The sequence below is a fragment of the Hyperoodon ampullatus genome, assembly GCF_949752795.1.
Source record: "Hyperoodon ampullatus genome assembly, chromosome: 8".
NCBI classification, from domain to species: domain Eukaryota; kingdom Metazoa; phylum Chordata; class Mammalia; order Artiodactyla; family Ziphiidae; genus Hyperoodon; species Hyperoodon ampullatus.
In genome coordinates this window covers 81,067,310-81,355,667 of record NC_136921.1, presented here as the reverse complement: position 1 = coordinate 81,355,667, position 288,358 = coordinate 81,067,310, and the positions used below count along the sequence as shown (strand labels likewise).

General features: G+C 37.2%; 2 protein-coding genes and 1 pseudogene across 3 annotated transcripts; 2 read left to right on the top strand and 1 right to left on the bottom strand.

Moving 5' to 3' along the window:
* Positions 1 to 17,717: 17,717 nt before the first annotated feature.
* On the top strand, positions 17,718 to 37,578 carry GALNT3 (polypeptide N-acetylgalactosaminyltransferase 3; the record flags this gene model as incomplete). Its single annotated transcript, XM_079710787.1, has 10 exons — positions 17,718 to 18,232; positions 22,002 to 22,174; positions 25,701 to 25,850; positions 27,499 to 27,733; positions 28,580 to 28,697; positions 30,132 to 30,332; positions 32,321 to 32,452; positions 32,662 to 32,763; positions 36,417 to 36,569; positions 37,456 to 37,578. The coding sequence occupies 10 exons, from the start codon at positions 17,718 to 17,720 to the stop codon at positions 37,576 to 37,578; spliced, it is 1,902 nt and encodes a 633-aa protein (XP_079566913.1).
* A 47,839-nt stretch (positions 37,579 to 85,417) lies between these two features.
* On the bottom strand, positions 85,418 to 267,151 carry CSRNP3 (cysteine and serine rich nuclear protein 3; the record flags this gene model as incomplete). The annotated part of the gene is made up of 5 exons (XM_079710197.1): positions 85,418 to 86,473; positions 88,515 to 88,811; positions 103,322 to 103,581; positions 154,826 to 154,996; positions 267,004 to 267,151. The coding sequence occupies 5 exons, from the start codon at positions 267,149 to 267,151 to the stop codon at positions 85,418 to 85,420; spliced, it is 1,932 nt and encodes a 643-aa protein (XP_079566323.1).
* On the top strand, positions 179,082 to 179,866 carry LOC307056762 (small ribosomal subunit protein eS4-like; annotated as a pseudogene). The gene has a single exon. The product of its transcript is annotated as a small ribosomal subunit protein eS4-like (transcript).
* Positions 267,152 to 288,358: the final 21,207 nt, after the last annotated feature.

Here is a 288,358-nt window from a genome sequence, read left to right as displayed (position 1 = left end):
GTTTTACTACTGAGCAGTTATGTGCCAGGCATATTTTAAGCAACTTACATGAATTAATCATTTAATTTTCAAAGCTGCTCTGTGAGGTGCATATTATTTTTCCCCTACTTTAGACATAGGAAAATTGAAAGAGTAAGTAATTTGCCTCTATCTACAAGGCTAGTGAAATGTCAGAGCCAAGATTCAAATCTAAGCAGTCCCATTCCAAATCCTGTACTTCCCCCCGACTTATATGTAAATAAAATTAAGTAAGACTATTAAACATTTTACAACAGCAACAGAAATCCACTCAACCCTCATCTTCCCCAGTCCTGCTACGTAAAGGCAACCACTTTCACCTCTTTTAGATGTTTCTTTCCATATTTACCTTTTGAAATAATATGCTTATACTGCTATTTCTTAATGTATCAATATTTGACATTACCTACTGACTGTCCATTATGGTAGATAAATATTAAGCTTTTTCACACACATACCCATTGTCCTCCCTTTCTTGACTTACCAATAGATGTCACAATATAATTCTCACATTTCGTTTGCATTTTAGTATGTATTTATTATTGTGTAAATCTTGTTCACTGCTGAGCCAAGCACATGAATTATGAACATGGTTCCTTACTTGTAGAATTTTTTTAAATCATGGAGTTAATAATAAACTCACTTAAGAAAAAAGAATGTGCTTAGTTTTTCCATATATGAATTTCTATTTCTATATAATCCAACACTTTCTCAGTAGGATTTTTCCACATAATCAGACCTATCAGATTTATGGGTCCCTTCCTGGAGCTGTCTGTTCTCTTGTTTCTATTTGGACTCTTGCTTTCTAGTCCTGTTCCACAGCAATTGTTTGGGATTTTTCTTTGCTGACATTTCTGACTAAGTTCATATTTCTTAGATACGTTGACTTCTGATGTTTATTTACTCCCTAATATGTATGGAACAACCCCCACCCCCACCCCTGAGTAGCCCTTTTCCTTTCCTTGTTGCCCTCTGATACACCATTTTCCTCTCTGGAGGCAACCAATGCTTTTTTTTTTTTTTTTTTTTTTTAACAAAAACAATATGTATATATTTTCTCTGTTTTTGAAATGCAAATAAATCTTGCTTTTCTTTCATTTAATTATTATGGAATTAACACCATATCAGCATATAAAGTTGCTTCTTTGTTTTTAACTTGGCACACTATTCCATCATAGGACTCTATCATAATTTATTTATCTAGTTCCCTTTTGGTAGAGTTGTAAGCTGTTTCAACCTTTTGATATTAACAAAAAATGCTTTAATGTGCAAGCTTACACGTTGTCATTTCACTTGAGTACTAGCATATCAGTGGGATAAATTTCTAGAAGTTATTCTCATACCTGATTGATACCTTGACGGAGACTGGAGTAGTGTGAGACCTTGCATGTTTGATAATTCTGCGTCAAATGGGATAAGAGTAAAGGGTAAAAGAACACCTGGTAGTAAGTGGGCCCTTCCGGAGGACAATTAATAGTGCAGAGAGGGTTTCTAATGCAAATTGTTGTCTTTGAGCTTTTGACCATGACCTTTGTTTTTTCAGAAATGACCCATCTTTTTGAACTTTGTCATCATCTCCTTTAGTGTTCATGGCTTCTTGCTCCATTATTTTAGCTCCAGGTCTACCTCTGCAGATAATCCAGAGTAGAAAGCATGTCATTAGCTGGTCTTTTTCAACAAGTCAAGAACCCATATTTAACACACTTTATAATTTAACAGCATTCCCAGCCTCCACATTGATTTATTTGTTGAGTTCAGCTAACTCTACCTTCCAAATCATATCCCAAGCCTCCTTCTCGTCTCTCACCTGGATTGCTCTTAATAGCTTCCTAATTGCCTCTAGCCTCCTCTCTGGTCTTCCCACCCACCTCCCTCGAGGGAAAAAAAATCCATATTCAGCACAGCTTCAAGAACAATCATTCTATATTTCAGTTCTGATTAGCTCATCACCCTGCTTAAAATCCATTAAGGCCTCTCCCCTTTGCCTAAAGAATTAAGTACAAATCCCACAGAATTAGGTACCCCTCCCTTCCCTATGTGGAGCTTGGCATTCAGCATGTGTCTCATAGGCCTCAGTGTGTGGTAATTGTCTAGGTATGGTCCTGATGAAAATTATCCTACTTGAGGCCAGCTGTTGAAAGAAAAATTAAAGTTTAGCCTGACATTGGTTTATTTCCAACTGAAACATATATTAAAAGGATCTTTTCATACTTTAACCATGAGGAGTGGGTAATGCAGAAATTTCAGATGGTAACTGGATCAGTGGCAGGATATTGTGTGCTTCAAATTAGGCACATGTCTACCCTAACCTTAAAGGCAGACATTGCTTTTCTGCATAAATAAAAAAAATAATGTTATGGATTTGTGGAGAATATATTTTGTTCTTTTACATCTGGGGATGTGGCAGCTAATGGAGAAGGGATAAGTAAGGGAAATATATAAATGTTGAGATGGGAGTCTTTGAATTTCTAGGCCGGGGGATTGGCAACTACAGCCCTTGGGCCAAATTCAGTCTACTACCTGTTTTTGTAAACAGAATTTTATTAGAACCAGCCATGCCTTTTCATTTATGTATTGTCTATAGCTGCTTTTGCATCACAAAAATAGAGTTGAGCAGTTGCAATAGAGACCATATGGCTCACAGAGCAAAAAATATTTACTATTTGGCTCTTTACAGAAAGTTTGCTAACACTTTCTAGAGGGGAATGCAAGTTGAGAGGTGGAGAATGAGCATTTACTCAATGAGCTGTGCATAAACCTATAGAAAGGTGAATGCAAAGTGATAGCAATTTGAGCAAGCAATCTTACTCCCCTGCTCCCCTAACCCTTAATGCTATGAGGCCTCAAAAGGAGAATGAGTGGACAGACATTGTCTACTACTTGTGAGTTTTGGGACTCCTTCAAAAAAGGAATGTTTGACTGGATTTATTGTATGCAACTTGCACACCCATCTTCCAACTATATTCCATGACAAGGCCCAGTACACACTTCCTTCATTAAAGTATTGAGAAAAAACAATGAGGGAGCCCCTGCATTGGTGAAAAAAATTCTGTAGCTGCTCTCCTTGGTAGCCCATTGAGATTGGCTCCCTGATTTCAGTGGAGATGGTGGGATCCCATAGTAGCAGAAACCAAGTGGCAGCACTTAACCAACACAGATGAAGTAGGTTACCTGTAAATAATGGAAAGCAGGGACATAGGTGTAATCAGAAGGCATTGGCTCACAGATGGTTCTGTGGGTAAAGTCTAAGGTAAATTCATCAGCAGACTTCTTGTGGCAGGTAATGAATGAAATAGATGGCAGTCTCCAGTGTCACTTTGTGTATATAACAGGAAAACTTCTAGGTCTGGTAACAAAAAAGTTGACTTTTGTTGCCACAGTTGAGAGTCATGACCTTTCATCCAGTTTCCAAACCCAAGTCATTTCACAGATCCAGAGTCATTTGATTGAAGTGGAGGCCTGTTCCCCTTGAGGAAGAACACTGCCTCACTGCCTCAAGCATACACCATAAAGCCTCCTTTAAGCCTTCCCCAAAGGGACCTGTAGCCATTTGTTAGATTGCACTTTGGGGAAAAGGAAATAATCAGACCTTTCATACTTTATTCCTGAGGACCCAAAATATCCTTGTGGTCCACCAGTCAAAATGGGGATTTAGAGTGGCCAAGGAATAGATGGAGTCTTAGCTCAAGCCTGACTCACAGTGTGCCCAGGTGGTCAGAAGATCCACTCTGTGCTTATTTCCCCAGTTCCTTAAAGTATAATTGGAATAGACATACAAGATAATTGGCAGAATCCCTATATTTGCTCTCTAAATCATGGATCTACGACCATTGTGGAAGGAGGGCTAAGTGGAAGACCTTAGAACTTCTCCCTTCTAAGACAGTAGATCAGAAGTAATGCCATATCCTGGAGGGAACTGATGAGATTAATGCCACCATCAAAGATTTGAAATAAGACTTGTGATGTTTGTCATGTCTCCATTTACCTCACTTATTTGGCCTGTGTAGAAGTTGGATGGATCTTAGAGAATGACTGGACTATCATAAACCTAATCATTGGCTGATTCCAAATACTATACAGCTGACCTTTGAACAATGTGGGGATTAGGGGCACCAACCCTCCGAGCAGTTGAAAATCTGAATATAATTTATAGTCGGCCCTCCAACTATGTAGTTTCTCTGTATTCGCAGTTCTGCATCTGCAGATTCAACCAAACTCAGATCACATAATACTGTAGTATTTACTATTGAAAAAATACACGTGTAAGTGGACTCATGTAGTTCAAAGTCATGTTGTCCAAGGATCAACTGTAGTTGCTGACCCAGATACAATGTCTTTACTTGATCAAATCAACACAGCCCCTGGCTTTTGATGTGTGGTTATTGACTTCATGAATTTACCAGGACTACCAAAAGCAATTTGCCTTTTTAAAAAATTAATTATTATTGGAGTATAGTTGCTTTACAATGTTGTGTTAGTTTCTGCTGTACAACAAAAAGTGAATCAGTTACACGTATACATATATCCCCTCTTTAAAAGCAATTTGCTTTTATTTAGCAGGGCCAACCATATATTGTCACAGTTTTGCCTCAGGGTCAGGTTAGTTCTTCTGTTCTAGAAATCTTAATCATCCCAATATTCCACAAAACATCACACTGGTCTACTATTGATGATATCATGTTGATTGTATCCAATGAGCAGAAAGTAGCAAGTACTTTAGATATCTTAGTAAAGCATATGAGAACCAAAGGGTAATAATCCAGCACCACAAAAATTCAAGAGCACTTCAGTAACATTTCTGGATATTCAGTGGTCCCTATGCTCAAAAGGCCCTTTTGGATTTTGGAAGTAATGTATACTACATTTGAACATGCCCCTTCAACCTATCTACAGAGTTGCCCATAGGACTGCTGGTTTTGAATGATGATCAGAGCAAGAGAAGGCTGTGCAGCAAGTCCAGGACACAGTGCATGCTGTGCTACCAATTTGGCTTTAAGATATAGCAGTTTCAATGATTCTCTAAGTGTCTGTAGCAAATAGGGATGCTGCACAGAGCCTCTGGCAAGAACCAATAGCAGAATCATAATGCAGATCTCTGAGATATTGAAGAAAATCTCTGACTTCTTCAGCTAACTATTCACCCTTTGACAAACTGCTTTTGGCTTGCTACCAGGTAGATCCTGAATACATGACCATGGGATGTCAGTTTATCATCTGGACCAGGCTTCTCATCATTAACTGGGTGTTGTCTGACCTACCTGGCCACAAGGTTGGCTATGCCCAGCAACAGTCTACCAACAAATGGACATGGTATTGTTGGGGAGGGGGAAATATCCCCCTCTACTCCTCTTGAGTTCTGTGTCTGGACTAATAATAAAACTGACACAAGAGAGATTAACAGGAATAAAAGAAACACATTTTAATTCGTGTGCATGGAGTTCTCATAGCAAATGGGACCTAAGAAGTGGCCAGAGCAGGCAGATTTTATACATTTTAGACAAACAATAAATTTGTGAGGAATTGACAGGACAAAGAAACTTAGGCTTTGGGTGCTTAGTTAGTGAAGAATCTAAACAGAGTTTGAGCTTGGAGTAGTAAATTAAAGAAGTAACAAAGTGTTTGTTTTTAAAAAAAATGCAGGCTTCTTGGCCCCGAATTCCCTGTCTCTGGCGATAAAGGTGTCCTTCTATGTCCAGATGCAGGGAGTGCGCCGTTCACATGAGAGATTTATTTCCTGCTTTCTGGGAGACAGGAAGGTCAAAGTGTCCTTCTTGCATCGGATGTATGCCATTGAGGCATATTTTGGGGGAGGCCTGCCCTGGGCCCCAGTAGTATGTAAGAGACAGAGCTTGGGCAGCTCTGGAAAGTACAAGTAAGTTGTACGAGCAAATGACTCAGACTCCTTTGATAGCAACTCCTGTTGTATTGCCTCTTTTCCTCCAACCCATGCCTTTGGCCTCTTGAGGATTTCCTTAGTCTAGTTGATAGAAGAAGAAAAACCTCAAGCCTGGTTTACAGAGGAGTCTACAGGTTATGCTGGTACCATTCAAGAGTGGACAGCTGCAACACTACAGCCCTACTCATGAGTAATCATGAAGGACAGTGGAAAAGGAAAATTCTCCCAGTCAGCAGAATTTTGAATAGTAGATATGATTTGTATACAATATCTGGAATGAGAGAGGGCCAGAAGTAAAGATATATAATGGGCCATGGGCAGTTCCTAATTGTTTGACTGTATGGTCAGGGACTTGGGAGGAACAGGGTTGGAAGATTGGTGACAAGGAATTTAGAGGAAGAGGTATGAGGATGGACCTTTCAAAAAGAGTAGACCCTGAAGAAATTCATGTCGCATCTTAATGCCTACCATAAGACATCTACTGCTCTTAATAATCAAGTGGGCAAAATTACACACTCTGTTGAGGTCAGTCAAACTTTCTCCTGGCCACTCCAATGCTTATTCAGTGAGCCCATGAATAGTGGCCATGGTGGCAGAAATGGAGGCTATGTGTGCATGGGTTAAGCAATGTGGACTTCTTCTTTCTAAAGTTGACCTTGCTAGCACTACTGCTGAGTTCCTCCTAGTCAATGAGAAACCAACATTGAGTGCCTACAGGCACCAGCCAGCCACTGGGTGGCAGGTTGATTATATATGACATTTTCCATCATTGAGGGAGCAGATTTTTCCTCATTAAAATAGACAAATATTCTGGATATGGATTTGCCTTTTCTGCCAACATCAACAGCACGGAATGCCTGAGGACAGGGTAAATTCAGAATGGGTGGTGGAAGAAGGAAGACATAGATATCAGTTATGGCCTTGTGGCCAATTAGATAAATGAGGATTGTAGTAGCTTTGCACATTTTTCCTTTGCTTTTTATATGTATGTGTTTATTTGTATATGCTACTAATTTTATTCTTTCCTTCCCATTTTCTTTCTTTCTTTCTTTTTTTTTTTTTTTTTTTTTTTTTGGCTGCACTGGGTCTTCGTTGCTGCATGCAGGCTTGCAGGCTTTCTCTAGTTGTGGCGAGCGGGGGCTACTCTTCATTGCAGTGTGTGGGCTTCTCATTGCGGTGGCTTCTCTTGTTGCGAGCACATGCTCTAGGTGTGCAGGCTTCAGTAGTTGCAGTTCACGGGCTCTAGAGCGCCGACTCAGAAGTTGTGGCACATGGGCTTAGTTGCCCCACGGCATGTGGGATCTTCCCGAACCAGGGCTCGAACCCATGTCCCCTGCATTGGCAGGTGGATTCTTAACCACTGGACCACCAGGGAAGTCCCCCCATTTTCTTTTTAAAAAAATATTACATAGAAGTTGTTAGAGGTTACAGTTTAGTCTTTAGGTGACAGAATATTAGGTGGGACTGTGACAGAATTTGAGAAGTAATTCACATAGTCACAACAATTGATACAATGGGTGTTGGCGCTCTGTGTCTCCTCATTTTGAGGTCTCCCCTTCACTGGTGAGAAGGATGCTTGCATCTTGTTAGGTGGAATATAAATTCATTCATAGTTGTACATGTGGAAGGAGATAGTAAATAACAATTACTTTGTTATTGTCCAGGAGTTCAGATGTGTGGCAGAGAGGCTGAGTCATCAAAAGGGCAGACTACGCTGCTTATCAATTTATTTTCTCTCAGCTCCAAAGTCATTCTGTTTGCCTGCTTGTAATGATGGAGCTGGGCCCTGTAAATATTTCTCCTGAGCCTTTTCAGTAGAGGACACTGGAGGGACACTGAAGGTGGAAGGAGCTTCTCTTCCTGGTTTCAGGGTAGCTCACTAGTCAGGTTCTTGCTGGGCATACTTTTCCTCTACTGCCCCACATGGTTTTCTCCAGTGCTAGGTAACTGCATGGCACAGCTTTCTCTGGAGTTGGCACCTTCTTGCCCCCTGCACTTTCTCCAGAGATTGACTTGTGTACTGGCTGGAGAGCACAGACATCATGGACCTCTTCCCAGCTGAGGTCACCACTCCCCATACTCTTTCTTTAGCCCTACGCATGTACACACTGGAGCCCCACAGCACTGGGTGTCTAGGGAGCCCACTGCCCAGCTTTTATCTCAGGTACCAGCCTGGAATTACACTGGCCCAAGATGCACATGAAAGTGCACTAGACTCCTACAGAGGACAGCTTTTCAACTCCATCAGCAGCCAGCAGTTTTCCTCAGCACCTAGCAAGTTCCAGGGTTTGACACCTCTCTCTGAATGGCTTCTTCCACGATCCAGAGGGAGTATCACCAGTGAGGCATCTCTGTGACTCTTCCACCATCAGGGAGCCAGTGCTCTGCCATCTGCATTAAGATCTCTGGATCTCAGCCCTCAAGAGGGGATGGTTCTTCCTTGGGCCTTCATCTCAGCCTTAGGGGTGGTGGTCGCCCCTTATATCTACCACTCCTGTGTTCTTTAGCATTCTTGTTAACTCTTACTAGCCAATTCCCTGTTACTCCAGTCCTCTCTTAATAATAGATAAAACTTTCCTTGTTCAAATCACTAGGTAGTTTCTGTCTCCTTACTAATCCAAAGCCATCAACTATGTTTCAAGGTAAATAGTTAGATGGGCAGATCTTTCAAAATGCAGTGCTTCTGCCTGGGGGAAAAATCAATTAAGTGGACAATCTATGGAATCCCTGGAATCACTCCAGTAGAGGAAAAATTCCTCTACCCTCTAGTATGCCATAAATAATATAGTATATCTTTTATATGTTATGTGAAATTCATTCATAGGTGCAGATGTGGCAGGAGATAGTATGTGAGCCTCCTTCCCCACCTACCCTGTTACCACCATGGGTAAGTGTAGCTCTGTAATTACTTGTTTGTTCCAAACTGTAAAGATAGATTGGCTGGTCCACAAATCAAGATCCTGTCTACAACCTTTCACCTAAGATAAAGTTAATGGAGATATTTATCTGACCAGCTGTGGCTGAGAAGCTGGATGTCAAACCATGCCCTTTTCCTTATTAACCTGTGCCTTACAGTTGCTGGAAGTCAAATCTGTCACTAGGTTTTTTGTCTAATAACCTGAAGATACCTAGATTCAGAAGTCGTCCTACTTTATGACAAAAATCATCCTACTTTATGACAATTTCATGCATTTAGTTGGCTGCTGGTGGCATTTTCCAGCCACCCAGAGCAGCTTTACTTGATCTTTAGCTCAGACCTTTGAGGTACGTCCGCTGCGTGTGGCTTTCTCAATGTGGTTTGCTTTGCATCAGTGTCTGTCTTTTGTCATACATCCGGAAGTTACTTCCTCTCAGAATTATTGGCGAGGATGTGAACGTGGACTAAAACATAATCAAAACTAACAAACCACAGTAGCAAATCACCATGAAATTTTATCCCATCAATAAATACAAACAGAAATGACTTCCTACCACTCCTCCATTCCCTAACACTTTCACCAGCAGATGAGGGGCACTTAGAATTTCTGCCCAAGCACTTAAGGGTTTATTATCAAGGCAAGTTTTGTCTTGTTTTGTTTTTAAATTCAGTTAGAAAATCCAGATGCTAATACATAGGAAAGATCCAATGAGTATTAATTCACAGTAGTGTACTTTTGTTAATCTACAATCTACACTGTGATTTGAGGATGTATTTTTGTAATTTCTTGCTTTGTGTAGTTATTCTTAAGTCTTTACAGCATGCTTTAACTCAAGTTGTAAGCAAGTTTCACATAACAATTAGGCTTTGTGCCAATTAAATTCAGCTGGAACCAGACCTTAAATCCCTGGAGTTGTAAAGGTTTATTGTCACAAACACAGAAACAAGAAATGGAAAGAACCACTGTCCGCTTATTTTATTTTATTTTATTTTATTTTAAAGAAGATGTTGGGGGTAGGAGTTTATTAATTAATTAATTTATTTATTTTTTTGCTGTGTTGGGTCTTCGTTTCTGTGCGAGGGCTTTCTCTAGTTGTGGCAAGCAGGGGCCACTCTTCATCGCGGTGCGTGGGCCTCTCACTATCGCGGCCTCTCTTGTTGCGGAGCACAGGCTCCAGACGCGCAGGCTCAGCAGTTGTGGCTCACGGGCCTAGTTGCTCCGTGGCATGTGGGATATTCCTGGACCGGGGCACAAACCTGCGTCCCCTGCATCGGCAGGCAGACTCTCAACCACTGTGCCACCAGGGAAGCCCCTGTCCGCTTATTTTATTAAGTGTTACTCTCATGTGCAGTTATGAAGTTCTACATTTCACTGTTTTAGAAGATTTTTTTAGGTGCAATTTAAAAATTAAACTAACAACTAATCTTGCAGTGTGTGCTTTTTCATGTGGAGGGACAATCATGACTATAATGATGGATGATGGATCTTATCTTGATGTTTTCCCACCTGAATCTTCATTTAAACAATATCCCCAGATGATTTATTGCCACATCATAGTTTAAGAAACCATGGTCCAGTTACCTGGAAGCACAGTTTTGTAGTTATATTATTCTAATTTGTGAGATTATGGTTTTTTTCTGTTCAGAGGGAAGCATATTTTTACTCCTGAGAACATTTCATTGATCTTAACCCAGTCTCACAGACTGTTAGAATTGTGCATATTGTTTTAACCTTTCAAAGTATCATTTTGTGGATATCTTTATTTATTATTAATGCCTTTTTGTAATGTCTACATATATACTAAGATATAGATTAATATTTTTTAAGACCAGAAGTTCTCTGAATTTTAATTTTTTTCTAACTTTAGACATTTATAGGGATTTGGAATTTAGAAAATCTCCGAATTTTAATTTTTTTTTCTAGTTTTAAAAAACTATTTCATGGTATTCCCTTCTCTTCTTCTGTGAATGTGGTCTTTTATAATTAGCAATTGACCATTTTGGATAGGCGTGTTTAAAGATTTTAGAAAGAGTACAAGAAGAACAAACCCTTTGTCTGCTAATCGTTTCTAATGTGCAAATACAACATTTCTAATGTGCAAATATCCTGAGCTTGCTGTTGTGCTGAGTTTTGTAATTCTCAATCTTAATAATCCAATTAGAAGTTGGTTTTGGAGAGATTTGTTTCACTGGCTGTTTTTTTTTTCTTCTTTTTTTTTTAACATCTTTATTAGAGTATAATTGCTTTACAATGGTGTGTTAGTTTCTGCTTTATAACAAAGCGAATCAGCTATACATATACATATATCCCCATATCCCCTCCCTCTTGCATCTCCCTCCCTCCCACCATATCCCACCCCTCTAGGTGGTCACAAAGCACCGAGCTGATCTCCCTGTGCTGTGCAGCTGCTTCCTACTAGCTATCTGTTTTACATTTGGTAGTGTATATATGTCCATGCCACTCTCTCACTTTGTCCCAGCTTACCCTTCCCCCTCCCCGTGTCCTCAAGTCCATTCTCTAGTAGGTCTGTGTCTTTATTCCTGTCCTGCCCCTAGGTTCTTCATGACCATTTTTTTTTTTAGAATATATATATGTGTGTTAGCATACAGTATTTGTTTTTCTCTTTCTGCTGTTTTTATATTGGTCTTCAAGTTTGGCAAGTAGTGTGGTCTAGGAACATGGTATTATTCCCAGGAATAGAAAGAAAGAATCCTAGTTAATTAATTAGGATTATCTCATTAAGTAATTAATTTGGATTATGTCTTTTATTGTTCAGAGTCTCAGTTTTTCCATGTTTATGATGGGAATAAAATATTTTAAAAATGATCTTACAGCATCATAATTTGGAATATAACCTCAATGCCTCATTTATATCAGCGGTTAATCCCTTAGACTTTTCAGGAATCCTTGGGTCATTCTTGCTTTGGATTTTTTATCTTATCCCTCCGTGTCAAAATAACTTGCTTAATTTACATCAAGAGTTTATTTTGAAAACCTGTCTTTGGAGTATTAGAAGTTAATAATGTGGTTGCCTTTGGTTAGATGCAGTCCTTTTCTTTTTTTTAAATTTTTAATTTAATTTTATTTATTTTTTTATACAGCAGGTTCTTATTAGTCATCCATTTTATACACATCAGTGTATACATGTCAATCCCAATCTCCCAATTCATCACACCCCCACCCCCAACCCCCACCGCTTTCCTCTCTTGGTGTCCATACGTTTGTTCTCTACATCTGTGTCTCAATTTCTGCCCTGCAAACTGGTTCATCTGTAGCACCTTTCTAGGTTCCACATACATGCATTAATATCTGACATTTGTTTTTCTCTTTCTGACTTACTTCACTCTGTATGACAGTCTCTAGATCCAGATGCAGTCCTTTTCTTATCAGGTGCTAATTTTGCCCAAAGTCCTGTTACCTGAACCAGTGATGCTTAACCCTTGCCACCCTTTAAAATTATATGGAGAGTTGACAATAACAACAAAAGCAGGGCCTAAGCCCCATCCCTAGAACAACAAAAATAATTATATACTTTATATATGTACAACTTGTGCATCATGTACACTTCAGTAAAGCTATAAAAAAAGTTTTTAAAAGGTTCTTTTTAATAATACATAGTGATCCAAACAGCTGGAGTTCCTTCCTCTCAATAAAAGCCACGATTGTCAAAAATAAATGAATAAATAAATAATAAAAATAAATAAAATCAAATTCTGTAGAGATGGGGCCTAAGGCACTGCAGTTTTAAAGAGCTTTCTGTTCATGTGTATCCAGAGTTGAAGACCACTGATGGAGATTCTTAATGTTCAGTGTATTTTATCATTAATGGAAGGCTGATATTGTACATTAGCAGCAAAGAAAAGTATACACAGTCCCTGGGGGAACTATGTTGGAATCTTCAACTGATCAGCAATCAATAAAAGAAAATTTTTCCCTTAGAAATAATCTGAAAAAAGCAAAGCATCATGTTCCTACTTTAGTAGACTCTACCACTAAGCAGTCTCAGTTTCTTAACCCGCCATTGTCAAAATCTACAGTCTCATCCTCCTCGATCTTTATTTCCAGAAACATGCTCTGAAAATAGTTTTTTTTTTTAACTCATTTGTCCAGAAAACCTCACTTGAGGTGATGTGAGGCTATCTGTAGTTTTTTTCTCCTAGGTTTTCCCCTTACTTCCTTACATTTATAGCATCGATTCTTGACTCCTTTATAAAGACCTTACTTCAGACAACTTCAGTGAAAATCTCAGGATTTTACATCAGACCTGAGTTGGAATACAGGTGGGGAAATGCTGGTCTTCCTCTTAAACTGAATGACCTTGGCCAAACCACTCAATCTACTTGGCTCTCAATGTTTGTCAGTAAAATGGGAATAACATACACTTTGCAAGATTGTTGGAAAGACTAAAAGGGAACTTATGTAGTAAGTGTTAAAGTATCAGGGACCTAATCAATATTTAACAAAAGTTAACTATTTCTGTTATTTCTGGTAGTAAATGAAATCTTGGTCTTCTTTCATGCCTCTTCTAGTCAACAAACATTTATTGGGTACCCATTATGTCACCAACATTGTGGTAAGTGCCAATAAAAACAACCATGAGTAAGGGAGATACTATTCATGTCCTTTATGAGCTTGTCTTGACTCTCTCATTAAAGATATCCTATACTAAAACCTAACTGAATGACTCCCTTAAATAGATAAACATACACACAGTATAGGATTATTACCCTATTGATGAACTCCCCTAGATTATAATGCATCCTTTAAAAAGAACTCTCTTCCACTGGCCTCATTAATTCAATCCTTCTTTCCAATTCCCCATCCTACGCACAGATATGATTTCTGGCATAAAATGTTTTGGAAAACCCATCACTACTGTAGAAGGATCTCATTCTGGGGCTTCCCTGCTGGTGCAGTGGATAAGAATCTGCCTGCCAATGCAGGGAACATGGGTTCGATCCCTGGTCCAGGAAGATCCCACAAGCTACGGAGCAACTAAGCCCATGAGACACAACTACTGAGCCTGCGCTCTAGAGCCCATGAACCACAACTATTGAAGCCTGCGTGCCCTAGAGCATGTGCTCTGCAACAAAGAGAAGCCACCGCAATGCGAAACCCACACACCGCAACGAAGAGTAGCACCAGCTTGCTGCAACTAGAGAAAGCCCTCGCACAGCAATGAAGACCCAATGCAGCCAATAAATAAATAATTTTTTTTTTTTTTTAAAGAGAAAGATCTTCTGTCATCTCCTTCTACTCTATACTTTCCCGGGACTCTTTCCTGTTCTATGTTGTGTTAAAACATTCTAAGGAGACCACCTCATTCCTTCTCAAATTCCTAATCTAGCTTATCCTGGCTACTGAAGAAATTTAGTATCACTAAATAGCACTGGAGAAGGAGATTTGTGATGGTTGTCTCAGAGACAGAAAAGAGGATGAACATAAGTTAATTTATATCTATTTATCTGTTGTCAAGCATGAATATTTTATGCAGAAATCATATTTGTGGGTAAGATGGGGAATTAGAAAGAAGGGTGAAACTAATGAGGCCATTAGAAGAGAGAAAGGTGATCAGGTTGTATTTCATAGGTTGGAGAACCATTATCCTATGAAAACTCAACATTTTGGCCATCCTTATCTCCCTGGAACCTCTTAGATCATTGTTGCCCCGTTAGTCTGAAAGTGTCCTGAATCCTAAGCCCTAGGATCTTGGGGGCATGACTACAACTAGCCTATTGGATTCTCTGCCAAAGTTCATTTCTGGTTTGCACTAAAGCCCACTGGACCAGGTCTTGTGAAGTTTACTTTTTTTTTTTTTTTTTTTTTTTTTGCGTTACATGGGCCTCTCACTGTTGTGGCCTCTCCCGTTGCGGAGCACAGGCTCCGGACGCGCAGGCTCAATGGCCATGGCTCACGGGCCCAGCCGCTCCGCGGCATGTGGGATCTTCCCAGACCGGGGCATGAACCCGTGTCCCCTGCATCGGCAGGCGGACTCTCAACCACTGCGCCACCAGGGAAGCCCTGAAGTTTACTTTTAAAGATCAACCACTGTCAAACAATTAACATCTCTCAAGGGTAAGATGTAGATTGTATCCACTTGACATGGATGCATTATCTGACAATCTATTCTCCCTTGATTCTTCTTTGTTTTGTTTTCTCATTCCTTTTGCTCTTTCTTTCCAGTTTCTCTTTTTTCCTCCCCTAACCCTTAATTGTAGCTATTTCTCTGGCCTTCTTTACTTTATAAACTGTAGGTGAACTCTTTTGTACCCCAAGACTGTCAAAGTTCATCTTTAGCACAGAGCTTTTCCCTAATTTTCAGTCCTATGTATCATTTTGCTCATGGGAACTCACCTTGGAAACCCTACCAGCACCTCAAATTTATCATGACCAAAACTGAACATCCCATCCCAAATCTTTCTTCCTATATTCCCTGCCTTTGTCAATGTCATCACTCTACCCATCCACCTCCCATTCTTCTCTTTCTCTCACCAAGTCCTATTCGATCTCATTTCTTGGACTCTCTTGAGTCAGCCCTCTCCATCCTTCCTGCTTCCCTCAACTCTTTGGTATACATTACCTTTACTGGCGCTGAGGAACCTGTGATTTTTCTAAAACATAAATATGATTACGATCCATCCTTAAAATCATTCAGTACTTTCCATTCTATTCATTCAGGACAAAATTGTTAGATTCCAAATTCACTGTGTGAGCTGGTCTTTAACTGACCTTCCAGCCTCACCTCCTGCCCTTTCCTGCCTGTGCCCTCCACTTCTGCTGTACCCAAGGATTGACCACAGCTTTTCTTGCCGTATGCCTTTGCATCTACCATTCCCTCTCTCTCCTCTCTCTTGTCCACCAGCCTAAAAATTGCTTATCTGTCAAGATTCTGCTCAATGGTGTCATTGCTGGGAAATTTTCCCTAACATTTCTCCGTATCCTCCATGTGCTTTCGTAGTCTCCATCACGTCACGCTGCTTTGTGGTTGCCTGTTGAAGCGCCATCGTTCATACTGACCTCTGCTCCTTGAAGCTTACCTTTAAGGTACCTTAATAGCCATAGCCTAGCGCAACATTTGACACGTAGGAAATGATATAACCACAATTGTGTGGTCCGAAACTCCTTACATTATATCTTAAAATGATGTTAAAATCTTAAGAGGTCATTTTAATCCTTACATGAGGCTCTTGAAGCAACCAAAGCTCAGAAATATTGGAATCTCATTTTTATGGGCAAAACATCATAAATGAGGTCTCTGTTGGAACCAAAGTGTCCAGTCTGTACTGAAAACATATAGAGCAGTCCAATTAGAAATAGTATGTAGAACTAAGTTTTCAAGTTCTGCCTGTTTCGTTTATTCAGCTTCAATTTTTTTGCTAAAGACCAGAGAATCCATCTCAGAACTTGGTTTTCTTATTTTAAATTTAGTGATAACTTTGGAAAAGAAGTTAAATAAAGTGTTAATTTTTACTCCTATAAAGGACATTTTCCTTAAAATGTGTTTAGGGTTAGGGAGCAAAGGCACTTTCCTTGTCCTTTTGTCTCTGCTAATTACTTGACTGACTATAATGGTGCATGGTATGTAATCATGTACTGAACCCTTTACATTACATTTTTTTAGACATCATGAAGAAAGTCCATCTTCACTGTGATTCAGGCAGTAATCAATGTCCTCTTACTTTTCGTTTCTTTTGCTCCTGATGGCCCATACTAGGGTTTGGTAAACATGCTGCTCTGTTCTTAGGATCAACTGCAAGCAGCATTTTGTCGCACCAGATACTGCTTTTATAACTTAATGATCTCTATTGCCTCTTTAGAGACACTTCCAAGTGATGCTCACTGCCATTTTTTTTTCTATTTCTTATTTTTTTTTTTGTATTTGTGTGAGCTATTGAAAATAGCTGTTATATAACAACACATTATCTTAATTTTCCAGTCTTTATTGGTTCTGTTAAATTCAACAAGTGCTATCAGGTGAGCAAATTTGGGGGCATGCCAGTTTACTTGGTGATGAAGCTGATTTATCATCTTAATTGATTTAGTTGAAGTTCATATGTTGATGGTGAACTTAAAAGCCACAGTTTTAGATGTATGCCTGACAGTACCTGTCAGTATACCTTTGCTTTCTTATGGATTACCCCTTTCTTTACAATCAGCTTAATGAAGTTCTTTAGCCCCTTGGTTATTGAGCTAAGATTTTTTTAAAATAAATTTATTTATTTGTTTTTATTTTTTATTTTTGGCTGTGTTGGGTCTTTTTTCTGTTTGCGGGCTTCTCATTGTCGTGACTTCTCTTGTTGCAGAGCACGGGCTCTAGAGTGCAGGCTCAGTAGTCATGGCACATGGGCTTAGTTGCTCCGCGGCATGTGGGAATCTTCCCAGGCCAGGGATCCGACCCGTGTCCCCTGCATTGACAGGCAGATTCCCACCCACTGCGCCACCAGGGAAGCCCCAGAGCTAAGATTTTTTTAAAAAACTCTAAATATATTTATAAAACTCATTTATGCATATTATGTGGCAGATATTAGGCAGGGTTAACAATGTATTTTTTACTGGAGAGAAGTCTCTAATATTTTATAACCGCAATAGATTATAGTTAATGATAGCAACTGTGTTCTTCCAAAAGTGTAATTTTCTTGAGGGCAAGATATCTTTGTATTGTTATTAACCATAAGAGTACATTGTTTATAGTTTATGTTCAGTTGTTGGCTGAGTGAATGAAGTGAACCATGCCTATAGGAATGAATAGCTACTAACCTGTCATTTCTGTTTATAGGTATTGCAATTTAAGGAAACCTTCTTGCCAGCAAATCTATGATAAAAAATATATGTAACAGAGGAAACTGTAACTGTTATTTGTCAAGTGACAAGCTTTTAATGTCAGAATGGCTCACCTAAAACGACTAGTAAATCTACATCTTAAAAGACATTACCATAAGAAGTTCTGGAAGCTTGGTGCAGTAGTTTTTTTCTTTATAATATTTTTGATTTTAATGCAAAGAGAAGTAAGTGTTCAATATTCCAAAGAGGAATCAAGGATGGAAAGAAACATGAAAAACAAAAACAAGATGTTTGATTTAATGCTAGAAGCTGTAAACAATATTAAAGATGCAATGCCAAAAATGCAAATAGGAGCACCTGTCAGGCAAAACATTGATGCTGGTGAGAGACCCTGTTTGCAAGGATATTATACAGCAGCAGAACTGAAACCCGTTCTTGACCGTCCGCCTCAGGATTCTAATGCACCTGGTGCTTCTGGCAAAGCATTCAAGACAACAAATTTAAGTATTGAAGAGCAGAAGGAAAAAGAACGTGGAGAAGCAAAACACTGTTTTAACGCTTTTGCAAGTGACAGGATTTCTTTACACCGAGATCTTGGACCAGACACTCGACCTCCTGAGTATGTTGAAGAATATTCATTGTTTAGTGTTTATCAGGAGGGTTTTCAGGGGAGGGGCATTAGTTAAGGAAGTTGCTCGTTCTTTACTCACTTTGAGGCAAAGAATCGGCAAATACCATTTATTTAACCTGTCTTAATTATTTTTTGCTTATTGTTATTGAGGCTAGATTTCTATATCTATGTTTAGTCAGGCATTGCATATGTGAAAAATTATCATCTTAGAAATTAGAAAACTGGATTCTAGATCTGACCTCTATAGAACCACAAGTAAATCCTTTATTCTTAAATGCTTTAGTTTTCTCAGCCATTAAGGAGGAAATATGGGGTGGATTTTATGGGAAATGTGGGAGGTGGAGGAGTTGTTTCTGTTCTTCTGTGTATTGCTATAGAATAGAAATATTAAAAACTGTGCCAAGATTTTGGAGCTATGATAGTTTATGAGCTAAGTCATGGACTTTGTGGCTACTTTTAGTGCTATAACTACATTTCAGAATGTCCTGTGTTTTGTAACCTTTCTTTTAAGAGACAGTATTGTTTTAATTACTAGTTCAACTGTGATTCTTTCTCTGGAGTTTTGTTGAATAAGCTCTTGTATTTATAGAGTTTTCTCCCTTTCTCTTCTGAGAGGCCAACATTGCTTTTCATTGTCACTTTGTTTACATGTTTAACTCAAATATACAGTATTTTGATTAAAATCCCCCCCAGCCCCCAATTCTACTGTGCTGTCTTTTTGTTCTTAGTTTACCATCTTGTTATCATTGAGGTAGTGTTCAAATGCTCTATTTGAACTGAAATAGTTAAAATGAATTTCAGCACTTTCAAACAATCTGTAGATTTGTTAAAAGTGCAAGATAGACAAACTGTAAGCAAACAGGGCCTACATACTTTGCTTTCTAGTTATAAGAAAATTAAATTTATAAGTGAACCTGAAGAAAAGTACTTTAGTTGGCTTAGATCTATTGCTTCCTTCATATTTTTCTAGGTTTATGATCATGAATACCTGCTCCAACTATGAGTTCCTCAATATTGAAGCTGTGTAGATTAGATTTCTGTTGCTCTATTCTAATCTGTGTGATTCAAGGTTAAATTGCTCATCATTTTAAATGAATGTGTGAAGAAACAAATGAATGTAAAATATTCTAGTTGTTCTGACAGGGCATAGTATAGTTCCTTTTTTATGCTAATAGGTTAAAATACAATATGGCCCTTTACTGATTTTGGGAACGGTCTTGACTGAAAAGCAATCCCCATCACAAATCAAGAAGCATGATTTTTATTCTTTGACATGACAAAGGGAGCTCAGGATAAGGCTTTTCTCCAATATAGCTTTGAGAAACTGCAGTAATATTCAATAATGTTAATCAATATGTAAGTGCAAAATAGCTATGCACACAAAGAACCTTTTTTTTTTTGGACAGGAATGTGTACCTAGAACTGTGAAGATTTAATACTTTCATACTTTAAATTTAACTTATATCATCAAGGAACACATTTTCTGAAGAACTGCTAATCTTTTACATGCTCATTAGAAATATAGATCCAGTTTCTCCCGAAGCCAGATGGTCTTGTGACTGATAATTTAAGCACATTTCTGTATGCCAAATTTTTCAAATGGTTTGACTGGGAATCTGTAATCACTTTGGCAAGTTATTTGAACTTCACTATTTTAAATGACATGTGAAACAACTTTTAAACATAAGTTGAGCATGCTAATTGTTTCAAAATAAATGGGGTTTATGAAATCATACTGTGAAATTTTATTATCACTTGCATTGATGATATAACATGACACTTTTACTTGATATTAGTATTTATCAGTTAAGCAAATAAATCCTTGCTTAAACTGAGGGAAAGCCTTGTGAGATTAAAGAGATAACACTTTATTAGTGTGAATTTTTATAAAGTGTCATACTTTAAATCTTCAAAACCTTTTTATAATTCTATATTAATACTATATTAATTAGTTACGTGGCAAATAAATATAGGAAAAAAAATTTTTAAATCCCAAAACTCCCTCCCCAAAATGCTTATAAGACAAAATTATAAAGTTTTGTCCTAAAACAGAAATACTATAGTATGGAGTTTTTCATAATTTTTACTTATACTTTTATGTTGGCTTATAAGACTTTATGTATTAAAAATACAAACTTGTATTTAGTCACTTGTTTCCGTGTAATTTTAACTCAAAGATAGATAAATAGGTAGTTTGTGTTTGGACTTTATTTTTAATTGATAGTTTATCCAAAATTCACTTTAGAATAAATCATTTGCTTTCATCTACCAGTGAGGATGAATGTGATTATTTTCTTCTGGCTATGCATGTATGTTACACTTTAAAATCATGATGGTCCTAGAGAGCAAAATCAGTTTCACCTTCCTCCTCTTTTCCTACTCAGTGGTGTTGACACCCTCTCAATATTTTATCCCTAATTTAATTCCTTTCTTATCACTACAAATATTTCAACCTAAAGACATCCTCTCAGGAAAAGATTTGAAACACATTCATACTGAGGTATGGCTGTAAAAGTAGTAATTAATGAGAGTTTGTAGAATATCTCTTTTAGGGTGGCTTTCCCAGGCCACCATTCTGGGGGCTCTGGTTTCCCCATGGGCCCTGGCAGGGCAAACCAAAGTGTGCTGGGCTCCTGTCTCCATGAGTGAATGATTTACTTCCTTATCTTTGGGTTTGAACAGCACTGTTTGATTGTTCACACACTACTTATAGTGGCTTTTGACTGTGTAGGAGGATTTCATAGTCTGTTGTCTAAAATTGTACAACCATTTACGGTTATCAAAGATCCAGTTATTTTACTTATTTATCTTTACCATAGATCACACATGTTTTATGTCCCAGCTTCACTCTGTTTGATTTTACAGTGTTTTGAAGCCCTCTCCTATATGTTATTTCATTTGATCCTCACCTCAACTCAGCAGGTGAGGGACTGTGGTCATCTCCATTCTCAAAGCCTGGAGATTGTACAGACCCACACACACCCCAATGGCTTCATATGAAGGTTATTTTCATTGAGGATGACATTGCTATCAAAATGAATTCAAGATAAATTTATAACTAAAGTTTTTAGTGAATGAGTAATACAACTAATCAGCCAAAAACTATTTAGGGTCTCTCTCCTTACTGGAGCAAAATCTTTAACACAGCATGGCATGTGACATATGGTAGGTACTTAAGTTTTTGCTGAAGGAAATAGGCTTTATAGTAAGCAATTTTTTCCCCTTTTGGTTCAGTTACAGGTTAAGGGAATTGATTAAACTTAGAAAATATTACATTCCTAGGAAAGTATCTAATTTAAGATAATCTCTACAAAGATGAATATTCATTTAATAATTAAAATTGCAAATATTAAGAAAAATGTAGCATTTCTACATGGAAAGAAAAAACTTGGTTTGTATTTGAGCAGTTACAAGTATTTGCTATTTTTACAGGTTGTCTCACTTCTAGGTTATTTTTCTTATTTAAAATGTTATTTGTATTTAAAATTATATTATGGAGAAAGCTTACAATAGCATGTTTTAATTCGTGACATGCAATATCAGTGGACATGATCTCTGGGTGAGTGGTCTATTTGTAAGAAATTTTGTTTTGATCTATTTGCCTTTATATAACATTAAGATCATCTTACATATAAATAAAGTGTCCACTATCATTTCTATTGTTTTAAAGGTTTAAATAATGATAATTTAGTAATGGTATAGCCGTGAAATAAAGTAATAAAATTCATAATTGTTCTTTTACTTTGACTTTTTCTAGATGTATTGAACAAAAATTTAAGCGCTGTCCTCCCCTGCCTACCACCAGTGTCATAATTGTTTTTCATAATGAAGCATGGTCCACGCTGCTTAGAACTGTCCACAGCGTGCTCTATTCTTCACCTGCCATATTGCTGAAGGAGATCATTTTGGTGGATGATGCTAGCGTAGATGGTAAGAAATCACATGCAAATTAGATTGTTTCCTAAGTAAATCTATGTGGCGTTGTCCAAAGTCTATTTGGGTATATTGTGCTCTCTGTATGCCACCTCAGATCTTGAATATAGTGTCTTGGATGCTATATATGATATATGAAGGGAGAATCCAAGGAAGTCCATATTCAAATATTTTGGAGTTCAGAAATGTGTGAAACATGTGAAACACCATTATTTATAACTTTGTAGTCCTCAATATGAGACTTTTATTGTAAGACATAGTGGTTAAGAGCACACACTTGAGCCTTGAGTTAGGCTGCCTTGATTTGAATCCCAGTTCTGGTCCTAACCAGCTATGTAACTTGTGAAAGCTACTTAACCCCCCTATACCTCAGTTTCGTTATCTGTAAAATGGGGGAAATGCCATATTTCATCAAATTTATTGTATAATACATCATTAGTTTACATACCAGCAGAATAAAAGACCCTTACAGCCAATTAAACGAACATGCCATCGCTTATAAGAAGTATATAATTGTATAGCTTAGAAATGAGGGAATACATAAGTAATACATAACTCCTAGGGTTGTTTTAAAGATTAGAAGAATTAATATAAATACTGTATTAATTAATAAATAATATCAAAGTGTAGTTAAAAATTACTGAAGAGTTATCACATCCTGTTTTATTTTGGTGCTTTTAAATATTCCAATACCATTTACAAAGCTAGCCAGAATCTTTATTGAATTTTCACTTAATTTTATGTCAATAATCAGTTGCTAAGTTACACATTTTAAGTTGGACTCACAAGGATAATCAGACAAATACTATAATTTGCTGAGTTTTCAAACATTACAAGTATTTTAAGTACCAAACAGATACAGATTATTTCAATGATTGCAAAATTTATTCCTGAATGAGCCCAAGTTTGGAACTAGATTCCTTAAAGTCAAATTCTAGCTCTAGCACTAATGAGCAGTTTCCTTATATCTGTAAAGTGAGGATAACACTTTTCCATTAAATCCGAAGCACCATCTATTGTAAGGTAAATCATTACTTTACAGACCATGAGAAAAAAAAACCCACTACCTATCAGGTGACATGTCATCAATTAATTATAAGATGTATCCAGACTTTAGACGTGGTTGTAAGTGAAAAAAGTATAACATTTTTAACCTAATGTTTCAACCTAATGTTTCAACCATTTTAATCTTTTCCTTTTCTTTCCTAATCAATGTCTACATAAACATATAATGTTTATCTAATTATATCCATGTCAGAAATCTAGTTTTGAAATCTGACATTTTCATGTAACATTACTAGCCTGTGTCTGTTACCTTCAAAACTTTAGTTTTAAAGACAAAAATGGACTAGATACATTTTAATTAACCATCCACTTTTATTTACCCCTTAGCCTTACTATATGTAATACTACAATAAATATCCTTGTGCTTATGTTATTTTCCTTTTTTTTGAATTATATCCTTAGATAAGTTAGGAGAGGTAGGACTGCTTGGTCAAAGGGTCTGAGTATTTTTTTATAATTCTTTATAGCAATCAACAATAGATTTGGAAAAGTTTTCTTGGTGAGGGCTATCTTTGAATAGTAGTGTAATTTGTCTTATTGAATCAGTCAAAGAACTACCTAATGAGTCCCCACTGTGGAAAATGTGTCCCTCGTTACCATAGAGCTTGTGAAGTAGAAACCATAGTCCCTGACTTCAATTTACTTAAGGAAAAGCAGCATAAATATGTAGGTAATCAATTAACAGATAGCTAAATCCCAATGATAGCAAACAAAATATAATTAAGATTTTCAGAGCATAGACCATGTGCTAGTTAGTTCTTGTCTTAAATGTTTTATTTGTACAATAATCTTTCATTGTATCCTCCTAACAATTCCCTGTGAGGGTTAGTCCTATTAGCCCCATTTTTTCTATTATCTCACTTTATAGGTAAAGAAACCGAGGTACAGTAAGGTAAAATAACTTGCCCAAGGTCACATAGCTAAAAGTAATGGTGCTATAAATCAAACCTAGGAAATCTGATTTCATGGCTTTGTGTTTTTAACTTCATAAAATTAAGGTGTGTATGGGGGCTAAATTTAAAGGGCAGGTAAGAATTTATAGGAAGTTCAGAAGTTGTGGGTGAATAAAAATTTCTTAACATATGAACAGTGGGAGGGTTTATTGAAGGAATCTGTAGTGACTCCGTTTTAAAAATCAACTCCCATTAAGACCTTTAAAATGTTTCTATTTTTAAGTTGCTGCTCTATAACTCTATGATTAAAGCAGAAATAGCTATGATTATATTTTTAAGGCAAATTACAATCCTACTTGTCTTTTAGAGTATTAATTCTGAGGTACTTAGAAGGTGTTTAAAAAGTTAATCTGTTACTCTGAGACGATAATGTTTAGATAGGCTTATTTTTCCATAAAAGTTATTCCTGGACTCTTACCTCCTTCATGAATGTTTAAGCTTTAAATAAGCAACTCTCTTATCTGCACCACTGGAGAATTTTTTAAAATATCTAATAACAGATAAAGTCAAAGTCACCTGCAATTGCTTCTGAAATCTGGCAGAAGCAAACATCTACCCAGGATGTTTGCTGGCGTTCTCAATATTCCCAACTCTTTTTGAGTCTGTGCTATGGGTCCAAGAAGGCCACTTGAAGAACTGCATTATATACTCAACAAAGAGTCAAGAATTCAATGGTGAACAAGCAGGCTTAAGACGTTGTTTAAAAATATGGACAACACTTGATTGACTCGATTGATGTGTTTTTCTTTTACCTGTTATTTTAACTCTTGCTTAGTATGTATGTCATCCAAATTGGAATATTGAGTATCTTAAATTATACACACCCATGACTAAGATTTTGCCTGTTTCTAACCTCATTCCTGATTTACATACTCTTTTCTTCCTTCATATTTTTACTGGAAAAAATTCTGTGTCAGGAGACTCTAGAGCTTTCAAAAATTTTTTGCTAATTCTTTGTAGAAATATTCCCAAACTGCTGTAGCCCTGGATTTTCCTACTCATCTTTCTCTCAAGATTTTGGTCTTAAATTATTTTGACCACTGCCTAAATATCAGATAATTTTTCTTGATACTTGACATTTTTCTATACATTTGCAGATTTAAATGCCAATTTAAATAAGAATCAAATATCTTTTTGGCCAAATTCAGTTTCTTTCACTCCTTTGTCCCTTTTCTCTGGCCTCTAAATGAGTCTTCTTAACTCCTGGGGTCTATTCCTTTGGAAGTCTCCCCCGCCAAACACATTGTGTTTACTGATATGACATGGGCAGGATAACTATGTGTGGTAATGTCACGCATTATAATCATTCAAAAGTTAAGATCTGTATATATAATTTTTGTTTTCCAATAAGAATTGAAGATATAATTTTTGTCTTAAGGATGGATGTGTACAACTGTTAAGATTATGCATGTGGAGGACTCATTGCCCTGTGATTTCTTTATTAGCTTTCATATATATGAAAATATACTTAGAAAGGAGTTAATCTTGATTTTTTTTTCTTACAGAGTACTTGCATGATAAACTAGAGGAATATATAAAACAATTTTCTATCGTAAAAGTAGTCAGACAAAAGGAGAGAAAAGGTCTGATCACTGCAAGGTTGCTAGGAGCAACAGTAGCAACAGCTGAAACACTCACATTTTTAGATGCTCACTGTAAGTATACATGTATAGACATAGTTGTAACATTTTCCCTCCCCCTCCCTCTAATTTAAAAGGTAAAGAAGTCTTTTCTTTAAATGACTAATTGCATTTTCTTTAACATCATTTTCAGCTAGTGATTATAGCAGTGACAGCCCAAGCAGATTACAGCTCTGGGTAGGAAATTCCTTTCACTTATTCAAAGATCTTACGTCCTTTTGTTTGAGGCTCCTTAACTTTATGGCCTCCAGTGGCCAGCTTCCCCAGCGAGTTATCCATGCCTAGGATTTTTTCATATGCTCGTTTTGTCAAAAAATGTGGTTTTCCTTACTATTCTTGATTACTACACTTTAAAGTGAGTGAAAGTTTTGTTTGTTTAAGTGTAGTCAACCCTATCATTAAACTTTGTCCTAGTCCTAACACTTTGACTTTTTATATTTCAGTTCTTTTTTTCCCCCCCAAAGATTCACACACTCCTTTTTGTGCCAAGTTAGGGGTGCCCCTTTACAGCTTCTGGTATCTTTCCCATGAATGTTGTTAGTTTTTGTTTTTGTTGCTGCTGGGTTTTTTTTCTTTGTATTTTAAGTTTTTTTCAGTGTCAGTGATTTTAAATAAAGTACTTAGACAGTAATTTTAGAGTCAATGTTTAATGTACATGTTAGGTATTACTAAAATGTCACTTATTCCCTCAAGCTCTAAGTTTAGTGAGTTTTACTCTTTGTATGAGTGTTTAGCTTTGGATTGGCCAGACTTTAGGTTATGTTTGACCAAGCAAATGGTTTTGAGCATACGCTAATTGTTACAGAAGGGCTTTTGGATTTGCTTGAGTCTCTTTAGAGCTTTCACATTCAGTATTCTCTTAATACCCGGCATTTAAGAAAGGTCTAAAGGTAATCCAGGAGAGGTGTTTTCAAAAGGAAATGGCTGCTTCTCCAGCATTCCCTCTCCTGGTCCAAAATTACAATACTGTCAGACTGGGCATTCTTCCCCTCCAGGCAAATGTGTCTGATGGTCCTCCTGGACCATGACTGCCAAACTCCACTGAATGATGGGAAGCCCTGAGTAGCACTGTACATGCCACATCTCCTGAACTCTATGTGTGATGTGAGACAGCCTGGCCTGGGGCCAGAACCCAGACCTTTCTTGCCACTCCTCCACTCTCTTTCATTAGGGCTGGGCAGGTTTGAATGGTGCTTTGTCTCCAACTGCTAAAATCAGAATATTCTGACTCCTTTACTTGTTTTCTCCTAAGACCTTGTCAGAGAAATGAAGATTTCAGTTACTATACCTTACTCAGGGAGACAAGTTTAAGTAAATCAGAACACTTCTGGAACTAAGTGGTATGGATCAGCAAAACATTATCCTTGATTCATAGCCCATTTTAAAGAGAAATACACAGTCTGAAACTTAAATATATCAGTATCATTTTGCTTCCATTATAAGGTTAAAAAATCAGTCATTTCCTAACTATGCTTAATCTTGTCTTATATTTTTCATCCTACCCTTATTTCACAAGAAACCTTTAAGAAATCTCTGCTATATAAATGTTCAAAACACTAATGACTTGGTTATTCTCATTTCTCTGTAAACCCTCTTCCAAAACACAAAAGGAAAAAAACCCTGAGTGTTTTCATTGAATTAATTAAAATTGTATTCCTTCTAGGTGAGTGTTTCTATGGCTGGTTAGAACCTTTGTTGGCCAGAATAGCTGAGAACTACACTGCTGTCGTGAGCCCAGATATTGCATCCATAGATCTGAACACGTTCGAATTCAACAAACCTTCTCCTTATGGAAGTAACCACAACCGTGGGAATTTTGACTGGAGCCTTTCATTTGGCTGGGAGTCACTTCCCGATCATGAGAAGCAAAGGAGGAAGGATGAAACTTATCCAATTAAGTAAGATGATTGCTCTCAAAGTCTTATATACAGTTCAAGTATTTGAATATGTATACATTCTCTGCTTTTTACAGTAATTTCTGCAAAGGTAATTCACATTAACAAAATAAAGTATACACATATTCTGTATGGAAGGAATAGGAAAGTCATTTATATATTTATGTACTTGTTTATACATGATGTTACTGAGTAGGAAGTAGAATTAAGTGAGCTCTTATGTCTTCCTTATACTCATTACTTAAGAATCTTTTTTTTTTTTGGCCGAGCCGTGAGGCCAGAATCTTGGTTTCCTTACCAGGGATCGAACCCAGGCCCCCAGCAGTGGAAGCATGGAGTTCTAACTACTGACCACCAGGGAATTCCCTTGAGGATCTTTTTTTTTTTTTTTTTTTTTTTTTCAGTACGCGGGCCTCTCACTGTTGTGGCCTCTCCCGTTGCGGAGCACAGGCTCCAGACACGCAGGCTCAGCGGCCACGGCTCACGGGCCCAACCACTCCGCGGCATGCGGGATCCTCCCGGACCAGGGCACGAACCCGCGTCCCCTACATCGGCAGGCGGACTCCCAACCACTGAACCACCAGGGAAGCCCCCTTGAGAATCTTTTAAGTTTGGTTAGAAGACACAATAATTTTGTTCTGCTAGGGAAGGATACTTAAAGTACTTCCTCCCCATCCCCCAAAACTTGACTTTGAAGATAGCATTTTTAGTTTTTATTAATCTATATAAAGCCTTGAAATTGTCATCTCTCTTTAATTTATTTGTACATTTGATTCAGTTGCTCTTAAAATATGTTTTTTTTTCTTATTTGGTTTTTATAACAAAGTTTAACAATGGATTATTTTTCAGAACACCCACTTTTGCAGGAGGCCTTTTTTCCATATCAAAACACTATTTTGAATATATTGGAACTTATGATGAAGAAATGGAAATTTGGGGAGGTGAAAATATAGAAATGTCTTTCAGAGTAAGTTTATAAATATAGCACTCATACTAAGCAATGAAATATATATTTCTAGATGGCTGATACAGATTATCATGGATGATGTAGTCTTTACTTCTGTGCTTCCTAAAATTTAATTGTTAGAAATTTTAGAATAAATATATTTCCTCTTAAAGTGTAACTTAATATCTTTATTTATTGCTGCCAGTGTAACAAGAAGAATCAGTTAAACGCCTGTGTCCAGGCAGTAACACCAATTAATGCACTTGTAGCTACTGAATTCCAGCCAAGATAAATACAATTAAATCTAGTGCTTCAGGAAATTGGTTGACTATCAAGCGAGTCAGAATGGAAAAACATTTATGTATAATTTTAAAGGACATTGAACTTAACTCTTCGGATTAAACAAGCTTTTTTTCCCTATACATATTAAAAGTTAATATGAGAAATAAAAAAAAGGTTTTAGATGGTCTCCACATGTACGTATTTGATTTCATGAGTTCATTTTCTACAATGATTTTGTCATTCATTTCTTATCACTTAGGCTGGAATGTAGTGGAAAAAGAACTGAACTAGGAGTTGGAAGATTTAAGTTTTGGCTCTGACTTCATCACATAATGGCAAGTGATGATCTTGGCCAAGTTTGAGCTACTTAAGGGCAGGGGTCTTGTTTTATTCATTTAAATATTTATTCATTTAAGTATTCCTAGCCCCCAGCACATGTTGGATCTCAAGCAGTCTGTTGAACTGAACCAAGCTTTCTCACTTGTTTAAAAAAAAAAGAAAGAAAGAGAGAATACAACCACTGCCCTAATATTAGCACATATTATTAAACATGACTTTTAGATTTTTCATTTATAGCAGAACAAACTGTCAATATATTTAAGTGAGTAGGTATTGATTTAGTGATTTGCCATTTTAGAGTTAATGCAAATAAGTTTTTGACCCTCTGTCTCTAATAGTATGAAGTTTTTATGATGATCAAGTTTAATAGATTGTGCTTTGGTAATAATGACTGTCTGGAATTTGTTTCTTGATCACAAAATTGAATATACAAGAGATAAATAGAGTCTGGGCTCACTTACTCCAAGTCTGCTGTGGAAGTCAAATGCAGAAGAGCCATCGGTCTTCTGTGGATACTAGAGAGTTTGCATAATTTTTGCAAAAAAGAAAAAGAAGAAATTGTGGACTTTACTTTTATGAGAGATCTGAAATCACTATTTTGTTAAAGTAATTTCTGAAAATGTGGGGGTTTTTTTGTCTCTTGTGTCTGTACCATTTAATAATAGTTCTTTATCTTTGAGAACTTAAGTTGAACTGGCAGTGAACAGAGACTATTAGTAAAGCTGCAATAAATCTCTTATTTTGTTTTTATTAGTATCTTAAAGGTGAACTTAAAAGCAACACTTTGATTTTCCTAAAATACTGTAAATTTAAACAAATATCATTAATTATCAGGTGTGGCAATGTGGTGGGCAGTTGGAGATTATGCCTTGCTCTGTTGTTGGACATGTTTTTCGCAGCAAAAGCCCTCATACCTTTCCAAAAGGCACTCAGGTGATTGCTCGCAACCAAGTTCGCCTTGCAGAAGTCTGGATGGATGAATATAAGGAAATATTTTATAGGAGAAACACAGATGCAGCAAAAATTGTTAAACAAGTAAGTTAGGACTAAATAATTAAATTACGGTAAAAAATCCACAACAAGTTCACATGTCCTTTTACCTGTTTGAGTCAACTCAAGCCTAAAACATTTTTTTTAAAGTTATATTTAAAGCTGGGCTTTTGAACTCAAAAATATATAACTCATTCATGTCAGTTATTTTTTGTGAAAAAGTCAAGTAAACTGCATTTAAAAAGTTGAGGCATTCTACCTGATGTTACCCTTTTAATATGAAAGATATTTAGTTTTTGTAACTGCTTTGGTTCAGTATTTTACTCAAAGAAAATAAGATTAAGTGGAACTGCTTTTAACTGGTTTTAGGTGATGTGATTAGCACCTAAATCAAGGTGCTAAGTGGCATTTTGAACTGGAGAGCTAGACAGTGTCAGAATGGGGCAGGAGAATTGAACCAGAAGTATCAAACTTTCTTATTTCCAGTTCTAGTTCCACTGCTTCCTGGAGGGGTGACTTTGGCAAAGCCTCTTGAGACTGTGAAATGGTTATGGTGCTTCATAGGGTGGTTGACAGATTGGCCAGACATGGAGCATGTGCTCCACCACGTTTCTTCTCTCTCCCTCCCTGTCTTGAGATAAAATACTTGCCTGTCTCCCAGAGCAGCTGTGAAATAAGGAAATAAGTGCTAACAAATGCATAGCACTGTGGTTGTTATTGACCTGTCCTAGATCAAAGCTCTGCAGAATCATCATGCCTAATGCATTAGAACTGAGTCCCAACAGTTTCAATATTGGATGTGGTAAATGAACTAGACAGTTTAAGGACATGCTTCGGCAAATGACACCCAACTCTTTGTAAGAAACAGTGCCAATTTGCAAGCAGGTATATATTGGGATTAAACGGCATCAACATTTCAAATGTCATAAAGAAAGATCTGGTTACCTCATTTCGCTTTTTCTTTGGTCTCTGGTATCTCCCTGTAACATGTCAGTACCATGCAAAGTCAGAGCACTACTGGGTCAGATTGCTAACTTTTTACCCAGGGCCACCAAAACAAATCGAGCAGATTGTGTACTGCACAAAAGTGCTTGGCTAACCAGGCGAGTGGATGCTCAATACAGTTTATGCTCTCTTGTCACCAACAGAGGGGCAAGTGAGCCAGCAAACCCTTGTTTTTAACATGGGGCAAGTAGGTCCATACGGTAAAATGCATAAGCTACGCAGAAGTCCCTCAGAGTTTCATACTTTTTGCTAAAACACCTGGGTTCAAAACATTGAAGGTGGCAGAGAAAATATTTTCCTTAGTTGAACTGATAAGCTTGAGTATTTACTTTTTCATATATTTAGGCACCCACTGTAATTTTTCTTTAAAATTTTGCCTGTACCAAATACCTTTTCAATTTTATGGCTTTTTTTTAAGTTTTCTTAGTCCTTTTAAATAAGGTAAAGGAAAATAAAATACAATTGATTAAAAACTTGACTTTTTCTACTAAAACATTGTTATTGTTAGGATATTATTAGAAGATATTGTTAGGAGTAAGCAACACCCTTAAAACTAGAAAAAAATATTCCCAACTGTGTTGCTTTTTGTGGTCTTGACTGGAGAAGAGATATGTTACATTATGCACAGTTGGCACTGTTTCTCTATACCTGCTTTCTCACATCACACTTTACAGACCACTTTTGCGTATAAAACTAGGATCAGTTTTGGATGCCCCCACTACCATTTTTTGCCTTCAGCATTTCGTTAGGGATCTTTGTCCCATGACAGAGGTTTGTGGCACAAAGGAAGAATAAAATAGCACTAGGTAGGCACTGCAGTGGTCCTTGATTCTATTTGAAGACAGAGGTGAGCACCCAAGCATACTTGTTGCCTGAATGAATGGCGACTGTAGTTAAATCGTATCTTACATTTTGGCCCAGAATTTTTTTTTTAAAGACCTAAATGTAAATACAAATAGTAGCATTTGAAGTACTTTATCAGTGCTGTTTTAATTAAGCATCTGCCTTCACTTCTCATCTTTCTCCAGAAGTCATTTGGTGATCTTTCAAAAAGATTTGAAATAAAACAACGCCTTCAGTGTAAAAATTTTACATGGTATCTGAACAATATTTATCCAGAAGCGTATGTGCCAGACCTTAATCCTGTTATAGCTGGATATGTGAGTATTTTCCTGTTCCTTTTTACTTGGTATATTCCCTTCCACCAATATCTACGTGGTTCAGAAAAATTGCTGAAATATTTTCTGTTTTATTGCTTTTGAGATTTTACATTATTATTATTAACACCACTTCCTGAAATTAATTGCAAAAAAATATAAACCACATAGATTTTTTTTAAAAAATTTATAACCTGAAAATTTCCCTTTAGATTAAAAGTTTTGGTCAACCTCTATGTCTGGATGTTGGAGAAAATAATCAAGGAGGCAAACCATTAATTTTGTATACGTGTCATGGACTTGGGGGAAACCAGGTGAGCACTGCACTAAAAATCCTCCCTTCTCTTTAGTACCTACAAACAGAAGTAAGTTGTTGCACATTTTTCAGAATCCCTAAATCAATTTTATGTTCCGGTAAACTGGTATGTGAAATGTTTTTAGATTAAGTTTGGCAATTCATATAGAAGTTGCAGAGTACTTTATTTTGATTTTCACTCTGCCTCTGAAAGCAGTTTGAGGTTGCTTACCCATTTAGTAGAAAGGCAAATGAGAAAATAATAGAATAATGCCATTTGAAATGAAAAACAGGATCTTCTATGTGAATCTTTGATGTTGCTTGACTATTAGCATGGTGATTTTGCTAAATTATACATAAAGGCTATATTTAACTGGATTTGACAGCAAATAACATCATGTTCATACTGTATTTTTGTGGTCCATGATATTAAAAGTTTGATGGAGATACACACACACACAAATATATACAGATACGTATACATATATGTACATATATGTCAGTGATGTGTATATATATTCATATCTTAAAATTTTCCTTACACACTATATATTAGAAGAAAAAATAATTATATAAATAGTTACATTCTTTTAGAAATAACACTGGACTATCCTAGTAAAAATCAAGGTTTTGAGCAATGAGAAATATTTCCTCATTTGTAAAAATCTTATCACTAAATGTAAATACTTATAAATTTATTTCAGGCTTCTTCTAGCATTACATCTATTTTATCGTAAAAGTTGAAGATATATTTTATACATTGTTCTGTCTGTTTTTCTCCTATCATTGCCATAAAGATGTTTTTATAGTTCTGTCTCTAAAATAATTTTTAAATTATAAATAGCATATAGCCATCTTTTAGAAATTTGGGGATGCTGAAATAATTCACATATTCCTTCAACAAGTATTTGTTTGGCGCCTATAATGTAACTCACACTCTTATAGTAGTGAAAAAGACAAAGTCTCTATCTTGTGGAGCTTGTATTCTGAATTTAATTCCAAGTGTGACAGAAGCCACCTGAGGATTTTGAGCTAAAGAATTATATTTTCTAGCTTATATTTTAAGAAGACAACTCTGGCTTCTATCACTCTGACATAGCCATTGATTTTATTTTGATTTATTTCCTTTAAATGTTATTTTCAATCAAGCATTTCATTTAAACTAGTTTGGGAATTGTAGTTCCTTGAGTGCTAGATGTTTTTGAGATATCATCTAACTCGATCATTTCCTCATGTTCCCTTCTACTGTTTTGACCAGATACTGATATTTTTTATAGCATAAAACTCCATTGTAACAGTATTGCACTATGCCAAATGAAAATAAGTATTTTGATAATGTGACTAAATTGACTAATATACTGGTGCAGTGCAGTTTAATTCATTATGGCTTTGTAACACAATGCTTTGCCTCTTCCCCTTTCTCTTCCAGTGTAGTTGTCCTGGTTCTAAGTTAAAATTCTCTCCAGTGTTCTCAGCTAGATAATAACATACTCTTTGGTTGTCTAAGTATCTTCAACTATTCTCCATTCCTTATAACTTCCATTTTAATGGTTTTTAAAAAATAATATGAGTAATGTAAAGTTCTGGTCAGCCTTCCTTATCATCTTTGAAATCCTAAGGTTTATCTTTCTTAAAGAAGTACAGCCAGAATGCTGTTTTCATGATCTAAACCCATTTTTTTCAATGTCTCCATCTGAAGAGCTATCAGCTATAAAAATATTATATTTGTGGAATGAGATAAATTAAGCATGAGGCTAAGACCAGGGGAACTCAAGATTAATTCAACTAATGTTTGTGGAGTGCCTACTCTAATACACATAAAGGGTTTAGAACAGTCCCTGCCTAGCACATAATAAGGGCTCAATAAATATTAGTGCTAAGACTAATAATTTCACTATTGAAAATCAATTATGTTCACTCATTTTTTCTTTGGAATGTCAACATTATGAAATATTTGATGTATAATGGATGTTATTACTAGATACACTGCCTGACTTTGGTCTATGGTGAAGTCAGCTAGCTACACACACAATTCCAATAGAGTGCTATGAAAGTTATCTCTGATGGACTATGTATGGGAAGCCTGAGAAGAGTGTAATTTCGTGCATAAGACAAGTTCAGGGAAGACTAAAGAAGGAAGGTAATATTTGAATTGGCTTTTGAAGGATCAAAAGGAGTTAGCTAGGCAGAAAAGGATCCAGAAAGATATTCTAGGGAGTAAAGCAAAGTGGAGTTATGGATACATATGTTCTGCATTGGTAGAATTGTGTGAAAGGAGCATAGTGTATAATTGGGACAATGGTTGATGTTAGACTGAAAGTGGAAGATTTCACGTACCAATTAAGAAGTGTGGGGGCTTCCCTGGTGGCGCAGTGTTTGAGAATCTGCCTGCTAATGCAGGGGACACGGGTTCGAGCCCTGGTCTGGGAGGATCCCACATCCCACGGAGCAACTAGGCCCATGAGCCACAACTACTGAGCCTGTGCGTCTGGAGCCTGTGCTCCACTACAAGAGAGGCCGCGACAGTGAGAGGCCCGCACACCGCGATGAAGAGTGGCCCCCACTTGCCACAACTAGAGAAAGCTCTCACACAGAAACGAAAACCCAACACAGCCAAAAATAAATAAATAAATAAATTAATTAAAGTACCCTTAATTAAAAAAAAAGTATGGACTTTATCTTAGCAACAGTAGTGATTGTGAATCACTAAGCAGGGAATGTAGGGATCAAATCAATGTTACAAAAGACTAACTGGCAGCAGAGTGGACTGAATTATAGGAGCAGAAATTGGAGGTACCTGGAGGTATTGCAGTAGAGATTTTGAGTGCCTGAACAAAAGAAGTGAGGATGTGGAAGTAAGGATCGGTGGGATGGTAACATCTGAGAGGAAAATTCAGTAAGACTAAGGGGCTACTTAATTGGACATGTGGGGAGAGAGAAACATCAATAATAGTAACAATAGCTAAAAATGTATTGAATGCTTACCATGTACCAGTTATTGGTCTAAATGTTTTACATGTATTAAACCATTTATCTTCATAACCCTATGAGGCAGGAGTTATTAAATTACCCATTTTACAGGCAAGGAAACTGAGGCAGGAAAAGTGTCATCGTGTGCCCCCCACCCCCCACCTTCGTGCGGCTTGCAGGATCTTAATTCCCCAACCAGAGACTGAACCTGGGTCATGGCAGTGAAAGCAACGAGTCCTAACCACTGGACCACCAGGGAATTCCCAAGAGTACCCTGTTCAAATGTTTCTAGTTTAAATGAAAATGCCATTAACTGAGATGAATAAGAGAGAAGAAACACTTGTGGAGAGAAGGAGGTAGTTAATGGGCTTGCTAAATGTTTCCAGGCTCTTTTCTGTGGCAAACCTATTCTAGCCTCCATCCTACCTGATAGCTTCCAATTTCTGACATGGGAAGGAAGACAATGCCTTCTTAATTAAGTAACTATCTGTTGGTGATAGGCTGGAGAAAGGCTATAATATCTTCTGTCCCAAAAACTCAGGTTATGATTCTGATACTTACTTCATTGTATTATTTTGGTGAAGTACACATGACTCCATTATTCAGTGAGTTGCTGATTTTTTTTTTTTTTTTTTTGGCGGACAATTTTGCAGCTGAGGATATAGAGTGCTCTCATCAGTAACAGCATTCTTCCTTTCACAGTACTTTGAATACTCTGTTCAACACGAAATTCGGCATAACATCCAGAAGGAATTATGTCTTCATGCTGCTCAAGGTGTCGTTCAGCTGAAGGCATGTGCTTACAAAGGTCACAAGACATTTGTCACTGGAGAACAGATATGGGAGATCCAGAAGGTACCTCAGTACAATTAATTCACCCCTTTATGTAATTATTTTGATTAGCTCTAATTGCTTTTCTGGAAAAATACATGAAACATACTATATTGATATTATCTGTCAGAATTTCTGTCTTTGTTAACTTTGTCATTATGTATGTCTACCCATGTGGTAAGAAAGAAGATATCTATGAATTAAATACTCTTAGGAGCAAAATAGTTATAAAATATCTTAGAGCATGTTTTATGCAGTTCAACATGTCTGTGGATTATTAGTATATTTGTTTGTATATGTTTTAGAATTTCTTATGATGCTTCTTGTGACAGTCATACTTTTGTTTTCCTGGCAGAGAAGAGAAAAATAATCACTTTTTCTTACCTAAAGTGATTAATTCTTTCCTTCCCTATTTTAGTACTTTTTCATGAATCTAGAAATGAGAGAATATGTGAAAGGTTTTTTTTCTGTTTTTAAACATATGTTTTAAAGCTTAGCTGGAAACTAGGAGTTCTTACCTGAATATTGTTTCGTGTAATTCTAGAACACTATAAGACTGACTTTTATGACAGGATTTTTTAGAGATCACTTATATCACTTATATCACTTACATCAGTGAAATATTTGTTATTTGAGAACTTGATTGAGACCTTTTTCTGCATACCTCTCTTCATTTATATAACACCTTCTGTGAATTGAACAGTGGTGGCATAAATGATGTTGCCTACACCAAAAACCAACAAGATTTTATCAGACATAGTAGATATTAGAAAGATTAAAAGTTAAGAATGGTGTATATTTGTTATGTAAGTCTCCCTTTGGCTTCCATGAAACCATAAAGTGTTTTTATATTTTTCTGTTAACTTTGAGTTTTGAAACTTAATGTCTGTTGTATTTCTTTTTATTCTAGGACCAACTTCTATATAATTCATTCTTTAAAATGTGCCTTTCAGCAAGTGGAGAGCATCCAAGCTTAGTGTCATGCAATCCATCAGATCCACTCCAAAAATGGATTTTTAGCCAAAATGGTTAAGTGTTCCTTAAAATTAAGGAGTTGAAAAAGGAGATATTCTTTCTCATAAAACTGTGACTAGGCATACACTGTAGTTTTTGAAAATTATGCAAAAGCAGCTAACTGTAACTTATTCCAAGTGCATTTTTCTTATTTATATCTTAAAATGTCTATGTAGCACCGCTACAGAAATCCCTTAAGTTTCCATTTCAAAGCACAATAGCTAGTAATACCAAAGACTATTTTGAAATGTCCAGATGCAGAGGAAAACATGTTTACAGTATGGTGAAAATAATTTTCCAAGTAAAGTGATGTTTGTGTGCTTTGTACGCTTGAGAATATGAAAAGCTACATTCACACACTCACAAGTTTAAAAATTTCTTCTAGTTTTTTTGGGGGGAGGGAGAAAGATTTGATACTGTATTTTTTTAACTACATAGATATGGATCAATGAAGGTAAAAAATTGGCCTTTGTGTAAAACCAGGAAATTTTTTATAGAGCTAGAATTTATTATATAAAAATGCAGGTAAACTTCTTTTGCATTTTGTTAACTTATCTGTCAAATATTTCCTTAAACATGAAATTAAATGAATAAGGAGAAGACTATTTTTAACACTTCAATTTCTTGGCAAATTTAAAAATATTTCTTAGTCTAAAGTTCACTTGACTTGAAGCAAAAGACTTAAAAAAATAACTATACTGTGTGTTTTCCCAAAGAAATTAAAAAAAAAAAACCTCTAAGTCGCTATCTGTTAAAAAGGTGTCTTTGGGGGCTTCCCTGGTGGTGCAGTGGTTGAGAGTCCGCCTGCCGATGCAGGGGATACGGGTTCGTGCCCCGGTCCGGGAAAATCCCACATGCCGCGGAGCGGCTGGGCCCGTGAGCCATGGCCGCTGAGCCTGCGCGTCCGGAGCCTGTGCTCCACAACGGGAGAGGCCACAACAGTGAGAGGCCCGCCTACCGCAAAAAAAAAAAAAAAAAAGGTGTCTTTTTCCTTTCTGTTAGTCTTTTTTCCTATCAAAATTCACTAATGTTGAATGTTTATGAAATTGAATTTCAAATGCAGAATACTTGACTCATTTAAAGCAAAAATTTTTTTGTTACTGATTCAATTATAGATTGTCTTTGTAATGAATTTTTTCACCAAAAAACCTTATTACGATCTATGGAAAACACAATAAAACAAATTCTTATCACTATTGTAACTATTTAAGTTTTTTTTTTATTTTTTGGATAAAATATATAACTGATAATAGCTAGGGAAAGCATGAATTTTGTATCCTGAATTTCTAAGCACCCACTGCAGAGTCATCAGATATTTCTGAAGGGAAAAGACATTTAATAGTAATGGCATAAAAAGTGGGGAATGGAGAAGATTCTGTGTTAGATATTTAGAAAATTTTGTACCAATTTCTGATATCTTTCCTTGAGCATATGACAGAGTAATTTTTTTAAAATGTGACGCTGACTGAGAAGATTTAACAATTTTTGGTCATTTTATATATAGATTTATTCTTATTGAAGAAGTAATGTATGATTGGCTTTATGTTTTAAACCTGGCTTCAGTTGTACATAAGAAAATATTTTAAAGTTATTGGCTCCATCTTCTCATTGTTTGTACTTTGAACTTACATTAAAAAAAACTCTGCACTCTTTAATTTATTACAATGCCAACTTTTATTTTAATTCAACTGATATTTATTGTGTGTCTAACTTTGTGCCAGAAGTTGTGGTAGGCATAGTAAGACTTATATTGCCTTTGAGCTTAGGTCTTATGCAGAAGAAAGACAAATAATTTTGAAATAGCACAGTGAGTGACATTATGACGTTATATTTTATGATGCAAATGAGAGTTCACTATTCATATTGAATATTTCTTTAGTAAGTAAAGGTATTTCTTTATTACTTTTTCTAATACTAATACGTATTCTGAAATATACACTAGAGCCCACATACATGTATAATTTCTGTTTCTCAATTCATTAACTCTAGAGTGAACATCCAGGAGCAAATATTGCGCTTAGAGTTCATTGTATCTCACAAAACAAAACAATTCCCCAAAGGTATTTTATAAATTATGAGCTTAAGTCAAGCATATTAAAAACAAAAAACAAAAAACAAATCTGAGCTCCCTCTGTGTATTAGTCATGTATCATCATGTTAAGATCCAACCAAAATCTATATAGATTAGGTTGATTTTATTATGTCTTCATTATATGCATTCAAAGGGAGAATCCTTTTTACCTGATTTGGGAGCCTCAGGCTGTTGCTCAAGTGTCATATAATTCATTTCATTAAGAATTTGCCCTTCAGGTAGAGGGTAGTATCTTTTAAAATCTGAATTTTGAAACGGTGCTAGCAGGAAGTTATTTATGGAATCTGGTTGCCATCTACCTGAGAGATTTGAATGCACTTAAGTGTGAAATTGTGGAACTCTTGTTCAGTTTGAAGCTACCTGGGAAATGGTCTAGTGGCTGCAGAAGACCTGGTATGTTGCCTTCACTCCAGAGGACCAAACCTACTCAGGTAAACCTTATGGGTGTAAAGCCATGATGTGACCACACAATTAACCACAGCAGAAAATAAGCAGTAAACTAAAATTGCCTACTACTACAACTGATGGTAATGAACGTTTAAGTCCCTGTATTGACAGATAATTGGCCTTACTGTTGATAGACAACTTAATTAAATACTATGTGAACCATCAAAATATAAGTTCAAAAAGATAGGAGCTACTATTTCTGAGAAAATAAGGTTGGATGCTTTGAAGAAGCTAGAAAAAAGTCAAATTATTTTAAAAAACGCTCCTAAGTTATGTGTGGATAAGAATTAGAAAAGAGAAAGCAAAAATCAAATTGCTTCACAATTGACCTTAAAGAAAGCAAAATGAAATATCTTCAGATGATACATTTTTAGTGTGGTTATGCAGGAAACTTGTTGCATAATTCTTGTAAACCAATTCATATTCTTATTTATTTAATGCTTCTTGTATACCATTCTGTTATTTCATGAATACAAGTTTTCTTTTATTTTGCTAAGAATATTAATGCAATTTGAAAATTTTTGTGTTTTCATCTACTGTATTGACTGTTTCCTCTGAGCTACATTTTTCCCATATTGTTTTACTTTCTGCATTTCATAGTGGATACTTTCCTTAAATGTCTGGTGATTCTTTATTGTCTGTTTATCTTTAACAGAGAATCACTGAATACTTATTGGAAAACTTTGTAGTATGGGGAGGGCTTGTTGACTGTGGTCTTTCATAGTAGATGACGTTATTGGGACTCTTGTACTGAGAAACAAAATGGCTGGTTAGATCCCCAGAGAAGAATCTTCCAAACACCTTCCTGGAGGGTATAGACCCAAATGTCGTTGGGAGAAGAAGACTGGGGGTATGTTTTCAATATAAGACTCCTGTACTCAACTGTGCTTTGTGTTACCTGTTCTAGATACCCTCTCTGTTTTACCCTCTCCAGTGAGTGAATCTCTCAGCTGCTACTTGAGTACAGGAGAGGAACTAGGGGTCTAAATGTCTGGCAAATAGACTTTTATCTAGTCCTCCTTTTTTGACTCTATTTTCTCCCTCACTTCCAGAGACACCTAGTACCACCAGTTCTTTATTATTTCAGTGGACTTGCAGTGTAAAATGGATTACTGCTCTGTTTTCTCCACTGCTAGCTTTGAATTAACCTTCCTTCATTCTGTTGACACTCACTACTAATTGGTTTGCTTTCCAAGCTCTGAAATTTTGTCACTGAAACTCTTCTCTTTCTTCCTATGAACTTATGAATTTTCTCTATATCTTTACTGTCATCTTCATAGGAGTTTGGATGTTACCAGAAGAGAGTGAGGGTCAAATCTGGTATTCTTAATGAAAAACTTCCATTCATTCTTCAATGACCTTCAATCTACCTCTGTCACTGACAACTTCCAAGTTGCCAAATCCAATATCCCTTTTCCTGTCCTCATATAACTAAGCACTGCAACATGTGAAATGATTGACTACAACCTCGTTTTTTAAAATGTTTGAAACCCTTTTGTCTCTGGGCTTCTCTGGCACCACATGCTTCTATCTCCAGTCCTACTGCCCTTCTCCAAACCATCATATCTCACACGGAGTAAGATGATCTTTTAACTAACTTCCCTGATTTTTTTGGTCATTCTGACCTAGTCCGTGCCTCTTTCCTGCCTCATCTATGACCAGGTTTCTCTGGCTCATTGTGCTCCAGACACAGCAGTTGCCTCTTCCATTTGTCTCATGTCAAGCTTGTTCTTGTTTCAGAGCCTATGCTTTCTTTGTCTGGATGCTCTTCACAACAGTACCTTTTACATGCTTCAGGTCTTAGATCACATAACATATTCTCAGAAGAGATTATAAAGTACCTCAATCACTACTGCATCACACTATTTATTTCCTTTATTACATTTACGATTGCCTGAAACTGTCTTATTTTATATGTGAACTTGTCTTTTATCTCCACTAAGTGTGAGCTTCATGAGGGTAAGGTAAGAAACAATGAAATTCATGTCACATTACAATTTAGGTAATGTGTACATCTTCTACATAAAACCACTCTGTATTTTAAACACAGAGTGGGTGCCAATGAGGAAGGGCTATGAGCATAGGAGTGGAGGATGTGGAGGAACAAAGGGCAAAAATAAAAAGAACAACAACAAAGAAAGGATTTTGCTTGGACTGATGAAGATAGATACAAATTTAAAAAAAAATCTTGATAGGAAAAATTATCTGAGTCTATACATTATTTCTTCAAAAGATGTTTTACAGAGAACACAGATTTATTTATAAAATCCTATAGTACAAGAATAATGGAACCAAAAAATAACAGTACTAATTCACATAGCAAACAATAAATTTATGAAACTCATTACCTAAAGAGTTTAGGTACATGGAAATTTTGCGTAGATATAAAATAAACTCAGCAAAATTGATGGTTGATCAATTCACTATTGATAAGGACAGGTAAGATGTTTAGCATGTTCCCAAGCTTTTAGGGTGACACAAAGGCTGATAGGCATGTCCCCAAACCTATCCCTTGAGCACATCAGTCACAGACACATACTTCTTTGAATGTTAGCTATGAGAGTGTTTTTTTCTATTTAACAGTTTCTTAATTTTAAGGTATTCCTTTGGAACCTCAGCTATCCATTGTGTAAATTATAGAGATGTCTACTTTTTTTCAGTGGATATTTTGAAAATCTCTCCCCTTTTAAAACAACACTAATTGTGAAAAACACTTTTCTTTGACAGTATGAGAGGAATCCAAGGTGTTTAAAAAAAAGTTACTTTCAGTGACTTAATTTAAAAAAAGAAAAAAAGACCAAGTAACTTATACTTATTTGTAAAATCTTGTTAACTGGAAGGAGCAGTATTTCACGTTCTGTATTAGAGTGCTTTTATTATTTTATTTTTCCATCAGAGTTCTTAAATCCGGATGACTTCTGTGGAAAAGGAATTTGTTGAAAGCATACTGAGTAGGTTCACAGAATCATTTGGAACACTGGAGATAACGCTAGAAAAATGGGCAGGACAAAGCAAAGCGTGTAGCTTTGAAGCTAAAATCATGCTGCAGAAGGATACTGGTGAGGATACCATTTCCACTACTACCAAACACCAGATGAACGGTTTGCCCCTCTTAGTCACCTGGCATTGCCATTGGCCACTGCTGACACTGGCTACTAGATGACCCTCCTGCTATAGTTGTGACTGGATTCCCGAAGTTACTGCCATGGCTGCTAGCGTGAATTCCCACTGCCAGTATCCAGGCTGTTCGTGTGCCCTCCCTGCAAGGGAATGGAGCTTATGAAAGTTGGTATCTGGCTTTGGGGCTTCTGCAGCAGAAGGCAGAAATTTCACAGGCATAGGAAGGGAGTTCAGATGCCAGGGAGCTAAAAAAAAAAATAAATGACAGATGACTTTAGAACAAATCCTAGGATTTGTAAAATATAACATGATTTCTTTCCTTGCTATCTTTTCCTTTAAAGTTTAAAGCACACATATTTCAATGATTATACATATTATATGTATGAAAATGCTTCCACTTAATCATATTGTGAGCACTTTCTCACTGTCCTCTTTTTTTGCCTCTCAGGTCAAAGATATAATATATTTTTTTCATTCCTGTGCTGTGTAGAGTTAGATAATTTGTTTTCTACCAGTAGCAATTTTTAGTTTGTCTTATAAAGTTAAGTTTTTATTGAGACATAATTTATACACAATAAAATGCACAGAGTTTTTGTTGTTCATCATAATGTTTTTGAGATTCATCCATGAAGTTTTATGTATCTGTAGGCTTGCCTTTTAACTGCTGAGTAATATTCCATGTATGGATACACCATGCTTTGTTTATCCATCTTCCATTGATGGACATTTCAGTTGTTTTTAGTTTTTGGCTATTTTGAACAAGAGTGCTATGAACATTCACATACAAGTCTTTCTGTAAATGTATGGTTTTACTTCTTTTAGATAGATACCTAGGAATGGATCATAGATTTGATGTATGTTTAACTTTAAAAGATACTGTCATTAGATTTTAAATTTTTTTTAATTTATTTTTTATTTTATTTATTAATTTTTTTGGTCACGCCATGCAGCTTGCGGGATCTTAGTTCCCCGACCAGGGATTGAATCCAGGCCCCCATCAGTGGAAGCGCAGAATCCTAACCACTGGACCACCAAGGAATTCCCCAAGTAGTTGTTTTTTAAATGGTTGTAATAGTTTATATTCCCACCGGCAGTATATGAGAGTTCCCACTGGCTCTGAGTCCTCACTAACATTTAGTATTTTCAACCTTTTTGATTTTAGGCATTCTAGCAAGTGTGGACATGTATCTTATGGTGGTTTTAATTTTTATTTCTCTGATGAGGAATGATTTTGAACACCTTTTCATGTTCATTTTGGACAGACATATATCTTTTTTTGTAAAGTGTTTAAGTTTTTTGTGCATGTTTATTGAGTAGATTTTGTTATTATTGATTTGTAGAAGATCTTCATATATTATGAATACAAGTCCTTAGTTAGACATACGTATTGTAAATATTTTCCCCCAGTCAGAAGCTTGATTGTTTATTTTCTTAATGATGTGTTTTAGTGTACAGAACTTCTTTTTATTGAGGTGTAATTTTTCCCATTTTCTTTTCTGTTTCTTGCTTTGTGTGTTCTAAGAAATCTTCACCTGCTCCAAGGGTGTGAAGATATATTTCTATTTCTTCTAGACACTTTATTGTCTTAGCTTTTATTTTAGGTGAATAATTCATCTTGAAATACTTTTTATATATGGAGTGATGTAGGAGTTTGAGATTTATTTATTTAATTTTCATAAGGATATCTAGTTGTTCTAATATCATTTGTGATATTAGAACACATTTGTGATATTAGAACATATCTAATATCACTTCTTTCCCCAAAGAATTGCATTGGTGTCCTTGTTGAGAAATCAGTGCACTCTGTGTGTCTATTTCTGGGCTCTCTAGTCTATTTTATCTAGATCTACATGTCTTTCCTTATGGCAATACTACACTATCTTGATTACTACAGTTCTATAATAGGTTTTGTAATCCTGTAGAACAAGTTGCCCAACTTTATTATTCCTTTTTTCAAGATTGTTTTGGCTATTCTAGATTCTTGGTCTTTGATTTTATATCCTGTATTTGCATTTATCTTGTAGGCTGCAAAGCTGCTGAACTTGTTTATTAGTTCCGATAGTTTGTTAGTGAAATACTTAAGGTTTTATGTATATAAGATTGTGCCATAACTGAATAGAAATAGTTTTATTTTATTCTTTCCAATCTTTATGTGTTTTTTTCTTTCTTGTCTAGGTGCTCTGGCTGAAACCTCCATTACAATGTCCTTTTTATATATCAAAAGATTTAATTTGCCAATACTTTGTTAGGGATTTTGTATCTATGTTCATGAAAGACATTTGTTTGGAATTTTCTTGTAATGTCTCTGTTAGGTTTTGTTATTCAGGTTATGTTGACTCATAAAACTATTTGGGAAGTTGTTTCCTCCTCCTTTATTTTCTGAAAGACAATGTGTAATAGAAATATTATTTTTTCCTTAAATGATAGGATTTACTAGAGAAACCATTTTGGCCTGGATTTCTTTCTTTCTTTTTTTTTAAATTTTGACTCCTTTCACCCATTTTACCCACACCCCCATGCTCTACTTCTGGCACCTCAAACTGTTTTCTGTATCTTTGAGTTTGGGTTTTTTTTTGGGGGGGGGGTTCCATGTATATGTGAATTGTACAGTGTTTGTCTTTCTTTGTCAGACTTATTTCATTTAGCATAATGCCCTCAAAGTTCATTCAAATTGTTGCAAGTGGCAGGATTTCCTTCTTTTCTATGGCCGAATAATATTCCATTTGTATATATACCACATTTTCTTTATCCATTCATCTCTTGGTGGACACTTAGGTTGTTTTCCTGTCTTGGCTATTGTAAACACTGCCGCAATGAACATGGGGGTAAAGATATCTTTACAAGATAGTGATTTTGTTTCTTTTGGATATATATCATTTGGTAGTTCTAATTTTTTGAGGATCATATGGTAGTTCTAATTTTTTGAGGAAACTTCATACTGTTTTCCACAGTAGCTGTACCAGTTTACATTCCCACCAACAGTGCACAGGGGTTCTCTTTTCTCCACATCCTCATCAGCACTTCTCATCTCTTATATGTCTGATGATAGCCATTTTAACAGGACTGAGATGATATCTCATTGTAGTTTTGATTGACATTTCCTTGTTGATTAGTGATGCTGAGCACATTTTCATGTACCTGTTAGCCATTTGTATATTTCTTTGGAAAACTGTCTATTCAATTCCTCTGCCTATTTTTTAACCGCGTTTTTTTTTTTTTTTTTTTTGGTTTAGTTTTGCCTTTTTTTTGCTGTTGAGCTGTCTGACTTCTTTTACATATCTTACACATTAACCTTCTCTTTTTAATGAAGGATTAAGTTAGTGTTCTTTAAGTATTTCAACTTTTCTTATATCAACTTTGCTGTATACTTTTCAAGGAATTAGTTTATTCTCTCTAAATTGCAAATTTATTGGTATAAATTTATCTAAAACATCCCCTTTATCATCCTTTTAATATCTGGAAGATTGCTAGTGATGTGCCTCTTTTATGCCTGATATTGGTAATTTGCACTTTTTTTCTTACTCTTTTGATTAGTCTTACTATATGTTTATCAATTTTATTAATTTATATCAAAGAACCATGTTTTGACTGTTGATTTTCTTTATTTTTCTATTTTCTGTTCATGCATTTCTATTCTTCTTATTGTTTCCTTTTTTCTATTTAATTTGACTTTAATGTGTTCTCTCTTTTTTTCTTTTGGCTTTTCAAGATGGAAGCTTAAATAGTTGATCTTAACTCATTTTTGTTCAAAAGCTATAAACTTTCCTTTATTACTTCAGGTGCATCTTAAAAATTATGATGTGTTTTCACTCAGTTCAAATTGTTTTCCAATTTCCTTTGTGATTGTTTTTTTTGACCCATGGGTTCTTTATAAGTGTCCTGTTTAATTTCCAAATATTTGAGGATATTCTAAATATCTTATTACCATTGAATTCTAGTTTATCTTTTGTGACCAGATACCATACTCTGTATGGTGTCAACCCTTTGAAATTGATTGAGACATTTTATGGCCTAGCATATGATCTATCTTGGTAAATGTTCTATGTGCTCTTGAAAAATAATGTAAGTTCTATAATATTGATTAGGTCAAATTGGTTAATGCTGCTCTAATCTGCTGTAGTACTACTGATTTTGGGGGGTGGAGGGTCTCCACTATTTTTCTGTGTCCATTCTAATGTTAATCAAGTTAATTCTCTATTTTGGGACACTGAATTTTTTATTTTTATCATTTCCATTTGGATCTTTTAAAGTTTCCATTCTTCTGAATTTCCCAATTGTTGATGCATTTCACAGATTTAATGTAGCTGTTTTAATGTGCCTGTCTGTTATTTTCAACATCTACCCACTCGCTGTGTCTGCTTCTACTGACTGTGGGTTACATTTTTCTGCATCTTAGTCTTTCTTGCTATTTTTATATTTTATGTTGAGCATTGTATATGAAAGAACAATGGAGCCCAAAGTAATTAATATTTACCTGCAGAAAAGGGCATGCTCCTTCCGTATAATTGCCAGAGTCAGAGACTTGGTCAATCTAATTTGTTGTTAAGCTGCATCTGAATTTTTTTACAAATTTAATAGGATTCAATTCATTACTGCTTAAACATATCTTGAGGGCAGGATTAAGGTCTTCTGTTTAGCAGAGTTTGATGTTTTAGCATCAGTGAGATTTCAGAGATCTCTTTATACTTTACAATGCAGGCACCTGTTTTTCAAATCATGAAAGAGCTCTCCCTACTTTATAGCTTGGCTGTCAACTCTTTGTGTTACTGGGAGTTATATTTTCTCTCTAGCACAGCCCCCCTTTTCTGCAACTTGGGATACTTCTCTTTGACTACACCCAGTTTTCAGTGGGCAGCTGGTGAAGCCTAGTGCACTTGGAGGGACTAGGCTTCCCTTAGCTCACCTGTCCCACCCTGATACTTATGTTTGAGATGGCTTTAGGATAACTCCTTCAACTCTACTGCACCAACTTCCAATCTTTGGTGTATTTCTGCCTAGCATTTGAGGAAACACCTTGCCTGTTGGGGTGGGAGGTGTATTTCTCAGCTCTCCTATATGCCCCTAGTCTTTGTTAGGCTGCTCAGCAGAAATTTTTAGAACTGAAGTACTGATTTAGTTTTAATATGTTATTTTATTGAGAATCACAAATTCTTCATTTTCTATCTTTGTCAGTTATTCTTTTCTGCCAGTGTCTTCTTGAAGATGGCAAGACTCCTGTTTGAATGGGGAAAAAAAAAAAGATGTTCTCTGTCATGTTAAAAAAGCATGAATTAACATTTTTACATTTTTGTTGTACATACTAGGCAACTTCTCTACTAGTTTTCTTAAAAATCACATCAGTTTTAAAGTGCTATGATTCTGTGATCTTTGGGCACTTGCAGATGCTAAGGATGAAGAATTTTTACATTTTCTTTTCATAACCTATTTTTATAACAGATTCCTTAATTGAACACATTTTCATTTATTTCCACTGGAGATAATAAATAAAAATGTTTAAGAAATATCTTGTTAATCAAAGATGACACAAACAGATGGAGAGATATACCATGTTCTTGGGTTGGAAGAATCAACATTGTGAAAATGACTATACTACCCAAGCAATCTACAGATTCAATGCAATCCCTATCAAACTACCAATGGCATTTTTCACAGAACTAGAACAAAACATTTTACAATTTGTATGGAAACACAAAAGACCCTGAATAGCCAAAGCAATCTGGAGAAAGAAAAATGAAGCTGGAGGAATCAGGCTCCCTGACTTCAGACTATACTACAAAGCTGCAGTAGTCAAGACAATTTGGTACTGGCACAAAAACAGAAATATAGATCAATGAAACAGGATAGAAAGTCCAGAGATAAACCCACACACCTATGGTCACCTAATCTATGACAAAGGAGGTAAGAATATACAATGGAGAAAAGACAGACTCTTCAATAAGTGGTGCTGGGAAACTGGACAGCTATATGTAAAAAAATGAAATTAGAACACTCCCTAACACCATACACAAAAATAAGCTCAAAATGGATTAAAGACCTAAATGTAAGGCCAGACACTATAAAACTCTTAGAGGAAAACATAGGCAGAACACTCTTTGACATAAATCGCAGCAAGATCTCTTTTAACCCATCTCCTAGAGTAATGAGAATAAAATAAAAAATAAACAAATGGGACCTAATGAAACTTAAAAGCTTTTGCACAGCAAAGGAAACTATAAACAAGATGAAAAGACAACCCTCAGAATGGGAGAAAACATTTGTAAATGAAGCAACTGACAAAGGATTAATCTCCAAAATATACAAACAGCTCATGCAGCTCAATATCAGAAAAACAAACAACCCAATTGAAAAATGGGTGGAAGACCTAAATAGACACTTCTCCAAAGAAGACATACCAATGGCTAACAAACACATGAGAAGATGCTCAACATCACTAATTATTAGAGAAATGCAAATTAAGACTACAATGAGGTAACACCTCACACCAGTCAGAATGTCCATCGTCAAAAAATCTACAAACAACAAATGCTGGAGAGGGTGTGGAGAAAAGGGAACTCTTGCACTGTTGGTGAGAATGTAAATTGATACAGCCACTAAGGAGAACAGTATGGAGGTTCCTTAAAAAGCTAAAAATAGAACTACCATATGACCCAGCAATCCCACTACTTGGCATATATCCAGAGAAAACCATAATTCAAAAAGACGCATGCACCCCAATGTTCATTGCAGCACTATTTACAATAGCCAGGATATGGAAGCAACCTAAATGTCCATCGACAGAGGAATGGATAAAGAAAGTGTGGTACATATATACAATGGAATATTACTCAGCCATAAAAAGGAACGAAATTGGGTCATTTGTAGAGATGTGGATGGACCTAGAGACTGTCATACAGAGTGAAGTAAATCAGAAAGAGAAAAACAAATATCATATATTAACGCAATATGTGGAATCTAGAAAAATGGTATAGCTGATCTTCTTTGCAAAGCAGAAATAGGGACACAGACATAGAGAACAAATGTATGGACACCAAGGGGGAAGGGAGGGTGGGAAGAACTGGGAGATTGGGATTGACATATATACACTATTGATACTATGTATAAAATAGATAGCTAATAAGAACCTACTGTATAGCACAGGGAACTCTACTCAATGCTCTGTGGTGACCTAAATGGGAAGGAAATCCAAGAAAGAGGAGATATATGTGTAGGTATAGCTGATTCATTTTGCTGTACAGTAGAAACTAGCACAACATTGTAAAGCAACTATACTCCAATAAAAATTAATTTAAAAAAATATCTTGTTTTAGTGCACTGTATTTTTTTTTTTTTTTTTTTTTTTTTTTTTTTTTGCTGTATGCGGGCCTCTCACTGTTGTGGCCTCTCCCGTTGTGGAGCACAGGCTTTGGACACGCAGTCTCAGTGGCCATGGCTCACGGGCCTAGCCACTCCACGGCATGTGGGATCTTCCCAGACCAGGGCAGGAACCCGTGTCCCCTGCATCGGCAGGCGGACTCTCGACCACTGCACCACCAGGGAAACCCCACTGTATTTTTTTTGAACTGAATTTTAGTTCAACTTATTTGGACTGTATTTTCTATGCTTAAAATATTTTTAACCACTAACTCGCAGGCTTGAACACATTATTTGCCTACCTAAGAGCCTGTAATGGGTTTTCACTCTCAGATAATGCCAAAAGACCCCGTGTGGAATATAAACATCTTTATAATTTGATCCCAAATTATATTTTCAGGCATTTCTTCTTCTCACTATGTTTATTAGAGTCACATATATCCAATGTACTGACGTCATTATTCCCAGAAAATGCCCTTTCCTTCTTGTCCTTCTAACCTCCTTAGCCCCCAGCCCACCTCCAAGAGAAGGGAAAGGAAAAAGAAGAAAAAAGTGGTGAAGAGAAAACAGCCTCTTGCTTTTTATAAACATTTCTTGAAACAGAGAAAAATTTATTTGAAGCAAACTAGACCAGTTGTGTTTTTGATCAAATCTCATCTGTTTCACTGTAGGTGAGAATATAATAATACAGTGAACACATTTTAAAAAGCACAAGTCACAAGGGGCACTTTGTTTGGTAGCTTTGTAAATATTCTGTACATTAAACATTGGAAAAACATAGGCAACATGTGTATCAGTTTCCTATTGCTGCTATAATAAGTTACCACAATCTTGGTGGTTTGAAACAACACAAATTTAATACCTTATAATTTTGGAGATCAGAAGCCCTAAACAGGTCTAACTAAGCAAAAAATCAATCTGTTGGCAGGGCTGTGCTCCTGGGAGCTCTAGGTGAGAATCTGTTTCCTTGCCTTATCCATCCTCTAGAGGCCACTCACATTCTTTGGTTTGTGGCTCCATTCCTCTATCCCCAAAGCCAGCATCTTCACATCCCTCTCTGACTGATCCTTCCTCTGTCCCTCTCTCCCACTTTTAAGAATATCTATGATTACTTCGAGCCCACTGGATAATCCAGGATAATCTCCTTATTTTAAGGCCAGTTGATTAGCAACCTTACTTCCATCTGCAACCTTAAGTCCTTTTGACATGTAACGTAACATATTTAGAGGTCTTAGAGACTAGGACATGAACATTTTTGGGAGGCCATTGTTTTGCTTCACACAATATAAGACAGAAGTTTGACATCTTGAATTATATAAGGACCTCTTACAGATCAATAAGAATAATAACACTAGCAGAAAAATAAGCAAAGAATATTCACAAATAATTCATAAAAGAAAAAGTAGAAATGGCTCAAAACTTAAAAGGTTTAATCTAGTAATTAAAGATATACAAATTAGAAAAAATATAGAAGACAAGTTTTTCACTAGCCACACTGGAAGAGAGTTTATTTTTTTCCCCCATAATTATGCTTAGTATTGGTGAGGGCTGAGAGAAAAGGACACAAGTTGCTGGTGGGAATTGAAATTGGCATAATCTTTCTGAATGGCAGTTCAGCAATATGTGTTAATGGTCTTAAAATTGTGTAAACTATTTGACTCAGCAATTCAGTTTCTAAAACTTTATCTTAGGATAAAAAGAAAAGTTTTTGTAAATTTTAGTGTAAGAACATTCATCAGAATGTTATTTAGTGAAAGATTGGAACAATATAAATGTTTATTGGAAGAAGATTGTGAATAAAGTTTTGTATATCTATACTATGAAATAGTATATGTATATAAATTTTATATATAAAATATCATGTAAAAATAATGAAAAATATTTATGTCTTTAAAATCATGGCTAGACTCTTCACAGATCCAATCTCCCCCCTGTAAAAACACCCATTTTTCTGAGTTTTGTGTTTATTTTCCTTTGTTTTTTATTATAATTTTACTATACATGTATAGATTCATATACAGACACTAAACATTACTGCTTTAGAAGTGCATTTATCGAGATGGGAAGACATCTAGGACATACTGAATTTTTAAAAATCCAGTTAAAAATCAGTGTTCAGAATGATCTCATTTTTGGGGGGAAAAATCTGGGAGGATATACAGTAATGTAATACGGTTAATTCTGGGTGGTGGGGTAATATCTGATAATCTAGATACCTTATTTTTACTAATTTTTATTTTATAGATTAGTTAAATCAGTAAAGGTGCTTATCTCATAGAAAACTATGGTTAGTAAAGATCATTTAAAAGGCAGTGGCATTCTTAATACATTGTTCACCTTCTAATTATAAAAGTAAAAACAACTACTAGCTGTGTTAGGAAAAGTAGAAGATGATTACATCATACATTTATTTACTTAGTACAATATACTCGTGTTTGGTTTTAGGCACAAATGAGGGCAAAAATATTTTTGTGACACCTTTATTTCATGGGCATCACTGTGGAAAGGTCTCCTTGCCTGTGCCAAAGACAGTACTGAAATATCTGTATAAGATGTGACATGCCTGAAGCCAGGAGAATGCAAGGAGAATTCACAGAAGCACTTTAACAGAAGAGATACCCCCAACCCCCTATTCCTAATAAGGGCAGGGTAGCAAGACCACATATTCTGCCTTATGTTTATCAAGTCTTGGTATTTAGTTTCAATGAAATTTGTACACATCAGTAAGTTAGGCAAACATTAGGTGACTTATTAAAATGAGTAAGATATGATCTATTCCCTCAAGGAGTGTCCAGTTCAAGGAGGAAGTGGACAACTGGTCATATGATTACAGTTGAGGTAGGAGTCGGCACCTACCAAAGTTAGGTGTTAGAAGTTAGCACAGAGTGCAAAGAGAGTTACAGGGGTGACCCTGCACACAACGGTGTGTGTGTTTGTGAGTCAGGGAAGTTTTACTGGAAGACATGCCCAGGAGCTGTACTTTGAAGAACAACCTTGTGTTAGCCAGGTTGACTGCCCTTCAGCTTCCCCCAGTAATCTGGCATTTATCCTTTGAATCGGGTAAAAGAAGGTCATCTTTCACCCAGTCTTGAGAGCAGGAGGTGGGCCACGGTGAGCTTAGATGCAGACAGGGCAGAGCTGGCCCCTCTCCTGACTTTATTACTTCCAGACCTCCACTTCCGGACTCACACCCCAGATGCCCTAGCTTTGGCAGTCCCTCCCTCCTGGTCTGTTTTCCTCTGCTTCCTTATTAGTGACTTTTGTAAACTCTCAGGGAAAGTGAAGGCATGCTATGACAGAGAGCCTCTGTCAGCTTATTTTCTTTTGGGAGATGTCCTCTATCAGAAGCAATATTGATCTTTTTCTTACACAGATAGGCTTGTGGTTGCTACTGAGTTTTTAAAAACTAAACTGTGCGTTGTTAGAGAAAAATCATAGGTAGTAAAAAACCTAAAGAATAACAAAAGTCAATGACTAACATGAAAGTCAGTGTTTACTGAGAATGTGGAAGAACAGGGCTGTGATTTGGAGGGGACACACAAGGACTGTCTAAGGTACATTCTATGTCTTAAGGTGGGTGCTCATTTCATTCTTCTTGAAAATGAAGATTTATATTTCATACAGTCTTCTGTATTTATGAAGCATTTTATAATTAAAAGAAAGAAATGGTTAGGTAAAGAAGGCAGGAGGGTGAGGATGATTGAGGGTTGGGGGTGCCGGCGGAGGTGGGGTACGCATCACGAGGAGGGTCTGCTTTGCTTCCTACTATTCTTATTTTCTCTAAAATGGCCCTGTTGTCTCTAATATGCCCTAAAGCATTCATGATAAATATTTATCTGTGTAAGAGGCTTTGCTAAGCAAAATGCTTGGTGAATTAGATGTGGAACTTAGAATACTTCAGAAGGGCCTACCGGATATGAACGCTGGAGAGCCAAAGCAACAAGCATTGAACAAATGCAGCATAAAAGGATTTGCATTATGATCCGACCACAGAGCAAGTGCATTTTGGGAGTTATAAAGGAACGATGGGAACTGTTTATATAAAGTAGAGTACAAAGGGAGTTGCCACGGTTTCAGTTGGGAAAGGCTTTGTGGAAGAGGCAGAATTGCTGGAGCCATTTAACGGAAGGAGGAGAGTTTGAACTGGAGGGAAGAAAATGTTTCAGGCTTTGAATTATTTGTGGTCCTGTTGCTATTTTGACGATTAGGGGAGCAGCAGCTGCCTGCATGGTGATCTCCCCAGGCCTGCGATAGATTGTCCAGGAATGCTCCACTGTGGCTTCAACTCCTCTCTGGCAGTTCTTTCTCCAAACCACAAAACCCAAATGAATGTGTTTTTCTTGTAAATGGGCATGGCTTTGAATACGAAACCAAAATTTTTGGTTTGAGAAGAGTCAACATTTTGATGGCATTTATATTTCTGGTGTTTATTTTTCAAGCAGCAGCAAAGATAAACTATCCTCCTCCATCTGTGCTTACATCTTCTATAGTTAGCTGAAAAGTGCTGCTCATCATGTTTATCACCCATTTTTGTCTGCTTGGTACTTACTTTTAGATCTGTTTCTCAACAACGGGAGTGTGCCCGCCCGTTGGCATTCAAATTCACTTTGTGATGGGAGCAGAGAAAATGTTACCAAAGGCCTTATGAATCAATGTTCAGGAAGATGATTTCAGCATCCTCTCATCTAACTCTGTTTTCTGCTTCTTTTTTTATGCTCTTGTTACTTTTCATTGTCCGTCCTTCTCCCCCAAGTCCCAAGGTCCTCTGGTTCTTCTACCCTCACTCTGACAAAAGGCTCCACATTTAGAAAGACTGATCAAAGTTCCTCCAAGAGAGGACTTGACATAATATATCACTCCCAACCTGTTGTGCGTCACAGGAGAATTTTGCCAGTACTGTCTAGAGGGTGAGGCACATACTTGTAAAAAGAAGTTTAAATCACTGCTTAAAATTGGCCCTAATAAAGGAGTCAGTTTATTTATTTTTGATAGAAATTTTATCCATTCATGGTAGAGGTGTGATGGAATTATTTTTATATTCTCTGTGTAGAAAATGACAGTAAAATATAATTGTATGGAGAGAGCATAGAGCTAAAAAATGCAGGAAAATATAGAGTCATATTAGTTAATTAACCAAGCTTATTTTTATTGATTTTATGGCATTTATGATATTTGTCAGCTTTTTAAAATGTGTCATTTGTTGAGATTTCAATTCTCATTATGGGTATTTACCTTTGTACTCTAGGTTCATAATTCTATGTTTTATTTTCATAACAAGAAGCTCCCAAATTGTAAAAGCTTCAGCCTCCACAACACTTGCAACTGCCCCTGGTGCTCAAGGAAATGAACAATTGCAAACGTGAAAGCTGAACAATATACGAAGGAGACTTCTTTCCAAATCCACGTAGGAAGGTGAAATGTAGCTTCTCTTCCACTGTATTTATGATGTTTCTGGTTCTGCTTTTTAACCCACTTAAAAAAAAAAAGTGGGCTCCTGCTATCATGTAGAACCATTTTTCCAAATAATCAAGTTCTTGTTACACTTTCAGAGCATCAGTCACCCTCCTAATTCTGAGCTGTGCATTTTGACCGAAAACCTGCCCAGTAGGCGTTGCCCTTGTGTACCCATTTTGATATAGTGTTTCCGCAAACTGATGTTTAATAAATATTTAATAGGGTGTGTTCAGCTAGATTAGGTCAGCAGCTAAGGTGGGAGGGGAACTGTATTTTTTTTTTCTTTTTAAATACTGGAGCAGCTTTGGATGTCGAAAAGCATTAGAAAACAAAGGCCCTGACAGGGTAGACAATAGTTATTGCCCTCTTTTTTTTTCAGGGGACTCCAGGAGCTGCTCTAAATTCCTGAAATATTGAGGAGATGTTTCAGTCAATAGAAGCTTGGGTCTAATGCTGATCTGAAAACCCAGGGACAGAGACATTCTAACCCTCCAACATGTGTGCTTCAGGGTGTATGGGAACTCACCTAGCTAGCAGAGCAGATCCAAATCTCTGTGGAACATTGAAGGATTTCGTGGTGAAGGGGCATCATTTCCACAACTTACTCTCTAATGGTTCAGGAGGAAAAATGTTTGAAAGAGAAAACAAAGATGATGAAATTTCACACGGGGGAGACTGGGTGAATGGTAGATGTAAATTTTCTGTACTACTCTTGAAATTTTTCTATAAATCTGAAATTATGTAAAAATAAAAAGTTAAACAATGACAACTACAACAAACTAAAAACAGAACAAAACAATAAAAAAAGCACTATGGATCTCCATTTTGACCCTACTTTTTTCCTTAGTATAATGAAAACACCACCACAAACAATTTAAATAAAGGATTGAGTCCATCCCTCTTTATGGCACACATTACAGAAAGCTGGGCACCACTGAGTTTTTGGTAATAAATTATTTTAAATGCTACCCACTTGAGAGAATTGGAACTATCTGTGAATGAAAGGAATTTGAGTCTTTTAGTACTTGACAGAGAATTTCACATTTCAATCCACGTAGATACTACCCCTCAAGTTTTTTTGAAAAGTGGGGTAAAGTTAGAGGACCTAGTGTTCCTGCCTATATCCTGATTTCATTGTTGTTATCATTGTTCTTCAGTGTTTTATATTCCCTAATTAATTATATGTGTGTGTGTGTGTGTGTGTGTGTGTGTGTGTGTGTGTGTGTGTTTATCTTGGGTTATGGCCTTCATAAAACAAGATAGGTTCCATTGAAATTGTAAAAGGGTTATAGATGAGATCAAGGTTTTCCAGCTAAGCTTAGCTGAGGTTTTTGCACTGTGCTGGAGGAACAAGTGTTCTGTTCACTAAGCTTAGGAGAGCTTTGACTGGGGTAGTGCCAGCCGACCTGTGGTTTGGCTATGAGGACAATACAGGCCAAAGAAGGGGGTACAGAAAAGGCAAAGAAAGATGCAAAACCACTTTCCTTATGGTGGACCCTGCATTCAGAAAAGAAGAGGAAACACATTTTCCCTTTGTTTCCTCTTTTCTCACCTCTTGTGTCTTCTTCCTTCCTTCTCTCCATGACCTTCTATTTCCAGAACTTCAGATAGGTTTATTGAACTGTTTTTCTGCTATATTATTTTAAATAGACATTTAATATGCTGCAAAAAATTCTAAAAGTGTATTAACCATTTTCACCATTTACTCTATCTCCTAAAAGATATTTATGTGGTTCTAAGCAACTAATCTAGAGGTAACTTTAGGAACAAAGACTGTAAACTAAGAAATGCACTGTGCATTTTTACTTTTGAATTGAAACAACTTTTCAGTTTTTCACATACTCAGTTACGTACAGCTATGGAAGAGGAAACCTGACCTGACAGGGAAATTGGGACTCTTAAGTTTCATGTTCCATATACAACAGCATTTGATGAAGTGTGTCCCCAGCAAATTTTTGCCTTCCCTCTGCTTGATACAATAGATCTTTAGCAACTCGTTCTTACAGTCCTGACAAAAGTTCCTATTAAATTATTTAGCATCATTTCTATCCCGGGAGTCAAACCAACTTCATTCAGACTATCTTTAATGTTTAACTTTGAGGTGTTTAGTCTTTCTGGAAAAGAAATAAAACATATAGCATCAATTTTCTATACTTGGTCAATCACTAGGTTCCTTGAAGAGCTTTTAAGCTGCAGGTCTCCAGGTTACTACCTGGAGGACTGGAACAGATTCCAGAATCTGCGTTCTCAAATAACATCTCCTTATCTAGCTAAGTTTGGGAAACAACACCAATGGAAAGAGGAAATTGGAAAGTCTCCAAATGGTACCAAGTCCCCAAGTCACTCCTACAGTGAAACAGATTTTATTTATTTTTTATTGAAGTATAGTTGATTTACAATATTAGTTTCAAGAGTACAGCATAGTGATTCAATATCTCCATAGATTATATTCCATTTAAAATTATTGCTGTACAATATATCTTTGTATCTTATTTACTTTATACATAGTAGTTTGTACCTCTTTATCCCCTATCCCTTTCTTGACCCTCTGTCATCTCTCTTCTCACTGATAACCACTGGTTTGTTCTCTATATCTGTGAGTCTGTTTTGTTATATTTATTCATTTGTTTTATTTTTTAGATTCCACATATAAGTGATATCATAGAGTATTTGTCTTTGGCAGTACCTCAAAAAGTTATACATAGGTTATCACATGACCCAACAATTCTACCCCTAGTTATACACCAAATGGAATTAAAAGCATATTTTAACACACACACAAAAATTGGTGCACAAATGTTCATAACAACATTATTCATATTAGCTAAAAAGTGGAAATGACCCAAATATCTATTCACTGATGAATGGGTAAAAAAAATGTGATATATCCATAGAATGGAATGTTATTCAACCATAAAAAGAAATGAGATCCTGATACAATTTACAAGATGGATGAACCTTAAAAACATTAAACTTAGTAAAAGAAGCCAGCTACAAAAGACCACTTATTGGATGATTTAATTTACATGAAATAAATATATCCATATAGAGAAAAAATTGATTAGTGGTTACCAGAGGCTGGGGAAGTGGAGAGAGAATGGGGAGTATCTATTAATGGTTAAAAGATTTCTTTTTGGGGTAAAGAAAATGTTCTGGAATTAGATAACGGTGATTGTTGCACAGCTCTGTGAATACACTAAAGTCAACTTTTAAATGGTGCATTTTATGGTATGTGAATTATATCTCAATAAGAAATATGTTTAAAAAAACTGTTACTCTAATGAGATGTAAATACTGAGGTTACTATCTATAAATCAAGGCACTTAGAAGATTTTAATTATTGAACAAGGAAAGTCTGGCTGCTCGACTTGGATTAAACATCTTTAGTTATCCATTCCTGCCTCATTATTACTTTACAGAGTATCCATAAGCCCCAGAGTTAATCAGATCATCGTATTGAAGAATAAATAGACTGACTGGGGAGTCTTCATCATGATCCCTACAGAGCAGCTGTACTGATGCCACAAGAGTCAGAGGCCAACGTTCATCTGATGCTGGATAGCTCAAGAAGGGGCAGGACTTGACTTTGAATGAACCTTAACATTTAAGAATGTGAGGACTTAAGGAAGAGGGAAATATATGTGCCAAGGTAGTGAAACAGAAAATATAGGGCTTATCCAGGGGGAGAAATGTGTCTCCTAGTTTGCTCATCCATAGGAGTGAGGATATAAGAGTACTGGGATAATGTGGAAAAGTTGGGTTAGATTGAGGAGTTACACCTTGAGTGCCAGGTTAAAGCGATAGAACCAAACTAAAAAAATTCCACTTTTGTCCTGGACTTTCCACAGGTCTGTGAGTGAAGTTAGCTAATTTACTTCACTCTTTGTTCTCAAGGTTACTTTTCTATAATGGGAGGCATTGAAGCTGATTTCTACAGCTTTTTAGTTGAGTTAATGCCTGGATCACTGTACTAGTTTTCTATTACTGTTGTAACAAATGAGCACAAACTTGGTGGCTTAAAACAACATAAAGTTATTCTTTTACAGTTCTAGAAGTCAGAAGTCTAAAATCAAGATGTTGGCAGAGCAGCATTCCTTCTGGAGTTTTTAGGAGACAATCAGAGAATCTATTTGCTTGCCTTTTCCAGCTTCTAGAGGCTGTCTGCATTCTTTGGCTTGTGACTCCTTCATCTTCAAAGTGCCTCATTTCAACCTCTGGTCCTATTGTCACATTTCCTTTTTAAACTTTGACCCTCTTGCCTCCCTCTTATAAAGGCCCTTGTAGTTACATTGGGCCCCCCTGGATGACCAGGATAATCTTCCCAGCTTAAGATCCTTATTTTAATCACATCTGCAAAGTCTCTTTTGTTATTTAAGCTAACTTATTCACATATTCTGATAATTACAATGTGAACATCTTATGGGGACCATTACTCAGCCTACCATGATCACTTAGAACAGATTTACTGGAATCCTTAAAATATACAGATTTCAAATGGGTTCCACTCTAGACCTCCAGGAGTGGGATCCAGAAATATGCATTTTAAACAAACTTCTCCAAGTTTGAGAATCAGTGCTTTGAGAAAAGGCATGTCACTTAAAATTTTTGAGGATGATAAACTTGAGCTCTTTAAAATCATGTCAGAGTTAAGCTCTGTTGAGGGCTACTGGAGTTTTGGTCTACTTTTGCTCATTTTTTTGGTAACAGAAAATTCTGCGCAGAATTCAGATTGAAAAAAAGGAAAACAAAAGCAACTGGTTTCGGTGTGAGAGGATGAGCAAGCCTATTTTTCTAGTCTATGAACCAACCTAACTACTAAACTCCTTTGCCCATTGGAGGAATCCCACTTTAGCATACCTGCTCTCTATGGCATTACCTGCAAGGAGGGAAGCCTTTCGAATGCTGTTGCAATCTGAACTTGGACTTACCTGTTATAGCTCCTATGAACATGGAAAGAAATTCAGAATGAAGTTGGCAAGTCCTTTCTCCCATCAGATAATTACTCTTCTTGCACTACTTTCCTTCCAATTTTGCGTGTGACAGAGGTTTAGGGATCCTAAGGCTCAGAATGAAAAATTCCTCTGGTGTCATGGTTAACCAATCTTCAGGAGGAGAAGCTTGTTTGTGTGAGACGGTTTCCTCATCTCCACATGGCAGTTACCCCCAGCACATGTCCGTAAAATGAAACACATCAACCAAGATGCCAAGGGGCTTTCTCCTGGACGCAGGTTCATGAAGTTCTAGCAGGTGTCTCAACAGAGCCAGGTTTCTGCAACTTCCACACCTGGTAGATCAGTTCTCAGTCCTGCTGCACACTGGTAGTCTTAAATTCACGGTCTTAAAACAAGCTAACCCTGGGCCCCATTCCTGGAAATTCTGATTTAATTAGTTTGAGAAAGATCCCTGGCACCCGTATTTTAAAAGAAACTCTCCAAATAATTCTAATGTGAAGCCAGGACTGAAAGCCACGGAACTGGGGCATCTTAGATGGGTCCAGCTGGGGAAGTATCTAATAGTTACAGTCATTGTAATGTTTTTAAAACTGGAGTACAGTTAAGGATTCTATTTTTGCTTGTTTGCAAAGCTCATTCAATACGTTCAAATACATGGCACTCACTTTAGTGATAATTAAGAATTGGAAGGGATTATAGAAACATTCTAATGATATTTAATAGAAAGAACTTGGGTTTTGGAGACAGACTTGAGTTGGAAGTTCGTTTGGTTCTTAAAATTACTAGCTGAGAAATCTTAACCGCTTAACCCTCCTAAGCTTCAGTTTCCTCATCTGTATATTGTACATAATAAATCCTAATTTATTGACTTGTTAAAAGGAATAAATGAGACTTAAAGCCTCTGTCATGTGAGTAAACACACAGTAAATATTATTATCCCCCTTTTCATACAGAAGAGAAATTTTAGGCAAAAAACCCCAAAAACCCCCTGCTGTGTGTCTTCCCTAAATAATACAGTTAAATAGCCTAAGCTCTGGGACTAGAATTGATGACTTCTAGTGAGGATATGGTTCTTTTGCAGAATCACAGTAATGTGGCCAGTGTATTAATTAGAAACAGTAACATCTTTCCCATTATTAAGGTTTGCTTCTAGATGACTGTTACCTTTAATGGCCCAAATCATCATATTTCCTTTTACTCCTCTTTCTTTGGCTGCATAATTAAATTTACAAGAAGCAAGGAGGTTAGTGCAGGGCAAGGCATACCTTATGCGGCAGTAGCAATAATATGCTTTAGAACAGATAATACACTGCTTCAAATGAGAGGAAGCTGCTAAGGATGGTTCCCTTCTGGGCAGCTGTAGGTCGTACAACTTCCTGAGCTTAAATATGATTCTAGAACTGTGCTGTTCAATGCTATCATCCTAGCCACATGTAGCTAATTAAAATGAACTAAAATTAAATAAATTTAAAAAATTTAGTGACTCAGTTGTATTGGCCACACTTCAAATGCTGACTAGGTACATGTGGCCAGTGGCTGCTGTATTGAATGGCACAGACACAGAACATTTTCATCATCACAGAAAGTTCTACTGGTCAGCATTGTATTAGAGGACCTATGTGTTGAGGTTGCTCTATTAACAATTGTTAATTATATAACTATAAAATGGGGAAAAGGGTGGGCTGTGATATGAAAATAAGCTTCGAGGAAGAGTACAGGAAGAAAGAGAAAATAGAGTTTGTCTTTCCAAATTGACATCTGGTAATTGACAGTTGAAACAAGAATAAACTGTCCCCTAGGATAGGAAGCAGAAACACCCTGGCTAAAGAGTTCATTATGCTTATGTCTGAAAGGCTGGGGTTGGTATGTCTGATACAAAGGTCTGGCAGCCAGTGCGCCTACTGGGCTCCCAGTGGGTTCCTGCTGGCAGCTGTCACCATGGCAACACTCAAGATTAAGGCCGGAGCCCTGAAAGCAGCTGCTCTCGCACCGTTGCCCCATGTCTCACACTTATCCTGAGTGGCCCAAACGACAGTCTAATCAATCAATCACTGTGAAATCCCCAGAGAGCTCAATTTAAGTACAATTTATTTCAGTAAAAAGTAAGACTTGGAAAGAAGTTCAGGCATTAAATCTAATCAGCAAATATTATGTTCATCCTTTTTCTGTTAAAAAATCAAAACATAAATTTCACTGTATCCTGTTGCTGTATTTGATTCTCAGGTAGGAAGCAATGTCCCCTTTCCTTGCATTAAGATAAAGTCCCTCATTCAGTGTAAGTGTGGTAGTTTTTCATGCTGTTCACAGTGTTTCTGCTCTCTTTCCAAGCACATAGTAGGATAGCATTACCCAACCCCCTTTGTTTCTATGAAAGATTAAAATATTTTTGTTGGGAGTCAACTAAGACAATAGGAAGTAAAATGCAATTCTATTTCTGCCCATCTGACTTATTTTGGTCACTGCAATTGTAGTGGAAGTGACATGTTACTTCCAGCCAGAAATCCTTAAGAAACAGTGAGCTATTAACCACTTTCCTCCCGCTGCCTGCAATGTTTCAGATGCTGGAAGTTTCCATCAGTCTCAATACTTGCGTGAGGACGGCTTGGAGCAGAGTGCCCCTCCCATTTAAGATGGACCTGACGTGAGACCAGGTTTCAAACCATTGAGATTTAGAGGCTTGTTTGCCCCTAAACATAATTTCGAATCTCTTGACTAACACAGTGGATATAGTAAAATAAAAATAAAAGAGTGAAAAATCTAATGAGAAGGAATAATTTCAATGTAAACTGTTAATCTCAAGAGTACCCTATCTCTTGCTGGTCAATTTAAATAAAAAAAAAATCAGTTTAATAGTGTGATAACTTCCATGCCAATATCATTTGTCTTGCAAGCAAAATTTACTAGTATTGGTTTAAAGTAAAAAATTAGCCTTATACTAGCAACTGAATTTTTCTACTCCAACTTCTTGATGGCAAAGTGCATATAAAGATATTTGACCATACCTATATATAGATTTTAAATTTTTAAATAAAATATTCCAGTCCTTATGTTTAAATAAAAAAAAACACGTACACAGCCTGTGAGAAAGGTGGATGATATATATAGCACCTAACGTGCTAAGTTAGCACATTATTTGACATTTTTTTTTTGCTGTCTTTTTTTTTGCTTTATAACAAATTTAATCAGTTATACATATACATATGTTCCCATATCCCCTCCCTTTTGCGTCTCCCTCCTACCCTCCCTATCCCACCCCTCCAGGCGGTCACAAAGCACCGAGCTGATCTCCCTGTGCTATGCGGCTGCTTCCCACTATCTATCTACCTTACGTTTGGTACTGTATATATGTCCATGCCTCTCTTTCGCTTTGTCACAGCTTACCCTTCCCCCTCCCCATATCCTCAAGTCCATTCTCTAGTAGGTCTGTGTCTTTATTCCTGTCTTACCCTATGTTCTTCATGACATTTTTTTCCTTAAATTCCATATATATGTGTCAGCATACAGTATTTGTCTTTCTCTTTTGACTTACTTCACTCTGTATGACAGACTCTAGGTCCATCCACCTCATTACAAATAACTCAATTTCATTTCTTTTTATGGCTGAGTAATATTCCATTGTATATATGTGCCACATCTTCTTTACCCATTCATCCGATGATGGACACTTAGGTTGTTTCCATCTCCGGACTATTGTAAATAGGGCTGCTATGAACATTTTGGTACATGACTCTTTTTGAATTATGGTTTTCTCAGGGTATATGCCCAGTAGTGGGATTTAAAGATTATTTGGGGGGAAATCCTGGGGAACATTGTGGAAGACATATATTTTATTTTTATTATTTTAGATACAATTGTTTAACTTTACTAGTGCATTCACGATTCAACATAGTTGATTCTGAATGATTTTTGGATGTTACAAAATGCCAAATAGATTTTTAAAGTATTAGTACTTGCCACAAAGTTATAGTTCAAACAGTAGAACAAAAAAGAAATTCAAGATTGCTTTGAACAATGACAGTCTCCTTATTTTAAGCATATAGTCTTCAAAAAATGCAGCTCATTTATATATATCAATCCTGATGTGTGTGTGTGTGCTTGTGTGTACCTCATCCATCACCTCAAGTCGTTTTTGAAATTAGATGTAACTATAAAAGTTTAAAGAATTAAAACATTTAAAGCAATCATATTACTTTATAAATCACAGATCCTATCATTAGACTCTAACCATCCACTGGGGATAATTAATATAAAAATCAAAGAATAAATATGGTGGATTTTATAAATGCCATGGCTGAAATCTCCCTTCTTTTACTTTGATATTCAGAAAATAAAATCTACTTTAGCAACTTTTTTTTTTTAATGCAAGAAACTTAGAAGTTAAGCAGGATACCTCGGTGTTATGTATGTCCTCCCACTTGTCTTCAGAATGGGATCTAGGACGTTCTGCCTGTCGGCCAGTAAGGGGAGCCATCACAAAGTAATTATGAACACATTTCCATGACAACCTTTCCTCCTAGAATGAAAGTTTGTGAGAGTTTTTCTAATGTATGTCTTGCTCTTCAGAGAATTTTCTAGGTCATCACTGACCATGCTTTGTCTGTGCGCTCGCTGGCTGTCATAGCAGTGGGCCAGCAGATAGTAAATGCTGTGGAAAAGCTCAGATGCTGTGCTGTTTCTTTGGAATCCTTTTTTCCCCATGTCCCATGCTTTTTGAAAAAGCCTCTATAACATAGGTTCCAGGCCAAAGGCTCTGATCTGAGTCCTGCTGTTGCTTTAATGTGTGCCCTTACTCAGGTCTCTTTATTCACTCCTCTCACCCCTCCAATAATAAATGTAAATTACATGTTTCCTTCAAGTCCACCTACCCACTTCTTTCAGGAAAAACCATTTGTTTCCATGCACCTGGAGCTAATTCTCACTTCTTGCATCTTATCCACCGAGCCAACCTCCTGACCTGTCGCCTCCCCCCAGACTCCCCTAGATGCCATTTTACCTCTTCTGGTGGCCTGAGCACCTCTGTTTTCAGGTTGGCCCAGAATGAAAGAATTCAAACATTGAGTTTTCCCAGGTATGGTATTTCTCTGCATTGTTAGTGATACCTCAAGAGATGAGGTATAGCGTTTGAGTGTGGCACCTAGCCAAGCCTAGATGTTTCAGGAAAAGTCAATAATGCATATTACAAACATGTTTTGGTGATCAAACGCAGCCTCCCAGCTATAGGTCTCCCCTAGAAAAGTGAGGCAATTATCTCAATCAGTCAAGTGAAAAGGTCCATTTATGCTTCAATTCTCTGGCTAATTCAAGCAAAAGTAAAATTTTCATCTGAATGATCTCAGTAATTGGCTTGCTGCTCTGCTTTACCAGTGAAAGCTTGACAAAGAGGCAGAGGCTGTTCCATACCGATAGGGAGGTGTTGATCATCGGGAACTCGTGCATACAAAATGGCTATGAGAAAGCACATTAGCAGCGGAGACTTTGTTGAGAAATTTCAACAAAGGCAGCTCTTAACCATAGATTATTAGGTGAACCTTAGAGTTCAGTCTTTCTTTCCTTCTTTCCCTTCCCTTGTCCACCGTTACTCCTCTTTTAGTGTTTCTGGTCTAGAGCAAGTGTACCTCTATGTGCAAATCAGGGAATCTATGCATTACCCTTCAATCCTTCCTCTCCCTTCATCTGCATTCAGCCTTTGACATATGTTTTGAACAGGTTGCCCCCTCGGTGTTCCCATGGCCCTTGTTTTAGTTCAGGCGAGCGTTGGTACTTGGCTTGAGTATACACTCATTTAATGATGATTTATGGAGGCTCTTCCGTGTGCAGCCACCATGCTAGGTACTGCAAATACAATGATGAGCAAGGCAGAGCTGCTTCCATCGATCATGGCTACTCTTTTTTTTTTTAAATAAATTTATTTATTTTATTTATTTATTTTTGGTTGCGTTGGGTCTTCGTTGCTGCGAGCGGGCTTTCTCTAGTTGTGGTGAGTGGGGGTTACTCTTCGTTGCAGTGCATGGGCTTCTCATTACGGTGGCTTCTCTTGTTGCGGAGCACGGGTTCTAGGTGCACGGGCTTCAGTAGTTGTGGCGTGTGGGCTCAGTAGTTGTGGCTCACAGGCTCTAGAGCGCACGCTCAGTAGTTGTGGCACACGGACTTAGTTGCTCCGCGTCATGTGAGATCTTCCCGGACCAGGGCTCAAACCTGTGTCTCCTGCATTGGCAGGCGATTCTTAACCACTGCGCCACCAGGGAAGCCCCCGATCATGGCTACTCTTAATCGGTTTCTCTGCTTCCTGTCTTGTACACCTCTCCTAATCCATTCTATTTTGCTGTCAGACTTACCGTTTTAAAACTCTGAGTGGAATAAAACTCGCCACTGCTTAATAGCCAAAGTCCTAAGTATGACATACAAAGACCTTGATGATCTGCCATTGACTTCGTGTTCATTCTCCCTTTTTGCCTCTCTTGTGGTCTTATATTTGGTGAACCTGAACTTTGCACACTTGCTTGAGATAACTACTTTGATCGGAAATGCCCGTTCCCCCCTTCATCTGGCTGACTTACACCTGCACTGCTCTATTACTTGGTTTTAATTATTAAAACTATTCTCCCTATATTATGAAAATTTCCACCTTTCTAGACTTTTAGTGATTATTTCCACAGGGAATAATTTCCAGAGTCTTTTAAGTATCTGAAGAAAACTTCTATTTAGAATAAACATCAGTTCTTTAACTAGGCTTGTTTTGTTGTAGTTCTTAGCCTCTTTACAATTCAGGAACACAATTCAGGAAGTGGATATTCTCCTTAAACTGCAGTAACCAGAATTGAAGTCAGCACTCCATGGGAGGAGGAGGGGAATCTATCTTGAAGGACAAATCTTGTGCAGGTAAATATATCTGTTCATTTTTTTAAACCTTAGTTCAAGACTTTACATTTATCTCTTAAGTCTTACACATCTTCACTTCCTTCTTTTGAATCCTAAATCTGTGATGGATATGGGGATGTCCCAACCCAATTCATTTCAGGGCTGACTTGTTGTTTCTCTTTCAGGGATGGCCTCAGCTACAGAGAGATGCCTTGCTTAAAAGCATGACCAACCTGGGGTACTCACATGCCGTGACTGATCACGGCGGGCTTAAAGACCTGACATTCTTGACTCATCAGGGGACAACTCCAATGGGCCATATTTGCTCTGGAACTCCCTGTGAGTTGTTCTGAGGCTGCATCTCAGTTCAACTTATTCCTCTGTTTAATTCTTTCCACCTCCTTGCTTCCACAGTTGTTGATACCTAATAAATATCTGCATGTCAATCTCCATTTTAGAATCTATTTCTAGAAAACCCAATCTGACATTTGTACCAGAAGTGGTCCAAAAAAGGCAATCAGTATGATGGAATTTTGCTGCTGCACTTGCTGCTTGGCTAGTAATGTGGACCCCATCACTGATGATATTATATATGGAGCACAGATACTTCCTGGCCCAAGGTGGCAGTCCAATGGGGATGGTAGAACTCTAAAACAATAGAGGACAGGTAGTGGCACATAACTGCTAAAAGCCAGGAGGTTGCAATTATCATAACTAGCGGCAGAGTCAAAGTGGCAGTGAAGGGTCCTGACACAGAGAGCTATGGAAATGGTTCATAGAAACTGGTATAATGCGACAAAAAATAGATGGGCAGCCAACACTAGTATTACTCAGTTTATACCATCACAAGAAATTAGGATGGATGACTTGGAGCCTGAAGGCAATCACCCCAATAAAAGATCAAATATCTCTTGCCCATTTTCTAGACCTGGGTTAGTTTTCAGACTAAGGCTGATTGACCCAAGAGGAGGCCAGATCCCTAGGAGGTAGGACCCAGCTATATCATACAAGTGTACATGGTAATGGTTCCCCCAGTCCTCCTGAAAAGGGACCTACAACCATTTACTTAGATGCCTGTGCACCAGGGAAAGGGGAATATCCCAACATTTAAGGACTATTGACACTGGATTAGACTTGACAATGACCTGGAGAACTGAAGCCTCACTATGAGCCCCCTGTTCAAGAGGGGACCTATAAGAACCAGGAAATAAACAGTGGCCTGGTTAAGGTCTGGCTTAAGTCCACTGGGTCTGTAGACCCATCCAGTGGCCGGTTCCCCTGTCTCTGACTACATAATTGAGATTGGCATATTTGGTATGTATGCAATCCCCACGTAGGACCTTTGGCTTGTGGGATAAAGGCTATAATAGTGAGGAAGACCAAGAGGAAATCTCTGAAACCATTCCTGTGCCCTCCCCCTAATCAAGGTAAAATTAAAAAACAAGTTTGCATTCCAGGGAAGATAGTGGAAATTAGTGGTACCCTTAAAGACCTAAGGATGCAGGGGTGGAGGTCCCATCACATCTCCATTTAAGTCACCTGAGCCCCTGCAGAATGCAGATGAATCCTGGAGAATGAGAGTATATTACTGCAAATTCAACCAAGTGGTAACCACAATTGCATTTGCTGTGCCAGATGTAATATCTTTGCTAGAGAAGGCTAACCAATCTCAGGTACATGGGTGAGACCACTGATTTGGCAAATGTATTCCTTTCTATTCCAATTAGAAAAGAGGATTGAAATGATTTGCATTCACATGGAATGGGTGACAATATGTATTTAGTTTTGTACTCTGTCATAATACAGTACAAAGAAATCTTGACTCTCTGGATAGCCTGCAGAATACCACCCCATTTATGATATTATGCTAATCAGGCCAGATGAGTAATAAATGGTCATCATGAATGCTGAAGGCCTTGGTAAAACACGGGAGCTCTAAAGGGCAGGAGATAAACACTTTGAAGATTCAGAAGCCTGCCACATCAGTATAATCTCTGGGGATCCTGTGGTCTGGGGCCTTCCAGGACATCTCCTTCACAGTAGAGATAAATTATTGCACTCCCCACCATGAAGAGGGAAGTACAATACCTGGCATGACTCTTCAGGTTCTGAAGACAACATATCGCACATCCGGGAATACTGCTCTGATCATAAACTGGGCAACCTGACAAACTGCCAGCTTGGAGTGAACATAGAGCAGATGAGGTCTATGTAGTAAGTCTTGGTTGCAGGGCACAAAGCCCGGCAGACGCTATGACAACAGAGGTACCAGTGATGGCAAAAGAGGTGGTGTGGAGATTAGGGCAAATGCCAGTTGTAGAATCACAACCCAGGCCCAGGGATCAAGCCATTGCCATTTGTAGCAGTAATTTATATGCATTTTGAAAAACAACTCAATATATTACTGAGGCCTTGTCGAGAATAAGTACCTGCCTAGGGGACGGCAAGTGACCATCCCTCTGGAACAATGTCTCTGGAACTGGTTTCCAACAAAGTCACTAAGTCAAAAGATAAGGCAGGGCTAGCAGCAAATCCACGGTAAGATCAAAGTAGAAAAACTGGGATTAAGCACAGAGCAGACTGGAAGGCACAGGAAGCTTCATGATCAGGTAGCCCCGTTTTCCATGTCATCCACCACTGCTGTGCCAGCGCCTCTCCCTCAGCTCACTCTCACTCCACGTGGAGGAGTCCTTATGGCTAGCTGATGCAGGAGGACAAAGAGTTGAATTTTGTTTGGAGGGTGGATGCAGTGTAAGCCGAAAATGGATGGCAGCTGCTCTGCAGCTTCACTCAGGGGTAGTTTTGAAAGACAGCGTCTGGGGAAGATCCAGGCAGAGCATCAGTGGTGCACTTGGTTGTTCTCCTGGTGTGGAAGGCGAAACGACACTGTTAGAATATGTGGATCATGAACAAAAGTGAATGGCTTGGCCAGCTGGTCAGGGGCCTGAAGGGAGAGAGATCGGAAAATTAGGGAAAAGGAGGTCTGGGGTAGGATCACTCGGGTGGACATATGGGAGTGGGTGCATGATGTGAAGATCGTAGTATCGCATGTTAACGCTGACCAGACAGCATCCACAGCAGAAGGGCCACTAAACAGCAGGACGGATATGTGCTGCCCAATACCTTGTCCACTATCCACATGTGGCTCGTCCAAACTGAATCATGCCCTCAGTGAAAATACATACCGGATTTTAAAAGACTTAGGAGTACAAAAAAAGAAGAATGTAAAACAATGTTTTTTTAATTGATTACATGTTGAAATGATAATGTTTTATATATTAGGTTAAATAGAATATTTTGAAATTAACTTCATCTTTTTTTTTTTTTTTTTTTTTTTACTATTTTTAATGTGCTACCAGAAACTGTAAAATTACATGTGCAACACACCCTTGTGGCTCACATTATATTTGTTTTGGATAGTACTGGTGTAGGCAGAAGAACTCGGCCAGCTGACAGCAGCCAGCCTCAGCCATTGGCTACTCCAGTGCTGCCGTGATAGGCACATGAATTGGGTGGCAGTGGGAGATAGGAAGGTTGGGCCCATGAGCATGGCCTCCAATTTACCAAGGTTGATGAAACTACAACTACTGCCAAATCTATAGAATGCCAGCAACAGAGACTCATGCTGGGCCCTCAATATGGCACTGTTCTTCTGAAATCTAACCAGACACTTGCTGGCAAATTGATTACGTTGGACTTTCTTACATCCTAGATGGACAAGAGGCTGATTTTTGCTATTGTTGTTGTTTGTTTGTTTTTAATTAAAAAAAATATATTCTAAGTCTGATTTTGCCTTTCTTAGCTGCAGGGCTTACAGTATATATGATCTGCCCACATGGGGTCCCATTTAACATCATATCAGAGCTGTGAACTAACTTATAGGAAAGGAGGTGTGGAGTGGGCCCATAACCACAAGATCCACTGGTCATATCATGGACTCAGTAGCTGCCAGCCTGACAGAGTGTTGACTGACCTGCTAAAGGTGCAGTTGGAGTACAAGTTTGGAGGTGATACTCTATAGCAGGGGTCCCCAACCTCTGGGTTGCAGGTCACTTCCGGCCTGTGGCCTGTTAGGAGCAGGGCTGCCCAGCAGGAGGTGAGCGGCGGGCGAGCAAGCGAAGCTTCATCTGCTGCTCCCCATCACTCACGTTACTTCCTGAACACCCCCTTGGACCTCACCTCACGCCCCTGTCAGTGGAAGAATTGTCTTCCACGAAACAGGTCCCTGGTGCCAAAAAGGTTGGTGACCGCTGCTCTATATGATGGGGTACCGTGCTTCAGGATGCAGTATATACATTGGATCAAAAACCTTTATATACTATTACATCTCCAGGAGAAAGAACACACAGCTCTAGGAACCCAAGTGTTCCTTCCATGGGGTGAAAGCAGAAGTGGCCCCACTTAACATGACCCACTGGGGAAAACTGTGCATCCTATTCTACAATTCTATAGGCTCTGCTGGGTTAAAGGCCCTAGTTCCCAAAGGAGGCACACTTTTATGAGGGGACTAAAGATTCCCATAGAATGTAAGCTGCTCCCTGGGCATTTGGGGCAGGGAGAAGGGTCACCATCTTGATCATCAGGAAGAGATGGGTCTACTATTACACAATGGGTGCAGGAAGGAATATCAGTGCACTAAGATGCCTCTTGGGTCTGAGTCATACCACCAGCTAAGCCACTGAGATTAGCAGAAGTGGTTGCTGAAGATGAGGAGAATGTAGAAATTATAGTGAACTGGGGAGATGATGAATATCAGTGGTGGTTCTAAGGCCAACTGCAGGGGCAAGAGCTGTAGTTTCTTCTACTAACGAAGCTCTTCTAAGTATTCCTGAATCCTGGAGGGCCTGCTCCCTGAAATTCAAATGAAGAAGAGGGTCTGAATTATGGACTGTGGAAGACACAGAGCTGTGCCACCTTCAAGGATTCCCCTTCAAGGAAGGACTTTCCCAGCTTCTGAGAGTGCTCCTAGCAAACAGCCTCCGGCTTCTGGTTCTTTTTGGGCATTTCTTCTATTACAGAGTACCAACTCGCCCCAGAGCACTCCCGCCCCAGGGGACCACATCCAGTAACTGACTGCGGGGTGACTATAAAAGCCCAGCTAAGGCTTCCCTGGTGGCGCAGTGGTTGAGAGGTCGCCTGCCGATGCAGGGGACACGAGTTCGTGCCCCGGTCCGGGAAGATCCCACATGCCGCGGAGTGGCTGGGTCCGTGAGCCATGGCCGCTGAGCCTGCGCGTCCGGAGCCTGTGCTCCGCAGCAGGAGAGGCCACAACAGTGAGAGGCTCGCGTACAGCAAAAAAAAAAAAAAAAAAAAGCCCAGCTATTTTCAGCCCCCAGGCTTGGAGGAGCCCTTTATGCTCCAGAGCACCCAGGTGGGAATGGCTGGCCGGGGCTTTGTTGCATCTGTTTTGTAGCTTGAGTTCTCCCTCTTCCTCACCTGCGTCCTCCTCCAGCTTCCATGAGTACTGGTCCCTAACGAAAATCCTGCTTGCTAAACTCCATCTTAGCACTGCTGCCTGAGAGCACAACCTGCAACCCCAGCCTTTGAAAGGTTCAGTCCTCTCCTCTGTACATTTCTCATTCTCTCTCTCTGGTTTCCTCTTAAAACACCCATTCATTCCCAATCTCACATCTTCATCTAAGCTCTAGATTCATATTTCCTTCTGTCCGTTTGGTATTTTCACTGAGTATTCCAGCCACAATTCAATGTCCAAAATGAACACACCTCTTCCTCCTTGTAACATCTTCATTTCTGTTAATGATACATCCATTCTCTTGAGTCCTTCCCCGTACTCCATCTGTCGTATTTTAAGCTCGTCATCTTTTTGCTGCTCGTAATCTCTCACACCTAAGTAGGCTTACAAATAACCAACGTTTTCTTTGTCATCATCATCAGGACCCTTATCTTTGCTTGTCTGGAGGTGATCTGCCTGTCTTGCTCAGCTCTGCCCCCTTGTAATCTAGCAAAGTGTCCTAAACAGAGTAGGTCCTTGACGATGATTTTCTGAATGAGTAACGACTGCAATACCTACAAGGACGATTTTTACTCTGGTGTTCCCATCTTCCCAAACTGTCTGTGTCCTGCAACCACACTGATTCCACTCTGCTAAACATCACTCCTATTTGGTTGAACTTCCTCTTCTAATCCCTTCAAGATTTCCCTGTTTCCCTAAGGATACAAGTCAGACTGTCCAGACTGGTCTTCAGAGCTTTGCAATATCTGAATTGATTCTCCTCATCTGATGCTCATTTGTTTCTGAATGTAAATCATCTGCTCTTAGCAACGTCCTTCTACCCTACACAGAAGTGGGTGATTTGGTCCTGACTCAGCCCTTCCTCAAGCTGTTCCACAACGTGGAATCTAGAGTGTCCCCTACCAGCTGAATTTCTTCCTCTTCCTGAATCTGACACCCTCTCCACACTTCAGCCACCCATCCTTCCCTCATCTGAACTCCTACAAGTGTACCACTCAGTTTTGTACTGCACATACGTCAGTAAACATACTTTAAGCATCTACTATGTTCTGGGCGCTAAGCTGGATGCCGAGGACATGGCGAGTAAGAAGATGCATTTTCTGTTCTCAGGGAGTCCTGTAGAGAGATTATGTACCTAAATAAGTGCAGTGAGACTTGAAGGGAGGGGCGCTAATAAACGTCTGCATTAGGCATAAAAGAGCAGGTAATCAATCTTCAGGAAAATCAGAAAGGCAACATAAAGGAAGGGGCATTTGAGTCTTCTCTTGAAAAATAAGAAGTCATTATAATTGTGCTGTCAGGATGGGGTGTGGAGTGTATACTCTGGGCAAAAAGGGAGGCAGAGAAAAAATAAGGCAGTAGGCAAGGTCTAAGTGGTCTGTCTGTGGGCAAGGGAAGCAAAGAGAGAGCCTGATGAGCAAAATGGCTGGAGAGGTTTGCTGTACCCAGATCTTAGGTGATCTTGTGGGGGCATTCCAAAGAGTTTGGGTTTTATCTTGTTGGCAATGAGGAAGGAAGAGTACAGAAGAGTTGTTAAGTGAGCAACACGATCAAATTTGCCTTTGGGGATGATCACAAAATCACATATTATTATTTAACTTTCAAAAATGTAGACCAGTGTCCAGATGTAAGAAAAACAAGTTGCTTGAAGACAGTGACCTGCACATAGGAGATTAAGAAGGACCCATTTTCTTTTCTCTTCATTCTACTGTCATTAAAAAGAAGTTTGGTTACCTTAAGTCGGCATTATCAAATAGATAGGCATATATATGTACTTATGTGTACATATATATTCTAAACCCCAAATCACACAGATTCTTCTTTAAGCAAAGCAAAACACAAATACTACTAAACTGGTGAATTGCAGGATACCACTTGCAAAAGATTGGATTTGTCTTGGTAAAAATATCCTCCCTAGTTTCCTTGGGATAAGATGCTCCTCTCTGGCCCTCATATTTGTTTACATGTCATTACTTGATGACAGGGTTGAAGAGTTGAGGAGGAAACATTTTATTAAGCATGTCCACTTAGAGATCAATCATAATAAAGTTAGTACATCTTTGAGATGATAAGGTAATGAGCCATTTCACAGGAACTGGCTTCACACACAACTTTCAGGAATGTATCTTTTGCACCAGGGGAGGGAGGTATTCTTGTGTGTGTGTGACGGCTCAGAAGGTAAAAGCAAACGATTTACACAAAATGCAACAAAAATGCAACAGTAGATACAACTTAGAAACCGGTTTTACTCTGCTGCAAACAAATGGACAAGATATTGTACAATATATAATAAAAAGTACAGCATAATACAAGTGCCACTAATAAAAGAAACTTAAGGATCAGACTTAAAAATGCTTATTTGTAATAGATATATATATATACACACTGCAATAAAAAGCCACAATAAATACACAAATTTCCATGTCATTCATAATAAATACTGAAAATATAAATACAGAAGACTACAGCTAATATGAATAAATTATTACAACATAAGGTCCAGGTTAAGTTCTGTTGAATATTATTGTAGCTTATTTTATATACCCTTTGGCATCTTTGATGTTGTAACTTATACACAAGAGAAATCAATCTAGAAACTACGTGACATACAACATGACAACTTAGTGTAAAGTGAAGGTATGTATGAATTGTAGTTTGATTTTCTTCCCTTTCAACCTTTCTAAATGATTAGATTGAACATAACAGTAATAAAATATCTATTGAAATACTGTTGAAATTGAGTAAAACTCATAATAGGAATCAACTAAAAGATAAAACCAATCACAATGTTGAAAAAGTTACGGTGGATTGATCTCACTGGTTTTAGATTACTTTTTTTTTGGCCAGCGAAATCCAAAAGACACAAAACAAAACAAAACAACCCCCCCCCAAATACTCTCAAAAGACTTCCCTTGTGTAAAAACCATTCCCAATGTCCGAATGGTTCAATGTAGACTGAAAGATAACACCCAAGTGCTTTGGATCATTTGATCTACCATTACATTCAGCTCACTAGATTTCACCAGAATTTGCAAATGTACCAAATTTCTATGGCAGCTGGAAAGTGGGCACACAGTTGATGTCTAAGACTATGATCAAGATAAAGATACTGCAAAAGGTGACATTTGTCTATGCAACCAATTATACATATACATTTTAAATGGGGAGAATGCATTTTTGACCAATGTCAAATGACCTTTTCCTATCAAATTGTTATACCCTGTGACATTGAGGGAAATACATTGAAATAACAAAGTGCCATTTTCTGCATTAACAGGCATTAACCAGTACATATGTATTAATAGTTCTATCTTAAGAGGCTATTACACCAGAAATGCAATAAACTAAAATGAAAGCAGATCAACTTTACTAAGACACAATAAAGGCTGAGGTTCTCAGGAACAGAGTTGTAATCTACAGGTTTTTTTTTTTTTAACTATTTCTGTACTGTAAATGTCTAGCATTTATTTTACATCAAACACTTTTGAAACATGTTTCACAAACTACGCCTCGGACTTATTTCCAAAGAGGTGTCTAGAGTCAATTAAAACATGGGCCAAATGATTCAACATTCTTTACATAAGCATTCTATAGCTTTTTTTTTTTTTAAGCAAAAAAGGTTATTTCCCCTAATGTTATTTGTGGGGAGAAACCACGCACTGACGTGGCTGTCATTTCACAATAGCATCTGAGTTGGGGGACATAAGCAGCTGTACCTATATTGGAAAAAATCCCATGGAGAAAGGAAACATCGATTTTGAGGGTGTTCTTCATTGTCCAGTTAGTTCTGACTCTGAGTTGGAGACAACTCTGAACAAACAGAAGAAGCTCTCTGCGGGGGGTGCTTGGGTCAAGTGATGTAATCAGGAAAAAATCACCACCCTCCCGGATTCCTTTCATTTTCAGGCCTTGTCAAGATGACAAATTTTTAAATCATTTTGCTGGTCCCTGAGAAGGCAAGCAGCCACTGTTTTAACAACATGGGGACAAAGGCTGGGATCAAATGGTAGCTGAGTAATTCTCTGGAGTCGTTTCATTCCACACCAGACTTGCCACAACCAGTCACTTCCCCAGAAAAAGTGGAAAAACTTGAGATTCTCATTTGTCATTTTTAGGGTATAGAAAGATGAATAAGAAGGTACTTATTTAGAAGCAAGAAGGTAGACAATGCTCAATTTTTGTAATTGTAACTTCTCAGAAAATTGAACAGTTAAAAAGTGGAGTCACTTGATCCTAGTGTTGATATCTGTCACCGGGGATCTGAAACAGTCACTTTCCCTGACATAATAGCAATGGTGAAACAAAAGAGAAAATAAAAATGAACAAACAAAAACTACAGCCATATTCGTTGAGAGCAGGTCACGTTACTGAACACTGTCCCAATACCTACATCTTTATTTTTAAAACTCTGATTTCTTAGGAGAATTATGGAATCATAATTGTAACAAATATCAAAGGTAGGGGAAACCTAACTTTCTGATTCTCCCAGTACAATGGCCCAAATCACCACAACTGTTGCCAGGTGCCTAACTCACAAAGACTGGCCAAGATATTTTCGTACTGTGAGAAAAACCTAGGAGGACTGGATTGTGTTGCCAAGGAAACTGCCTTCCCTAGAGATGTTAAGAATAGATGGGTATCTATCCTGTAGAGCATGCCTGAGTGACTGTCCTCCCTGGAGGTAGATGGATGAGCCAGATGACCTCTGGAGATCTCTTCTAGTCTCAGGGCTATAAAATTTGAAGAATACAGAAGAATCTCAAACTTTCCATTATTCACACACAGTTGGCCATTGTGAGTATCTTTGAAAAGATGAAACTATCCTGAAATACCCGTTTGGCATGACTAGTGCCTAATGAATCAAGATTCAGACAGTAACCTTTGGCAGTGTACCCTATTTGATTATGGTACAAAGGAAATGACTTTGCCAACTACTAAAATTTAAAATCAGTTATATTCAGATATAATTTGGGTATCATTAAACCATCCAAGAATCAACACTGGATTAAAAACAAAACCAACTAATCTCAGGCAATTTATTTTCTAGGTTTAAGTATTTAGATTTTTCCTCTTCAGGAGAATTCAGATTTGGATTTTATTTTATTTCTTCTTTCTCTTTCATATTTAATATCATTTCAAAATGGTATATAGATCTTTGAATTTTTTTAAAAAGATGGGCACTTTATATATGGCTAAGGAGGAAAGCTTCGTGGCCAACATAAAAAGGAAGAGCAAAACAAAATTGGATAAATTATGCTACAAAGTTAGAAATTTCAACCTTATTTTTTTTAAATAAATTTATTTTATTTGTTTACTTTTGGCTGTGTTGGGTCTTCGTTGTTGCATGTGGGCTTTCTCTAGTTGCAGCCAGCAGGGCCACTCTTCACTGTGGTGCGCGGGCTTCTCACTACGGTGGCTTCTCTTGTTGCGGAGCACAGGCTCTAGGCGTGTGGGCTTCAGTAGTTGTGGCACGTGGGCTCAGTAGTTGTGGCTCGTGGGCTCTAGAGTGCAGGCTCAGTAGTTGTGGTGCACGGGCTTAGCTGCTCCATGTCATGTGGGATCTTCCCAGACCAGGGCTTGAACCCGTGTCCCTGGCATTGGCAGGTGGATTCTTAACCACTGCACCACCAGGGAAGCCCCTCAACCGTATTTTTTATAGTTTCCCTATTTAGAGACAACAGCAAAATCATATTAGGAGGCCACATCCCTGACAAGGTCGTTTCGGGTCTTACCCAGTGTGGCAGGAGGGCTTGATGAAGATCTCTGGTGATAGAAGCTCTTAGACAATTTTTAAAGAGATATTTTCTAAATCAATTTCATCCCTAATACTCATTAATAAATAACTTTTAAGATACTGCTAAGCCAGATAAAAATATTGGCGAAAGCCACAAGAGGAAGGAGAGGAATACCTAGCAAAGACGTATTCCAAAATTGCAACTAAAACAATTCAAACAAGGTCACATAAATTAACTTAGACAAAGGCAAGGCTAATTTCTACCATAAATTTGTCTTTTCCTAAATGCTTCTAATCAATATACATTATCTTAAAAATATTTAAGTGGCCTCACACATGTCACTAAAATGAGAGTCATTGAACTGACTTGACTATCACCATGGTAACAAGAAATGCAAAGAAAGGAATGCCACCATTAGCACGTTGAATACAAACATTGTCCAAAATACATTCTATCATACTCTTTTAAAACTTCCCTTCTGCCAGAAACTTTTATGAGATGAAATAAAATGACACACCAGAGTTGGCTTTTCTTGAATTATAAGCAAGTGTCGAGTATCAAGTGAAAACAATTACCCTGTATAGTGGTATATTTATCACAAGTGAAAGAAAGTAGTCAACAACCTGACTTAAATCTTTGAGATTCATTTTCCATGAATGTAACAAGTACCTGTATTTACTAAAATCCCAGGCTATATGTTAGATTACAAAAATTGCATATAAAAGATGAACTGGTTTAGGCTTTGAATCTGGTTGTATAGACCTTCCTGCTTCCCATCATTCTGTCTGAATCACCACTGTCAGGATATGGAAATCAAGGCATTATTACACTTACTATCCAGATAGCACAAAGTTAGACTAACACCAGGACTGCTCACCAGGTAAAACCCTGGTCATATCAAGCTTTTGAATTTGAATTTCTGATAAGAAAGAAAAAAACCAAAACACATGCATTGGTTAGAAAGGGGGAGGGGAGCCTCATGCTCCCCTTTCTATGGGAGGAGTTGAAATAAAACTTAGAAGTGACTGTTTTAAACAGTCACATTGAATATACAGATTTGGCAGGTAAAATATTAAAGAGCTCTTTTATTTCCATATTCATTACTTTTGACAAGAGTCTATCAGTCTTTTTAATATAAAATGTGTTTAAATCTTTAAAACAGTTTCTTTAGCATGCTGTAGCTCTGTATTTTTATTTTCTTTAAGCATCAAATGATTTTTACATCGGACGGTGAAATTGATGGGGATAGTATGTCACAGATGGGGACACCAACTGGGCTGTGAGTGTCCACATTGTAATTGACCCTTCTAGGTTTTGGGCTGCCATTTATGAATCTAGTTTTTCCAGTATAATAAAATTCTAGTTTGTCAGCTCTGTTGAAACTTTATGATTCCTAGGAGACACCACCACTTATTAAGCTTATATTCCATCCTCAATCCCCCGACACGTCCATAATTCTAGTGAGTTTTCAAATTGCTGATATTCAGTTAAATTGTCAATTACATTCTTTAATGCTACAGAAAACATCTGATGAGCTGCGCTGTCTGTGCAAAGCTGTGGCATTTGGCTTAGGCATTTAAGTCACTCAAGTTAGCAGATCTCAGAAAAAATAATGTAATCAGTAGTTGCAAATCTGTGTTAGAACTAAGAGTGATCAAGGCTTTAAGCTTTTGGTGTTGGTTGTGGTAAGAATACATAGATTTGTTCCAGTTTTGAATTACAGTTAAGTCTTGCCTAAGAAAGCATGAAGGTACTTCCCGTTTAATGTTGGTATTTCATACACTGACTACAACAATATACTCTAAACTGTCTTGGAGACAAGGAGCAGATGCCATTTTAAAGAGAAAGATTAAGTCTGTACTTGGAGAAATGGAAGGCTCATGGCACCTTGTAAAAAGGCTGTCTCAACTTCTGAGGATGTCAGTTTTCTACTTGCTAATTCAATGGTTTGTATCCCTGGCTAAAAGTGAGGGTGCTGAATGACCAATCTGTTTTCTACAAGCTGCAAGGCAATGGCTTTGGAACCAGGAACTCAGGCTTAGCTATCTTGATAGGCTGTTTATAAATAGAAGGAAGAGTGATGGTGTTCTACATTATTGTTTCAAAGGTTTCCTGAAATGTTTCCTGGGTTATGTGTGAGTCAACCTGCCTTTGAAACTGTCGGGTAGGAGTTTGTTGGTATAAATTTAGCATCACTTACATAGGTCTAACAGGGAAGAAGCAATTATCTGACAATCTCTTTTTCATTGGATTACAGTTCTTCTAGCTGAGTCCAGATTTAATTCATAAATTTCAGATGGGGAGAGAGGGGAGAAGGAGGATCCAGTGAGTTCCATTAATTTAGGCAAAAGAAGTTCTCTCCTTAGTCGCAGTTTGAATGTAATTAGACAAGAATTGATTTCATTATTTCTAATATCACTTTATAAAATCACAGATTAAAAGGATTAGAATGGGGCTTGATTATTTCATTCCATTTTTCATTATTATCATAATCCCTTAGAATTTGTAGTCTTTTCCCCCTCTTTTTTAACCACCTGGGACCGTTCCTCTAACATAGTAGGTGTTCAATAAATATTTGTTAAAAGAAAGAATTGATACTTAATACATTCTAAATATCAAGACCAAAGGATTTTAACTTGTACAACAATCTCAGAAGTTTAAACAAAGAATCAGTGATATGTTTATAGAAAATAAATCATATATTTTCCTGTTTAATGATAACCAAACCAGAATGTTGCGTAGAAGTCATCTGTTGGAGTATAAAAATTTAAAGAGCACAATCACTTATAATCTTCTTTTTTCTTGATTAATTTGCAGCCAGTGTTTCTGTAATTCAGCTTTTATTGGGGGAGGTATTGCTGGGCCATATATGATTGTGAAGATTTTAATAATAAAATTTAATTAGTAAGTATTAATTTCACATTTTATATGTGATTGGAACTCTGGGAAAAATATAGTTTCATCACAAAGAAAAGACTGGCTTTCAAAAAGTAACTATATTCTTCAATTAACCAAAAGACATGAGACAAATGGATTTTACTAATGTCTTTATAATCAATGATCAAGAGATGGGAAAAACTTAATTCTCTTTCATTGACTTCTTTCTCCCAGAAGAAACCTAGAATAACAAAGGAAATGCAAGCTGCTCCAGCCACTTGACTTGCAAATCAATTTGGCCTGGATTATAAACTGGGAATTAAGCCCTAATAAAAGGTAGAGGGCTGGTGCTAAAATAACAGGGACCAAAGCACGAAACTTTGCCATTGACAGTGAATGACTAAAAAGCTGTGTGTCAAAAAAGACTATAATTTGGTTAGCTATACTACTGGGGCAATACAACAGCTGCAGGTCAGGTTACTGTGTCTTGGTATAAAGATCTGAAGAATCCACTGGCTGCATCCAGCTTGATCCCCATTTTAAAAAAGCTTAGAAAAACTGTAGCGCTTTCCTGGCATGTGGGCATTTTTTGTTGAATAGAAGGTCTATTAATGGAAAAAAAAAAAGTCCACTGGCACACAGTGCTCTCTCAGCTTTTCTGGGAAAGGAAGTGACAATGAAATGATTCCCTCATTAGTATTACTTGCAACTTTGAACCAATATTTTTAAACTATAGCTTTAAAAATTATCTTTATTTTTAAACCACATTTTTAGATCATAAAAGCCAACCAGATTCTAGGGTGGGAAAAATTCAGTACTCATTGCTAGCCATTGCCTAAAATCTGTTATTCTCCGATGTGTGGTATACACCTACTATGTATGTGTGGGTGTGTACGTGTGTGTGTGTGTGCATGCATGTGTGACATCCCGGGGTTATTTAATAGGTAATCTGTGTGTGTAGTTTGTGGGAGATGTTTAGGGGTTAGGTTATGTATATGAACATTTGGAATAGAAGCTGTTGTGGCTGGAAGGTTAATCCTTCTGTGTAGCAGTGACTTTCCACCCCAGTTGTACGGATAGGGGCAAAAGCTCTGTTTTTGTTTGTTTGACTGTTTCTAGGTTAAACATCTTTTTGGAAATGAAGCTACAAAACAGAGACCCAGGCAAACATAAACAAGTAGGTGTCAACCTTCTTGTGAAAATAAAGCTGAACTAAATTAAATATCTATCGTTTCAGAATCTGGACTGGCATTCTACCCTTCAACTCTGCCCAGCCAGAGTCACCTCTGCCCCACTCTGCCACACTGTGTTCCAAGAATAAGCTGAATACTTCACACGTAGCTGCTTCAAAGGCTTGTAATGGCCCAGCCAATATGGCACACATGATTCTTTCACGTGCTCAAATGAAGGAACAATAGCCTCTTGTCATTTTCTCTTTGGGCCTGTGCTCTTTAGATTATATAATAGGGGGAAAAATTTGGAGATCAAGCACTAAAAACTGTAACTTTGTAGACAACATGGGATATACTATCAAGATTTGAGCAAAACCCCAATCTGATTAGCCCAAAGGGCTTGTCATTCAAAAGGAACATCCTTGCTCTCATTACTGTTACCTCCATAAGGACCAACCCAAAGCTGCTGTACTGTTAATACTAACGTTTCTAGTTTGGCCCAGTGGTGGGGTAGAGTAGGGGCAGGAACCAACTGCACAGTGGAAGAGCTGCCAAGTAAACATGTTTTCCCCAAATCAAGTCTTAGTAGAAACTTTTCCATTGGAGGACTTTCTCTAGATCAAACATTTTTTAAGTTCAACAAAATAAAATAGTATTTTTTAAGGACTTGAGATCTACCATATATTTATATCCATATTTCCAAACATCCAAGTCTAAAAGACATAAAAAATAAGTAGCGATGCAGTCACTGAATAGCAAGGCATGTCCACATTTCACAGAGGCAGAAAATGTGAAATGATATAATAGAAGGTCAAAAATATGAAACAGATTTAGCATAGTCATATTGCATTGGAAAAAAAAAAAAAAAGTAGAATGCACTATTTAGTTACCTAAATTAATTTACAGGAAAACGGGATCTTAGAAGTCCTCCGACGAACCAAGCTCAGATAATCTAAAGGTGGGGAGTGCATGTTTTATTTCTATCTGTCCCCTTTAATAAGAGAACGTGAGGTAATTAGAAAGTATTCGATGCATTCTGGACTGTTCTGCTAATTGTCCCAGGCAAGAGAAATCAAAATGCTTCAGAAAAGTAAGGCCTAGTTGAGTATTTGGGTAGAGGCCCCCCCTTCAATCAGCTAGTCACTGAATGGAAATTTCATTACACGCTCATTGTGTAGAGATGGATTGATCACGCTGTAGAAAAAGGCTGGTTGCTGACGTTCTGTCTCTTCCGTGTTTTCTCAGCCTCCTCTGCTTTTACCGAGTTAGGTCTTGAGAGTGGTGAAGGAAAACAGGTCATTTTTCCTTCATAAAGTATCACTGGGTGATTCCTCTATTTAATTATATGAACCTTATAATAGTTACAGATTAAAAAATGTTTTTTTTAATTTTTCATCTCAAAGAGTTCTTAGTCCCCACCCCTCACAGGGTACCATGAAGGGGCACTAAAGTGCATTTTGATGCAGCGGAGTAGAGTTTGAAGGTGCTGTCCAAGCTAAGAACCAAGATGATGCTGTTTAAAAAAGAAAGGCAATTCCTTCTACCTCCATCTCTGGAGCCAACTGAGGGAGGGCAATGAACTAGACCCTCACCAGCGGATTGTCCTAACTGTTAACTTTAGAGAAAACTGTGTAAGGACCTGCACATATAGACTCATTTATTTGTCCAAAATAGCAAAAATAGGCCTATTTCACCCTTAAGAAAGTATTTGCAAATTTGATCAGACACGATCATAAAAATGTGAATGGATTCCAGAGGCAATCCATGTGGGCATGCTCGGTGGTACTAACTATGTGTCTTCAGCTTAAAAGAACATGCTGCTGTTCATTTTCATCAAAACATGACTTCTAACTACCATAAATAAAATACGCATGGAACAATTAAATCTTTTTCTTACAATAATTACTTTTACATTAAAAAGTCACCATCATCTTCAGATATATCGAAAATTAGGACTCTAAATCTTATTATTTCCCAGTCTTAGTTAACAATCTTGCACAGGCCCGATAATCCAAAACTTGGAGCTCTGATCTACACAGCTTGGCAGGTTTCACACAGTTTAACAGGTAGGCAACTGTGAGATATGCTTTTTTAAAATTAGCATTTTCTATCAAAACAGTCTGAAATCGTTTAAAACCCTCATAGAGACTGCATTTGTGCAACGGCACAGTCACGTAGCTAGAAGGGAGAAAACAAAATACAGTCTGGAAGATTCACCACGGTCCAAGTTTTCTTGGTCCTCAGCTGAAACCACGATGAGCCCAGGAAATCCAATTAAATACAGTGCTTTAAATAGGAGAAGAGTTGGTCCAAGAATAACTTAAGCTACTAAACAGGGACAGTCTCAACCACGGGCGATTTGATGCACTCTTCGTGCAATCTGCTCTTTTCTGCAAGGCTCAAAGACTCTTCAGCAGGATGCTCTGAAATGTGACTGTCCCCATTCAATGTAGAGCCAAACCCTTCCTGGGAGGGGCCTTTCAAGTATGAGTGAAATTCCACTTGAGGATGATTGGACCTGTGTTCGGGATATAAGCTATTGCAGGGCACGCCGCTGTCATTTTCCGAAGAGGAGCAGCAAACGATGACAGAGGGGTTGGCAGCTGGGTAGTGGGAGGCGCCGTACGCCTCTTCCGCTTGTCGGGCATAGTCCACGAATTGCTCCGGGGTCATGGCGTAAGGCACCAGCGAGAGGGTACCGCTTTTGACAGTCTCTCTTTCCGAGTAGTTGTCGGAGATCTGGTTGGGAGCTCCTGGAATGTGGCTGTCTATTTGGTAATAGAGGGTAGAAGAGCTGGCATAAAAGGGAGCGCTTTTCGCGTGGCTTTCGTGAACGGCCGTGCCATCGGAGTAACATAGGACGGAAGGAAGAGGGACCCCTTCGGCATGGGGACCCAGACCTTCCACGAAACTGTCCCCTTTCTCGTCGTCCTCCTCCTCTTCCTCCTCGTCCTCCTCCTCTTCCTCCTCGTCCTCCTCCTCATCTGACTCGCTGGGGGCCAGGCTTTGGGTGCTGGAGTCCGTGACACCGCTGCAGAAGCTGCTGCCATCCTCCTCCTCCTCCTCCTCTCCTTGGCAATCTAATTCCTCCGCCGACTGCAGGTGCAGCACTGCAGCCTGGGGTTCCGTTTCAATCTCAAAATTGTCTGCGATGGAATATTCGACGGAGTGAGCCACAGGGCCCATGGAACTACTGTGGGCACTTATCTCCCCGTGGCAGCCGTTCAGCGTGGGGATTTGCTGCTCTCGGTTTTTCTCTAGTTCAAGTTTCATTATTGTGTGCAAAAAGTGAGTCCGGACACGGATAGGATTAAATTCAATTCTACCTGCTGTGTTACTACATCCTTCTTTAGTGCAGCCACATGGGAAAGACATTCGATCCACCTTGGAGGGAAGAACACAGATTAGCCCCCTGGAACTCTTACAAATCAAATAAAAATCCAGTACCTCGGGGCAAAGCCTTTGAATCTGGGATGACTTAAACCCACTTACGCCAGAACAAACGACAATCAAACTGCAGACAGAAACAAAAAGGGAAGTGAAGGCTTAGAACATGAGTTAACCTAATTTTAAACCCATACTCAAAATAAAAATGAGTTATGGTGTGTAGTTTTAGTTCATTTATCCCTCCCGTGCTTTCTTTACTTCTGTCGCCATTCTCCCTTTCCCTCTTCTCTCCGTCCCATTAATTTTGCTCCTTTTTTCAGTGCTCTGTCCTTTCTCCAAGCTCCCTTTGTTTCTGCTGCATGCCAGCTCACAGGCTCAGTTTTAAACAAACTTACTGCCCTCATCCCCACCTGCTATTTTTAGTCTAAATTACATGACATTCCTCATTCTAGCCAGGAGTTCTTCTTTGCTTATTATAAAATGAACTTCTCTGCCTGAGGTGTCCAGATTGACACCACCTTAGGATCAAGCAGCGTGATAATTCACTCTCATTGGTGTACCTTCTCGTTCTTTTGGATCCTTGGTAGGTGATGCACGTATGCACTGCAGGCTGCGATGCGTACGCACATTCATGATGGTGACTGGTGGATTTCTGTTTAGTTGCTGGCTCCCCAGCTTTCCCTACCCCTCCCTTAGACTACAAGCTTCTGGAGAGAAGGAGATGTTCATTTGATCAATATCCCATGATTATTCGAGTGTTTGGACTCCGTAGATAGAGTGATTAGCCTCAGCAAGTGTTGTTGGACTGAGCTCTTCACTCAGGTGATGAGTGGAATTCTGGGCAATCTCAGGAACTCCTAAGATATTTGCTGGCTTAGATTCCACCTTTATGCAGACCAGAGCACAGGCAACCAGAAAGAACTTGCCTTTCTTTCCACCTTATCCAAGCATGGGGTATTTCCCATGCAAGAGAGGAGAAAGTGGATTCTAGCACAGTCGTCCTGGTCCCCACAAAAAGTAGTAGCAGATGTCGAGCCAGCATCTATAGCTACTTTCTTACCTGTGATTCCCTTTTCTGTGAATCCACCTCAAAAAACTGTTCAACTGATAAGAACTGTCCTCTCCTTTTGTCTGCCTGAGAGGCTCTTATTGAAAACGTTGAGTTTCTGCATAAAATAACAACCCCTAACTAATCATGGTGCACCAATGATATAGATGGATAGGAACCTGAGAAGCATCTAGTTCAGGGGTTGGTAAACTCTTTTTTTGTAAAAAGGCTGGAGAATAATTATTTTAGGCTTTGTGGGCCATACAATCTCTGCGACAACTACTCAAGCTCTGCTGAAGAAGTATGAAAGCAGTTATAGGCAACATGTAAACACACACAAAAAATACATGGCTGTGCTTCAATAAAACTTTACTTACAAAAACAGGGTGGCAGGCTAGATTTGACCTGTGAGTTATCATTTCCCAACCGCTGATCTAGTACAGCCCATTCATTTTAGAGGTGGGAAAACTGAACCCAGTAAGTTTACCTGACTTGCCAATTTCACATCATGGCAAAAAGCAGAGCCAGGAGGAAAACTCAGTTTTCTTAAGTCCCAGTCTAGTAATTTTTCCACTAATCTACACTACCTCTAACCAATCATCATTTTATACCCCATGGATGGATCAGAGAATACAAACTTTAAATGTTAGGGATGTCATGATCTACCTGAATGCTTCTAAGAAGCCAAAATAAGCTTGCATAATAAATGAATCCAAGAGCAAATAATTTCAACTGACAACTGCAGCTTGGATTGCCTTTCACACTATACCATATATATATATATATATATATATATATATATATATGAATATTACATATACCCCTAAATGTCATTGAATTAGTATTTCTCTCTTCTTGAATCATGTGTCTTGCCTTACCCCAGAATTTTCTTCCACGTGTGGGAAACTTCATTACGTGGAACACAACTGCCTCTTTAGGGGTTGGTGTATAATGTCATGTCTTCGGATTCCTTGAAATCCCAATCCTTACCTGACACTTAATGCCTGCCAGGCTGCAGGTACACGTTTCTGGATCACAGAACACCCGGCAGTCACAGCCACAGTCCTCTCGAGATAGGCGGATGGCTCGTAGCTCATGCTTTTCCTCCACATCAATCTTTTTCACCCCAGAGGCCCGCAGCAGTGCTCTCCGTTTTTTTGTTGGCAGGGGTTGGAGAAAGAAGTACTCATCTACCTCGGTGTTGTCTAAATCAATATCATCATCAGAAATATCATCCACTGTAAGAGTGCTAGCTTCTTCAGATTCCACGGTGCCATTCTTCGTCATCTAGAAATACAAAGCAGCAAAAAAGAGACTTAGCATGGACAGGATCTAAAATCCCTACTTCTGCACTTGGTAAGAATGAAGCTATTATATAACATTATGTCCCCATAATCCATAAGTGTTTGTGGATACGTGTGGGAGATTAAGAGGTGTAAACTTCCAGTTACAAAATAAATGATTCATAGGGATGAAGAAAATGTTAGTGAGTCAAATCATTTCCTTTTGCTTTTCTCTTTAGAGAAATTACAGGAAGGAAAATGAATGCATCAAAATGATAGGCTTTTAAATGGACACAAGACTTGTTAATTGGAACTCTTAACCTCTTAACGTTAGGAGGTATAGTTGCTGGAGCTTTCAGCCTGCACGATGTGAAAAAGGCCAAAGGTTACAGATGCCCATCAGTGAAAGCTATCGTTAGACTCAGTTTGTGATGGGCAGATTTGATGTTGGAATAAATGTGTCCTTGTTCAGAGGTGATAGCATCTTAGTGGAAGCTGCTGCCACCTAAATAAGCAAACGTGTCCTTGAAATAACAAGCTTGTCTTTTGGGCTCCAGAGAAACCATGTACTAGGAAGTAAAGTTTTGCTGTCCTGTGCTGTTGGGATTACAAACACGGTTTCCCTACAGAATGTTCTATGAACGAGAGCTTGACATGACGCACTTAGTCAGGTCACTGTGCTCTCAGTAAGGCAAGGAGCAGAGGGCAGTGTGGCAGGCTCTTGCCAACAGGCAACCCAAACAATGAACTCCTCCCTCGAAGGAGTTCATAGGAAACTGCCCAGAGCAATACCTTCCACATAATAGCACCTGTGGATGACTGTGTCTCATACCCATAACTTTTCTGCTTCTGTGTATATTTCTTTTCTAAATTAATTTCATCCATTGGGAAACCCTGAGTCACTATTTCACTTCTTAACTGCCATATCACCACATAATATGTTTTCTTCATAAAAAAGCATTTAGAAAGAGACATTTTCTCTGACTATAAGCAAGAACTATATTCTGGGAAGCAGCACAGGGATAAATGAAGAAACAGTAAGAGATTATTCAAGGAAGTTCTAGATAGGGAAGCTATTTTGATTCTTTAACTTTTATATGTATTACTTCAGGAACTTCATTTACTGTAATTATTACTATGCCTTTTGATCTTAATAACAATTCAGTTATTACACAGTTAAAATACCCCGGTGACACCTGACATCATTTTCTTATCTTCCTAGGAAAAAGTCCTATATTTAGATAAGAATATTTATTACTGACCAAAAATCCGAATCTGGACAACTCTGAATGTATTGAAAAACAAACAGAAGACTGATCTTTGCCCTCAGGTAGAGGAAACAACACAGTAGCAAGTGTATATTAAAATATATTGCAAAGGGTCCCTGAAATGCATCGTCAAAAGCTACTAATTTATGTATTTTTTATATTTCAGAGCTTAAATCTGTGTTCTTATAAAGTTGGGCATTTTTTTTTTTTTTTTTTGCGGTACGCAGGCCTCTCACTGTTGTGGCCTCTCCCGTTGCGGAGCACAGGCTCTGGACGCACAGGCCCAGCGGCCATGGCTCACGGGCCCAGCCGCTCCACAGCATGTGGGATCTTCCCGGACCGGGGCACGAACCGTGTCCCCCACATCGGCAGGCCGACTCTCAACCACTGCGCCACTACATATTTATATATGTATATATATAAACTGAATCACTTTGCTGTATACCTGAAACTAACACATTGTAAATCAACCATATTTCAAGAAAAATTTTAAAAATACAATAAAACACTTCTTCACTCATAAAAAAACAAATATAAGAGGCCTTGGAAATAAAACCTGCATTTCTTATTCCCACACTTAAATTACAATAAACAGTTTCATTTTTAAATAAAAATTCAATTAAGAATCTAAAAGTCCTTGATACACAGCTAGCTACATACTGTTCTTACTCTTGTTTAAGAGCCCACAAGGGCCCTAATTTAGATTTTCAAAAAAATCTCACATTATCATTGAAGTGATCTGGCAAGGTTTTCTCCTCATCTATCCAATATCATCTCTGCCATTTCTAGTGAAGACTTGGAATATTCTAGTTCAACCTGGTTAATTGGCTTATCTCTTTGTCCTCACGGTTTCTGGTTTTGTTATGTAACCACTGACAGATACTATTCTCTGCTGTCCCCTTGAGAGTCCTTCCCCAGCCCTCTCCTCCAGGATATGTCCATTTGACCCTTTAAAACGCAGGCCAAACCTATCGAGTATAAATGCTCCTTTAAATCAGAGTATTACATACATTATTTTCAAATGCATTTTTCTATATTAGAGCAATGGGGAAATAAGTCAATGAGCTCTCTATTTCTGTCCACCAACTCATGTTCATCATGCTTTCAAGAACTCGTACAACAAACTCTAGGGAGTCTTCCATAATTTCCTCATCTGTTTTTGCTTACTCCTTTACCCCACTGGCCCATCTTCACAAGAATATTTATTTTGTATATTTTGTCTCTTTGACATGAGTGATACCTATAAATGTCTTCTTCCTATCTCAAAATAGAATCATTGAATTTTCAGATGTTAGTTCATCAAATACAGCCTCCTTATTTTATGCATTACTGAGGCTCAGATTAATTGTGTCCTCTCCAAGACATGCTTATAGAACCTAATTCCCTGAACCCTATTTTACCATGCTTTTCCCTGTGTAAAACAAATAGATTCCAAGTTTCCAATGGTACCTAATGCAGTACAGGGACTGTAATGTGGAGTTAAACCTCAATGTGTCTAACAAGCTATTTTGTTTACAAAATAAATACATATAGAGTAACCAGCATATTCAAAGGAATGCTCTCTTTTGAACTAGATTCCTTAGAAGCCAATCTGGGATTTGGACCATTTCTAGCTCAGTGTTCTTTTCCCAAAGAACACTGCCTTTCCAAGAGCTCAAAGAAAGCTTGCCAAAAATGTGGTTTAAGGAGACCACCAAAGGATCCTGACCTTCAAGCCTGTTTGTGTGTGTGTGTGTGTGTGTGTGTGTGTGTGTGTGAGAGAGAGAGAGAGAGAGAGAGAGAGAGAGAGAGAAAGAGAAAAAGAGAGAGATTGGAGTGGGGGTGAAAGAAAGGTGAGAGAATCAGACATGAGACGATAATAGTAACAACAGTTTTGAATCTGTGTGTCACTGCTGCAAGCACTTTACCTGCGTTAACTCATTGACCATCACAAAAATCTCATGAAGTAGATATTAGCATTCTATCCATTTAACTGATGGGGAAACTGAGGCACAGGAATGCTAAATAACTTGCCCAAGATCATAAGCAGTGAGGTGTGTACCACATCAGAATCCTAAATATTTAACTCTACAGCTTGGGTTCTTAACTGCCTTGATAATTATATAGATATACTTTTTATATATTTAATATATATTCAGTAATCTTTTGTGCTTATTTTACATTAGGCTCTAAGTGTGTTGGTGCACAAGACATGGGTCTTGAAATCAATGCATTAGAGTAAAGAGAAGAGGAATCTAGTAATTTTAATCCAATTTATAAGGATTTCCTAGCTGAGCTTGAACACAAGGCATTGAAACCATGCAGGAGGGCCACCTTGAGGTGGGGCTGGTGATGGGTGAGGAGGGTAGACTTTCACATCTAAGCTTGAATCTGAAGGTGGAGTAGCAGTTAGCTGAACAGGTGGAGGCAGAAGGTATTCCCCACTGAGCAACAACAGCTTCAAAGGCCTGAGATGGGACAGACATGATGCATTCATTGGCTTGCAAATTAGCCAGACTGGCTGAACTTGTGTGGCATCCCTTCCTGTCTTGATCCATAAGCAAAGAACAAAAAAGTAAATAAACATCAGGTTTTCAGAAAGTAGCATCTCCCTTCCCCTGCCTTAGCCATTTTACAGGTGAAAAGTAATGACTTAACTCATAATTTGATTTAGTGATCCTTATTTTATATTTATCTCATATATATGTGCATTTATTTATACTGTATGGGAAGTATCTTAAGGTGTGTGTGTGTGTGTGTGTGTGTGTGTGTACTTGCTTTGTTCCAATGATGCTACTTAAGATAGGACTTAGTTCTTGAGCCACTGTGTAAACTTGTCCAGACTCACCCTACAAATGAAAAGACTATGACAATTCTTAAACAGAATTGAAACATCTTACCTTTCCAAATCCGTCTGATATGTACTGTTAAGTATGAGTAAACAGTTCCCAAAGCTCAACAGAGTAAAACCTTTGCCCATCTAAATACATTTGCGGGATGGGACACATTACACATTACTGTCAGAATCGGCGGAGTGATTCTCAGACTATCCTGAATCAAGTACCAGGTCAGGCGGGGGAGTGAGTGAGTGTGGGGGAGGGGATTATCAACTCAGCATTCAATCTTTTTTTGGGGGGGGGCTATAGCATGTAGCGGATATATTCCACTGTAAATTCCTACGAGATGAACTTTTTGATGAATTAAGTGCTTGAAGAAACTAATTTAATGCAAAATGATTATGGAGAGGGAAACAATACTGAAAATGTGGATTGACTATAATGCTAAAAACAAAACAAAACAAAACCCACAAAAATAAAAACACTTCCCTTCAGTGGTTAAAAGGTGTTCTTAGTAATAAAATCTCCTGGTTATTACAAAGTTCTTAACACATGTAACAATGACAGTGGAAACAAGAATGTGAAAGAATAATTTAATTCCACAAACACTGATTCCTGCCTATTATAATGATGATGATATGTATAATGAATGGCCCAAGCTATCATATATTTAAAACCAGGTACTGAACTCCCTCCATACTTTATATAAATTATCTCACCTGATTTGCAAACAATCTCAGGAAGTATTTTTACAGTTGAGAAAACTGGAGCTTTTGTTTTTGTTTTGCAACAGTGCTTTTTTCTTTTTTTAAAAATTGATCTTTATTGGAGTATAATTGCCTCACAATACCATGTTAGTTTCTGTTGTACACCAAAGTGAATCAGCCACATGCATACATATATCCCCATATCCCCTCCCTCTTGAGCCTCCCTCCCTTTCTCCCTATCCCACCCCTCTAGGTCATCGCAAGACACTGAGCCCATCTCCCTGTGCTATGCTGCTGCTTCCCACTAGCTAACTATTTTACATTCGGTAGTGTATATATGTCGATGATACTGTCACTTGGCCCCAGCTTTCCCTTCCCACCCCATGTCCTCAAGTCCATTCGTTATGTCTACATCTTTATTGCTGCCCTGCAACTAGGTTCATCAGTACCATTTCTTTTCTTTTTTTTTTTTTTAGATTCCATATATATGCCTTAGAATACGGTATTTGGAGAAAACTGGAGCCTTGAGAAGATAATTTGCCAAAGTCTAGTTACATAGATAATTAGTGATTGTACTGAGAATCAAACTCAAGTCTATTTGACTCCAAAGCTTGAGCCAGGCTCACGAGACCAGTTTGGAGTGAAAATTCTTAGAGTAATAGGAAACCTGTATAGAAGAAAAGAAAAGGATATGGTTGCAGCCACGCTCTAAGAGCTGATCTCAGCACTGAAGGGCAGGAGGCAAAGAGCAGACAAGCTTCCTTATAATTAGCTCATTCAGAAATAAAAAAAATATATGACTCATATACAGAGAACAAGAGCTCAAAAAAGAAGACAGGAAGCCAGCTGAAGATATGGCATTCTCACCAGTTAACATTTCCTTTGAGTTTATATTTTGTGGGCTTGCGGAGGTGTTCTTTCTAATAGATATGCCAGCAAAAGAAGCTGGTCCAAGTGACAGCTACCACTGTTGAAATAATGTGTTACTTTTGATTTCCTCAGCTGACTTTTAACTCATTTACCCTGGCCTGCATTTAATCAGCATATTATGCTGCCTAATTTTGTAGTAATATATTAGTGTTGGTAATTGGCTTTATGTATATCTCCCTCATTCTATTGTGAATACATTGAGAACAAGGACCATATCTGTCTTGCTCATAACTCTGTCTCCAGCACTGTGTTAACTGCAACCTCATACTAATTGATTAATAAATATTTTTGAAAGAATGAATGAATATCCTTAATCACTATGCTATGCTGCCAGCCGCTGTAGTAGGTACCAGGGTTTACATATGTATAACAGTGCTTCCATCTAAGTAGCTTCTAGTCTTCTGGGGAGATGACCATGTAACAAATATGATACAGTGTGGTAAGTGCAACAAAATATATGAGCACGTTATAGAAGCAGTGGGAAGGGGGAAATGATTGACAAATAAAATGGGAGGGGGGATACAAAGACACAGAGTAGAATTATTTACTTCTTATTCTGATTCCACAGTCTCAATCAAGGAGAAAAGCCTTTAAACAAGAAATGGGAAAACAGCTAAGAAGGATTTCATGTAAAAACAAGAGGTGGGAGAGAGTGAAAGTGTACTCAGCTGTTTTATGTAAGAATACCCAGGCCCAGGGTATTCATGTTTTAGAGCAATGAAAAAGCTTAAAGTTATGACTGCTCAGCCAAATATCTGTGAAGAGTCATAGGGAAAGGAATTAAAAGGTAATCAAAATGCATGTGAATTATTATTTTAAAAAGTGCTAATTCTAGGGCTTCCCTGGTGGCGCAGTGGTTGAGAGTCCGCCTGCCGATGCAGGGGACACAGGTTCGTGCCCCGGTCCGGGAAGATCCCACATGCCGCGGAGCAGCTGGGCCTGTGAGCCATGGCCGCTGACCCTACGCGTCCGGAGCCTGTGCTCCGCAACGGGAGAGGCCACAACAGTGAGAGGCCCGCGTACGGCAAAAAAAATAAAAAATAAAAAATAAAAATAAAAAATAAAAAGTGCTAATTCTAGATAAAATTCCAGAAAAGATGATATAAACAGATGGTCTGTACATGTGAAAAGAGGGAACAGTGACTGTTGCCTGGGCTCACTAGGGAGAGAATGTCCATTTGTCAAATTAAAGCCCATGAAGAATCTTAACATATAAAACAGACAAAAGCAAGAGTGAGGCACCCAGAGCTCTGACCCCATGGAACATAATTAGAAAACCAGTGATCTAGTCTTGAGATTCTCTGACAAAATTTCTTATGTTCTGTACATGGAAGGATGGAATACAAGATGATTAATAATGGTATGGTTGAATGCATGGATTTTTAGTTAGTTGAAACGTTGAAAATGTTTCAAAGAACAGCGATGCTCGGCTCCTTTGTACCACCAATAAGGGATGTGGCACCTATACATCCTATCGGCAGCAGTGACCCACCTGGCAAGGAATCTCCAGGGAGGTCGCTGTGGGGTGGTGACAGGAAAGTCTCCCCCTTTTCCTCTTGAGGGTCACTACTCTGAGAGGGTATCCTGAACTTGGCCCTGTCTTGTTAAATATAGTTTTTAAATAATATATTGGATGAATAACTAAAAGGCAGGCTAATCGCATCTTCAGGTGACAAGATTAGGTTCATTAAAATAAAAAACAAAACTTTATTGAGCCCTCTCTGTACACCATGTCTAGCACTAAAGAGGATTCTTGCCCAGGAGATGTTAAAACGTTTTAATTTATGTGATGATGCAGACCTGATTTACCCGGGTTTTCTGTGTTTGCTTGCTTGTTTTTTGTTTGTTGTTGTTGTTTTACTTACCACCAGCATAATATGAACAAAAAAATTGATTAAGGTCCAGAAAGCTACTGTACCTTTAGTGCACACTGTGGATAGAGTATCCACAACTTGGGAGAATGTAATGTAACATACTGAACAAATCCCACTAGGAGTACAATGTCCAGATCAAGTACCATATTTTGAGGTGGACATTAATAAATAGCATTATATCCAGAAGAAGGTAACCAAGGCCATAAAGTGTCTGAAAACCAGCAGGATTAGTGAAAAGAGCTAGGGATGTTTAATCTTATAGAACAGAGACACATGGAGCCCATCCATATAGCCTATTATCAAATATTTGCGTGTCCATCAACACTGCTTTCAAACACTTGGAGTTTGGAGAACCGGGACAAGATTTATTCTATGTCCTTAGAGGCAAGAATTAGGGTCAAAAGGTATAATTAGATGATAGCAGTTTGATCAACAGAAAGAAGAGCTTTCTAACAATTTACAGTTACAAAATGGAATTGGCTTTCTCAAAAAGCAGTGTGCTTTTATATATAGTCGTGTGTATATGTTTATCCCAACCTCCTAATTTATCCCTCCCCCTTTTCCTCTTTGGTAACCATAATCAACTATGCTACAATAAAATTCTTTAAAAAGCAGTGTGCTTTGGGTTGCCAGAGATGTATAGTAAGAGGCTGGATATACAAATCTGCATTTTTATATGCAAATACACACACGATATGTATTTGATGAAAGGAATTCCTGGTTACATGCTACGAGCTGGATAGATAACCTGGTCATTAAGGTCTCTGGCAAAGTGAAGTAAAACATTCATATCATTTTGATATTCAGTCAAATCTTATAGTATAATTCTTTGGCTCATTAGTTGGTAATTGCAGGTGGCAAATTGGAACCAGATTAATCATGTCCTTGAAGAACCAGAAATGTTTGGTTGTTTTGTCAGCTAATAAGTATTTCAACCACCTGAATTTACAATGGGTCTTTGGTTTACATATCACCCCAAAAGTCACTAGAAAAGATGATAATATCAACAATAAGACATACAAATTTTTCATACATTCCTTTATCCTCCCTTCTGGTTCAGACAAACTTTGCCTCTTTTAGCGGCAGCTAATAAGCTAAATGAATCCAAGAGTGTGCTGATAAATATTTAACAACTGGGTCTCTGAAAAAAAAAGGGAGGGGTGTTTCTAATTTGTTGTCGAATTTGTTTGTCTAATTGTGCTGTTAGTTTTGTGTTTGGCAAGTCGCACGGTGTGAATACTCCCATCGTGGGTGATTTTGAGCTACCATGGGGAAGAGATGAGCACAATCCTCTTTAGTGAAGAAGTTTTACAAGCTGGCTACAGCGCACCGCTGCATGAACCCCATATTTTAATCAGGAGAATCAGTTCAACAGATTTCTCCTCAATGAGAAGATCAATTTACTGTACAGGAAGAATGTAGAGATGTGATTACATATGCCTAAGTTTTCCATTTAAATGAAAATACCAGCAATATTTTGAAAGAACCTATTCTTAAATATATTGCATTTGCTCAGGGCTGAAGCCCAGTCTCTCAGGATGCATCACTTTGGTTAGGTGTGTCTTCTCTGTTCTTGTCAAAATAGGCTGTACATGTGACATGGCAAATGGAAATCAAAGCTTTGCATTCAGTGTTGGAGCAGGCCTCCACTGAGGGATGCATTCTGGAAGCACTGGTACTAAGTATGCTCCTGAGTAATCTCTACAGCGGCTGACAAAGAAGTTCTGTAGGAATAAGTGGAGCTTAAAACTATCAAGATCAGCAGATTCTGACCCATCTAATAAGAATTGTAGTATAAGGAAATAGTTAAAACCATATCGCCAAATTTTGAAACTATAGGTTAGAGATATTCGGTGTCAACCACCTCTCACAAACCTCTAATGCCTCCTATCTCCTAGGTATTTAAGAACTTTACTTGTAGGTTAGTTAAATCACAAGACTCTTAAGAGGACACAAGGGGCAGGGCTGGGGGTGAAGAGGAAGAATTATAATATTGTACAGGTAAATTTCTAAATGAATAACACACAGTCAAAAATCTAAGATTTGGGGTGAAGGAGATTTAGATAGAGATATTTTCAAGGTTGCTCCTTAAAGGAAGAGTCACCATCTGGTAACTCTTTTTTTATGAAGAAAGACAGGAAACAACCAAGCATTAGTCAAGGAACACATGAGAAAACTGTATAACCTTGGAAAGCCTCTGGAAATGGTACAAGAGTAGAGAAAGCCTTGACCTTAGAAAGGAGAGGAAAAACAATCAATGTTGAAAATACATTGAGAAAGAGAGTCCAGTGAAAGCTGTGAAAACTAAGGTACATTTCCTACACCAAGGTAGTAGAATCCAGTAAGATATAACCCCAGAGGCAATTCGAATGCCAAGGCTCTTTTGAAACATATAAATAGCCGCCTAATGCATTTTACAGACCCATGTGAAATGGGAATAAAGTCTAATGTAATTGTTCAACAATGTGGTGCAGATGATGAAATCTAAGTACTTAGTTTGGAAAAAAGTATAGTATTAAGATGACTGCATTGATTACTGTGAAGAGTACAACATGTTTGAATGGGCTTGACAGGGAAAAAGTACTGTGCTCTGTAATTTAGAAATCTAAAGCTAGTTATTTCTTCTAGAAACATGCACTTTATTCAATAAGCTTTCTCTATTAATTGTTTCTAGGCAATGTTTGGAACACCAATGCCAACAACAAAAAAGACACACTTGAACCCCCAAAATAAAATTGGATTTGTTCTACAAATCTAATTGCATATATTATTTCTTAATATATTTAACTCATAATTTGATTAAGAGATGAATCACTAAATAAGAAGACATTTTACAATGAAGAGCTAAATTTCTATCTTATTTTGTTTCCAAAGAAACATAAAGAAACATCAAGATGCGTGTCTGTGTTCTTTTTACTAATCTTTCACTATGAAGGACTCATGGGAGGAGGTGTTGTTGTATAAATGGGCTCACTATTTAGAACCTAGAGAGACATCCTGGAAAGATGCACAGGTAGAGTGGAAAGAGAAACTTCTCCTTACTCTTCTGGGGCTGTTGGTTCTGAAGTAAGTAGGAAGGAAACTACCCAGTTCCAAGTCCAATGAATTTCCTAGCAAGGGCTTAGGAAAAAGTTTGATACTGAGAGCTTTGGAAAGTGTTTTTTGTCAGATGCTGCCTTCTCTCTCCTTACTCAATGGGCAGTTCACTGTCACTCACAGAGGACCACCTCCAGGCAAAACCGAAGTGGCAAAGTTTGTCTTTAATAATCCTCCCTTTCCTCTTTGTACCCCTCTCTCAGCTACTGACCCTCTCTTGCTGCTCCAGCCAAAAAAATGAAATCAATTTAGTCACATTTCATTGCTTATGCCAGAGGTATATTTCAAAACAAAAGTCACATTAAAAGTGAAATTTCAAGTATCAGAGTGAAGTTTTTGGATAGGTAATGTTTTTGGATAGCTAATGTTAGATTTGGGGTAGTTAAACCTTAGACAAGCATAGTCAATGATATTTAAAAACTCATAAAAGTTAATACACTAGAGGAATCACAATTAAAATATATGTTTTCCTTCATTAATTCCCCTCAGATTTTTTTAGCCAGTGAGTCCACATTGCTGTGATCTTTCATTAGTTTTATGTGACATGTGCTTCCGAGTTTTTGAATACTTTCAGTATAGTGAGGCTCAGATCAGATCACCTTAGAATCCCATTATCTTTTTGCTTGATATTCATTTGGAAGGAGTGATGATGTCCAAAAGCTTTTTGTTTATATCTTCACCAAAAGGGAAAGCTGCATGCTTTCAGTTATCAATGACAAACCAAGACATGACACCCACTTGGATGAATGTCTTTCCAACTTCCAAAACTAAGCACAATGACAAAAGTGAATCAATAATAGAAGGCTCTTTTTTGCTTCTTCTTTAGCTTGTTAAAAATAAAAGAGTAGAAGTAACTGAATACAAATTATAGTATCAGAATATATCATTGCCTGGTATGGAGGAAGGACCCTGCAGGTGTGTAGCTCCCCCTAATAGTCATCGCACGTACAATGTGCTTCAAAGGTCACCACAATAGGGCTTCCCTGGTGGCGCAGTGGTTGAGAGTCTGCCTGCCGATGTAGGGGACACCGGTTCGTGCCCCGGTCCGGGAAGATCCCACATGCCACGGAGCGGCTGGGCCCGTAAGCCATGGCCGCTGAGCCTGCGCGGCCGGAGCCTGTGCTCTGCAACGGGAGAGGCCACAACAGTGAGAGGCCCGCGTACCGCAAAAAGAAAAAAAAAAAAAAAGGTCACCACAATAAATCTTCTCTCAGATAGAATTACAGTCCCCCAGCTGTTAAAAAACCACTGCACACAGTACCAAACCCCAGAAAGGGACAACTCCCTATAGGTACAGAGATTGTCTTTCCCAACGCCTATAGGGAATAATTAATTAATTTTAGAATAGTAAGGAACAAGATAACAAAACCAGTTTTCTATTGAGTGAGCCAGTTACTTAACATCTTTGTGCTTCTTTTTCTTCGGCTGTACACATGGTCTCATAATTTACCTACCAGTGGGGTTTTGTTAGGGTTAAATAATGTTTACTAAATGGCTGGCAGGGCTTTCCTGGTGGCGCAGTGGTTGAGCGTCCGCCTGCCAATGCAGGTGACACGGGTTCGTGCCCCGGTCTGGGAGGATCTCACATGCCGTGGAGCGGCTGGGCCTGTGAGCCATGGCCGCTGAGCCTGCGCGTCCAGAGCCTGTGCTCCGCAACGGGAGAGGCCACAGCAGTGAGAGTCCCGCGTACCGCAAAAAAAAAACACACATAAAATGCCTGGCAAATAAAAATCACTTAATGAATAGCAGCCATCACTATTGTTCTGCCAATATTTGAATCTGGAGAATGACTTCACCCTTTGGGTAGGGGGTAGAGTTGGTTTGCAGTAGGTTAGAAAGGCAGAGGGTGGATTTCAGAAGCAAATCTGAGCATTATCATTAAATTAGACTACATGCAAAGCAATCATGGAGAACAACAGTAACAGTGTCTTGCTACCAAAAAATCTTAAGAGACTTTCATTGAAATCTGTCAAAAATACCACCAAAGGAAATATGGGACACACTTTAGGCTAGGTTGTGTCTAGCTTCATTTAAGCAACTGCCTTCTTGTAAATTGGGAACAAAGCACATGCATACATTGCAAAATACATAAAAACAAGGTGTTTTGAAACACACATCACACCTCTGCCAACTGACTTCATACTGGAAACTAAAGGTACAGGTAACACAGATGTGCTTACGGTGCTTCTGCTATTTAACCAGTGATCCTTTATGTTTAGTACTCTGGATTTCCTAAGAAAGATTTCCTTTTTTATTAGATAATGATGGGAGAGCATTTTCTACATATTGATAGGCTGATGGCTCAATACAAACATAAAGAGTGTCTCCGGTTGAGGAAAAGGTTTTCTGAGCTGTGTTTCTCTCCACTTAAGCTCTTAGGTGGCACAACAATAGTTATCTCCACCTGGACCTCTCCCAGACATCACTTTGATAACTCAAAAGCCTCTCAAAAGCAGTATCTCCAAAAACGATCTCATTATATAACCACCACCGCACTGCCCGCCCCCCACCCCGCCCACCGGCCTGAACCTGCTTCTCTTCCTGGATTCCTTGTCATATCCTCGTTATTGAGAAAAGATATATCACCCACAACCCATTTAGTTTTGCAAGCCAGAAATTCAGGAGTCATTCTTTTTTTTTTGCGGTACGCGGGCCTCTCACTGCCGCGGCCCCTCCCGCTGCGAAGCACAGGCTCCGGACGCGCAGGCCCAGCGGCCATGGCTCACGGGCCCAGCCGCTCCGTGGCACGCGGGATCCTCCCGGACCGGGGCACGAACCCGCGTCCCCCTCATCGGCAGGCGGACTCCCAACCACTGCGCCACCAGGGAAGCCCAGGAGTCATTCTTGACAGTCCCCCTCTTTCCCTTCCTAATCCAACCCATCATCAAGGACTGTTGGTTTTATTTCCTAAATTACTCCCTCTGTCCATCTCTCTTCCTATCTCTACCATCAGTCTAATCTAACCTACCATCATCTCTCTCCTGGACCACTGTAATAGCCTCTTACCTGGTCTGGCTCCATAAGCTCCCCCAACATGGCTGCCCCTGCCCCGAAACTATCCTCACATCATAGCATGAACCGAATCACATTACCCTGCCACCCCCAACCCCATGCTTAAGACTCCTGTACGACTTCTGATGGCATCAGGATGAAGAGGAAAAAAATGCCTCAACCACACTTACAAAGCCCAACCCCCACCACCACCACGTTATTCTACTCTCTTCATCTCTGCTCCAGCCATGCTAGCTCTGTGTGCTCACCGTGATTCCTCCTGCCACGAGGCAGCTCCAGTCTCCCTGCTGCCTGAACCACTCTCGCCCACCCTTCCTGTCTAACTATCTGTGCAGATTTCAGTTCAACGGTCACTTCCTTGAGGAAACCTTCCTTGACCTCCGGACCACATCAATTCCCTGTTACTTACTTTCATAGCACCTTGCAACTCCCCTTCATAGCACTTCACGAAGATGTGATTTTATTTTGTCTACATGATTAATATTTGTCTTTCCTATGGATACGTAAGTTCCAGGAGAAAAGGGACCACATCTAAGTTTCATACTACAGAGCCCCAGCCCAAGCACAGGGTCTAGGATCTAAAGAAATATTTTTAGGATGAATAAGTAAACAATGTCAGGTAAGTTTTCCACACTGCTTTCAGTGACACGACCATACTGTTTTCGCTTTTAAAAAGCCTCAGCAGACAGTCTGTTGTGGAAAATGCCCAGTTTAATCTGTGGATCTAAATATGAAAATGGTTAATGCAACCAAAGTGAGGTAAGGATGGGGGTTTGGCAAAAAAAAAAAGTGAGCGTCTAAGGTTTTTTACCTTTAGCTTTAAAGAATTCAGCTTTTCCTCCCTGAGATGTTCTCTCAGCATCTCGCGGTGGAGCCTCTCCTGCTCTCTGGCAAATTCGCCCAGAGTGTACTGGCGCACGCTGTTGTGACGGCTAGACATGCCCAGGGTGCTGCCGCCTTGGCTGGGCACGCTCGTGAAGCCCTGCCTCCTGGTGAAGTAGTACACGGTGACACAACTGAAATGTACATTCTTCGTCCTCAGCCGCTTCTCCCTTTTAAGGATGGAGGAAGCTGAAAGGGAAAGAGACAGTTCAGTGAACAGCCAGGGCAGCAGTCTTCAGAGGAGGCGAAGAATTAGAAATTGCCACTCGATGATCTTCAATCTATGATCAACCTTTTCTGGCTGGGAGACACTAAAAATGTGGTCTCTCAGAGTTGGCACCGATTTCTCTTTCCTTTCCCCTATTTTCTTCCAGCTGTGGCAGAGTAGACTTTTAAGTCCTTCTATAATGGTAGTCTAAGCAAACTTTTAGGAAAGTTGCCAGTAGTCTGTGGATCAGTGGCACAATTTAATTTCTCATTTCCCCTAACCTTTTAAGTTTTACTTTGATGGTTTTCACATGAGCCGTAGCATACTATAATCAGAAAAGACACATATTACAAACACTTTGGCTCTTATTTTGATATGGAAGGCATCTGGCATGAAAAAAATGTCTGTTTCTAAATTTTAGAAAATTCCAAAAAGCAGTAAAAATTTACACAAAAAAAGGCTCAAAGGCACCATTTAGGTATTTTTATAACCTAAATCTAACCAAGCTTTCATTTGAAGAAAACTCCAATAAATGACATTACAGACAGTGGGATTTTAATCCAAGTATACATTGAGAAAATTAAAAACGTCATGAGATATATCAGAACCTTTATTACTAGTTACAGGGAAATCAAGATGCACAGAGCCCCATGGAAGGTTGAGATACACACTGTATTTGAGGGAAAGAGAGCTACACATTATAATCCTGACCTTTTGGAGTTGGAAGACACGCTAGACATCATCTAGCCCAGTCTTTTTATTTTGTAGTGAAGTAACCCAGTCTTGCAGAATTTGAGTTATTTCTTTCATGAAGAAAGAAATGAATGAAACAGACAGAAAGAAACAGTGGACTCCTTGGACATAAAAAATACATATATCAGCTAATATTTATGGACTATGCAGAGAACTTTACATGAATTATCTCATCTTATCCTTATAACTCCTTGTGTTGAAATTACCCATGTCTCCATTTGAGGAAACCAATCCACCAAAGGTTAAATAACATGGCCAAGGCCATATAACTAGTGGTGAAACTGGGATTCATTATTCAAGAGCCCAGTCTTTTAACCATCATTTCACAGTAGAGAGCTGAGGTCATGCTAAGGGAGCTGAACAAGGCTGAGATTTGGTGTCACACTGCTTCTGGTAGATGTCAACTGCTGCAGACTCCAAAGATGACTTTTTTTTTGGGGGGGGGGGGGTTATATATCTCTTTTTAAAAAATGTTTTATTTTTATACACTTTTTAAAGGTTTCTTCCCATTTACAGTTATTTCAAAATATTGGCTATATTCCCTGCATTGTACAATACATCCTTGCACCCATTTTACCCTCAATAGTTTATACCTCCCACTCTCCCATCCTTTTATTTTCCCTCCCCCCTTCCCCACTGGTAACCACTGGTTTGTTCTCTATATTTGTGTCTGCTTCTTTTATATTATATTCACTAATTTGTTGTATTTTTTAGATTCCACATGCAAGTGATATCATATGGTATTTATCTTTCTCTGTCTGGCTTATTTCACTTAGCATAATGCCCTCCAAGTCCATCCATGTTGCTGCAAATGGCAAAATTTTGTTCTTTTTTATGGCTTACTAGTATTCCATCATATATATATGCCAGCTTCTTTATCCATTCATCTGTTGATGGATACTTAGGATGTTTCCATACCTTGGCTATTATAAATAAAGCTGCTATAAACATTAGGGTGCATGTATCTTTACGAATTAGTGTTTTTGGTTTTTTTTGGATATATACCCAGTTCATATGGTAGTTCTATTTTTAGTGTTTTTTTTGAGAAACTTCCATACTGTTTTCCACAGCGGCTGCACCAATTTACATTCCCACCAAAAGTGTACAACGGTTCCCTTTTCTCCACATCCTCCCAAAATTTGTTATTTGTAGACCAAAGATGATTTCTATTTGGAAGGCTGTATAAGCAATGAAGGAAAAGTGAATACAGCATCACTTTGGATTTATATAAGAATATTCTTTCAAGGGGGTTCAAGTTCATTTATCTCATTTTTCCCCCATAAAACTTGCAAGCCAAATACAGAGAAGTGCTATGATACATCTCATTTCAAGGATTTATTTATTCAATAAATATAAACCAAGGGCCTACTATATGCCAGGCACTTCTTAAATGATTGGACATACTGGTGAAAAAAACAGATGGTGATCCCTGCCTGTATGGAACTTCCACTTCCAGTGATGAGAAACTCAGACAGAAGAAACAGACTCAAAAGATTACAGAGCAAGAGAAGTAGGACATTTGGGCAAGAATTTTGCTTTCCCAGCTTTCTCTCTTCTTTATTGCTTTACCTCTCCAGAAGAGATTGCCAGGAAGCAAATGCTTTCAAGCATCTACATAGTTCTCCCATTTATTTATGTACACGTTCACGGCAAAATACTTGTACTCCTGGCAGCAGTGACAATTTTCAACTTAGATTTAGAAGCTCTGATCTGCTTCATAACTGTTTGTTTAAATCATCTCAAAACAGGGAAGAATTTGTCAAAATGTAAAAGATCAGATCACTGTAGAAAGCAAAATTCAATAATCTGCCCAGTAATCTGCTACCCTATCTGACAAACTCATCCGTCACCACCTTACAGCAGGCTAGAGCCTCTGCTTTTTGTGTGATAACTTTCAACCTATTTTACTCTTAGTATCGTACAAATGATGTCCTGAAGACATTATCTTTCAAGGCTATAATTTACAAATGAAATAAAAACATTTTAATGTACTCATTTACAATAATTACTATAAACACCTCTGATAATTTTATTACTTATTTTTTAGACAATTCATAGTACTCTAGACAAATTTCCTTTTAAAAAATTTACTTAGATTTTGCATCTGTATTTTTAGATTATAAGAATTCTTCATGGACTTCCCTGGTGGCACAGTGGTTAAGAATCCGTCTACCAATGCAGGGGACATGGGTTCAAGCCCTGGTCCAGGAAAATCCCACATGCCACGGAGAAAATAAGGCCGGGCACCACAACTACTGAGCCCACATGCCACAACTTATGAAGTCCGCACACCTAGAGCCCATGCTCCGCAACAAGAGAAGCCACCGCAATGAGAAGCCTGTGCACCAAATTGAAGAGTAGCCCCAGCTCGCCTCAACTAGAGAAAGCCTGCACGCAGCAACGAAGACCCAACGCAGCCAAAAATAAATATATATTTTTTTAAAAAAATTATTCAACCTTCTGGATGAATTTTTTGTACCATCCTTTCACAAAAAGCCAGATTACACTTTCCTCAAAAGACAGTTAAGAGATGTTTTTCCAAGGCTTGGAAGAAGACAATAGTGGCAGAGATCAGGACCCCTTTACCTGGGCTCTTGGCATTTCTAACACTGTCAAAGTGCACTAGGATTAGTGCTTCTTCCTATCCACTAGGGTTCATAATTCAAACATGTGCTTATACTTGTTTTAGCACTTGCATATTATAAGTAGCACTGTAGAAACAATGATCAAAAAGCCTATGGGATATATTTAAGAGGAAGGCTTTGAAATGCCACAGGATCAGCCTTATGAAGGATATTTTAAGTGTGGCTTTCCTAAACTTAGGAGCCACTCATGTCTCTCTTCTGATGATTGAATTGGAGTCCTAGAATGGGCTCTTGTGGGCTATCTCCTGTCTCCAGGCCCCGATTTGACTAACATCACAGAATGAAATTATCAGAAAAGAGTCTGTATTCTTCAAGCCTGGGAAAAACAGATTAAATTCACTCAGCCCATCTGCCTTAGGGAATCCTAAACCTCCCTGATATATCTACCTAGTAATCTGTGCCCTTTATAGAATGATTGAACTCAACTTTGTGTCTCTACAGAGTTCAGGGTTCATTTTACTACCGTGAGGTCAAGAGCAAGAAGAAAGAGGAAGGAGAAGGTGGCTTTTATTACTGCTTTGAAAAATAACTAGTCTGTTTTCATACACAATGCTAATTTTTTGTTGCCTCTCAGCTCCTCTTCTTTTATCCCATTCACCATTACCATCCTGAAGCAGAAGTGTCTAAATGCAACAGTACTATATATCCTGCCCAGGACACAGCTTTTGGGACCACCATTATGGTGGTACAACAGGGCATACTGGTGTTGCTGTAAAATGATCATATATTATGGAGATAATATTGACCCTTGTAAATGAAAGGAATAAAGAGCACAGAGTAACTGACATTAGCCATCTGCAGAAGCTACCCAACCTTAAAAAATGCTTTTAAAAATGAATGAAGAAGAGAGTTGAGAAACTGACTAATTCACAATGGCAGGGTCAGAATGTAAGTAGATAAAATAAAATAAGCTGTACCATACATTATAATAAAGAGTTCATGATCAGAGTGGATTAAAAATGGAAGCCACTTGGGATTAGCAGATGCAAACTACTATATATAGAATGGATAAACAACAAGGTCCTACTGTATAGCACAGGGAACTATATTCAGTATCCTGCGATAAACCATAATGGAAAAGAATATGAAAAAGAATATATATATGTATAACTGAATCACTTTGTTGTACAGCAGAAATTAACACAGCATTGTAAATCAATAAAATAACTTAAGAAAAAATGGAAGCCATAGTGTAGTCACTCTGGGGCCAATGCTTGAGCAGCAATGTAGTTACCCTCTTAAGGCACACCTGGCTCTTTTAGTGTCAACAGCTATCAGCAAAGCCCTGGTATAGCTGGAAAGGCAGAAAGCAGTAAACAGAACTATGTATTTTGGCACTAAAGTTGACACATGGAGGTTGAGAGTTTATGGTCCAGTCTGATGCTAAACAAGGGGTAAATTGTGGAAAATATTAACTCTACCATTTGGGTCTGCAGTTAATAGCATACGTCTATGCGCTATGCTCAAAAGGAAAATACCAGGTGATTTGTAAGTCAATATTTTGAGTTTATTTTTCATTTATTTGGGGGAAATTCAGTAGAAGCAAAGTAAGATTGCTGAAATTAATTTGTTTAACTTGGTAAATCCTGGGCAATAAAAACTTGTGTTTTTGCATCATACAGACCAAATTAGTGAGGGGCTCTGAAAGTATGCATGTTGTTTCTTACCTTTTGAAGAACAAATCAAGATCAAATCAGTTATGAAATCATGCATGAAAACTAGCTTTCAAACAGAAAATCCAGTTTCATCAGAAAATATTTTGCATAGAAATTAGCATAACAGCTTAGATATTAAATCAATTTCCAATGTTTAAAGTTATTAAGATTTAAAAAAATGTCCTCAATCTTCACAAGTGACTTCTGCAAATTTCCTGTGATCATATTCTCACATCTTCTCCAGCTTGACATGATTGTCAAGGTTGGCCCCTCTTGATCATGGTGTCACACACACGGTCTCAAATCTTAACCACAAGTAAGGAGTGAAAATGGATCTAGTAACCAAGAAACATAGGAGTAGTTCCTTTGAAAATGAAGGCAATTTTGCTATCAAAAGCAATCCCTCCTTGTTCTAATTGTCCCCTTTTATTCCTTTAAGTCACATTCTCAAGTTTCTCAAATATATTTGCCCCAGTTGTGTTTATTTTGTTACTTTGCTCAAGTAAGGAACTTAGGGCCGTAGTAAATCATTTTAGTGGGAACAATTCCAAAAGACTGATAAGAAGGAGATATCTTAAGGCATGGGTAAATGAGAGGCAAAATGAAAGTAAAGACTAATTGGGAATATTTTCCTTCCAATCATGAACAAAATCCAAATTACCTTAAGTATGTAACATTAAGTGATGGCCAAATCAATGTTATGGTATTTTATACTCAGTATGTTACTTTATATTCAGTTATGAAGGATATAACACAGGCAAAAACAATCACAAAGGAAAGAAAGAGACTTTCCCAAACACTGAACATGTTAGAGACAATATTGGGGTATTCCCAATATTTTGGAATTGAAGTGCTTTGTATTTCCCAAAATTTCATCAGAACTGAGACAGTAAGTGTAAGAAAACATCAGAATCTACCAAAGAGCAAACCAGGGGCTTTTTTTTCTTTTACTACTGACTTTATTTCTATGAAAGCAGCATTCAAAAGCAAAAATCAAGGAAGAGTAGCTCCGACTTGAAGTGATGCTCAAGATATCAAGTCTCAATTTGTATTTGGTTTCCTATAGTGTGAATGATAGGTCTAAATGCTTTTCAGATTGTAGCACATCTGTCTCTTCAGTTCCTAAATGCCATTCTTCCCCATCTCGAACCAACCAACCAATTTATGTATTAGTAAAGCAGCAAATAGACTGGAGAATATAAAATATGATAGACATACATAAGAACCAGTCGTCTTCATTGTGATGTCAGTCCTTCTGTAGAGGAGGACTAGGTTTATAATTTGTAGACAAGATTATGTAGTTTAACCGTAAGTATTTTCCATCTTATAAAAAGATGAAAATATTCACCAATGGATTACTTTTGAGACTAATAATGTCTTTTGTTATTTGCAGCTTCTGAGTGACATAATTCAAGATGAGACCCTTTTGGTTAAATCCTTAGTTTACAAAAACAAAACAAAACAAAAAACCCTCTCACATAAGACTGTGTGATAATACATTTTCTATCAAGATATGTAAAAATATTGTATATTCATTTAAGCAAAAAACAATTAACAAGAACAGAAATAATACAAAAAGATGATCCTTGAGGCTAAAGCTTTGTTTTGGATCATGAACATGCATGTCACGTCGTCATCCACTGAGTCTGTCAGCTATGTCCACACAAGCAAGCACAAGATCTGCGTGGAGGGAACCAGTTCTCTCCTGAGTCTCTCTTGACAGCTACAGCCCAGGCCACTCAGCGCACTGCAATTTGACATTATAGGGGTGGTTTAATAGTGTAATCATCTACTTGCAATCCTCAGCTTGAAAAAAAATAAGGTTTATTGCCCAGGATTTTGATGTAAATTCAGAAAGATGCATATAAAAATTAAGTGCAAACTTCGACCTTCCAGCTTTGATGTCATAAATAATTAAGATGATTAACTCACAAAGAGTGGTTGGTCATTTCTCAGAACTCTGTTTTTCTTTCACACATTTTTATTTATTAAAGGTGCTCCCTGCACTTTCTCCCTAATTCTTGTGAGTAATATAAAAAAATAGGGAGGAGGTCATTTTGTTCTCATACTTGTTAGGACAAAAGGAATAAATACAATAGTTTGGAGTTATAAACTTGAAATTAAAAAATTGGAAGAAACTAGTAAGGACCTAGTGTATAGCACAGGGAACTCTACTCAATATTCTGTAATAACCTATATGGAAAAAGAATCTGAAAAAGAATGGATATATGTATATGTATAACTGACTCATTTTGCTGTATTCCTGAAACTAATACAACATTGTAAATCAACTATACTCAATTAAAATTGTTTTAAAAATTGAAAGAACAAAAATTTTAAAAAGAAATCATATTCTCTCTTTTATATAATCTTAATATATAGTTGACTTAGCACTGACCCTCTCCTGCTTACATTAAACTGCTGTTCCACTGAAAATGTGATGTGACTTAGAAAGCGCTAGCCATCAACATCAAATGCAGTTAATACTGGGGATGGTGAATTGTTAAACTAAAACAAATTTAGATTAAACCGTAGATTAAAATAGTACCACTAACTGAGCGATCTACTAAGTTTCATTCTAATTTTCCTTTTTCATCAATTCATCCATCAAATAGTACTAGGCATCATGAATCTTGGAGTTCTAATTCTATATTTGACATGAAGTCTTCCTTCTGGTCTTTATATGATAAATTGTGTGTTTGTATGATACATCATTTAAAGTTTACACATTAAAATCCTTAAGCAAAATATTCGAAAGAGAGTATAATATTAAAGTGTTTTGCTAAATCTGGGCCCTGCATTCTGTTCAGTTCTGCCCCAAACAGACTGGAAGTTGGGAAATTTCTTTCCTGTTCCATATATTCAACTGGCCATCTGACCTTATTACTAGTGAGAACAATTTCACAGAATTGTGATCAATATTATCACCTCTTTTCTCTGTTCATACTATGTATATTCTTTTAGATAACATTAAATTTTACAAGGAACCTAAGATTTCTACAGAGCTGATATTAACATTTACATATGGAACATTCATTATTACTGAGGTCTTTATTGTCTTCTCATCTTTAAAGAATGCTTCTTTATTATAAGCATACAGTATTACTAATGAATTAGAGAAAATATTATCCTATCCTGATACCTGGAAAATAATAAATTGTTAGATCATGTACTTATTTCAAAATCTGAATTCTAAACTTGCTGATCTCCATTATACAGATTAGATTAATGGGCACCTTCATTTCTCAGTCATTAGTATTTTCAGAATTATGTTTATCTACCTCACAGGAATATTATCAGAAATAATTACCTTTGTTAAAAGCCTTAGGAATCACAGATGGAAAGCATTACGTATGCAGACTACTATCTTGGTATTGCTGTTAAACCAAACAAAAAGTGTGTTTCTTTATTATCAGTGAGAAAATAAGTACCACCTACTTCCCAGCTTGTTCCTTTAATCTCTCATATGTGCAATTAAACCCTAAAACTTCATGCTTAAGAAATACATTTCTCTGCTACTAAAGTAACAGCTATTTCCAAAATATATAAACTTAAACTCTCATTTTATTAAAATCTCAACATGGATACCATCTTAAGACTATACCGTTTCTTTAATTGGGAAAAAAAGGTAGTCATTACTAAACATAAATATTCGCAGTTCTGGCTGCAGTCCAAGTTGTAAGCACTTTCCTCTGCTGTCTCAGCAATTCTCCTGATGTCAAAGACACATTAAAATAAATGGGAACCATATGGCTCCACAGCAGAATACCCACGCTCTTACAACGGAGAGGGCAATGCAATTCATTACCACCATCGGAGAAATATTTTGGGGATATAGAATATCTCAATGCAAAATAAAACTGCATGAGGCAGGCCATTTGATTAAAATGCTCACACAGTGACAGAAGGAGACATTTGCTATTCTTTGGCTCTACTAACCTGTTTTGCTGCTTTTTACATTTTCTCAGTACCACCATGAGCCTCTCCTGTTAGAAGGATTAAACAGCACTTCCCACCTGCTCAATGACTTTCCCACACAGTATCTCATCTGATCCAACAATATAGCCCCATCAAGCCTCACATATCTTGACAATCCAGGTCAGAACATCACTGAACAACAATAACAAAACAAAGCAAAATCCTCTAAAACAACAAGAGCAAAAAAACTCTTCTAAGAGCAAGTCATTCTGGAGAGCAACACTGGGTCAAAGATAGTACACTTAAACTTTCAACTTTCCCAGGAAGGATGAAATCTGGAATCACAATTTTTTTTTTTTTTTTTTACCTTCAGGCCTAAAAAGCCTTTATTATACTTACCCCCAATAAAAATCCAAATCGTTAAAAACATAAAAGGAAGAAATTCATCAATGCTGTATTATTGCCTCCATATGTTAGAAATTCTAAATTTCAAAAAGAGATCCAGGGCTGCAGAGTTGGGATTAAAGCAGAGGCTGGGAAGGCAGCTGGGAGGGGAGCAGCTGGGGTTACTGAGGTACCTTCTGTTTCCTGGTGTCAATGAGTGACTTGGGAAGCTTGTAAACATCAAAAAAGAAAAGAAAAGAAAAACTTTATGATTTTTCTACAAACAAACATATTTTTTGATTGAGCATATTCTTCAAGTTCTCATAATCCCCTCCTTGTCTGCTTTAACACTTTTTAAAACTACGAATAAGGAAATCTCTAAAGTATCATGTCTGGCATAAAATTACTACCCAATATCTAGCAAAACTAGAAAAATAAATTGAGACTCAGCTCAAATGTCAACTTCATGAAGACTTTCATAGACTCCTTAAGATGAGGTAAATGCTCTTTCTACACATTTCCAGAACATCGCTGCTTTGGTACAGATAATACGAGTGTGCGTTTCTTCTCCACTGCCTGGTAAGGACCTAGGGGGCAACGACTGCATTTTGCTCCCTGGGGAACCCTCAGCGTACAGCACAGAGCCAGGCACCGAGGACTCACTCGATAAATGTCTGTGTCACTAAATTCGATGAATGAATAACTGAACTATGGGCTAAATAAACATATACATTTCCTAAATATATTTTCCTTAATTTTAAATGATAAGATGACATTTGACAGTTTTCCCCTAAAGCCTCATGGTCAGTGTCTTCCTTCCTCACTAATTTCTATTCACTTTATTTTCTAGAGACACCTTTCAATAAAAACCATTATATACTGAAGAGGGGACACATCGCCCTCATGGCTTGAGGGTACACATAACTTTTGTATTAACAAACCATTTGAAATATGCTATATTTTACATTTCACTAGACCTAACATAAAAAACAAACCCTGGCACCATAATAAACCTCTAAATAATCCATTAATAATGAGTTGGTAAACCCATCTCTGAAAAGCAAGTAGCTGGTAGGGGAAAGAGTTATCTGAATATTATAAAACGGTTTTGAAAGAGAAATCCTGTTGATAAAATATCACTAATTGGACGGGCCTTCCCTGGTGGCGCAGTGATTGAGAGTCCGCCTGCTGATGCAGGGGACACGGGTTCATGCCCCAGTCCGGGAGGATCCCACATGTCGCAGAGCGGCTGGGCCCGTGAGCCATGGCCGCTGAGCCTGCGCGTCCAGAGCCTGTGCTCTGCAACGGGAGAGGCCACAACAGTGAGAGGCCCGTGTACAAAAAAAATAATAATAATTAATTGGTATTGACCTCTGGCAAAAACAGGATTGAAATTCGTGCCTTTAGCCTTAAAGTAGTTACTTACCTTAAAATGTCATATTGCACAAGATTTATAATTTCCTATGAAATTTTATAATAACATCCATATTCTAAGTCATCTAATTTTTCTCCTTTTGTTGACAGTGGTGATTAAACATAAGTAAAAACCATGGTTGATGAGCTCCTGAGAAAAGGTGCAGAAGCAAGCAAGGAGGATTTAAATTTTTATTGAAATATGAAAGCAAGATAGAATTGATACAATATGGGCTAGAATGTAAATTGAATGAAGGCAGAGATTTGTCTTCTCGGGGACGATTTTACCTTGCCACTAAAGAGTTATCTTGTTAATGTTTTGCAGATGGGGACAAAAACATGAGTTTCTGGGGCTTCCCTGGTGGTGCAGTGGTTGAGAGTCCGCCTGCCAATGCAGGGGACACGGGTTCATGCCCCGGTCCGGGAAGATCCCACATGCCGTGGAGCGGCTGGGCCCATGAGCCATGGCCGCTGAGCCTGCGTGTCTGGAGCCTGTGCTCCGCAACGGGAGAGGCCACAACAGTGAGAGGCCCGCGTACCACAAAAACAAAAAACAAAAAACAAAAAAAACCATGAGATTCTGGGTCAGAAACAATCTACTTCATTGTTCACAGTACAACGAGCAGCATGAGCATCTTGTTCTTGTTGGTACTCCCTGTCCCCCAGATTCTACGGGGGCAATGTGGAGGGGTCAAATAGATGCTACATGCATAGTAGGTCTGCATTGTACCGAAAGCATAGTAAGTTTGGGAACCCACTTTTTTTTTAGTAAGCAGTAAGCAAGCCTGCTCTTTGTCTTGGAAGGAAGGAGATATTACCTCATCCTTCAGGGTTGCTGCTACAAACACAAAACTGAGAAATGGCCCAGGTATAGAGGGCAGTGCATTCTTGGCATCCTCAGAAAGACATGTAGGAATGCAAAAACCCATAGAGAAGGGTCTCCCAACAGATTTTTTATTTATTTTGTTCATTCATATATCCCAAGCACCTAGAATAGTGTGGGGATATATTTAATACATAGTTTTTTAATGAATGAGTGGAATTTATTGATAGGGTTCTACTTTTATTAAACTCTGTAATTCTTGCAAAATAAAAATTTCATAAGCACTTACATCATAAGTATTTATTACTTAGTATGTGAAAGCAATATTCAAAACACATAAAGAAACAATTTTCCCTACAAAGAGTCTATGAACTAAAGAGTTTCCTAGAGAATGCTTCGTGAGGTATTTTTATTCCTGTAAAGTATAGCATTGTTTCTCTCGGCCTCTTCATAGCTCACAGATACTTCCCTTTGCAAACATCTTGCCAAAGGAGAGAATAAGTCCAAAGTTCTTGGGAATGATTTTGGCAGCCACCAGGAGTGGTACCAGTTACGATTTGCTATCACATCTATGGGGCATATAAGGGAATACAGGTGTCCCTCAGTATCTATGAGAAATTGGCTCTAGGACCCCCATGGAAACAAAGCCCATGGATACTCAAGTCCCTTATATAAATTAGTATAATATTTGCACATAACCTATGTACATCCTCCTGTATACTTTAAATCATCTCAAGATTACTTATAATAGCTAATATAATGTAAATGCTATGTAGATTATTGTAAATACAATGTAAATATTATGTAAATAGTTGCCAGAGCACGGCAAATGCATATTTCTCTTTTTGAAACTTTCTGGATTTTTTTTCTGAATATTTTTGATAATTCATTGGTTTAATCCACAGATGCAGAATCCATGGATATGGGGGGCCAAATGTGTGTATCCATATATATTCTCAGGTACCTCTGGAGGTATAGAAACAGTCCTCCTTTTGGGATCTATGTTTTCCCTTTCCTATGCTACTCTTATGACATATGGGTTGTTACAAGACATATTTTTTCCAAAGCTAAATATGACCTCAGGTTCGGGCTATGTAAGGGAGAAGCAAAGGTGTAAAAAGGTTTCTTTTCCTTCTACATTTTAGGATTTTATATTCCTTGGGATGAAAGAGAAAAAATTAGCAGAATGAGTATACTGTGTTTAATAAAATAAGGATTCAGCCTCTTCTATCTTCAAAAGCACCACTTCTCAATGATTTCTATGTTTCTTTTATTGTCTGGAGTGAACTCAAACTTGGAATCTTACTTCTTAGCATTTTCCACTAACCAGTTCCCTGACCTCCCTCTCATGTATATATGGTCTTCAATGTTGCTAAGTCCAAGTTTTAAGTGACTTTCACAAGCAAAATACTCATCTCCAACCCCTGCCACAGACCAATTCATTCACCAAAGGGAGTTGGTGCTGGGAGTTGGCAAAAGGAAAAATGTGAGAAGCAGAATCAATCTGAGGTAGACCCTGCCTTGACCCCCAGACTTCTGGCCTTTGATCAAGAATTCAGTAGAGATAACATAGGATGTTTTTTGAGTATGTGAATAATCTTGGAAGAGTTAAGGGACTATTATTGTTCCCAGATGGTAATGGATATAATTACTTTCCATCAACAGAAGAAGTTACCCCTTTTTCTTTTACAAGTCATTGAAATTAAGAAAGACTAGAGGAGGCCATAGGTAGCTTTGAGCAAAGAACTCTTTGGGGAGGGGAGGTCTGGGTACAAGGATCCAGGGTGCCCCAGGGCAGCTTAAGTGTATTAGGGAAAGATAAACCAGGACTTGGTGAACTGTTGCTGTTATCTAGTTTAAAATTTCATGCAATCCGTTACTACAATCTATTGCTACACATTTCGATAATCTATACATAAAGTAAGGATGTTTGTACATATGCCAATTTTAATGATAAAGGTGTGTAATCACAAAGTTTGGAAACTTACTAGTACATAAGAGGTGAAATTGTAAAAGACAAACTTGGATAATTTTAAAATGTTGCTTCTATTATTGAAGTTTTATTTGTGTATTCACTGTGTGCCAAGGACCTTTCTTATTGCTTTATAGGTAGTAATTCATTGAATCCTCACACCAATACAAGCATGGTTTGAATAGGTAGAACTGTTCAATTTTGTAGCTGAAACTGAGGTCCAGAGAGGTGAAGCGGTTTACAAAAACCTCACAGCCAGTAGCAGGGAAGCCTGATCTGAATTCAGACAGTGTCAGTCCATAGCTCAAGCTGTTAATCTTGACAATATCCTGCCTCCCTTCCTTAGTTCCGGAATGGGCTAATACTCTTTTTTCTTCCTTCTTATATTCTATGAACACCTGCTCTCAGTACTCAGAAAAAATCTAGAAAAAATCTAGAATTATGGCAATGATAACCTAGCTGCATTATTAAGAAACCAGGAAGAGAGAAAGCAAGTTGCTTGTGTTTTAGACGCAGTTAGAAGCAGCATAGGTAGTAAACCATTGTAAGCCTCTGCTGTTTTATCACCAGAATGCTAGTGGCCTTGAGCTATAAATCCTAATGACACAGGCTTTGGAGTCAGACACACCAGCAAGTTCATTGCTAACTTAGGTCAGTTACTTAATCCCTGTTTCCTTGTCTCGAATCTCCCAGGGCTGCTGTGACAAAGTAGAGGTTATAAACATGAACTCTGGAGCCAAAGCACTTAGTTCAAATCCTGGGTCTGCCATTTACTTGCTGTGTGACCTTGGACAAGTTACTTACTCCCTCTATGACTCATGTATAAAATAGTTTTAATAATAAAACCTACTGCATAGTGTTGTTACAAGGATTAAACAAATTAACATTTGTCGAGCATTAAACAAAGCTTGGCACGTAGTAAGTACTATGTTTGTTAAATAAAAGTAAAGAAATTAATAAATCATTCATATAATTTGAATTCACATAAATCATTTACATAGAGCAGTAGAGTATCTGAAATGGAGTGATCGACATTTGTTAAGTATTCATTGGCAGGGACTAGTCCTGTATGACAAGTGTTTTACAATGAAAATGCTTTATTCTGTACTTTAAATGTAGAATATTCTGAACTTTAAATATATTTCTTTTCAGTTTTGGTACATTTTGGCCACTGAGTATCTGACACATATATATCTGACATAGCTGACATACATATTTTGGGAATTATGCAAAGTCCTAGGGCTGTAACTGAATAAAAGACAAAAGGTACCCCTAAGGGACATTTAGTCTAAGGAGGCTATTTTAATCTTGATGTTGTGGAGGAGACAATGGAGCTCAGAGTGGTTTTCATCCAAGGTCACAAGCTGGCAAATGAGCCTCACGTTCAACTCTGTCTGGTTTCATGCTGGTGCCCTTTGCATTGCCCTGTTCTGCTCTTTCTCCTCAGGTGTCAGCATACCTGCTTTGCCATTCTCAGTTTTACTCTTTCCTTGCTGTGCGTATTGCAACTCCTGTCTATACTTCAAAATTATAGGATTTAAAGAACACTTTTCTTTTTCTTGTTCCCTTCAACATGAATTGATTTACATTTATCCGTCTATTCATTTCTTTACTCACCCATATTTATCACCATTTATCTGTGGCCAGATCACTAAGATATGAAGATACAGTCAATCCTCATTATTCATGGATTCTGTATTTGTGAATTTGCCTACTTGCTGAAACTTATTTGTAACCTCCAATCAATACTCACAGCACTTTCATGGTCATTCACAGACATGCCCAGAGCAGTGAAAAGTTTGAGTAGCTTCATGTTCTCAGCTGAGACTGAACAAGGGGACTGCCTGCCTCTCTGTTTCAGCTCTCCTAGTGTAAACCAGCATCCTTCATGTAGTATGTTTAGTGCCAAAGGATTTGCACTTTGGGGCTTCTTGTTGGTCATTTTGCTGTTTAAAATGGCCCCAAAGTGTAGTGCTGAAATGTTCTCTAGTATTCCTAAGTGCAAGGCTGTGATGTGCCTTACAGAGAAAATATACACGTGTTAGATAAGCTTTGTTCGGGCATGAGTCACAGTGATTTTGGCCATAAGTTTAACATTAATCAATCAACCATAAATATTAAATAAGGTGTTTTGAAATAGAAACACACTAAACAAGGTATCTATTGATCGGTGGATGAAAATGTTATGACCAGAGGCTCCTAGAAACCTAGCCCTGTATTTCTCTTAGGAGCAGTGGTTCAGTATTTGCTAATTTGGTGTTTGCTGCAACTTTATAGAACACAACTACCATGAATAATGAGAATCAGCTGTACTTCTTCTTTGTTCATGGGCCATTTTCCAACAATTGATGGCTGAGCAAAGTTAATAAATAGAAAAGTGACAAAAATGGTATTTAAATGATTAAAATATATAAAAAGTGTTCAAACTCACTAATAATCAAATAAGTAAAAACAATAACAAAAATCTAATTTTCTCCCATTTAATTAACAAATAATACAAAATTGTAATAATCTTAAATTGTGGCAACAGTACAAAGAGATGAGCACTTTTCTATACTACTGATTGGTATATAAATTATTGTAACATTTTCAGAAAGCAATTTCTCAATGTATACCAAGAACCTTAGAAAATCTTCAACTTGTTTTGAATAAAAATAATTCTGAATCTAGAAATTGATCTTAAAAAAATTAAGAAATCTAAAAAATTATTTATGTCCAAACATGTTCAAGTTATGCATACTGACAAACTGAAAACCCCTAGATGCTCAACACTATGGAAACAGTTGAGTTAAAACAAGCCTCTATCCATATGAAGGGATAGTTCTGTAGCCAACAAGATTAATAAGATTGTGCAGATGTTTTAATAATACTAGAAAATGCCTGATATAGTGTTCAGTAAAAAACAGTAGCAGATTAGAAAAAAATGCTTAACAATACAGAGCAGCTATATAATAATACATGAAAGAAATACTGGGAAAATATACCATAATGCTAATATTGATCATTCTGGAGTGATAGGGTTATAGTTTTAAAAAATCCACGTCTTTATGCTGTTTTGAATTTTCCAACTCTTCTACAATGAACATCACAAAAAGCTGAAAACTTAGACTGTAAAATTTCCATTGTGCACTTTAAGAACACTTCTATAGCTTTCTGAACATAAGACAATAAAATTGTTTAGTGCATTCATGAAGTGGCATTACTATAAATGAGTCATCTTATACCCCAGCACTTATGAACGTATGTTTCGCATTTTCTAAATTCCATTAAATATAAGCACAAGTACTTATACATAGAATTCCATATAGTATGTTTAAGAGCCTAAACTACTCCATAATGGTTATGAATGTTATTCCTTGCCTGTCTCATCACAACCAGCTGTGAGTACTAATTTGGAGCCAGTGAGGATGAGCCTGGAAATATATTAATAACTTCATCTCCATTAGCATGCCAGGTATACAATTAGTCTGTTCTTCCTCACAGGGCATACTAACATCCACTGGATAGTAGCGTTTCTGTCAGATCGCTATATAAAGACCCAGACAGTTTAAAGCAGCCTCATTCTTGGCTCTGAATTCACATTCCATTTCCCTGTTAGAACTGAAGCTTTCCTATCAGAGCCCTGGTCTTTTCGTTCTTTCCTCCTACTCAGGACTTGGTCTTATTCCTTCAATTCCAAGTTATTTTATGAGTTAGTGCTATATGGCCTTGTTGAATCTACCCAGAATCTTAGCTCTGTGACCTGCCTATTTCCTTGATCCCACAATATCTTCTGCCATACTTCTTTTCACCATATCAGACATTTTAGCTAAAAAACAAAAAATTGGCCTAGATCAGAACCATATGCCATGATACCTGTGGTATCGTGAATAGGACTGCTGATTTTCTTACATAGGGGTCAACCCTACTGCCCAGTCACTGCCCTCAATCCCAATCTACCAATCATAAACCACATGTCTGTGTGCTCTGCTCCAGCACTGGTAAAAACCAGAAGAATTTGTAGGTAATGAGTCAACTAATGCTTAATTCTCTAATTATTTAAAAAATAATCCAAGTGTAGGAGAATTAGCATGATGGAATCTTGGAATGGGTGGAAAAAATATCCATAGAGTCTAAGTTTTGCTAGAATTCAAATATACATGTGACTTACATATATTGGGTTGGCCAAAAAGTTTGTCCGGCTTTGTCCGTAACATCTTATGGAAAACCCAAACGAACTTTTTGGCCAACCCAATACAAGTAACATAGATATATGTTTTTTGTTTGTTTGTTTTTTGTTTTGTTTTGTTTTGCAGTACGAGAGCCTCTCACTGTTGTGGCCTCTCCTGTTGCAGAGCACAGGGTCCGGACGCTCAGGCTCCGGATGCGCAGGCTCAGCGGCCATGGCTCACGGGCCTAGCCGCTCCGCGGCATGTGGGATCTTCCCGAACCGGGGCACGAACCCGTGTCCCCTGCCTGGGCAGGCGGACTCTCAACCACTGCGCCACCAGGGAAGCCCATATGTTTTTATAGTCATATATCCATTTGTGATTAGTATCTGGTTGATTTGCTAATTTGATGCTAGCGAAGCCAAGGTTGTACACGGTAACAGTAATCACCTGTCCTGTCTTGTACATCAATGCTGTCAGTTATGAGAACTAAATGGGAGAGATGAACCTGAGTAAGGCAAATACATCAACATTACTAGGAAAGCATCTCAAGACATGTCTTGTCAATGAAGTTAGAATGGTTGTCCTCATACACAGATCTCTAAAAACACACAGATCATCTACTTATGTCATTCACTCCTTCAAGGAGTTCCTCACATATACGCTCCTAATTTATGCACCCAATTATGTAGGCATGCATTCATATTCACTCACTGAAGAAACATATATTAAGCACCTATAAACCAGGCAATTTCTAAGTGGCTTCTGCATAAATTGCCAATCTGCTGACAAAATGAGTGTGCCACTGGCCACAGCTGATAAAGACAAGGAAATTCATTTGACCCAATGGAAGACATTGTTTTTCTTAATGTCTATAGGAATACTATTAAAACAGTGTCATGTGTTTACATAGATGCAGGAAACTGAGTTACAACAAAAACCAGGTTTCTTTACTCTTTACTCTTTAGTCTGCCACTCCCATGCTGTGTTTGAATGTTTGGGAGCAGAAACTGGAGGGAGGGGAGCTAAATGGTTCTGCATCATGAAAGGATGTGCCTTGCAGCTCTCAGGGGAGCAATTCAGGGGGAAAAGAGAGAAGGAGTACGGAGTGAGGAAGAGTAGAGCCAGGGAGAGGAGCAAGGTTACACATTTTGTTACGCAATGATCACCTATGACTCTGAAACAGATTTTCATTTCTACAGAATCATGTCATTCTCATCTGCAATCCTGGTGAACTGCACTGGACCATGGCCACAACATCGAGATGACTACTGTCATCTGTCACAAAATCTAGACCAGTCCCTACTAGTCTCACCATTAAGTGAGATACTGTGTGCAGACAAGATAATACTGTCTCCTATGTAAATAGTATAATAAATAAGATTAAGGATTCAAAATAGCTATGTGTCCTGGGTGTACCAACATTCTGTGATGCCATGTTTCTACCTGCGTACAAATCACTCACTTGCACTTTCTCACTTGCTCTCTTTCTTTCTGCTTCAATGAACGCCAAACTCCTTGTTAAAGCCGACAATTATCCCAGAGAGTAAAGTCTCAGATGTGCCTCTGAGAATGAGGGTTAGGGTTTCTGAAGACTTTGGAATTTAGTTTCTATTTAAAATTCCTTTTTTTCCTGGGAGGAAAAGAGAGGCAGGCTTTTACCAACCTGGATGAATCAAACTGCCCTGTGTGGTACTGGGGTACATTTTTGATATCTATATATAGAGAGAAAAGAGTAAGAATTTCTCCCAGTTCCACCCACTCACTTCCACTGTGATCACAGTAAGCTTTTCAAACAGAAAGCAAGAGGATGACCTCGCAGGTGCCCCGGGGGCCCAGCCTGGCTGCACTGCTTTGGCAGCTCTCCCACTCATCAGATCCGCTGCCGAGGGCTTCTCAGTGTGGACAGTAATTCACAGGGGAGAGCAATCAGCTCCCTCTGTGGAGAACACCCAGACAGAGCTCCAGGCAGCTCTTCCCTCAGTGCCAGCCTCAGTGCCGGGAAGGCTCTGCTCAGGACTGCACTGGCCAAACCCACCAGCTTGCCGGGCCGGGAAGGCACCAGGCACTGTGAGCATGCTGGGGGACACCAAGATGAACAACCCATGATTTCTTCCTAGGCAAAAGGACAATATAATAAGGAACACAGAAGCACCTAAAATAGCAAGGCAAACACATCGGTGCTAGAATGGTTTTTGCCTACAGGTTGTGTTGGCATTGTTTCCAGACACTAGAGTGCAATTATTATCACCTAACAGGTAAGTTTCTTCATGTTGTTGAGAGCAGGAGCATGCTTCACAGTCTTTATCTTCTCAGCCTCTAGCACAAGGCCTTGCACACTTCCTCGTGTAATCTAGGCCTCTGCTCACATGCCTCTTCCTCAGAGAGGCCCATCCATCATTCTCCATTCTTTTCCCTCCTTTATTTTTTGTCAGAGTCCATATCACTGCCTGATGTGATACATTTGTCTGTTTGTTTTCATTATGACCATCAGAATATAAACTTACAAGGTCCTTATCAGACTTTTCACCACTGTATCTTCAGTGCCTGGAACATTGCAGAATAGGTGCTCAATACATATTTTATAAATAATACTTCACAACAAATAAATACTTGTAGAATGAACGAATTGCTTTAATACTGTAACGGATATAGGGAACGCTATGAAAACTCAATGGAGAAATTAATCTTGGCTCCTGAAGGATCAGGAAAGGTTTTATGGAGCAGGGCCTTGAAAGTGTGGGTAGGATTTCAATGGTACTGAAAAGAACCCCAAGGTTGCCAGGGACAGAACACATTCAGGGAACCACCAAGAGTGGATGGTTGCAGTTCTGTTTATACTTCAGTTACTCGTTAAATTTAACAGATATTTACTGAGCACCTTACTATGTGCCAGGCACTATTCTCAGCACTGAAGAAATGAACAGAGGAATTAGACACAAGCCCTAGAATCCAACATAGAATAGAATAGACCAGCTTGGTTTTAAACTCAAATCTTGTGATCAGGAGACCGGGTTTTAGTCTGTTCTCAGTGGGGAGTCTTGGGAAGCTTGTAAACTGGGGGATTGAAGTTGTTATGTGGAAAACAAAGAAAGGCATTAGAATGTTGAACAAAGCAAGACTAAAGAAGCTTCAATTATCAGAAGAGATTTCTTTCTTTTTGTAATTAAAAAGTAAATATTTCCCGGTCAATTTCATAAGAAATCTTAGAAAAATAACAAGATCAAAATACAGTCGATGCCAGAAAGCTGAGGCTTGATGATAGACCATTACATTCTTCCTTAAAGATAGAAACTCAAGGACTTCCCTGGTGGCACAGTGGTTAAGAATCCACCTGCCAATGCAGGGGATGCGTGTTCGAGCCCTGGTCTGGGAAGATCTCACATGTTACAGAGCAACTAAGCCTGTGCACCACAACTACTGAGCCTGCACTCTAAAGCCCGTGAGCCACAACTACTGAGCCTGCGTGCCACAACTACTGAAGCCCTTGTGCCTAGAGCCTGTGCTGGCAACAAGAGAAGCCACTGCAATGAGAAGCCCGCGCACCACAACAAAGAGTAGCCCCCGCTCACCGCAACTAGAGAAAGCCCGCGCATAGCAAAAAAGACCCAACACAGCCAAAAATAAAAAATAAATAAATAAAATAAATTTATTTAGGGCTTCCCTGGTGGCGCAGTGGTTGAGAGTCCGCCTGCCGATGCAGGGGACACGGGTTCGTGCCCCGGTCCGGGAAGATCCCACGTGCCGCGGAGCGGATAGGCCCGTGAGCCATGGCCGCTGAACCTGCGCGTCCGGAGCCTGTGCTCCGCAACGGGAGAGGCCACAACAGTGAGAGGCCCGCGTACAGCAAAAAAAAAAAAAAAATTATTAAAAAAAACCCTCAAAACCTGCTGACTCTGGGAGGTTAATGATCTATATTCCAACATAGTTACAGGTGATTTACGTGATAGAAAGAAACAATAAAAGACAGTCCTGGCCACCTTCTTTTTAACAATATTATTGCATTATTAGTCCTTTGGAGTTGAGCATCCCTAGGTTTCAATCAGTTGAAATGGTATTTATCAGGTAACGATGGAGATGAAGGCTTTCAGAGACAAGAAACTAGCTTCACCATTCCGTCAGCATTTGGTTCATTCAGGTGGTCCTTTTGCTATGTTTAAGGTGACAGGAACATTTGCATTAAGTATGACATGAAAGAATGGTCAAATATCACAGAAGGTATCAAAAAAAGGGAAGGAAAATAACATTTTTCACACATCTACCACAGTGCTCAATGTTTTTCAGGTTTTATATCACTAATTCTTGGCACAGCCCTACAGATAAGATAAAGGGCTTCTACTCTGCAGATAGGAAATGGAAATTGACAGCTGCTAAGTTGCTTGGTCCATGTGGTTCAACTACACTGGAGAGTGCAAATTCTGGTAAACACAGAAGCAAAATAAAAATGTGGATGAATCACAGGGTATGCCACAATTATATTTATTGGAACTATCCCATGAGGAGATATTCATTTAATCCAAGGTTTTTTTATGAATCACAATGAAATATTCTGCTGGAGAATTTATTAAAACACAAATGGGTTTGATTTGTTGATTTCTTAGACTTAGATTTTAAAAATGTAAATGTAAGACTCTAAACTCCCATTGCAGGGAGAGACTATTGAAGAGAGAGAAACAACATTTGGTTCTTCTTATTTCACTTTTTTTTTTCTTAATAGGATGTCAGACTTGTGATATTGATAAGAAAATAAAAAGAACATTTTCTCACTAAATTCAGAATTAGTACATAGGCAGTATTCTAAGCACTTATACAATGCTTAATGGTTTTCTATCATCATTAGTGTAAGGATGGTCATATTTCACTATTGTTTCTAGGTTTGGCCACACAGCACAGAAAGTGTGAAAATACTGCAAACAATTCTTGAGTCAAATGCTTTAAATGCCAATAGTATTTGAACCCAACACTTTGAAATAGGTGCATACATATTTTATTGCAGGGGTCAACAAACCTTTTTCTGTAAAAGGCCAGATAGTAAACATTTTGGTTTTGTGGACCATTCCATCTCCTGCAACTATTCCACTCGCCATTACAGTGCAAAGGCAGCCACAGACAATGTGCAATATGTAAATGGACCAGGATGGTTGGATGCCAGTAAAACTTTACTTACGAAAGCTGGTGACAGGAGAGGCTTGGCTTGCAATGGCTGTAGTTTGCTGAACTCTGAATTATAAAATAGATTATTGCTGTAAAAATATCATTTAAAACAAGACATATTCTGATTGTCTAATTGCCAGTTTGTGTAACTTATCTGTTTCCAATTCTGCTTCTTCTATTGGATTGAGGTATTTCGGAGCATGGAGTGCATCTAGCTTTTCCTTAATATCCCTGATATATTAAGGGCAGGACAGCTGGGCAGTTGCCAAGCATTCCTATTAGGGCGTCCATAACGGGATATTAGAATATCACTGGAATAAATAAAATATATGTGCCAGTATAGCTGGATTTCCAAAGGAGGCTGGCAACTTGTAAATTGGTCTCATTCCCAACAAAGTATATAAAAAAGCCTTCACTGTCACCACTCATCTTTGTTGAGGATATGCATGGCACACACACCAAACTTCTCCTTGCAAGGACAGGAATGAGCCACGTCCCTGCACGCGTGCTGCCCCCAGCCCCTAGTCAGTTACCTGAAGTCATGGTCACCGGGAGATGAAATTCTGAAAGCGCCTGATGCATGGCATAACTAATGTTTACCAGGAACACGTTATTTATTTTATCATTTAAATTTCAAACCCTCTTATATGCCTCCTCAGAAGTTATCTGGTTCAGAAAATTGCATCAGCAAGGCAATTATGTTTAAGTTATAATGTTACGAAATGTTTAGTGCAGGTAATAAATCTCTCATTTTGAACATAATGAAAAAGGTATACAAATAATTGAAAACCCTGGTCCTAGCAAGAATGTGGAACAAACGATTAGCCTCCCTGGGGCATCCCCATGTTCCTGTGTGTCCTGGGGTAGGCTGTCAATAAATGTTTGTTGAATGAATGAGGGCAATAGGCCTTTGCTCCACCAGCTTTGAAGAACTGAAGAGCTGACTTTGAACATGTTGAATATTAGCAATTTTATGATAAGAGAAATAAAAGAATTTCTGATAAAATTCCCACTAGAGGATAGCTGTACAAGGTCAATGTTTCCTGAATTGGTGTTGAAATTCACCATAAGGGAGATATCCATGTACAGGGTAAATATAAAATGTCTACCTTGTCTTTCATCTGATATCTGGGAAAAAAGAGCTGCAGTGTGAGAGCGGTTTTGGAGAGGATACTGGAGACCCAGGCTGCAGAAATGGTTGGCATCCAGCTGAAGGGACAACGCTCCATGGCAGGCTCTCACGGGTACCCAAAATGTGTCCACCACTCACTACAGTTAATGCCCCGGGGAGATTGTGGGCTAACAAACAGGAGAAAATATGGTGGATTTCAAAGTGATTAAGGAGGAGGCATTACAAATGGGTAAAGCAAGAAAGGCAACAAAGCAGGGTGAATCAACACTGAAGGAAAAGGAGTCAGATATAGCAGTAGACGAAATAAAAATTGCAATTCTAAATGCCGTCTTAGTAAAAAAAGAAAAGACCAATCCAAAATACGTATGCATGATTAATACATTGTTCACTAGAATTTAATTTTTCAGGCAGAAAAGGAAACAAAAAGGAGCTTTCAAAAATTTCTTCAAAAATCAAAGAGCAGGAACCCTCAGATGTTGCCCCCCAGGTCTTATTTTAGTCTATATACAGATACGATGATTAAGCTTTTGTACAGTCTGTCGAGACTCTTTGAAAGAAAGCTGTTTTAAACAATCAAACTCACCTGTAAACAAAAGAAAAAGCTGCAACCTTTCTTTTAAGTGGTTGAGAACCGAACCACAGGAAGTCAGCTCAGCGTCCTCTAGATCTGAGAGAAGGAAGAGTTTGCTGAATACACCAGGCAGGGCGTCCGGGATTAAAAGAGGGAATCAATGAATGGTAGAGTGCAAAATGAAGATAAATAAAGATGAAAACTTTTAAACGGAAGAAAGAGAGGGCGATTGAATAGGATTAATGCTCAGCTGATGCTTCAGGTTTTCACAAGCACAGAAATTTAATGGTTCTGGAGTTTACTGATTTGGTTTCTGAAACAAACATGTAGAGATATCTTCATTTCTCACTTGGTAGACTAAATCATGGCGATCTGGAGGGAGAAGATTACACTCTACCTCTGACTCTGCCCTCTCTCCCAACTTGACAGGTAACCACATGACCTTATGATGCTTCAGCCACTTCACAGAGATAGACAGATCATAAGCACACTCCTGAATTCAAAGCATTTTGGAGAAAAATCATGGGAGCTTTACCTCTGTGAATGAGGTGTACGAACCGGGGAATGAGAAAGCATAGCTACTCCAAGTGAAATGGATATGGGAGCATTCCAGGGTCATGGAATCTGCCGTTGTTGCATATTATTTAATGAGTCAGCAGGAAGCAAACAGTGAGCACACACGGTAGTCCTCTATCTGTCCCTGGGCCCCCAAGCAGGAAGGAGGGAGGAATGTCAGAACAACTTGGTGAGGGCCTGAAGAAGCAGACTATGCCTCTAGCAGGGTCACATGTGACCTGTGAAAATGTTCTCAAACTTTAATGCATATCAAACTCTAATGTGTATTCATCAAGTTGAACAGGTTAACGCTAAAAACTACCCATTCTCTTTTTCAAGAATTCTACAATGGCTCCAAGAAAGGGCACCAAAAGCATAGTTTGCATGTGGTTCAAGCAATCAGTACAATGTGAAGGGAGAAAAGAAGTTTCAAAAAGGAGAGACTATCAGTGAATTCTTTTAAAAGAGGGAGAAAAAGCTATTTCTAGCAGCTTGCCACAAATCATTTCTCAGTAAAGGTAGGTTATGCCTACTTCAAGGGTCCAGACTGAAAGAGAAGAGAACTCAGGGAAGCTACCTGTGGCTATCATAGCATAGAAAGAGCAGCTAGTGCAAAAGGGCTTGCAGGGGAAATGGCAGAGGATTTCAGGTGATGGAAAGCAAAACAAACTAGCCCAGCTTGGACAATAGAGAAATCAAGAAAATGAAAGGGAAATGACTGTACCTCCTGAGGAGAGGAGATGGGTAGGCTTACATCAGAGGTAGAGGTCTTCTCAGGGTAGAAGGAGAGGATCGAGGGGAACATCCAGCCTAGTTAAATGGCTCCCACAAGCTCTCAGTGTTGTCAACTACTGGATGAGAAGAAGAGTCTTTAAGAGAATATTTGAGATAACCAGCAGGGAGTAAAAGAGAAGAGTCAAATAAGAGGTGAAGGGGTTTAAAGGAAGCCATGAATAACCTCTCCTCTAAAGTGCATGAAAGCCTGAAGCCAGAATAAGTAACACATATCACACCAGAAACAAGGAAGCCAGAGATGCAGCCTGTACAATGGTGAGGGGAGTGCCAATGGAGAAAGAAAAAAAAAGAATCTGTTCATTGTGTTCGTGGGGAAGTGGGATGTGACTGGGGATATGGAAAACTAGAGGCAGGTGTAGGGATTTTCTCTGGTTTGGGGACAAATATAAGTAACTTTAATCTTATGTTAAAAAGCATAGCAGGGCTTCCCTGGTGGCACAGTTGTTGAGAGTCCGCCTGCCGATGCAGGGGACGCAGGTTCGTGCCCTGGTCCAAGAAGATCCCACGTGCCGCAGAGTGGCTGGGCCTGTGAGCCATGGCCGCTGATCCTGCGTGTCCGGAGCCTGTGCTCCGCGACGGGAGAGGCCACAACAGTGAGAGGCCCGCATACCGCAAAAAAAAAAAAAAAAAGTAAAAGCATGGCAGAATCAAGAGCTTTCACACTGGGAGAGATTGGTCCACACTGGGGTGAAGCCACTTGGCCCCTGGGTACAAAGAGGAGAGAGCAGGGGCAGTGAAAGGTGGTGGCAGCAGGCACAAAGAAACTGCACACCATAGCAGTGGAGCAAAACAGGAAGTCTTTAGACGTGTGCAGCTCTCACATATGATTTGGACAGGAAATATCGAGTGTTGGTAATACATGAAAACTTTGAAGGGGAAGAGATGACATCTATGTGCCTGAAATATACCAATCCATACATACTGTAAGGATTAACTTAATCATTAACAAGCTTTTGAGTTAGTTACTACTGAATCCTGCCTTGGGTCCTTTGCCCTTTCCTTTCGCCTGGAATATTCTCATAACAGATACCCATGTTGCTCCCTCCCTTTCTTATGAGTCTCTGCTTAAGTTTCACATTCTTGGAATGGTCATTTCTTCCCCTCTTTTGTCTCACTCTCTCCTCTTCCCTGTCTTATTTTTCTCTAGAGTGCTTACAACTACATGATATGTATATCCATTATCTGCCTTCCCACTAAAATGTTGGTTCCTTGAGAGCAGGGTAACGTCTCTCTTAGTCAGGGCCATGTCCTCATGGCCTAGAACTGTGGCTGGCACATAGGAGGTGCTCCGTAAATATTTATTGAATAAAAGAAAGGATCATTGGCCCCATGTTACAGGTGAGAAAATGAACTCAGAAGTTTAGTAACTTGGCTAGGACACAAACCAAATGATGGAGTCAGGATTTGAAATTGGATTTTTGGACTGTCACGTTGTTTCAATGACTCTGTGCAACTTCTTTAAAAACAGAACGTGACAAGTATGTCTGAATGGCAGTGTGACACAGTGTTGGCTTCAGAGCCAGACTGGGATTTCGATCCTGACTCAGCCACTATTTAGTTTCCCGCCTTCTTCCAGCTTTGTAACCTCTCTTGCCTGTTTCCTCTTTGTAAAATGAGAACATCTACCTCACTGGGTGGTGATTAACAAGTATAACATCTGGCACCTAAGCATTCCTGGTGAATGGTAGGTGAGACAACTGGAGTGGACAGAATAAACAAAGGAAGGAGATGTTAGGAAGGAGGAGGAAATAGGGAGAGGCTGGGGGAGGAAAGGTGAGAATCTTGGTGTGTTTGGCTTTCCTTGAGGGCTGTAGGATGGAAAGAAGACTTCTTAGTTAAGAAGAGGAAACCAGGGGCTTCCCTGGGGGCGCAGTGGTTGAGAATCTGCCTGCCAATGCAGGGGACACGGGTTCAAGCCCTGGTCTGGGAGGATCCCACATGCCGCGGAGCAACTAGGTCCGTGAGCCACAACTACTGAGCCTGCGCGTCTGGAGCCTGTGCTCCGCAACAAGAGAGGCCACGATAGTGAGAGGCCTGCACACCGCGATGAAGAGTGGCCCCCACTCACCACAACTAGAGAAAGCCCTCGCACAGGAACGAAGACCCAACAGAGCCAAAAATAAATTAATAAATTAATAAACTCCTACCCCCAACGTCTTCTAAATACAAAAAAAAAAAAAGAAGAAGAAGAGGAAACCAGGCAGCATTTGTGAAGAGGGAGGACCTCTAAGGGGAAATTTATGAGGCACCAGTTCGACAATGGATGAGAACAACTAGCCAGCAAGGGACTCTGTAGGTACTACAGTACCTTGGAATGGATGAACCACAAAGTTGCAGTGATACAGGATGAATAAGTCTGGAGAGCTAACATACAGCATGATGACTCTATTAATAATACTGTACTGTAGACTGGAAATTTGTTAAAAGAGTAGATTTTAGGTGCTGTAACCACACACACACACACACACACACACACACACACACACACACACAGTAACTATATGAGGAGATGGAAATGTTAATTAGCTTCACTATAGTGATCATTTCACTATATACGTATATCAAAATATCATGTCATATACCTTACATATATACAATTTTTATTTAAAAATTTAAAAATAAAAAAACAAAATGAAAGGTGTATCTTGACCCTTCAAGGTAAAAGGGAGAAAATCAAGATGAAATTTTAAAAATGTATCCTGGGTTTCCCTGGTGGCGCAGTGGTTAAGAATCTGCCTGCCAATGTAGGAGACATGGGTTCGAGCCCTGGTCCAGGAAGATCCCACATGTCGCAGAGCAACTAAGCCCGTGTGCCACAACTAGTGAACCTGCGTGCCACAACTACTGAAGCCTGCATGCCTAGAGCCCGTGCTCTGCAACAAGAGAAGCCATGGCAATGAGAAGCCCATGCAAGGGAGACTAGCCCCCACTTGCCACAACTAGAGAAAGACTGCGCACAGTAACAAAGACCCAATGCAGCCAAAAATAAATAAATAAAATGAATAAATTCATTTAAAATAAATAAATAAATTAATTAAATAAAAATGTATCCTACATTGAATGTATACTTTAACATGATGATTTTATTTTATGTGAATTTCACCTCAATGGAAAAAAAACATACACGGAGGAAAAAAAAATGGGTGAACCCCCAGAACATTTGTAGTAATTTAAATCCCTGAAAGTGAGAAAACTGTGAGCTTACATCAAAGGAAAAAAAAAAAAAAGACTGCCTTTGGAGGCCGTTTTAGGAAGAAGAAAGGACTGGCTTGATGGAAGCCCTCTATGTGATTCTGCAGAGCTGGCACGGAAGCCTTTGTTCATTCCCTCAGGAGGTCCCACAGAACCAGGCTAGGGCATATATACTCAGAATCCCAACACAGCCCTGAGTTTTGATAAAGATTATTGTACCCTTTAGCTTCTGAATATATATGGAAAAGCTTAAGATAAATAAAATATTTAATAAAATTTCTTTATTAAAAAGCCAAAATTATATAAAATAGAGACTATTCTCCCCCCCCCCCCGCCAAATTCCAGGATGGCTTTCCTGAATCATCTTTAGGGTCCAGGATGAAAGAAGAAACAAGATAACTGGGCTGGAGTAACAGTGCAGGGTAGCTAGGACTCTTCTGCTATTGTTTGTAAGGGTTGGGGATTGGCAAGAGGAAGCTCCAGAGAGGAATGGAAAAATGAGGCTGACAGACTTCCTGTGGAATTCCGGGAAAAGCCACAGAAGGAGACCATTGCTTTTGTGGAGAGAAGGAGACAGGAAGAGTCACTTCACTTGAGGTTGCTCCAAAAACGGAAAGGAAGAGTGTTAGAAAAAGTAATGGTAGGAGACAAAAAGCCAAGACAACAGCCACCTATAAGAGAAATCTGAGGCTCAAAAGTGGGAATCAGAAGGGAGGGAGAGAGACAATCAGTGACCGCACACCATCACAATATCTGATGGCTGAAGGCTCTGCTGGGCAGGGATGTCAAAGAACAAATACATGAAACATCATACAAAAGCCTGGTTATGTCAAAAGGCTTGGGCATGGAGCCTCTTCAGAAAAGTGAGGGACAAGTGGATTTAAGGACAGTAGGTCTGGGTTGGAGGAGAAGAAAGTGGGATGTACAGGTGTAGATTAGCATAGAGACTGGTAGTTCTTTTGCCAATATCTTGACTTTTTCTCTGCTAATATTTTCAAGCTAGTCACCCAGCCTCCCTGGCCGTTAACTGGGGTCATGAAGTGACTAGGTTCTGACCCATGGGTATGAGTAAAAATCATATGTGCAATTTCCGGGTCTTGTTTTTAAGAGAAGTGTCTTTCTCCCCACCATTCTATTCTTACTCCCTACCCACGAGTGAGAATGTGAACATGGTGGCAGGAGACCAAATAGCCAACCTGGAAGTTGTATGTGAAGTATCAAAGGTCAACCAGATAGAAGTAACCTGAGTTCCCACAACCACGGAGCTGCCATACGGGCAGTGGGCTCCTTATGCTTAGACCCTTATGTTTATGTTTTATTTTTTAATTTATTTTATTTTATTTTATTTTTTGTGGAACGCCGGCCTCTCACTGTTGTGGCCTCTCCCGTTGCGGAGCACAGGCTCTGGACGCGCAAGCTCAGCGGCCGTGGCTCACAGGCCCAGCCGCTCCGCGGCATGTGGGATCTTCTTGGACCAGGGCACGAACCCGTGTCCCCTGCATCGGCAGGTGGACTCTCAACCACTGCGCCACCAGGGAAGCCCGACCCTTATGTTTAGAGATAAACTTTATTTTCTTTAAGCTACATAATAACCTTAAACATAAGCTATATTCTATAATGTAGCTAAAGTGGCTATTATTTTGTTACATCAGCCAAACTAATACATAGGTACTAAAGAGAAGCTATTTAAATATATGCCTCTCTTTAGTATACTATTTTTAAAATACATATTTTGATTCTTACAAAAATATACAAACCCAGAACTAACCCATCAAAGATCTATAAAGCCAGATGAGAATTAAGGAGGCTTATCTGGATAATAACATGGTGGAAAATACACGTATGAAAGAAGGGAAATAGGCTACTAGAATTAAAAATATTGATTTGCAAGAAAAAAGAACTTTTTGAATTCAATTTGAGACATACTCTCTTTTCTGACTGCCACAGTAACTTCAGAATTTATTTTTCAATGTGGAAAATGTGGCAGAAATATATACAGTAAGATACCTATTAGAAAGGAGACATTTCAGAATACAATAGAAAGACCAGCACAAAGAGGGAAGTTCTACCTGAAATTCAGGATCTGTAAGAGTAGGGGAACATGTTAAATGATCTGAAGAAAATTCCCTACGTGGTAAAGCTGATGTCTCCAAAGAGCAAAATAAACATTCGAATCCCCTGTGAGAACATTTATAGAACACCTGGGTAGAAATATCAAATGAGAAGTCAAAATAAGAAGAGGCAAGGAGTAAATGAGGCTAAGGCAATAGGGGAAACAAGATAAATCCTGTGTGGGTGTGTGTGTGCATGTGTGCACACTTTCAAGCATGCATAAAGGCAAAATGTGTTGAGACTATTTAAAATAGATTAATTTTTTGAATGGTACAAACTATTAAGAACAAGAAAAGATAATTTGATGAGAACATATGTTAAATTCTCTTTAATAAAGAAATGTTATTATTTTCAACTAAATAAAAACAAAACAGCTCAAATATCTCCTCATCTGTAAGACCTTCTTGGTCCATACCCCTTTCAACAGAAATATTCTGCTCTGTGCTGCTTCACACACTCTTCCTTACTTATACTGACTCATTTTATTTTCTACTGAAAACTGCTTGCATCTTCTTTTCCCATCACTAAAACTGGGAGTTCCTTGAGGGCCAAACCATGTTTTATTTCCTAGTGTCTTCCATTCTTAGCATACCGAATAAAAGAATACTTGAGGACAATCTTGCCTGCTGGGAGGAAAGTGAGATGAAAAGCCAGAAAAGAGCTGGCATCAATGGTACTTCAAAAAAAAAGATTGAAGAAGGCAAGCAGAACACAAATAAAAATATTTTGGTAGGACGCCTGCAGTAAAAGCTGCCAAGAACAGCTGTGGTTGGAAAAGACACAGCATAACACCCAGGACTACAATGATCCACAATTGCTTACCAAGGACTGGTATTTGTTTAGTTTGGCTTCCGATTTCCAGCTTAAGATGTGTCATAATGGGACCATACCATTATGTTCTTTCAAACATTGGGGAAATAAAGTAAGAAAACTGAGGTTACTATATAGTGGTCATTGCTCTCCTAAAAGTGTAAGTTTGAAGAAAAGCAGACTAGACAGAGGTCAGCTAAAGAACTGATCATTACATATATTATACTATATATATAATATATATATAATTATATATAATACAATTATAATTATATAATATATATCATTATATATGAATCATTTTATATATATATATGTATATATATATCACATACACATATGAAAGAGAAGATAAAATTAAGGGATGGTAAACAAAGCTTGAGGCCATTTAAGCCGTAGGTAACATTGACATTTTGTTGTAGAAAAGGAATTATAATGTAATATCCTTCAGGTAAACTCCTTCTATGAAAATATGTGAGCATTCACTGAATGAAAAAGCACCTTACAAATACCAAATGTAAGATATCAGCCACCACATTTATGGGATACCAATACTACCCACTGTGAGCATATATCAGAATATAATGGAAAATGAGTCACAATTTATCAAGGGTGTGCTTGCAGTATTTTGCAAATTCTATAGCAATATTTAAATAAAAGTCTTTTCTGCTTTATTAACCTTCTAAACAATTCTTAAAATAAACATTTATGTAGTATTGATTTGAACAGAGTAGTCTATTTGGAAGCGACAGAGGCAACTATGCAATACTAAGTGCTGAATGGTCTACCTTATCAACCCCATTGGACATACCCTCATTTCTGAATAAATCATATTTGAGGATCTAGAATAATGGTTTTTCAGTGTTTTCAACACTGAGGATCCCTTTTAATATCAATATTACCATTCCCCACCTTATCTTTTAATTGGGAAATACACACCAAAAAAGCCACTTTGTACTTGTAATCAGTTTAAGTGAATACATTTTATTTAACTACAGCAGCATAGATTTCAAAAAAAAAAAAACAAAGAAAAGAAAATTAAAAATATTTATTAACTTTACAAGATTCCATTCTTTTTTTGAACAGTAGATGACCAGATACCTTAGATAATTTTTAGAAGGTTATAAGCTCTGGCTGGATCAAATTGATCAAAAAGAAAAACTAAAAATTTAAAGTGCTTATATGCTTTATCCAATAACATTCATAGAAAATGATGTATCAAGTAATTATTAACTAAATACAAAGCTGCTTTAATTCTACTTTTTAAAAATTTTGCAATTAAATATTTTTTGCTTAGGTGATATATAAAATCTCTAAAAATAAGAGAAGAGAAAAGGTTGCATTTCCTGTGGGTGCCCACTTCAGATATATGCCCTTCATCTGAGAATTTTTCTTTGATTTCCAAGCCTTGCTCTTACTAAGCATCTACTCCTCCAACCAGAGTAGTAAGTTTAGTTTTATTAATAATCAAATGAATGACTTCACTAGTAAGTTTGAAAGAATTCTTTAAATTCTTTTTCCTTGGAACTTCTAAGTCCTTCTGACTTAGGTGGTTGTATAAGCAATTCAGTACCTTCATCAGATTGAGCGAGTAGGGAAACAGCACAGGTCAAAATTACCTACACCAGCATATTTGCCAGTGAATAAACTCTAGGATACAAGGCAAGCATTTCTGAGCCTCCAACTCTCCTCCTTTTGATAATGATTTACATTGTGTGTACAGAACTTTATAACTGATTTTTAAAAAAAACCTATTAGGGTATAGTTGCTTCACAGTGTTGTGCTACTTTCTACTGTACAGCAAAGTGAATCAGCCATATGTATACATATATCCTCTCCCTTCTGGATTCCATCTAGGTCACCACAGAGCATTGTGTAGAGTTCCCCATGCTATACAGCAGGCTCTCGCTAGTTATCTATTCCATACATAGCAGTGTATACATGTCAATCTCAATCTCCCAATTCATCTCACGCCCCCTCCCCCACTTGGTGTCCATACGTTTGTTCTCTACATCTGTGTCTCTGTTTCTGCTTTGCAAGAAAGCAGGAATAGAGACAGGTTCATCTGTACCATTTTTCTAGATTTCACATATATGCATTAATATATGATATTTGTTTTTCTCTTTCTGACTTACTTCACTCTGTATGAGAGCCTCTAGGTCCATCCGTGTCTCTACAAATGACCCAATTTCATTCCTTTTAATGGCTGAGTAATATTCCACTGTGTATATGTACCACATCTTCTTTATCCATTCCTCTGTTGATGGACATTTAGGTTGCTTCCATATCCTGGCTTTTGTAAATAGTGCTGCAGTGAACACTGGGGTGCATGAGTCTTTTTGAATTATGGTTTTCTCAGGGTATATGCCCAGGAGTGGGATTGCTGGGTCATATTGTAGTTTTATTTTTAGTTTTTTAAGGAACCTCCATACTGTTCTCCATAGTGGCTGTATCAATTTACATTCCCACCAACAGTGCAAGAGGGTTCCCTTTTTTCCACACCTTCTCCAACATTTACTGTGTGTAGATTTTTTGATGATGCCCCTTCTGACTGGTGTAAGGTGATACCTCATAGTAGTGTTGATTTGCATTTCTCTAGTAATTAGTGGTGTTGAGCATTTTTTCATGTGCCTCTTGGCCATCTGTATGTCTTCCTTGGAGAAATGTCTATTTAGGTATTCTGTCCATTTTTTGATTGGGTTGTGTGTTTATTTGATATTGAGCTGCATGATCTGTTTGTATATTTTGGAGATTAATCCCTTGTCAGTTGCTTTGTTTGCAAATATTTTCTCCCATTCTGAGGGTTGTCTTTTTGTCTTGTCTATGGTTTCCTTTGCTGTGCAAAAGATTTTAAGTTTAATTAGGTCCCATTTGTTTATTTTTCTTTTTATTTTCATTACTCTGGGAGGTGGGTCAAAAAAGATCTTGCTGTGATTTATGTCAAAGTGTGTTCTTCCTATGATTTCCTCTAAGAGTTTTATACTGTCTGGTCTTAAATTTAGGTCTTTAATCCATTTTGAGTTTATTTTCGTGTATGGAGTTAGGGAGTGTTCTAATTTCATTCTTATACATGTAGCTGTTCAGTTTTCCCAGCACCACTTATTGAAGAGACCGTCTTTTCTCCATTGTATATTCTTGCCTCCTTTGTCATAGATTAGGTGACCATGGGTGTGTGGGTTTAACTCTGGGCTTTTATCCTATTCCATTGATCTATATTTCTGTTTTTGTGTCAGTACCATACTGTCTTGACTACTGCAGCTTTGTAGTATAGTCTGAAGTCAGGGAGCCTTATTCCTCCAGCTCTATTTTTCTGTCTCAAGATTGCTTTGGCTATTCAGGGTCTTTTGTGTTTCCATACAAATTAAAACATTTTTCTTCATCTAATTCTGTGAAAAATGCCATTGGTAATTTGATAGGGATTGCACTGAATCTGTAGATTACTTTGGGTAGTATAGTCATTTTCACAATATTGATTCTTCCAATCCAAGAACATGGTATATCTCTCCATCTGTTGTGTCATCTTTGATTTCTTTCATCAGTATCTTATAGTTTTCTCAGTACAGGTCTTTTGCCTCCTTAGGTAGGTTTATTCCTAGGTATTTTATTCTTTTTGTTGCAATGGTAAATGGGATTGTTTCCTTAATTTTTCTTTATGATCTTTTGTTGTTAGTGTATAGGAATGCAAGACATTTCTGTGCATTAATTTAGTATCCTGAAACTTTATCAAATTCATTGATTAACTCTAGTAGTTTTCTGGTGGCATCTTTAGGATTTTCTATGTATAGTATCATGTCATCTGCAAACAGTGACAATTTTACTTCTTTTCCAATTTGGATCCCTTTTATTTCTTTTTCTTCTCTGACTGCCATGGCCAGGACTTCCAAAACTATGTTGAATAATAGTGGTGAGAGTGGACATCCTTGTCTTGTTCCTGATCTTAGAGGAAATGCTTTCAGTTTTTCACCATTGAGAATGATGTTTACTGTGGGTTTGTTGTATATGGCCTTTATTATGTTGAGGTAGGTTCCCTCTATGCCCACTTTCTGGAGAGTTTTTATCATAAATGGGTGTTGAATTTTGTCAAAAGCTTTTTCTGCATCTATTGAGACGATCATATGGTTTTTAAAAGATATGTTCTCTCAGTGTTTTTGACACTTTCTTGATTTTGCCAGCAGCTATGAGGTACACTAAGGGGGAAAAATCACATGTGGCCCCAACAAACTAACTCACCAAGAAGTACTGTTTACTCCCTAGGCTCACTCTTAATGTAATGAAATATTTTGTGGTAGCAAAAAGGGTCAGTTGTAATCTTCAGATTGTGTGAATCTGACTTGAAAGGAGTTTAGGTAAGTAGAAAAAAAAATACCTCGTAATTTTTCACTTCACAACTCAGTAAGTGGAAAATTAGGACACAGAAGAGGGGATTTTCCTACAATCCCTCATCTACTCTGCATTCTTTTAGGAATAATTTTAGGTAAAATTATAAATTAGAAGAGCTTTGGCTCTAGTTCTCTTTTTGTTGCTCTTTTGCTTGATTTCATTGGAGCTCTTCTTTAATTCAGATATGTAGAACACGACTGGGGCCCCATAAACCTTCTATTAGTAACCAAGTCACTCACTATGCTGGCTGTGATTGACAGCTTTATGGCTTTAAAGCCCTGATATTCACCATCCCCAAAGAAAGAATGTGAAGTGTGGATCTAAATGAAAAGGAATGTGTTCCTAACATATTACGGCACTTTAGAACAGCCTCCCAAACTCATACCACATAAATAACAGCATTCATAAAGATAATCCACCATAATCCTACTGTATACTTCTTTTTCCACCTCTAATACATTACCAAATCATTCTTTAAGCCCAACTCAAAATTTGGGTCTCCTAATAAACCTCTTATAATTAACCTCAGAGCATTTCCCATCCCTGTGAAGGCTATTATTTCTAGCACTCCATAATCCTTCCACATATATAATTTTCTCTGCATGGGCTGTAGACAGGGCAAAGAGGTGAATGGATAGCAAACATGTCCTGATGCTGGCTTCACAATTATATGAAATGGTGTAATCTGTGTAAATGTCAATTTGTTTAGTTCTTGGTTCATACTGTCTTTCTGCTGTTATTGCCCCTAAATAACAAATGTGCCTAACTTTGTGAATTTCAGAGTCCAATTAAATGAAAGAACTGTTTGGGTGTTGTTAGTAAATATTCGCTAACACTGATGACAATGAGAGCTATGTTAATAAGATAACACACTTCAATTTCCAAGAGGGGAAAAAATACACTCTTAGTTTTTCGAGCATCTGCTTAAAGATAGCATAGCAAATGACCTGTCACCACTGTGCTGAAAACTCACAGATGGAACATTTTTATTGGTATATCATATGTGACTATGATCTGTGTACAAAGATCATTGAGCACCACACACTTTGAACTGTGTTTTTCTGTTGCTGTGGAACATATTCATTTATTTGTCCTCTAGCTCATTTCTGTAGAATTGGAGAATAGACAGTGTAGCTATATGATCAGAATTGGGGCTAGCCTGTGTCAGTGGAGGAGAAGGAAGCTGATGCAGTTGTCAGTCTGGAATTGTGCCTGATATTCACACTCAAATTCTAACTGAGCTGACCACAAATCAGACAAAAGCTTACAGCATAAAAAGACCTGAAATGGTTGAGAAACATAAGAGAAGAGCCGGATTATATTTTTTTTAGTATTTAAGTATCTATAAATGATCGCCCAAATTATTTTTTCATTTTAGTGTAATGAGTGGCTTTCCCCTCTATTTCTTACAGTTTTAAGAATTTTTAATGAGTCAATATTTATGAAAATTAACAAAATACCATTTTCTCAGTTAAGAAACACTAAAATTTTATACTCAAGGCATTCAAAAGGATAAAGGAAAAGTGCAAAAAAATTTTTAAATGCACAAAAAACTGCTGGGTTTAACAATAATCATAGAGCTAGCCAAGTAGTTAACAACTGGCTCTCTACATAAATACATTTATTTATATAAAGAATGCATAGCCCATGATTTACAAATAATAAAATATAAATATTCTTTATTGTGCTTCTATTTAATCAATTGATTCTCACAGAGTCAATTATTAATTGACTTTTGCCTAATTTTTGTATCTATCACCAACTTCTGGTTGCAATTGATAGATGAGTATACTTAGATATGAATACTGATTGATATTTTCATTTAAGTAAATGGGTAAAAGGAAAATGAAATATCAAAAACATATTGAAACTTCACTCATTCATCAATGACATGAATGACTTCTCTCCTAAGTAGAATAATAATTTTTGATGACTAGAAGAATATTTATTCAGGTTTTTGTGCTATTCACAAAGTAAAAGGTACAGAAATGATATAATTTTAATTTGCATTTTTCACATTTTTTCCATCGCTTTTCCATTGCACAATCTACAAAAGAATAAATGGATAGCCCTGATGTGTGGTATTTGCCAATTTCTGTGGAGTAAATAACCCCACCATGGCTGGCAAGTAAATATAATTTTATTTCAATATAATATTTATGGGAATAACTCAAAGTACACAATAAACATACAAGTAAAAGCAAAACAGCTCTTATGATAACCATCAAAACAGTGTAAAACAGTATTGTTAGAATTTCACTGTTCTGATGATTATGGTGACATTTTTAAGATTATTTAAAAATCAAAATGGAGTAACTATGATTCAGGCATCCAAAATGGAGCCGGGTTACCATTGTAGATGTGGTTTCAGACACATTCCTGCATCACTGAGAACTTGAATATTCTCTAAACTGTATCAAACTGAAGGACACCACGAGCCATTTTCAAAACAATATCTGCCAGCAGCTGCTAGCTGCAACCTGGTAGTTTCAAAATCCCACCTCCAAAGGACCTTGCAACTATGTAATCATTTCAGACCCCAAACCAATCCTTGCTTAACAGGCACCCTTAGTTCTTGCCAGCTCCAATCCTAATTGTTGACAAACAACTTATGGAACCTTGTAGTTTTTTTGCCTTTGTAAGCCTGCCCCATTTTGTAGTCCTAGCAAACACAATTCAAGTGCTTCTTAAATCTGTTGTCTCCCAGGCTGCAGTCTTAACAAACCCCCAATAAATTCCTCTTTATTTCAATCAGGTCTCCGTTTCTGAAATTTTGCTTAACAGTTACAAGCAATATTTCCACCCATATGTCCTCAAAACTTTGGACAAATGAATGCAGGTTATATAGTACTCTGACATACACTCCTTTACACATGCATAGTTCTATTATTCAAGAATTCTAAGGTAATTGATTTTGCTACTCTATACAAAACACAATTTTGAAAATTGGAGAACTAAATGATTACCAAGAATAACCACAAAAATTATATTAAAAAAATCTTTGCATGTGGCAAATTTATATTTAATATTTTGGCAAGCATCTTGTCATTTTTTAAGTATTACATAGACAATATAAAGGTAGTCTTTATTAAAAACAAGGGCATATATGATAAATTATAAATGTTTTTACATTTTAGGCAATACTAATAAAAGCTGTACAATGAAGACTTCCTTGAATTAATGATTTTATTTTATACTTAGAAAATTAAATCACACCCACATAGATTTCTGCAAGGGTTAAATTCAAGCCTAGATTAAGAAGCAAATCAGAGAAGAAAAAGATTTCATTGAGCAGGTCCTTTGAGACTTCCATAGAAAGGGAAAGGTGCATGGTTAAGAATGCAGGCACCGGAAGGAAGCTGGCCAGGGTTTGAATGTGGTTCTGCCACTTATTAAAAATAGGACCCTGAAAAAAGTCACTAACCTTCTCTGAGTTCCAGTTCCTTCATGTGAAAAATTAGGATTAAAAGTAATAGGTGGGGCTTCCCTGGTGACGCAGTGGTTGAGAGTCCACCTGCCGATGCAGGGGACACGGGTTCATGCCCCGGTCCAGGAAGATCCCACATGCCGCAGAACGGCTAGGCCCGTGAGCCATGGCCGCTGAGCCTGCGCGTCCGGAGCCTGTGCTCCGCAACAGGAGAGGCCACAACAGTGAGAGGCCCACGTACCGCGAAAAAAAAAGTAATAGGCATTAACTGTATTAATGCATGTAAAGTATAGCAGTAAACATCATTTTTTAAAATCTCACATTTCTTTTACCATATGAAAGGAAACCCACCCTTCTTGCGAGGTTGCAATGGATTCTGCCTCTTAACTGGAAACTTTAAGAGATGCTAACTGGAACAGTAGCAATTGGTTTTTTAATACATATTTTTATTTATTACTTGTTTGCTGTCTGTGCTGCAGGCCTGAGCCAAGCACACGCCTCCACCCTATGATGCTTTTCCTGCTTACTACCCTTTTCCTTTCCTATTCCCATATTCTGAGTATATAAGTATATATTTTCAGTGCAATCGACTGCATTATCTTCTTTCTCCCTCCCTTCCTCTCCCCTCCTTCCTTCCCTCTCTGACTTTTAAGCCTCAAGTTACTGTCCATTTCTTCTAGTAAATTGTCCTTGATAAATGTTATAGAAAAATTTCCAGAAATACCTGTGCCAACACTTATTTCTCTGTCTTGGTATTTACACAAAAGTCACACTCTCTTGATGTTCTTATGGTATCTAAAATTCAGGAGAATAAGTCCAAAAGACATCAAACACCTGCTGTGACTATTTCCCATAAATCCTACCCTAGAGTGCACTCATAAAAGCTCTCACGTTTCCATTAAGATGGTCTACAAGAGAGCTCTGCAAATGGCTGATGCTAATGAGCTCATAGATATTTTTAAAGCCTGATGTGGTCAATCAAACGGGAGGCAGCTGACAAGACACCCTCTTCTCTGCAGCTCTGAAGTGCTTCCTGTGGGGAAGTGGGCCTGGCTGGGAGGTGCCACAATGCCCAGCCTTATACCCTCAGTCATAACAATGTCAGCAACTCTTCTTCCCTGTTCCTTTTACTCTAAAAAGAAAATGCCATTCAGAAAAAGACTAAGTGCTTCAGCTTCAGAAAAACCTAAGAGGACAAAATTCTGACTATCTGCCCTGCAATTTAAACACAAAGGAAAGAGTTAGCCAGCCAATATAGCTTATTTACTTTGAACCCAACCCATGTAATATTTACTGAGTGTCTCTCATTTGAAATGCAATCCATGTGCTATTTTATTAATTAGCAGTAGATTATACTATATTTCCTAAACAGTTAGGAGATGTTTTCAGAAGCCTGAGAAGTGATGCTCGAATGAGAAAGACTGTTAATGCTGTTTTCAACAATAATTATGGGAAACAATATGATATAATAACACAGAAGTACAGGTTCCAGAGTCACACTGACATAAAGACTAAAAGCTGGCCCCACTACATATTAGCTTTGAGATTCTGAGCAGCTACTTAAAATCAGCATCAGATGCTTCATAAGTTATGCTAATTAAGATAACATACATAAAATGTAAGTGCAGTCCCTCGCACTGAATGTTTAATGAAGTTTCAATAAATGGAAGTTATTACTGCTATGACTATTATTCTGAACACTTATGACTTTTAGGACTAATGCCAGCAAGAGTGGAGAGTATACTTTGGAAATTCTTACTTCCATAGCTGTTGTGTTGAATCTCATGATATCCTCTGAATAATGTTCCAATGCCTAGGCCAGGAGTGGCAAACAGGTAGTTGGTAAACTGAATACAGCCTCAAGAAGAATTTCATTGGATTAGACAGGTTTATTTTTATTATTGTTACCATTAAGTCTAACTCCTTTTAGGGAGGTATACTCTAGATCCGCCATACCTTCATGTCATACACCTGGATGCTTTCTCACAGTTCTATGACTTGCCTGGTTCTGAAGATATTTGGATTTGCATCTCTAATCTAGATCTTTTCCAGACTTCTCTCCCAGCCTACCAAAACCACAGCTATCATATGTCTCCTTTCCTCTGGAGAGCTATTCTCTGCATAGGTAGTTTTCCAAAATAACTGTTAATAAAATTTGTGTTGTTCCTCACTGGAACCATTATCACCATCATAGCTAACACTCCTTGGGCACTTACTAAGTATCAAGTACAATGTAAAGCATTTTGCCTATATCTCCCATTTAAGCCACCATTAAACTTATAATGTAGGTACTATTTTTTATTGGTATTTATAGATGAGGAAACTAAACATCAGAGATATTACATTACTTGCCCCTGAGTAGACAATCTTTGATGAGAATATAAGCAATTTGAGTATAGACATTACATTTTTAACTACTAGATAGACTACGTAGGCCACCTATATGTGGATTTTAATAGACATTCCAAAGGAATCATCCCAAAGCAATTACATTAATGGTGGGAATTCCAATCATGTGGTAGAAGATATTTTAGGACAGAAAAGCCTCTTAAAATATACTGCCTAAATGCCTGTACATTCTGTTGACAAGTAGTGTTGACCCTACCAATATTAAAACACAATTAGCACATAAGTGAGACAAATGTAAATATTTAGTTTTATAAATAACATTCCATGGCTTCAAATGACTATGCATTTTAAACATATTCCAGATAAATCATTCCTTCCGATGCATCATTCTTTTGCAGCTTTCTTTAGAAATTTTTAGTTAGAATATTCCTTTGTGGTAATGAGATGTTCCGGAGTGTTTACTTATACATCTCAGATAAAGACAGCTTTGAAGATAATTTTTAAAATCGTAAGTACATGAATATTCTATTTATTCTCCAACATTTCACTGTCAACAGAACAACATACACAACTCCTTCTTCCAGCCATCATCACTTAATTTTACTCAGGCCTTATGAAACTGTCTTTTTTACAGTTCTAATATACTATTCTTTGAGTGCATTATCTGTTTAATCAAGACAGCCCAAAATGTCATCAATTAAAATAACTCACATGATTGTCTTCTTTTTGGGAGGTGGACTCTACAAACTAAAAGCACCAGATGGAATATTCTATTGGACTTGTATATAGGTACACTAATAGTACACAAGCATAAACACTGAAAACACAAAGATGTCCTCAAATACAATACTATAAATAACTCAAGCGAAAAAGACTAGCAGAGGCATATTATATTTGGAGGGAAAAAGGATTACCTGAATCTTATGCAACTTAAAATACCTTAAAATCAATCTATTTTCACATTTTTCAAATGAAAAAACATGATATAATCACAGTCAGAGCTACTTGTAACAGAACTAAAACTAGATTGAGGATCTTCTGGCTCCTTGGTTGTGGCTTTTTCAGTTACAACAAATTGAAGGAATTTGCAGTAGAGTCTCATTCTCACAAATTCACCTGATGCACTAGGGAAAGCAAAATCATAGCAAACCTAAATATTTTTCTTTTACAATAGCTCCCACACACAAGCAGCTACTTCACTGATAATCAAATAAAGAAACAACGTTCTATATTAACACCATAGAAGAGGCAAAAATGTTATGTGGGATTTACTGTATATACAGTATAACAGTGTATAGTGTTAATATTTTGCATACTTATTTTAGATTGCTCCTTTTAAAATATAAGTGAAAGTGAGAAAGTACAGCTAAAGCAGCTACCACCCTTTCTTATATCCTTTCTCTCTAGGGGAACCAGTCCTCACATTGTTGTGTGTCAGCCCTTCCTATGTTTTTACTTCCATAAAATAGAGTGTTGTCTGTGTGTTTTAATTATGTAAGTACTGTCTTATTTGCAACTTGTGTATTTCACTCAACAGTATATATATATATATATACATATATATATATACACACATGTATGTTGTATACATATATATAAACCTGACTCTTCAGTTCAATCTGTTATCCAATATTTATTAAGTGCCTACTAGATACTAGGCATACAAAGACTGAGCTCCTGCCTTTGATGAGCTTACACATTCCTTTAAAACTCATTTTGACGGCCCTGCTTAAAGGTAGAACGTAAGGACATGCAGATAAGGACAAATAGGAAGGTAGCATTCACAGTGAAGGCAAGGTGATCTGTTGAATATGAGGTAGGAGGTGGAGGGACTTCATAAATCTGATGAACACTCTGCTCTTTGAGATAGAAGAGAAAATGACCGTGGGCACTTTAGGAGGATGTTTTGTGGCAGTAACAGGCAGCTGAGTTTGAAAACATACAGTTTCATCATTTTCTCCAAAACTTCCTTAAAGTGTTCGGATGTTTTGAATAAAAAGGAAATATGGAGTGAAGGATATGGAAGGAAAATGGTTGAATCCAAGTCTCCAAAAAAAAAAAAAAAGCTGAAATAATGGAGCGAATGTAAAGGGTGGAGTGGAAAGATATGTAAAGACAAGACGTGGGTGTTACGTTGGGGGAAAACAGGATGAGGTAAAAAAAAAAGTGGGTAGGGGGAGAAAGGAAGTGGAAGGAAAACAGGTTATGGTCTGAGTTTGGAACACTGAAATTTGATATTTCGGTGATAGAGCTGTACTAGTTTATAGAACTATCCCGGGTGAAGCTGTGGACGTAAGCAGCTATATGAAGTGGAGGTAAAGGACGTGAATGGAATGCAAGACTCCAGAATAGAGGTGGTCAAGGAAACATGAGGCTAATGGTTCAATGAGCCATCACATGGCTACTGACATCATCGTTTGGTGGGCAATACTGGGATGGAAAGAAGTTAGAAAACCATTGCCAAAGGTTTTGAATGTTGGTGAAATACCGGGAGATTCAGGCAAAGAGGATGAGTATCATGAGAGATGTGGTAAAATGTTCATGGAGAAATAAATATTTGATATGAGCCTTGTAGCAGGTACAGAACTTTATAGTTAGAGATTGAGAGGCAGAGTAGAAGACATTTCAACCTGAAGGATGGTCTAAGTAAGGTCAGAGGAGGCAGCAATGGTTGACTATTTCTGATTTATCATACTGGATCTCTCAGATGAAATGATCTGAAAACAATTCCACTGTATCAGCCAACGGCTTTTATAGTACATTCAAGTGAGTATTTTCCAAATGGACCACTAACTTGTATCTATTTCCTCCACTCGTTAATTGTGCCAACTACTTAAACTCCCACATTTCCACTAAACTAAACTTAATACTTAATGACTCAACTGGTCCATGTCTGGTGTTCAGATAGGGAAATGACCTAGTATAATAGATCTGCAACTGGTTCCAGGTCTGATCTCACAAGGCCAGGCTATTTGGTTCTTTTCCAACATAAGGAGCTGCAGAGAGTCAGAGTCTGGAAGTGTCTTAATTTAATAGCTTATCAGAGATGCCTTGACCTACGCTGCTTATCTTTTCCCACTTGGTGTCTGCTCTAACTTAAGATGCTATTTTGATCCTTGTTCTTAGAACCATATTATTACACGGTAGTAAGGAGCTTTTGAGGGTCATGTGGTCCTAAGTCCTGCTCAAAGACTTCCCTAAAATTTCTATGTTCAGTTTCTGCCTTAACACTCCTCCATTGTTTGAAAAATCATTGATCTAGGGATAGATTGCTATGTTTGTCTTTGCTATAGTAAGTTCTCAAATTAATACCACAATGCTGAGTAGACATGATCTGTCACTGTATCTCTGAGTTGTATTTATTACTTGTAGTCTATCATTTTGACATGTCTGAAAGCACCTACCACAGAGACTGTAACATAAGACACTATATTTGTCAAAACTGAATCTGGATTTTCAATGCATTTTAACTGCTTGGTAAAGAGAATAGATATGTTTTGGTCATACTTCCACTACAAATTTTCATGTCAAGATCTGATTTCTTTTGATTTTTTATCTCTAATCCCACTATGAAATGTGCAGTCATTGCAAGGGAAATGACATTGGAGGAAGACTGTGACTTGGATGCACATGGCAGCGTATTTATGCCCTGTGTATTCAGAGAGAAAAGAGAGGGAAGTAAGAAAGAAAGGAAGGAAGGAGGGAGGAAAACAGATTAAAATCTCAGCCATTGGATAAATTAATAATATATCTCTGAAAGTTAATTTCTACTTTTATAAAGTGGGTACAATAATGGCTCCTAATCACACAACAACTTTAGGATATCAAATGAACCCAAGAATGTAAAAGTGTAAATTAGAAACTCTTATCCCTATATAAGACATCCACTACCTGTTTTCATGTGCAATTTAGAATACCTATCATTTTGCCTTTTGATATTTCCGCTTCCTAAATACTATATATTTATCTGTAGAAACACTCTGTTTCAGGAAAAATGTGTTCCTTTCATCATACAGCTTCTCATTACTCGTGTGAAGTGCCAGGAACCTTGAGAGGGCAGAAAAAAAAATCATTCCAGCTTCTCTGTACCTCTCCTTTTGACAGCACTCAAGTACAGGCTGATTGGCTATAGAGCCACAGGGATTTGATGAAACAAAGCGTTCCACAGCAATACAGAATCCAGCTACTTCTATCTCAAGGGCAGTATAAGATATGACCTTGGTTCATTGCTGGTAAGTATGCTAGTTGCCTAGCAAAACTCAAAAGTCCAAGGTAAAAGCCATATGCCTTTACTGATTTATATTTTGAAGCTTTTAATATCATAATGTGATGTGCTGCAAGTTGAATAGCTTATAGAAAGCTTAGAATAGATGGAATTTTCTACTACCATAGCTGCTGACTTGTACCACACAGTTTTATCAATTCCTATATTTGCAATGATAACAAAATGTTATGTTATACAATATGTTAATGCTTATAAAGCATTGAGTGCATCTGACATTTTAAACTTGAAAGATGAGCTCATGATGAGTGAGATTTAAATAACTGTATCTTAAAAAGATCTCAGGGCTTCCCTGGTGGCGCAGTGGTTGAGAGCCCGCCTGCCGATGCAGGGGATACGGGTTCGTGCCCCGGTCCACGAAGATCCCACATGCCGCGGAGCGGCTGGGTCCATGAGCCATGGCCACTGAGCCTGTGCGTCTGGAGCCTGTGCTCTGCAATGGGAGAGGCCACAACAGTGAGAGGCCCGCGTACCAAAAAAAAAAAAAAAAAAGAGATCTCAGTGTGAAGCTAAATTTGGTTTCCTAATACTATACAAATTTGATAGTCATCAAAAATCCTTTTTTCCTCTAAGGTAACTACTTTTTTTTTCTTGAAAGTAGAAAAATATATTAAAGAAATAAGATTCATCAATAACAATATTTCTAAAAATGTATGTTCATAGATTCATATGCAGATAAGATCACTGAAAAAATAAATAAAACATTTTATAAAAATTTGTGCATCAATTTGAGGCTAGCAAATAATCTGAAATACATTTCTATAAACAAGAAATCTTTTAAACTATTTCTTTTACCTTGGTTAACATGTTCAGATCTTTTATACAGCAAATATTTGAGGGAGAATTTTTGATTTTTGATTTTTGGGGTTTTTTTTCTCTCACTTTTTCTTTTTCTCTTTCTCCATAATGTGAATATGGTGAACTAAACAGACTATTAAATCAAAAAGGCACTTTTTATTAAATCAATCATTTAATTATCTTTAAAAATCATGAAAAATCTCCACCAGATTTCATTTAATACAAAGTTAAATCAGCAATTTCATAAACTAACCATTGCCAACTACCACTGATAATAAATGATGAGTTGAAAATTTCAATAAATTCTTGGGCATCACAAAATATGTCTATTTTCTTCAACAGGAAAAATAACATCTGTTGGACATAACTCATAAAAACCCTTTACCAGTTAGCTGAAGTACTGCATGATTTAGCTGACCATGCCATTTGCTTACATAAACACAATCAAAACTACAGTTATCATTTTAGTTTAAATTTAAAATTTCTTTGTTGTGGGATGTATAAATATTAACTGAAATAAAACTTAATAAACATGGGGCTTCCCTGGTGGCACAGTGGTTGAGAGTCCGCCTGCCGATGCAGGAGACATGGGTTCGTGCCCCGGTCCAGGAAGATCCCACATGCCGCGGAGCGGCTGGGCCCGTGAGCCATGGCCGCTGTGCCTGCACGTCCGGAGGTTTTTAAAGCACCTTATCATTCTTTGCCATTATGATACAGAGACTTTCCCTGACAGTGTAGGTAAAATTTTGTGTTCTGCTTTTCTTAACATTATCTCCTGTCTTCATACCTATCATGCAAATTAATTAATTGTATAAGCTACCATAACTTAATGCATCATTTCCCCACTCTTAGACATGTTACCTTCCTCTTCCCTGCCCCAGTTCCCATTTTTTGTTATTGCCCTCAACAACCAACATTTTCAGTTATGCATTTTTCCCCATGTTTTTGATGTTTCCCCCTTCAGATAAATTCTCTGAAGTACAGACTTATAGATATGAATATCATTATGGCTCTTATATTTCCAAAATGCTAAACAGACACTTTTATAAATTTCCTTGCCATCAACAGCAATATGGATGTATGCAAAATTTGTATTGCGACCTTCACCAGCACTTAGGTATTAGTATTTTCTGTTGGAGGGAGAAACACTAATTTCAAGGAGATGAAATTTCCATGATTTCATACTAATGAAATCTCATTAGTATTATTTTAATCTGTGTTGTCATTACTACTGGTGTTAAATGCTTCAAAATATTTGCTAATCATATTTCCTATCATGTAGATTATGTTTGGGGGTATATATCTTAATTTATATAAAAATTTATGTGTTTTTTTTATTTGCTATTCAGACAGTAATCCTTTACCATATTAACTGCAAATATTTTTTTTTCCAATATAGATTATTTTACTTTTACTTTGGGTTTTTTGGGGGATCAGGTATGTTTAATATTTTTATATAAATATGTTAAGTATTTTGTAATGTAACTTTTTTATGTTACTTCAACACTCAGATAACAATCCTACCAAATATGAAACTTTCCCCGTGATTTGATTTTTAAAAATATTTGTCTACTTAATCCATCTGAAATGTGTTTTGGCAATGTTGTGAGATGTGTATCTAAATTTTTCTTTTTCAAACTCTAATACCAAAACCATTTATTAAATACTCCTCTTTCCCATTGTTTTTTGTTTGTTTGTTTGTTTGTTTGTTTGTTTGTTTTTTTGCGGTACGCGGGCCTCTCACTGTTGTGGCCTCTCCCGTTGCGGAGCGCAGGCTCCGGACGCACAGGCTCCGGACGCTCAGGCTCAGCGGCCATGGCTCACGGGCCCAGCCGCTCCGCGGCATGTGGGATCTTCCCAGACCAGGGCACGAACCCGCGTCCCCTGCATCGGCAGGCGGACTCTCAACCACTGCGCCACCAGGGAAGCCCTCCCATTGTTTTATAATGCCCTATTCATATACATATATGTGTATATATACATATATATATATATATATATAATTCTTATCTATACTACGTTGAGATTTTCTCTGTTTTCCTGGATCTAACATGGTACCGAAAATGTCAAACTATATAATTTTCTACTATTATTTCATATCTGGAGTGGCTTTTCAACATTTATGGCTTCTTTTAAAAAATATCCCTTTATTCTCATTAGCTTATTTTTCCAAATGGATTTTTATTATTCCATCACCTTCTAAGAAAATCCAGTTGAGGGTTTTATTGAGATTATCCTTTTATATTCATAAATTAATGTGGAAAGCTTTAACAGATTTACCTTTATAAATGTTTACCAGAAACATAACCTGTCTCTTCATTAATTCCAGTATTCTTTTCTAACTCACAATAAATCACATTTTAAAGATATGTCCAATATTACATAACTAAAGGGCAGAATGAGATAATGGAAAAGGTGAAGGCTAGAGGGTGGAACACATAAATATACGGACACATATATGTGTGTGTGTGTGTGTGTGTGTGTGCATGTATGTATGTCTAGGCTTTAATCCTGTGTGATCTTGGGCAAGATGTTTAGCCTCTTTGATCCTCAGTCATTTCCTCTGTAAATTGAAGGTAATGGTACTTCCAGGATTGCTCTAAAGAGTAGTAATAATGTATATAAAACTACTGAATCACAGCATGTACCCAGTAAATGTTAGCTATGAGAATAATTTTTAATATAACATGTGCTTAGTACTTGACATTTTATAAAGTTCCTTCATATGCATTATCTCACTTGCTCTTTGATCTTCACAGAACCCTGTCAGATGATGATATTATTGTTATTATCACTGTTAATATTAAGGCCAAATAGGTAAACATATATATTCTTTTGAATCAAAACACAAGCTCATTTCACATCATAATGATATATGTAAATGTATTTGAAGATCACCTACATCACACAATAACCTTGTCCCTGAATATTTGATGATTTTTTTCTGTTATAATAAGTGTAGTTGCCCTTTCATTATATTTTCTATTAATTTTGCTTACTTAAAGGAATGCTGTTGATTTTGTATGTTTGTTTCATGTCCAATAGTGTTACTGAGTTCCTTATTACCTCTTAAAAATATGGTTAATTCTCTTGGTTTTCTGCGTTGTCACATTTCCAAAATAAATTTTATGTTATGGAATCCCATATTAATAAAATCAGCTACTTAACTGAAAAATAAAAAAACTAAGACTAGTTATCTATCATGATATCATGATATATTAAAATCTTCCTGTTGTAAATATAAATTCAAGATTATTTAGCTATTTAGAGTCAGTTTCCTTTAGCTTGTAGATTGTATTTCCTTACAAAATCTTCCTGTCAGTCCCTCAAACCTCACCTTGTCTGACAGGAAGGAGTGATGTTACAGTGTGGCAGAAAAAGGAAAAAGAGAAAGCATACACCTTTTTTTCTTTGTGGGCTTTAAATATTATTCTTAAGGATAAGAGAATAAAGGGATGAGTGGAAAAGAGGTATAAACTGCACTCACACACTTGGGAGAGTTTTGCTGCTTTTTCATTTCTTAACGCATGGTTGGCTATGCTCTTTCCCACTGAACCTAGACCTTCCACTGCCAAATACATCCTCCCCACTTTTTTCTTCTCCTAGAATATCATTTCAGCTATGGGAGGATACATTTTTTTGTGCCTGGACTTGTCCTTCCCCATCTACTGTTAGAGTAGGGTGCTTCCTTTGAAAAGTAATAATAATAAAATGTCATTTTTTCCATTGAATCAGTTGGTTAACACTATCAAATAATCCACTCCCAAAAGCATTCTAAATAAAGGAACCCACTGATGCCTCAGAAATATCTCATTTTTACTTAATCATGTTTTGTTTTTAGCTCAATTGTAAAAACAAAAACAAACTAGTAATAAAAGTTAAAAAATGACCAAGATGATACAATTATTTTCACTGTAGAAGCAGATAATCAGTTTCAGGTATAGTTTCCGTACTCACGGGGAAAATGATTAGAAGTGGATGGATTGACACTGTCCCCACTGTCAACACTTTCACTGCTGGAAACTTCATCATCTGATTCCCGCACAGAGGAGCAGGGGGAGGAGCCGTCAACTTCTTCAAACTTCCTCTTTAAAATTCCACTCATCGCTGCAGCGCTGTCACATGTACCTGTAGCAGGAACGGGAGCAACGAAGCATTGAAATATCTGACCGCTGGATGTGCAGCCAAGGTCTCCGGAGTCATTTTTATGTGGCTTTTTATACATGAGCTGAGCTTTCCCTTGAAAGGATCACTAAGCAGTTTTTTAAAAAACATTTTCAAATTAACAAAAATTAAATTAAATATGAGCATTTGCTTACCAAAATGTATCAGCTTTTTTAGACATAGTTCATTTTAATGCAATACCTTTATTCCTTTTTGTTGGCAAATGGAGAAAATCCACCTAAGTCCATAAAATTCTATATTGAAAATAAACACCAGTGTTCCCCAAAGTCCTAAATGATTGCTGGAAGGAACACATGTAAATACGCAAAAACTTCATACTCAAGTTTTAAAATGTAAGAAACCTAATTAGTTGAGCATTATAGGAAATCAGGTCTAAATTTTAGGTAGTTTCCATTGAAATATTACAATAAGGTGAAGTATGTCCCTATGACACCTGGTTGTTGAAGCTGTTGCTACTGTTTCGGAAACCTCCTAAGGCTAGTTAGTTGGGACGTAGCACTAGCTGGGCGGGAAGAGTGAGGTGTGGGGAGTGGGTACGGTTTCTCCTAAATCCTTTCTCTAGGATGAATGAGTTTTCCCCTCCCCTTGAGCTGCCCTTTCTCCACCTTCCCCATTTACCTTGACATATACATAGTCAGCTGAAGGGCATAAACTTTCCTTGCAGTGTAAGAATATTTTCAGGAATAATTTATATATAAATTAGCTTAGATATATGTGATGGTCTTACTTTGTTAAATTAATTTAACTTAGCTGAAAGTATTGCTAAATTGATTCCATGCATTCTATCTTCCATCTCATTATGTCAGCTGATTTTAACTCTCTTTTGAGTTCTTAGTTACATTATCTAGGCACTGCCCTCAGAAATCTCTGTAATAACCCCTTCTCTATGCAGATCACAGAGCAGGCAGCCTGACCAGATCCCCTTAGCTGGGCCAGATTTCCAAATTTTAATTCAGTAGTTTTCAAAGTCGGCTACTGGGATTAACAGCATAAGCATCACCTGGGAGGGAAATGTAAATTCTCAAGCCTCGTTCCAGATCTACTGAATCAGAAGCTCCCAGAGGGTAGGGCCTGGGACTGTGCTTTACGAAGTCCTCCAGGTGATTCTGATACATCCTCAAATTGGAGGGCCATTTGTCTAATTTCTCATCTGTTCTCCAGTAGCTCCTTCCTTGGGCTTTTCCTTCCTTGGGTGCGTCCGCACACCAGCCCTAGAGAGTTATATAACCCAGCACTCAATTCCTAGTCAAAATCTTCTTCTTGGTCCATCACTGGTGTGAACTCTATAAGTACAGTATTAGATGTCTCTTAAGTATCATTAATTTCAACTTACTCTACTCATCTTTTCACGTGTTTAGTAACTGGTATGCATATGCTTACCTCCTTGGGTGGAGTAGGGGATACAAAAAGGAGTAGAATGTGTTACCTGCTCCCAAGGAGCAAGCATCCACTATGCTGGGCTGCATGGAATTGAGAATAACCTGCAAATTCATGTTCTACTGCCTTGTTTTACTAATTTATGTCTTTTTCACGACTTATATTAACAATAGAAATAACTGATAGCAATAAGAAGATACTACACAGTCTATTCTTTTGAGAATAAAATCTCTACTCTGACTGATTTTACCACTATTCAGATTAGCTTATTATTTTCTCCATTTTAAAGAGTGTGAAATGCATAAGATGTTCATGCATATCTGAGAGGGTGGAGAGAAAAACAGATATTTTAAGTAAAGTTCCTGAAAGAAAAGTAGGACAGGATATACATTTTAAAATTGTTCACTTCAAACAAGATGCAAAGTAATTCATGAGGGAGAGACACCAAGACACAAAATAATACAAAATGGAAATCCATGTTTAAAAAGTACATTTTTATAATAAGATATTGCAATGGGAACAGTTAAAAACCATGTCCTTAAGCTCCACATTCCCATCTGACCTTCCCCACCTTCCTTAAGAAAGGCAGATTTCTCAAGGATACCCAACTTGACCAAAGGGAACTATATACAAACATGGCAAAATGTGGTACGTGGTACTCTTCTCTTCCTTTCTCACTTCCTCAAGCACGAGAGGGGAAATTTTTGGAGGGATGATAAGGGAATTCAAAAGTCTGTTTTCCCTTTGTTATTACATTTGTACTGGCAAGACTTGAAACAATGGAGTTGAAGGTTGGCTGTAATTTCTGTCTACATCTTTGAGACTGAAAGAGCCTGAGCTATTCCCAGGTCAAAGGGACAAAGGAACTGACTGTTTAAGGTGGGATTAGTATCTGTGTTGGAAATTAAACATTCAAATAATTACAAGTGGGCATAACTTTAACTTATACCCATGAAACTGGTTAAGTGCTAAATTGCTTGTGCAGCAACCAAGCGTAACACCTGTCTAGTTTCACAGCCTTTAAAAAACATTGTGAGCATAACAAGATGTCATAACGAATTATGAGGGCCAAATGACCTATTGCTTACAAGTATATAAACCTTGATCAAGACCTAATAGTGGAATGGTAAAGGGAGCATGTGGTTTTCTCCTACAGCATCTATACTAGCTCACTAGGAAAGAAAAGAATACAAGAATTTAGGGAAAAGACCCTGTTAATAAAGGAGCTGTATATACTTGGTTTGCTTGTACCCTGTATTGGTTCCCTCAGAATTTGAGGACGACAATAGGTGGCTAGCTAGGTATAGATGCAAGTGAGCAGAATCAATGCTTGTCCTGTGGCTGCCATAGCTCCTTAAATAGTCATTTAATAATGTATTTTTGTTCCCAAAGACGAGGCATAATTAAACTTGGTAGGTATGAAGCCAGTGAAAAAGTGGTCAACATTTCAAGTTGGCAAACAGCATCAGAGCTCAAAGAACAGAAGATAAACCTGAACAGGCATTAATTTACTCTAAATATGATAAGCTGAGAATCTAAGTCTCCTTATCAGCCATTTAAACACAGCTACCATTTTCCAATTCAAGAAACACATGTTAGTCAAGGGTATCACCATTTCTCATTTGGACTAGGACAGCCACATCCTAATTATTCTCTCCCATCCACTACTGTTTGCTTTCAATGAGTTTTCCAGGTTGGAGGCACAATGATAAATTTAAATTGCAAATGTGATCATGTTCAGAAGCTTAAAACTCTTAAGTGGCTTTGGATTACCTTAGGGTAAAGTTCAAAATCCTCAAAATGGCTTATTAAGTCCTTAACAATATACTCTGGCTAACTCTGGCTAACTTCATCTTCTTTTTGAGCCATTGGCCTTTTTTTTTTTTTTTTTTTTTTTTGCGGTACACGGGCCTGTCACTGCTGTGGCCTCTCCCGTTGCAGAGCACAGGCTCCGGACGTGCGCAGGCTCAGCGGCCATGGCTCATGGGCCCAGCCGCTCTGCGGCATGTGGGATCTTCCCAGACCAGGGCACGAACCCGCGTCCCCTGCTTCGGCAGGCAGACTCTCAACCACTGTGCCACCAGGGAAGCCCCCCATTGGCCTTTTTGCCAATATTTCAGCGCTAATAATAATTCAGTTTCTCTAACCTGCTTTTTCTCTCTGGACTCTAAGCCTTTTGATGTACGCATGATTCTTTCCAATCTACTTTTTGATTTCTTTTCCCACAGCACTTACCGCCTCCTAAATCCATATTATTTATTTATGTATTTTTAGGTTTACTAATTATTTTTTATCCTCTGCTGGAAGATACCAGGGCAGGGATCTCTGTACTGATGTTCCAAGGGTCTAGAACAACGCTTTATATCTAATAGAGTCTCAATAAATATTTGTTTGATGAATGAATGAAACCCTTCTATTTCCATACTTTAATTATTTTATCAGTATCTATTTTCTCTGATAGACTAAAAGCTCCATAAGCAGAATCACGTACATCTCATTCACCACTCTCTCTCCTAACAAAATATCTGGCATATTTGATTAGATGAGAATTAAAATGAGATGAAATTGACCTCAAAACATCATATAATTTTTTTTTTTTTTTGCTTGCAAGCAACCCAAAAGCCAATTCTAGCTAACTTAAGCACAAAGACATCTGTTGGAAAAATACTGAACTAGTTCATGCAATCTAAGGGCTGAAATGAAAAATTGAGGAACTGCAGGAATAAGGAGAGTTTCTGGGATTATGGTTGTAGAAATTCCATGATCTTTTTTTTAGAGCACCACAGTTACCAGGTTTAAGCCCAGCAACTTCTATGTCTCACAGTTCAAGTTTAATGTTCCAAAGCATGAGCAACCTTTTAGCCCATTTTGGGTCAGGTGTCAGCCCTGCGACCATTCGACTATGTGGCCAGTGGACAAGGAGGCAGCCAATTTGCTATCACCTCAGAGAACCTCACTCACAGGCTTCAATAAGTTCAATTGCATTTCAAAGCCAATATTCTTTCCTTGTCTAACACTGATTTATCTAATTTTTTCACTTATTAATACAGTCTATTGTTGGGGAAGCTAGTAAAGTAGTCTTGTTCAGGCTTCAGAGGCGGCACCAGGTCTCTCTCTGACTGGACAATGATGCTAAAGCTGACTGCATGCCAAACTGCTGAGTTACACCCAGGCCAGAATCAATAATAAACCCCTAGATAAGATAGAGAGTAAGTCATGGGACTTCTTTCACCTTGAGGGTCTGGCCAGCCCCTGGGGATCAAGAACATTCCAAAACTTATGAGCACCAAGGCATTTATGACAACAACCAGAGCTGCAAACTTGCAAGTAGGCTGATTGTTAGCAGCCTGCGGCCTGGTGCTAAAAGCTGGGCTCCTTCGAGTGGCAAACTGAAGTCTCACCCGAGGAGTGGACGCATGGCCCAGGACCTTCTCAACTGGGACTCCAGATTGCTGTTCAAGGGACTTCCCAGCGCTGCTTGGACCTGGATGTAGGTGCTTCCCCAATTCGGTGATGTATAAACCTCTGTCTTTACTATTCTTTCTTAGTTATACTATTTTCTTAATTAGTATACTGTAATTCGTTAATTCAATAAACTCTCTCTAAATTCTTGTTTAACTGAGTGTAGAGAGGTTATTTTGCGAGCGAATCCTACAAACCTTGAAACCGAAAGTAAGGCTTTCGGCAAAACATCCATGAATTCAACACTTGGCCAGCGTCTCAGTTTGGGATTCCTCTTTCCCTACACATAAGTGCCCTTTCTATTGCCAAATTCAATTAAGAACCACTTTATTTTAAAACTATAATAAACATCTTGTAATCTTGGATACTTGTTATTCTTAATTATCATATTCTATTTATTTCATATTTGTGTTAGATGTAAGAAGTCTCTGGACACATTTAAAGAAAGAGTAGTAGAAAAGTATAAATGTTTCCATTTCTCCTCAAAAAGATACTGATAGGGCTTCCCTGGTGGCGCAGTGGTTGAGAGTCCCCCTGCCGATGCAGGGGACACGGGTTCGTGCCCCGGTCTGGGAGGATCCCACATGCTGCGGAGCAGCTGGGCCCGTGAGCCATGGCCGCTGAGCCTGCGCGTCCGGAGCCTGTGCTCCGCAACGGGAGAGGCCACAACAGTGAGAGCCCCGCGTACAGCAAAAAAAAAAAAAAAAAAAACACACACAAAAGATACTGATAAACTACGCTAAATTTTCTATGGTTATAAGTAAATACAATTATTTTATTTAATATATTTCTGGAAAAAGTGTTGGAAACCAGAAGGCTGCAGGGTGAAGATAAGTAAGACACTGGATAAAAATGTACATTTTAATGCCTCTGGAAGAACTACTGAAGCTAAACTTTGGGTATTTGTTAGAATCTGGTTCATATCCCTCTCTTTTGACTGCCTAAAAATTTCATAGCTTTCCCAGGTAACTCATTGAGTTCTTACTAACTAGATATTCATCTAATGCTTAATCCTTTTTTCTTCTTACATTCTGTTCCTATTTCCCAATGTTTTGCTCTGCATTATAGGGAAATGATCACAGGAAAAATGCCTTAAGAGCATCATCAATCTCCTGGTTCTGAAGAGCAAGTTGTCTGATTTGGAGAAGAATTATTTTTGGGTTGCCAGATTTAGCAAATTAAAATATTTAACAAATTAAAACAGGACACCCAGTTAAATTTGAATTTTAGATAAAAAATAAATAGCATTTGAGATATAATTTTCCTTATTATTTGTTGCTTATCTGAAATTTAAACTTAACTGGGCAGCCTGCATCTCTTCTAACAGCCCTAACTGGTGCTCTTGGCTCTTGGTGAGAAAGTAGAATGACTATAAAATCAACAAAACATCTACATAAAAAAATGCCACCTACCAACTGGAAATACCATACATGAATATTCCTGTCCTTTACCAATCCGACAAAACCCAGTAAATAAAATATGTAAGGTTATTAGGGTGAATCAAGAGTTTATCAAACAATTGAAAAAAAGGTGAGGGGTGGGAGACGGTTAATAGGCTTAGGGCAGGCATGGCCTATCACTGACACAGGAAAAAATGAATTTAAAAGGAAGTAATTCTGGCATGGCAAGAATTTCCTTATATGGTAATGAGGAGGTCTTTTTGGTGAGATGCTGTTTCTTCCCTGACCTGATAAAAGAAAGGGTGGTGAGCTGTGAGTTCCTGGTTCATTTGACCTGGCAGGTCCTTAACTCCAGTGGAGGCTGCTTAAACCGGGAGCTTTACATGGTCCTCTATCAGGAACAAAGGGGGTGTCTAGAGCCCCTCTGTTCACTTTTACCTGGGAGTCTGCGTATATCCTTTGCATGGCTTGCTTGCTAGTTTTGTAGTTGATCAAAATGAGAGTAACCTTTAACTGCAAAGGTCATTAACAAACACCCTTCTGCCTTGGTGATATGGCATACATCAAAGGAGCATGTTAACTGCATTATAACCTGACATGAAGGACGTTTCTTCATGATTTGTCAAAGAACAAAATCATCTATTTTACATCTTCATCAAATTCTTCCAGCAAGCACAAAAAGCTAAGAAACCATGACTGTTCTCTCCTAACGACTTTGATAAGCTCAGGCTGTTCGCTTTGAACAGGAAACACCAGTGTCAGGATTAAGTTGCATAGAAAAAGAAGCTTATTCTTTACTTTCATGCAGAATGGAAAACAATTTTGATGTTTCTTCTGGTTGCTTCACCAAATTCAAATGATGAAATGAGAAGTACTGCAAACAAGTTGATGAAAATACTGGTGTGTGGCTCATCTGTGATAGCAGGTGGGAGAAGTTGAGTTGGCAAAAGCAAGATTATTCACAATGTCACACTTCATCAACCAGATTGTCTACAGGGCCAGAGAGAGGATGAAGAGGACAGTTGCTCAATTGATGGTGTGTAGGTTTTATTCCAATACTCAACAAAAGAGAGCTTGGCTAAAAAAATATCATACTGTGTTATTTTTATTTTCTGGTGGGATATCATTAGTTATCCAGATGTGTTCCTAACTATCAGGATACAATTTTAAACAAGTTAATTTATATTCAATCCTTTTCCTCCTCAAATTTTTTACGACATGAATTTGAGTAATCTTTGTTCTGCCCTAACACTCACACTGTTACTGCCCTTACACTGTTATGTTAATCAAACACTGACTATTGGCTAAAGTTTCTGCTAAATAAGATAATCATTATCTTAAGAAGTTGGCATCAGATTTCAATGCCTTGAACCCTTATCACGCCACAGGTCTCAGAATGCTTATGCATTTCTCTTAAAAAAAAAAAAGGGGGATAACTTCTTTCACAATACTAGGGCTATTTCTGCCTTAACCCATTTGGCAAGAAATTAACCTATCTGCTGCCAAGAAGATAGGGGTTTGGCAATTAATTCACAAGATAAAATCCTGCAAGGTGTTTCCATGGGGCACCACCAATGTGAAAAATGCTACTGGTGGCTTGCCAATTGAAGAAGTACAAGTTAGCCAAATACACTTCTCTTGTCTAGGTGTCTGCTTAAGCCAAAAATGCTGGGAGCACTCTTGCCTAATGAATATTTTTGTTGGAGAAATGATTGTAGGCTTCCCCAATTATGTATGAATTCCTTGTGCCAGAGTTGTCCATGACCTTGAGTTAGAGATCTGAGTTACTTTATGTGCTTTGGATTTTGACAGTTTTGCAGCTTGATGATTTGCAGTGTGAGAATTTGATTAAAGAAATGAGTGCTTACCCCTGAAAAAAGTGCATAAATGCATGTCATTTACCCATGGATTCTCCATCAAAGGTAGGTGCCTCTAACTGTCCATACCTCTTCTCTCACTGTGTGCAAACTGCAATGGCTAAATTGATTTATGCCCTGCTGATAAAGGGATGGAAGGCTACTCCTCTTACTAATGGTAAAGGGGTTCTTTATGAATTTCTGGCTGGGGAGACCCCAAGAAGCTTTCCATATTACCTGTCATTGGGATTAATATCCATATACGATACCCAGAGCTTGGTTTTTAATGCCTCTTAACCCTAAACATTGTTCATTACTTGTTATTTGTCAACACAATATAGCAGAATACATGTGAACTGAAAGCCAAAAGTCCTTCCCCAATGTTAACTTTCAGGACGTGTTTTCAGTTAGCAAGAGCACAGAGACCCAACCAAGAACATGATAAGGCTTTTAAAACTGTTGAAAATTGATCAAATGTCTGTTGTCAGCCTATTTTTCCTACCCCAACGACAAAAGTACCAACGAAAAATTTATTTGATGTGCTAGCTATTAAGACTAAAGAGGAGTATTTAGCCTAGTTTCTTGGAAGATTGGCAAGACTTACGATATTAAGGAAAAAAAAAAGACCACACAGACATGGAAGAATTTAGAATTATTACTGCAGCACTGGAAGATAACGTAGTTTTTTCTCCTTAGCACTTAAGAAGTTTCTCTTCAGTCTTTTAGAAAGTTTCTGACTAAATAATAAATTAGTCAGTGTAGCTCAAAAGGTATGTAAGAAATATGACATCCTTTTCCTTCAGAAGAATCATTAGAATAGTCTGAAGTGAAAGGATATTTAAAAACACTTCCCTCATAAAGTACTCTAAAGTGGACATCAGAATAAAATATGGTCAAGCTTTAGGACTATACCCATCCAAGCACTGGTATCCTGCCAAAGATACTGTGCAAAAAAATAAAGAAGATTTAAAAAATTAGAGTAAGTAGAAGAAAGTACTTTGGATGTTCTTTAAAATGATTACTACCTTAGGCAAGATATAGATTTCTACTGTCTAAGGCAGAGGACAATAGTTATTCAACCTTCAGCTGACATCACATTAAGCAGCAATTAGTAAAAATAATTTAGAGAGTAAGATTAAATACTTGGATTTTCAAGTCTCAGTGAAGGTTCTACTGGCATAAATTAAAACTGGTTCACAATAGAAATAAATCACATCAAGCTCATGCAATCTTTTAAAACTTGGAAACCCACTATTTAGAAAAGTTTCATCATTCAAACAAGTTTCACAAAAGCAGAGTCATGATATTCCTCCCCAACCATTTTATCCAACACTTGTTACCAATGTATAGTTATCACAGAGCACTTCTAGGTATGCTACTATTATAATAATTTTTAAGTAAAAAAATGTAGATATATTTTCTAAATTTCTTCTGAAAAACCTTGTGGCTAAATCAATTGATGCAATATTTCTAGACATCATTCTGATACACAGGAAGTTTAAAATAGCAGTAAGTCCATGAATAGAGATCATTTCATGATTCAAACAAATTAGCACTTTTAAGTCATGAGGTAGAACTGGACTCATGCTCCACAACAGCATTGGCTCAGCAAACATTTCTTGGGCGCCTAACATGAGCCAGGATCCCTCTGTAATTGAAAGGTCCATAGTCTATGGATGAGATAGGAACTGCGGTGAGCAGAATGAACAACTAATGCCTTAATTGTACAAAGTCAACAGGGAAAAGAAAAAATAGTGGGAAAAGAAAAAATAGTAGGCAAAGGCCCAAAGATGAAACATTTTAAAGTAACAAATGATATAAAACAAGAGAGCTCAGAAAATCGCATATTACTACAGCCTATGTGAAGATTTTGTGGTTATTATGCTTCTGGTTGGTAAGATTTAAGCTATCTATGAAGCCACATATAGTTTGAATTTGGTGACTGCCTTCTCTACTTGTCCCATCTGAATATAAGATATCAGCTGTTTAGTACTTCCTAGGTATGACCTCCAATAAACTCTTAGTGGGTTTCTATTTTTGGAAAACACGTCTTTTCCTCATCCATTGAAGTCTAAGATGTTTTATCAGGATTATCTGTAACTATAGGCTTAAGCTGAACTTGTGTTATCCGCACCAGGGAATCAACTCCTGTGGGATGAAAAATAGTAATATTTGTTATCACTTAAAATGATCTTATTTTGTGCCAGGCATGCATCATGCCATTTCATTGATCTAGAGACAATTATCCCCACTTTGCAGATGAAGATGAGGCTTAGAGTTTTCAAGTACCCTGTCCAAGACCACATGGATTGTAAATTGCAGACCATGTCTTAGAAGTGACACCAGGGTTGGAACATGAAGGTAAGCTCCAAACCACGGTTCTATTCAGTCTTTTCACACTCCGTGATATAGCTTGAACTCACACACTCAATAAACTACATAATAAAAGCACTTACTTATCAAGAAAACAATATACAATATTTTCCTGGTGTTTCAATTGTTCATGAATTGCCCTAAGTTTACAACATTTTATTGTATTAAACAAAGTTACCCCGGTTTGTTAAAGTAGTTCTCAGGCCTTTTTAAATATTAATGGCCAAAAAAAACACCAGAATATGGAGTTTTTCCCCAATAGTTTGGACTATTCTAATTCTTACAGAATGAGAAGTAATATTCCTTCAGCGTTTCAGAGGTCTTCAAAGTGTAAGAGACCACCTATTAGCTGGTATGGTATTAGCCACCTCGTGTATCTTTACACATGAATTATACTAGTGAATTTTAAAAGAAATGGGGATTGATGGCTCTGTTGTCTTACTTTTCTTGTATGTGATTGGGGAGACTGTTAGGTGTGCACACATGTATGTGCATGCATGCACACACATGCACACACACACACACACGACTAAATGCATTTCTAAATGAATATGTGGATTCGTAAGCTTGCATGGAGATAAGAGATTGCCTGAGTAACAACTCTTCCTAACTAGCATGGTGATGGTGTATCACAAAGCCCCAGGATTTAAGAATGAAATAGACACAACTCCTGAAATTGGCAAGGATAGGTATATGACACCAATGTTTAGTCAAACACCACCAAAACAATTGGTCTGCGTGTTTTCTTTGGTATACGTGTTAGAGATTCCTCATTTCCTTATTAGACAAAGTAATTTCAAATTTCTGATGGTGGTTTACTATGACAGATTCTCATTGTAGCAACAAGAACCAATTTCTCATTTATCTAGAGCTCAAACATGATTTTCAATATCCTGAACATAAGAAAATGAAAACAAATCTTATTTTCTATGTTTCTATGCTCAGTATACTACATATATGTACGTGTCATAAGTTCAGTACATAGGAGAAGCATAGAGGGATGTTATCTCTCTCTCTTGGCGTACTGAAGTCTAAATGATTTAGAAGTTAATGTAAAATAAAGTGCATAAACTTGATTTTCGAATTACTCTCAGATAAGGAATAATTGTTAATTATTAAAATAAATATTAACATGAGAAAAGAAAGAGTAAATTTATAAAAAGCATATAAGGTATATAAAAAGCATATAAAACTATATGCAAAAAGCATATAATTGCAACACCATTTAGTGTTGGTGTACAGTTGGGGAACAGTGTTATCATTTGCAATAAGTCAATGTAACGATGGAAATAATGATTCTTATGCCATGAAGAAAAGCCTAAATGGATTTCCACTTTGCTCAATAAGGCAGAATGGCATGTACTGTATTTTGCTTTCATGAAAGCAATTAACACATTTAAAAAAACTGGCCATTTAAGTCATAAACTTTACCTATTTGGAAAATTGGTTAATTTAGTACAGATTATTTTCCAACTGTCCTAGACAAAGTATTACTATAATGTTGCCATGTGTCAAATACTATGGAATAAAAATAAGATCTTTAAAATCATTTTGCAATTTATCATTCTTATACTCTTCAATAAAACTGATACAATTCTATTTAAATTTTAGAATAGGCAATAAAAATGCAATCATATGTTTTGTTTCCTAAGAAATGCCAGGTTAAAAGGAAGAAATGTGATTGTTTTGAATTCTCAATTATTTTGAACATTTTCCTGCTATATGTTATAAGTTATTTTCTTCTTTTTTCTATTTCATAGGCACCAGAAGTTCAGGACACATATAGTGATAATACAACCTAAAACCTACACATGCAATTTTGAGATGACAACAGTTATTTGTAGATTTTAGACTATGTTCCATACTGCTAGACTGAGTACAACATGTTTGCCCTAACATCTTTTCCAAGCTTACAATATGGTCTCTAGTTTCAAGTGATGACAAAGACAGACTGGTAATCAGAAAGCAGGAAATTAATTTTTGAAAAATCCTTAAAGATTCCTTTGAAGTCTGATGTAACATCACCTCTTCAAGTACACTAACTGCACTTCCTTCAATGATTTGTTTTTACGTTATTCTATTTACTCTTTAGCTTTCTAAATTTAATTTGAATTGCATGTACACAAATGCATTTTTCTATATACACCCAACTATCCAGACCATGAACTTACTAGGTACACGCTGCTGAGATTTGAATGGAAGCAGTATGGTTCGAGCAAATGTAAAAAAGACTTCAAAGTTCTGAGTGAATTTGCATAGAGACATAAATTCTCCAGGATATTCAAAGCCATAAATTTGCTGCAGAACATATATAGCTCTCTCGTGGCTCACGGAAGCACAACAATTCTCTTTATTTCACATTTGTCTATTACCACGTTTTCTACAAGAATCTTCACAGGCTCTCCTTCTTTGCCCGCAGTGTTTTTATTTCTATATTCAGAATGTGCTAACGGGTAGCGGCTGCATTTACAAAGTTAATAGTATTGGACAAGCTAAATGAATTTGAAACCTAGTTCTCTCCTCCTCCCTGTGCCCTGCCTAGAACACACGCAGAGGTTAGGAGGTATAAACTATGGGCACTACCTGAGTTAAAAATGAAATAAAGAGTTTTTGCTTTTCAAAATTGTTGGATTAAATATAGTTGACCATAAGGAAGATTTTATTTGGCTGTTTGAAATATATGTATGTATACATACAAAATATATATAATTTATAGTATGCATAACAGTATATACATATATAAATATATGTAAACATAGGTATTTCATAACAAATTATATACACATGTATAAAACAAAAGTAAACAAATACGTTGTCTGGACCAGAGGACAGTGGACAGCATTTTCCATTCAACATAAAAAGGAAATAATTGATTTAAAATATACCCCCTTAAGCGTCAGTCATTACTGAAAGTTTCAAAAGAGAATTTAGAAGAAAATGGCAGAGTATTTGTTTTTTAAAAACTCATACCAAAATATGAATTTCTTTTCCTAAATTAATCTCGGGATCCTGGATAAATGTCACAGTGTCCCCATAGAGTGATAAAGGGTGAGAATCTGGCCCTGGATGACTACTATGAAGTGATTTCATAAATATTTCAAGTAATTGTCTTTCACTGTTTTAAATCACTGTTTTAAATGGCCATCCTCCTGTTTTGGTCTGCCTTCCATGCTCCCCCCAACCCCCCATTTAAAAATAAAAGATATTGTTGCCAAACTGCCAAGCCTTAATCATTATAATAAAATAAACGCCCCCTTTTCAATGCAAAAGAAAGTTTATCTAAACATGTACTAGCTCTTTGTACGTAAGCTTCATAAAATTCACTCCAAAATATCTTATGCAAATATGAAAGCATAAAGCAGTTATTTCATGACTAAACGTTATTTTGCCTCTTCATCTTTCCAATTTATTTTCATACACGTACAACCTATAATGTAGACAGATGCACACTTGATGCAAATTAAAATAACACTTTTTCCCATCAGCATTGTAACTGCTGAATTGATATATTTTAAAATTTTAATGATATAGATAAACAGTCTGATCACAATGCTTTAAGTTTATTTAAAAATATGATTTGGAAATAAAAAAGCAATATGAACAATAAAAGTGAGTACACATTTGTTTGGTTCAGGTCAGACTTTTCTATGATGTGATCACACATTTTACAAAAATGTGAAATTTAGTGCATGGTAAAAGACTTTTGTCCTGCCTGTGACATTTATGAGGATCACTTCACAATCCAGATTTAACTGAAAGGAAAAGTCATAGGAAGTTGAACATGTTGAGTTCAAAATAGCATTGTCTAAAAAGTTCCAAAGAAAATTAATAACAATTATGAAAATTAAAGTATTTAAAGGATGTGACCCCCAAATAAATTATTTCTTTGATAAGATGTTTAACAATGAAATATAGAAAGAAGAATCTTGAAACTGAAACCCTCTCTTAAAATGAAATGAAAATATAACTTATTAAAACTGTCCTTATGATATCATGTGGGGTATGAACAAAAGAACTCCATTATTTAGTTCCAGATACCTTATTTAAAATACATTTCTTAAAAATGTGAAAATCCTCTAAAAGTTGAAAGTCTTGATACTCAGCTAGATGTTTCAACCCAGACACCTCTCTGCAATCAAAAACTTTCCTCAACATGGAATTATTTAGAAGCCCCAAACCAATTTTTTCTCTCATGACATTATTCCATTGGAACAAAACACCTACGTTTCAAATTGAGACAACATTAAGAAGATTTAATAAACTAGTTAAGGGAAGCTGAAAATCGAGAACACCCTGCCAATTTCCACAATGAGTTACAATAGCCAATCCTCATCAGTGTCTTTTATAGAAATAAAATCAGGCGCATCATGAAATCTGTCATCGTACCTGCGTTTACTTTAAACGACTACCGCACACACGCTGTTAAGATCTTCACTCTGAGAAATAAAGCACACTTCATGTAACTGCTGCAAAACACTGCTGCAGAGGAGCCCAGTGCATTTTTTTTTTTTCGGGCAACTGATCCAGCCTTTCCACCAGCCCTGTGACCTCTGAACTCCTTTCTGCCCCCCTCCTCTCGCTTCTGCAGTCAAAGCCTCGGAGCTGGTCTCATTTGCATAAGGCTCAGGCAGCCCTCCAGCAGCTGAAACGGAATGCTGGGTAAGGAATTGTGGAACTGCGGTTCTGCCAGAATACCTGAATCGCCCGAGAGCTGGAATACGCGATGGGGAGTGGGCACCAACTGCGCCGGGCTGTCCGCATCACACCCTCCCGCCTCCCCCCCGCCCCGCGACTATTAATGGATAAGTGTTTTTTAACTCTTTGTTTTGGAGTGCTGCTTTCCCCCCTCCCCACCAAAAAGAAGCTGTCAGCAGCGACAGTGGTAACCAAGGAAACTCAAATAGTCAAATACTTCATTTAAATACATGTGGAAGGCCAATTTAAAATTTTCATTAACTTCTCTTGTTTTTGAAACATAGCTATTTTTTCCCCTTGGAATACATAGTACACGCATAATCAGGGACATAGGGTATTTCTTTTTGTTGTGGTTTAAACAGCATCTTACAGGCATACAGTTATTTGAGTCACTATACAAATACATGAAGTCACCGGTAATTCTATAAAATGTTAAATGTACCCTAGTGCCTTAGAGAAGATCATCCTAAATGGTGTCCAAGAAATTAATTGTAAAGAATTTAGGTCCCACGATGCCTTTAAAACAATACAGCAGTAAAAATGCAGAGCAAAGTTAAACTATGTGTTTTAATGTAAAGATTCATGCAGCAGTAATGCTTGTCTGTCTTTGACAGAGATGTTCAGCGTTGTGCTATTATTTGCTAGTTATTTCTTCCTTGTCTTCCTACACACAGCAATCTCTCTATTTAAAACATAAACTCTTTTGTTCATAAACCTAAGAAGTGGTTATTTTCTAGATACAGAAGGTCATGTGTGTACATATTTTTATAAATACCCATGAAGGCACATATTTTTCTTTTCTAAATGGTGAGTCAATGGAAATATGCATCATCACATAATTAATCAATTCTTCTTTTTTAAATTAAGCTAATTTGTTTTCTCCACTAATGAGTGAATATTTATGAAATAAAAGGTTTAATGCAATAATATTTTCCGTCTATCAAAAGAAATATAACATGCAAAATAAAAGGCACACAACAGATTACTATACATATATACTATATTATAGTTAAATATAAAATGCATTGTTCTGGGAGATAGCATTATTAATATTTCAAAATTTTCTTGGTTTTAAAATTTTTTATTTAAGTAATTAAATACACTAAACCTCTTGCAGTGCACTGAAAGATATCAATAAATTTTGAAGGATATATCATCCAAATCATAAGACACAAACTATTGCAATACAGGATTTTTTAATACCAGAAAAATTAATGTGAAGCTTTTTATTTGAGCTATTTTTTAGTAGTATTCTGCTTTATGTTCTTTCTGAATCCTAGAAGATTAGAAATTATTGAATGATTTTTAACCCATAAATTTTTAAATAGAATAAATAACTTTTCAGTTTACTATAATCATATAAACATTTCTCTATCACATCTGACTACATCAGCCATTTAATTGAATTGGGTCAATTCAAGTGCATCCTTCATATTACACACTGTAAATATCTTGCAAAGTTTTTGTTTAAGGCAAAACACACATCAGACCATCCTAATTTAAATCCAATCAAACACAAGGAAGTGTTGGAGTAATTTATAAAATCACTGACCTGTTCAAATAGCTGTAGTCTTAGTCCTTGCACTCTTTATTCATTAGAATCCAAAATAAATTGATTATCATTTTATGATGTGTGTCAGCATCACCGAAGGCACTGTTCTTCCTGGTTCAGCGGAATCTTCTGAAATTTGCCAGCCCTGTGTTTTATTGCTGGTACCGTATGCTTTATTGTTCAGCGACAAGAGCTTCACTCTGCACAAAGACTCATTACCTACTGCTTGCTGCACGGCATCAGCCTCACTGAGGCTGCCTATATGTGATCACATGGGAGTTTTGTCTGAGAAAGCCAGGCATGCCACTGACTTCACTGTGTGTATGGATATTTTTATCAGCTGAGGTCTGCTAGGAGGAAGGAATAACAGATTAGGAAGCTGCTCTAAGTCATTAATGCAGCACAACTTATGGAAATCCCTTCACAAGATTTTTTTTTTATTATTATAGAAAGCGTTTGAGCAGGCATTCAAAAGAAGTTCACTAGATTTTATTTTAATAAGAGGCTGGATAATAATTTAAGGAAGGGGAACTAGCAAAGAGCTATTTCCTACCTTCTGCTTTCTGAAAATACTGTTGTACAAATGTTATTAAAGAGCCTTGCTTAACTGAATGATTTGACAGTATGTTTTAACCTTTAGATTGCTGGCGTTTCTTTTTATTGGAGGAGGTTGCTTTCTAAAAGGATAAGTGGCTGTTTCCCTAAAAATCTCCTCAATGAAAATCTCAATCACTAATATATGAATAAAAATAAGATACAATATATGAATAAAAATATAGATGTTCTAATTATTTTTGATAAAGTAGATGAGAGGGTGTCTCTTTTATTGATGTATATAAGTGAGGTAGATGATTAATTTATCTTCTCAAAAGATGACACATCCCTAGAACAGCTGACTTAAAAGAACAATGAAGATTTCAATTTAAAGATCTAAAGGACATGTGGTTCGTATTAATTCTTAAAATCTCAGTAACTTATTTTAGACCGCTTACCTCAATAAAGCATATGGTTTACCTTATCTGATTTCAGTGTTAACAAGTAGTTTCAGAGCTGACTACTCAACATTTACAGGAATTTTCTGCTATATAAATATTGAATTAATACATATACATACACACACATAGGTATAGTCAGATTATCTTTCTGAAATACATTTTAAAATAATTACCTAAAATTATTTCTCAAAATTTGAAAATGGATTGTGTATTTCCAAATGAAAAAGCTATTTAATAATTGGAAGTTGATAAAAAAATAAACTTCTTATCTCTCTAATAATCTAAATTGAATTTGTATCTGAAAGCTTGTTGCTTGTTAATGGAAATCCTATGACAAGTACATGCAATGTGCAACAAAGAGCACAGAAAGAAAAGTCAGAAGTATCATAAATGAAGATCAGAAAATAAATTTTCTGTACAGTTATATAGTACATTTTAATAGTGTTTGTAAGTAATACAGTAATCTTAAAAATAGTAAATCTATATACCTGCTTAAACCTTCCATTAATGAGAAGTTATTTTTTGGAAATAATTATAACAAAATTTTTTGTGTCAATGGAAATTTTTAAAAATAATTCAAAGCCAGAATAGGCACATGTGGCTAAATATTTTAGCCAGTCTCTAAATACAATGATTTAACATCATTTTTTATAATATTTTTTGTAGTGGTAGCATTAATTTAGAATGTTTCATGACTTAAATAAATGCCTTTTCATGGATTTTTCTTAACATTGAAAAAAATATTCAGATATGTTTTAAATGCCACCATTTTAATGCATTTGTTCCAAAACGCTCAAGTTCCTTTTTCCCCCTGCACACAAGAGCTACGCTAAAGCTGCAAAACCTTGGGGCATTAAGAGGAAAAGGAAAACAGAGTGTTTCTGGCTTATAGTGTACCTCTGGGTTCTTAAAGATATGTACATTCTAGCTAATATCTTTTTGATGATGTCATCATGTTAATGTACAAGGAAATAAACAAAAGGCAGCCATTTTTCTCTTACTGCATCACTTCAAAAACAGTGAAATAAAATGGTTGCCAAATGGAAGGAAAGACTCAGTAGAAAACTGTTACTTCCAAATTCTTCAGATAGGGAGGGGCAATGGGTGTGAAATTAGAAATAAAAATCCATATATGTGAATTTTGTATGAATGTATGTAAAGAAATAATTTACAGTAAGAAAGAACTATAAATAAATACAAGGGATATAGAAATAGCTAGCAATTAAAACAAATTAGTAAAATAATGTCTCCAATGGAAAGACTATAGTCTGTAAACAATGTATTAAATGTAAAAGCTTATTAAATTCATTAATGTTGCAAAAGGTATTTAAAGGTGGACAACAGAGTTGGAAAGACCTAGAAAGAGACAAAATGATCACGAAATAGTAATAAGCTTCCCAGGTCTACTATTATCTTAAATGACCTTGGTGAGTTATTTTATCATCTTATGCCTTATTTGTCAAGTCTGCAAAAGAGGAATAGAAAAATTTTTGGAAAGCATGTCTTGGAAATATATAGCAATATTTTTATACTTCAGTTCCCTAAGTTGGTTTTATTCAAGCATTGTCCACTAATATTAGTAAAATGAGAAAAAATGATGTAAAATTCTAATGATTATTTAAAAGAATTTTTAAATGCATTATCCTAATAGCCAAGACAAACAGATATAATAAGTAGATAGGACTTTTGGAAACAAGAGGCAGTATTTTCCTAATACATACAGAAAAAAAATAGAAATGAATTTAGTAAGTAATTTGAAACAAATCTCATAAAATTGCCTCAGGATTAAAACAAATTATAAAATATACCCATCCTTCCAATCAAAATTCTGGAACTCTGTCAGCAACATGACAAGAGAATTGCAGCAGAGTTTCTGATTCTCACGTTACACAATGAACAACAGTGCCTCTGCTTATACAACAGTTTCATCAGCCAAGAGTTCTTTAAATCTGAAATTAACAGAGAAACACAAGATCACAGCTTAAAGAAGGAAATTCCATCCAAGAATAAAAGGACGTTTTAATTTACTTTGTATATTAAAAGCTGCGAATTCAAAAAGATATGTCAATTCTTATTATTGACTCTTAGTAGTTTGGCTTTTCTCTAATGACAGAGAGGCATAATAGAATCATTTTGTTTGCCCCCCTTTTCTCCAAAATAACTAAAGCTTGTCAGAAGTAATCCAGAATGTTTGCTATCCAGCTCTTGCAGTAATTTGGGCATAGACATGCTAAATGGATGGTCTCGAAATTTCTACTGCATGAAGGAAGATGGAAAAGATGAACTGATACCATCACCTGTGTTTTCTAGAACTGTATTAGTTGGCATATATATTAATATATATATTATATATTAACATATATAATATATATATTAATATATATATCAGTACCTCCAGTTGGATTTACCCTTGATAAGGCTGGATTTTCTTGCTACCTTTATCCTTCTTTATGGTATGTTCAGAGAAGTTATTAAGTTGGCCATGTCAGTCTCAAAATCCAGGACTAATTCAATTCAATTCAGCAAACATTTATTGAGAGTTTACTGTGTACCAAGCTCTGAGACAGTTGCTAGGGATATAAAAATGAAATATACACTGTACCCAAGAAGATTGTAGTCTATCTAGGTTAAAAAAAAAAAGTGCTGAGCAAGTTATGGGAGGGTGGTAAAGTAGAGATAATGTTTTCTAAAGTTTGAATATTTTGTTGACAACATGCATTATAGGTACAATCAATACAATTTCTTTTCAATATTGTTTCCTAAAATCAGAAAATCATTACTGTAATTAAAGTCATTTATCAAATGTCATATCTATATATCTATATCTATATCTAATCTCTATATCTATATATTACATATAATAGCTACATATTCCTATGCTATCCTTCTCATCAAGAGGTTGAATCTAATTTCACTTGCTTTTACTCTAAGCTAGTCTTAATGATTTGCTTAATCCAATAGAGGCTGCAGAGGTGATGTTTTAGAAATTCCAAAGTTAGGCCCTAAGAAACTTTAAAGCTTCTACTTGGGCCTCTTGGAGCCTCTTGAGTCTTCCAGGAGCCTTGAGTTGCCATGTAAGAGGATTAATTACCCTAAGACTGCCTTGGAGAAGCCACATATAAGCACTTTGTTCAAACAGTCCAAACCGAGCCCAGGGTTCTGGCCATTCCTGATGCCTAACATGTATGTAAAGCCACCTTGGACCCTCCAAACCTACCCATCCACCAAACGGATATCATGAAGTGATCCTAGTTGTCACTATGTGGAGAATCGCTGAGCTGAGTTTTTCTCAAATTCTTGTCCTACAGAATTCATAAGATGTAATAAAATGGTTGCTGTTTTAGACACGAAGTGTTGTGGTAGTTACTCAGCAATTGATAACTGAAACCTATTTACATGTGTATGACAGAGACAACATACTAAACCTAAAAGTACATGAAAGGACTGTCTGATACATATATTCAGTGAAATGGATGAATTTAATGGATGCATTAAAAGAAAATACAACTTAGGTGGGCAGAGAAAGAAGCAAAAAAAAAAAAAAAAAAAAAAAAAAAAATTCAGGGTGTGTCCAAAGCACATAAGGACTGATTTATCTAAGAAGATTGTATTGCAGGAATGGGGTTTCTGAACTAATAGGGAAGAGATTGCCTCACTAGCCAGGAGAAAAGGGAATTCCCAGTAATGGTACTTTGGGAAAAGTCCAGAAACAGGGGCAAGAGCTTTACTAACTACAATGAGAGGACTTTGAGGAAGTTTTTTGGGTGACAGGAGATTTAGGCATGTGTTGGGAGGTTGAAGGAGGAAAGGAAGTCTGGTGCCCCTTCTTGGACTGCAATGAAGCTTGAAGTGAGGAGATTTTTGCAACATATGAGATGTTGGGAAGTGACCAAGGCATAGGAAAAGCGGTATAGTCAAAGTGATGAATAAAGAAAGCAACTTTGGCAGTTGAGGAGTGTCTAGACTCGTAGAGCAACAAGGCAGCACAGAGGCGGAGGAAGAGGAGTTAAGAAGATATGATGAAAGCCTGAACTAAAGGTGACAATTGAGGAATGAGGAGAAAGGAATTCGTCAAAAAGAAAGAAGGAATTTTATATTGGTTGGCTAAGCCAAGCTCTGATCTCATTTATAGCCTTAAAAGTCAATGGTTTTATGATTCAGTTACCAATTATATATGACAACTAGAGAGCATTTAACTAGTTTAGCTAGACAGATTTAACAATTGTACGGGTATTTTGATTTGTATTGGCCTCTGTCTACTTTCAAATATTGTGAAAATTTGTTAATATCAAATATTGTTAATGTTGTGTTTGGGAAGCTGCAAAAGACTATAAAACAACAAGACCTTCCTTAAATAGAGTACATAGAGGAGACCATTTATATTTCTTTCTGCTGTCTGATTCCTAAGTTGGGAAAAGACAAACATGTCTTAATTCTGCAAAGATTAAAAAGATAGATAATTTTGGATAATGCAAACTAAGGCAAAATACACCCCACCCCACAAAACCACACATCATTACCTATCGAAGTAAACAAGCCTATTGGAGTTTTATTTTTCTGATTCTTCATTCTATCTGGATATTAGACTCCCAAAGTAGCAGATGTTAAGTTAAGCAGCCAGTGAACGGCCACTCAGAATGATGCAGGTTAAATGGTAGGAATAGCTCTATAACTGCTGCTGCTGCTGCTGCATATACAATATGTACATAAATCATCTGAATGTGGCTGTAAAGAAGTCTTTATGCAAAGTGACCCAGAGAAGAAAGTATCTAGGTTTCCCCCCTACCCTTCATTCTCTTTATCACCACAAAGGCATTAGAAAACAGCATTTATCAAGAGAAAAGAGTAAATGAAGCAAACCTCCTCTCTGAGAACACAAAGGATACATTTATTTCTTAGTGACCATCAGAGTTGATTATAATGATTTCTTCTTATTAATGAAGTAGATGTCTAACCTGGGACCAAAAATATGGAGTCAAACAGCATATGCAAAAGCAAATGGGAACTGAGTAGGTAAAAAAGAAAAAAAATAATAATTTAATAGGACCAGTGGCTTTTCCACGTCAATGGGAAGGTTACATCATAACTAAAAGGGCTATGACACTGCTTTGGGGTTCAAGGCACAAGAAAGAGTTTCCTATATTTTATTTCACCAATACAAGTCTATAGATGCTTGGCTAATAGATTGAATCCACTTTGATATGTGTAACAGACACATACAGAAACAGTTTTGGCCTATTATTTGCCTGAGTTTGTATATTCATTCATTCACTCACACATTTATTCATTTTACATTCACTGAATACTATATGCTCAGAATCTGGTTTGGTGCTCTGACAGGTTAAAGAGATGAATAAGTCACAGTCTTAAAGCTAAGTGGCTTTCCATCTAGAGGTAGGGACCTATATAAAGAGATAGATACAGCATAACGGGATACATTCTCTAATTGAAAATTATATAAGAACATAAAGACAGGAGTGAATAAACTATATAAAAATAGCTAACAGTTATCAAACACTTAACCGAGACTGAAGTGTTTTACTTTACATGTATTAATTGATTCATATAACCATTGCAACAAGCCTATGAGGTAATTACTTTTACCATATCCATTTCATTTATGAGACAACTAAGGCATAGACTGGTTAAGTGACTTGCCAAGGTGACAGAGTCAGTATCCAAATCCAGGTAGTATGGCTTTAATGCAGTGTGGCTCTACTGGTATCACTTAAGGTAGTCACAGTGGGCTTCATAGAGGAGGTGACATGGAAAATAAATCTTAAAGGATGAGTAGGAGTTCTTTTGTGGAAAAGGAAAAGGGTATTCTGGGAAGAAGAGCTATAATTTATACAGATTCTGAGGCATGACTAATGTATACGTGAAAGAAACTAAAACTTTCACTGTGAAAATGGTAACGTTATTTGACCTTGATATGGGATTGTGCATTTGTAATGCTGGGTTGTTTGGAGTTCAACTAAGAATCAATTTGTACTTATAGGGGATGTTTAAGTGGCTTGACTACAACTGTGTTTTATTAGGTAACTCAGGAGAAAGAATTAGAGAGAGGGTCTAGAAGAAAGGAGGCCAAATGAGACAGTTGAAATATCCTAGAAAAAAGTTATAAAGCTCTGAATGAAAACAGTGGTAGCCCTGGGGATGGAGAGGAAAGATATTAAGGAAATAAATCAACAGATACTTAAGTAGGAGTGAGGGGGAACCCTGAATCTAGGATTTTTAATTTAGGAGACAGTATGGATGATGATACCAGTAACCAAGGATAGAAATATAAGAAGAACTCTTTTCATGCCTAGTGCAGCCATGGCTCGTGGTCCCAAGAAGCACCTGAATTGTGTAGAAACTCCAAAGCATTGGATAAACTGACTAGTGTGTTTTCTCCTTGTCCATCTACAAGTCCCCACAAGCTGAAGGAATGTCTCCCCCTAATCATTTTCCTAAGGAACAGACATAAGTATGCCTTAACAGAAGATGAAGTAAAGAAGATCTGCATGCAGAGTTTCACTAAGATTGATGGCAAGGTTCGCACTGATATAACCTACCCTGATGGTTTTATGGATGTCATCAGTATTGACAAGACTGGAGAGAATTTTCGTCTGATCCATGACACCAAGGATCACTTTGCTATTCATCATAGTACACCTGAGGAGGCCAAGTATAAGTTGTGCAAAGTGAGAAAGATCTTTGTGGGCACAAAAGGAATCCCTCATCTGGTGACCCATGGTGTTCACACCATCAGCTACCCTGATCCCCTTGTCAAGGTAAGTGACACCATTCAAGTTGATTTGGAGACTGGCAAGTTTACTGATTTTGTCAAATTTGACACTGGTAACCTGAGCATGGTGACTGGAGATGCTAACCTGGGAAGAACTGGTGTGACCACCAGCCAGAAAAGACATTCTGTTTCTTTTGATATAGTTCATGTGAAGGATGCCAATGGCAACAGCTTTGCCATCTGGCTCTCCAACATTTTCGTTATTGGCAAAAACAACAAACCATGGATCTCTCTTCCCCAGGGAAGGGGTATCTGCCTTACCATTGCTGAGAAGAGAGACAAGAGACTGGCGGCCAAACAGAGCAGTGGATAAAATGATCTCTAGGTGACATGATTGGGAAAGTCTTTGTACTTAATTAAAGATAATAATACATTAAAAAAGAAAGAAAGAAATACAAGAGGAATATCAGATATGGAGCCACTCAGTGGTAAATATTGAATGCCTACCATGCACCTGGCAAAAGTACATGGTTCTAAGGACACAAAGATTCCTTCTTGACCTCTGAGTGCTCAATGCCTGGTAGAGGAGCTCATAGACAAAATCGATTACCTAGATAAACAATTCCCTCCATCACAGCTAACTTTTAAGAGAACAGAATTTCTCTCAGTGGCCTGATTAAAGGTAAGGAAAGAAAAACAACTTCACAATCAAACTTCAAATCTGGGATACCATCAATTGAACTTAATTGTGGTACTCAGATAAGGAAACTATATTAAAGTGTTCTATGCAGATTAAAGTCATGATCCAGATCACAAAATCCACCTCTATGCTTTATATTAAACATACGACATGAAGAAATACAAGAAACAAATTAGATTTCTCCTTTAGGCAAATTTTTTAATGAGCTTAATCCCATGGCTTGCTATTAATGCTAGTGACTGGCTTCTTTGAAATGAGGCATGCATTTTCTTCCTTGTTCATATAGTCAGCTTCCTGTTTAGTATTCACTATTCATGTCTGTTTTATCAAAGAGCATTATTACATGAAACCATGATCCAAGCATGTTTGGCTCTAATTTTTATCTCTGGAGGGAAGGAAATTATACACCCTTATTATACTAGTATATGATTGTTATGTACGCATATGATCATAGTGCATATGTGTTCCTTCGTATTGGAAGGTGGTGTTATTTAATTCGGTCGTTAGGCTAAAGAACCTTGTCTTAGTCACACTTGTCTTAGTTTAGAACATCAACATGCCATTGAAGAAAAGCCATTAGCCTTGTAAATAAACAGTAAAAACAAGTTTTGATCACAGTCTCATTTAAACTCCAGATATTCTAAGAATTTCTTATGTAGGATTAAGAATAGAGAGAATGGTAAATACATTTTATCTGAATACTGTAACTCCTGATAACTTTAGCTGACAACTGGAGATACCACAGCTATGGCTACTCTTTCAAAGCCAAAGCAAGATTTGGATCTTTGCCTCTTTAATTACTGATAGTTATCTATGGAACATGCAATTATGATGGCTGAGACAAAATTAGGCATTATATTGCTACTGTTTCCCAGCCATTCACAGTGAGGTGACTTTAAGGTTGTCTACATATGCTTATTACATTTTATTTATACAGTATTTCTTTGACCTAGGACACCTATGTCTACATTATTCCATTTTCCCTTTACTTTAATTTACTATATTCTATGGCCACTGTGGAAACAGGTGGCAGCAATAAATTTATGGTTTAATGGGTGAGAAGAAGAATGAGGTTTTTAAATACAAAGCTATTTCAAGAAATCACACAATAATTAAAACTTTAAATTACCTAAATATACTTAATATATATTTATCAATGTAGTAGAATATCAGATAGCCATTGAAATCAGTATTTTGACTATGTAAAAACAATACATATGTTTAAAAAATAATAATTAATGAAGAAATTTCCCAGAAATATAAAGAAACATGATTAAAACTAATATGTATAGAAGAAGACTGGAGAGGAATTAAAGGAATTAAGGGACTATGTGTGAGTTTAAAGCAATATACACACTGTGGGCTCAATATTTTAAGTATATATAAGCATAAAATAATTAGAAAAGTAGAATCAAAATCATAAAAAATAGTTATCTTTTGGACGTTAGTTAATAGGTGATTTTGATTTTTGACTTTGGCTTTTTCTATATTTTACAAGTGTTCTGTTTCCTGTTACTGATACAATGTAAAATTAATAACATTAGAACTTTTATATTAAAATTAATTATGCTAACTTAATTTAATGGTAAGAAAGGCATTTTAAAATAAGGATATATATATATATTTTTTAACATCTTTATTGGAGTATAATAGCTTTACAATGGTGTGTTAGTTTCTGCTTTATAACAAAGTGAGTCAGTTATACATATACATATGTTCCCATATCTCTTCCCTCTTGCATCTCCCTCCCTCAACCTTCCCCATTCCACCCCTCTAGGTGGTCACAAAGCACTGAGCTGATCTCCCTGTGCTATGCGGCTGCTTCCCACTAGCTATCTACCTTACGTTTGGTAATGTATATATGTCCATGTCACTCTCTCATTTTGTCCCAACTTACCCTTCCCCCTCCCCATATCCTCAAGTCCATTCTCTAGTAGGTCTGCATCTTTATTCCCGTCTTGCCCCTAGATTCTTCAAATAAGGGTATTGTTCAAACAATTTCAACTGCTGTTAAGTTTAAGCCTTTAGATATGAAGGAAATGGAACTCTGCCTCCACACTCCACCCTTAGGCTGGATTGGACATGATGCCATCCTGTCTACCAGCTTTGTTAAAGATGTGATTTCTTTTGATTGATGAACAGATTCCTTTTCAACATTTTCTTTAAGCAACTACATACTGCACTGCTTTTCTAAATTCACTTTTGAGGCACTGCAAAGAGATTCACATATCTACTCCCATGCTTTCTCTCAGTGGCAGTGGATGAGAAGGGGTGACTGGAGGTGGCACAAGAAGGTCTCAGTGAGTAGAGTAACCCTACTTCTGACCTAGCTGCTGAGCCCTACATTATGATAAATTATTTTACTTGCCTGGAGGAGAGAGATTGTATTTTCACAAAAAATGGTAAGGGCACTAGAGGTAAGAGATACATGTTTAAACTGGAAGAAGACCCTGAGAATTAAAAAAAAAAATCTATAGTTGGGCATTATGTAGTTCTGGTTGAAATTTAACAGCAGAAAAATTGGAAAGCCTGAGGTAAAAACATCTAATTGGGAAAATATTGATGTATTCATACTAAATTTTCCTTACGTTTGGAGAGTGCCTGCAAAGCAAATGTCCAGGAGTGGAGCTCTTGCTTTCTTGCTACCTCAGAGAGAAATGATGCTGAAACTTCTGAACCTAAATATACTATTGTCAGTTTTGTTATAGTTATTAATTGTATACTGGAAAAGAACCAATCATAACATAGTTGGAGAGTGTTTCCCAGGCAACAATTTGAGGGGCAACTTTTAATCTGTAATGACCCATAAATCTTTAGCTATAAATAGGAGAATCTGGAATAGAAGCCTATTCTCAGTCCAGAGGCCAGTATTAACTGTGAGATGGTCCTCTGATTTCTTATACTCTTATTTCCCTCATCAATCAACTCTTGCCTCTCCTTTAAGACTTAGCTCAAAATTGCCCTCCTTTTAAAACCTATCTCCATATCCTTTGCACATGGAGAGAAAAGGCCATTCCTTTCTCTCTCTTTCATGTGTCTTTTTTTTAGTACTCTACTATCCACTTTATAACATCATACTGTATTAATGTGTCTACATTTCTAGAAAGATACCAATAAACTGGGATCTCAAAGATAAAGGCTCCACATTATTCATATTTATATCTTTAGTGCCTACCACAAGCCTTTCACACCAGAGATGCTCAATGCTATTGCACAAGTTCTTGCAAAAATGTTTTTAGAATATAGACATAAGGTGTACACAGCTTTTAGATAGCTGTCTTTATAATGTTTGATAATGCTGGCAACATGCAGGTTGTTATTTAGAGGACAGAATTACTGTTTAACACCAGCTTCCAGTTTGTGTTTTCTGAGCTTGTTTCAATAAAAAACAAATGAAGAGCTGGAGATATTGCACACACTTCCTCCTCCCACCCGTCACAACAGGGTTATGGGAATTGGATCAGACAGGATACCTTGCAATTTTTCTCCTCTGATAGCTGTTCCACAGCTGGTAACACATTTTCAGCCTTGTTAAAAATTCCTGCAACTGATAAAACGTCTTGGACCTTTTCCTCAAGTACCAATCATCATTACTACCCCCTTTGCCAACAGCTTTTCTCCCTTCCCTCCTTTTCTTCCAAATACAGAAGAGATGTGCTTCAACTGTTCCCATGTCCAAGAGCAGTGCCTGTGATTTTGCACGTACTTATTTGTCTAACATAGTCTCTTTGAAGTCAAAGGTAGGTTTCTTTTAGAGTACAGATACTTGCACATCAAGAGGTATTCAGGCTTTGCTAATGGGCCTTCACAAACATTTCACGTTTTGGATCAACATGTCTGCCAATAGGTAAGCTATTTTAAGAATGTTATTTCTGTAAACAGAAGCTTTCTGTCAATTCATGACATGTGTTAAATAAAAGTATGCTAGATAGACTAAAATTTCCACACACTAATATTACATATAGAAGAGCTTTGTATTTATATTTTTTCAACATTAAGTTCACTAGACTTTAATGGCCATTAATATAAGAAATACTTATTGAGACACTGATTGATGATGAGAACATCCTCCCGCATCAAATCTACAGCAGATGGACCAGAAGGAAAAAGGGTTTATGAAGTAGAAATTTCTTACTCAGCTTTTGTCTATCACAACTGTCTATTCTTTCCTCTTGAGGCAAGGGACATACTGTGCTATGGAAAATAGTAAGATTTCAGTTTACTTGTGGAGAACTTCATAGGACAAAAGAGAATATAATGTGGCCTGTATTGCAAGAATTTTATAAATATTGGTGTTACATTTATAGAAGAGAGAATAAATGTGATTTTATAATATTTGCAGAGAGAATGAAACCCAAATGAACAGTTCATTTTCGGTTTCAGTGAATATATTGCCAAGATTGAAATGACTTTTTGTTGAATATCAAGAGCACAGAATAAACAGAAGAATCATTACTGAATTGGAAAAGTAAGAAATCATTCTTGGAGAGGAAGAAAAAAACATGTCAACCATTCTCCCTTTATGAGTCCAATTTCATATGACCGTTGAGAGGGTTTTGCTGGGTAACTTGAATTTATTCAATCTTTTGATGGACTTGAATTTTCTCCTGAGGTGTTTTAAATATTTTTTTCATCCTTAAGTACCCATGCAAGGAAGAAGTTTTACTGGTGGGAAAAGTAAGGCATAAATATTTCAAGTAGCCACTTTCTTAGCTTAGACTAGTGTTCTTTTCACTCAAACACTCTGGCTTTTTATTATTTAACGGCAGAAATGTATTTGACAAGTGGTAGCCCTTAGTAACTACTATAAGGAATTAAAGTCTTTCCTTTTATATGTTCGATAAATGGATAGTGTTTAAGGGGAAGTTTCCTGTTCCTAAATGCACTGTGTGAAACTGGACAGCTATAACTAAATATAAAAATAATAGCATTTTTTACCCCTCAAAGGTTTAAGCTTCAGTGAGCCAAATCATATCATAAACACCAGTGAAATACACAGTTTAGAGATTAAAGACAAATCACTAACAGAGTAGATCTGCAAGCCAAGCACATAACGGGAAAAAGTCTGGTTTGCCATACGGACATGCATTTCATATCTGATCAAGTAGTTAACCAAATTATACACAGATATTCTGAGCTTTGCTTTTAAATAGTACTTTATCACCTGATTACTGTGTTGCTTTTCTTCTTATCAGAAACAGAGTGATTTGAAGAACTCAAGCTCAGCATGGTAGCCAGGCTTCCGGTGGTTTGGGTAGACACTGTCTACCTAAAGAGGCTGCAGGGCATGTATGGAATCACTCAGTGAGAAGCACATTGCTTAAGGGTAGAGAGAAAAGATAGCATACAGCTTGGGTTGGCTATAGAATAACATGATAGACGAAGATGCTGGAAAAGAGATGGGCATATAAGGATTGTTCACAGGTATTATGAAAAGTATGGTTGAGGTGAGTGCTAAAAAGCAGTCGTAACTCCCTGATTCTCTTAGTACGTAGACCAGTACCATGGGTCATTTTCAAAAAAGCTTTACAGAAGTCACTAAGCAACTTCCTCTGCTCCTGGGAGTATATGTATACTATATAAAATTGACACTCCTATTAAAATATATTTTTAGGGAAGAAGTCCATTGATCCCATCACTTAATAAGAGGAAATTTCCAGATAAAATAATAGTTTGTGAGCTCTCTAAGACAAGAAATAGGACCTAACTCTAACCTTTTGTCCTTGGATAAGGATGAATAAAAAATGATATTAGGTTTGAAAAAGTATCACATGCAGAGTAATTCCATAATATGGGACAAATAGGAGACTAGAAAGATGGCTTAAAATGCAAATTTAACATTTTTCCTATTCTTATAGATCTCAATTTAGTTATATTCCCTTAAATTCTAATGTGTCAAAACTAAATGGTGACAATAGAACCTGATTTTGCTCATTAGTACAACTATTAGTTCTATTATACATCCCTTTTCTTTACTTGTAAATAACGGGGACTCCTTCCAGAGAACAGTCTGCTAATAAATTATGTTTTGTTCATTTTTTTAAAAAAATGTCAGCTTCCCAACATTTATCCTGGTCTAATGCATTTAAATGTTGTTCAGATAGAAAGCCTAAAGTAAGATACTTAATGAAAAGCATGTTCAGCTGCAACCATATCCTGTTTCTCCTAGCCTTTACCTATGAGGAGTTTGACACCATTTAGAACAAGTGATCTTAAAGGTACACCTCTATCAATAGAGATCAACAGTTAAACGGACTATTTTTATTGCTGTTTCTGTCACCTTCACAGACCACGCACTGCTTTTTTTGGGGAATTTTTTCTGGTACAAGAGTGATTTATTGAAGAAAGTGGCAAAGAACCAAAATTTTGTATTTGTTGAAAAATAATGCACTTGGAAAGAAGAAACAAAAACTCCCATTTCCAATTCTCATATCCCATAGGAATTGATTAATAGGCAAAATATTTTGCTTTTTTTTCCTTTGCACATGTCCTCTCTCTCTCTCTCTCTCTCTGTCTCTCTCTCTCTCTTTTTCTCCCCCAAAGCTCCTGACACATCATTTTACTGCAAGTTTGTGCTGTACTTTACATCTGTTAGACAAGTTTCTAGATTAGAGGCGGCAGCCTGGGAGTGTGTAAATGTGCCTAGTTACTATTACTTTGAATGTATAGATATGTTCTCTGTCACTGGGCATTATAACTCTATCATCAGTCACTTCAGAGTATTCTTTTCAGCAATCTATGCCTTACTAGAAGATTACTATAAGAATGATCATGCCAAGATGAATATCGTTATAGGTCGTCACATGTATAGTTCCCTTTGGAGATGGAAAGATTTATTGGGAGGCTAAAGAACATTAGATAACTGAGTGTTTGCAAAATTAATTTTCACATTCACAATAGATTAATAGGTAAAATGGACACTTTCACAAACATGCTGTTACTTTCTTTTTATTTTGGTGCTTATTTATTTGTTGACTTATAATTGGCACATAACATTGTGAAAGTTTAAAGTGTACAACGTGTTGGTTTGATATATTTATATATTGTAATATGATTACCATTGTCATGCTGTTACATTTTAAGTAAACAAGGGAGAGCTGATGATTTGGCTGATTGGGGTGAATTTATGTATACTCATGTAAATATTCTTGTATGTATATGTGTGCATGTATATTTAAGCCATGATGAAAATAAACCTCAAGCTGGTCATCTGTACTGTTCTATGCTTTCAGATAACTCTTCATTAGCAATTATAAATTTAAGTACTTTTCGGGTCTGGGCTGGCAATATATTTGTATGAGCAGGTATAAGACAGTAGCAACTGTGACAATGGCAGTGAATGAGTAGTGTATACCCAAGCGTGTTAAAATTCAAACTCTTAAAACTCACCATGCTGGCTAAATAAAATAACTAAGGGTTGTCATAGATGCTACTCTATAATAATTTTTCCCCTTTAACTTTTAAACTTTTCCTGTGGTTCCTATTTTCTTTTTACATTGTTAGTAGCTTTAAAAAATCTGTATTAATAACTTATACTTGTATAATATTTATTCTTAAAACACCTTACTGATATACAAAACTATTTCACCTGAAAAAAGGGAAAAACAGGCCAATTTTAGTAAGAAAATTAACTCTTTCTGACTATACGGACTCCATTTAGTGAACTGGAAATTAACTGAATAAGAAGTCAGCTTCCATTTTCTTTACACCTCTAAACAAAACATCAAACTTGAATAAATGTGGGCTCAGATAGTAAGAGAATTAAATGCAAGGCCCTAAAGGCAGAGGTTTCTAGGAATGTGCTTATAATAGAGTTTCACCTGGGATTCAATTAAATATTTAGTGAGAGTGGCTGAAAGAAAGGTTCTGTGCTGAAAGCTGTGGGGAAGACAGAGATGAATACGACACAGTTTTTGTCCTCTAGAATGTCATGATCGATGGGAGCTAACACATTTCACTTAGAGCGTGGGGTGTATGTGGTGGGGACGAGCCCCCTCCTCTTTCTCCTCCAGCCCCTACAAAACTGTTTATATTTGCACAATCCTATCATCCTTTCCCCGTTTTGTAGGATGAAGCATCCTTTTTCCTGTTCAAGGCCAATACCTCTGCATGTGCCCTTGATCCCATCTTCTCCCTCTCTCTTCTCAGGAATTGTACTATAAATCAGTGGTCAACAAGTGCTTCTGTAATAAACCAGATAACAAATATTTTAGGCTTTTGCAAGACATATGGTCTCTGTCGCAACTATTCAACTCTGTTGTTGCAATGCAAAAGCGGCTGTAGACGGTATGTAAACAAATTGATTTGTCTGTGTTCCAATAAAATTTTATATATGGGCGCTGAAATTTGAATTTCATGAAATCGTTATGGGTCATGAAATGTTCATTTTTTCAATCGTTAAAAAACGTTAAACCGTTATTTGAGGGTCATACAAAAAGAAGTAGTAGGTCACATTTGGCTCTCAGCCATAGTTTGCTAACCTTTGCTATGAATAATTGCCATTTTTCCATATCTTCAGCCGTTCCTTTTCTACTTTCTTCCCTTTAACACACTATAACACACTAAGGAGAATAAAAAAAATATTTAACAATGACCCTGGACACTGACTGATGACTCTAGATTCTGAATAGATCGGAATAGATTCCACCATGGAATCAGAATAGATAAATCTGCCTATCGGATCTAGTAGGAGCCATAAGCAACTAGTGAATAATTTCAATGTGTATAGGATAAATACCAACCTAGAACACACCTTCTCATTTCATTTGAAAAATGAAACAAAGCACTTTTTGCACTGCCATCTTGATATTACTCCACTTCTCTCTTTATATCCAATAATTTGGAAAATTATTGTGATTTGTCATCTCTCATCTATTCTTCCATAAGGCATCTGCTTCCATCATTCGTTTAGAACTGACCTTTCCAGAAGAAACTTTCCCTTTAAAATTTTTCAGCCCTTTTTAAGTGTTCTGTTTCTGTCACTTGCATCAAACTCCCCTAGGCATCTTCCACTTTTCCGACTTTTGATTCTTGGTTGCCATGGCAGGTTCCTCTTCATCCAGCCCTCTTTCCTGCAGCCATTCCCACCTGATGTTCCCCAACATTCTCCACCCACTGCTCCCTGTTCCCCATTCTTGCCTTGGCAGTCTGATCCATTCTCAGGGTTTGATTTCCACTTTTATGCAGATGACCTCTATGTCTGCATCTCCAGCCTTGATCTCTTTTTAGACTTCAGACTCATTTTGTCACTTGGATTTCCCTGAGGCATCTCAAAGTCACTGTGTCAGACAATGAACCTGAAGTCATCCCCACCAGACCTGCTTCTCTGGCATGTTCCATATCTTAGTCCAGCAACACCACCCCTGTTGCAGAAGCCAAGAAACTTGGAAATCACTCTCAGTGCTTTCCTGCCCTTACTCCTAATTCCACTTAATTAAGCCCTGACTCCTCGGCCAAATATTTCTTAGTTCTGCCCATTTAGCCCCATCCCTACTACTGCTGTCTTTGCCCAGGCATTTTCACTGAGCTGCACCACTGTGCTGGTCTAGTCCCTGGTCTCCCTCTTTACACTTGGCACTGGGTGGGCAATCGCAAACAGAAGTGTAATCAAGGAACCCCCCCACCACCTAAACTCCTGCGTAACTCACTATCAGGATACTTAGCATGGTCCCAAGAGCCTCCACCATATGGACTCTTCTTCTTGCCTCAGTCTTACCTTCTATCAAATCCTATATGGTTTTTTTTTTTCCATCCCACTAATAGGGCACTGAACATAAAATGCAACTATACACCTCCATGTACTTTCAATGCTATTTCTATCACCTAAAATACCTCCTCTTTTCTTCTCTGGCTATTCCTACTCATCTGTTAAGATTCAGCTTCTGGGCATGGGGTGGGAGGGTGAAGCTGGGGCGAAGTGAGAGTAGCATCAACATATATACACTACCGAATGTAAAATAGTTGGCTGGTGGGAAGCAGCAGCATAGCACAGGGAGATCAGCTCGGTGCTTTGTGACCACCTAGAGGGGTGGGATAGGGAGGGTGAGAGGGAGGCTCAAGAGGGAGGGGATATGGGGACATGTGTATGAATACGGCTGATTCGCTTTGTTGTGCAACAGAAACTAACACGGTATTGTGAAGCAATTATAATCCAATAAAGATCTATTAAAAAATTAAAAAATAAATAAATAAATGAATTTAATTAAAATGGAAAAAAAATGATTCAGCCTCTGAATTCATAAAACTGCTCTAAGAACCTTTCCTCACTGTTTCCATTTTATTTTCCAATTTGTATTGAAAGTACAACTTCTCTCCTGTAACTATCCCAGCTTCACCATTATAAGTAAGCAAGGGATGATTAGTCACTGCCACTCCAGGTCCTACTCTAGCATCTGGTAAACAGGTCTAGGTGAAGAGTACTTGGCAAGGCATGGGACTCAGAGTGCCTGGGTTCCGGACTCAGCAGCACAGCTTACTTGCTCTATGGTTTTGGTCTTACACTTTCTAAGCGTCCTATTTAAAATGGAAACCATTCATGAAAAAATACTTTTGGGACATCGACTAGTTTCAGGCATTTTTCTAGGCACAGAAAACATTCTCACCTTCGAGGAACTTTCATTCTAGTGGACATAGGAGAAGAAGGGGAGAAAGAAAATAAATAGGTAACAAGAAAATAACTAAATAAAATATACACTGTACCATGTGGTAAGTGCACAAGGGATAGGGAGTGAAGTGAGGATGCAGAAGGAGGTGGGCAAATTTTAGAGAGTGATTAGGAAAAGCCACACTGAGAAGTGATATTTGACCAAAGACCTGAAGGAGGTGAGGAAGTGAGCCACGAGAGCATCTGCAGTGAAGAGAATTCCAGAAAAAAAGAAATGGCAGGGCTTCCCTGGTGGCGCAGTGGTTGAGAGTCTGCCTGCCGATGCAGGGGACACGGGTTCGTGCCCCGGTCCAGGAGGATCCCACATGCCGCGGAGCGGCTGGGCCCGTGAGCCATGGCTGCTGAGCCTGCGCGTCCGGAGCCTGTGCTCTGCAACGGGAGAGGCCACAACAGTGAGAGGCCCGCGTAACGCAAAAAAAAAAAAAAAAAAAAGAAAAGAAAAGAAATGGCAAACACAAAGGATCTGGCCCGTTCCAGAAATAAAAAGGAGGTGAGAATGTTGGAAGAGAATGAGCAAGGGAGGGAGAGAGGAGGAGACGAGGGCAGAGACATGTGTGAGGTGATTGAGGCATAAGAAGAGCAGCAGACAGTCCTGTCATTTGTAGCCCCTTGTAAGGACTTTGAGTGAAACAGAAAGTCACTGGAGGGTCTTGAGCAGAAAAGTGAACAATACGAATAAGGTTAAAGATGACTTTTGCTGCTGTGTTGAAAATACACTGTGTGAGAGTAAGGGTAGAAAGAGGGGCCAGTTAGGAAGCTGTTAACAATAAACCAGATGAAAAATGATGGGGACTTGAATCAGGTGAAGGTGATAAGACATGGTTTATTCTGAATATATTTTGGAGTAGAGTCAAAAAAGACTTGTTTGATTTGGGATTAGGGAAAAGAGAGGAGACGACCTGGACTCCAAGGATTCTCACCTGTGCAATTATAAAGAGGGTGTTAGTGTTTTATGCCGGGAAAGCCTGCAAAAGTTTTCCAAGGGATAAATAAGAATAGGAGTTTAGGTTAGGTCAAATTAACTTTGAGATGTCTATTATATATTTAAGTGGAGAAGTCAAATAGGTAGTTCTACCTATCTATCTATCTATATGTATGAGCTGAAATTTATGGAAGGACATTAAGCTAAAGATAAACATTTTCCAGTGAACAAATAATATGCAAAGCCTCTAGATTGCAGATTAAGGAGAGAGGCAGTCTGAGGACTGTGTCCTGTGCACCCCAATGTTTAGTGACTGGGGAAATGAGGAATAACCAACAAAGGAAACTGAGAAGAGCCAGCAAACATGGCAGGAGGAAAACGAGGAGTGTAGTTTCTTGGCAGCAAAGTAAAGAAAGTTTAAAAAATAAATAAAATAAAATAGGGTGGCACACAGAAGGGAGTAATCAACTCTCTCCAAAGCTAGTGATGGGTCAGGTAAGCAGAAGGCTGAGAATTTACAATCATATTTAGAAACTCAAAGGGCACTGTGACCTTGATGAGCAGCTTTGATGAAGTGGTAGGGGCAATGCCAGACCACAGATTGCAAATAGCTCTTTCAAGGAGTTTTGCTAAGTGAGTGGATAGAAATGAGGCATAGATGAAAGGTGATGTGGGAGAAAAGAGACTTCACTTTTAAAGAAAAATAAGCATAGTTACAAGCTGATAGAAATGATATAGTAGAGGGAGATGTTGATGATATAGGAGAGAAGAGTAAATACCAGAGCAATATCTTTGGATAGGCAACAAAGAATGAGATCTCGTGTACAAGTTGAGTGTCTGGCCTTGATAGCAACACAAACAGTTCATCCATAGTGACAAATAGAAGGTTGAGATATGGAGGAGAGCCTACGACATTTCTCTTCTGCTTCTATTTTCTCAGTGAAATAGTGAACAAGATCATAAGCTGATCACAAAGATGGGGAGAGGAGGTGTTGGAGTTTTGTTATAAAAAGAAAAAGAATGTCTTCTGGATGGGAAGGGACTTAGTGGACCTGGAAAATAAGATAGGATTAGTGACTACCACCTTGACTCAGTTGAAATTAGTGGTTATGAATTTAAATAGAAACAAATCAGTATAGTTGTACATTTTTCTTCAGTCATGTTCAGCTGGAAATGGGTTTGAAATAGGCAATGTAAGGTTGAACCTGAGGTGGGGTCATGCTAGGAATGTATTATAAAGCAGGAGAGATGGGCAAAGGGAGTTGAGGTAAATTTCAGGAAGTGATTACAATGATGGGCCATGGAATCTAGTTTATTTTGGGAAGAAAGGAAGACATGAGTGGAAAGGTGGTGGGATCCATGCATGGTAGGTCCCAATGGGGTTGAAGGATTATAAGAATCATATTACTAGGGGAAGGAAGCAAGTAAGATAGGAGGTAGTTAGAGAATGGAGATCATGGAAGTGTTACAATTATTGGTTATGAACAGTTGTATGGCATGTACACAGGAGGAAAGTAAAAGATAAAGCTATTGGAGAAGGTAGTCAGAAACCTACCACTGAAAGGCTTATTTACATGGATATTGATATAACCAAGAATTAGATTATGAAGGTATGATGTTAGGGAGAGTAGCAGTAAGACAAAAGCTAAAATTTTCAGGGAAGGAGGGGGTGATATGGGGGTTGTAGATGGCTGTGTACAGAGATAATGATAATTTGTACCTTTCAGGTTACTGAGGATTGAAGAAGATATGAGTGTACTAGTCCATGGTGAACTCAATAAATATTAACTTTTATTATCCTACCAAGTCCATAACGGACAACTATGTTGCAAACACCAAAGCATATCTCACTTAACACTGGCTGATGCAGGATGAGTATTATGCTAGAACAGATGCTTGGTTTTCTCTCCAGATTACTGTTGGAGACGGCTGCAGGAGTCTGAAGGGAATGGGCTTAAGGGCACCAGGAAGTAGAATTCCTGTGATGAGACTATTTTGGTATATAATACACTTATATTAATCAGAAATTCCATAAAATCATGATTTACCTATTTGAAGAAAAACTGGTAGCTTTTTTCTCTTTTAATCAAATGTCCATTTGAGCCACTCTGCCCAACATGCTTATAAATGAAAAATGTAGGGCAAGAGAATCGGTCAGAGATTTTGTCAGAACACTGGCCTTCCCAGCAATGTGAGTTCTCAGTATTCTGGAGGATGGTGTTCTTCATAAAGTCTTCACAAATCAAGGACGTAGCCTCTCTTGTTGTTTATCATTATGTCATGAGAATAGGCTAGATTCTTCATTGAAAATAAATGTGAATGCTTTTCCACAGTTTTTCTATTTATTGAATTTCTGTATTTCTTTGGCAACTCTTAAAAAGCCCTCTGAAGATTTGTTTCCATGTATCTGTCTCATTTGAGAACAGGTTGACATTACAGCTTCAACTTGGAGTTCTGAGCTGTTCTTTTTGGAATAATCTACATATTTTTGTTTTGTTACCAGATCCAGAGTGGTGACCCAATATTTTATGATACACCCATAAAGTTTGCAAATCAGCGAACATTATTTTTACTTTGTTATGAAGAGCTACTGTTTAGATTTCTCTGGGAATACAATTTTGTCCTGCTCCCAGCTTTCTATTTTAGCAATGAACAACCAGAATTAGAAAGAAATCGTTATTATCAAGATCTGCAGGGGCTTTTGAAACTGACTTCTGCCATTGCTGGATACACATGAGAGTTTTTAATGTGTAATTTCTCTATCTCCACTTGTAATTTAGCACTCAGGGATAACAGAGAAAGAGAAAGCTGAGTGGTAGAGAGACAAACAGCAGGAGTTCCCACCATTTACTTGGGTATTGGGGGAGACTAAAAGATTTGGGGGGAAATAGATAAAGCATTATGGAAATAAGGTGTGATGGATCCTTCATTTTCTCTTAGTGGGAACTTTTAAAATGTCTGTTTCAACATCCTTTTACAGAGTTCACACTTGGGTAGGGAGAACACATAACAGTGTGCCTATCCTAGGGTTCTGAGTGGAGATGAAATGATTAGGGGTATTAGCCTGATCTAGTGAGTGTGAAACAGGAGCTTCAACACTCTGTGGGGGAATGACCTTGGAATTACATTTAAAGCTCAGGCAGATTTGGAATCAAAGAATGCGAACACAGGAAGGGACTGTGAAAGCCGTCTAGCTCTGGAAGCAGATGACAGAAAAAGGTAAGAGAAGGTGGATCTGAAAGAGCAACTTCAGAGGTAAAAAAAAAAAAAAAAAGAGTCTTCTTCAGGAGGTGAGGTGGAGAAAGTGAGATTATGTGATAAAACTAAAAATGCAGAGAAACTATGTTTGAGGAAAAGCTGACCACTGTCATTTTATCAAACAGCTGTTCTTGTCAGAGGCCTGAATCCAGTGCAGAGCGACTGATGAGAAAACATTGTTCACCTATGGAGTGATGGTGCCTCCTGAGACATAGTTGGTGAACATGTGCTGGAGACGGAGAGAGAAAGTAGGACAGCGAGGAATGTGGAAGACTCAGAATAGTTGGGCCAAACTTCTCCAGTGAAAATGTGTCTACATTAGCCTAAATATAGAAACTTAAAGGATTTGTGCCCTGACAGTGTTCTAGAAAGCAAAGATGGATGAATCTTCATTTCTACTCAGCAAATGAAGCCTTTTTTGGCTTGCTCTGTTGTCAACAGGAAAAATGTAAACACATTTTAGTTCGCATTTATTTGAAACATAAAGCAAGTTAGAAAAGCTAGAATATATTTGTCCCAGGAAGACAATGACTTTTAGCTAATTCTAAACCATTGGTACTTAATTGAACTGTTAATACCATTCCCACTTTATTCAAAATAAATTGTCCACTCTGTTCCCCTTGATTTTTCTTTTTCCCACAGGATCACATCATAATTCATCCACAGGCTCACTGATGTGTTGAATTGCCCCCTAAAATAAGGCCTTACTGGGCTTCCCTGGTGGCGCAGTGGTTGAGAGTCTGCCTGCCGATGACGGGGACACGGGTTCGTGCTCCGGTCCAGGAGGATCCCACGTGCCACAGAGTGGCTGGGCCCGTGGGCCCGTGAGCCCGTGAGCCGTGGCTGCTGAGCCTGCGTGTCCGGAGCCTGTGCTCCGCAACGGGAGAGGCCACAACCCTGAGAGGCCCGCGTACGGCAAAAAAATAAAATAAAATAAGGCCTTACTTACAATAATATTCTAAAATATCAAAGGCACATTTTGCCTTCTTTCATATTGATATTTTTACATTGAAAAAGTGACAACCATTTCTGGTACTTCCCCGATTTAATAGGGCTCTGAGATGAAGACTTCATAAAAATGCAGTGTCTATTAGCTCAGATTATAAATAGAATCATCTTCACAATATGAAACACCAGCTCAAAATTATTCCTTCAGGCAATCTCAATATAACTAAGAGCAGATTAAGTAGCCAGATTCAAAGAACTCAAGAATTCAAAAGAAGTTTCCCTTAAGTAAGCCATAAAACTCTTTACTACTATATATACACAGTGTGTGTGTGTATATATATATATATATATATGTATATATATATATATCCTCAGTAAAATATATATATACATATATATAACCTCAGTAAAACAATTACCAAAACAAGTTGAAATGATAGGAAAGTAAGTAGTGGGAAAATATTTTTAAAAGCTAATTCCTTTTTTATTTAGACTGGAATAGAAATTCCTAAAGGAGTAGTTTTGAAAAATGCCATGAATATGGGTTGTATTAATTTTTGACATAATTCTGTCTAAACCTTCTATTTAAAGACTATCCTGTCCACAGTAGATTCTTCACAGGAGTATTGAGATACCATGATTAAATATGCTACTCTAATGTCACATAAAAAAAAATGACGCTACTAGTAGGTTTTATGTGCTTGCTCATGTTTACGCTTCTCAATTTTTAGGATGTAATGGTTTCCAAACAATTTAGATGCCCTGTGCTTGAAAATAATAACTGTTATGACCTAGTGAAGTTCTTATGTTTTATGTCACAACACTTAAAATCTTGTTTGCCATCTTTGTGGTAAGTCAAAGACTTTTGGTTGTAAATAAATGATGTGAAAATAGCATTATTTCCTGTATAAATCTAGCTATAAGATAAATATAGCTATATGGAATAGTTTGGATAATTCAAATTCAAACGTATTTGTTGGGCACTTTGCCATGTGTCAGGCAGTAATGTCACTTAATCCTCAGAGTATCTTGAAGGGTATGTGTTACTAATCCCAGTTTACATCTGAGGAGGAGTGAAGTAGTTCTTAATGTCAGACTATTAATAAATGGCAGAAATGGGACTCCAATCATGTCTTCATACCCCATGGCTATGTTTTATCCATGATACTTCAGGAAAAGCAAAATTCTGTGATTGATTAATACCAGTGCATATTTTGAGGGGATTTTCACTTCATTATTGCTTAAGTAGGCTTTCTCCATGGGTCTGAACACCAAAATAATAAGGCAATTGTTGAGGACATAATTTAGCAAACCAAAAAGTTAGCTTGTGCAGGAGCAGGGTTGAGCAGAAAGTTTTGAGTTCCACATTACACTTTTCTAGGTATTTGTGTGCTTTACCATGAGTGTGCATTTTCACAATAAAAACAAAATAAATTACAATTTAAAATACTTTAAATTGTTTAAAAACAATGTGTACTATCATCTTTTATCGCTTTTGTAAAATGGTATGCTACAAAATAAAGTGTATATATCCACCCAAATGTTGATACCTCTGGGGTGTTATTGTAACAGGTTTTAACATTTTTCTTAATTGTGTTCTTAATAGTTTTTTAAAAATGGTTTTCTGCACACCTGGATCTTGTTTTTCTTATCATTATCATGACTTACTTTTATAGTCAAGAAAAAAAGCCACAAAAATAAATATACTTTCCATTTTGAAAATAATGATCTGCACATGTACTCTTATTTCCTGGGTAAAACTTGGGTACCCTCTGGAATATTTCAGTCAAACCTAAAAGGAGAAATCATTGAGAAACTGGGCATATTTTGAATGCTATGCAGATACTTAATAGAAAAAAGAAATGCCAACTGCCAATATACAGATGAAAAGATGCTCAACCACTTTAATAATCAGGGAAATGCAAATTAAAATCCAGAGATACCAATAAAGCACACACACACACCTCAGATTGGCAGATTTCAAGACTGATGATATTCACTGTTGGCAAAGGGCTATGATAGCAAGCTTTGGCCTACTTCGTTGCGGAGCAGCTTTTTTTTCCCCCAGTAATTTGGCACTATCTGTCAAAATTTTTGAATGCCCAACGCTTTTGACCAGTAATTCTATGTCTAGGAACATATTCTCTGGAAGTACGTAGGTGCTTATTGTAGCACTATTTGTAACAGTGAAAAATTGAAAAGAATTTCAAATGTCCTTCCATAGGGAAATAGTTAAATGAGTAATGACACATTCATAACATGGGATGCTCTGCAGATGTAAAAATGAGTGTGGTTCCTACGTATGTTCCAAAGCAGAGAACACCAAGATAATGTTTTTACTGTACGCAGAAAAAGTCTTGAAAAAAGACATAGTCAGCTTTGACCATGCTTACCATTAGGAGAAGGGAGATAAAGAAGAAACTTTCAGTTTTACTTAATATATTTAATATTATTTGAAAAGATTTTCACAATGCTTACTAATATACTTCAAATTTTAAAAAAATCAGAATATGGCTAAAGTAATCCCAGATGCCTATCCAATGAATTGAATTCTGTACTTTAAGTCAGTTAGAATTCCAACTTTGACAAAAGGACAAATAATTCACTTTCTGCTTAGTAATATTTGCCAGGGTCTCAAACTATAAATGGATTTCTGTATTGTAAGCTCCTTTTCTTCTCCCACTTTCCGCTGGGAGGAGACAGGTACGTATCAGAAAAAGCAATCTGGCTGCGCCTTGTTATTTGGGGAAAATCCTCTGAACTCGCTCAAATGTGCTTCTACCTTTCTTAAAAGACTACTAATTAAAAATACATTTTAAGGGCTTCCCTGGTGGCACAGTGGTTGAGAGTCCGCCTGCCGATGCAGGGGACACGGGTTCGTGCCCCGGTCCGGGAAGATCCCACATGCCGCGGAGCGGCTGGGCCCGTGAGCCGTGACCGCTGAGCCTGCGCGTCCGGAGCCTGTGCTCCGCAATGGGAGAGGCCACAGCAGTGTGAGGCCCGCGTACCGCAAAAAAAAAAAAAAAAAAAAAAAAAAAAAAATACATTTTAAGCCAAGATAATACTGCTAGAAAACAATTCTGAATTTATGTGGTGAAGAAACTGCTTAGAATGAATCTGATACAAAGAAAATGTTGCATTAGGTTTTTTGGGTAATATTCTTATGCAGGGTACCAGCATTGCAAAGGACAGATTTGTGAAGTAGGGAAGAGCAGGAAGTCAGACAGACCTTGGTTGAGTCCATGTCTTTCACTTCACCTTGTGATTTCTGTCAAGATACTTAACATCTCTAAGCTTTGGTTTCCTCATCTATAAAATGGGGTTAGTTGTAATATCTTACTATGTAAATGTAATACCCTACCACATTATTGGCATCCAATACATATTATTTTTATTTTGGTTTTGCCATCTAAAAATTGGCATTGCCACCTGCCTCTGCAAGGATTAAGTCACTAGCTGCTGCAACCTCTCACCGTCAACACACCCTGAAAGGAATTCAGGGTGGAGATCAGGAATGAGACACTCTGTGCTCTGGGAAAAACTGGCAGAACAGGCCTTCAGATATTTTCAGGAGAAGATTTTATGAGCCCAAATTCTTGCATCTCCTCATATCTAGAAAAGCACTAAAATCATGAATGGAGACATCTGCTCCTCGTGACTAGCAGCAAGCCTCTGCCGACATGTGTGCTTGACTGCATGTACCGCCTTCACTAAAATCATATACAACACTGACCTTCGCCTTACTTCTCTGGAGCAGTTCCTCAGAGCTATCTGAGATGCTGTCTCCTGGGCTATACTCCTCATTTTGCCCCAAATAAAACTTAACTCACGACTCTCGTTGTGCATTTTTCTTTTCAGCCAACAGTTCAGAATTACACAATATTTAGCAAGTCGCCCAAGGTAGTTTATTTTTTAAATATTGCTTTTCACTTGAAATCACCAATTATAGGTTCCTAGTTTCATTCATTTCCTTAAGATTAATAACGTTCATTTTTTAATTTAAAAAGTAATGAGTATACATTTTAAACTTATACAGTGCTATATGTCAATTATATCTCAATAAAACTGCAAGAAAAAAGTAATAAGGGTAAATTACGTTAAATGTAAGAAATACAGAAAATAAAACATCTCCTTCACCTAATCAGTCAATTAGAAAATATTTATTAAGTACCCCTTTAATGTGCCAGAACACATCCTAGGCGCTAGGCACACAGAATAAATAAGATAGATATGGTCACTATCCTCATGGTCCCTGGTTAAGAATTAATAACCTAGAAATAAGTAACAGTAAGCCCAGATACCTATCCACATGCCACCCATTTCTACTCTGAATCTTGGACTCTTTGAACTATTCATAATGAGACTGTCATGCAGTATCAAAACAGTATATTAAAATTTTCCCAATATGCTCACCTCCCTTATGTATTAGACCCTACCCCATCTTGCTTACTCAAGGACACTGAGCCAGCAATTCTCACCTTCTGCCACGTCATTAATTGTTCACTCTCCACTGGATCCTTCTCATATAAATATGTTGTTGTCTCTCCCAGTTAAGAAAATGACAACCTTCTCCCAACACCGTTTCCCATCTGGTTACTGCCCCCCTTCTTTGCTCCCCTTTGTAGCAAAACTCCTTGAAATAACTATCTACACATAGACTAAATCTTCTCCACCCATTCTCTCTTAAATCCACTTAAGTCAGGCTTTAATTCCACTGACCCACTAAAGCAGCTCTCAGCAAGACCAGCAGTGATCTCCATATCGTTAAATGCAATGGCCAATTCTCAATCTGCCTTTTCTTGGCCTAACAGAAGCAATTGACATAACCAATCACTTCCTTCTCTTTGATGCACAGTCTTGTGGCCCATGATGTCACATCCTTTGTCTTTTCTCCTACTTCACTGTTTTAGTCTCCTTTTCTGGTAGTCCTCTTCTCCCCAACCTCTTGATTAAATTGGACAGGGTCAGGTCTCAATTTTTGGATCTTTTCTCTATTTACATTTACTGCCTTTGTGATCGCATGCTCTCTCATGGTTTTACATATCATCTCCCTGCTGAAGCTATATATTTTGTCCAGGCTGTTCTCCTAACTCCACGCTGCAATACCTACCTGCATCCTCACTATCTCCACTTGAATGTATAATGGATATTTCAAACTTTTTATCCTCACCTGAGCTTCTGATTTCCCCTACTCAGTCCTGTTACACGTGGCCTTCTCCATCTCCACTGATCATATTTTGATACCAGTTGCTCTGTTATGTTTGTCTTCTCTCTTTTTCTAGCACTTCACAACCTGTCAATAAGTCCCATTGCAACTACCTACAAAACATCCAAAATTAGACCACTTCTTACACCTCCGCTGCTATCACCCTGGTCTGAACTTTGTAAGAGGTCTCCCTTCTGCCTTTTTTCTCTTTTACAGTTTTTAATACAGCAGCTTGGCAGATCCTTTTAAATGTCTAAGTCAGATCATGTCACCTTCTTCCCAAAACCTTTCAAGGGCTCTTCCATTTACTCAGAGTAATAAAGTTTTTCACTAGTGAAAAGGGTCTATATAAACAAGACCCCTTTACTTCTTTGACTTTATCACCTACAACTCTTTTCTTAGTCATTCTTCTTAATCATTCATGCCATCCCTGGCCTCACTGCTGTCTTTTAAGTGGAGTCACTCCTACCTAAGGGCCCCCATTCTGGTTGTCCCCTCTGCCTGGATCACTTATTGCCCCTGGTAACCCTTGACTACCTCCTCCACTTCTTCCAATTCTTTCCTTCTCTCAGTAAACTGTCCACCTTATTTAATACTACAATCTGCCCACCCTCCTGCTCTGCACTTCAGATCTTACTTCCCCAGTTCTATTTTTCTTTTTTCCTTATCACTTTCTAACCTACTATATGATATTCCAGATAGTTTACATATACAGAATCTATATTATATATAGATTATCATATATATGATGTATACATTATATACATTACATGATATATACACAGAACATAATATTACATTAATTGCTAATTGTCTATCTTCTGTTGCTAGGAAGTAATTTCTTGTAAGGAAGGTATCTTCATCTCATTTGTTGATGTTTTCAAGGCCCTAGAATAGTGTCTTGCACATAAAATAGAAACTTAATCAATATTTATTGAATGAATGATTTAAAACCACTGATTTTATTGCAACTTCAAAATAAGTTAAATCCTACTATTTTAATCAACTTCTACCTTCATTAGAACATCAACAAATCCTGAATAAGAAGGAAATAATTGAGCTTGATGACTGAGAAGTATTCTCCTCTATCCGTGGTAAATCAGCTTTTTTTTTAACAGATAGAAAATAACATATTTGACCTTTTAAAGTTATAACTAAATGATAATGGAGATGTGGTAATAGTCACATACCAGTTTCAAATTCTGATTAAAATATAATTGAAATGTTCACAATATTTTACTTAAATCATTTCAACTAACTTTTATTTCTATCTTTCTTAACTAAATGTACTTTTAAGTTGAATGCCTTTGCTACAAATAGTTTCTTCTATTAAAAAAAAAAAGCAAACCAATTAGATAAAAATTCCAGTAGTAAAAGGAATAACAAATATAAGAATCCAGGAAGGCCTTAGAGACAAGGGCAGCTCTAGCTCTGCAGTCCAGGGAGATGTTAAGGAAGTTAAGGAAGATGGATGAAACAACCTGGTCTAGTAAAGGTAGAAAATCCCAAAGCCTCAAATTAAATGTGAGTCGATTGATGTTTCAGCCAATTCAGGAAGCCAGATAACTGTCACCCTCAGCATGTTCAGGAGAGGACACAACCACATAACATATCTCAGCTACTAGTAAGAGCTAACTAATTGTTTGATCTGTTTCAGAGGGGTTTGAGAATCTACTGATCCTTGGTAAATTCAGAAAAATATCATTCAGATTTACTCCTGGATACTCCATAAAGACTTGTCACCAGAAATCTTGAAGATTCTGAATATTCCTGAATATTCCTGAATAATCATGTTTATTCCAACGTAAAACTTTACTACTAAGAGAGAATACTATGATCAGTTGGAATTAGAATATGCAAGATAAATGTCCACTGATTGGCATTTCTTATCAAAAGTCCTAAAGTTCATTTCTAAGAATTTATACAGAGAGAACAATCATAAATGTATTTAAGCACTTAACTCTAAGGATCACTATGAATAGTGGAAAAATATAAGCAATCTCACTGTTTGGAAATAGAGGATTTACTATGTAATCTGATATACCTATGGTGTAATACTATTCAGTCATTAAAATTATGAGGTCATTGGATAACTGCTGTTATGAGAAGAGATTCATAATATATTGACAACTGAAAAAAAGAGTTAATGATACATAATGAATTGCTTGAGTCTTTTTAAGTATTACATGTTTATATACATATATACTTACATGCATATACATATACTGTATTTCACTATATATATTTCACAATATAAATCTCACATATATTATATATATACACATATTATATATATATATTTTTTTTTTCCACTAATGCTGACAAGATCAACACCAAATGGTAATAGGGAGTTTTAAGAGATTCATGAGTCCTAGGAAAGTATATGCAAAAATTTGTGTGTATCGGCTTTTTATTTTTTCCCACAAAGCTTCATCTAATTTTCAAAGGTCTGGTAGTCAACACTTTTACTTTCTCCACATCATTCACTTGCACAGAACAGTCCCATCAGTGATATTCTGCATTCAGCAAACTAATTTTCCAGGGGAGGGACTAGAGTGTCAGGAGTGTTGGGATGAAGTTATCGGAAGTTCTGGAAAGGAATAGGCAATTTGAAAAATATCTTTGAAAATTCTAATCACTGCTCCAAAGCTGTGATAGCTATGTTTGGAAACTATCAGCAAGGACATTGGAGTGGTGAACAGATTTCCACTGAGAGCCTGCATTCTAGAAGCTATGTGAAAAGTCGTCGGTAGAGAATAAGGCAAAAGGGCTTTTCCTTAATGAACTAGACGTTCATATCCACGTGAATCTCCAATATGTGAATTACACAATAAGTAAAAGAAGATGACAACCTTTTCTCACGGTCTAAAAAATCCATTTGGTAGAGAGGATGTAATTGTGTAGCAGGTAATCAGGTAGAAAGAGGCCAGAAGCTCTAGACAAGGACTGAGCTGAAATTTGAACTCTGAACATTAACTGATCCTTCAGATGAATATTCAAGTAAAAGAAGTTGATTGTTTGATGGAATATAAAATACTGACTCCAAATTCAAGCAGTCAGAGCAATACAAGATGTTATAATGCAACATTTTCTTTGGAAAGGCATGCTTTTCAGAGAAAACCTTGCCATATAGAAATATTTGATTTTTTAAAATATATGCAAAATGTTCCTGTGATGTTATTTCTAGATGCATAAATTATACAAATTATACAGAAACTATGTTAAAGATAAATACAGAATGACTACAAACTACCAACCACAGAAATGGATTATCCTTTCCAGGCAAGGCCAGGCAGCTAAATTCTCCCTCTAATTTACCAGAATCCAGAGTTCAGGCTTTAGAGGTTTAGACTACGTATGTAATTCAGAATGCAGCCAGAATCCTGTAGGGACAAACCAGCAGGGATTCCTGTGGAAAACAAAGAACTGGTGCAATAAAACTGGAAAGATCAATGAGGTGTCTTGTGGAATAGGAGGGGAAAGTCTACATGTGTCTCCAGGGCTCAGTGAGCAGAGAATGATGAGGAGAAGCTGACTTCACAGTTAAGCATTGGAAAGAGCTAAAGAAGAGAATGCCTTGCCCAGCAGTAGAGCAAAGGACAAGTTCATAGGTATTAATTATGTTTCCCATAGAATAAACATAATTTTAAATGTAAAAATAAAGGCTTTCTTGGTATTGGGTAAAAGAATGCCAAATAGAGGATGAGATAAATTTTATAAGCTTCTTTCTCAGAAAGAATATCAACTTATCCAATATTGTTTACACTAGTGGAAATGTTAAACACTGGGCTACCAACTAAAATTAAAACACTAGCAGTACACTGAATTTAACAATAAAGACAGGGAGTAATTTGCCAAGGCAAGCCACTGAAGCAAATAATATAAACAAGTTCAACAGCCTATTCAAAGCATTTTAGAGCAGAAAAAGAGAGAGAACTGGTTGCCTGCCAGCACCTTGCCTCAGTGAGACAATGCACTCTTCTCTCCAGGAATAGTAATAGGCTAGAGGTTTGGGCCGGAGAGTATTGTAATTTCATGTTGTTTCATTGGGGATGGACTACAGGTCAATTACTTCTAGCATTTCATCTTTTAGGTTTATTGGCATATTACCAGCAACTCTGGAGATCTCTCAAGTTCAAGAATTAGGCGTCACCTGTGGATTTATTCTGATTCCCAGTACCTCTAGTTGTAAGTCAAGAAATTTCCTTACAGTTTGCTCTGGCACAGTCACTAACAGACACCCTTAACCAAGAATCAGTCTCACATGGAAACAAAAAAGCCCAAGCATGTATTAAATTAATTTTTAAAATTTATGCCAGTTTTATATCAATAATCACTACTGTTATTGCCGATTTCTTTCTTATTATTAACCATATCTCTAGTAGGTAACCACTTGATTGCAAATATAAATCCACATTCATTCAAGCAAGAAGGTTATATAAGGAAAGCTGTGGAAAAGAAATTTAAAAATCATCATCAAAATGCATTTATTAAATATCTTGTTATACATTAGCTGTACAAGTCACACTATAAATTAGACTAAGAAACAAAGCTTTTGCCTTCTTGGAGTTCTCAAAGACAGCTAAAAGGATCTGTGTAAAAATGTTAAAAGTACACATTTATTTGGGAAAAATAACCAAATATTGGACAAATCAGTGAGGGTTTTATATCATGTCAGATGAAACGTCACATAGGAGTGAGGGGAAAAGTGGGTTTGTACATGACAAGGAAGAAGATCAAGTTGATTAACCATAAAAATTCAGTGTCCTAGTTGGGCAGGGTGAAGGAAAACGCAAATTATTGTCTATTCCTGTTTCTCTATTAAGGGAGGCATGGTAGACCTAACACAAAAGCACAGAGTAAAAACAATGCATATTGATTTATCAGTTTTAATTAAAAAACTTAGAGAAAATGCTGTAAGTAATCAAAGCATCCCATTGTATTATAATAAACATAAATACAGCATGGAGTTGCATACAAAGAGTTGTATGAATTTTAAAGATAAAGGACAAAACTCAAAGAAAATTTAAGCCTATCTTGGTTGCTTAAATATCACTTCACCTTCCCAACCTGCTACCGCATGATAGTTCATATTTCCTAAAATCCATCATTAAGAATATTTCTTCACCAAATGTGGGGAAAATTCTAAATATATTTGAGTGATTTTGAAGTAAGAAGTGATAGAAAGTTATACATAACTGTTTTTGCTATTTGAGAATTGGCTAAGGCAGGTACCTAGCAATGGCAACAGACGCTAGATCTTTCATAAATGAGGTGTGTGTCCCTAAAATAACATTCACAAATGTATTGTCACCTTCCAGAAAATATGTCAAGATTCAGTGAAAGAGAAGCCATTTCATTATTCTTTAATGAATGGGAGGGGGACACTTCAACTGAAGCAAGAGACTATTTCTATTCCTGGAGATGGTTATGAAAAAACTGGGAGAAACGTCAAGGCAAAATACTAAGGAGGATGTCATTGAAAATGTCAATGATCCGTTTCAAAAACAATTCCATGAAATAGCTCTTTAAGACCATATGAAAATAGTGGAAGACTAGACACGCTCCCGTCTTCCGCAAGAGTTATGGAGGAAGAGATGGAATGGAAGTGGGGGCAGTGGGTAAGTGGTGTAGAACACAGAATTAGTTAACTCCTTTATGGAGATAGGAGAAAGAAGAGGCAGCTAATACAATCTTCAAAGAAGCAAGAATATCAGGGGAAGGGATGAAGGTAACACTGGAAATTAGAATCCCAAGGACTTAAAATGGCCTGTCCCACTTTTCTCCTACTGTTTTGGGGGAAATAGCACAGTTAGAGGCAGGATAGTATATAATGATAATAATAATAATAAAAGAAATTAAACAGTGCACTATGGGAATCTCAAATAGGAAGAGCTTAATTAACTAGGTTTCTCTCAGGGGTATTTGTATTTATAGACATTCCTATAGTGTAGAATGAAAGATTTTGCCCCTTTAAGGAATTGTAGTCACTACTGAACTGCTAAGGGATCTGGCTGAAGCAGAGCTGGTTCTTGCTAATAATGCTAAAGACAAAGGCTGGATTTGTCTTCCCCTTTATCCACAAACATTCTAGTTTTGTTTTTCTTACCCCTCCTCAGGCAGGAGCCAAAGGGAAAAAAGCTCCATAGTTTCCTCAAGGCAGAAGCTATTTCTTCTTCACTTAGGATTCTCAGTGCCTGTGCACGTGGTAGATAATAAATGTTTCCTGAACTGAACAAGTCAAAAAGAAAAAGGGAAGGCAAACAGCAGTTCAGGTCATAAATTTAATTAAGGTGAGGGAAGGAAACTCTAAGATCAATAAGAAAAGAAGAAAATAGAAAGGGGAGGATGGAGAAAAGGAAAAGCAAGCAAAAGAAGTGAGGAAACAGAAAGAAAAGGAAGTACTGAGTGAGTAATATAATATTTCGTTGAGTTACCATAAATGAAATGTGAAAAAAAATTATGAGCTCTTTGAGAGATGTTACATTCTGAACAATTGTTAATAATTCATAACAAATGAGTTTAAAGTTAGTGATAAATTTTTTCTCACATGTACACTTATAATACTGATAAAAGATATTCGTTGATGACAAAAACTCTTTCAGCTACTCCTCATATAACATTTTTGTGAAAGAGCAGATAAATATCATTTATTATATGTCTAGGATCCAGGGATATTGTCATTTGGAAAATTTAAGGTGAGGTTTCTGATGTAAAGGGCCTTTGGGTCCCCTGTTGTTCAGTCTCTGAATATCTTTACCATGTGGTCAACAAATCCCAAAAGCTCAGTATTCATGAGGTCACGGCTGGTAAACCCACTGGCGCTCAGTAAGTAGCTTCTTTCCCCCTTGTTTTGTCCCTTTGCCATAAACACGAAAAAGCAGCATGGCACTGAATGTGTCAGTAACAGTCGAGTTTGTTATCCACCATCCTTCTCTCCTGACATTTGAAGACATTGATTTATCTTCTGTCCTGGGGCAACAGAGACAATAAAGTGATGTGAAAAGTAGAAATCTGGACTGCTGTGGATAGTTCTTTTGGAGAACCCATTGAGATAGAGAGAGGAAAGGGAAGGCAGAATTTCCTGCTTGATTGTTTGTTTTATAGATCCTTTTTTCAATTTCACTTTGGAGACTACCATACATCTGATACAATATGGAAACAATGGCTATATCCAGTGCAACATATGGTCTCTTTGCAGATCTTAATTAATACATATTGATTAATATTAATACATATTATTTATTCATCTATTTAATTGAAAACACAATTTAAAATCTTGTTCTCCTGCGATATAACATTTCATGTGTCCTATGACTGACACACAGGGAAGAATTACCTATAGTGGATCATGACTAAATATCACTTTTGGAAGAATGAGCAGGTTCCACCAGAATCTATGTCTGTGCCAGTGTCTCTGTGGCAGAAGCAGAGCACAATCTTATACACATTTCTGTTTAGTGTGCTGAATTGAAGGGTTTAACACATGTTTAACACACACTCTAGAAATTCTATGAGTAATTTCGTAAAGGTGAGGTCAGTAAACACCAGAATAATATAGCCTTAAAGACAGTTATTATCTATTCGACACCTGACAAAACCAATACTTTAAATGACAAAGTATGGTTTTTATGTGGTCATTGGATATTGGCATGTTCATTGATGGGGGGAATCATGTGAAATCGTATTCAGCTGAAATTTATGGAGACGTTGAGGAAAACTTAGTCAGTTCATTCTTAGGGAAGAAGTAAAAAGCATGCCCAGATTCACTTTGAAGAAATCTGTTTAATCATGATCAATAATAAATAAACAAGAGTAATTTGAGGTCAAATGAATCTACATTTTAAAACTTTGAGTCTGCACGTCCTGGACTAACTTTAAAACAATAACAACAACAAAACTACTACTGTTTGTCAAGCAACCAGAATATTCGACACTTTATATTTAAACTGACAAATGCACAGAAAGTTTGTTTCAGCATATCTAATTAAAATGAATTTTGAGAGCATATTATTGGTTCACAAATGTGCACATTACCCTGGAGTTCAAAACCAGATTGTCTTTTCCATCTTTAGTGTTAACCTAAGAAAATCTTTTTGAAAGAAATTCAGGGATCTGTGAATGAATGAACCTCTGATTTCACATGTAAACTTTTGTGTGCATTTTTATAAGGAGAAAAGTCATAGTTTCATGGGAAACAGAAACTTTCTAATGTTACCAATTCTGGTGATGTCAAGAATGACTAACTATACCATTAAATCAACTATGTAAATATATATCATTCTGTCAGCTTCTCCTGTGGGTTTTATAACGACAGCCTCACCACACATAATTCAATGCCTTTCATCTAGTGGGTTCTCAGTATATATTTGCTATTGATAATGATGACAATAGTCCAAGCCATGATCTCATTTTCCAGACTGTGATCCTCTCTTTATTCTCAAGTTCCCCTTAGGCCAGCCAGGTTTTACTTCCCTCTCATCTTGGCAATAAACCTGTCATTGTGATCAGATCAGACATAAAATTTTCCAAGGCTAGCACACAAATTCCTTCTTCTGCATGCAAGCTTGCCTCATTCTTGATCCTATCCTTGATGACAAGAAGGTCATCTTGTATATCATCTGTCCATTTGTAGACCAAATGGTCTACAAGGACAGGGCATCTAAATTTTGCCAAGTTTATTTTGTAACCCACTGCCTAGTTCATGATTAAGACAGAGATGACAAATTTTTCATCTCAACAGCAGGAGGAATACACTTTTTCTTTCCCTCCAAAACAGGTTATTATAGAATTTTAAAATGTGAGTCAAAGAAGAAATATCTAACGCATTGAGAATAGACCTGGTCCACAGCATAAAAGTTTTCATGAAGCTCCACATATGCTTCTCTTCTCAAGTCTATGAGAAATATGTACCTAAATATTTGGTTTTCTTCTTCCTAAGAATGAGTTAGATTTTAACAATTTTATCTATACCTCTAACAATGTATTTTATTCATTTAAATAAGAAAAAAAGTAACAAAAATCTTGTAAACATAATCAAATGAATGTTTACAATCTGGACCATATTATATACCACTGTTCTTAAGCTATGCCTAAGGTATGAATATAGGAAAATTGTTTCTTAACTGATAATTTTTTATAGAAAATTTCAGTGTTTTGGATATCTATAGTTTAGCTTTTTATTATATGTCATGTATGCTTGCTCTAATTATTTAAATGTTACAGGAATATGGGTTTAAAATACAAGAAACCCATCATGATCCCACCCCATAAAAGAGAGCTACAATTACCAGTTTGGCATACATTAGCAATATAGTCATGTATTATCATTTTAATAATATGAGATAATTATTCACACAAACACAAAAATATTTTGCCACTTTCTTTTTTTACTTAGTAATATTTACTTGATATATTTCCACATCCATGTGCATTAGAACTACCTCATTCTTTTATTAAAGAGCTATATAATATTCCATTATGTGTTTATTATAATTTATTAAACCAATACATTATTGACAGGTATTTGGAAGGTTTCCTATTTTTCACTCTTCATCAATTTATCAGTGAACATCTTTTAAGCACTGATATGAGTGTTTCTGTAGAATAACTTCAGCGAGATAGAAGATTCAAAGGAATTAATGTTTTAGTAAATATTGCCTAATACCCTCAGAAAACACTGTAAAGAATTTACATGTCTACTGATAGTAAATAAGAGAACCTGTTCTGCACACTTGCTAATGTTTTTAAAATCATGCAGAAACAATTTTTTAAAGCTGGGGTTACAAACCCAGATGACTTCAGGGCCAGAGAGATAACAAAATATGTGAAATAACACAGAATAAGAAAATGGAAAGTAGTGGAAATTCAGCAAATTTAATTTTTTAAAAAGCCAACTCTGAGAGTCAGAAAATATATATCTTCAGTTTTCAGGCTGCCAGTTTTCAGCCCTTGTCTTAATGAAATATGTTTGTTTTAATTCTTTACTTTTAAAGCATAGATAGTTCTTTACTAAAGAAACCAGTACAATTTGTGCTAAGATCATTTCACCACACACGTTATTTTTACTGTATTTTCTTTCTTTACATTTTTTTTCAAGTTTTACAGTTATGAGAAGAATTAATTGTCTCCTAGATCTAGGATTCATTTTATGTGGTATTGACTTCATCAACATAAATCTTCATAATAGACACGTTGAAAACAATAAAAAACATAGTCATATTTGGCCCATTCATAAATACAATTTAAAAATTCTTGTCAACTTGGTGTAAATCTTTCACATTTACATATGTTCATTTTAATACTCATTATTCATATATCAGTAATAGAGGGAAAGAAAAGGAAATACACTACTTGTTCTGAACATAAGCAATATTCTGCTAAGATTTATATTTGACCTAGTGAAACATCCTTGAGAAGAAAAAAGAAATCCCATTATTTTTGTTTGACAAAAAGCAGAAGAGGAAAATTTTAGTTTCCTTTTGATAATGGTGGTTATCTTGTGGTCTGTGGGAAAGGGTGAAGGCCAGGGAGAAAATTGGTTCTGCTCTCATTTTTCTAGTCCCACTGCATCAATAAACCTCTGGAAGTTTCAACATAGAGCACATAATGTGAGCATGAGGCAGCTTGGCCTCTGTTAGCACTTTGTTATGCCCTTTAACCTTACTGATTTTCAAGTAGACGTGGCTAAATAAGGGATTCGCACTGTTAAGGGATGCATCAAAAAGTAGATTTCAAAGCAGAATGAGTTTCCCAATCAGTCTCACATGAGGGTGATGCTGATTAAAAGGAGAGTTTGGAAACACTCATAGTATTATAATTACACTTTTGTGTTTCTGACTGTTACTTATGCTGTATTTATTACTTTAGAAATCTAGAAAGTAGAACACCTAGAGATAAAATAAAGCATAAAATTGCAGCCATTTTTCCAACACTTCCCATTTATATTTAACAGAAAGGCTGAAGCTACCATCTCTGCTGGCTGTAAAAGAAACTAGTTATATGATGTTGACAACTGGAAATCAAACCTGTGTTGAAGAAAATTCCCTAAATATTTGTCTTCAAGATATACCATATTATCCTGTTCTGAAAAATCATTTTGGAGAATAAAAGAACTTTAAAACTAAGGGTTTTTTTTAGGTGTTCTGAAATAGGTTCCATCTGTTAGTTTTAATTTTTTCTTAATATATGAGGCCATGTGAGAAATACTGCATACCATATATTCATTTCTTTTGATTCTTAAAGGTAATCATGAGTGAGATAAAAATAACACTGTTTCAGGAAATGTATGCCTTAGAGTGGGACATAATTGTCCAAGAGTAACACAAATTTTTAGATGTTTATTTTTGGCTTGATGCTAAAAACCTAAAAAACCAACTAAATTAGAATCAGCTCTACTTAAAATGAAGCAGGGGCAGGAAAACATAGAGTTATAACATTTTGTAAGAAAAAAAAAATCCAAGAGGGCCTCCTTATTCATCATGTTCATAAAGATTTTTTAAAAACCAATTAGAAGAGAAAAATTCCTTTCCAACATCTGATGTTATATTTAGATATATACTTTCAAATTTTCCCTGAAAACAACACCAAAACACAGCTTGTAAATAATTTATTATTCATTCATTTGTGTACCATTTGTCCTAATACAAACCAGGAAGATGACTTTCCTTTACATTTTCCCTACATTCTTTGTCTGGAATTACAGAAAACTAGAACTATGATTTTATTAAAATTAGGAGAGTCATTCACTATAAGGTAATCAAACATTTGACTGGAATTTTTCTCTCGGGTTTAGATTTCTGGTCCTTCTATCAATTCATATTAATACTGATTGGCAGATATCCCAGTGCATATGTAAACTGGGCAACTCCTTGAAAAGGGAATTTTTAAAGGACTTTCAATTCTGAGCTTGTAGAATTGGTTTTACACAAACACACTCTATCCTCAAAATTTCATTAGCTTTGAAAAGTTATGCTCCCTTTTATAAATCCTCATAGATCTTTTTGTCTAAGACAATGTTGCATTTTAAGTACCTTTGGGAAACTATAAGCATGCATCTGTTAAAACTTCATTTCCTCATGATTTAAAACCATTTGCAATAATGAAATTTACTTTAATATGAATTTTTTTCTCTACTGCTTTCTATTTTTCTCTCTCAAATTCCCTCTAACTCTCATACACATCAAGTTTAGTAAACAAGAGAGGATTTTCCACCTTAATCTAAATTTTTCATCACTTCACAACCAACTTCATAAATGTGGATAAGAGTTTGTTAAAATTTTACTTTCAGTTAAGTTCAACAGAGAGTCCCTATATGGATAAAAAGGATATGGATAAAAATATGGATAAAAAGGCATATTCCTTGCCCTTGCAAAACTTCAGAGCAATGGTCTTCAAGCATGGTAAACCATACATTCCCACTAGCAAAAAAAAATTTCTTCATGCACTGCAATCCTATATATGTATATATATGCATTTATATATAATATAATGAATTATTGTACAAATATGTTATCTCAATTATATGAATACTTAAACACAGAAATTAGAAATGAGGAACAAACAGAAATAGAGATACTAATATTTTTATTTTGCATCTCAAAAGATCTTGTTCACCCCATAGGTTATACTTCGGAGCTCACTGGTCTTGAGGGGAGGATAACATGTAAATAGATAATTTGAAAAAAAAGCTGTTAATAATCTGATAGTAAACATAAGGAGCTAGAACATGGAAAAAGCTCTGAAAAAATCTTTTCTGCTTGAGGAGTCACTAGATCTAATCCTTTCAGTATAAAGAGGAATTAGTGAAGCAACAAAAAGAGAGGAGAGGATGAACAGAAGAGCATGCCAATCAGAACAAGCATCTATGTCAAGGCACAAAGGTATGGAACCAAGGGGATGAGTATAAGAGTTCAGGATGATGAAACGTAGAATCAAGGTTGAGCATGGTGAGCGAAGATGCTGAAGAAGAATGCAAAAAGCAGGTACTTGAGACAAGTGGCTTGGATCTTATCAATGTATGGGTCATTGCTGAAGAAATGCAGGAGGGTGAATGAAGGTCATGGTCAGACATTTGTTTTAGATTGAGCCTCCGGGGAGCTGTATTGAGAATGGATTTGAAGGGACACAAGAGAAATCAGAGAAACTCATCAACAGGCTATCACTTTATCCAGCTGAGAGATGAAGAGCAGCAGAATTAAAGCAGTGGTAGTGACAGTGCAGCTCCCAGGAGGGGATGAGAAGTAGCATGAAGAAAAGACTTAGTCAAATTTGGTCGTGGTTTTCTGGAAATGACTGATGAGTGAGAAGCTTCCTGACTTACATGACTGGCTATTTTTAAATGAGATGGTAAACACAGTAGCAGGAAAAAGTTTGAGAAAGAGAGGAGATAAGCAAATTTTTAAAAATTAAGATTTACATGAAAATTATGAACATTTAGTGTCCATCAACAGATGAATGTATAAAGAAGATGTGGTATATATATACAATGGAATACTACTCCATCCATAAAAAAGAATGAAATTTTGCCATTCACAACAACATGGATGGAGTTGGAGGGCATTTGCTAGGTGAAATAAATCAGACAGATATCACTTATATGTAAAATCTAAAAAATAAAAAAACTAGTGAATATAACAAAAAAGAAATAGACTCACAGATATAGAGAGCAGACTAGTGGTTATCAGTGGGGAGAGGGAAGGAGGGAAGGGCAATATAGGGGTAGGGGATTAATAGATATATTATGCATAAAATAAATAAGCTACAAGGCTATATTGTACAGGGAATATAGCCAACATTTTATAATGACTAAAGTTGGAAAATAACCTTTAAAAATTGTGAATGACTATGTTGCACTCCTGAAACATATGTAGTATTGTACATCAACTATACCTCAATAGAAAAAAAACTATGAACATTTAGAAATTAAAAATACAAATCACTTGCCATTCTACTTTTTTTAAAATCTGTTTTCAAATGCTATTTATACTATTTACTTTATTATACAATAATTTAAAATATTTTATTTAATTTCTGTCTTTGGTTTACTTTAATGCTCCTTTTATATATTTAATTTATATTTTCTCCACTTTTTCATGTCTATTTTTCTCATCTAACATATTATGAGTATTTTTCTTGTCATTAAAATTTCTTGTAAATGAAATTTCAGTGGATGTGTCATATTATATCTTCTGGATGTACCACAATTTTTAAACCAATTCTCCTATTATAGAACACGCTTATTATTTTCAATGATTCAAACAATTATATGTAATGCTATGGTATATTTGCTTTTGTCTGGAAATTTGTTATTTAAGATAAGAAAGGGAGCCGGAGGAAGATGGCGGAAGAGTAAGACGCGGAGATCACCTTCCTCCCCACAGATACATCAGAAATTCATCTACACGTGGAACAACTCCAACAGAACACCTACTCAACGCTGACAGAAGACCTCAGACCCCCCAAAAGGCAAGAAACTCCCCACATACCTGGGTAGGTCAAAAGAAAAAAAGAATAAACAGAGACAATAGGATATGGACGGGACCTGCACCAGTGGGAGGGAGCAGTGAAGGAGGGAAGGTTTCTACACACTACAAGCCCCTTCGCGGGCGGAGACTGCAGGTGGCGGAGGGGGAAAGCTTCGGAGTAGCGGAGGAGAGCACAGCAACAGGGGTGCGGAGGGCAAAGCGGAGAGATTTTGGCACAGAGGATCGGTGCCCTCAGGCACACACCAGCCCGAGAGGCTTGTCTGCTCGGCCGCCGGGGCGGGCGGGGCTGGGAGCTGAGGCTCGGGTATCGGCTTTCAGTCGGAGCGCAGGGAGAGGACTGGGGCTGGCGGCAGGAAGAGAGCCTGAAGGGGTTAGTGCTAGCCCGGAGGGAGTCCGGGGAAAGGGTCTGGAGCTACCGGAGAGGCAAGAGACTTTTTTCCCTTTTGTTGCCTGGTGCGCGAGGAGAGGGCATTCCCCTCCCTCCCCTCTGCCTGAGTGAGCCAGAGCCCGCGAATCAGCGGCTCCTTTAAACCCGTCCTGTCTGAGCGAAGAACGGACGCCCTCCGGCGACCTACGCGCAGAGGCGGGGCCAGGTCCAAGGCTGAGACCCGGGAGTTGTGAGAGCAGAGACTGGGAAATCTCTCTGTGCAGCCTCGGAGGCAGCGGATTAAAGCTCCACGGTCCATTTGATGTGCCCTGCGTCTGTGGAGTGCATGAATGGACAGCGAATCATCCCAAATTGAGGAAGTGGACTTTGAGGACAAGACTTAAGACTTTCCCCCCTTTTTTCCTCTTTTTACAACGAATTATCTCAAATTAAGGAGGTGGACTTAGCAAGATTTCAGACTTCTCGCCCTTTTCCTCTTTTTACAACGAATTATCCCAAATCGAGGAGGGGGACTTGGAGAGCAAGATTTTTGATTTTTCCCCCTGCTCTCTTTTTGTGAATGTGTATGTGTAATCTTCTGTGTAAGATTCTCTCTGTATAGCTTTGCTTCCACCATATGTCCCAGGGTTCTATCGGTCCGTGTTTTTTTTCAATAATTACTTTTTAATTTTAATAACGCTACTATATTTCATACTTTATTCTATTTTACTTTACCTGCTCTTTCTTTTTTTCCTCCCTTCCCTTCCTCCATCCCTCCCTCCGCTCCTCCTTTCCTCCTTTCTTTTTCTTTCCTCCATCCCTCCCTCCCTCCCACTCTTCTTCTTTCCACATTCTTTTTCTTTCCTTCCTCCCTCCCTCACTCCCTCCTGTCTTTCTTTCTTTCTTTCCTTCCTCCCTCCCTCCCATCTTCCATTCACTCTTCCTTTTGCTTTCATTCCTCCCTCCCTCCCTCCTTTCTTTCCTTCTTTCTTTCCATACTTCCTCCCTCCCTCCCTCCTTTCTTTCTTCCTTCCTTGCTTTCTTCCCTTCTTCCTTTCATTCAATCTCTCTTTCTCTCTTCTACTAATTATTTCTTTCTACTTTTTCTCACTGTTCTTCTGAGCCGGGTGGATGAAAGGCTCTTGATGCTGCAGCCAGGAGTTAGTGCTGTGCCTCTGAAGTGGGAGAGCCAACTTCAGGACACGGGTCCACAAGAGACCTCCCAGCTCCACATAATATCAAGCAGCAAAAATCTCCCAGGGATCTCCATCTCAACACCACCACCCAGCTTCAGTCAACGACCAGCAAGCTACAGTGCTGGTCACCCTATGCCAAGCAACTAGCAAGGCAGGAACACAACCCCACCCATTAGCAGAGAGGATACCTAAAAACATAATAAGGCCACAGGCACCCCAAAACACACCACCAGACGTGGACCTGTCCACCAGAAAGACAAGATCGAGCCTAAACCACCAGAACACAGGCATTAGTCCCCCCCCACCAGGAAGCCTACACAACCTACTGAAACAACCTTAGCCACAGGGGACAGACACCAAAAACAACGGGAACTACGAATCTGCAGCCTGCAAAAAGGAGACCCCAAACACAGTAACATAAGCAAAATGAGAAAGCAGAAAAACACACAGCAGGTGAAGGAGCAAGATAAAAACCTACCAGACCTAACAAATGAAGAGGTAATAGGCAGTCTACCTGAAAAAGAATTCAGAATAATGATAGTAAAGCTGATCCAAGATTCTATTTCCAAGATCCAAAATCTTGGAAATAGAATAGACAATATGCAAGAAACAGTTAACAAGGACCTAGAAGAACTAAAGATGAATCAAGCATCGATTAAAAACACAATAAATGAAATGAAAAATACTCTAGATGGGATCAATAGCAGAATAACTGAGAAAGAAGAACGGATAAGTGAGGTGGAAGATAAAAGAGTGGAAATAACTGATGCAGAGCAAAATAAAGAAAAAAGAATGAAAAGAACAGAGGACAGTCTCAGAGACCTCTGGGACAACATTAAACGCACCAACATTCGAATTATAGGGGTTCCAGAAGAAGAAGAGAAAAAGAAAGGGACTGAGAAAATATTTGAAGAGATTATAGTGGAAAACTTCCCTAATATGGGAAAGGAAATAGTTAATCAAGTCCAGGAGGCACAGAGAGTCCCATACAGAATAAATCCAAGAAGAAGTACGCCAAGACACATATTAATCAAACTGTCAAATATTAAACACAAAGAAATCATATTAAAAGCAGCAAGGGAAAAACAACAAATAACACACAAGGGAATCCCCATCAGGTTAACAGCTGATCTCTCAGCAGAAACTCTGCAAGCCAGAAGGGAGTGGCAGGACATAATTAAAGTGATGAAGGAGAGAAACCTGCAACCAAGATTACTCTACCCAGCAAGGATCTCATTCAGATTTGATGGAGAAATTAAAACGTTTACAGACAAGCAAAAGCTGAGAGAGTTCAGCACCACCAAACCAGCTTTACAACAAATGCTAAAGGAACTTCTCTAGGCAAGAAACACAACAGAAGGACTATACCTACAATAACGTACCCAAAGCAATTAAGGAAATGGGAATAGGAACATACATATCAATAATTACCTTAAATGTAAATGGACTAAATGCTCCCACCAAAAGACACAGAGTGGCTGAATGGATACAAAAACAAGACCCATATATATGCTGTCTACAAGAGACCCACTTCAGACCTAGAGACACATACAGATTGAAAGTAAGGGGATGGAAAAAGATATTCCATGCAAATGGAAATCAAAAGAAAGCTGGAGTAGCAATTCTTATATCAGACAAAATAGACTTTAAAATAAAGACTATTAGAAGAGACAAAGAAGGACACTACATAACGATAAAGGGATCGATCCAAGAAGAAGATATAACAATTGTAAATATTTATGCACCCAACATAGGAGCACCTCAATACATAAGGCAAATACTAACAGCCATAAAAGGGGAAATCGACAGTAACACAATCATAGTAGGGGACTTTAACACCCCACTTTCACCAATGGACAGATCATCCAAAATGAAAATAAATAAGGAAACACAAGCTTTAAATGATACATTAAACAAGATGGACTTAATTGATATTTATAGGACATTCCATCCAAAAACAACAGAATACACATTTTTCTCAAGTGCTCATGGAACATTCTCCAGGATAGATCATATCTTGGGTCACAAATCAAGCCTTGGTAAATTTAAGAAAATTGAAATTGTATCAAGTATCTTTTCCGACCACAATGCTATGAGACTAGACATCAATTACAGGAAAAGATCTGTAAAAAATACAAACACATGGAGGCTAAACAATACACTACTCAATAACGAAGTGATCACTGAAGAAATCAAAGAGGAAATTAAGAAATACTTAGAAACAAATGACAATGGAGACACGACGACCCAAAACCTATGGGACGCAGCAAAAGCAGTTCTAAGGGGGAAGTTTATAGCAATACAATCCCACCTTAAGAAACAGGAAACATTTCGAGTAAACAACCTGACCCTGCACCTAAAGCAATTAGAGAAAGAAGAACAAAATACCCCCAAAGTTAGCAGAAGGAAAGAAATCATAAAGATCAGATCAGAAATAAATGAAAAAGAAATGAAGGAAACGATAGCAAAGATCAACCAAACTAAAAGCTGGTTCTTTGAGAAGATAAACAAAATTGACAAACCATTAGCCAGACTCATCAAGAAAAGAAGGGAGAAGACTCAAATCAGTAGAATTAGAAATGAAAAAGGAGAAGTAACAACTGACACTGCAGAAATACAAAAGATCATGAGAGATTACTATAAGCAACTCTATGCCAATAAAATGGACAACCTGGAAGAAATGGACAAATTCTTAGAAATGCACAACCTACCAAGACTGACTCAGGAAGAAATAGAAAATATGAATAGACCAATCACAAGCACTGAAATTGAAACTGTGATTAAAAATCTTCCATCAAACAAAAGCCCAGGACCAGATGGCTTCACAGGCGAATTCTATCAAACATTTAGAGAAGAGCTAACACCCATCCTTCTCAAACTCTTCCAAACAATATCAGAGGAAGGAACACTCCCAAACTCATTCTACGAGGCCACCATCACCTTGATACCAAAACCAGGCAAGGATGTCACAAAGAAAGAAAACTACAGGCCAATATCACTGATGAACATAGATGCAAAAATCCTCAACAAAATACTAGCAAACAGAATCCAACAGCACATTAAAAGGATCATACACCATGATCAAGTGGGGTTTATTCCAGGAATGCAAGGATTCTTCAATATATGCAAATCAATCAATGTGATACACCATATTAACAAGTTGAAGGAGAAAAACCATATGATCATCTCAATAGATGCAGAGAAAGCTTTTGACAAAATTCAACACCCATTTATGATAAAAACCCTGCAGAAAGTAGGCATAGAGGGAACTTTCCTCAACATAATAAAGGCCATATATGACAAACCCACAGCCAACATTGTCCTCAATGGTGAAAAACTGAAAGCATTTCCACTAAGATCAGGAACAAGACAAGGCTGCCCACTCTCACCACTCTTATTCAACCTAGTTTTGGAAGTTTTAGCCACAGCAATCAGAGAAGAAAAGGAAATAAAAGGAATCCAAATTGGAAAAGAAGAAGTAAAGCTGTCACTGTTTGCAGATGACATGATACTATACATAGAGAATCCTAAAGATGCTACCGAAAAACTACTAGAGCTAATCAATGAATTTGGTAAAGTAGCAGGATACAAAATTAATGCACAGAAATCTCTGGCATTCCTGTACACTAATGATGAAAAATCTGAAAATGAAATCAAGAAAACACTCCCATTTACCATTGCAACAAAAAGAATAAAATATCTAGGAATAAACCTACCTAAGGAGACAAAAGACCTGTATGCAGAAAATTATAAGACACTGATGAAAGAAATTAAAGAGGATACAAATAGATGGAGAGATATACCATGCTCCTGGATTGGAAGAATCAATATTGTGAAAATGACTCTACTACCCAAAGCAATCTACAGATTCAATGCAATCCCTATCAAACTACCACTGGCATTTTTCACAGAACTAGAACAAAAAATTTCAAAATTTGTTTGGAAAAACAAAAGACCCCGAATAGCCAAAGCAATCTTGAGAACGAAAAACGGAGCTGGAGGAATCAGGCTCCCTGACTTCAGACTATACTACAAAGCTACAGTAATTAAGACAGTGTGGTACTGGCATAAAAACAGAAAGATAGATCAGTGGATCAGGATAGAAAGCCCAGAGATAAACCCACGCACATATGTCCAACTTATCTTTGATAAAGGAGGCAGGAATGTACAGTGGAGAAAGGACAGCCTCTTCAATAAGTGGTGCTGGGAAAACTGGACAGGGACATGTAAAAGTATGAGATTAGATCACTCCCTAACACCATGCACAAAAATAAGCTCAAAATGGATTAAAGACCTAAATGTAAGGCCAGAAACTATCAAACTCTTAGAGGAAAACATAGGTAGAACACTCTATGACATAAATCACAGCAAGATCCTTTTGGACCCACCTCCTAGAGAAATGGAACTAAAAACAAAGATAAACAAATGGGACCTAATGAAACTTCAAAGCTTTTGCACAGCAAAGGAAACCATAAACAAGACCAAAAGACAACCCTCAGAATGGGAGAAAATATTTGCAAATGAAGCAACTGACAAAGGATTAATCTCCAAAATTTATAAACAGCTCATGCAGCTCAATAGCAAAAAAACAAACAACCCAATCCAAAAATGGGCAGAAGACTTAAGTAGGCATTTCTCCAAAGCAGATATACAGACTGCCAACAAACACATGAAAGAATGCTCAACATCATTAATCATTAGAGAAATGCAAATCAAAACTACAATGAGATATCATCTCACACCAGTCAGAATGGCCATCATCAAGAAATCTAGAAACAATAAATGCTGGAGAGGGTGTGGAGAAAAGGGAACACTCTCGCACTGCTGGTGGGAATGTGAATTGGTACAGCCACTATGGAGAACAGTATGGAGGTTCCTTAAAAAACTAAAAATAGAACTACCATATGACCCAGCAATCCCACTACTAGGCATATACCCTGAGAAAACCATAATTCAAAAAGAGACATGTACCAAAATGTTCATTGCAGCTCTATTCACAATAGCCCGGAGCTGGAAACAACCTAAGTGTCCATCATCGGATGAATGGATAAAGAAGATGTGGCACATATATACAATGGAATATTACTCAGCCATAAAAAGAAACGAAACTGAGCTATTTGTAATGAGGTGGATAGACCTAGAGTCTGTCATACAGAGTGAAGTAAGTCAGAAAGAGAAAGACAAATACCGTATGCTAACACATATATATGGAATTTAAAAAAAAAAAATGTCATGAAGAACCTAGGGGTAAAACGGGAATAAAGACACAGACCTACTTGAGAATGGACTTGAGGATATGGGGAGGGGGAAGGGTAAGTTGTGACAAAGGGGAAGAGAGGCATGGACATATATACACTACCAAACGTAAGGTAGATAGATAGTGGGAAGCAGCCACAGAGCACAGGGAGATCAGCTCGGTGCTTTGTGACCGCCTGGAGGGGTGGGATGGGGAGGGTGGGAGGGAGGGAGTTGCATGAGGGAAGGGATGTGGGGACAGATGTATATGTATAACTGATTCACTTTGTTATAAAGCAGAAACTAATAAAAAAAATGGAAAAAAAAAGATAAGAAAGCATAAGCATATGAAAGTTTAACATATTTTGCTACTAATGTATTTCTGTCAACAGTATATGTCAGTGAAACAGATATGCAATAAAAAAAATCTGTGCTGGTTTGATAGACATAAAATTATAACACTTTATTCCCATTTCTTTGAGTACTGTTAATGATGAAGTTTTATATATGTTTATCAGCTGCTTATATTTCATTTTTATGCATGTTGTTCCATTAGTTTAACCCATTTTTCTATTGGAGTCCTATTGATGTTCATATTAATTTGTGAATTTCCTTAAATAATAAGGCTAATCACCCTTCACTGTCATCTATGAAATAATGTTTTAAGTAATTGGCTATTTTTTTTAATGTTGTTTATGATTTCCTATCCCATCATATTCCATATTTTAAATTATATTTTTTTTCTAATAATAAGATGTATTTTCAGGAAATTTGGAGACTACTGAAAAACACCAAAAAAGCAATTAATTAAATTTACACCCAACCACACAGACCTAATCACTTCTATTATACGTACGTGTGTATATGTGCATACACCCATACACATATGCATTTATATAATCATCCTTTCTTACATGCATATACATCATCTAAGAGCATAAATGACATCATACTGTAAAAGCTGTTTTGTAGCCTACTTTTTCACTTATTGGTATATTTCAGATGTCACCAATAATAATAAAACATGCTGTGTGCGGGCTTCTCTGGTGGCGCAGTGGTTGAGAGTCCGCCTGCCGATGCAGGGGACACGTGTTCGTGCCCCGGTCCGGGAAGATCCCACATGCCGCGGAGCGGCTGGGCCTGTGAGCCATGGCTGCTGAGCCTGCGCGTCCGGAGCCTGTGCTCCACAACGGGAGAGGCCACAAAAGTGAGAGGCCCGTGTACCGCAAAAAAAAAAAAAAAAAAAAAAACATGCTGTGGAACACCTTTATTTTAACCATCTCAGGATATTACTTTACATGGATATTTAATAATTTATTTAATTACTTCATTATTTTCAGACTTGTAGATGTTTCCCATTTTCATTATTTTAAATATTATATTTAAAGATTTTTTTGATGTGGACCACTTTTAAATTCTTTACTGAATTTGTTACAGTATTGCTTCTGATTTTTGTTTTGGTTTTTTGGCCACAAGGCATATGGGATCTTAGCTCCCCGACCAGGGATTGAACCTGCACCCCCTGCACTGGAAGGCAAAGTCTTCACCACTGGACCGCCAGGGATGTCCCTAAATATTATCTTAATAAACGTCTTTGTATACATAGTTTTGTGTTCATAATTGATTGTTTCATTAACGTTTGTAAATATTTGGAGTTCCTAAGAATATGTAAGGAGTACGATTATTTGACACATAATGACAAATGGTCTTTGAGAAAAGTTGAAACAATTTGCTTGTCCACCTTTGCAGTATGATACAGTTCATTTCTCCACATCTTCACCAATAATAATCCACTTTTGTGTTTACAATGTACCAGACTTTATCTTCTTCTACTTAATTGATAGAGTATTAGAAAGTTTGCTTAAATCCTCACAGATAAGTAAAGAATGAACTCAAAGTTCAGTCTGACCTTAAAATGATGCTCTCTGTCAGTATGCTATATTATTTCCCAAAGTTTTTGTGTTTATATGACCATTACACATCAAATGTTTTTGATTACTTGTTATTTTAACATTATTTTTTAAATTTAGAGCTGACCAGAACATCTTTTGTAAAAAGTTCCCAGAAGGCCTTGCTAATTATCTTAATGAGGTTTATATTTTCTTAATGATATCTAACAATTCTCCATATTTTAATAATATCGACTGTTCATATCTTATATATACAGTGAATATTTTTCAAGATTTTTTAATTTAAGTTTAATTTGGAGCATTTAAAAAATATATGTCAATGATTTCCAATCAAAACTCCAGAAGAATTTTTTTTTTAGATATTGACAAGCTGATTTTAAAATGCATAGGACAAAGCAATTTTGAAAAAGAAGAGGGCACACACTATCTGATCTCAAGACTTACTACAGAGATACAGGAATCAAGACTGTGATAATGGGAAAAATTACAAATACATACATCAGTGGGACAAAATAGAGGCCAGAAATAGATCCACACAAATATGATTGATTTTTGACAAAAGTGCAGAGGCAATTTAAAGGAGAAGAGAGAGTCTTCAAGAAAAATAGTGATGAAACAGTTGGATGTCTGTATGCAAAATATTGAACCTCAGTCTCTTACCTTATACAAAAATTTACTCAAAATTGATCGTATACCTCAATGTAAAACATGACATTATAAAATATTTAGAAGAAAAATAGGTGAAATCTTTATGACCTTGGGATAGGCAAAGAGCTCTTAGATACAACACCAAAATCTTAATTCATAAAAGAAAAAATTTCATAAATGTGACTTCATCAAAGTTAAAAACTCTTACTCTGTGAAAGAAAAAAGTCAAGAATACAAAAAATGAGCCACAAAAGGAGAAAATATTTGCAAATTCCACATCTCCCAAAGGATTTTTATCCAGAATATTTATAAAGAACTCTCAAAACTAAACAATAAAAAACAACTCAATAAAAAAAATTAGGCAAAAAAAAAAAAAAAATATATATATATATATATATATATATATATATATATATATATATATATACAAAGAACTCTTAAAACTCATCAATAAGAAAAAAAAAGATTAAAAAATGGGGCAAACACCTGAACAGACACCTCACCAAAGGTATACAGATGGCAAATAGCATAAGAAAAGATGTTCCACGTCATATATCACCAGGAAAATGCAAATTTTAAAAATGAGATACCACTATACACCTATTAGAATGGCCAAAATCCAAAACACTGACAATACCAAATGCTGGCAAGAATGTGGAGCAATAGGAACTCTTCATTGTTCCTGAGAATGCAGAATGGTACATGCACTTTGGAAGACAGTTTGGCGGTTTCTTACAAAACTAAACATACTCTTACCATATGACTTAACAATTATTTACCCAAACCGGTTGGAAACTTACGTCCATGAAAAAATCTGCAACTGAATGTTTCTAAGAGCTTTATTCATAATTACCAAAACTTAGAAATCCTTTAGTAGGTGAATGGATAAAAAAGTGTGGTACATCCAGACAATGGAATATTTTTTAGTGCTAAAAATAAATGTGACTTTTCAGCCACAAAAAGACAGGGAGCCAAAAAAAAAAAAAAAAAAAAAAAGACAAGGAGGAAACTTAAATGCATATTATCAAGTGAAAGAAGACAACCTGAGAAGGCTATGTACTATACTCTTCCAAGTATATGACATTCTGGAAAAGGCAAAAACTATGCAGAAGTAAAAAAATCAGTGGTTGCCAGGGATTGAGGGTGGGAAGGAAAGATAAATAGGTGGAGCACAAAGGACTCGGAGGGTAGTGAAAATATTTTGTATTATACTACAGTGATGGATACATGTCGTTATACATTTACCCAAACCCATACAATATACAACACCAAGAATGAAACCTAATGTAAACCATGGACTTTGGGCGGTGTGTCAATGTAGGTTCATCAGGTATAACAAAGCTACCACGCTAATGAAGGATGTTGATAATGAGGGAAGCTATGCATGTGTATGGGGTGGGGAATATATGGAAAATCTCTGTACCTTCCTCTCAATTTTGCTGTGAACCTAAAACTGCTTTAAATAATTAAGACTTTTAAAAAAATTGGACAAAATATTTGAACAAACACTTCACAAAAGTATATATGTATATAGATGGTGAATAAGCACAAGTAAAAATGCTCAATATTATTATTTATTAAGGACATACAAATTAAAAACCACAACAATTAGAATGGCTAGAATAAAATAAATTAAATAAAACCTGGCGGGCTTCCCTGGTGGCGCAGTGGTTGAGAATCTGCCTGCCAATGCAGGGGACACGGGTTCGAGCCCTGGTCTGGCAAGATTCCACATGCCGCGGAGCAACTGGGCCCCTGAGCCACAGTTACTAAGCCTGCGCTTCTGGAGCCTGTGCTCTGCAACAAGAGAGGCCGTGATAGTGAGAGGCCCGCACACCGCGATGAAGAGTGGCCCCACTTGCCGCAACTAGAGAAAGCCCTCGCACAGAAACGAAGACCCAACACAGCCAAAAATAAATAAATAAATTAATTAATTAAAAAAAAAAACTGGCAATACCAAATACTGGTAAATGTGTGGAGCAGTGTGAATGTTCATACATTACTGATGGAAATGCAAGATGATATAAGCCATTTTGGAATACATTTTTGTAGTGTCTTAGAAAGTTATAAACTTAACATGTGACACACAATCCCACCAGAGCAGTTACCCATGATAAACGAAAACTTAGCTTCTCGCAAAAAATTCTACTTGGATCCTTAGAGCAGCTTTATTCAAAACATCAAAATCTAAACAACCCGGAGGGCGGAGACTGCAGGTGGCGGAGGGGGAAAGCTTCGGAGTAGCGGAGGAGAGCACAGCAACAGGGGTGTGGAGGGCAAAGCAGAGAGATTTTGGCACAGAGGATCGGTGCCCTCAGGCACACACCAGCCCGAGAGACTTGTCTGCTCGGCCGCCAGGGCGGGCGGGGCTGGGAGCTGAGGCTCGGGTATCGGCTTTCAGTCGGAGCGCAGGGAGAGGTGTGGGGCTGGCGGCAGGAAGAGAGCCTGAAGGGGTTAGTGCTAGCCCGGAGGGAGTCCGGGGAAAGGGTCTGGAGCTACCGGAGAGGCAAGAGACTTTTTTCCCTTTTGTTGCCTGGTGCGCGAGGAGAGGGCATTCCCCTCCCTCCCCTCTGCCTGAGTGAGCCAGAGCCCCCGAATCAGCGGCTCCTTTAAACCCGTCCTGTCTGAGCAAAGAACGGACGCCCTCCGGCGACCTACGCGCAGAGGCGGGGCCAGGTCCAAGGCTGAGACCCGGGAGTTGTGAGAGCAGAGACTGGGAAATCTCTCTGTGCAGCCTCGGAGGCAGCGGATTAAAGCTCCACGGTCCATTTGATGTGCCCTGCGTCTGTGGAGTGCATGAATGGACAGCGAATCATCCCAAATTGAGGAAGTGGACCTTGAGGACAAGATTTAAGACTTTCCCCCCCTTTTTTTTCCTCTTTTTACAACGAATTATCTCAAATTAAGGAGGTGGACTTAGCAAGATTTCAGACTTTTCGCCCTTTTCCTCTTTTTACAACGAATTATCCCAAATCGAGGAGGGGGACTTGGAGAGCAAGATTTTTGATTTTTCCCCCTGCTCTCTTTTTGTGAATGTGTATGTGTAATCTTCTGTGTAAGATTCTCTCTGTATAGCTTTGCTTCCACCATATGTCCCAGGGTTCTTTCGGTCCGTGTTTTTTTTCAATAATTACTTTTTAATTTTAATAACGCTACTATATTTCATACTTTATTCTATTTTACTTTACCTGCTCTTTCTTTTTTTCCTACCTTCCCTTCCTCCCTCCCTCCCTCCGCTCCTCCTTTCCTTCTTTCTTTTTCTTTCCTCCATCCCTCCCTCCCTCCCACCCTTCTTCTTTCCACTTTCTTTTTCATTCCTTCCTCCCTCCCTCCCTCCCTCCTGTCTTTCTTTCTTTCTTTCCTTCCTCCCTCCCTCCCTCTCTTCTTCCATTCACTCTTCCTTTTGCTTTCATTCCTCCCTCCCTCCCTCCTTTCTTTCCTTTCTTTCCATCCTTCCTCCCTCCCTCCTTTCTTTCTTTCTTCCTTCCTTCCTTCCTTACTTCCCTTCTTCCTTTCTTTTAATCTCTCTTTCTTTCTTCTACTAATTATTTCTTTCTACTTTTTCTCACTGTTATTCTGAGCCGGGTGGATGAAAGGCTCTTGGTGCTGCAGCCAGGAGTTAGTGCTGTGCCTCTGAAGTGGGAGAGCCAACTTCAGGACACGGGTCCACAAGAGACCTCCCAGCTCCACATAATATCAAGCAGCGAAAATCTCCCAGGGATCTCCATCTCAACAACAGCACCCAGCTTCAGTCAACGACCAGCAAGCTACAGTGCTGGTCACCCTATGCCAAGCAACTAGCAAGGCAGGAACACAACCCCACCCATTAGCAGAGAGGATACCTAAAAACATAATAAGGCCACAGGCACCCCAAAACACACCACCAGACATGGACCTGTCCACCAGAAAGACAAGATCGAGCCTAAACCACCAGAACACAGGCATTAGTCCCCCCCACCAGGAAGCCTACACAACCTACTGAAACAACCTTAGCCACAGGGGACAGACACCAAAAACAACGGGAACTACGAATCTGCAGCCTGCAAAAAGGAGACCCCAAACACAGTAACATAAGCAAAATGAGAAAGCAGAAAAACACACAGCAGGTGAAGGAGCAAGATAAAAACCTACCAGACCTAACAAATGAAGAGGTAATAGGCAGTCTACCTGAAAAAGAATTCAGAATAATGATAGTAAAGCTGATCCAAGATTCTATTTCCAAGATCCAAAATCTTGGAAATAGAATAGACAATATGCAAGAAACAGTTAACAAGGACCTAGAAGAACTAAAGATGAATCAAGCATCGATTAAAAACACAATAAATGAAATGAAAAATACTCTAGATGGGATCAATAGCAGAATAACTGAGGCAGAAGAACGGATAAGTGAGGTGGAAGATAAAATAGTGGAAATAACTGATGCAGAGCAAAATAAAGAAAAAAGAATGAAAAGAACAGAGGACAGTCTCAGAGACCTCTGGGACAACATTAAACGCACCAACATTCGAATTATAGGGGTTCCAGAAGAAGAAGAGAAAAAGAAAGGGACTGAGAAAATATTTGAAGAGATTATAGTGGAAAACTTCCCTAATATGGGAAAGGAAATAGTTAATCAAGTCCAGGAGGCACAGAGAGTCCCATACAGAATAAATCCAAGAAGAAATACGCCAAGACACATATTAATCAAACTGTCAAAAATTAAACACAAAGAAATCATATTAAAAGCAGCAAGGGAAAAACAACAAATAACACACAAGGGAATCCCCATCAGGTTAACAGCTGATCTCTCAGCAGAAACTCTACAAGCCAGAAGGGAGTGGCAGGACATAATTAAAGTGATGAAGGAGAGAAACCTGCAACCAAGATTACTCTACCCAGCAAGGATCTCATTCAGATTTGATGGAGAAATTAAAACGTTTACAGACAAGCAAAAGCTGAGAGAGTTCAGCACCACCAAACCAGCTTTACAACAAATGCTAAAGGAACTTCTCTAGGCAAGAAACACAACAGAAGGACTATACCTACAATAACGAACCCAAAGCCATTAAGGAAATGGGAATAGGAACATACATATCAATAATTACCTTAAATGTAAATGGACTAAATGCTCCCACCAAAAGACACAGAGTGGCTGAATGGATACAAAAACAAGACCCATATATATGCTGTCTACAAGAGACCCACTTCAGACCTAGAGACACATACAGATTGAAAGTAAGGGGATGGAAAAAGATATTCCATGCAAATGGAAATCAAAAGAAAGCTGGAGTAGCAATTCTTATATCAGACAAAATAGACTAAAATAAAGACTATTAGAAGAGACAAAGAAGGACACTACATAACGATAAAGGGATCGATCCAAGAAGAAGATATAACAATTGTAAATATTTATGCACCCAACATAGGAGCACCTCAATACATAAGGCAAATACTAACAGCCATAAAAGGGGAAATCGACAGTAACACAATCATAGTAGGGGACTTTAACACCCCACTTTCACCAATGGACAGATCATCCAAAATGAAAATAAATAAGGAAACACAAGCTTTAAATGATACATTAAACAAGATGGACTTAATTGATATTTATAGGACATTCCATCCAAAAACAACAGAATACACATTTTTCTCAAGTGCTCATGGAACATTCTCCAGGATAGATCATATCTTGGGTCACAAATCAAGCCTTGGTAAATTTAAGAAAATTGAAATTGTATCAAGTATCTTTTCCGACCACAATGCTATGAGACTAGACATCAATTACAGGAAAAGATCTGTAAAAAATACAAACACATGGAGGCTAAACAATACACTACTCAATAATGAAGTGATCACTGAAGAAATCAAAGAGGAAATTAAGAAATACTTAGAAACAAATGACAATGGAGACACGACGACCCAAAACCTATGGGACGCAGCAAAAGCAGTTCTAAGGGGGAAGTTTATAGCAATACAATCCCACCTTAAGAAACAGGAAACATTTCGAGTAAACAACCTGACCCTGCACCTAAAGCAATTAGAGAAAGAAGAACAAAAAACCCCCAAAGTTAGCAGAAGGAAAGAAATCATAAAGATCAGATCAGAAATAAATGAAAAAGAAATGAAGGAAACGATAGCAAAGATCAACCAAACTAAAAGCTGGTTCTTTGAGAAGATAAACAAAATTGACAAACCATTAGCCAGACTCATCAAGAAAAGAAGGGAGAAGACTCAAATCAGTAGAATTAGAAATGAAAAAGGAGAAGTAACAACTGACACTGCAGAAATACAAAAGATCATGAGAGATTACTATAAGCAACTCTATGCCAATAAAATGGACAACCTGGAAGAAATGGACAAATTCTTAGAAATGCACAACCTACCAAGACTGACTCAGGAAGAAATAGAAAATATGAATAGACCAATCACAAGCACTGAAATTGAAACTGTGATTAAAAATCTTCCATCAAACAAAAGCCCAGGACCAGATGGCTTCACAGGCGAATTCTATCAAACATTTAGAGAAGAGCTAACACCCATCCTTCTCAAACTCTTCCAAACAATATCAGAGGAAGGAACACTCCCAAACTCATTCTACGAGGCCACCATCACCTTGATACCAAAACCAGGCAAGGATGTCACAAAGAAAGAAAACTACAGGCCAATATCACTGATGAACATAGATGCAAAAATCCTCAACAAAATACTAGCAAACAGAATCCAACAGCACATTAAAAGGATCATACACCATGATCAAGTGGGGTTTATTCCAGGAATGCAAGGATTCTTCAATATATGCAAATCAATCAATGTGATACACCATATTAACAAGTTGAAGGAGAAAAACCATATGATCATCTCAATAGATGCAGAGAAAGCTTTTGACAAAATTCAACACCCATTTATGATAAAAACCCTGCAGAAAGTAGGCATAGAGGGAACTTTCCTCAACATAATAAAGGCCATATATGACAAACCCACAGCCAACATCGTCCTCAACGGTGAAAAACTGAAAGCATTTCCACTAAGATCAGGAACAAGACAAGGCTGCCCACTCTCACCACTCTTATTCAACCTAGTTTTGGAAGTTTTAGCCACAGCAATCAGAGAAGAAAAGGAAATAAAAGGAATCCAAATTGGAAAAGAAGAAGTAAAGCTGTCACTGTTTGCAGATGACATGATACTATACATAGAGAATCCTAAAGATGCTACCAGAAAACTACTGGAGCTAATCAATGAATTTGGTAAAGTAGCAGGATACAAAATTAATGCACAGAAATCTCTGGCATTCCTGTACACTAATGATGAAAAATCTGAAAATGAAATCAAGAAAACACTCCCATTTACCATTGCAACAAAAAGAATAAAATATCTAGGAATAAACCTACCTAAGGAGACAAAAGACCTGTATGCAGAAAATTATAAGACACTGATGAAAGAAATTAAAGAGGATATAAATAGATGGAGAGATATACCATGCTCCTGGATTGGAAGAATCAATATTGTGAAAATGACTCTACTACCCAAAGCAATCTACAGATTCAATGCAATCCCTATCAAACTACCACTGGCATTTTTCACAGAACTAGAACAAAAAATTTCAAAATTTGTTGGGAAAAACAAAAGACCCCGAATAGCCAAAGCAATCTTGAGAACGAAAAACGGAGCTGGAGGAATCAGGCTGCCTGACTTCAGACTATACTACAAAGCTACAGTAATTAAGACAGTGTGGTACTGGCATAAAAACAGAAAGATAGATCAGTGGATCAGGATAGAAAGCCCAGAGATAAACCCACGCACATATGTCCAACTTATCTTTGATAAAGGAGGCAGGAATGTACAGTGGAGAAAGGACAGCCTCTTCAATAAGTGGTGCTGGGAAAACTGGACAGGGACATGTAAAAGTATGAGATCAGATCATTCCCTAACACCATACACAAAAATAAGCTCAAAATGGATTAAAGACCTAAATGTAAGGCCAGAAACTATCAAACTCTTAGAGGAAAACATAGGTAGAACACTCTATGACATAAATCACAGCAAGATCCTTTTGGACCCACCTCCTAGAGAAATGGAACTAAAAACAAAGATAAACAAATGGGACCTAATGAAACTTCAAAGCTTTTGCACAGCAAAGGAAACCATAAACAAGACCAAAAGACAACCCTCAGAATGGGAGAAAATATTTGCAAATGAAGCAACTGACAAAGGATTAATCTCCAAAATTTATAAACAGCTCATGCAGCTCAATAGCAAAAAAACAAACAACCCAATCCAAAAATGGGCAGAAGACTTAAATAGGCATTTCTCCAAAGCAGATATACAGACTGCCAACAAACACATGAAAGAATGCTCAACATCATTAATCATTAGAGAAATGCAAATCAAAACTACAATGAGATATCATCTCACACCAGTCAGAATGGCCATCATCAAGAAATCTAGAAACAATAAATGCTGGAGAGGGTGTGGAGAAAAGGGAACACTCTTGCACTGCTGGTGGGAATGTGAATTGGTACAGCCACTATGGAGAACAGTATGGAGGTTCCTTAAAAAACTAAAAATAGAACTACCATATGACCCAGCAATCCCACTACTAGGCATATACCCTGAGAAAACCATAATTCAAAAAGAGACATGTACCAAAATGTTCATTGCAGCTCTATTCACAATAGCCCGGAGCTGGAAACAACCTAAGTGTCCATCATCGGATGAATGGATAAAGAAGATGTGGCACATATATACAATGGAATATTACTCAGCCATAAAAAGAAACGAAACTGAGCTATTTGTAATGAGGTGGATAGACCTAGAGTCTGTCATACAGAGTGAAGTAAGTCAGAAAGAGAAAGACAAATACCGTATGCTAACACATATATATGGAATTTAAAAAAAAAAAAAATGTCATGAAGAACCTAGGGGTAAAACGGGAATAAAGACACAGACCTACTTGAGAATGGACTTGAGGATATGGGGAAGGGGAAGGGTAAGCTGTGACAAAGGGAAAGAGAGGCATGGACATATATACACTACCAAACGTAAGGTAGATAGATAGTGGGAAGCAGCCGCAGAGCACAGGGAGATCAGCTCGGTGCTTTGTGACCGCCTGGAGGGGTGGGATGGGGAGGGTGGGAGGGAGGGAGATGCATGAGGGAGGGGATGTGGGAACAGATGTATATGTATGACTGATTCACTTTGTTATAAAGCAGAAACTAATAAAAAAAAAAAAATCAGCCAAGAAAAAAAGAAAAAAAAAAAAAAAAGAATTAAACACGCTTCTGCTCCCAAAGGAAGATTTGTTAGTCTAGCTGGAGATGTTAAAATGAAAAGCGCCCAAATATAGTATGTCTACAAAGGAGGAACTTGGCCAACAACTGAAGAAATGTAAAAAAAAAAAAAAAAAAAAAAAATCTAAACAACCCAAATGTCCTTTAATGGATAAACAAACTGTGATACATCTATACAATGGAATACTACTTAGTAATAATAAGGAAAAAACTATTGAAATATGCAACAACATAAATCTATCTCAAGTGCATTTTAATTAAGGGAAAGAGGCCGGATGCAAAAGATTACATTCTGTATGTTTCCACTGATATGACATTCTGGAAAAGGCAAAACTATAGTGACCTATAACAGATCAGTTGCCAGGGATTAGGATGGGGAGGGGCCAACAAGGGGCACCTCAAGGGAATTTTGGAGGTGAAGAAACTGTTCTGTATCTTTTTTTTTTTTTTTTTTTTGCGGTACGCGAGCCTCTCACTGTTGTGGCCTCTCCTGTTGCGGAGCACAGGCTCTGGACGCACAAGCTCAGCGGCCATGGCTCACGGGCCTAGCTGCTCCGCGGCATGTGGGATCTTCCCAGACCGGGGCACGAACCCTTGTCCCCTGTATCGGCAGGCAGATTCTCAACCACTGCGCCACCAGTGAAGCCCTGTTCTGCATCTTGATTGCGGTGAAGTACATGACTCTGTGCAATTGTCAAATCTCATGAAACTGTACACCAAGAAGAGTAAATTTTATTGTTTGTAAATATAAAAATGAATAAATGATTTTTCATTTTTCTTTCCTTTCTTGCATTGCTTAAGTGCTTTCCTAAACCCAAGGCACATAAATACCTGTGAGCTATTGAATATACTGAATGTTCAATAATAATTTAAACATTTGAAAATATTTAAAGTAATTTTAAATCTTTTAAAATATTTTAAATCTTTATCCACAATTTACTTCAGTATAGTATGATGTATAGATCTCACCTTATCTTTCCCCAAGTAGTTAAAGAATTGTTCTAGTACCTTCTTCTAAGTAAGCCATTGTCCTTCCATGCTTCTCCCAATTCAAAGTGCCTTCTTTATCAGACACAAGTTAATTATGTGTACTTGGGGTTGTTAACAGCCTTTCATTGCAAGGCCTCCCCCATTGACTGATGATTATTTCTTTGTTGCATGTTATGATCACAGGTATATCGTGTCTGTTTTTGGACTTTGTATTTCCATTGCTCTGATGATTTGGTTTTGTGTCTGTCCTTACTAGGCATTGATATCCTGTAGACATGTGTGTGTAATGTGCAATTCTGTAGTTTAATCAAAGAGCAGGGTTGGAGTCACTGCCACCTATGGCATTCATAGTCTTAAGAGTGGCTTTGCTTGATCAGGGAGAGCCAGGAGGGTGGATGAGCAGTAAGCTGAGGGTGGGTCTCTAGGGAGCACTATCATGTGAGCAAGAAAGAAATATCAAGACCTTTCGTGGGCAAGTTGTTTGGCCCCCGCAGTGTTTATTGCTTTCAGTCAGCTGATTTCACTCATTTATATTACCTATGGCTGCCTATTGGTATTTGAGTTGTGATTCCTGACTTTGTGAAAGAACAGAGAAAGAAGAGCCTGTGGGGCTTCCCTGGTGGCACCGTGGTTGGGAGTCCACCTGCCAATGCAGGGGACATGGGTTCGTGCCCCCATCCAGGAAGATCCCACATGCCGCGGAGCGGCTGGGCCCGTGAGCCATGGCCGCTGAGCCTGCGCGTCCGGAAACTGTGCTCCGCAACGGGAGAGGCCACAACAGTGAGAGGCCCATGTACAGCAAAAAAAAAAAAAAAAAAAAAAAAGAAGATCTCGTGAAAGGGGACTTTATAAAAGTGTCTCCAAGGTATGAGGCAAACCAAGAGGGAGGGGTGTCACAGCAGCTCAGGGAGAGAAAGAAGAAAAATGAAGTTAACAGTGTCAAATACCCCTGAGAGAACCAGTCAAGATAAGGGCTGCAGGTCATCTGAGACTTTAGAGAGAGCATGCTCTGTTAAATGGGGTTGGAAATCAGATCTTACTGTGCTGAAGAGTGACTGAACCTTGGAGGTTGGAGATAACCGCAGCTATGGAGAGTTTGAATGAGCTGGGGAGTAGAGAAATTGGATGGTAGCAGCAAGTGAAATCTAGTGAAGGGAGAGGTCAGCTTGCTTTTGTTTGTTGATTTACTTTTTGGATAGAAGTTTGAAGAGCATGTACAGGTTGAAGAAAAAGGGCCAGCAAAGAAGAAAAAGTTGAAGATAAAGGACATAAAGGAAATTAATGGCAAAAGCCTCAGCATCAGTGATAGGGAATAAAATCAAATCCACGCTTTGCCTTGAATAGCAGGAAGGACTGCTGATCCCTTAAGATTGGAGGAAAGAAAGAATGGTGATAGATGTTGCTGTTTGGTGCTGGAGGGAATTGCAAGGATGCACAAGTAGTTTCCGCACAATGACCTTAATTTTCTTGTCTAAACAGCAGGTGCACTGAGAGTGAAGGGGCGAGATTGTATGGCTTGAGTGGGGTGATACGGCTTTGGAATGGTGGCTGACCACAGTCAGAGTGAAAGGATGAGTGAATGCTACTGAGGGGCTGACTCAGATTAGAAAACCATCTATCTGAAGAGTGGTATAATTTGCTCCTGTAGCGCTCATGTGCCTGTATGTAAGAAAAGAGGTTTCCCCTATGGATTCAGGTTTGCATGTACAATGTAAAAAGGACAGGCTAAGAAACGTGGAGGGTGAGCTGCCGGTGTCCAAGCCGAATTCCAAGTAAGACTTGGGGAACGTGGAAGTATCCGTGAATTCAAGAAAAAAAAGTGAGAGGAAAAGGGTTTATTCATTTGCAACTCCTGACAATCTTATGTTTTTACCTTATTTTTCCTTTTCCCTAATTTTCTCACTTATTCTATACTCACTCATTATTCCGTTAGACACATTTTAGATACAAGGCCAGGTGCAAGCAAATAAAAGGGAACTAAAAACATATACAGATGGTCAGAAGTGAGTTTCACTTTAACAAAAGGGGCTGGAATTTAAAGTGTCTCAGTTGAGTTTTAATGGAGAACAAGACACTGTAGGTGGTTGGGAGGTTGTTGATATGGAGTGGATGCTTATTGATGTTGTGACGGTTAGGATTTGATCAGTGGTTCTCATCTTGGGATAATTTTGTCCCAAAGGGACATTGGGCAATATCTGGACACATTTTTGGTTTTCACAACTTGCGGGGTGGAGTACTACTGACGACTACTGCCCGGGAGGCTGCTAAACATCCTATAATGCACAGGACAGCCTCTCAACAAAAAATTATCCCATCAAAGTGTCAGTAGTGCTGAGGTTGAGAAACCTGGATTAGGCAGATCATTTATAAGAATGATGGAAAAGGAGAATGGTAGGAAGTCATTTGGAGAACCACTGAAGAAAGGTGGAGAGGGAGGAACCACCCAGAACATGGGCATGCCAGGTGATGTGAGATTCAAAGATGTATATTTGTGTGTGGTGGTTTGTGAGAGGATGCAAGAGTCATTATTTGGAAGAGTCCATGGGGAACTGGATTTGTGGTACAAATCTGCAAAATATTCCTGGGTTTAACTTTTGTAAAGCACATATACAGAAGATGAAAGTGAGCGAATTTAAGGGAAAGTATTTGCTATTTTCTACGTGCTTTGAAAAGTCATGTTTTAGTTACCCTTAAACGAGAGTTTCTAGTTCTTTCTTTCAAAGTCTCTAGATAAATCTAACAAAGATTAATGTTGGTTTGGGAGGAATCTATCTCTGACACAGTGACATTACATCAGAAGTCTTTGTTTTTCCCATAATCTTCCACTAGTCCTCTGCAACTCTTATTTTTTCTTTTCTTTTGGTTTTCCCAAAACAGACAATACTGTTGTGCTGGTTGCCTCTATTTGGTCAGCTTCACAGAGCTGACCATCTCTTCTGTCTAAAAATCAGCATGTTATATATACCCACTGCCTTGGTTTAATTAAGATAGTTCTTCTAAACAATTGTGACCTTTACTTTGTACTTCTTTTACTACTTCAATACTGGCCATTTATTTCCTTTAGATGATAATACTATTTATAATACCTGTCTTTTGGAAGATTAAAGGAATTGTAATACTTAATAGATTTTGAAACCTCTTAATCTAAATTTTGTTCTTTTGGATGGCTAGATATTCCTTTCACATTGACTTATTAACAACGAAAAAAACTGATTTAACTACTTTTCTGCACACCAAGTTGGCTAAACTTTTTGATTTTATCCAGTAAAGTCAAGACTGAATGGCTTTTAAGATAATGTCAGTTTATGTGATGGGTTCATCTATAGTGCAGACTCCAAAAAATGGGCAGGGTTATCTGGCCTGTAAACAACTCCAGAATCTTGTGCTCTGCATCTAATGTTTCACAGAAAAATTCCAACCAGATTACCATCAAAAGAAACCTGATGACTCATTTGTTGAAGATTACAAATAGATTGATTTATTTTAATTTCCAAATCTCCACACTTCTTCTAATAAATCAAATGTACAACGAAACACATGTGTCTTTTAAAAAATTAGTGTACTATGTGAATGAGGTGGTGTTTAAATAATTTCCTTCTGTCTTCAATCCCAGTACTCAGTACTCTCCTAAAATGATAATAAGACTGACGATAGAACAATAAAAAAATTATATTGAGTCTTCTAGCACCATGAATCATCTATACGTATTGTCATAGAGATCTTTAACTATTAGGTTTATAATATTTATTCAATTCTAAAACATGGATTGATTTTCCCCCATACACAGATGGAGAGTTATAGTCTTTATCCTTTAGTAAGTGAATGGATGGATCCACTTTCAGTTGTATATTTCTTTATTGCAAACACTTTGACAGTATTTCATATACATGTAGTAAATGTCTTATCATTTTAAAAAGTCTTTTTTTTTTTTTTTTTTTTTTTTACGGTACGTGGGCCTCTCACTGTTGTGGCCTCTCCCGTTGTGGAGCGCAGGCTCCGGATGCGCAGGCCCAGCGGCCATGGCTCACGGGCCCAGCCGCTCCATGGCACGTGGGATCTTCCTGGAGCGGGGCACGAACCCGTGTCCCCTGCATTGGCAGGTGGACTCTCAACCACTGCGCCACCAGGGAAGCCCTAAAGAAGTATTTTCTTTCCAGCGAAACTGAGATACATACTAGTTATTTTACATACATTAAAATGATATTTACCTTAGCAAATGATGATTTAGAAAACTTACCATCAGATGCTATATTTCACTATACTTGCTTTTAGTTGGCACGATGTGGGGAAAAGTGATATCTATCTCCTTTGTACAAATTATGTAGTACTAGGTTATTAGGCTCTTTAAAAATTCTACCCCTCCTTACATTCTATGTTCTTTACCTGTTTTCTTTCTCTCCATAGCACCATCACCATCTAATGTAACATATAATTACTTTGTTTTTTTATTGATTATATATTTCCACCCTGTAGAATGTAATTTCCACTAAGGCAAGGATATTTGTGTATTTTATTCACTGCTGTTGCCCCCATGCACATAGCAGGCAATTGATAAATATTTGTTGAATGATTGTAGTTCTTATATAAATTAATTTAACCACTTTAATGGAATAATTAAGAAAGGGGTGTCTTCACTGACTTTTCAAAAAGATGTTTACTATTTTTAATTACTTGACTTGCTTTAACTTCTTAAGACATGACCTTTGTAAAAGTTTTTTGTGAGAAGCAGAGTGCTATGTGATTCCATTTCCAACAGAGTTTGGACTCCCACTCCATTGCAAATCTCTTTACTTATCCCACTATTTGCATATGGATTCCTTAGGGGTTTATAGCATTCAAACCTACATTACAAGTGTTGCAAATCTACTTGCCTTTCTAGGTCATTGGGGAAATGATTTAATACTCTGGTGAGCTTAATAAAGTTGCCTGTACAGGAATAAGAAAAACCAAGTAGGCAATGCTCACCTTTGTTCTTTTCATGTGTTTGCATAACTATTTTCTACAACATTAAATTTGCAGTTGTGGCAAAAAAGAGACTTTTCTTTCTTAGAATCTCATATTACTTACTTGTGGTGTACTTGAAGAGCTACTTTAATAAAAGGTCATTTGAGTGTGGGTTGTAACGGAGCATCATTTCCATTGGTATTAACTCTCAGTATTGTAGGCTAGTAAAAGCCATAATGTGAAAATATGAATAATCCCCAACTAATTCCCATTGTGCTTTAGAATTCATTACATGCCCTTTTAAATCTAGCCTGTCTTTTTAATTATGTGTTGCTTGCGTTAATAATAAAATTAATTTCTGAGTAACATATTGCTTTGGCAATTCTTGAGAACAAGAACCATATCTTATTCATTTTGAAACAACCAAAGCAGCACTCAGCCATCATCTTGCATATGGTAAATCCTAAATGAATTTTGAATGAATATATCCTTGGATGAGTGAGGAAAACAAGTAGTTATTGAAGGCAAGCCTGACCAAGGCAATAAAAATAAAAAGATCATTACAGAGAACAGAGTAGTGGTTACCAGAGAGGAAGGGGCTGGGAGGCGGTGGAGGGGTGGGGAATGGGTAAGGAAGGTCAACTCTATGGTAACAGACAGAAACTAAATTTTTTATGGTGAGTATGCTGTGTTGTACACAGAAGCAGAAATATAATGTTGTACACATGCATCTTACATAATGTTATAAACCAGTGTTATGTCAATAAAGATAAATAAATAAACACACAAAACAAATAAAAATAAATAAATAAGAATCATTAATACATTTCATTTAAAATCATGAATATTTGATATTTGGTCCCACAATATAAAGAAGTCAGAAATCATTCACTTTCTCAAGCTATCCCATTAGAATGCGCCGTTTTAACCTACGTTGTAACTCAAACTTCCAAATGAATATTTTACATTTGTTTATTATTATAAAAAGCTGTTTAATGAGAGTAGGCTTATTTTGCTTTTCTTTTCTAGACTTATGATTCTAACAACTTAGAAAAGTTTCTCAGATATCCTTTTGCTCATTCATATCAACTGTCATTTTATTGAGGTCACATTTTCCGACAAGAGTAAAATTTCTTTCACTGTACTTGGGAAAGTTGGGGAGTGGTATTCTAAGAATTTTAGAAGAATTGCTGATCAGCTATCCTTCTAAACTATATGTATATATGTGTGTATGTTGTAACCAAAGATACAAAAGAAATAAAAAATTTGCTAAATAGGTGTACATTCCTTAAGAAATCAAAAATAAAATTTTATAGGAATGCCTAACATTTATTTTTATGCTAACAGTGTTACCCTTTAAAAAAGTGAAGAAAATTTTAATAACCAATGGATTCTATACTGAAACAATATTTTCTTGTAACCATCCCAATTGAATGAAATAATACATTTCTGGTATAAATGAATTTCTAAAAATTTTGAAAAGATCTTTTAAAAAATATGTATTTTATATAAGAGCATTTTCCCTTATTATCCAATTACACATTAGCAATAACAACATGGAACAGTGACACAGTTATATCTCAGATCTGTAAAAGCATGAAAATAATAATGTATGCTAACCTTGAGATCTTATGAACGCCAGTATCTTCCTGAAGAATCTATGCCTCTGAAAACATCTTTTCAGTCTGTTGATATCTCCTTATTTTTTCCTTATAAAAGAAAATATGTTTCAATATGTTACATAACGTTATATTTTCAAAGAGTGAAGCTGATGACGGTGTAAATATAATGTGACACAGAGGAAAATCAATAGGAATCTTGGAATATAAATAAGGCATTAAATTTAGAACTGAATGATCATACTGTATATAGATTAGTGCAGAAAGAACATCCATCTTAGAAAAATGTAGTAAATTTCTAATCATTCATACATGTTCATTCATTTATTTACCTGTTATTCAATCAACAACTGTTACTATGGATAAGAAATTAAAGGCATTTTATCTTATCAATCAGCATTACACTAGATTTAAATAACTTTCTAGTCTCCAGGAGATTCATATCTTCAAGACACAAAAATAAACAGGAAAATCAACCAAAATATTGTAGCTAGATAGTTGATGAAAATCACAATGAATATTTATTATGATTAGTGCAATAATTTAAAGAGGTGATAAAATCCTGGCAGTAATTACATGCTTTTATTTCCCCAGACTAAAATATATGTAATTACTTTTCCTAAAGATTAATAAACTTTCCATTCTAATATGTTAAGGTAAATCATTATGTCCATATACAAGTGTAACAATTTTCCTTAAACATGATGTAGAGAAACTTGTGAAGTGTGGTTCATTTATTGTGTTTCCACAATAGCCAGAAATGAACTATTACTGATCATAGCCAATAACAATAGCTAATTTAGAAATACTATAAATAGGTTATTGAATGAAGAAATAGACTGAGCAAACAACTTATTCTGATGTCCTTCAAACAAGCTTAAAACATCAAAAATCCTTAAGAAAATAATTGTCTCAGGACAATTGTGTCTCCAGGAGCTTCTTTCTCCATTTAAGCTTTATGTGTATCTACACGGATATGCACGGTTACTTGGCAGAACAAGCTAGAATACCTGCAGTACTCACAACACCAGTATTTGAGTGGGATTGCAGTCCCATGGGTGGCCTTAGCAGTGACAACTGACATCTGGGACTGATTTGTGGACACATATAACTATCTCAGGTACTATGAAAAATATTCAAGGAGGGTGACATTTATGGAAGACTTGGAATATGTATACTAATGTAAATGTAACATCATTTGTCCTCTCAAATCTTTTGTTGTGCTCATCTAAAGAACCTCAGTTTCTGATTATGAGTTCTGTGAAAAACAAAATTGACATAAACCTATATTATCATTTTAAAATGTGCACCTAACACTTATGGTTTATATCTAGTCTTTACTAATACCTGGGTTCAATTGAGAAATTCCCTGAGAACTAGTTTTCACTTTTAGAAATTTCTGCAATGTCACAGGGCTGGAGGGAAAGGTGAACACCACCTCTCCTAGTTCCAGGCCCTATGGCTTCCCAGTTGCCCATGTACATTACTGCAAATCAACTTACAAATCCCAGCAGCCATTCAGAGTGGCAAGTGAGGGTCAAGGCTCTCTCCTGTGTTTGTCAACATTTTCTCTAAAGGGCACCTTTAGCAGGTCAATGAGGCACAAAGCTCTTGCTGGCATGTTTTAATCAATAGCCATTCTAGACTTCACTGAGGTCATTGAAGGTCAGATCTCAGTGGTGGCCTTGACTGATTTATAAGATCAGCTTGTGTTGTTTATAGTGGATGATTCAGTGGTTAGATATAATGAAATATAACTTGTTTAAAACACTCATAACTGTTGCCATCTCTAAAAAAAAAACTTTCTTGCAAATCTGGAGATTTTGAGAATACACATGTTCCTCCAAGGATCACAGAGTTTGAGACCCCCAAGCTGATCACTTCTGCAAGTCTGGAAGCCTGCTTCATCTCACAGTTTCAGTATGTCAAAAGGAAATAGTCTATGAACACAAATGAAGAAATGTGAATTAGCTGTTCAGGTTTTCTAAGGCGATAATACGACTTGTAAGTTCGGGGCAATAGTTTAGTTATATTTGCAATTGCATCTCAAAATAAGGTATTGCATAATTAATATGCCTGCTACCAGCAAAAGCATCTTTCACTCTGAAGGACAACTTCCTGACAGAAGCAAAGGGCCTAGGGCAAAGGAATCTAGCAGGAAAGACCAATCTGCCATGTACAGTTTGGCCCTATTTTTTTTAAGAGAATAAAACGTCACTGACAATCACATTGATTCTATTTAGAATGATTTCTTAAGTAACAATACCACTTCAATTTTGTACCTTCATACACCTGATAAAGTGCAGTTATCAAAATATATGCAGCCCTTAATCCACTCTTTAACAAACAACAAAATAATTAATTTCCATTTTTTCCTAATATGTGTTGAACTATGATGAAGAGTATCACATGACCAAAAAAGTTTCTCAAATGATGATAGCACTTAGTCATTCTATTTCAGTAAAAGTGGGGACAAGAGTTATCAAAAGAAATTAAATCAGTCCTAGTTAGACTATTTATATATCAGGTGGTCACCATGGGATTCTTCCACTCAATCAGCTGTGCTCCAAAGTGTGCAAACAATTCTCTGAAATAGTTCAGATAGATCTCTATTTAAAGACATGGGAAAAGACATAACTATAATTACTAGGAATTTTCAAGAACTATAAGAAAATTTGGGTGAAAATTTAGGTAAAAATTTAAAAAACCTGAAGGAGTAGATAATTTCCCAGAAAATTGTAAATTAGCAAGACTGACCCAAGAAAAGGTGCAAACCTGACTAGACAGATTATCATATAAGAGATTGAAAAGATGTTTCAGATTCTACCATTGCAAGAGCAATGTATCAGTAGGGTATGGGGAAGCCTTAAAGAATCTTTGTGACGAAAAGTCTCCAATAAACTGTATACTTCATCAATAAAATTTTCTTGACCTCTACACATTTTTCTGTTGTCCCACTCATGTTCACATTTCCCCACTTACTGAATTTAGGGTCCGTTATTCATCATTGTAGTCTCTTCCTCACATATACACTCACCATGAAGGACTTTTTCTCTCTTCTTCAAATCAATGTGACAAAAAAGAAAAATCAGCTAGTTAAATTCAGTTCTCTTCCTACTATGAACATGCCTCTAGTAGCTGAACGGATGATAATGACTAGAGAAAATGTAGGCTATTGCAAGTGGGTCCCCAGTAGTCGTGCCTGACAATCTAATATCACATTTCCCTTATTAATTCATAACTCAACTCTATGATACCATGAAAAGGCACCTTTACTTCTTTTCAACTGTCCAACATTTCTTCCCATCTTTTCCATCTCGGTTTAAGATATTGCTTCTAAGAAAATTGAAAGAACTCCAGGGCCTGGAACTTCTTTCCTTCTTTGTACTATATTCCACATACTCTTGATATTTGTACCCATATAGTCAGCCTTCAATCCTGTTATGATGGAGAAACTGTTCTTTCACCCACCTAAGGTCATCTCCTTCTCTTAAGCTTTGGATTCTAATTTCCTCTCACCAATTCTAGGTCTTTGCTACCTTAACGATCCCCTCTTTCTTCTGCATCATCATTTCCCCCCTATTTTACTCTATTATTCCCTTTGTCTGCAAATATGTTGTAATATCTCTGAACTTAAAAATAAATTCCCTTTCTATCAGTTCCCCATCTCACTATCACTTTATTTCTCCACTCCATTTTGTAGCAACTTCCCAAAAAAAGGTATTCTCCGTTTCTCAGATGTAATTCTATATTGAACTCCCCCAAATTAGACTGTGGAACTGGTCCACGGTTCCACTGAAATAGCATTTATCAAGGTCATCAGTGAATTTGAATATTACCAAATCCAACGGTAAATTTTCAGTCCTTATCTTCAATATCTCAAGAGAGTTTGACTCAGATTTTCAGTTCAGTCTTGAGCTATTTCTTTACCTGGCTTGCAAGATACCAGGCACAGAGTAGGGTTTTCTCCTACCTCATTTGCTGCCCTTCCTCAACCTTCCTGCCTGATTTCTTCCATTCTTCCTAACCTCTAAATCCTCTCATGGATTGAGGTCTGAGACTTTTCTATCTGACTCTTTCCTAAGAAAGCAGATCTGGTCTTATGTCTTTAAATACCACCATTTATTTGTGATTCTCAAATTTAGATATGTAGCCTGAACCTCTTCTAAGAATTTTAGATTTTTATATGCACTGCCTACTCTAATCTACAGCTCCACTTAAATGGCTAATAAGCTTTTCAAATTTTAACATGTCAAAAAGTCATAAAAAAATGAAAGAAAGATGGAAGGAAGGAAGGAAGAGAAAGAAAGAAAGAAAAAAGAAAGAAGGAGAGAGAGAAAGAGAGAGAGAGAAAGAAAGAAAAAGAGAACATATCCCAGGTTTCCTCCTCTTACTCCAGTCTTACCCATTTTAGTAAATGACATCACCATTTACCCAATGACTCATATTAGAAACTTAACTCTTTGAGAAATGGCTAATTCTAGGATTGGGACAGGGTAAATACGAGATGAACCTGAATCATCTTACAGTGATGAAAAGTAAGAAAGGGAAAGAAAAAAAGGATAGGCACATGAGAAGTCTATGTCATGTGAGAAGGACAGAAGGACTGACCTGAAAGAACTCTCAATGGTCAAAGTTGGAAAAATTTAAGCAATAAAAATTAATGACAGTATTAGGTTATAACCCAAAGAATAAAATGAATATCTGTGAGTATATAATGATATAAATAAATGACTAAATAAATAAATAGGAGAGAAGGAACAAATCTTCCTTACATTAAATTCTGTGATATGATATTTATGACTTCACATAAAAATGCATGTGTGTCTGCATAAAAGAGAATTATTCAAGGAAACAAATTTTGAAGCACAGAATAGTTTTTGGACATTGGGTCCACATTTTTTTTCAAGCAGAAACCAACTTTTAAATATAAAATTGCTTGCAGGGCTCCTTAGTTTCACAAGAAAATAGAGAATTGCTGCTAGAATTGATCAGGTTCCCAAGAAATGCATAAATTCTTACAGATGGTCCTAGGAACATAGCTAAATTGCAGACTGTGTTAGTCAGTGTACTTTCATGCTCAGCTGCAGAAAATAGAAATTAAACTTAAAAAAAGAAAAAGCAATATCCACTGACAGAAGTAAAAGAGGAAGATCTTTACAGCACTTGTTCCCTCCACTTTCAGTTAATGAAGCAGTCTACAGTATCTATTTTAATTGTTTTGATTCTCCTGCATGGAAACCACACAGTTACTATTCTTCAGGGTAGGAATACCCAAATAAAGTTTTGAAGGGTTGCTGGTGCTGCCCTGACAACTTCCATTTTCTTAAAGGAAATGAGAAAAAAACACATGTTTGTTACTAAGAATATGTTCTTCTCTGCCACTGTAAGATGTAAGGAGCCTCACAAAAATTTCCCTGTAAAAAGTGCCCAGCACCTAATTACTACTTAATGTGTTTATATACTTTCTCCACATTTCAGGAATATTGCATGTAGTGGCAGACAGAAATGGGGTATATATAATTATGTATTTAATCTGACCCCAATTGGTCTACTTGCAACACCAAGGAGCTCATTGGCTAATGTCAAGTATGTGTGGATGAAGAAAAGAAAAAGTCTAGATATCATATGAGGAGATTTTGTTACAGAAGTCTATCTATTGATAGACTTCATGATAGATGACTTAATAATAAAGTGATTTTACCATAAAGTGAATAATGACTGAACACTGAGTGAAGATTTTTACAGATATGAGTAGAGAAATGAAGATTCAATGCAGTTCGAGAGAAATATTACTGGCATGACAATGTAATAAAAAGTGTTTAGGCTCTGGAGTATGAAAAAAACAGAGGTTGACATCTTTTGATGTTTTCATCTTTCTTCTGTGACTTTGGGCAAATTACTTAACATCAGTTTCTTCATCTATTGAATGGGCATATGAACTCTGATTTTGCATTTTGTAGGGAAGTCATTAGGCAAGGGAGTCAGGAAATGCAATTTTAAGAGGAAAGGCAGAGACTGAACACAAATGGGCACATAGTTGACACACTAAGACAATCCTCATGAAGACATGAGCTATTTCACCATCTGAGCTGTTAGAGCCAGGGTTGGAAGAGACTGCTCCTTGTCTTCAAGAATATAGTGCTAGAGGGGGGACCTTAAAGATGGTGGAGTAGTAAGACGTGGAGATCACCTTCCTCCCCACAAATACATCAAAAATACATCTACATGTGGAACAACTGTTACAGAACACCTACTGAATGCTGGCAGAAGACCTCAGACTTCCCAAAAGGCAAGAAAATCCCCACGTACCTGGGTAGGGCAAAAGAAAAAAGAAAAAACAGAGACAAAAGAATAGGGACTGGACCTGCACCTCTGGGAGGGAGCTGTGAAGGAGGAAAAGTTTCCACACACTAGGAAGCCCCTTCACTGGCGGAGACAGAGGGTGGACGGTGGGGAGCCATGGAGTAGAATGTAGCAACAGGGGTGCAGAGGGCAAAGCGGAGAGATCCCTGCACAGAGGATCAGTGCCAAGCAGCACTCACCAGACTGAAAGGCTTGTCTGCTCACCTGCAGGTGTGGGTGGGGCTTGGGAGCTGAGACTCGGGCTTCAGAGGTCAGATCCCAAGGAGAGAACTGTGGTTGGCTGTGTGAACACAGCCTGAACACGGCTAGTGTGCCACAGCTAGCTGGGAGGGAGTCCGGGAAAAACTCTGGACTTGTATAAGAGGCAAGAGACCATTGTTTTGTGGTGCGTGAGGAGAGGGGATTCCTTCCCTGTCTGCCCACAGAAGGTAGAGCACTGCCTAAGTGAGCTTCAGAGATGGGTGTGAGCCGTGTCTATCAGCTCGGACCCCAGAGACGGGCATGAACTGCTAACACTGCTGCTGCAGCCACCAAGAATCCATGTGCAAGCACAGGTCACTATCCACACCCCTGCCCCCAGGAGCCTGTGCATCCAGCCACTTCCAGGGTCCAGTGATCCAGGGACAACTTCCCCAGGAGAACACAGGGCATGCCTCAGGCTGTTACAAAGTCACACTGGCCTCTGCCACCACAGGCTCGCCCCACATTCCAATTATAACTACCGTACCCCTCCCTACCCCCAGCCTGAGTGAGCCAGAGCCCCTTAATCAGCCACTGCTTTAACCCCGTCCTGTCTGGGCAGGAACAGAAGCCTGGGGGCAACCTACATGCAGAGGTGGGGACAAAACCAAAGCTGAACCCTGGGAGCTGTGCAAAGAAAGAAGAAAAAGGGAAATTTCTCCCAGAAGCCTCAGGAGCAGCGGATTAAATTCCCGCAGTCAACTTGATATACTCTGCATCTGTGGAATACCGGAATAGGCAACAAATCAACCCAAAATTGAGGCAGTGGACTTCTGGAGCAACTGTAGACTTAGGGTTTGCTCTCTGCAACTGACTTGTATCTGATTTTTATGTTAATCTTCGTATAGTTTTTAGTACTTATTATCATTGGTAGATTTGTTTATCGGTTTTGTTGCTCTCTTTTTTTTATTACTTTAAAATTTTTTTAATTTTAATAATTAAAAAAATTTTTTAATTTAATTATTTTATTTTATTATTAAAAACATTTTTTTCTCCCTTTTCTTCTGAGCCATGTGGCTGACAAGGTCTTGGTGCTCTGGCCTGGTGTCAGGCCTGAGCCTCTGAGGTGGGAGAGCCAAGTTCAGGACATTGGACCACCAGAGACCTCCTGGCCCCATGTAATAATAATCGGCAAGAGCTCTCCCAGAGATCTCCATCTCAATGCTAAGACCCAGATCCACCCAACGGCCAGCAAGCTCCAGTGCTGGATGCCCATGCCAAACAACTAGCAAGACAGGAACACAACCCCATCCATTAGCAGAGAGGCTACCTAAAATCATACTAAGTTAACAGACACCCCAAAACACAACACCAGAGGCAGCCTTGCCCATCAAAAGACAAGATGCAGACCCACCTACCAGAACACAGGCACAAGACCCTCCACCAGGAAGCCTACACAACCCACTGAACCAACCTTACCCACTGGAGGCAGACACCAAAAACAATGGGAATTAGGAAACTGCAGCCTGTGAAAAGGAGACCCCAAACAGAGTAAGTAAAACAAAATGAGAAGACAGAGAAATATGCATCAGATGAAGGAGAAAGGTAAAAACCTACCAGACCAAATAAATGAAGAGGAAATAGGCAGTCTACCTGGAAGAGAACTCAGAGTAATGATAGTGGAGATGATCCAAAATCTTGGAAATAGAATGGAGAAATTACAAGAAATGTTTAACAAGGACCTGGAAGAACTAAAGAGCAAACAAACAATGATGAACAACACAATAAATGAAATAAAAAATTCTCTAGAAGGAATAAATAGCAGAATAACTGATTCAGAAGAACGGATAAGTGACCTGGAAGATAAAATAGTGGAAATAACTACTGCAGAGTAGAATAAAGAAAAAAGAATGAAAAGACTTGAGGACAGTCTCAGAGACCTCAAAGACAACATTGAATGCACCAACGTTCGATAGGGGTCCCAGAAGAAGAAGAGAAAAGGAACGGGTCTGAGAAGATGTTTGAAAAGATTATAGTTGAAAATTTCCCTAACATGGGAAAGGAAATAGTCAATCAAGTCTAGGAAGAGCCAAGAGTCCCAAACAGGATAAATTCAAGGAGAAACAGGCCAAGACACATATTAATCAAACTATCAAAAATTAAATACAAAGAAAAGATATTAAAAGCAGCAAGGGAAAAGCAAAAAATAACATACAAGGGAATCCCCATAAGGTTAAGAGCTGATCTTTCAACAGAAACTCTGCAAGCCAGAAGGGAGTGGCAGGACATATTTAAAGTGATGAAAGGGAAAAAGCTACAACCAACATTACTCTGCCCAGCAAAGATCTCATTCAGATTCGACAGAGAAATTAAAACTTTTACAGACAACCAAATTTAAGAGAATTCAGCCCCACAAAACCAGCTTTACAACAAATGCTAAACGAACTTCTCCAGGCAGGAAACACAAGAGGAGGAAAAGACATACAAAAACAAACCCAAAACGATTAACAAATGGTAATAGGAATATACATATCGATACTTACCTTAATTGTAAATAGATTAAATTCTCCAACCAAAAGACACAGACTGGCTGAATGCATACAAAAATAAGATCTGTATATATGCTGTCTACAAGAGATCCACTTCAAACCTAGAGACACATACAGAATGAAAGTGAAGGGATGGAAAAAGATTTTCCATGCAAATGGAAATCAAACAAAAGCTGGAGTAGCAATTCTCATAACAGACTAAATAGACTTTAAAATAAAGACTATTACAAGAGACAAAGAAGGACACTACATAATGAGCAAGGGATCAATCCAACAAGAAGATATAACAACTGTAAATATTCATGCACCCAAAATAGGAGCACCTCAATACATAAGGCAAATGCTAACAGCCATAAAAGGGGAAATCAACAGTAACACAATAATAGTAGGGGACTTTAGCACCCCACTTTCACCAATGGACAGATCATCCAAAGTGAAAATAAATAAGGAAACACAAGCTTTAAATGACACATTAAACAAGATGGACTTAACTGATATTTATAGGACATTCCATCCAAAAACAATAGTATACTCTTTCTTCTCAAGTGCTCATGGAACATTCTCCAGGATAGATCATATCTTGGGTCACAAATCAAGCCCTGGTAAATTTAAAAAATTTGAAATCATATCAAGTATCTTTTCTGACCACAATGCTATGAGACTAGATATCAATTACAGGAAAAAAAAAACTGTAAAAAATACAAACATATGAGGGTAAACAATATGCTACTAAATAACCAAGAGATCACTGAAGAAATGAAAGAGGAAATCAAAAAATACCTAGAAACAAATGACAATGAAAACACGATGACCCAAAACCTATGGGATGGAGCAAAAGCAGTTCAAAGAGGGAACTTTATAGCAATACTTTCCTACCTCAAGAAACAAGAAAAATCTCAAATAAACAACCTAATCTTACACCTAAAGCAATTAGAGAAACAAGAACAAAAAAACCCAAAGTTAGCAGAAGGAAAGAAATCATAAAGATCAGAAGATCAGAAAAAAATGAAAAATAAATGAAGGAAACAATAGCAAAGATCAATAAAACTAAAACTGGTTATTTTAGTTGATAAACCACTAGCCAGGCTCATGAAGAAAAAAAAGGGAGAAGACTCAAACCAACAGAATCAGAAATGAAAAAGGAGAAATAAAAACTGACACTGCAGAAATACAAAGGATCATGAGCTATTACTACAAGAAACTATACGCCAATAAAATGGACAACGTGGAAGAAACGGATGAACTCTTAGAAAAGCACAACCTTCCAAGACTGAACCAGGAAGAAATAGAACATATAAACAGACCAATCACAAGCACTGAAATTAAAACTGTGATTTAAAATCTTCCAGCAAACAAAAGCCCAGGACCAGATGGTTTCACAGGCAAATTTTATCAAGCATTTAGAGAAGAGCTAACACCTATCCTTCTGAAACTCTTCCAAAATATAGCAGAGGGAGGAAATACTCCCAAACTCATTCTACAAGGCCACCATCACCTTGATAACAAAACCAGAAAAAGATGTCACAAAGAAAGAAAACTACAGGCCAATATCACTGATGAACATAGATGAAAAATTCCTCAACAAAATACTAGCAAACAGAATCCAACAGCACATGAAAACGATCCTACACCATGTTCAAGTGGGGTTATCCCAGGAATGGAAGGATTCTTCAATATATGCAAATCAAGCAATGTGATATACCATATTAACACACTGAAGGATAAAAACCATGTGGTCATCTCAATAGATGCAGAAAAAGCTTCTGACAAAATTCAACACCCATTTATTATAAAAACTCTCCAGAAAGTAGGCATAGGGGGAACTTAACATAATAAAGGCCATATATGACAAACCCACAGCCAACATCATTCTCAATGGTGAAAAGCTGAAATAATTTCCTCTAAAATCAGTAACAAGACAAGGATGCCCACTCTCACCACTATTATTCAACATAGTTTTGGAAGCTTTAGCCACAGCAATCAGAGAAGAAAAAGAAATAAAAGGAATCTAAATGGGAAAAGAAGAAGTAAAACTGTCACTGTTTGCAGATGACATAATACTATACATAGAGAATCCTAAAGATGCTACCAGAAAACTACTAGAGCTAATCAATGAATTTGGTAAAGTAGCAGGATATGAAATTAATGCACAGAAATCTCTGGCATTCCTATACACTAATGATGAAAAATCTGAAAGAGAAATTAAGGAAACACTCCCATTTATCATTGCAACAAAAAGAATAAAATACCTAGGAATAAACTTACCTAAGGAGACAAAAGACCTGTTTTCAGAAAACTATAAGACACTGATGATAGAAATTAAAGATGTTACAAATAGATGGAGAGATATACCATGTTCTTGGATTGGAAGAATCAACATTGTGGAAATTACTAATACTACCCAAAGCAATCTACAGATTCAGTGTAATTCCTATCAAATTACCAATGGCATTTTTCCCTGAACTAGAACAAAAAATTTCACAATTTGTATGGAAACACAAAAGACCCCGAATAGCCAATGCAATCTTGAGAAAGAAAAACGGAGCTGGAGGAATCAGGCTCCCTGACTTCAGACTATACTACAAAGCTACAGTAATCAAGACAGTATGGTACTGGCACAAAAACAGAAATATAGATCAATGGAACAGGATAGAAAGCCCAGAGATAAACCCACACACATATGGTCACCTTATTTTTGATAAAGGAGGCAAGAATATACAGTGGAGAAAAGACAGCCTCTTCAATAAGTGGTGCTGGGAAAACTGGACAGCTACATGTCAAAGAATGAAATTAGAACACTCCCTAACACCATACACAAATATAAACTCAAAATGGATTAAAGACTTAATTGTAAGGCAAGACACCATAAAACTCTTAGAGGAAAACATAGGAAGAACACTCTTTGACATAAATAACAGCAATATCCTTTTTGACCCACCTCCTGGAGAAAGGGAATAAAAACAAAAATAAACAAATAGAACCTAATGAAACTTAAAAGCTTTTGTACAGCAAAGGAAACTATAAACCAGACGAAAAGACAACCCTCAGAATGGGAGAAAATATTTTCAAATGAAGCAACTGACAAAGAATTAATCTCCAAAATTTACAAGCAGCTCATGCAGCTCAATAGCAAAAAGACAAGCAAACCAATCAATAAATGGGCAGAAGACCTAAATAGACATTTCTCCAGAGAAAATATACAGATTGTCAACAAACATATGAAAGGATGCTCAACATCACTAATCATTAGAGAAATGCAAATCAAAACTACAATGAGGTATCACCTCACACTGGTCAGAATGGCCATCATCAAAAAATCTACAAACAATAAATGCTGGAGAGGGTGTGGAGAAAAGGGAACCCTCTTGCACTGTTGGTGGGAACGTAAATTGATACAGCCACTATGGAGAACAGTATGGAGGTTCCTTAAACAACTAAAAATAGAACTAGCATACGACCCAGCAATCCCACTACTGGGCATATACCCTGAGAAAACCGTAATTCAAAAAGAGTAATGTACCACAATGTTCATTGCAGCTCTATTTACAATAGCCAGGACATGGAAGCAACCGAAGTGTCCTCTGACAGATGAATGGATAAAGAAGATGTGGCACATATATACAATGGAATATTACTCAGCCATATAAAGAAATGAAATTGAGTTATTTGTAGTGAGGTGGATGGACTTAGAGACTGTCATACAGAGTGAAGTAAGTCAGAAAGAGAAAAATAAATACATATATGGAAGCTAAAAAAAAAAAGGTTCTGAATAACCTAGGGGCAGGAAAGGAATAAAGACGCAGATGTAGAGAATGGACTTGAGGACATAGGGAGGGGGAAGGGTAAGCTGAGACGAAGTGAGAGAGTGGCAGTGACATATATACACTACCAAATGTAAAAGAGTTAGCTAGTGGGAAGCAGCAGCATAGCACAGGAGAATCAGCTTGGTGCTTTGTGATCACCTAGAGGCGTGGGATAGGGAAGGTGGGAGGGAGACGCAAGAGGGAGGGGATATGGGGATATATGTATACATATAGCTGATTCACTTTGTTATACAGCAGAAACTAACACAGCAATGTAAAGCAATTATACTCCAATAAAGATGTTTAGGGGCTTCCCTGGTGGTGCAGTGGTTGAGAGTCCGCCTGCTGATGCAGGGGACACGGGTTCCTGCCCCGGTCTGGGAAGATCCCACATGCCACGGAGCGGCTGGGCCCGTGACCCATGGCCGCTGAGCCTGCGCGTCCGGAGCCTGTGCTCTGCAACGGGAGAGGCCACAACAGAGAGAGGCCCACGTACCGCAAAAAAAAAAAAAAAAAAAAGATGTTTAAAAAACAATTAAAGCATTAAATTCTGAAAAAAAAAAAAAAAGAAGAATATAGTGCTAGGAAGATGTGTATGTCTATGTGTAGGCACATATCTTCCATAGATCTTAAGGGAAACCCATAACCCCATATGCAGTGGGAGAAAATGAGGCCCTCCCATAGTGAGAACAGAGCCAAGTCCTTGGGGTTGGAGGAAGCGCTGAGGTTGGTATCTGACCTCCAGATCTCTTTTTGCCTTTCTCAGTTACTTGAACTATGATTGCTCTTTTTTGTTTAAGCTAGATTGTGTAGGGCTTCTTCACTTGAGTAAAAAGTCTTGAGCAACATGAACGAGACCATTAACTGACTATTTTACAGAAGTGCTAGGACATACGCCAAGTATTACCAGTAAAAGAAATGCAATTAAAGAACGGGTATAGTTATTTATTACCAGTAAGGGAAATTAAGTCAATGTGGTTGTGTTGAGAGGTCCTGTTTTACTGTCACACTGAATGAATTCTCTCTCTCTTTTATCTTACATAGAGAATTTAAATACTAAAAAATTTTTTAAAAAGAAATCTAAAAAGGTAATTTCTCCCAGCCTTTTAAGATAGAGGAACCAGTTGATTTCTTTGTTTCATGCCTGGTAATCAGACTACAAAATGAATGCAGATCAATGCCAGATGGAGGCTATCAAAACAAAAATTGGCCACAAAGAAACAAAAATGTGTTTAAAGTTAATCTGCAGCTACAATATGTGGGATGCTGAACAGAGCAGTTTTGTTCCCTTTTATCGTACCTCAATGTTGAAGAAAGATTTTTTTTAGTAAAGTGAATGACTTATCCTTTAACCCATTTGCAAAATAGATAAAGAAGACTCAACAAACCACTATATCTATTTATTTGTACTAAACACTAGTGTTTCTAGCTTTTCCTTCTTTCACACTAAGCAATATCTATACTTTATCTTTTTACTACTCCCCAGTTAAGTGGAAAAAAGTATAGCACTTTTTTGCACCATTTTTTTCTTATTACCATATGTGTATGTGTGTGTGTTTGTGTGAATTTGAAATGCATTTTGAAACATTTTATTGTGTTTATTTATCTTTGTAGCCTTTGATCAATGTCTCCATGTTTCCCCCACCCTCCAGCCTCTGGAAACCATCAGTCTATTCTGTTCCTATGAGTTTGTTTGTTTTTTAATACCACATATAAGTGAGATCATACAGTATTTGTCTTTCTCTGTCTGACTTATTTCACTTAGCATTAATGCCCAAAATTCCATCCATGTTGTCACAAATGGCAGGATTTTCTTCTTCTTATGGCTGAATAATATCCATTGTATATATACACCACAACTTCTATATTCATTCATCCATCAATGGACATAGGTTGGTTATTGTAAATAATGCTGCAATGAACATAAGGGGTGCATATTTCTCTTTGAGATACTGATTTTATTTCCTCTGAGCATTTGCCCAGATGTGGGAATATGGTTTTAACTTTTTGAGGAACCTCATATTATTTTCCATAGTGGCTGCACAGGGGTTCCTTATTCTCCACGTTCTTGCCAACACTTGTTTTCTCTTGTCTTTTTGATAGTAGCTATTCTAACAAGTGTGAGGTAATTTCTCATTGCTCTTTTGATCTGCATTTCCCTGATGATTACTGAAGTTGAGCACCTTTTCATGAACTTGTTGGTCATTGTACGTCTACTTCGGAAAAATTCTATTCAGTTCCTTTGCCCATTTTTTAATGGATAATTTATTTATTATTGAGTTTCATGAATTCCTTATATATTTTGAATATTAACTCCTTATCAGATATATTAATGGCAAATACTTCCTCTATTCCATAGATTGCTTTTTCATTTTGTTGATTGTCTTATTTGCTGTGCAGAGCTTTTCAGTTTGATGTAGTATTACTTGTTGATTTTTCCTTTTGTTGCTTGTGCTTTTAGTGTCATTTCCAGAAACCCACTGCCAAGACCAATGTCAAGGAGATTTTCCCATATATTTTCCTTTAGGAGTTTTGCAGTTTTCAGCCTTACAATTAAGTCCTTAATCCTTTTCAAGTTAATTTTTGTGAATGGTGCATGATAGGGGTCCAGTTTCATTATTTTTATATGAATGTACAGTTTTTCCAATACCATTTATTGAAGAGACTCTTCTATCTTCATTGAGTGTTTTTGACTCTCTTGTAAAGTATTAGTTGGTCAAACATGCCTGAGTTTATTTTAGGGGTATTTAATCTGTTCCAGTGATCTACGGTCTGTTTTTATGCCAGTACCATACTGTTTTAATTACTATAGTTTTGTAATACAGTTTGAAATAAGGAAGAGTGACACCTTCAACTTTGTTCTCTCTCAGTGAAACATATTTTTAAGTGGATTTTAAAATAACCTTGAACATTTTAAGGACCTCTTAATACACCCACATTTCCAGACTAAATTATATTCTCATGTGAAATTAAAGAATATTTTACGATAAAACAGAGTCAAAAGCAATCATAGTTTTTTATTAGAAAAAATAGTTTTCACTTAATCATATTAAAAGTTGGAAGAAAAATAGGATTATCTTGATATATTCCAGTGAAGAATTTGATGTAACTTTACATTCATTATTAATTAAAAACCTTTAATGGAAGGATACCTCCTTAATATAGGATAAAGGATATCCTACAGTCAAATTAAAGGTGAAAACCTGGAAATATTTCCATTAAAAGAAAAAAACCCTATGCCTTTCTTAGTACTAAAAAATAATCTGTTAGAACATATATAGAAAAGTCTCATTCATAACAGGTACAAAAATATTTTACAAACTTAGGGACTCAAGAAAAATTCACTGCAAGAAGAAAAGCATAAAACTCTACTGTGGGTAAAATGACAGTTAAATATGGAAAGATTATCTGGCATTCCTGGAATGGAATTATAAGTTGTCAATTTGCCTTATGGTCCAAATTAACCTATAAATTTAATGTAAATCCAATGGCATAGCAGTGGGTTTTTTTGGTAGCTTGACAATATTCTTATAAAATTCAAATAATAATTATGTGAAACTAACTAATATAGTCTTTAAAGAGTATGGTAGTGTATTGTGTTTCTCTTCATAGCAGTGGGTTAGGGAAAATTAGGAACTCCTATGTGAGATAAAACTTACTACAGAGTCATAATATAACAGTGTTGTTGGTTTAGGTATAACCATCTAGGTGATGAAATAGAAAGAAAACTACAGACACTGATCCTACTACAAATACTGAATAAGAATTTGGTTCAAGGTAAGAACAGAACTTCAAATTGATAGAAAATATTATATTATTCAGTATATGATTTTAGGAAAACTGGAAATTTATCTCTTTCATAGAGTATGCCAACATAATTTTCAATTGGTCTAATGATCTAAATTTTTAACGGAAATTTATGAAAGTTCTAGAGGAGGTTATTTGTGTGCAATTAATCTTGGGAGCTGAGGTCTCCCTAAACATCTCCTAAAAGTCAAATCCATGATATATTTGACCACATGACATATTTCTATGGCAAACATAAACAGAGTTAAAAGACCAATGACAAAATAGGAATGATATTATTGCTTATAGGTTAATCAAAAATCCTTAATATAAAACAATGAAAAAGAAAATCATAATAAAAAAAGAACCAAAACAGACAATTTATACACACAAAAAAGGACAAATAAATAAATATATAAATAATTAGCTTCCTACTATTCAGAGAAATTCAAGTTAAAGTATTAAGAGAATATTAGTTTTGCTCAGTGCTTTGTGACCACCTAGAGGAGTGGGATAGGGAGGATGGGAGGGAGACAGAAGAGGGAGGAGATATGGGGATATATGTATATGTATAGCTGATCCACTTTGTTATAAAGCAGAAACTAACACACCATTGTAAAGTAGTTATAATCCAATAAAGATGTTAAAAAAAAGAGAGAAGATCAGTTTTTACCTATCAAATTGGCCAGATGTGTATGTACGTATGTACGTATATAAGTATGCACAGAGACAGAGAGAGAGAATGCCTAGTAAGGTTGGAAAGATGTTAGAGGAAAAGGCACTCAGTTACTTCAATTACTAGAAGTGAGCACATAACCTGGTAAAATTTTCTGGAGGGCAATTAAAATGTACCCTTCGAACTATGATTGCCAACTTTAGGGGAAAATTTATAAACATATTATAACAGCAGTAATTATATTAGTGAAAAATTCTAGAAGGCTATTGTAATAAATGGACACAATAAATCCTGTTAAGCTAAAATATATTAATATAAATTGAGAAAATATATAGATTTTGGGAAATATTGAGAACTACATAGATAATTAAAATTACCCATAATGCCACTATTCAGAGAAAACTTAAGGTTTTCTATAGAAAATATGTGTTTCTCATTTTGTTTCTGGATCTTATTACATTCATACCTCATGTGTAAGATTTTACAAATGGAATGAAACTGCAATATAATTTTGCAATTAATGTGAATTATTTATTAATGTGAATATATTTTTATGTCAATAGATACATTTGTTTAGCTCTTTTTAATGGCCACATGGGAATCTATTATATGGGTTTTCCATAGATTATTTAACCAATTGCATAGCATATAGTTTCTTTATAATTTTTCACCATAAGAAAAAATACTGCAAAAATTAAAGCTAAAATTTTTTAAATATTTAGCTTTTTAAAGTAATAAATAAACGTTAAATATATTGATTCAAAATATTTCAATGTTCTAATCTTAGAATATTGAATTCTGACTTATTAATAAATTTAAAACTATGTAGGAAGTTTGGAGAGTGATTTCATTTATACTGACAATATTATATGCATACATTGGAAACCATGAACATTTGATATGAAAATATTTTTCCTATGGGTCTGTACCTGTTGAAGGAGACCCTAATTGTATCCAGCAATCTTAATTAATTTCTATACAATTAGTTAGCCTATTTCACTTCACTCATGTCATGTTTAAGATGACAGAAATCATTTGATCAATTAAGATGTGTACTTTTTAGAAAAAAGTCATGAACATACCAATCAAAAATAAATTTATTTAGGACTTAGTGTTATAAGAATCAAATAAAATAATTTGTTTAAATCATCTAGCACAATGTCTGGCAAGTGATAAAATGTTTAATAAGGCTTGCTATTATGATTATTAACATTAAGTAATGTGGGGGAAATATAAGACACAGCCCTTGCCATCAAGGAACTTAAAATATTGTAATTATAAACTTCAACCATTTCCATATTCTAGCTGCAAAGCTAGCGAATCCTAAAAATGTAAGAGCTGTTTTATTGAAAACAACAATGCTAATTTAGGTTGTTTATCCTGAATTCCATTCATTCTTTTTTTCATCAAAATATTTATCTCATATTGAGGGGACTTTTAAAATATATACGCTTCTTTATTAGTGTCCATAAATTTTAGTTAAGTTTACTCCCTCAGTTTTCTTTTGCAGCTCATCTAGCTTTATGCATATTTTTTTAAAAATCTAGGTCAAATATATGATACATACCTTATGGAGCCATGATGTTAGCATAGCATTTAATTTTAGTACTGATTAATGACCACTATAATTGTCAGCCTAGTCATCAATTTTTTTGGTAAATAAAAAATTCTAAAAGTGTGTGTGTGTGTGTGTCTAGAATTGTATATGTATCTGAAATATGTACTACTCTCTTCAAGCCAACATGATGGTTGTCATAGAAACAGCAAACAACAGAAAGTCAGAGCTGACATAGCAAGAAGATAAGGGACAACATCTTTGGAGAAATTATGAAATAGAACGGGTTAAAAAGTTAGAAAAATTAACTATGTTTAAAATTAATAGTCCTTATTTCTTCCAAACAAGTTTCCTCAAAGATGGAATTAAATACCCCAAATGCTGGCATTGTTAAGATTCAAAATATATACATTTTTTGAAATGTATAAATCGTGGGCATCAGAGCAAAGTTTAAAATCAAATATATTAAGTATTCTTAATTGTGAATATTTAAAAGTAATTTTATTAATGTGATTTAAAACTAAAATATATACATTTTTATATCCACTAACATTATCATTCAATCATGGCATAAAAATATATAGCACTGAGCGCATTTCAGTCTCCACAATATCACAATTAATGGGACCCACTATTATATTTCAGCCAGAAATATCTAGTGCTTTTAGCACTTGGTGCAGCAATCTTCACCAGCTTTCACAGTACTTTGGAAATTGTTTTATTAGAATTTGGTTTGAGGTTTTTATTTTTGTTTTTGTTTTTTGCCATGCTAAGACCACTGCAGATATCCATTAAGGATCTTAAAATGATTTAATAGTTCGTCATATAAAGCAAGTTTCATAACATTTTATTCAAATTTCTAGAATTATAAATTACATAAATCGATCTTCATTACTGCTCCATTGTTATAATATTTGTGAGATGAGATAAAGCCAAATGCAAAAAATTGAGTGTCCATTTCAATTTTACTTATTTTTTTCTCTTTTTTTTTTAAACATCTTTATTGGAGTATAATTGCTTTACAATGGTGTGTTAGTTTCTGCTTTATAACAAAGTGAATCAGCTATACATATACATATATGCTTTCCTACCTGAAAATTAAACACCATTCAAAGAAAATGCCTTTCTAGTTTTTATATGCTGACCTTTGGTTGAAAATCAAATATTTATGTTTTGTTATATTTATTGTGACTGCTCTTTCTTCATTACATTTGAAAACAGTACTTTTAACCTTAATCTAATACTCAATGGAATTCAGTAAATTTCAGACACTTAACTATTCTAGTTCATGCCTGATCACTGTAGCTGAACATATAAAACATATGGTACAATAATTCTGTGGCCCTAAAACATTCCCGGTTTATTCCCAAATTCTTCAGACAAAAAAAGAAGTAACATTTTCAGAGTACAAACAAGTACTTTCCAGAGTGAAATGGTTAAATATTGCAGCCAATTCAGAAATAGCACCAACTGGCTTTTTTTTTTTTTTTTTTAGCAGAACCAGGTTTAATTCTTTTTTGCATTCACATGCACACAAGTATACTTCCCTGGAGCTGTCAGAAAGCATCAGATTGCCTGATCTGCATGATGAATTTTAAAATCTTTTGAGAAACACAAGGACAGTTGCTTCAGGCACTATGATTTTATCATCACCATCATAAACAACAAGTATAATGCCAGTCAGCCTCTGGTATTCAAACCAAAGCCAAAAGATTATGGGACTTTGAAAATGCTGAGTGGAATTTTAATCACCTAAATTCATTTGGATCCATTTTTCAAGTCACACTATTTTGCAATTGGGTAATCATCTCCTTATTGCCCATGACCACTTCTAGATAACCCCAAAATAAAGATATGATTCTTATCAAGAAGTTTATAAAATACAAATACTCTAAGAAATATTTGTAAACAAATTACATTGTCAGGTGAAAATATTCTGATCACTAATGTAAAGGCGGTGTCTTTAATATTTAATAGCAGTTCTACTTCTACTCTTTATGAAATTCAGCTACAAGATCAGTTCCATCTATAGACATCCTGAGTAAATAAGAGCTGCGGAAAAAAGAAAGATTTTCTATAAAGTATTTTGGATCTCATGCTAATAGGGCCTTATCCCTTGAATAATGTAAGAAATAGTACCATTAACACCACCAGAACTATCTTTATAATTAGTTTTTTTATAGTACCTAACTGAGAGTTAAAAACACAAGCAATGTGTTGTTTTTCTAGATTCACTATGATATCAATACATAAAATTTTATTTGAAACTCGGTTTAATTGTGCTTTTACATTTAAAGCCAAATTTAAGTTTTTCAGGGCTTAAAACAAACAAGCAAACATAAAAGCCAATTCTTTACCTAGCCAGTAAAATGGAATATAATTACAGCATTCAGTCAGAAGCTGTGACTGAGTCTCATTGAAATGCAAGTTAAGTGGGCTTCTGAAGTCTTGAATTATTGAACAAGTAAAAGTAATGTAGGGTCCTGGAGTTCAAGGGATGGAAGGGTATCATTATTTTTTTTTTTCAGGGAATCCAGGTTGACCATTCACCCTTCTGGCAAAAGTGGAATATACAAAGGTTTTACTTCTAATGTAAATGAAATAACCTTCTATTTGTTAGCTGCCAGTGAAGATGCACACAGCAGACTGCATCTCACCTACTTTTCATCCTAACATTTTCACATTATCACAAGTAGCATTATGTCACCAAGACAAACCAATTTCATTCATGTAAATGGAAAACAACATGTTTGCTGTAAGATATTTTCATCAATGTCAGGGACACACAAGCAAAATCTCAACAGTCTGCACTGTCACTTACAGCAGGAGGAAGAGAAATGGTTCATTCACACTCAGACCGAATTCTCTGTCCACTACTTCTTTATGCTCATTTAATTTATTCATAAACTCGTCACTGGCATTGTATTACAGCCAGGAGATATGCACACTTTCAATAGAAACCAACTGAAGAAAAAGGCAACAGAGATGAGATGCCGAAAGATGGGCTCATTCTGTTTCTAAGAGGAGCTGACACAAAAGATCCAGCCATGTCTTTCACTTGATGATTTGGGTCCCTCTACTTAGTAGTCAGTGATATAACAGACCCATCAGAGAGCAGCACAGTCTAGTAGAAAGGTCAGTCCTCTAGGGATCTACAATAAGGTTCTCTGCCACTAGCTCACATTTGGATTCTTGTCAAGTAACTCTCCCTGGGCTGTGGTCTCCACATCTGTAAAATAAGGGTCAGTCTAGATGTTCTCAAAGGCTCTACTAGTTCTAACATTCTTTGAATTCAAAATGAGGGTTGACTTTACTATTTTTTTTATTACTCATATATAAGATCATTGGATCCTCTAAAAAAATTCAAATGCATTTCCTTCCTCAATTTGCCCAATTTTATAAAATAAGAAGCTTTTGTACTGGAGATCAGGCTGAGAATAACCCACAGTAACAGGAAATCGCCCTGTTACTGTCACATTTCCATCTTTTTTTTTTTAACCCCTCCTCCCCACCGTTTATCCCAAATCGTTGTTATCCTCACACGTTCAGTTACAAGGTGCTCAATGATGCATACCACTGTTTCCTTACAGAGGAGTATTGGTAAATATTTCCCTCAAAACCCTTGAATACTTGCAACGAAAAGTAGCTGGAAGAGCTAATCAAACTTCGCGGCCGCTTTCACTAGCCTGCTGTCTCCTCTGTACACAACAGACATCTCCTCCTCCATAGACTCGTGCCATGGTGATGAAGCAGGAAAGTTATGAACAGATAGCAAAATAGTTATCAAATAGTTTATTTTATCAAAATAAAACCACTTTCCACTCAAACTTTTACCCTCCAAGGAACTGTTGAGGTGCTCATAACAAGTGCCTGACCTATCATTTTTCAAACCCCTGTACACTACTAGAACATTACTTTCAACTGGAAAGTATTTTGATCTGCAATTGTAAGACCTGATGGTGTTTAAATGAACATTATAGGTACTTTGTGAACTCACAAGCTATAGAAATCAATAGGCACCTTGCATAGAGAAGGCCTGCAATTGATTTTTCCAGGAGAGAGTCAATTTGTAACTTTAGGAGAAGCATAGACAGGAGGGAGGAGGTTTAAGCATGCTGAAGGTTTAAAAACAAATCACAAGGCTTCCCTGGTGGCGCAGTGGTCGAGAGTCCGCCTGCCGATGCAGGGGACACGGATTCGTGCCCCGGTCTGGGAAGATCCCACATGCCGCGGAGCGGCTGGGCCCATGAGCCATGGCCGCTGAGCCTGCGCGTCCGGAGCCTGTGCTCCGCAACGGGAGAGGCCACAGCAGTGAGAGGCCCGCGTACCGCAAAAAAACAAAACAAAACAAAAAATATCACAGGTGTGTGGAAAATGCTGCACTGCACTAGAGTAGGAAGATCTCAAAGAAACAGGGTCTAGATTGATGGTGTTGTTCGGGAGTGGCTACAGGGGTAACAGTTGAGAAATACTAGGAGCTCCTGCCGTGCTCTAGGGCTTGGAGAAGGAGCACTCTCAAGGTACACAGAAAAGGAATTTAATAGTGTTCCTGAGACTCTTGAATTTAAATGTGTACTGTTGCTTTTCTAAGGATAAGGGCATCCAGTAGACTCATTCTCTCCAGTTTAAAAAAAAGTCATCTGAAATTATAAAAACAATGTATTTCATTCTTGAAATTTGCCAGAAGAGTAGATCTTATGTTCTCACCACCACCACCACCAAAAAAGAAAAAAAGGTAACTGTGAGGTGAGGGAAATGTTAATTAGCTTGAATGTGATAATAATTTCACAATGCATACATAAGTCAAAACATCATGTTGTGCACATTAAATATATACAATTTTTATTTATCAAAAAAAGTGTAAAAATTGTCTGAAAATTAATCTGTTCACTCAATAAAGAAGTCTAAGCATCATTCAATGTTCAGTGCTCTTCTAGGCACGGTGGGTGACAGCTTTGCCTACCACAAAGCTACAGTCGCTTAGAGGAACAGGCAGAAGTCTATAGATAAATTTCAAACAAAACGTATCCCCCAAATCCATTGATTGACAGTAACTTTCCTATGTAACTAGAGAATCTTGTTCTCAAAACAGCTATTGTTTTCTCCCTTTTCCCAAGTGTTCCTTTATCTTCTCCTTACTTTTTTTATATTTTCTACAAGTTCTTTAAAAATAAGTTCTACTTTCGTCAAGAGATAAATAATACAGAGGCTAAACATTCCTATAAAGTTACACCTATTTTTATTCTAAATCCTTCTAACAGTGATGAGGGAGAATTCATGAATACCAAACAAACTTTTGAATCCTTGGCGGTCAGGGAGACAAAGGTTAAAAATGGAGAGGAAGGTTAAAAATGGAATTAGAGGGTTCACAGAGCCACATTGTATAAACTTGAGTGTGAATTTTTAAAGGCTGTTTTGGTAAGCTGAAAAATCCCCAAACACAAATGCCCCAGGGGTTTTTATTGACCTTGTTTAGTTTTGCTTTGAATGATGTAAACTCTTCTAAAACATAATTTGAAAATCACCAGTCTCCTAATGACTGGTGTTGAGTGGACATGGAAATGTTGGAAAGCATTTGCCTATTTCAAAATCTTCATATGAGCATCTGTTACAAGGAATGCAACTTTAAATGGCTACAATTTTAAGTTTGAACATATCACCTTAAGTTAAATGATGTTGTTCACATGAACTGCTTAGGAGAAGTATATATGTGTAGAAAGCTGCATTTACTGTAGTGCATGAACCTGGCCTTGGGTCTGAGGTTTACCAGGATCCAAATGACTACAGAATTTTAGGGTTTTCAAGACTTTTATTTCAGAGCAGCATTCTTTTAAAAACAAACACCGTTTTCTCACCTGGGAAGTGAATGTTTTGTACTCAGTACTGCAAGTATTCCACAACTCACTGACTATTATTAGATGTTCAAAAGAGCTCAGATGATTTAATTTCGAAAAGATGAATCTATTTCAGAAAACTGAAGACACATAGGACATTATTTTCAATTGCTATTTGCTTAACTTTGTTTGGACTCATTTCTGCCTCTCATACTCACTCTGTAGAAAGAAACAGGAGTAAACTACTGAGACTTAATTAACCAAAATGGTATCATGTTTTGCAAATTAAGTCTGTTATGATAAACAGCTTAGGGGCAGATATAAGCCAGCAGATAAAAACTCCAAGAATCGACCATACAACACAATTTAGAGTACAACCTGAAATACAGCCTCAGATACTCACCAGTGAAATGATTAGAAGTGGACAGATAGACACTATCAACGTTGGCAGCACTGTCACAGCTAAAAACTTCATCATCAGATTCCTGCACAGAGGAGCAGGGTGCGGAGCCCTCAATTTCTTCCAACTTCCCCTTTAAAATTCCACTCATCGCTGCAGCGCTGTCACATGTACCTGTAGCAGGAACGGGAGCAACAGAGAATTGAAACATCTGACCACTGATTGCATAGTCAAGGTCTCCAAATTGTTTTGGGGGGTTGTAATATTTTGAACCACGTCCGCCAGAGTATCATATCCATGCAGAAATCATTCTTTACACAATGTTTGAAAGCATTGAAAACAGTTCTACCCTGATTCATTGCTATTTGCATTCTTATTCTGACAACAGTATTTTATGAGAAAAAGTCAAAATTAAGAATATGAATTCAGAGGGCTGCATAAGGAAATATGGCTCAGTGTTCTGAGTCAAATACAGGAGTCAAATATATTTATTTGATTTGTTCTGGTAAATCACATACTGTCACTGACAGAGCGGGGGTTCAGAACGAAATAGATCACTCACTTGCATGCTGTCATACCCGGAGCATACTGATTAGGGCATGTCTATGTTGCTTGGGATTTCTTTTTTCTCAGGTACAAAGGCATCTACTTTCCTGGGGCTCTTTGTCCGTCAAAAATCAAATTGGTTGCTAGGAATGGCTATACCTACAGAATTTAGATGCCTTATAATGTTTCCAGTCAGTTCAGCAGAGCTACAGGGAATTCTTGAGTCCTATACCACAGAGGTTGGCAGACTAGATTTAATACAGGGTAAATCACAGTCCTAAATCTTTTGCTGGATAAAATATTAATTTAAGTCTCTTCACTCTTGTATCAACATGGTCAGTGAAAGCCAGTCAGAGGTAGCCTGATGCATTTTTTAAAATTTGTTAATGTCAATTTAGATGAGTCATTAGACCTCTGAGAGTAATAATTTCTTCATAGCCATAAAGTAACTCTTAAGGTAATCAGTGGTTGCAAACACAAATTCTTACAATGGCAGTTAACCTCAATGAATAAAAAGGGTCAGATATAATAAAATCATGAAGTCATCTCAGTCTTCTCATTTGTCTACTGTTATTTGTAACAAAGGTATCAAGAAATACTTTTCTACCCGAAGGAAAATGATAGCATAGGAACAATAATAAATGGTCTCACAACCAAAGAGACAGTGGGGAGTAAGCAGTGTGAACTATGGCAAACTGGAGGTGTACACCCAGGCCAAAGTGGGAAGCTACTACTCAGTCCAGGTCATTTCAGCTCCATGCTATCCCAATTTAACACACTCTAAAATCTGGCCAATGCCGCAATCACATTCAGAAGCAATCCTTTACATTGTTAGCTTTCACATGCCCCATCCTCCTTTCCCTTATTAATTTTGCTTATAAAGGAGTGGTTTTTAGATTACATTGTAATTTAAAACCCCTCTTGGATTGGCTCTATAAAATAAACAAAGAATGGTTCAGATCTGTGACTTGGAAGGGTCAACAGACAAAGGAATCAAAACATTCTCTTCCCCACTAGCCCAACACAATACCTGAAATGCCTTTACTAGAGATACATAAATTGGGGGAACAAACTTATTTCACAAAAGATGCTTGCACAATACATGTGCAAAGAGAGGTAGTATACTACCAGAGAGAGGTAGTATCTTAAGCCATCAAAACTTAGCATGGCAGTCCTATCTGTAATAAAGAACCAAGCTGATTAGCGTGACTTTCTTAAGAAGTCTGGCCACTTTCATTGTGTCTCTCAGTGACCTCATGGAGTCTCTCAGTTTTGGTAGCTATGCTTCTGTGGGGCGTATGTGCTCCAGGTCCTTCTGCTGACTGGCTTCCTCTGTTCTGTACTTTCTGCTTCCTAGTATCCTTAACTGGCATATGGTTTTACTTCTGAAAGAACATCCTCTACTGTACTGTATCCTGAAAGCCTCGACACTAAACAACAATTGTCTTGTTCTTTTAATATATTCCAGTTCAGATTGTTGAGTAAGGGAATCTGTGTCTTCGTTCAGATATTTGTGCCATTCTATAGAAAAGAGAATTGTTTTCTGTACTTTGTTAAGGAGCCACTTATTATTTATTCAATAAACATCTCTTGAGCTTCTAGCATGAACCAGTGACTATTATAGTGACTATCGCTAGAAAGCAATATAGTAAAAACACAGAAAAAAAATTCCTTCCTCTAACGATGCTTACTTTCTGGGTGTTGATGGGGGAAGGGGTAAACAAATAATAAACAGATAAGTAAATTAAATATATAATATGTCCTGTAGAGTTAAATACTATGAAGAAAGATAAGTAGTCAAGTGGTATAGTGACTAAGAGATTGGCTGATAGAGAACATTGCATTTTTAATTACTTGGTGAGCTAATGTTACAGTGAGGAAGGTAAGGGAGCCAGCGATTTTGACATCTGGGGGAAGAGCAGGCCAGGCCAAAGGAGTGGTGAGTGCTGAGGTCCTGGGTTGGGCATAGTAGGCAATGAGGTTAGACAGGTATTGGGAGCTAGACTGTGTAGAGCCTGTAAGGACTTTGGATATTACTCTACATGAGATGAAGGGCATAAGTAGTGGAATGATAAGATCTCACTTGTACTTTAAAAGGACCACTCATTCTGGACTTCCCTGGTGGTCCAGTGGTTAAGACTCCATGCTTCCACTGCAGGGGGCACACGTTCAATCCCTGGTCCAGGAACTAAGATACCACATGCCGTCCGTGCTTCACGGCCAAAAATAAAAATAAAAAAAGACCACGAATTTGCCTATTATTTCATTTAGAAAAAAAAAAAAAGAGGGCCTACGGTAAAGGAAAGGTAGATTTGATGGGGAATGGAAAAGTCCTAGAATTAAGGAGGACTTAGCAGCTCAGATGAACAGTTAAAATCAGAACCTGACCAGTCAGAGGGTTGAAGAGGTTTCTTTGGCGGGGAAAGAATTTAGAACGAAGTTAGAAGGGGAAGGAAGGTCAAAGTGCTTCCCAAAGTAATGTGGTTACTTAATTTTACCTACAACCATCTCTGGTCTCTAAATTTACCAAATATTTGATGATGGTGGGAGCCACCTTTCCTGTTAAGTTTTAAATAGGACCAATTCTGATATATCCTACCACTTTGTGGTACTGCTTTGGCAAATAAAATGAAAAAGAAGGCTTTCCTTTATTACTCTAAAGGAATACTTCTTTTAATTTGGTAGAGAAGAAGCATTATATGGGTGGTGACCATTATCAAAGATTTACTTATTGATGGGAAAATGGAGGCAAAGAGTTAATAACTATTTTATCCACCACCCTCCCTAAAGTTACTCATTCAAGATTTTTTTTTAAGTAAAATCCATAACTACTACTTGCTACTGCAAGGGTTATAGGATTCTGGCTTGGAGTTGACCTGGTTTGAAAGCAATCGGTTGAAGAGTCTCTCTTACCTTCAAGCAACTTACGGAGATTTTAAAAGAATTGCAGAAAACCTCCTAAAAACTGAGAGCTGTTGATGGATTTTTTAAAATGTTGATGTACCCTGTTTAATCGTTATAGGAAGCTATTTGGAAGTTTTTCCTTAACTGGTATGAAATCGATGTAAATAATTTGGGTGGATTTGCTCACATTTATACTTTTAGTTCTGGTGACCTTGAAGAAACTTGCACAGAGTCATTAAAGAGAGAATGAACTGTGTAATTAGCTGAGTAAACACAAAGAAAGGGTGGGAAAAAATGTCCAAAAGCATGAGAAATATTTGGAGAGAGGGAGAGAGGAAAAATAGATTCATCCTACTTTGTGTCTGCCAGTTTGATTCTACTGTAGTGTGCTCTGGCTGTAGTACTAAAATTGCAACGTTACAATTATTTCCATGGCAACAGACAGTGAGATCATGCAGAAGTTAAATTGTGAGAGAGATTAAGATGCTACTCCCATTCAGATGTCTGCAGTAATAGGTGGGAAGGGAGAACAGAGTTATTATGAATGTCCTTGATTGAGTTTGTCCCAGCCACATAGTCCAGGGAGAGCAATACTAAACAATATTGTCACCCTATAACACAGAATGCTCTTTTGAGAGTACATGGCTGGATGAAACTGTTAGCAAGCAGACAGAAGTATGGATGACTTGATTTATATTTTCTAGCACCTTAAAGATTATGATATTTGTTAAAACTCAAAAGTTTTAGAATTCTAATTCAGGGTCCCTTAACAAGGTCCTATGTTTCGTAGGTCCAAAAAAAAAAAATGGAGACAGGCTTCCCTGGTGGCGCAGTAGTTGAGAGTCTGCCTGCCAATGCAGGGGACCCGAGTTCGTGCCCCAATCCGGGAAGATCCCACATGCCGCAGAGCGGCTGGGCCTGTGAGCCATGGCCGCTGAGCCTGCGCGTCCGGAGCCTGTGCTCCGCAACGGGAGAGGCCACAACAGTGAGAGGCCCAAGTACCGCAAAAAAAAAAAAAAAAAAAAAAAAAAAGGAGTCGACTTAGGTTCTCTTTATCTATCTAATAGTATTCTTATTAATCCTATATCCAATAATTCCTTTTGAAAAGTATATAAAATAATACAATTTTCTTAATACTGTTCCTAATATGAAAATAGTCATAATTTTGTTTATCAGTCAAATAGCAGAGTCATATTTTGAATTAAAATATTCAAAACGACAGTTGAATGTTTTTATACAAACAAAGACACTCAAAAGACAAAAGATTACTAGCATTTAGGAGTAGGGGAAGAAAATAAATTATTAATTTTTATGTTCAATTTATGATGTAATGAGAAATAACTGAATTGAGACAGGTCACTAAAAGAATCTAAAGGTAAAAATATAATTTGTCATTTTGAGGTCAGAACTACCGTGAATGTTGGGTACATTGCCCTTTCTACAAATGGAAATTATTTTTCTAAAAATAGTAGTTCAGAGTTTATATGGATCTCCCCCAAGAACTTAAGTATCTGTTGTTATTAGGCAAGTTTTACAGAATAAAGTATCCAATGATTGATTTTCTGATTATATGACACCAGAGAGCCTAAATAGTAAACCTTCACAACCATATATATTTTTTTAAGTTCCCCTTATTCCCCCACTATAAGGACACTTCTATAGAGCTGGGATACAACCATGGGCTTGGGCTGATTACTAAGGTTAATTGACAAAGACTAGAACAAGAATGAGGACAGATTGTTGGATCTAGAGACAGATGCAGAATAAATGTGAATAAAAGTGAAATGGCCCTGGGGATTGAATGGCCTTGGGGATATGAAGGGAAAGTAGGACATGGGAGAAAGAGTTTGTAAAGAATGGAAGAAAATCCCCAAAGGAGAAATGGACAATTTGGTGACTTGAGAGATCTGGGCAGTGATATTTATCAAGAGTTAAGTCACAGAAGATCAAGAGGTAGAAGAAATTAGCCTGGGTTGTAGTATCTATGGAGAAATGCTAGTTTCAAAGATTATGAAATTTGGTACATCTCCCTTTGAGTTGAGAGGGAAATGGGATGAATTGCTTTAATCTGAACTTGTGGTGATATCTGGATCCCCCTATTAAAAACACATCTGTTAATTTAAAATTTAGAACCTGAGAGCCTGGAGCTGGAAAAAGCTTAGGAGAAAAAAGCAGTCTGCACTGTTACCACAAATTTGCCTTCAGGTATAGGGAAAGTGGTGATGTGTCCTACAGTAGGACTTAGACGAGGCTAATCATTAAAATTTTCTGGGGAAATTTTTTAAAATGTAATAGTGTCCCACGAACTACCAGGAGTCACTGGTATGGTGAAAAGGGTGAAGCCAGTTGCTTGAAAACCTGGTTTCACCATTTCCTTAAATAGTTCTTTAGTGAGTTACTTAATTTCTCTGAGCCAAAGTTTTCTCACCTGTTAAATGGGGCTAGTAGTAGCTGTTTTATAGTGTTAGAATGTGTACTGTAGGTATTTCTATGTCCTCTGTTGGTATGTATTATGAATACCAGATGCTTGGCATTATAGCTAAAACAAAACAAAAACAATACACTAAAGTCTTGACTAAGAGTGTAATTTAGTCAGTTCAGTATAGAGGGGGGCTATAAATAGAAGTGAGCGACGAGAGCATGCCATTTCTCTTTAAGGCATGGAATAAATGGCAACAGGACAGAAAACTAGGGGAGATGTTACAAAGTCTTCTTTTGAGGATACCCTTGTTCTTTGGGTGGATGGGCATGACCAGACAGACAGCATCAGGGTATATTCCCTCCCTTGTCAAGTGAACCTGTCTTGCCGAAAGGCCACTTCACACTCCAGAAAGGAGTACTAATTGATTAACACTATATATGCAATTTTGTAACCTATAATTTCTCCACTTATAACATGAGCATGTTCCCTTCTCATTAAATAATTTTCTAAACCACTTATTTTTATTTGATTTTCATTTTTGTGTTTAAGGCTACACAGCATTTCATTGAATAGCTATGCAATAATATTTAACTACAATTCTAAGGGAGATGCTTGGTTTCTTTTAAAATATTTATTATAAATCTCCATATAATTAACATATTCTTTCATATATCTTTGTGTACATCTCTGATTATATCTCTAGGATGAATTCCTAGATGAGGAATTACCAGGCTTTCAGTACACATTGCCCAATTACCTGTTAGAAAGGTTCTACTAATTTATGTCTTTAATGGTGCAGTAGGATGTCATTTCACTATACCCTTGTCATTACTGCAACATTGCTGTTTTTTTTTAATTTTATAAATTTTTCATATATTCAGTAAGAATAAGAGCTAACACACATCATGCTTACTATATGCCATGCACTGTTCTGGCATTTTACCTATGTATTATGTTGGATTCTAATGTGGTATACAAGATTGCTCACCTTCTGGTGTGCGCTCTTTGTATAACCCCAGGATTGTGAATATGGTGAAATATCACTCTGTTATGTTCACATTATATGGCAAAGGGAATTTGCATATATAATGTTGGTCCCAAATCAGCGACCTGGTAGATTATCCAGGTGGGTCTGAATTAATCACATAAAACTTTAAATTTAGAGAACAGAAATTAAGGGTGAGAAGGATGCCACACAAGAGAGATTCTCTGTGGTTGACTTTGAAGATAGAAGGGGTCACATGACAAGGAATGTGTGCAGCCTCTAGGAGCTGAGAGTGGCTCCAGCTGCAGCAAGGAGGAAACAGGGACCCTAGTCCTAGAAGCACAAGGAACTGAATTCTGCCAACAAGTATGAGCTTTGAGATAAGCTTTCCCCCAGAGTGACCAGACAAGCATTCAGCTGTGCTGACCCTGATTTCAGCCTTGTGGCTAAGAATTTAGCCACACTCTGCAGGACTTCTGACCTACAGTACTATATGATAATAAGTGGGCATTGTTTAAATTGCTGAATTTGTGGTAATTTGTTGCAAGGCAATAGAAAAGCAATCCGACATATATCAACTTATTTAATCTTTGTTGTATTCATAGGAGGTAGGCATTATTATTAACGTCATTTTCAGATTAAAAACTGAAGCACAGAGAGGTTAGATGATGAGCCAAGGTCATAAAGCTAATTAGTCTTACAGGCAGCACCCGAACCTGGGCATTTTGGCACTTGAAATCATATTTTAATCATTACACTCTTCCTTGACTCCTGATGGTATCTTACTGCTTAAATTGTTTTTGCAATTTTACTATCTCATACAGTACTAATTTAGCCAGCTGATATCCAATGAGTTAACTGCAGTTAATATGGAAAAAAAGGAATTTTTAACCCCCTAATGAGGAACAGTATTTAGGAAGCCATTAAAAACCCTGGGGATTATTTTGCTCCTTCCATTCTTGGTTTATTAACAGAAAAGGATGACTAACTATAACAAATGAAATTGCACACAATTCCTGACTGTGTCTTAAATTCTGTAGTGAAAAATGTTCTACATGGATCTATCAGTCTTTACAATATCACCCAGGTAGATAATAACTGAATTTCACAGAAAGGGAAACAGAGGCTCTGATAGCTTAAGTAACTTGCCCACATTTACACAGGCAGTAAGATAGCATGTTTGGGAGTTGAACTGTAGACTGTATAGCTGCAAAGTTTATTATGCATTCCATCAATCATTATGCATTTCATCAATCACTAGGCTGTACTATCTAAAGAACTAATAGGTTAGCCAAAGTTACAATACCCAGTTTGTACTAGAGTATGCATTTCTAGAAGCAGATGTGCTGACTGGCTGACTGAATCCTTCATTTAAGGGGTATATATGTACACCCACAGTACAGTCCCCACACACATGAGCATATTTAAAGATATATTAGCTATTAGCAGTTGTTCTTTTTCTATAGACTCCCCAGACATTACATCATGGCGTGACATTCCTTTCTTTTTTCAGTAAGTTCTACCTTGCTGTGGCAGACTGGGACTTCCACCTGTCCCGTATTATCTGCTTGCCTTTACCTTGAGACATATTAAACCCCAGTAAAATGGGTACATTAACTCTTAGTACACACCCTTAGATTCTTTGTAGCTGATTCAGCATTTCCTTCTGCCAAACATGATGACTTAAAATTGTTCACCACAACACAAGATAAATGGCAGAAAGTGGACCTGGAGCAGAAGAAAAATATTGCTGAACAATTTAATCAAATGTTGCTGAATAACTTTGACTCAAGAAAGTGGGGATTTATTGAGAGAGGGTATATGTATCAGAGATTGGTAAAATACTTATTACTATATTTTCTTACACAAACATTATTTAACATTTATATTACATGTTAATATAAAAATTAATTATATTAATTTACAATTAGTCCATTGATTTACTATATGATGATGATCTGTGTGTGTGTGCCTGTATGTGCGTGTGATCAGAAACAGAAGAGTAGTATAATGGAACAGCACAGTGCAGGGAGTCATGAAATGGGGACTGCATAGAGATGAAATCCCCTGTTAAAGTCAGAGAGGTCAAAAGGAGTTTGTATAATAAAAAGTCTGCAATACAAAATTTTGCATGGCTTAATGACATTTATGTGACACGAACATTATCACACTGAAGAGTGTTAACAAAGAAGCACATGAAAGAAAGGGACTATCTTTAGCATGTAATGAGTGTCTGTCACTGGGGAAGGTGCAAGAAAAGGGTAAGAATAATCTGACAAGATTATTCACTTATTTATGCAGTCAGAAAAACAATTTTGATACAATTTTGATATATAAAATGTATCAGGCATTATGGTAGATGTTGATGATACAAGACACAGGAAACCTCCTGCCACAGAATTATAATTGAGTTGATAAAACGTTATAGAGAGGTCCTAGAAGTGATTGGAAGGACCACACTAAGAAGTAATGACAGGGAGCACAGGATAGGACTGAGGTGGCCCTGAGGCTGCTAGCTATGGCCCTGCCCATAGTGTGTGAAGATCTCTGAATATAGAAGCTTACAATGGAGTCCCTAAGTGCAGAGTTTCCCATTTGACCCTCAGTCCTAGGGGACTTCAGTGGGCAGGTTGGGAGAGTCCACTTGGGGCCCCTTACCGATTTAGACATCACAGTGGTCAAACAACCTAAGGTTTGAGTTTTATGAACTACAAAAAAGGAATTTTGAGACAGCAAAACAAGAAGTTTTAAAATAAAATTTGAAAACTTTTCCCAGAATCTTTCGGCGTTAATATGCTGACAGCATCAAAACCAGAATTACCTGGGTAATGTCTGATGACGAATGTTGATTTTCCCTGGCTAGCCTAACCTGAGATAGAAAAGGAAATGAAAATCTTTGTAAATACATTCAGGAGTCCTGTTTAGGAAATTACTTGTTTCATTTATTAAGTATGTTGTGATATATCCACAATATGACAGCAGCTAACTCTAAAAACACTTACTAGAAAAACAAAACTAAAATGCATTTTTGACCCTGACAGCAAACTCACAGAAAGTCAAGGAGATTATGACGGTAAGACAAAGTGATCAGGCTGACAGGAAACCAAAAGCAGGACTAAAGAGAAGAGTTCTGTGCAACTCTAAAATTCCTGTGTTGTTATGCATTGGGGACCACCTGGCCACACCATATTTTTCCACCTTCTTCCAAAGTCCTCCTAAACTCTGCTTTTCATCCATCCAGTATTTAATGCATTATATCCAATATTTAATACAAACTCATAGTGTTTGGCTATTCTTATTTTACATAATGTTCAGTTTCCCACTAAAAAAATTATTGTGGGAACACTTCTCTGTGCCTTACTTTGTTCATAGGTAAAATAAGCAGTCAAGGAAGGGATTATCTCTATAGGCCAGTTCCACACGTCTAGCATAATGGAAGACTAAAATATTGAAAGGGAATAAGAAAATTAAATGAGTGTTTGCTAAAGGACTTTGTAGTCAATATCGTTTAAAGATATAAAAATTTACATAAGAACTACTTTTACCTGGTGATTTAATATTATTACAAACGTGCATGTGAGTCAGGAGAAATATAGAAATGTGTTGTGTGTACCACCTTTTGTTGTTGTATTGGAAGATAATGTGTTAAGCTCTTGATCTCACTAAAGTACAAAGACTCTTTGGAAATAAATCTCATGGCTACTATCTTTTGGCCATGAGACTAAAATGAATGGATGGCAAAGTTGATCTCCCATCAAGTAGTTTTCTTGTTAAAGTGTGATCCTTAGAAGTAGCATTGAAATTTATCAAGGTCATCATAATTTTATGAATTAAATGCTTGAAAAGTTATACTGAGTCTGTATTCTCAAAGTATGCACATTCAACAATTTTCAGGTCAAACTACTTAGTCAATTTGTCACCAACTGAGATCTAAACAGTTGACTAAGGAATCAAATGATTTGCCCAACTGAGCTCACAGAGATATGTGAAACATCCAAATGTGATCGTTAGCTTGATAAGCAAATCCATTCCCTGCTCCTTGATTTACGAAATGGTAATTAAAGAGTAATAATGCTGCTTTGGACCAACTCCCTTTCTACAGCTATATAAGCCCTATACTATGTTATCAGGTATTCAGTATATACTAAGTCAAAAATAAATTCTGATCAAGAATATATTTGAGTTATGGCCTACCATAGTACAAATGTTAACATGATTTTTCATTGCTTGAATTACCTTAAGTACATAGCACAGTTTGCACATTGTGAAACCTGACCTGAGCTCTCTTAACCTGGAATTTCCATTTCTTTTAAATCCCACCCTTCCGTTTCCAGCAATGTGGGGTTATTTGCCAAACCAGCATATTTTCATTATAGCTATAAAGTTGTCTACCTATATTATAGAGGAAACCATTAATATTTCATTTTCCTGAATACATTTTATGAGACTGAAGAGACCTGTGTAAACTCCCCTACAAATCTGGCAAGCTGCTTTTAGCAAATAAAGAAGCATGAAACAGTAAAGAACTACTACTAACAAACTGTACTTAAAAATTATCTGTAGTTAGGGTAAGTCCATGTACTGCATAATTTTAAGGAACTTGAAACATACTTGGTAATTTTGATTATGCCTGAAATGAGTTATTTATACAGGTTGCATAATCCATGTACTAGTCTATCTGATTTGCTGTTAGTGCGCTCTTTAATGTCATCTGTGTTTACAATGAAAGTGCTGCCATTGAAGTGCTTTGCTCGTGTTAATTGATAAAAGCTAAATACTTCCCATTATCCTAAATCTTTTTGAAAAATAACATACTGACATATCAAATTAATTTAACTTTAAATAATGTATTGCCTAGATATTAACTATATTAAAACATGGTTTAGGCTTGTAGTACTTTATTTGCTCCATTGCTAACAATAAATCTAATACACTAAGGTTAATATTATGAAAATAAGATATTATATGTCAAAAGCATTTAAACAAATGGTAAAGAGAAGATAGCGTTAGGACTCTCATCTGAATTATAATAAAATAGGAAAGATGTAACAGCTTTATGCTGATTTTCCCTCTCACCAAATAGCCGAGAGAAAAAAAATTATAATGAAAATGTTTTAATTTTAAAAATTGCCTAGAGTAAAATACGATGGTAGTAGTGATTTTTATTTTTTATAAAGAAAAGCCACAGAAAATGAATTTTTATTTCCAAACAAAAGCAAAGGGTTTCAAATAAAACAAAAAGTACATATGTGTATTTATAATAATTTCTATTAAATTTCAAATATATTACCTTAATACTAATAAAAAACGGTTTTAGGTTGTTGAAATATATAATTTTTTTATATATTAGATTACAAAGGTAAGGAAATGACTACATTAATAAAAGATAGTCTGGACATTAAGTAAAAAACATTCTTAATCTGTCAAAATATTTATTTAATCCTCTTCACTATCCATAGACTGAACATATATCTCAAGCTTTTCTTTTTATGACTAAAATGACTAATACATTAAAAAAACGTTTCTTAATTTATTGTCTTGCTCAGTATCCTACTATCCACTACAAACATAAAGAGAAAAAAGGAAGAAAGTATTGTGCACAGGAGACAAAGTTGGATGTAGTGGTCTCCATTAAAAACCTACATTTGAATCTTAATGTTTGCACTAAAGGAAAAACAAATGGTCTTGCTTTGGCATCTCTCACAGAGCAGCATTACATGGTTCTCATTTGCCTTGTTTCATCCTTCACTTGGACAGGAACCTCTTAACTCTTTTCTTTCATACTTTTTTTTCTCTTGCTTCCACCCCAGTGCACGCACACACACACACACACACACACACACACACACACACTCTCTTTTTCATGTAGCCTCTTCGGTAAAAGCTACCATAGTTATCTCATGCAGACGTCTGCCCATGGATGATAGGAATGCTGATTGAGAAAGGGTTTATCTACTTTTCATCCAAAATATGTGAGCCATTAAGGAAATTATAAAAAGCAGCAACAATATACTCTGGTTTTATTCAGAACCTTTCCCTTGCCAATTATTAAAAGGATGATATTTTTAGCCAAAGAAAGCAAAATGCATCTGCAGCAGCTGGTTTCCAAGGAAACAGAATAATTTAAAACCATGTGGAACTCTGCTCTCTAATTTTCATCAATTCCCCTTCATTCTTGGAGGTAGATTTACTTGGAATTTATAATTTTCAAAAAATATAACTCCCTTAATTTATTTTCTTTAACACATTTCAGGAGAAGAATATCTGGTCTTACATATCACCTTAAATTCCAGTCTAAGGAATGGATTAATTTCTACTATCATTTTGTTTTGAAAACCAAGATCAGAAGAATCCATGAATAATTAGAAACATGGCAATATTTTAGTATCATAAGATTTTTGAAATCCAGAAATAGTTCAAAATAAGTCATGCAAGAGTATTTGCTTGGGTCAATATGACACAAGTGTGTAAACATAGCTACGTTCAGCACATTTAGGAAATTAAAGATAGTTCTCCATTCATTTAGAAAATCTTTACCCAATATTCAGTAGTTTTTTTCCCCCTCTTTTTTCAATTTTGCAAGAACTGTTATGTTTTTGTCTGTTCTTCAAAGACAAAATCCATCTCATTTCTCAAACAAAAACAAAAAGCAAACACAAGACCAAAAAAATCCTTAGAAATTGTACAAGTTCATTCCTATTAGTTTGTGAATCATTCAAAAGGAGTATTTTTAAAATATATGAAAATGTATGAACAAGTCATTTACATCATTGAAAGACTTTTATTTTATTATTATAATCAACAAGTATTAATTGATGGTCAATGTGTTCAAGTCAGTAATGACCTTTTTTAAAATGAGCTCCATTTTAGTGAGTTTCCCCATCCTTAATTGACCTATATTTATGAATTAAAATCACTATAATATTAAATGGACTTGGAGTAAAATTATTTTTCATGTCTTTACTGTGTGTCATTGAGTCTATACATTTACCCTTATTATTTACCCTCTTATAAATAAAAGACAATATTAAGAGAAAGAAGCAACTGGTAAAGTAAAACCTTAACTTTTGAGCTGTTAAAAAATACTGTCCTAGGGATATTACCAACAATATAAATACAGCGATGGAATTCTTATCTAGATATATTTGATTGATAAAGGAAACTACCAATGAAACTTGCCTAATAAGATGCTATTTTTTACAGCAGTGTTTAATTCTTCATAAACAGGTTTCTAAGCTTTGAAAATGGAAATGGCTCCATACATGTTGATAAATAAAGACAGTTGTTTAATTATCATATGAGCTTACAATTTACTAAACAAAATGATATAGCTACTCAATAGCATGAGGTTTATCAAGAGGAGTGAGTCCAAAAAAATGCATATAAATCATTCATGCTAAATTAGTGCTAAAAGAGTCTACAACCTGCAAAAATTATTTTCCTAAACCATTTCTTGTGCTGTAACTATTAAACACATTGTGAAATTTTATACTGTATATTCAGAGAAAGCTCCATTTTCTCAGGACCTGTGAATGTCACCGAGCTTTCCTCAACCTTCCTATGATTTCCAATAACATACACTTGAATAAAAACAAACGATAAAAGACACATGATGACTCATCTTATCCATTAACTTTGCTTCTGTAACACTTGCTAGAAAGTTATCCAGGATAAGACATGCCTCTGGTGTTTTTATCAGCTAAGGATTTTGCAGGGAGAGAGAACAGCTCATTGCAAAGCTTCCTCAAGTAATGAGAGGGACACACTTTCAAGGAAATGTCTTATAGAATAATTTCTATATCATAAAATTGTCTCAGTAGGAATTGAGAAGCATTCTCTTTTGAAGAAAAGTAATTTTTTTCCTTCTCTTTTGCTCTTACCTGTAAATATGGTTTCTGTACTTCGGCTCCGTCAGAACAGACTGAAGAGTTCTCTCCTCCCTAGTCTACCCATCAGGCAGCAGCCAACCAATAACAAAAGCCAGATCCTGGCATTCTCTGGCTCATGCTCCCTGTCTGCTTTCATCCCTCGTTCCCTCCCGCCCCCACTCTTTTAGGAGACAAATCCTTGCAGCTGGAGAGAGGCAGGGAGAGGAGAAAAGGAACATGGAGAGGAAAGGAATAAAGAGGTGAAAGATATTTCAAAGAATAGCTCCAAACTATGGAAAATATCTGCAGGTGAACTCGGCTGAAGTAAAAATGTCTTGCTTTAGCTGTAGGAAAATAGGGTTAATCAATGCCTTACCCACCTGAAATCAAAGCAAATTAATGTGTAAAGCTTAGGTACATTGCCTATTTTTCAGTTCCCACTGATTTTTTTTCAGTGAAAAAAATGATCTTCTTATTGTACATTTTGATATGTAGATAGAAGAGGTTGAGACTGAACATCAAGATAACATTATGCACATTCAGTTTGCAAAGAGATAAAATTAAAATGAATCAAGACCCTTTATATTGATGCATAATACTATTTGCATTTCAACCTCTGTTGGGCACTGTTTTCATTTAAAACCAGTTTCAGAGCCTAGTCAGTATGAAAAAGATATTTCATCCAGAGTATTAGAATATTTAAATATTTCAAAGTTATGTGGCTTGCATTTCTTCATATTTCTTAAATACTGGCATCAATTTCTCTATGTGAATAATGGAACTTGTTAAAGATTAAAAAGGAATCAGCCATTCGGTTGCCATGTCTCAAAGTGACTAATTGATTTCCAATATTATTCTAATAACCTTGGGCAAAATCATTTCAATTCTGAACTAAGAGGCATAAAAAGGACAACTGAGGAAAATATCCTTAGACTTCTTTAAGGCAACAAAGCAAATTTGTCCACAGCTTAAAGGAAGTTGGTCTAGACTGACGAAGAATTTAAACCATATACAGATTGAGTTCTTACAAAATATAGTACAGATCATGGCTCTTTATGATAAAAAGTGAGCTTTCACTAGGTGAGGGTCTGAAAACGTTTTCATGGGAGGGTATAAATTAAACAATGAATGTTTTCTCCACCGTAGAGATATGTATAGGCTTTGCTATTCAATTTCTTAAATCAGTAATGTGTCCTCATGGAAATAGGACCAAAGGGAGAAAAAAAGAGAAGTGACAAGAAAGTATTCTTCAACTCCAAGAACAACTGGAATGAGGGCAAATCACTGATAGTCCAGAAATAACTATGGAAAGTTTTTAGAGGTGTCAATCTTGTTAGGAAGGGAGTGGCTGTCAATTAAAATTAAGATGGAAGTGTACTGATTTTACTTTGTGTGCTCAGTTATTTGGGGTAGCTCTGTTGCAGATAAAGAGAAGGTTAAATTACCCCTGATTCCCACTTCAAGTCCTCTCCTGAGGAGGAGGCTTTCAAAGCTTCTGTGGTCCTACTGCTAGGAATAGCTGGAGGAATCCCTAGGTTAGAATTTCTTAATGTGGGAGTTGGGGCCCATCTGCATCAGAAAGGAATTGGGACGATTTTGAGGAGTGGTAGCCCAAATGCATCCACAATTATGTAGTTCAGAAACAAGAAGCCCTGTGCAAGGAGCCAGATCATCAAAGATAAAAGACCTTCAAATATATTAATGTAAGCTGAAGGATCAGTGGAAATATTTCATGTCTCTTGTCTCATAAACATATCAAGGGATTAAAAATATAAAAAATCATTTTTTAATTCTAACCTTCACTAAGGAAGTCATTAAAGGATTCCTAAATTGCCTTTTGAAATTGAGATTTAGAAGCATCAAATCAAAAGGTAATAAAGAGTACGAAGACTACTGTAGAGCTAACTGATCCACAGGAAAAAGCAGATCAGCAAGACTTGTTGGCAATCACCCAACTTCTTATAAGAACTCAAGGGTAAAATTTGGTGCAACTGGCCAAAGTATTTTACATGTTGCTATAAATTACCCTGGTGCCAGGAGACCATCAGTGTGGTCTCTACCCATCTGAGAACACCATGATAATCATTGGATGGTTAGAGATGCTCAGAAGTATTTAATAAAAAAACTTAGGGCCCGATGCAACTAACTTCATTAGCTGCTTGTGGAATATTAACAATGTAATTCTAAAAGTATGAATTCACAAATATTTATTGAGTATTTTTTTCATGAAAAATACTGTCCTTGGTATTAAAATACAGTAAAGAAGACCAAGTCTCTGACTTTCTGGAGCTCCTACGCTAATTGAGGCAAATTATATCTTTTATATATACATGTATGGTCTACACCATAGAACTGGAGTGTTGAAGTAGGCAATGTGTAGAGACCCAAATTAAACAGCAGATGTACTTCCTGCCCTTGAGATGCACCCTTGAGATGTGTCCCAGCAGAATGCATGACAAAGAGGAGGATCATGGATTATAGCAATAACTGGAATACCTATAGGAACAAAGGTGACAACATATTTTTGTGAGAAAAAAATGTGCCTTGTGATCTCTTTGTTAAAGAGCTTTAAGAGTCTAAATTTTTACGTGGGTAAGTGATAATTTAAAAAAAATTATTTCCAAAACTATCACAAAATATAGAAGAGGACTGTGAAAAATGATGTATCAAAAATAAATAATTTGCTTAACAATAAGATGCTCTGGATAAAAATAAAATTGATAACATGGTTTCCTCAGGAATTCATGCTGAAAATAACTGCACATAGGGTTGTTAGTTTTACAACAATTAAGCGAAGTTAATAAAATGTTCTTAAGGAACAGTAAAATAACTTGTGTTCTGATTCCATCCACATTTCCTGGAGAGTTCCATAATAAACAAAACTATGAAAACTTTACAGGTCAGCATTAATGAATAATAAGGTAGTAATAGGTGATTTTCATTAGGGGTAGATATAAAGTTATAATTTAAGAACAAGTAATTTAAATTTAAAATATGATGATGTTTGAACATCAGCTGCAACTCGGGAGGAGATTGATATCATTTTGGTTCCTAAAGACATTAGTTCTTGTTGCCAAAAATGCCCACAAACCTATCTGTCTTCTAGAAGCATAATAAATGAGAAATTTTTAAAAGAAGTGTGCATTTATTTTATATAAAATTGCAGTTTTTCTACACTTGAAATGCCACAGCAATTACTGGTTATCACACATCAAGAAAGACGTAAAATAAACAGAAAATATCTGGAGAAAGGCAAGTCAAGTGATCATTGGAATTAATAGGTTTCAAATGAGTTTGACCATGAGATTTGGTAACTTGAAACATGTAAGAAAAAAATGGAAAAAGGACATAATCCAAGCCTTTAAAATATTGATTGTGGATAATGTAAAGAGTACTTCATCACCAAATTGTAAGGCAACTTGAGCACTTGAGAGGGAGATCATTTCATGATCAATAAAAACAAGTAATTGTTTCCACTTCCTTTCCTCCCAAACATTCCACATTTTAATTACACAACATGCATGGGAAATTCATGATTTAGACTGGATTGGTTTCAAAGTAATTTAAGGTTTATTATTAAGATTTGAAAAACTTGGAGGAAGTGTATTTTAATTAATATTTAAATATGCAGAGCACAGCACAGTGATTGGCAAATAATGTGTTCAATAAATGTGGAAAAGTATAAACCCACAGCAAGAGAGGAGTGGGGTTGGGAGAAAATGTTGAGAAGAAAGAAGAAAACAAAAAGGAATGAAAGAGAGAGAGCATGTGCAAATCATGATAAATAATGATAAATTGATCTTGTCTTAGTGTTGGCTATCCTTTAGAATTTTATAGAATAAGCATTTCAAACTCTATGAGCAATGCCAACTTCTGGAACAAAGAGGTGAAATAAAGATCCTAGAAATAAACAAGAAGTAACAACCTCGTGAACCAGACCTGAAACCACTCTCTCCTTTGGGATTCATCTAGCTAATGATTCTCTGTCCTGAATGTTCTGAGAAGAATAAAAGTAGAGGAAAGCAAAATAGTGCCAAACTCCTTAGTAGGAAACAATTTGGCAGGTGATAGTGAGGTGATAGCCCAACTAACATGGAAATATGCAATGCATCTCTAAGATCCCTGCTGATTTTTTGGTTAGGTATCAGAGCCAAGAAGTTGAAAGGATGCTTGCATTTACAGCTGGTGAAGACTACAGAGAAAGCCTTTACTAAAGTGTGAGTTGGCTTTCCCCCAAACATTACATTACCCTTGAATGGAAAATTGATCGGATGACATATGGTGATAACATCTGCCACCCATGGATAAAGCCGTAGTGCCATGTGGGTGGTAATGGAAGCTGTAATAGTGAGGGTGGAGAATTTAATGACAGTATGTAACACTGAGGAAAGTAACAGCAATCTGAAAGAAAGGAACAATTGCTGTAAATCTTAGTGAAGGGTACTACAGGACTATACATCCTATTCTTCTGTAGTCATCTCAGAGGGAATGATGGAAATGAAAGATGCTTTGTCATTTTATTCCCTCCAAGTTGATCTCAGCTGTAACTCCCAGGGAGGCATTTCTCCCAGAAAGTGTTTGGGTAGGCACTCTTTCCTTATCAGTACATAGATATTTATTACAAATCTGGCATGATCACAGGAAGAAATTGTACCAATTCAGGGTTATTTATATATTTAAAAGACAAAAATGAGGGCCAACACATTACCTCTAAAGATTTCTTAAAAATATATTATCTAAAAATGAATTTCTGGGAAGCAAAAGAAAACAAGTAGCAAAATAATTAATAATGTTTCATAAATGATATATGTTCATTTGTTTTGTCCTACTCATACAGGAAGAAAAGATGTAGTACCTACAGCTGCACATTGTAAACAGAAGAGTTTTATTTGCAAAAAAGCAAAGAGAACAAGAAAAATCTTGCCATGGTTATATGATAATGTGAGGTTTGGCCAAAGTTCCCCATGGAATTCAAATATTTGAAATGGTAACAGGTGCCTCGAGAGACTTGGCCAGTAAAACATTTTCAGGTGAATTTTCTGTTTCTCAAAATGGCCTTAAAAATCCTAATAGGGTTTTTAAAAGTGTTCTTGATTAGTTCAAAGCTGGTTCCACGTTTCCTTAAATTTCGAAGAATAACATTTGGTTTTCCTCTTTCCTAAAGTAATAGAATCCAGCAGCTGGTTCACAGAGCAGCTCTGACACTCAGCAGACACTAAACTGACTCCTTAGGGCAATCCATGGGGGGAATGGAATGCCAGGGCCATTTTTTTTCATCCAGTTTAAACTTTTTTATTCATCTTAAGCCAGTCCAGGTGAAATCACTGCATTTCCTTACCACTCACACACACAGAATTCTGAAGTGTTTTCACTCTCCCAGTTTTTCTCCCTGTCTCCATTTGCAGGAACAAAAATGACATCAAGATTTTAAGTTCTTATCTTACCAAAGACGACGCTGTAACGTTGAGACAGGAGGGAAGGCGGCAGGGCACAATCGTTAAGAGAATGACACAGCTGTTGAGAAAAACAGGACATGACAAAATATATATATATATATAAATTATATATATATATATATAAATATATATATAAATATATATATTGCTCATTGCAATATATTAGCATATGCTAAATGACACACCCACAAGCACCATGACAGTTCCAAGGCTGACCAAAAAAGGCCAAAAATTTGGTGGTAGCCCAATTCCTGGAAATCCCCGCCCCTTCTCCAAATTAGTTAGAATATTGCTACCACTCATTAGCATATGAAAATACCCAGCCCATAAAAATTAACCACCTCATATTTCCCACTCTTGCCTTCTGAATCAGACTGCATTCTGCCTATGGAATGTGTATCTATCTAAATAAACTCGCTTTCACTTTACTACGGCTTGCTCTTTAATTCTTTCCTGTGCAAAGCCAGGGACCCTCACTTGGCAGCTCCTCCCAGGAACTCACCAGAGATTACACCCCTTTCTCCTGCAACAACGTGATTACTATTATTTTTTTATTGTTATTATTATTTTCTGATAAAGATCAGTCTGCAGTTGAGAACTTATTTGAAGCAAAGGATTAAGAATAAACGTAAGTTCATAAAAGGATAAAAATGAATAATATTTTATGATATTTTTGTCACCTAAGCATTTGAAGCAAATAGCATTCAGAGGCATATATAATTAGCTTTAAAATGTCTCAGCATCCTACCTTTGTTTTGTGAATTTCAGGAAAAATTCTTCTGGATTAAGGTACATACACTCGCTTCAAGAGGAATAATGTAACAGAAGTTAAAATGTTTAGGGCTTCCCTGGTGGCGCAGTGGTTGAGAGTCTGCCTGCTGATGCAGGGGACGCGGGTTCGTGCCCTGGTCCGGGAAGATCCCACATGCCGCGGAGCGGCTGGGCCTGTGAGCCATGGCCACTGAGCCTGCACGTCTGGAGCCTGTGCTCCGCAGCGGGAGAGGCCACAGCAGTGAGAGGCCCAAGTACCGCAAAAAAAAAAAAAAAAAAAAAAAATTTAAAGGACTCTCAGATAAAAGATATACCAGAGAAATCTTAGAGAAAACTGGAATAAAGGTAACTGTTGTCTCGTTGTGAAGCTAAAAACACACCTTAAAATCATGGCAACAGGGTATAA